Genomic DNA, 278,028 nt, shown 5'->3' on the forward strand with positions numbered 1-278,028 from the left:
CTGAATCATGATTCTCTATAATCAAACAATTCAAGTATAACATTATGTAATAGTAAATTTTTTAAAAGGAAAGAAATTAACAGTGTATAATTACAAACATAGGTTCCTTACCTCTCTAATCCATGGAGAATTGTAACTAAATCTAACTAGAATGAAACCACACGAGGTAGGTGCAATTCATTTGATTAGCATAAGGTGGCGCCAAAGGATATTTTAATCTGTGGTTCTACACATGGGACATGGTGTTCCAGACCAGCTAGAAAGTCGAGCTATATAGCTGTATAGCTAGTCTAGTATACAGAAAGAGCTTCCAAGTTAATTTGGGCATCCCCCAGAGGAAACTCAGCTTTCAGCAGCTTCCTTGAATTTTCTGTGCCCAAAGTTCTGAAATTGCTTAATCTTGGGTGAGACCAGGAAAGTTCCTCTACAAGTTTGCCTAAAAGCAACCTTTGGTTGTACTGATAGTATTAAACTAGGGCACACATGTTTGACACCTGCTAGGAAGCTGTGCTGTTTTCCCTTTGTTTCTTTGGTTTCATTTCTAGTAAACAAAAATAGTACATACACAGTGTAGGGAAGCCATCAAATTTTAAATACTAAAAGAAGATGATCATCCATAATACCACAACCCAGAGATAACCATTAACCCCTCCCAATACGTCAACCTCCCAAATTCCCTCTTTCTGTCAGAAGTACCAATATTGTACCAATATTGGCAGAAGTACCAACGTTGGCAACATTCACAGCATTTGGGTATTTTATTCTTCTCTAACAAAACAATGATATCCACCAGAGCTTCATTTTTTCAACAGTGTTTAGCTATTGGAGATATGTTGCATAACAATGTGAATATACTTAACAGTACTAAACTATACATTTAAAAAATGGTTAAAATGGTAAATTTTATGTTTTGTTTATTTTTTTAATATGAAATTTATTGTCAAATTAGTTGCCATACAACACCCAAGGCTCATCCCAACAGGTGCCCTCCTCAAAGCCCATCACCCACTTTCCCCTCCCTCCCACCGCCCCATCAACCCTCAGTTTATTCTCAGTTTTTAGAAGTCTCTCATGGTTTGCCTCCTTCCCTCTCTATAACTTTTTTCCCCCTCCCCCTCCCCCATGGTCTTCTGTTAAGTTTCTCGGGATCCACATAGGAGTGAAAACATATGGTATCTGTCTTTCTCTGTATGACTTATTTCACTTAGCATAACACTCTCCAGTTCCATCCACGTTGCTACAAAAGGCCATATTTCATTCTTTCTCATTGCCACATAGTATTCCATTGTGTATATAAACCACAATTTCTTTATCCATTCATCAGTTGATGGACATTTAGGCTCTTTCCATAATTTGGCTGTTGTTGAGAGTGCTGCTATTAACATTGGGGTACAAGTGCCCCTATGCATCAGCACTCCTGTATCCCTTGGGTAAATTCCTAGCAGTGCTATTGCTGGGTCATAGGGTAGATCTATTTTTAATTTTTTGAGGAACCTCCACACTGTTTTCCAGAGCAGCTGCACCAGTTTGCATTCCCACCAACAGTGCAAGAGGGTTCCCATTTCTCCACATCCTCGCCAGCATCTATAGTCTCCTGATTTGTTCATTTTAGCCACCCTGACTGGCGTGAGGTGATATCTCAGTGTGGTTTTGATTTGTATTTCTCCAATGAGGAGTGACATTGAGCATCTTTTCGTGTGTCTGTTGGTCATCTGGACGTCTTCTTCAGAGAAGTGTCTATTCATGTCTCCTGCCCATTTCTTCACTGGATTATTTGTTTTTCAGGTGTGGAGTTTGGTGAGTTCTTTACAAATTTTGGATACTAGCCCTTTGTCCGATATGTCATTTGCAAAAATCTTTTCCCATTCCTTCGGTTGCCTTATAGTTCTGTTGATTGTTTCCTTTGCAGTGCAGAAGCTTTTTATCTTCATGAGGTCCCAATAGTTCATTTTTTCTTTTATTCCCTTGCCTTTGGAGATGTGTCAAGTAATAAATTGCTGCAGCCGAGGTCAGAGAGGTTTTTTCCTGCTTTCTCCTCTAGGGTTTTGATAGTTTCCTGTCTCACATTCAGATCCTTCATCCATTTTGAGTTTATTTTTGTGAATGGTGTAAGAAAGTGGTCCAGTTTCATTCTTCTGCATGTTGCTGTCCAGTTCTCCCAGCACCATTTGCTAAAGAGACTGTCTTTTTTCCATTGGATATTCTTTCCTGCTTTGTCAAAGATTAGTTGGTCATACTTTTGTGGGTTCAATTCTGGAGTCTCTATTCTATTCCATTGGTCTATGTGTCTGTTTTTGTGCCAATACCAAGCTGTCTTGATGATTACAGCTTTGTAGTAGAGGCTAAAGTCTGGGATTGTGATGCCTCCCGCTTTGGTCTTCTTCTTCAATATTAGTTTGGCTATTTGGGGTCTTTTGTGGTTCCATACAAATTTTAGGATTGCTTGTTCTAGCTTTGAGAAGAATGCTGGTGCAATTTTGATTGGGATTGCAATGAATGTGTAGATAGTTTTCGGTAGTATTGACATTTTAACAATATTTATTCTTCCAGTCCATGAGCATGGAATGTTTTTCCATTTCTTTATATCTTCTTCAATTTCCTTCATAAGCTTTCTATACTTTTCAGCATACAGATCTTTTGCATCTTTGGCTAGGTTTATTCCTAGGTATTTTATAATCCTTAATGCAATTGTGAATGGGATCAGTTTCTTTATAGGTCTTTCTGTTGCTTCATTATTAGTGTATAAGAATGCAACTGATTTCTGTACATTAAATTTGTATCCCGCGACTTTGCTGAATTCATGTATCAGTTCTAGCAGACTTTTGGTGGATTCTGTTGGGTTTTCTATGTATAATATCATGTCATCTGCAAAAAGTGAAAGCTTAACTTCATCTTTGCCTATTTTGATGCCTTTGATTTCCTTTTGTTGTCTGATTGCTGATGCTAGCACTTCCAACACTATGTTAAACAACAGTGGTGAGAGTGGACATCCCTGTCATGTTCCTGATCTCAGGGGGAAAGCTCTCAGTTTTTCCCCATTGAGGATGATATTAGCTGTGGGCTTTTCATAAATGGCTTTTATGATGTTTAAGTATGTTCCATGTATCCCTACTTTCTCGAGGGCTTTTATTAAGAAAGGATGCTGAATTTTGTCAAATGCTTTTTCTGCATCGATTGACAGGATCATATGGTTCTTATCTTTTCTTTTATTAATGTGATGTATCACATTGATTGATTTGTGAATATTGAACCAGCCCTGCAGCCCAGGAATGAATCCCACTCGATCATGGTGAATCATTCTTTTTATATGCTGTTGAATTCGATTTGCTAGAATCTTGTTGAGAATTTTTGCATCCATATTCATCAGAGATATTGGCCTGTAGTTCTCTTTTTTTTTTTTTTTTTTTTTGCTGGGTTTCTGTCTGGTTTGGGAATCAAAGTAATGCTTGCTTCATAGAATGAGTCTGGAAGTTTTCTTTCCCTTTCTATGTTTTGGAACAGCTTGAGAAGGGTAGGTATTATCTCTGCTCTAAATACCTGGTAGAATTCCCCAGGGAAGCCATCTGGTCCTGGACTCTTATTTGTTGGGAGATTTTTGATAACTGATTCAATTTCTTCGCTGGTTATGGGTGTGTTCAAATTTTCTATTTCTTCCTGTTTGAGTTTGGGAAGTGTGTGGGTGCTTAGGAATTTGTCCATTTCTTCCAGGTTGTCCAGTTTGTTGGCAAATAATTTTTCATAGTATTTCCTGATAATTGCTTGTATTTCTGAGGGATTGGTTGTAATAATTCCATTTTCATTCATGATTTTATCTCTTTGTGTCCTCTCCCTTTTCTTTTTGAGAAGCCTAGCTAAAGGTTTATCAATTTTGTTTATTTTTTCAAAAAACCAACTCTTGGTTTCATTGATCTGCTCTACTGTTTTTTTAGATTCTATATTGTTTATTTCTGCTCTGATCTTTATTATTTCTCTTCTGCTGTCCTTAGGGTGTCTTTGCTGTTCTGCTTCTATTTCCTTTAGGTGTTCTGTTAGATTTCGTATTTGGGATTTTTCTTGTTTCTTGAGATAGGCCTGGATTGCAATGTATTTTCCTCTCAGGACTGCCTTTGCTGCATCCCAAAGCGTTTGGATGGTTGTATTTTCATTTTCATTTGTTTCCATATATTTTTTAATTTCTTCTCTAATTGCCTGGTTGACCCATTCATTCTTTAGTAGGGTGTTCTTTAACCTCCATGCTTTTGGAGGTTTTCCAGACTTTTTCCTGTGGTTGATTTTAAGTTTCATAGCATTGTGGTCTGAAAGTGTGCATGGTTTTATCTCAATTCTTTTATACTTATTAAAGGCTGTTTTGTGACCCAGTATGTGATCTATCCTGGAGAATGTTCCATGTGCACTCGAGAAGAAAGTATATTCTGTTGCTTTGGGATGCAGAGTTCTAACTATATCTGTCAAGTCCATCTGATCCAATGTATCATTCAGGGCCCTTGTTTCTTTATTGATTCTGTGTCTAGATGATCTATCTATTGTTGTAAATGGAGTATTAAAGTCCCCTGCAATTACCACATTCTTATCAACAAGATTGCTTATGTTTGTGATTGTTTTATATATTTGGGGGCTTCCGTATTCAGTGCATACACATTTATAATTGTTAGCTCTTCCAGATGGATAGACCCTGTAATTATTATATAATGCCCTTCTTCATCTCTTGTTACAACCTTTAAAGTCTAGTTTGTCTGATGTAAGTATGGCTACTCCAGCTTTCTTTTGACTTCCAGTAGCATGACAGATATTTCTTCATCCCCTCACTTTCAATCTGAAGGTGTCCTCAGGTCTAAAATGAGTCTCTTGTAGACAGCAAATAGATGGGTCTTTTTTTTTTTTTATCTATTCTGATACCCTATGCCTTTTGGTTGGCACATTTAGTCCATTTACATTCAGTGTTATTATTGAAAGATATGGGTTTGGAGTCATTGTGATATCTGTAGGTTTCATGCTTGTAGTGATGTCTCTGGTACTTTGTGGTCCTTGCAACATTTCACTCACAGGGTCCCCTTAGGATCTCTTGCAGGCCTGGTTTAGTAGTGATGAATTCCTTCAGTTTTTGTTTGTTTGGGAAAACCTTTATCTCTCTTTCTATTCTGAATGACGGACTTGCTGGATAAAGGATTCTTGACTGCACATTTTTTCTGTTCATCACATTGAAGATTTCCTGTCATTCCTTTCTAGCCTGCCAAGTTTCAATAGATAGGTCTGCTACTACCCTTATGTGTCTACCTTTGTTTGTTATGGCCCGTTTATCCCTAGCTGCTTTCAGAATTTTCTCTTTATCCTTGTATTTTGCCAGTTTCACTATGATATATCGTGCAGATCAATTCAAGTTACATTTGAAGGGAGTTCTCTGTGCCTCTTGGATTTCAATGCCTGTTTCCTTCCCCAGATCAGGGAAGTTCTCAGCTATGATTTGTTCAAGTACACCTTCAGCCCCTTTCTCTCTCTCTTCTTCTTCTGGAATTCCTATGATACGGCTATTGTTCCATTTGATTGCATCACTTAGTTCTCTAATTCTCCCCTCATACTCCTAGATTTCTTCTATCTCTCTTTTTCTCAGCTTCCTTTTTCCATAATTTTATCTTCTAATTCACCTATTCTCTCCTCTGCCTCTTCAATCCATGCTATGGCCACCTCCATTTTGTTTTGTACCTCATTTATAGCATTTTTTAAGTCCTCATGACTATTTTTTAGTCCCTTGATCTCTGTAGCAATACATTCTCTGCTGTCGTCTAAGCTTTTTTCAAGCCCAGCAATTAATTTTATGACTATTATTCTAAACTCTTGTTCCATTATATTGCTTAAGTTGGTTTTGATCAATCCATTAGCTGTTGCTACTTCCTAGAGTTTCTCTTGAGGAGAATTCTTCCGTTTCATCGTTTTGGCTAATCCCTGCAGTAGCTCCAAACTGCAGGGCACTTCCCCTGTGCTGTCTGGAGTAACTTGTGTTGGTGGGCGGGGCCACAGTCAGACTTGATGTCTGCCCCCAGCCCACCGCTGGGGCCACAGTCAGACTGGTGTGTACCTTATCTTCCCCTCTCCCAGGGGCAGGACTCACTGTGGAGTGGTGTGGCCCATCTGGGCTGCTTGCACACTGCCAGTCTTGTGGTGCTGCTTCGATGGGATCTGGCCAAGGGCGTATTAGCCGGGGTGGATCCACAAGGTGCACAGGAGCAGGAGGGGTAGGCTTAGCTCGCTTTGCCATTGGTGGTCCCCTGCAGGAGGGTCCCTGCAGCACCGGGAGGGAGGCAGACCCATCGGAGGGATGGATCCACAGGAGCACAGTGCTGGGCGTTTGCATGGTGCAAGCAAGTTCAGTGACAGGAACTTGTTCCCTTTGGAATTTCAACTGGGGGATGGGAGAGGGAGATGGCACTTGCCAGCACCTTTGTTCCCCCACTGAACTGAGCCCTGTCTTCCCAGGTTCAACAACTCTCCCTCCCAGCATCCTCTCGCCCAACAGATGCAAGCAGAGCTGTTGACTTTTAACATTCCAGGTGTTAAGTCCCACTGGCTGTCAGAATTCACGCAGTCTGGCCCCTCCACTTTTGCAAGCCAGACTCGGGGGCTCTCCCTTGCCCAGTTGGCTGCCCCTCCACTGCCCAGCTCCCTCCCACCAGTCCGCAGAGCACGCACCGCCTCTCCACCCTTTCTACCCTCTTCCATGGGCCTCTTGTCTACACTTGGCTCCAGAGAATCCATTCTGCTAGTCTTCCGGCAGTTTTCTGGGTTATTTAGGCTGATGTGAGTGGAATCAAAGTGATCAGCAGGATGTGGTGAGCCCTGCGTCCTCCTACACCGCCATCTTCTTCAGATATTCTGTTATGTGTAATTTTATTGTTAGGGAAAAATCTGTTATATGATGGCCAACTGGACTGAGAAGGGAATTTCAGTCCCTGCCTGAAGACTTCCCTTCCAAATTCTTGTTCCCACCCTGCTTGCCTCAGGCACCAAATTACTACTGTTGGGAAAATAAGTAAAGTTCTGCACCATAAGATGGCCAACGGGACTAAAACAAGCTCTAGTTCCCAACATAGAGACTCCTCTTCCAGGTTCTTCCTGCCCTGTTTACCATGCACGCAAAAGCTGTCACGAATGCGGAAGATGACACTATAAATTACCCCTCCCACCTGCATTCGGCACTCAGATCTCTGGAGAATGATCTCCTCTGAGCCCACCAGTGTAAAATAAACCTCCTTCCTTCCAAGATCTCCGAGTGCTGCTTGGTTCTTCTGGCAGGTGATCCAGACCAGTTTTCGTAATATTATCACAATTTAAAGTTTTTTAAGTTTTAAAAAGGAAAAGAAAAGAAACCCTCCAAAATTTAACCATTAGCATTTTGTTGCATTTAGTTCAAGTTAATTTAAGAAGTCTTGTCCATTGTGTAGAAAGGCAGTACAGAATGGGCCAATAAGCAAGCTCATGCTAAGGAAATAAATAAAAGCCTTGTGACTTGGGGACTCACTGGGCATGTGTTCCAAGGAGCATATACCATGCCTTGTACCATGGGTAACAACAGGGCAAGAGAGATGTGGAGACTAGGAGTAGTCTAGTTGACAGCTAGTCTAGAAGTTGACAGCTTCAATGTCAACTTCTCCAATGACTTGGCCACAAGGTCTAAGTGACCCTAAGCACTTCTTTAGGAGGCCAGATGGTGAGAAAAAAACTGAAAATGTCCTACATTTGTCTTTGGCACACACACAAATTATTGGATGTCTAAGATGTAGGCAAGTAATGAGAGAAAAACCAAGCTAGTTGCTTCTTTGTGATTCCATCTGGATTTTAGGATAGGGTGGAGATGGTGGTGGGTGTTGTATGATGGATTTTAACAGGTAGAGTCATACCAACATGAGATTATGGAACCTGCAAAGTCCAGAGGCAGACTGCATGGGTTCACACCCTGGCTCTGCCACTCACTAGGTATGTGGCTAGCTTTGCATCTGTCCCCCTTTATAAAGTGGGACTGATCGCAGTAATAGTAGTGTGTATAGAGTTGGTAAATATATCAAATGAATTAATATGTATAAATCTCTTGCTGTGGCACTTGACAAACAGAAAGTACCTGCTAAACTGTAGCTGTTAGTATAGATTTTGGAGGGTTTGAAAGTCATTCCAAAAAGTTTAAGTAGTTAGCAGCAAGGAGACATACTCTGGAAGGTAGGATGAAACAAAAGCATGATAGAAGATCAATGTGTGGACTGGAGTAAAACAGGAGAAACAGACACGCTCAGCAAATTGGGCTTAAGGTTTCAAATGTTTGGCCTTCAGTGGTGTGGCAGGGAGCAATGTGTGTGAGAAATTAATTTATTATCATGAGGAACAGATGTTAGAGGGTTTAGAAGTGGAAAGAGCACTCTATTAGGAGCTGAGTGACAGGTATTGGCTGTGGATCTCCAAAAGAGGTTTTAATGTTTTCTTTCCATATTCAGATGGGTCAGTTTGCAATTATTGCATCATTGTAGGAACTCAAGTACACCTAGAAAACTACTGTCATGCACATTACTATTGAGATACAAAGCCACTGCTATAGACCAAGACTTATTCATTGACATCTAAGAAACCACAGCAATGGTTAGAAATGCCTTAAGGTAGTTAAAGATTACTACTTCTGTAGCTAGGAATCTCAGGTGACTCTATAAAATCTTCCAGGTGGCTAAACAGAACCCTCCCAGATCCCATGCCCATGCCACTCCCTGGTCCCAGGGCACATTTTCCTAGCTCCTTCCTAAATGTTCTGATTTCCATAGTTAATATGTGTTTAAAAAGATCCTGAACTGAGGAATAAACTATAGAATAAACTTTGGTCATGAAGAACATGCCCTGAAGCTGGGGTGGGGATTAGGTCAAATCTTTATTTCTATATTGTATAGAATTATTCAGTCACAAAATAGCATCCACTGTCTACCCTCATTGAGTCTAATTGATGTTTTCTGTCAGGAACAAGCAGCTCCTGGGTTTGTCTGGCTTTTGGGATGTCCCAAGCCTTCCTCCCTGAGTGAGAAGGTTCTCTGTAATGTCTTTGTAAGTTACCCCTTCTCCATGGCTTGTCTGAGCTAAAGAGAGAAGCTGGTTCTCACAGCATGACCACACTAACAAGATTGTTTTTTCTCCTGGACCACAAATGGGTCAGAAGTTGCAACAACCAAGAAAATTTAAAGACTTGAAAACAAAACGAGAAGCATTGAGTTGATAGTGAACACACTATTTGATTTAACTGCGCACATGACCATGATATTGGCATTCCTTCCCACCCAATGCCCCTGTATTTTGTGGTAGTTATTATTGAGATATTTGTTTGGCTATTTATATGTGTTGTGACTCCTTTATAGAAGTCTATTGAAATGTGTGTTATGTTGTTATTTGCTTTGTGCCCATTTTTATTGAAATATTTAATCTGTCTGTATAAACTATGCAGGAAGTTATTATAATGTATTTTGTATCATAATTCTCTTTTTAGTACTAGGATTTACTAAATTTAATAAAATATAGCCTCATTATTTGCTTTTACAATACAACACGGGGTAGGGGACTTAATTTACTAGTTTGTGATGTTTTATTCTCTTCTAGGTACCAATATTCAATGATAATTAATATATTTATTTAGAACTGTGTATTTTATATTTTTACAAGTTTATCAGAATATTATATATTGTACATTGTCTTATATTTAAAAAGCATATTTCCCCTATATTTCATATTTACAAAAGCCACTTTCGATTTTTTTTAATGTTTATTTATTTTTGAGAGAGACAGACAGAAAGACAAACAGAGTACGAATAGGGGAGAGGCAGAGAGAGAGGGAGACACAGAATCCAAAGCAGGCTCCAGGCTCTGAGCTGTCAGCACAGAGCCTGACACGGGGCTGGAACTCACAAACTGTGAGATCATGACCTGAGCCAAAGTTGGACGCTTAACCTTCTGAGCCACCCAGGTGCTCCTTACAAAAGCCACTTGAAAACCACTTTTTGGGGAGCACCTGGATGGCTCAGTTCGTTAAGCAACTGACTTTGGCTCAGGTCATGATCTCAGGGTTCATGAGTTCGAGCCCCACATCAGACTCTGCTGACAGCTCAGAGCCTGGAGCCTGCTTCAGATTCTGTGTCTCCCTCTCTCTCTGCCCCTCCCCTGATCGCACTCTGTCTCTCTCAGAAATAAATAAATGTTAAAAAGGGGCGCCTGGGTGGCTCAATTGGTTAAGCATCAGACTTTAGCCTAGGTCATGATCTCATTCCCGAGTTGGGGCCCCACATTGGGCCTTGTGCTGACAGCTCAGAGCCTGAAACCTGTTTCAGATTCTGTCTGTCTGTCTGTCTCTCTGCCCCTCCCCCGCTCATGCTCTGTCTCTGTCTCTCTCTCAAAAATAAATGAAACATTAAAAAAATTTTTTTAAAGAGATTTTTATTCACTTTTTTAATGTTTGAGTGTACTTGACACAAAATGTTACATTTGTTTCAGGTGTAAGACATAGTGATTTGATAAGTTTGTATATTATGCTATGCTACTATTTTGTCACCATACAATGTAGCTACCATTTGTCACCATACAATGCTATCATAATATCATTGACCATTTTCTTTATGTTTGCCTTTTACTCCCATGACTTATTCATTCCATCATTGGAAACATGTATCTTTCACTCCCCTTCAACCATTTTGCCCACCTCCTTCCCCTCTGAAAACCACCAGTTTGTTCTCTATTTATATGTCTGGTTCTGTGTTTTGACTCCACCCTGGCTCCACCACTGATGTGACCTTGGCAAGTACAGATACTCTGTAAAATATACTCGTAAAATAAGATTGAGAATATTTTCTTTGCCTGTCTCACAGAACTGTTAGGAAAATCAAATTTATTCATCCATTTGTTTTACCATTGAACAAATACTTGTGGAATGTCTAATGTGTGAAAGGGACTGTTCTGAATGCCAGTAATGAAATGGTGAACAAAATAGGTAAGACCCTGCCTTCACAAAGCTTATATTCTAATGGAAGAAAACAAACAACAAAAATGTGAATAAATAAACAGGATAATTTCAGGTTGAGATAAGTATTGTGTCTGCAGTAAACAAGAGTAAGCGACTCAAGGACGGAGGCTATTTTATTTTTTTTATTTTTTTATTTTTTTCAACGTTTATTTATTTTTGGGACAGAGAGAGACAGAGCATGAACGGGGGAGGGGCAGAGAGAGAGGGAGACACAGAATCCGAAACAGGCTCCAGGCTCTGAGCCATCAGCCCAGAGCCTGACGCGGGCTCGAACTCACGGACCGCGAGATCGTGACCTGGCTGAAGTCGGACGCTTAACCGACTGCGCCACCCAGGCGCCCCAGGGAGGCTATTTTAGATGAGAGTGGGGGGCGGGAGGACCAGGAAGGAATCTGGAAAAGGTGACATTCAATCAGAGACTTAAAGTATGAGAAGCAGGCATCCATTTAAGCTTTCCAGGAAAAGGGAACAGTAAGTGCAAAGGTCCCAAGGTAGAAATGAGCTGAGCATGTCCAAGGAAGCAAAGGAAGGTCAGTGTGGCTGGAGAACAGTGAGCAAGCGTCAAGAGATAGAAATGAGGAAGGAGTGATGCATGTAAAGTGGTTGTTTTTACTTTAAATCCAAAGGAGGGGGGTATTAGAGGGTTTCGAGCTAAGGTTGACATGATCTGAATAATTTTTAAAAGTCTTTATGGCTGGTTTGTGGAGAATGGATCAGGGTGGAGGAAAGAGGCAGCAGGAACCCAGGAGACTAGATTGAAGGCTCTTGCTGACTTCAACAGAGAGATAATGATGGCTGAGCCTTGGTTGAGGCTGGATGGTGAAGGACAGGTCATGCACGAAGGGAAGGGAGGAATCAAAGATGATGAATGAGACAGTAGAAGTGCAAAGGATTGCTCTACTATAACACACTGTACCAGGCTAAGAATTATGGCAGAGAAGATTCCTCCTGGTCAAGAGGCTGATGCTCAGGACCCTAACTACAAACTTCTCCTACTCCTTGACTTGCCTGCATCTCACCCTTCTAGATGGAAGTTTTGTCTCAAAGGTTTAAAATGAGGGGTCTGAGAAATTCCCAAGCCATTTATATCCTTTTCCTTACTATTTTGCTGATGTTCTTTTTTATGGTAAAAAAATAATAACATTAAATTTACCATCTTAACCTTTTTTAAGTTCAGTAGTGCTAAGTATATTCATGCTGTTATGCCACAGGTCTCTAGAACTTTTTATCTTACAAAATTGAACTCTATACCCAATTAACACTAATTCCCCACCCCTCGTTCCATTTATAGCTTATTTTGAAGATGCAAACAACTTTATTCATTCTCCACCAACTGAGGGTCCATCCCTTGGTACCCATCCTTTATATTTGAAAATGCCATTGAAATTAATCAATGTCTAAAACACCCAACTTAATTGGATTCTGTTTTCAAAGAACTGATCCATTAAATTAAAAGCTGTGAAGTCTAATGCCATGAATGAGCATTCTCTGGTATCCATGACTCAGTGTTTCAACAGGGTGATATCAGAATGTTTGGTGAGATCATTTTTTGTGCTGTGCAATCTGTACAGTCAGTACAGGACATCGGTATCCCTGCCCCCTACTCCCACTAAACACCAGGGGAACCCCCAATAATTGTGACCACCAAAAACACCCCCTCACATTTTCAAACACCCATTTGAAAATGTTGTCTCATCCTACCAAAGAGCCACAAATTGTACACTTATTAGGTTCCCTTGACTCTGGGGAATCTCATCTGTCATAGTCATATAATCTAACTCCATTATGTCATCAATAGTCTATAATACTGACATGGTTCCAGCTACTTATTTTGCAAGAAAAAAAATGTGTTCCCACACCCTTTTGCCCTACAAGCATCAGTTTGGACTTTCTAGCCAATTTCCTTGGGCTCACACTTCTTTGAATTAAGTGTTATTAAGTAAGCAAGTCTTAATAAGAGAGTCCTGTCCCACTTCACTCACCTGCCCTCCCAGTTCTGCCACCAACTTGTGCTTTTTATATTCTTACATAGCCAGAAGGAGGGATGTGTCCAGGAGCACAGTGCCAGGAAGGGACAGGGTTAGAGGGGCTTGTATGACAAATGATTGGTTCTAAAAAAGGAGAATTTGGGTAGGGGCTATCACCACCATTACATTATCGGCACAAGCTACTTTTTCAGGGCAGAGGGCGTTGGCTTGAAGAAAAGCCTGGTTTTGTCAGGGAGAGATGGGGTGGGGGTGGGGGGTATGGGAATGCAGTAACTTTTATCAGACAAGGCACGATGACTGGCTCCTGCCCAGCAGGTTTCACCAGCTCTTCTGGTGTTGGGTAGTTTGATCTGATAGTAAGAACCAAGGATGGATTACCTCCTGGCTCTGCCTCTGATTCATAGCAAGTCTTCCGTCTTGTTGTCATGAATTATTACTCACCAAAGTAAGCCATAGCCACCAAACTTGATAATTGGCTTCTCTGGGATCCTCCCAGAAAAAGGAGTCCATATTTCACAGCACACAGTTATGAAATGTATGTCACCTCCAATTACATCTGTACTTTTGCTTTACATAAGTGACGACAAGTGGTTATGTATCATGGCATGATGAGATTGCATTGTCTGCTTCTTGTCATGACAAGACAGACAATTGCCCCATTTTCACTGAAAGCTACAAAGCTAAAGTATGTGGCAGACTGTGTTTCCTTTTATTTTTTATTTTTTTCCTAGCTCAAACATCGGTTTACAGTAACATAATCTTCTGTGAAGTCTCATGGGGAGAGAAACAATTTGGACATCCCCACTGTAACTCGACTCACAGCCCCTGTTGAATGCAGCAGACACCTCATGTTACTGTCTTATCGATCCTGGAAACACAGGATAGATGCCTCGTCTCCTCTCCATTCTGCCTGCAAGCATCTCTCTTTACACCCTTTCTTTCATCCTCTCCACCAGGCTCAGATGGGGGACGTATTGCTTCCTTTCCCATTTGTTCTTTCTGCCACTGTCATTCTTGCCTCCTCCTTATTCAGCAGAACCCTCTCTCTCTGGCATCTTCACTCCCCTCCAATTCCCTGGCCCTTCACTTCCGTCTACCCTCTGAAACAAGCCTCCTCTGTCCTAGTCATAAAACAAAGCAAACAAAAGACCTTGACTAAGCTGCTCCATTAGTAAACTACCCTGTTCCTGATCTTCCTTTCTCTGCCAAACTTCTGGTTTCCAGCTGCTGTTTCCACTTGGGTATCAACCACTCAATTTAATCTAGTTCCACCTCCGGAGTTCCGTGAATCTACATTCTCCAGTGATGTTCACCTTGTCTCTGCCATTCTCCACTGCTAACCATCCCCTTTTTCAAAGGTTCTCTTTGAATTCCAAGACAGTTTTCTAATCAGTGCTCTTGTCTCTGTTTTCCTTGTACTCACCATTTTCTTACCACACCCCCAGAAATCTCCTCCATACCCTCAGGTCTTCAACTGCTTGATTCTAGCCTTGCGGGGCACTCGTAAGCAGCTGTGCCTACCCAAGTGGCATGTCCCTGTTTCACAAACCTCACTTCTTCAACAGCTGCGGGTGGAGACTAGATGTCCAGCAGGGAGAAAAGGCATCATTTGTTCCTAGCGTTGTTGCCCTTGACATCGCTGTCCATCAGCCCATTGCTGATTCTACTGTTTCAGACTTCCCTATCCCTGCAGCCCGTCACATGGTTCCACTTTAGCAGCACATTCACTTTTTATACCGTGGATCCTGAGGTTTCTCCCTAGGTTTAATTCTACATTTTAACTATCTCCTAAATATTTCCACTTGATTTTCCTATCATCAGCTCAAACTTAAAGCTAAGAATAAGTGTATTTACCCCTGAAGGAATATGGTATTCTTTCTGACTCACAAATTTCTGCCCATGGTACCCTTATTCACTTAGTCTCAAATTTCCAGTCATGTTTGCTTCCTCTTCCTGTTCTAGTTACCAAGCCCTCTTCTTATTTATTTATTTATTTATTTTAAGAGAAAGAGAGTGCGTGCAAGCAGGGGAGAGGCACAGAGAGAGGGAGAAAGAGAATCCCAGGAAACTCCACACTGTCAGCACAGAGCCTGACACAGGGCTCAATCCCACAAACCAGGAGATCTCATAACCTGAGCCAAAACCAAGAGTCAGATGTTTAACTGACTGAGCCACCTTTTATCCCTCCATACTTTTCTTTTCTTCCCTTTCTATTTCCACTGCCAACATCTTTGATTTCTGTACCCTGTCTGCTACTAATCTTCATAAACCCTGCTCACAAACATTTGTTGCCTTTCAATTGCAAGTTAAAAACTCAGTTGAAACTGACAAATTAAAAAGAAATGTATTGGAAAAAAGAAAAAAGAAATGTATTGGCACACATCCAACCAAAAAAGGCCAAGGGTGCCTACTTTCAAACATGCTTGGATCTAAGATACTGAAGCATCGTCATTAGGAATCTTTCTACCTCCATATCTTGGCTATAGGTTGGCTGTGTTGTCAAGCACACTCTTCCTAAGTTTGACAAAATAGCCACCACCTTCTACAGGTTTCTACCGAAGAAATGTAGAATGACTAGCAGAAAGGGAATATGCTTTCTCAGTTCTCCAACAGAAGTCCTAACACTGAGAGCAACCTTAGAGCCCAGGGTGTTGTCAATCCAGCCAGCCTCCATAGATTCAGAACGGGAAAAGCATGGTTCCTTTAGAAAATAAGGTACTATGCAAGATGAGGGGGTGGGCAAAGGCAACAGATGTGCAATACACTCTCTCATGACTGTGTAATATGGTAAAATTCCCTTAGTCTGACATTCTAGACTCTTGTCCCCTAATGTGGTCTAAAACTTCCTTTCCTATTTTTTCATCTCTTATTCAGTACAAGGCTTTCCCTTGAGCCAATCTTTTTTCCCAGCTTTACTGAGATATAATTGACATATAATAAATACTGTTTAAGTTTAAGATGTACAGCGTAGTGATTTTATACAGGTATGTAGTGCAAAATGATTACCGCAAAAGGTTAGTTAACATATCTGTTACCTCATATAGTTATGATTTTTTGAACCTATCTTAGCGATTTGTTATCCTCTGATAACTCCATAGTCTTCCTGTGTCTCCATTTTTGCTAATGCCACTACCCCATCACTCTTTCACATTCTGTCTATCTTCCAAAACCAAGATTAGCCCAACCTTTTTTTGATCCACTTAACCATCCAGATTGCAGCCATTTATTATTTTATTCACTCAATTAACACTTATTGACTATAAGCCTGACCAAATAGATATCACTCAAAACTCAGAGGTAGGAGATAATGTCTATTGTCAGATTATGGGCATTACCCAAAAGATTGGTGAAGACAGAAAAACTAGGTACAAATATAAATATCTATTTAGAATGAGAAGATAAATTACAACTAATTACAAATTTTGAAAAGTTGACATGTCGCAACATCACAAGATCCAAAAAGCAACAATATTTTAATTAATTAACTGCCTGGAACCTCTCTATAATACCTGCGTGGTACATTTTGGGGCGTGTACTCTTTGGTCAGCTCTTCATTTGATGATTATTTTGTAGTACTTTTACTAAAAAACAGAAAGATAATGTAGTATTTCTTCTATCCTGAGGCTTTTTGCTTTTTATCACGGATACATCACAAGACTTATTGCAGCTTCACAGCTTATATTTGGTAATGTCATATAAATATTTCAGATGCTGCCAAATTTGGGGAAAGCCCTATCATCAAACGTTTTTCTATTTATGACGTATAGTATTTAGAAATTTTTTTCCACAGACTAGCTTCTAGCTCTTTATATTTTAAAACTTGTTGGTCCTCCACAACACACAGCCTATGGTACTGTTGTCTGTGGAGCACACACATCTCATGATAAGAATCTGGCCTTGGACTTCTGGGTGGAGAGTTCAGGGAGTGAGTCATCACAGAGGTTGACAGGAATATTCTTAGAAGCTACTTCATTTCCTAAACTGGTATGGCTAGCAATAACTTTACCCATGGAAGTGACAGTGAACCATCTAAATACATCTTATATCTTCACTAAATACATTCCCAGCTCTGCTTCTGGCTCTGACATTTTGTGAACAGAGGTAAACTTGTGTGCCTTGGAAGGCAGCTGAATGCACTCTATGTCAGGCTGAAGTTTTAAGGTGGAAGCCAAAGAGAAAAGCAGGAGTTGGGGAACTGACACGGTCATATTCAGGGTAAGAAAACTTCCAACTCCTCTTGAGATTGGGGTGGGGCAGGCAGTGTGACACCCAGAAACCAAATCCTACATCTCCTTCTAGCCGGTTTCTTCTTATACTCCCTAAATCTGCCCAGGCACTCTTCACTGCAGAGCACCTCCCTTCCCAAAGGGGAGAATTCCAGATCAGCAGCCACAGGTGTCCCAACTGCCAAGGTTTGTCTAACCACCTACACCAGTTCCATGAGCCCTTCCCTGTTCAAAGAAGTGTGAATCCAAGGAGATTGGCCAGAATATCCGAGCTGTTGCTTGTAGAGCAAAAGAGTAATGATGTGTTAAGATATAGTATCCTATGCTTACATTAACCAGTTCTCAGGCTATGATGACAGCTGACACCAGCTACCCCACACCTGATCACCAAGGGCATCAACTCCCCTTCTGGTTCACTGAGCTGAAAAAAGGAGGGGGGGCTTTTTTCCCCAAAATGAATTTTAATATATGAAAAGGAAACTAGAGCTATGTTTCTAGTGTTCTCCTATGAGAGCTGAAACTCAACTTTTAGGTGCCTTTCTCCTTGTGTGGGAGAGTGTGCTCCTCCTACAGAAGAAACAGAACTCAACTGTGTAAATGAAATCCTGGCCCAGAATAACCTGAAGTTTTTGAAAACTGCAGACTTCCATCCTTGATCCTTGATCATCCTTTTGAACAACTTTAAGAACCAAAATATGTGGTTAATACAAAGCTGGGAGAAATAGTGAACTAATAAAAGGAGCCAAAATGCTTCCTCAGGTTAATTCTTTCAGGTTTAAATGCAAAAAAAAAAAAAAGGAAAAAAGATAAATGTAGAACACTGTAGTTGAGTCAAAAGTTCTCCAGATGCTTGCAGAAGTACAAGAAGATAAAAACAGGTAACATTTATAGAATGTTACTATGTGTCAACCACTATTATAAGGGCTTGTGTCTATCATACCTAGATGAGTTGATGATAAAGGCTGTGTGAGTATTAGCTATCATTAACTCACCTGACAAGGTTGTAAGGATTAGAAATGTGTTGTACCTGGCACATAGTAGGCACTCAATAAATTTTAGCTAAAATTGGCTTCTAAAGAATGCTTGAAGGGATCTATCCACTTTAATATAAAGAAGTATATTAAATTAAATTAATTTAATTATATTAATTAAATTCTTTAATCTTGGGTGGAGGGATGTGAATAAAGGTAATCATTGCCTCTAGTTAGTTGTATGACTATCGGTCTGAGGGGATGGATTTGTTTTGAGTGTCCCTGAAGGAAGAATAAAAAAACAGTGGATATGGGGCACCTGGGTGGCTCAGTCCATTAAGCATCCAACTCTTGATCTCTGCTCAGGTCATGACCTCATGGTTTTTGAGATGGAGCCCCATGGGATTCTCTCTCCTTCTCTCTGCTCCTCCCCTGCTCAAGTGCTCTCTCTCTCTCTCTCTCTCTCTCTCTCTCTCTCTCTCTCCCCCCCTTCAAAATAAAAACAACAACAACAACAACAACAATGGGTGGACATTATAAGGCACTAGTAAAAAGAAAGAGGGAAGAAATGAGGAGGTAATGGAGAAAGAAAAGAACAGAGGAAGGATTTGGGGGCTGCCTTGAGAAGCAATGAGCATCCACGTGTCAGTGGAGCTATTCTAGAAAGGACAGGACAGGAGTACAGATCTCTGATAAGGATAATTGAAAGGGGAATTCAAGCATCAAATAAAGAGATGTTTTAACCATTTTGAGTCTACATAGATGGCTTGAGATATCAAAGTGATCACCTTAAAGACTTTTCAACAGGGCTCAGCTTCACAGGGCAAAGTTTTCCACCAAATGGAGCTCTGATTAATGAAACAAAGGATGAGACTAATCCCAGTAAGTAACACCTACACCATTGGCTTTTAAAAACTCCTTGAAATTAACAAGAGAATAAACTCTTCCCTATCAGCCCACCATTCCTGAAGCCAATAACAGTGACATATTTTTTCCCCTTTTACTGCTAGAGGAGAGTGCATAGTATTTGTGAAACTTCTGGGAATTCATTAGTTAAATGAATGTGATAATGTAGTTCTTAGAAAATGCTGGATCTTTTTGCAAAGTAAAGAATTGCTCCTCCTATAATAGCAAAGCCAACACCTATGAACATTTTAAAAATAAAACACTAGACAAATATAAAGTGCCATTTTTATTATTTTCACAGTCTCATTCAGCACATTCCTTGACAAAGTAAACTTCATTATAGAACCTTTTTTTTTTTTTCATTTTAAATAACCAACTTAGAACTTAAAGAACAAAATCTATGCTAACTGGATAAGGTATATTGCTATATAAAATATTCTGTTAAAATGTTATAGAAGTTCATTATAACATCGTCTCAGAGTAACACTTACGATTTTCACTTGATTTAAAGTCAACCCCATGGCAAATGCAAACCCTACTCCAGCACTTTGTAGAATGTTGTACATTTAATTCGCAAATACATACCTTAGTGTGTTTACACTATGGGATAGCGGTAAAGTGTGTTGGTGCTAGAGCCAACTGTATGGTTCAAGTCCTGGCTACCCCACTTGCTAGCTGTTAACTTTATGCAAGTTAGTTACTCAAACTTTTGTGCCTCATCTCTAAAACAGGAATGATGACGGGGCACCTGGGTGGCTCAGTTGGTTAAGCGGTGGACTCTTGGTTTTGGCTCAGGTCATAATCTCACAGTTCATAAGTTCAAAGCCCCTCAGTGGGCTCTGTGCTTCCAGGGCAGAGCCTGCTTGGGATTCTCTCTCTCTCTGCCCCTCCCTCACTCATTTTCTCTCTCTCTCAAAATAAATAAACTTAAAAAAATAGGAATAACGAGTATCCAGCTCATCGGGTTGTTGCCGGTTAAAACAAAGAAAGCACAGGCATGTGGTAGTCAGTCAAATAGTACTTAATTAGCAGTTAGGTACCATTGATACTAGTACAAATATTAAAGAAGGAAGAAAATACATCACAAAGATTGATGCAGAGTTAAAATATAGTACCTTCAGTAACCAATTGTAAAATTCTAATGCCTGCTTACCAAATGATGTTCCCCAAAACAATAAGTACCTATATTGGCATAAAAAGTTAACATTTTATTTTGGAGACACAGATTTCTTGTTCTTGCATGCAATCATTTGGGCAAGTAGTAACTTTGCCACGTATATGTGAGTGTGTAGGTGTTTAGGAGGTAGATGTGTGTCAGAAAGTCTCGTAGCAGAGTTCCATGTGATTTGTAGTAAAGCTTTTCCACTCTGATGACTGAGATCACACTTAATAGCTCTTCAAGGCAATCACATTGGATAACACGTGGGGAATTTTACAAGAAGCAAAGATGTCAACTATATCATATACAATACTTTTTAACTAAAGAATAAGTAACAGTGACCCATCAGTAATTGGTGGGATTGATTACATACCATAATCATTTACAGTGGTACCTCCTCATTCTATATAAAATAGTAATAATAGCTAATGTTTACAAAGTACTAAATATGTCAGGCATAGTTCTAAGTACTTTACTTGTATTTTTTCACTTTTTCATTCTTAACCCTGTTAAGTAGATACTATTATTACCAACTTTTTATGGAGGTTTATGGAGGTTCTGAGAGATTGAGTAATTTGCTCAATTCCCCATAGAAGTTGTGAAGGCAGGATTCAAAACACTGCCGTATGATTTCTGATCCCATATTATTAACCATCTCAGCATGGTGTAAAGAGATAAATTCTCAGTCAACTCTTCACTCCAAAATGAGTTTCCAAGGATGGTTTTACCAACATATCCTAATATTTTTAAAATAGGATATAACTTATAAAATCCTTTATCATACATCTCAGGAGCACATAATTTGCATAAAATTGTTATTTATTTGTTCACTCTGGAAAAATAACATATTATTCTCCTTTTAAAATGATTTTTACCTTTAAGTTATCTAGTTAAATACCTTTAAATCAATCTATATGTTGATATTTAGTTAATATACCTGAAACACAAAACTAAAATATAATTTAAAATATAATTACCTATTTGGAGATGCATATATGTAAAACATAGTTTCCTGTGCTAGAGAATGCTACAGGGTAAAAATAAATTTCAAAAAGACTACAATTTGTATCTTCAAAGGAAAAAGATAAACTATTGACTCTATGAAACAAAAAACAAGATGACATATGTATGTGTATATATAAAGTTTGAAATGCCTCCATGAGATGAAGTAAAAGAGAAATGCCACAAAGGAACACATAGCAGACCTAAATCCGGTCTACAAATAGCTCCAGGAGGCACTGGAAATCTATACCAGAATTGTATATTATCTTTAATGGACTTTACGATAAAGTATATAGAGTTTTCATTCCAGAGTAGATTTAATCAAACATAAATACCTTTATTGTCTTCATGGAATCACCAAGGTAAAAACCTCTTTGAGGGACTGGTATAGATCTGTGTCATGATAATTTTGTTTTTCTAGTTTTCCCCATTGCTCCTGTTTTCTCTTCTTCCAGTCTCACGTAAGAAGGAAAATCCTTTGTAACTTGCTGCTCAGGAATTTTTACCAGGCTGAAAACACGTCCATAGAGAGTCAGAAGGTCTTCCGGTCTTTTGAAAAAAACCTAAGTCCACAGAAGACATAACCCTGGATGTCTTGAAGGGGAAGAAGAGAGAGGAAAGCATTTTTAAAATCAGAAAAGAGAGAGTGAGCTGAGATTCTGGGAGATTAGATAGGGGACAGAAGTCAGTGGTTTCTGTGGAGCTCCTGAGACCTGTGGCACAGCTTGATAGCTGGGTCCACAGAACTAGGCAAGACCTCCGAAGGAAAGATTTATAGTGCTCCTAAGGAGGACAGGCCCTGTGCCCAGAGGACCAAAGACTCCCCCAAGATTCTGCTTCTCCAGGAATGGTCCAGAAGCAGCTAAGCCCTCAGACCAGGCTGATGGGACACAGGCATGCCAGCAGAAACCAGGGTGGGCCATTATCACTGGTCAGACCAGTCAGTATCTCCCCAGAACTTTTGCACAGTCCTGTAGCCAGAGACAATCAAGACAGTGAGTGAATTCTCTGCCTGTTCTACAGGATGTGGGCTAAGAGTCAGATTTCAGTTGGTTGAGGGAAAATAAAGAAATGTGATATTTCCTGCATAGCTGTTTGTGACTTGAAATTCATTCTCACAATAGATAGGTATCTGGAGCGGATGGATAGCATCACCTGACTTTCACAGACACAGTTTTGGTGACCAAAGGAAATAAATTCAGATAATCATTCCCTCTTACAGAATTATATTTCAACAAGTTTAAAGAAATAAGTGGAGTGGAGAGGTTTTTTAAAATTACTGGGAGCAGTTATCGTCCCACTTCTGAATGGTTAGGGAATGCTCTCTAGTGAATTAAAATTCAAAGTATGGAAAAATTGGTAATTTGATACAGTTTAGATAGCTCAAATATGGAATATGTCTATATTTACAGTATGTATCATGGGCTCTTCAAGAGACTTGTTTAAGAACATTATAAAGGTAAAATATTGGCTTCTAAGAAAGATCCTTCCAAAAGATTAAAAATCCAGTTTGTGTTTTCACCATACCTCTTATTGCTAAATAACATTACAAAGGAATGTAAGGTATAGGCTACATCGGTCAAGTTTTATTTTTTTATTTTATTTTTTTAATTTTTTTTTTAATGTTTATTTACTCTTCAGAGAGAGGGAGAGACAGAGGCATGAGCAGGGGAGGGGCAGGGAGAGGGAGACACAGAATCTGAAGCAGGCTCCAGGCTCTGAGCTGTCAGCACAGAGCTTGAAACAGGGCTCGAACTCACAAACTGTGAGATCATGACCTGAGCCAAAGCCAGACGCTTAACTGACTGAGCCACCCAGGCGCCCCTATTTTTTTATTTTTGTTGACAGAAGGGGGGAGAAGGGGCAGAAGGAGAGAGAGAGAATCTCAAGTGGCTCCATGCTCAATGCAGAGCCTGATGCAGAGCTCGATCCCACAACCCTGGGATGATGACCTGAGCTGTAATCAAGAGTCAGACACTCAACCAACTGAGCCATCAGGCACCTTCATGGGTCAATTTTTATATTTTATTTATTTTGATCCGTATGGATTCGTTGGTGTAATTATTAAAATCTATATTGGAAAATAAAATATTTCAATTAGTTAATTTTTTCATGCCTTTTTATTTTCAGAAATCATAGTAAGGGAGTTTATTAACATAACAAGAAATTTAAGATATTGAGATTAGTGCAAAAGACAAGATATGAGATACCATCTCTTGGTCTAAAATGATACTGATCAGCATGGATTCCTTGCTCAAATCAGGAGAATCATTAATAATAACATGTAATCTGTTAATTGCAGATGAACTAAAATTATTTAAAAACCTGATATTAAATTTCATCTCACATTCTGGAAACATAAATACTATGGTATTTTCTCCATTAAGAATAAAGAAAGAGGGGCGCCTGGGTGGCGCAGTCGGTTAAGCGTCCGACTTCAGCCAGGTCACGATCTCGCGGTCCGTGAGTTCGAGCCCCGCGTCGGGCTCTGGGCTGATGGCTCAGAGCCTGGAGCCTGTTTCCCATTCTGTGTCTCCCTCTCTCTCTGCCCCTCCCCCGTTCATGCTCTGTCTCTCTCTGTCCCAAAAATAAATAAAAAACGTTGAAAAAAAAAAAATTTAAAAAGAATAAAGAAAGAAAGGAAAGAAGGAAAGATGGAAGAGAGGAAGGGAAGGGTAAAAGGAGGGAAGGGTAAAAAGAGGGAAGGGAGGGAGAAAGGAAGGAAGGGGCAGGTTGTCTTACCTTCACAATCTTATAATCTATTTGAGATTAAAAAAACACACCTGAAAATAAAAATCAGGAACAAAGCAACACAGTCACATGCCACAATTAGCTGATATGTTATTTCACTAAACAGGCTGAAAAGTAAATAACCACTTCGTGTTTGTGGAATAGTTTATCAGCTCTTATCAGGTGCCAAAATGTATGTCAATATCAAATAAAGAGCAAGGAACCTGGAGAAAGAATTGAGGACAGCTGGAACCGGTCATCGGAAAGTGGTTCTCTACCGATTTCATTGAAACTCAAGGTTATCTTTAATGTCTTCAGGTCTCTCTTTTTGTTTTGTTTTGTTTTGTGTACTTTTCTACTTTTTTCCCCACTTTTGTCTTCTTCTCCAGCAATAAAAGCCAGTAGGCCTGTGTGGTTTTGATGTAGCACAAAAAAAGACAAAAAAATTTGAGTTTGAATCTCACCTGTGCCATTCCTAGTTGCTCTTGGGCTGGACAGTTAACTTCTTTTCATCTCCATTTCCTCACAGGTCAGAGGACATGACAGTGCCAACCTCATAGAGTGACAATGAGGGAAACAGCAGTCAAGAAACCAGCACCGGACACAGGGTAGGCACGAAACCAGTGGTGCCCATTGTTCTTTCCCTTTACAAAAAGGATAAAGACAGCAGCCTTTGCTTTAAAGCAGTGCTGCTCAAACTTTGACATGTATACAAAGCATCTAAGGATGTTGTTAAAATGCAGATTCTGATTCAGTATGTCTGGGGTGGAGCCTGAGATTCGGCATTTCCAATATTTCTGGTCCTGGGACTGCGTTTTTGAGAAGTAAAGTTTTAGAGGTAAAAACATGGATACGGTCAAAGGAGAAAGATTAATGTGTAACCAACATTTACAAAATCCCTACCATATGCTTAGAAATGTATCCAGTAGTGGGGCGCCTGGGTGGCTCAGTCGGTCAAGCATCTGACTTTGGCTCAGGTCCTGATCTCCTGGTTTGTGAGTTTGAGCCCCACATAGAGCTCTCTGCTGTCAGTGCAGAGCCCACCTCAGATCCTCTGTCTCTCTCTTTCTGCCCCTCCCAAACTCCCTCTCTGTCTGTCTGTCTCTCTCTCAAAAATAAATAAATAAACTTAAAAAAAAAAAACTAAAAAAAAGAAATACATGCAGTGGATATATATGTTTAATCCTCAAAATAACTCTGAGAAGTAGGTTTTATTACTATTTGACAGAGCCGGAAGTTGAGGATCAGGTACACTAGCTCATAGGAGATCTTTGTAATTCTAAAGCTCACATTGACTATACACCTTGAGAGAGGACAGAAGATCAGACAGATCAACAGAAGGAGGTAAGGACACATGAGTCTAAGTGGGAGAGAACAGCCAAACAGGGGTGGGCAGCAGTGACCTGTAGAGGGAAAAATGAAGGGACTTCTGGGATTTGTGAGTGTATTTAATGGTGAGAGCAGAGATAAGAGTGCAAGTTCAGTACCCTTTTCTGTCCCTCTGTCTCCCATACTCCTTCAAAAGCCAGCATAGCTGCTGTTCAAGATTCAACCCTTCACCTTTTCTGTCAAATCATCATTGACAAAACACTAGTGCAACGATCACCTTCCACGTGGTGCAGGGGTGGATCTGGACAAACTTCACCTCTCCTAGTTCTTTCTTTTTTCTTTTTTTTAACATTTTTTTTCTTTTTAAAGTATTTGTTTATTTTTGGGTAAAGCACAAGTGGGGGAGGGGCACAGAGATGGGGAGAGAGGATCTGAAGCGGGCTTTGCACTGACAGGCTGACAGCAGCGAGCCTGGTGTGGGGCTGGAACTCAAGAACAGTGAGATCATGACCTGAGCTGAAGTCAGAAGTTCAACCGACTGGGCCACCCAGGTGCCCCTCTCCTAGTTATTTCTATGGTTACCAAGATAAGAAAGAAAATTCAAAGAGAAGGTCAAAAGGAGGACAATCAAGTACTGCACTTCTGAAGGGACCTTTCCAACCACCAAGTTTAGCGAACAGTTCATATCTAATCTAAAGTTCAACATTGCCCTAGCAAACACAAGCTGGAGCCAGAGGAATGAGTCTATGAATATAACGAGGTCTAGCAGGTGACATTCATATGACAAGAAAAACGTACTGCCATAAATGTCTTATTGTAAGGCAGCAAGTGTTGAAGTGTTTAGGTTCCATAAACTGCGGATTCTATCTAGGGCAGACCCCCAAAATAGAACTATTTCAATAAACTCTAACCTAAATTGACCCAAACTGGTAAATTTCTTTAAAAGTTTTCATGACACCTATAATCATTAAATGCCAAGAACTAAAATGATGTGTTTTAGTATAGTACCAGCTCCCTTCATTGAGGGTGTTGGACTGGAGAGGAATTGCATTGGATGAGTCTGCCGCCTTGTCTTCAATGGATAAGATCTGGGTAAATGATCCCCAGGCCAATCTTGATCAAGGGACCAAAATAATACCAGGAAAATGGTAAAAGGAAATGGTCGAGAGAAAAGCAGAACCAGCTTTCTGACAAGGGAAACTAACATGTATTTAGTACCATCTACATATGTTAACTTTATTTCATCTTCACAAACCTGTGAACTAGGTAGTGATATGCCCATTTTATAGATACTAGGATTGAGATGGAGATAAATTCACTAACTTGCTCTTGGTCATACTACTGGCAAGTGGTATAGTCCAGATTTTAAAAGAAAAAAGACAGTGCTCTCACAGAGGGTATGGAGATTGTGGTAGAAAGTGGTGATTTGCCTCCCTATATCGATTCTCTTCTCCCTTCACAGAATCCCAATTTTTACCTGAGAGCACTGTTACTTGGAATAAAAGTCTGCTTCCGAACCTTTTGCAGCTAATTGTGGCTGTATGTCTAAATTCTGGACAGTGAGAGGTAAGTGGAAAGGTTACATGGGACTTTGGGGAGTATTAACAGCCATCTCTCCAGTGTGGTCAGCCTGACTCATTGGCCTCCCTTCCGAGTCCCTGATTCATAGTGGTCAGGACACTCCCAGTTGGACCGAACTCCAGCTGTGAACTCCATCATCACTAGCTGAAACCTTTACCCTTCCTCAGCCCCAACTTAATTCTTGCCTGCCCACCCCTCCCACCACCGCCTACCCTGCTGGGGATAATGCTCACCTGCTCCTCTGAGCTCCCCACTGTGAAAAGCCAGTAGTGGATGCCACATGCATACCAAGGACCCTTATTCCTATCTAGCTTCACTGAAACTCACCAGGGTTCACAGCTGGTCCTTGATGCCTGATCACACCTCCCTCCTAAACCTCTATAGGATTGGAGCCCAGCTCTGGATCCTAATGAGCTGGCTTGGGTGTTCATTGTCTCCTGGCTGCTGCGGGCTCAGTTTCCAGGGCCAGCCCATGGTATGCCTCACCTCATCACAAACACACCTCTCTGCTTTACAGTCTTAGGCCTGAGAACATCTAGAACTAGTGATTCCTGCTTTTCCCCTTCAAACCAGATCCCCTTTAGCCACTGATGCCTGCATGAAATAAACTGAACTTTGTTTCATGCCACCAATCCACCCTCAACAAGATATTATCAAGCTGTATGCCTTCCACTGAGCAAAACACCACATATGCTTCCTAGTTGGTATATTCCCGGCCAGGAAGTCAAAATCCGTCTCAGCTCAAAATGTTCCCTTGTTTCTTAGTATTATCATTCAGAATGCCATTCTGTGAGAGAAAGAGGGAGCAGGGACAGAAACCCTTCTATGATAATTAAATATACCTAGCCTCTCTATATTTTATATTATATATATATATATATGTATGTAATATATACTTAAAACTGATTTAATTATGTAATAACTATTATATTATATAATTATGTTAATATATAATATATTACAATTAATTACATACAATTATATCTATAATTAACATATATAATAATAATACTAAAGTCAGTTTTAAATAATAGAAGTATGCCTAAAATCTGACCATTATTTTCTAGTCTCTTGTCAAAGGATGTGAAAATGTATTCTAATGTAAAGATTCCAATTAGATCAAGAAAGTCACTAGGAGACACAAGCTGGCAAAAGATCTAATTTAAGAGCATTGTCTAAGTTGCAGCATGCAATGCCATACTTAAATTTGTTTTCGATTAAACAAGGAGGCATAAAGGGCGGCTTGAAAGGTAATCTTTGTCTCATCACCGTCAACGAAGATCTGGCTCTCAAGTACAAGTTTCCAGGGATGGCTCACAAGGAAAACTAATGCAGGGAAGGAAGGATATTAGTAGAGTTTACTGTTAATTATTTTAAACAATTTCAAAATCCTTAATTGCATTTGAGAGTAGAAAACCAATGGGGAAATGAATCTTTTTTTCCACCGGTCTGCTAGTGGAGTCAGAGAGTGACATTATTGATCTGGAGTATACAAGAGAAAAAGGGTTGCAACTCCATTTTGGACATGCATAATTTCATTTAGCATAATGTTGCTCTGAAACTCATCTTCCAGGACTCTCTAGAAGACAGAAAGAGAAAAAAAATGAAATTGACTAGGGAAACATAACTCCCCTGTGGATATTAAGGTAGATCCTTATTAACTGTAGAACTAGGTACAGAAGGACATTCTGTAAGAATTTTCAGCAAGAAAAAAGTAGGACCAGGATTTCTTTTATGTTGATATAATACAGATCTTCCCTTAAATGAGGATCTTAAAGGAGAATCAGTCTGTGATGACCTAACAAAATACATTTTTTAGTTACTAAAATGATTACTCTGGGATATTTTCTTGAGTCTCTTGAACATTTAGGCACTGCTTCATCGCAGCCATTGCTGTTGGGACGCACCTCTGATACAGTAGGTATCATCACAGTGTAATGATTTTAGCTTATCTGGCCCCTAACTAAGATTATAAACTACTTGGGATCAGGGACTATTTTATCTTTGGATTTTCAGTATGTGGAATGGGGCCTGCCAGTGTGTATTGAATTAATTAGTAAGTTTCTCCCATAAATTAGTAGTACAAGACAAATATAAGGTCAACACTTCTACCAACGGGATGATTTGGAAAGAAATGGTGATAAGAAAACTAAAACCTGTCTCCTTTAGTATTTTTTCTAAGAGAGAATCAAACATAGCAAGTGGGATCATCTGTTCATGACTTTTAAAGGCACATTTTCAGGAACACAATTCACTGGAAGAAAAGACCACTTTCATATATAATCATGGTGTCAGTTTTGCAAAGTCTGTTGGTAATTTAAACACTGCTTCTTGCTATTTGGGTTTTTTGAAATACATTAGTAATAGGACTCTCCAGAGAGAAAGAGACTTATAAGGAAATGGCTCATGTGATTATGGAGACTGGCAAGTCCAAATCTGCAGTGTGGACTGACAGGCAGAGAAACCTAGGAGGACTTTCTGTGCAGATAAATTCCAAAGACAATCTGCTGAAGAATTCCCTCTTATTTGGGGAAGGGTCAGTCTTTTTGCTCTATTCAGGTCTTCAACAAATTGGATGAGGCCCACTCACATTACAAAGAACAATCTTCTTTACTGATTAAAAATATTAATCTCATCCAAAAACACCTTCAAGAAACACCCAGAATAGTGTTTGACCAAGTATCTGGTCACCCCACAGCCCAGTCAATTTGACAGAGAAGATTTACCATCATAACAGGAATGTGGCAGTGTTCACTGTTTATTAGTCTGCATATTGTAGGTTTAGCGTAAATGTCAACTGAATAGACTATTGCTAGTTTTGTGTAATTGTGCATAGCATAGGCTTTTGCTTCATAAAGACCTGAGTTTCAGCCCCTTTTACGCTAATCTATCTGGATGACACTTAGTATGTTATCTCAAGATTGCACACTTCAATTTCCTCGTTTGTATTTTAGAAATAAAAAAAAGAAATAATAATAGTAATAATTAGTACCTACTTCATAAAGTCATTATAAGGATTAAAATTCAATGCATGTAAAGCACTTAGTTCAGTACTAAGCATAGAGTAAGAAGTCAATAAATGTTCACTATTGTTCCAGTTATTTCCACATGACTTTCTCCCCTAATTGAATGATCAATTTCTCTAGACAGAGAATTTAGTTTTAATCTCTCTCAATCACCCTCCATGATTAATCCATCATATACATCTGATAAGTATTAATGGGTTTAATTGGTCTCAGATTCTATGACTTGCCTTTTATGAAGAGAATGCTAGGGGCAAGACTACATTTTAATAACAGAATTTGTGTTCCTGTTTTTTTAAAGAAACAAATGTGGAAAATATTTCATATGCTATTGAAGTAGCAGGGGAAGCTAGACAAAATCCATGAAGCAGAAATAAGCTCTCAACAGGCTCTGGTGAAAAAAGATAAGGTCCTTCAAAGGAATAAATGTATTTATAAATGGAAAGTTCTGGAGCACACGTGTAGCATTCCACAGGCTTCAGGCACATAACTAAATTGGTGTGAGTTCTTTTTGAAGAAACTCCAGATTATTTTGAAGCAAATCCAAGATATCATATCATTTCTTCTACATATATTTCAATATGCATCTTTGGGGGGGAAAAAAGGACTTCCTGTTTAAAATCACCTCAGTACTATCAGTCCCTCCCAAATCAGGAAAAATTCCCTAATACTATAAATACCTAGTGCTCACATTTTCCTTTTTTAAAACATTTTAAAAAATGGTTTGTTCACATCTAGATGCAGACAAGGTCCATATATTGTTATTAATTGCATTTTATTGGGTTTTTTTCCTTTTATTTTATGTTGAAGAAAACAGTCCCACAAACGGTCTCACTGTCTCAATTTTGCTGATTGAATATCCATGGACTCATTGAACACATTCCTTTAGCCTGTGTATTTTCTGTAAATTAAACCTAAGATGATCATTTTTTAAGATTTTTTTCATCTTGGGGCGCCTGGGTGGCGCAGTCGGTTAAGCGTCCGACTTCAGCCAGGTCACGATCTCGCGGTCCGTGAGTTCGAGCCCCGCGTCAGGCTCTGGGCTGATGGCTCAGAGCCTGGAGCCTGTTTCCCATTCTGTGTCTCCCTCTCTCTCTGCCCCTCCCCGTTCATGCTCTGTCTCTCTCTGTCCCAAAAATAAATAAACGTTGAAAAAAAAATTAAAAAAAAAAAAAAAGATTTTTTTCATCTTTCTTCCTTCCTTTCTTTCTTTCTTTCTTTCTTTCTTTCTTTCTTTCTTTCTTTCTGCTAGGGGACAAACTACCTCCTAGATACTAGTATACTTTCATCAGAATGTATACATCTGGTTGTCTCCCTGGGATGCGAGCGGGCATTATTGAGGTATGCCTCTATAATGATATTCTCATTCTATCATTTCTTCCTAACTTTTTGGCTATAATATTATAAAAGAGAAGCCTTCCTTCATTACTATTAAGTCATTGTGAGGTACAGGTCATAATTGGGCCGTCAATGATTGAAACTATAGTTTCATTACAATTTTAATAATTAAATGTTATAAGTTTGACACTATATTGCAGAATCAATCATTTCTCACCACTGTCAGCTGCTGGATTGTGCTGTAGTCTGTGTAGTACACATTTATATCATGAAATAAACGCTCATTTTCAATTAAGGTTGATGAAAAAATGTGGTACCTCATTTTTAAAGATGATCCACCAAAATTTAATCTATACCCCTAAAATTGATTATTTACTTTACAATAATGTTTTACTCTGAATAAAGACATAATGAATGTACTCATCTTTTTATTTCTCAAAGGAACGAAGGACTTGATTATGTCTATTGTTCTTTATTGCCACATTCCTTTCTAAAGATTGTAGTAACTTACAGTGCCATTAAGAATGAGTTCATAATTTCACTTCAATGTTGACAATTGTTATAATAAAAAGTTAAACTTTTTGGGGGTGTTAACTTTATAATAAAATTAACTTCATAATAAGAAGTTAAACTTTCTGGGTGGCTCAGTCCATTAAGCATCAGACCCTTGATTTTAGCTCAGGTCATGATCTCAGTTCGTGAATTCAAGCCCTGCATCCAGCTCCGTACTGGCATTGCAGAGCCTGCTGGGATTGCCTCTCTCTCCCTCTCTCTCTGATCCTCCCCCACTCATGCTCCTGCTCTCTCTCTCTCCCTCTCTCTCTCTCAAAAATAAATAAATAAGCTTAAAAAAATGTTCTAAGTTAAACTTTTTTGCTATATTAGTTGATATAAAATGCTATCTTAAAGTTGCTTTCACTGGCATTTTTCTTTTATTACTATCAAGGATGAATGTTAGTTCCCATGTAGTTTCCATGTTGTTTACTAACTATAGTTCCTCTTAGGTAGAAGGGATATTTTTCTCGAATTTTTAAAAGACATGTCTGAATAACATAACTATACAATAGGAGCACGGAATTGCAGAATCTGGTGAATTCTTTTCACAATTTGGCTTCCTAGGAATAGATATAAATATTTCTGATTTTTACTTTTTTGGAAAGTTGGGCTGATTATACTTTAACTGCAAAAGAAGGTTGTTCAGTGAGTTTATATACTTCAAATGTTATGAAAAAGAGAGTATCGGGGTGCCTGGGTGGCTCAGTCAGTAAAGCGTCCAACTTCGGCTCAGGTCATGATCTCACGGTTTGTGATTTCGAGCCCCGCATTGGGCTCTGTGGTGACAGCTCAGAGCCTGAAGCCTGCTTTGGATTCTGTAACTTCTCCTCTCTCTGCCCCTCCCATGTTCCTGCTCTGTGTCTGTCTCTCAATAATAAATAAACGTTAAAAAAAATTTTTTTTTAAAGTAGAGTATCCAGTCATTATTTTAAATATTTTTTAATGTATGACTTTAAAATATAAAGGTAGCATTACAAAAAGAAACGTTACTCCAAAAGCAATCCTGAATCTTATTACACTCAGTTATATCACTGAACTTGGGATCAGGAATTTTCTCTGAATAACAGAACTATTTGCCTCTTATATTCCTATTGGCGCGGGGGGTGGGGGGGTGGAAGAGAATAGATATAAGTTAAAAGTTCCTTAAAAACCAGTTCTTATGAAAAAAATCTATTTATTTAGCAAATAGTAATTAGTACATTGGGTTTCTTGAGGATGGAAGCAGGGAGTACTGTTTTGAGAAAGAAGCTTCCCTGAGGGTTTGAATAAATGGTGACATATTCTCCTGTTTTTTTGTTTTTTGTTTTGTTTTTTGTTTTCTTTTTTTGTTATTGTTGTTTGATTTTTGTTTGTTTGTTTGTTTTTTCCGTCAGAAAACCCAGAGGATTTAACAACCAATCGTGTGAACACCCAGATACAAGTCAGCGTGGTGTCTGCTTTCCTGAGAAACTGACTTTCCAAGCTGGACCCTGGTCCCGGCCTAATTCAGAGAAGCAAGAAGAGGAGAAGGCTCTGAAGAAGACGTGCACAGAGTAGCTGGCTGGACTTGGCTGCAGGTTAGATAGACCTCGTGTACTCAAATTAACTATTTAAATTATTTAACTTAACTATTAAATTATATTAAATATTAAATTAAACTATAAATTATAAACTTAACTAATTTAAATTATTTAAATTAACTATTAAATTATTTAAAACTGACAGGGATTTTTGCTTAAACATTTTGGTTTTCGCAATCTTCTTGAACCGGAGACAAAATCACAGTGAGAGAATGCCCAGGTGACAGTGATTTTGCAGAATATTTTATATCTCTAATGGATTTTACTTCTAGGAAATTTACGTCAATTGTTTTCCCTAGTTTACGGTGGACTTTTCTTCTTTTAATTGGCACCTTAGTGCCCGATTAAATAATGAGCAATTAGAATAGCAATAACATATAATTAACTTTTGAAAACTAGTGAATGTATCAAAGGGTTAGGCATTAGGAAATCCTAATTTTAAACCTAGCTTGTCAATGATGCGCTCTATCTCCATGCTTACTATTTCTTCCATTTCTGAAACTAATGTAAACCTGGAAATTATGTCAAAATAAATAGTAGCCAGAAGTTCCATAATCACTTTTTTAAGTAGCACATGGATAAGGAGATATTCTCAAAGAATGGGAAATAAGTTTGTCCTCTGGGTGTTAAACCGAAAATTAACCCTGAGATGCACCTTTCAGAAACGAAATAGCCTGCCACATAATTAACATAGTAAAGGTAAGGTAGAGAAACATGGTCTGCCACAAAATACAGGAAAACGAGATTCACCATGTAATGTTTGCAGAGCCCAGTTAATTTGTCTTGAAGAAAGGAAACCAAGCCAGCTTCTAAGTATCGGGTCTGCCTGGTAGGTTTTTCCTTAGAGCAGAAATGCATGCTTGGGCTCTCTTAACGTAATGCCATTAAATTTAAGTCTCTCACAAGTACCTCATCTTCTAAGCTTATGCCCCTCAAGGTATAAGCTAATAGTTTAGATTCTTCTGGGGTTTCAGTTCAGAGAATAAACGGAAAAAAAATTAAACAGTAGGTTCCCTGATCCCTAAAGGTTTGATTTCTCATTGTAAATTAATAAAGTACCTTTCTGGTTTCATATGTCAGTCCTCTGGGAGGTTTGTAAAATTGAGCATCCCCAGTTTGATCAATTTCAAAATTAAAACTATATATATTTATTTATTTTTGAGAGTGTACAAGCGGGAGAAAGGCAGAAGGAGAGGGGGACAGAAGATCCCAAGGGGACTCTGCCCTGATAGCAGTGAGCCTGACTGGGGCTTGAACTCATGAACTGTGAGATCATGACCTGAGCTGAAACCAAGAGTCGGTCACCTAACCCACTGAGCCACCCAGGCTGATCAATTTCAACTATTGATGACACATTTTCCAATCTGTGGTATTTGGAGCAGACTCTATGGTAAGTTAGTTCTCTAAGTCTTCACCAAATAATCCCCTCAGCATCGATGAATATCAAGCAAACCTTTTCTTTTCCAAAATGTCTACACCCCTACTAGTGAGCATGGTGCACTCCAGGTCACACTTCAGCTACAGAATGTAAACATAATGGCGGATGCACAGGGATGACATCCAGAAGTTAGCTTTTCTTTCTCCTTCAGGTGAAACAGATCTCACTTGCTCCATCTCCTTTGAACTATACAGTGGCAAATAGAGCTCCTTCCACATCTGAGGACCTCCATAACAGGTGTTAAAACGATGGCTGCTCTTGTGCATGTTTGATTCTCTCACAAAGGATAAGAGAAAGCTTGCCATTCTTGGAGTATTTTCATGACTATGTGTGCATGGAACATTTAGTCTCAGAGTATGGCCCTAAGCCTCAGATTCCGGCGGGGGTGGGGTGTGGGAATCAAAGCAAAGAAATGAAGATAACACCATCATCACCAGTTAAGGCCCTCTCCAGGGTACCCACTAGAGATTCGGCCCTCCCCTTCCAGGTCCCTTCTGTCTTCCATCAGGGTCCCAGGGGATCCCCACGGCCTCCTTTCTCCGGCCCTCGGCAACCACGATAGCTCCTCCCTTAGCTGCTCCCCACCAATCCCAATCTCCCTGCGTAGTGAAGAATAACTCCAGGTTTAGGTGTGTTCCTACAACTCCTGAGCTCAGATTCTGCCCACAGCCACCTTAAACCTGTGGAAAGGAGACCATGTGGTCGGCTGCATCCCTTCCTAAATGCTACTGAAAGTCCCAGAATTAACCATCACCGTAGAGCTGTGTGTCCACAGCCTTAAGGCTCCAGGTGTTGCTCAGGGCCCAGGAGAGATAATATCTTATTCCTGCTGCTGCTTTGGGGTGAGGTTGTTTGGTGCTGCTACAGGATACTTCTCTATTGGTCCTAGGGGTTTCAAATAGAGCCAGAGCCCCACTGTGAACTTGAACGTTACAGCAAGAGATAGGCACAGGCTGCTGTCCCAAAAAGCCAGAGTGAGGCCTCCATTGAGAAAACTTCTTGGCCCTGCCCCTGGTGCCGAACATACCTGCCAGAGTTCTTCCTGCTTATTCCCTGAGTGCCACATAGGGATGAAATGTACTATTTCTCCACATCATTTCTGCTTTCCTCTAGTCAGATTTTCTTGTTTGGGTGTGTGGATGTGGCATATCCAATTCTGGAAGGCTTGTCACGTTTTGTTAAATAAAAGTGAACTTTGTAGTTGGCAGATTTGTTGATTTATGTGTCGGTGCTGAGTAACTACCTTTAAAAGATACATAGCGCTGTTATAACAGCATTCAACTTTTCTTTAATACTAAGGATGGGGGTTGTATAAGTGACATGGACATTTTTGTATGCTAAATTGGAGGCTACATTTTTATCAGAAATGGAGAAAGACACATGACACAGAAGTAGAGAAGCAGAGTCTAATGCCAGTGGTTTTCAGCCTTTGGTATTAGGACTTTGGACACTAAAATAATATCAGAATAAAGTATACAGTTTAAAAGTTTATAAAAATGTTACTTTTGTAACTTTCAATTTTTGGTTACGCTGAATACCAAGGTTGCTATAATTGGGAAGCCAGTAATAAAATGAATAAAATAACTTTTACCTATAGAGAGATGACTGCAAATACAACATTGGCTAAATCAGTGAATATATTCACTTGTTTGCAGAATGATGCAAAGTAATACCCATCTTCCTGGTACTTACATGCTTATTATTATTGCTGGGACTCAGGAGAACAATATTCTCACAGCTTCAAGGTAAATATTAAAAATATTGTGAAATTTAAAATTCACCATACAAGTTGTCAGACATAGAGCACAGAATTCCAAAGCTATTCACACTGGAAAGTTAACATCAAAAGTCAGCTGGAGGGGCACTTGGGTGGCTCAGTCGGTTTAAGTGTCCAACTCTTGATTTTGTCTCAGGTCAGGATCTTGCAGTTTGTGGGATCAAGCCCCGTGTTGGGCTGTGTGCTCGCAGCACAGAGACTGCTTGGGATATTCTCTCTCTCTCTCTCTCTCTCTCTCTCTCTCTCTGCCCTCACCCTGCTCACACTCTCTCTCTTTCAAAATAAATAAATAAACTTAAAATATCAGCTGGATTTCTCCATTTGTGTGTGTGTGTACACTGTAGAAATTAAGAACAGGGCTTTTAGCTTGAGGGGGACTTGGGTTTGAATCCTGACTCTGATACTCCCTAGGTGGGTGATCTTGGGCCAGTTGCTTAACTTTCATGGACTTATGTGAATTTTCCAACCTACAAAATGAGAACGATAATACATACATGCCTGCTAAGAGTCAAAATATTTAACTAACTGGTACAGCTTGGGAACAACTGGTACAGCTTGAGCACCAACTGGTCAGATAGACTTTGGCCTTGGCCCTGGAGCAAGGTCCTGAAGAGTTCCTACTGTGCCCAGTGTTACCTCTTCAGTTTCTAGACTTAAAAAGGGCAAGGCTGAGTGACCCCAGAAGAGCTGGGCAACTACAGAAACATGGTTGAGAGGGCATTTGGGGAATTTAGGGCACAGCTCTTCACAGTCCACTATGGAAGTATTTCATATGTCTGTATGAAATATGTTTTAAGGACCAGTTAAAGGACAAGTTTGGCCATCTGGCTGTGTATCCTCATCATGCAGAATTAATGTGAGGATTAAATGATATAATATAGGTAAAGTACTCAGCATGTATTAAGTTCAATAAATGGTAGCTATAAATTAATAATAATAATAATAATAATAATAGTGCCATAATGGGAATAAAATAATACCAAACTCAGGATTACAGTGAGAATTAAATAAGAAAACATGTTATTTAGTTCAAGGCTTGGCTGTTAGTAAGTTCTTAACATATAGTAGGCATTGTTACTGTTGTTCTTATTACTTTTACTATTAGTGTTATTATGTAATGTGTGGTGTGGGGGCTAAATTGGGTGCAGTGGATTAAAAGACCCATAGGATCAAGCAAATATTGCACATATCAAAGCTTTAAATGATGACTGCACTCAGGTTATAAGGTTGTGGGAAATAATATGAAAAAACTGGTGAGTAATTTTAGGAAAAAAAAACAGTAACTCTTACAAAACATCTTCTGAGAATATATGTAGTTTGTCAAACAGGACAAAAGAAAATTAAATTCATAAACATAATTGCATTTGACAAATTGTTTACTATAAACCCAGAGACAGCAACATGTAAAAGGAAGTGACAAAATGATCGAATCAATTCTAACATACTAGAAGCAACTTAAATTTTAATTTTTATTGGTAATTTAAAATTTGATGGTATATTGTTTCTGGAAGTTTATATCAGACATAAATCATATTTTTGGCTAAATTAGCAAACAGGTAATGATTTTTTCCTTAAATACACCAGCTCAAATCTTGAGAGCCTTCCGAAAGCTTTCTCAGACTATATGATTTAACAGTTTCTCAGATGGTGGTTATGCAAAATGAAATAGCTACTTTAAAATCATCTGCCTGTTCTTCCTAAAATCGACATTCAAAACAGGGTAATTTAATAGATTTTGGGTTTGTGGGTTTTGAGCCTCAATTGTGTCTTGGCACTCAATAGTAAATCAATTAATTACCAAATTGCTATCTCATTTTACAATGATCTTAAAGACTCCAGTGAACAGTTAGTGGTCTAGCGGTTTGGAAAATGTGGGTGAGATGAAGTGAAACTCTATTGAACTTACTGACAACTGAAATTAACAGTATTTTCTTCTTAGTGACTTTATTTTAGGATGATATAAAGGTCAACCAAATTGTTTTTTGTTACTCCATAAGGTAACAATCTTCACCATTGTTCTACAGGAGGTTTGTCTGAGAACATCAACCACCTAATGAAGCCCAGAGCCAAACTGAGGGTCTTACTCTCAATTGTGATTCAAAGTTATGTTTTTCTCATTTTGATGGTAAGCTCAAAGCTAATTATTATTAGTCAATGTCATACCACAAGTTCTGCTACAGCCTTAAAGGGATTTTTCCACTCAAACAATCTTTTTAAAAAAAGCTTTTTAATGTTTATTTATTTTTATAAAGAGACAGAGTGTGAGTGGGGGAGGGGCAGAGAGAGGGAGACACAGAATCTGAAACAGGCTCCAGGCTCTGAGCTGTCAGCATAGAGCCCGAGGCGGGGCTCGAACTCATGAACCGTGAGATCATGACCTGAGCCAAAGTCAGACGATTGACTGACCCACCCAGGCACCCCTCAAGCAATCTTGAGAGAACAGAGGTTGCTACCACCTAAACTGTTTAAACAGAATTTTTTTTTTAAATTGTACTCGCAGTAATCAGACTGTACTTCATTATTAAACAAACAGTGTACATATGTAATTTTCTGGCTTCTGCTGATTCACTAGCTTTCAAGAGGTTCACTCTATCTGGAGGACGAAATAAAGGCAATTGCTTGCAGAGAAGGATGCTGAAACCAATTGGGGCTATAGAGAAAAAAAGGTAAGAGCAAGATATTGAAGACCTACTCTTATCCACAGAGATGATGTTGTTGAAGACAAAAGTATAGAGAAGTAACACTGACTTTGAACACTCCCCCACACACACTGTGTATCCACAAAGGATATATCTTTTACGCCATAATTATTTTCTCTGCTTATTGGGGGGAAAACCTCCTATTTATTAATAATTAATTGGTTATGAAGAAAACTTCTATATTAGTTGCAAGAATGTATAATGTTTAATAGTGTGATTATTGCATCACAGGTAAATTGCATATTTCTGTAAGTAGCCAAATGTAATTTAATTAAATATACTTTAACTCTTCATCTAACATTTAATCAATAGAAATTCAAGCCAGGTGAATAAAGAGGAATTAAAGAGCAGGCTATACTTGCTCAGCTCTGATAATTATTCTTAATAATGTTAAATAAAATATTAATATTTAAAAATCATCCAAGTTATATTAGAACAGGTGACTGATAGCAGCAAATGCCCCACTTTGAAGAATGCAAGTACTTTTTGACATTCTCCCAGGTTGGATTCAATGATGCATCTCCTTCGACTCTGATCTGAGGGCCAGGGAGAAGTTGGGAACTAGGTTTCTGAGGAAGGGCTGAGGGACAAGAGGAAGAATGGAAATCCAGGAAGAAGAGAATTCCAGGTTTCAACTGGAGACAAATCCCATCTGTATGTTCTACAAAGAGCCCCAATGAGAACTGTTAAGATTCTGAGACACTCGTATGTCCATGATCTGGCCTCAAATAAGAACAGGTTCTTTTTGGTACTGACCCAGTGCACCTACTCTGCTGCTTAGAAGCATAAGATCTTGTTTAGGAGTTGGTAACAGAGTAATCATTTTAGGGAAGCTATAGGACAATATTAAAATGACAACCTAAGTACCACATCAGAGTTTAAATAGCAACTTGATAAAACCCAAGAGATGGAGCAAAATTGAGTGCAACCTAAAAACTGGCATTTCTCCCAGTATACCATTTAATTAATTAACATGGAGAAAATTTTGCATTTTCTTGTCTGACATATCAAAACAACTCAATAAAGTAAAAACAAGATGCTATTCAGAATTCTAATGCAATTTTGTGGAGCTCTCACATTCATTAATTACGGAGTTGGATGAAGGCCCATTAATTAGAATTCAGATTCACATTTTCAAGGTTAGGTTGTATTTGCATCTTCCTATACAGGTACATAAATAAAAACAACATATAAAAAATAATAATGAGGGGTGCCTGGGTGGCTCAGTCAGTTAAGCCTCTGACTTTGGCTCAGGTCATGATCTCACAGATGGTGGGTTTGAGCCCTGCATTGGGCTCTGTGCTGACAGCTCAGAGCCTGGAGCCTGCTTCAGATTCTGTGTTTCCCTCTCTCTCTGCACCTCCCCTGCTCATACTCTGTCTCTCTCTCAAAAACAAATAAACATTAAAAATAAAATAAAAATAATACTGAGTAGGGGCACCTGGGTGGCTCAGTCAGTTGAGCATCTGACTTCAGCTCAGATCATGATCTCACAGTTCATGGGTTTGAACCCGATGTCAGGCTTTTCACTGACAGCTCAGAGCCTGGAGTCTGCCTCGGATCCTCTGTCCCCCTCTCTCTCTGCCCATTAGTTCATGCTCTCTCTCCCTCTTTCTCTGCCCCTCCCCTGCACATGCTTGCCCACTCTTAAAAATAAATAAACATTTAAAAAATAATATAAGTAAAATATGCACATATATATGTATGTGTTTGAAAAGTTGTTTATCTTCCCTGTTTTGATTGTGAGGGTTTTTTTCCTCTTTTTTCCCACACTACAGTGGAAAGTCACAAACTGGTGTATTTAACAGTAATCTCCTCTTTGTTTACAGTGATAATATTGACCCACCATTAGATGTTTGAATTGAATTTCTGGTCATTTCATGCTCATGATTCCACTGAGTTACCTGCTCTTTCTTGTCCTACTTTGGAGCTGAAAGTGCAAGCTATGGTCATGGGACAAGTTTTCCTGTGTGTAAAGCTAACAACCACTTCTGAGGTTTGAGACTACAATTTTACATTCATTAATAATTCTGGATAAAAATCAAGTGAGCTAGTAGAACATACACACATCACCTTCCCATGTCTTCATATGCATGCATAAATACACACACACACACACACACACATACACACACACACACACACGGACAACAACATTACTCCTGCTTTGTACAGATAAGCTGCAATCTTCTGCAGACAGGATGTTTCTTCATGCAAGGTCACTAAGTGTACATATGTTGATTGGCAAGAAATATTGCTCCATCTAGAAAAGTGACCACTGACTCAGAGGATCTGGTCAGTGAACAAGCAGGTCTTAAGTTGGAGGTGACAGAACTAAGAAATTTCTAAACTTTAACTTCCTGTGGACCTTCTTTACTCTATTTACCTGTAATGTCCTACATAGGTACAGTCAGTAACTCTCTGAATATTCTCAACATATATTATTTTCATATTATATTCGAGATGACAAATATAAAAGTGTGCCACTTTTAACAACTTAATTCTAAGACAGTACCCCAGGTCTTAAACTATGAACTCCTTGAGGGCAAGTATGTGGAACTGTTAGCCGACAGGCACCTTGCACAACAGCTAACATTCCCTGAATGCTCAACAAATATTTGTTGAATAACTGAATGGTGACAGAAGGTGAGGGTGGAGGAAGAGAGCCAGAATCTAGCCTCTGGATCAGGATAGCAAAGCCATTGGTATAATTTTGTGAATGGACCTTCTAAAACTGTCAACAGACTGATTGTAATGACAGATTTACAATAGCTTAGTCTAGGAATTCTCTAGAGGAAATCAATTTATTTCACTGGAATAGCAACAATAGTCTGTGAAGTCTTTGATTAAATCAATATTGTGCAGGATAACACCACTTAATTCATTTTTCCTTCTCTCCTAGTGAGTCATCTTAGTTTATCTCCCTTGAACTCATAAAAGTTCAATTTACTATTCTAGAACATTCCCTGATTTCTTCACTGGTCACTTAAAAGTTAACATTTTACAGGCTAGGTGGTCAAGCAAATGAATATTTGAGTTCTTCAACTTCACAAACTGTGTCCCTGCCCTACAGAAGAATATTGTGTCACAGGGAGGACAGACATTAAGCAGATTGCAGTAAAAACTTACATGGTTACCAGGGTGCAAAGTATTTGCACAGGTATGGAACACTGTGGGAATATTTAATGAGGACTGTGCAGAATTACCTGGACAGCTGACTTGGCACTTGTTTGAGGCACCAGCAAAGGCTCAAGAAAGAGAGAGGGAGAGAGAGAAAGAGAGGGAGCACAAGCACATATAAGGCAGCATGTGTGAGAGAAAGAGGGAGATAATCTGAATCAGAAGAAAATCTAGAAAGAAGTTATTCTGAATATGTATACATTGTGTTGTATGTCATTTCAAAAAAAAGTACATGTTTCACACTTTTATTTTGTGTTTGAATTCATATTTAGGTGTTTTGGGGGAGGAGTCAACAAAATCTTTTAAGTGCTTAGCGCTTATAAATGTCCCCGCTCTGCAAGGGGACCTAACCTCTGAAGGGTAACTTTTAAGCTGAGACTTAAACAACGAAGAATTAGCCAAGTAAGAAGAAAGTAGAGAATATCAGAAGAGATTTCCAAATAGAAGGTATGTGCAGAATGTGAAATGATCCAGGGTGCTTGAGACCACAGTCTTGGCTGCATTCATCTATCTCCTCTCTTCTGTAGGGAGCCATTGGAAGGCCTCCTTGCCATGAGAGCCATGTTGGGACATTAACCACAGGTAAATGTGCAATCACAGTAACATAGATACAGGGTTTAATTTTTCCAGCTTTATTTGTATGACAAAACATTTTTTAAATGTTTATTTATTTATTTTGAGAGAGAGAGAATGCATGCACAAGCAGGGGAGGGGCAGAGAGAGAGGAAGAGAGAGAATCCCAAGCAGGCTCTGAGCTGAGCATGAAGCTCGATCGGGGCCCGATTTCACAACCATGAGATTATGACCTGAGCCAAAACCAAGAGTTGGACGCTCAACTGACTGAGCCACCCAGGTGCCCCTACAAAAAAAAATTTGAATACGTATTATGTCCCAGGCCTTAGGTTAAATGCAAGGATTTCTGCTGCTCTAGGTTATTGTGGATCCATTGCCAGACTTCAGTTATTTCCAGCTGAGATCTTCCTCTCACCTGACTCCCTGAGAAGTGTGGCTTCTGCTGGTTATGTTTTGTTTCTGCTCCAGCAGCCTATCTTCTATAATCCCAAACCAACGCAGCCCCTGTCTTAGTTCATCCCAGAGTCCTTCTCCACTAAGGAAGCAACAGGCTTTTTGCCTTTGTGTGAATCTCTTATACCCTTCCTTAGTGGTAAGCTATTACCAAAATCAGATGGTCAAGCTAGTCCCTCAACGAGTAGCTACTCTCATCCTGTTTCCCATACAGATGTCTCTTTGAACTAGCATTTCTCAATACTCAACTTCCAACCCATTCTAGTTGTTGCAATCTTAACAAACATTGTTCTTAATTTCTCTTTGACTCAGCATGTTTTATTCTCGCTCACATTTTTTTTTCTCCTTTCATATATTGCCTTACCTAGCTTCAGCTTTTACTCACTGAATGTTTATTCATTGCTTCCAGTCAACCTGCTACACACACAAGTTAGCATTGATAGTCACTTGTAAAGTAGTGAAAATACATATGTAATTGCTGTGGAGGTAAAGGAAATCACATAATCTTCAGATTAGATTACAGTAAAACCTTGGATTTTGAGTAATTGGTTCTGCAAGTGTTCTGCAAGACAAGAAAACATTTCTAATAAATTTTAACTTAATAAATAAGCGATGTCTTGCAATAGGAGTAGTATGTGATGCTGAACATCACATGATCACACCTGAGCCAATGGTTCTCTCTCTTACTGCAGGATTGTGGGTGATCGTCTCCCATGCTCAGATGCTTAGTCTCAGGCCATGGTGTTTGGCAGAAATCAGTGATTTTTCAGAAGGTTGGAAGGTGCCCACAAATGACACTAGTGTATTTTTTTTTGTCACTTCAAAGCACCTACGGACAGTCCTTTGCTTTTCCATACGAGAGTAAGCTTAGGAATGCTTTGCTTCATTCTAGGTCAGGCTGACTGCAGACATAGACCCCTTCTTCTGCTTCCTTATTGCCAGTTACATTAAATACAGTATATGACAAGAGCTTATTAATACTATAGTCAACATCCGTGCAAATGTATACAATGACTCCTGTGCAGAAAAAGATTCCATTGAGCCAATAGACAGAAGTAATTCTGTTGGTGATAGTGAAAGTCATCCTACACAATAATCCTCCTCTCTCTTGTCTCCCTCACGCCAACCATGAAGATTTTCAAAGGTAAGTGCAGGTTAATTTGTTTATTTTTCTTTATATTTTGTATTTTCTTTATTATTTTGTATTATAGTACTGTAATCATTTTTATATGAGTATTTTGGGGCTGTGGAATGAATCATCTAAGTTTCCATTATTTCTTTTTTTTTTTTTTTAACATTTATTTATTTTTGAGACAGAGAGAGCATGAACAGGGGAGGGTCAGAGAAAGAGGGAGACACAGAATCCGAAACAGGCTCCAGGCTCTGAGCTGTCAGCACAGAGCCCGACGTGGGGCTTGAACCCACGGACCGCGAGATCATGACCTGAGCTGAAGTCGGACGCTCAACCGACTGAGCCACCCAGGCGCCCCTCCATTATTTCTTATGGAGAAATTCGCTTTGATATACAAGTGCTTTGGATTACAAGCACGTTTCTGGAAAGAAATTTGCTTGCAAATAAAGGTTTTACTGTATCTGGGATTCATTGTCTCATCTTAAAACTAATCTTTATGAAAACAAAAAACAAAAAAATAATCTAATCTTTATAATGAATGGTTATGTCATACTTTCCTTTATTCCTTTTATTCAGAAAAGATTGAAATTACAATCTTTTGTCTTATGAAATACATGTATTACAGTAAGATGTTAGGGAAGTGAACTAACCAACCAATGGGAAACTAAGAGTAGACAAGTAAAAACTCTGGATAAAAGTAATTCACAAAATGTATAGTGTAGTCTGGGTACTTGCCATAAGGAAGCCTCTGAATTTTTAAAGTATGAATACATGATGGAAGGAAACATTCATTACATAATTCAAAATGCCCAGAAGATTATAAAACAAACTGTTGCTCAAGAGAAGCACAGTCATTTGTGGTAATGAATTTCTGCTGGTTCTTGTTAAGAGAACATGATGAACAGCATTCTCACCTGCACCTCCACAGTAAAAACAGTTGTGGGATTCCTCAGGCTGCTTCTCTATGGTCCCCAGACTCCAGCTGTTCATATCTCCCTAAACTTCAGTTATTAAAAATAACTCCAGTTATTAAAAATAATCACTGGACAAGCTAAAACAAGACTTTCCAAACAGATTTCTGATCACTTTTCTTTAATCTAAAGATAAAATTTAGATCACCCAAATAGAGTGAATGGTCTTCAGGAAATCTTCCATTAACACTCTTGCTCCCAACTGAGCATTTCTGATATCCGCAAAGCAGACAGATATGTTGGCAATTTAGGGCATATTCATTTCCATTAGTGCTCAGCAGAACTGGGGCTAGGGCTAATATTGTTTCATAAAAGTTTAAGGAAACAGAGGGGACCTAAGGAAATATTTGTGAACTAAGCCAAGATTTTCCTCAGAAAACAATCGTGGATCCATTCTAATACAGATAATGCAGTCATTTACCCCCATTTTTCAATTGTGGTAAAACAGACATAAAATTTATGGTCTTAACCATTTTTAAGTGTATATTTCAGTGGTAGTAAATATATTCATAATGTTGGGCAACCATCACCAACATCCATCTCCATAACTCTTTTCACCTCTTTGAAAATTTATTTTATTATTATTTTTTTTTTGCTCCTTTCATCTTGTAACAGTAAAACTCTGTACCCATTAAACTCCCTATTTCCCCCTCTCTCCAGCCCCTGGCAACCACCATTCTATCTTCTCTGAATGCAACCTAATGCAGTCATTTAAAAATAATTTTTTAAAAATATTTATTTGTTTTTGAGAGAGAGAGATACAGACAGAGACAGAGACAGAGCCGCGGAAGGGCAGAGAAAGAGGGAGATGCAGAATTCGAAGCAGGCTCCAACTCTGAGCTGTCAGCACAGAGCCCAACACAGGACTCGAACTCAGGTACCATGAGATGGTCACCTGAGCTGAAGTTAGAAGCTTAACCAACTGAGCCACCCAGGTGTCCCTAATGCAGTCATCTTAATCAGAAAGAAAAACACTCATAAAATATCTTACATCAAGCAGTGAAATTTCCTCATGAAGCTCACAACTTAAAATATGACAAAACTAATGCTTCTAGATGGCTAAATAATTTAATCTATTGTGTAGCGCAACTAACCAAAACTTGGCTAGGTTTAGAGACTGTCAATTAACAACAGTGGCTTTGGTTTTGCTGCAGCTGATCTGAGGCTATCACTCTTTCTGTTGGTAATTCAATCACAGACTCTTGTCTATTTGAGTGTCTCCCCTCTTATGACAAGTAAAACTAAGTGAAAAAAAGTATACAGGTTCATTTTTCTATGTTTTACAAGAGAGGTGATAGAATGCTGCATCTGGTTCATGCAAAAGTAGTATTGAGTTATTAAAGGGCAACTTAAAAATAAGCAAGAAGGAAGGTGCTGACCATATTTATGTTCACATACTTTAGCTCTTCAAGAAAGAGGTCAATTTTTTTTTTAATTTTAGAGAGAGAATGGAGGAGAGCGGCAGAGAGGGAGGGTAGAGAGGGGGAGAGAGAGAGAGGGAGAGGGAGAGAAAGAATCTTAAGCAAGTCCCACACTCAGCATAGAGGCCCACACAGAGCTCCATCCCACAATTCTGGGATCATGACCTGAGCCAAAATCAAGAGTAAAACACTCAACTGACCGAGTCACCCAGGTGCCCCAAGAAAGAGTCGTTTTTCTGTATTCTAACCTTCATAGTGGTTTTAAGTTTCAGTTCTATGTAAGCGTAAATAGCCAAAAATTAAAACTGTTTATGTAACTTAGTCCACAATTGATACTTGTTTGGGAAATTTTCAAGAAAATCTGCAAATATGTAATGTGATATTGTTCTTAATGAATTTCTTCACAAGGTGATAAATATATAATCCTGGTCAGTGCTGGAAAAGGTTGCTTGAAGTCTGTTTTCTCTCTGCCTGAAAGCTGATCTAGAAATTCTGGAATGATAATTAATCAGAAAATTACCAGAAGTGATAATTAATCACTTTTTAAGTGGAATAATGTATAATCTACTAGATTTATGATTTTGAGAAGGTAGAAAGTTGTCCTTTTAAAAAATGAGAAAGAGCAGATTCTAGGGAGCATCTAATGGCTCCCATTGTTGAAGAAATAATTAAGGCATTAAGGCAAAAGACTGGTAAGACTCTGTGTCCTCCAATCAGACTGACCCTTGAGGAGTTCTAAGAGACACACAACAGAGAGTGGCCTGAGTCCAACGGATGATGACCACTGGTCTTACTGCATAGCCTGGGATCTACTGAAATCATTCAGTATGCTTTGCTTTATATTACTTTGATATTCCTGCACTAGGTATTTTTTCTTTAACTACTCATTTACATATAAGTAAACTGATATGTAAATGATATCAGAATAACTGATTTATTTAACATTTATTGAGTACCCTATAGACACTATGGGTACCGAAATGAATGAGCCAGAAATTTTGACCTTAACAAGCACATAGCCTGTGCTTTCTATTGATCATCCAAGACAATCAAGAAAAATATCCTTCTTCGTTTTGTTCTTTGTTATACCTGTCACACTAAACCAAGAGATGTATTTTTTTCCCCTGGGATTAAACACACCTCACAAGTGTAACTAGCACAGAATTATATTAACAAGTTTACTCAAGAAAAAGAACCATTTCTCATGAATTCAGTGGCTGTTATGATGCTGGTAAACTTATTCTCTTGGAAGGTCTGTCACCTCACTGGGAATGGCTTAAGTTTCAGGTTTCCTTGTCTGTCACCAAACACAGCTTCCTACAACATGCTTTATTTACTTCTGGCCCTTTGCCAGTCTAGCACTTTTGAACTCAGTGCTTCACTCTAGCAGTAATTTCATATCTGACCTTTCTTCTCTCTCCTACCTATCACGTATAGTGTCTATGGAATAGCATTCTGATTTCATCCCGTCATTTCCTTGTTCAGAAAATTCCAGGGATTGCCCATCTCCTGTACTCTTGTGACTAGCTGGAAACTCCCCCAGCGCTATGCTTATCCTTACCCAACCCCACCTCTTATTACTATTTATTACTCTTATTAGTTGTAACTCAAACACCTTGAGCTTTCTCCACTCTTTGAGTATTTGTGCCTGCAGTTATTTAACTGATACCTCTCTGTAACTTCTCTTTCCAACTAGGTTGTGAACTCCACCCTGAAAGAAGGGGTCACCTTAAAAGTTGCATTTGTGTCTTCTCCTAGTTTTAGGCCATTGTTATGCATACATTTGGTGCTCACTACTTAAGAAATAGCTGTGAAATGAATAAATTACTACTGACTCCAAACACATTTTTTAATTTTTTTTTTTAATTTTTGGGAGAGAGAGAGAGAGACAGACAGAGCATGAGTGGGGGAGGTGTAGAGAGAGAGGGAGACAGAATCTGAAGCAGGCTCCAGGCTCCAAGCTGTCAGCACACAGCCCTACTCGAGGCTCAAACTCATGAACTGTAAGATCATGACCTGAGCCCAAGTCGGACGATTAACCAACTGAGCCACCCAGGCGCCCCTGTCTCTTTTACAGCTGGTGCCTGCCTTACGTCCTGTGTATTCCCCTGTCACTGCTTTTTAAACCTTTCCAACTAAACCAATAGGAAGAAATTCTTTTTATATTGTGGCCTTAATATTATGCATGTGTCTACAAGCACACACACAGACCTGAAACAAAAGTTTCACAAAACAATACATATTACACTAGGCAATATATTCTGATTTTTCTGTTTCTATTTTTTTTAATGCCGATCATGACATATTAAGTTGATTTCATTACCACTAATGGGTTATACTCTACAGTATAAAAATACTCTATGCTTTTTCGATTAATATGAGGTATATAATATTGCTCTTGAAAAGTGCTTTGAGAACAAAATACTGCTTTGAGGGTTCATTCTATTCCTGACAGTCTGAGCTACAATTATGATCTTTATAGTTATCTTAAGATCACTCCTCACCACATCCCACCATAGCATTTAGAATCAAGTCCTCTTCCCACTTCTACCTTTTGAAATTTAGGACACTGTTAAATAATGCACAAAGTATCCTCTAGATTTCTACTTCTAACATAAGAAAAATCAATACAACATTGTCTTGATAAATGTTAATGACATATATATAAAAATTTCCAGGCCTAATTTTAATCAGGTGAAAAGTAGGTATGCTAAGTAGGTATGGTCATATTTTTGTTTCTCTACATATCTTTAGCACACAAGTTTTGTTGCTTGACCATCCAGAGTCTGAATCCCAGCTTTGCCAAGTTCCTTACTCTGAGCAAATTTTTAACCTGAGCCTCCATTTCTGCATCCATACAATGGAAATAATAATATCAACTTCAAAGGATAGAGGGGAGTTAAATTAGACCATGCAAGTAAAGAGCATAGTATAGGGCCTGTGACACACAAGTGCTCCATGCATGGTAGTAATATTTTATTAGTATAACAAGTAAATGTATCTCAAACTTCCTTTTAGGGTCAAAAAGCAAGGTTCAATCATAAGAACAAAAGTGAGATTATTTTTTCCTTTAAATATCTAGCTAATTTCTATAGTTGGATTACTTATAATATTCTGCTCCTGGTTTTATAGGTTATAAACATCCCTAAGGAAAGGCTCTATCTGCGGCGCGGGATACTCATTATATAGTAAGGAATGTTTATAGAAAGGAAAATATTATGTACATATGCAATAGCTTGCCTGGTCATTTACTCTCATTTCTGTTTTCTCTCAAAAAGAAAAGAAAAGGAAAGAATTGTTTTAACCGCAAACACCTGTACGTTCGTGAAGTGTGCTTTAATTCAGCAAAAATACTGCACACAATAAATGTATATAACACTCAAGATGTATATGCGGCTACTTTTGAAGAAAACGAGACCTGGCGCTTCATTTCAGTCTTCCAAGTCAAAGCCTTGGCTTTTCTAGTGGCTTTTATATTCTTCTTTACCTTTATTTATCCATACCCTTATCTTACCTGGGTCTTGCTACTTCTGAGTGTTTTTGATTACAGGAGTTATAGGAAAAAAACTACCTTCCCATAGAAAATATTCTTCCCCTAACCTGTTCAATTTAGCAAGGCAAAACAGAGTTATCTCTTCCATTCTCCCGGAAACAGTGGTCTAGAGTGGACCAGGCACAGGGGAGTTGCAACTCTTCTCAACATTACTTAAAGGCAGTGATCAAGATTCCCCTAGCCCCAGCTCAGTCATTTGTTTAAGAAGGGAGCTGCGTTATGCATTAAGACAAAGACTTTGACAATTTAATTAAACCTAAACTTGAGACCTTTGAGAATTAACCTTCAGTCGTTACACCCGAGATTGTGTGTATGCGTTTTGGGGGACGGGGGTACCAGAGAAGGCAGACAGCCACAGGAGGTAGAAAGAGGAGTCGGCAAGAAGCTGCAGACTCTGGGGAGAGACAGGCGCGATTTAATCCTACCCCTGGGATGGGGGCCAAGGAGACAGAGGGCAGAAGCTACACCTGGCCACACTCGCGGCTGGCCCCGCCCACCGGCTGACTCTGGTTCCCGAACGTTGCCGGGCGCGCCGGGCCCCAGGGTCCGCACAGCCCCTTTCGTCACGTCCGGGGGCGGGCCCGGGAGCCGGGGGCGGGCCCGGGTGCGGCTGGGGGGCCGGGCAGGGAGGGTGGGGTGGTGGTGGTGCTCCGGGTGACAGCGGTCAATAATGAAGGTGGCTGCGGCGTGGCGGCCGGCTCAGCTGCGCCGGGCGGGGGCGGCGCCGGGGCCGCGCCTGTAGGACCTCAGGGCCGGCGCGGCGAGATGGGGACCCGGCGCGGGGAGTGAGGTGGCGGCGGCGGCGAGCGGAACTTCAGCCAGAGGGGCACTCCCGCTTCCCCCTCTGGCTCGTCAGCTTCCACCTGCAGCCCCTCGGCCCTCGCGTGCCGCGGGACCGGGACGGCGACGGCGGGGGCATGTGGCGCTGGGTTCGGCAGCAGCTGGTAAGTGCCTTTTCCCCTCCCGGACGTCCGCCGCCGCGCGGCCTCTTGGGCCCTGATGGCGGGGTAGGGCTGGCTGGCGGCGCGGAGCCGCGAGGCCGGGGCTCGGGCGCCGGGCTAGGCCGCGACGGAGACGCGCGCGGGGCCGGAGCCGGAAAACCCCTCACGGCCCCCGCACGCGTCTCGCCTCCGAGCCCCGGACTTCGCGGCCGGCCGGAGGCGGCTGCTTACTCCCCGCGCTTCTGATTTCCTCCCTTCTCGTCGCTCCTGGCGCCGCAGCCGCGAGCCGGGGTCCGGAGCGGGTTCTGCGTCCCCCCCGAGGAAACAGGGCGAGGGTACGGAAAGAGACTGAGTGTTGGGGAGAGCCAAGAGGCTTGTGTTTCCTGCCCTTAACGATTTGGGACACATTTGAGCGAAGGGGAGGGGAAGGACTTAATCTTCAGCCCCGTCTTGTCACTGTTTGCAGTTGGGGTGTCACGATTCAGTGTTGGAGTTGGTTATCGAGGAGGGTACCGTATCTCATGTAACCACCTCGCCTCGAAAGAAATTTTACTCAAGGCCTGGGTGAGGGAAAGAAAATATTCCAACACCCCGTCTACTTTCGGAAAAGATTTGGACGAAAGTTAAGAAGAACTATGTTTTCCTTCTTACCCTGTCCTCACCCCACCTCAAGTCAAACTTTTGGAATGTGAACCTTACTTTTTTTCCATTCTCTCAAGGCAGTTTGAACGAGACAGGTTTGGAACCAATGGTTAACTTTGCAGTTTTACTGAAACATCTGAAGAAAAAAAAATCTTAGAAAAGGGTGATTTAAAGCATATAAAAAGCGCCACCTTTCTCAGAATTAATTCAGAGAGAAAAATCTTTCCTGCCTCTTGGCAACTACAGCCCTGAAAATACAGCACTAAGGCAACAGTGACAATGAGGACAGAAATTGGTCCTGGCTGAAGAAGTCTAATCTTTATGATGAGGTCTTTTGCTGGCTGCTGCCTAATTTCTAAATCGCATTAATTAATGCTGCTACAACTCAGTATTTTCATTTACTACTTCAAAAGGCAGTGCAGCAAAAACGATTTTTGTGGCACTATAAAGATTTTGTGGGACTAGAGCATTGATACCTCTTTTTCCCTGCTCTAGAACAGCATTTTAATATTAAATCTGTTTTCAGAGCCAGCCTTCTCTTAATTCATTTTGCAAAAGGCATCGTGAAATATATTACTAGAAAAATATCTTACAAATTAACTGGAACTGCCAGCCACTTAAGTGTTGGCTTCCTATTTTTAGCTAATTGTAGATTCATATATATGCCTCGTTAGGAAACTAAGCTAATGATGTCATTATAACACGGTATTGTTGTAATACCCTGGCTTTATTGCAATAAGCCATAGCACAACTTGACTCTGGAAGTTAATGATTACAGATCTGATCTCATGCTTTTGATTTGCCAGTCTTTATATTTAGAAGATTTATTTAGCTGATGCTGTTTTTGTGTGGTAGGCAGATCATTATAAAGTGGTTTTCTTAAAGCTTTTCTAATAGATTAAGACACTGCACCTAAGTGTTAGGTATTTCTGTTAACCCGAATAAAATCTTGGTTGTATAACCACTCTCATCTTCAAGACAGGCAATCTGGTAATGTTTTTTAAAATGGCTTCAAAGGAACACAACTAAAAGGAAGGGCAGAAAGTTGTGTAGTTAATCTACAAGACAACTGCCTTACTGGGTAGTTAACAAGTTGAACAAGTTGCTGTGCATAAAAAATGCTATCTCTGACATCTAGTTGCACACCTCACTGGTTTTACTCTTAAGTTATCAGATCTAAGTATGTAATCAGATCTGTTCCAGTGTGGGAGTTTGTATCTCTGATTAAGTGTGTACAGTCACTTAAATTATACATAATGGATAGTGGATACACAGAGTCATGAAAGTTCATTTTACTATCCCAGGCCTAAACAGCTATTGTAGTTATTATGCCAGAAATTATTCAACTCAAAGTCTAGTTTAGATTATACTTGCATTCACTCTGTGGATTGAATGTCTTTTAGCAGTAGGTTCACTTTAAAAATTCAGGTAAGTGGGACAAACTTGGGGACATTAATAAGCAAATCACAAGAATGGGTTTTTTTGAGTTATAAACAATTCATTATATGAATCCTGATCTTAACAACTTATGTTGTCTTGCCAAAAAAGTTTCTTGTTATTTCATTACAAAAATAATTCCTATGCTCTAATAATTCCTAATTTAAGAAATCTTTGACTCTTTGTCTCCACACAGTATTTTCACTACTTGACACAATGAGAAAACTCAAGTTGATGTTTTCCCCTTGAGGAAGTAGAGTGAAAAGAAAAAATTGGCATATCTTTTTTCTTTTTCTTTTGTTCTTTTCTGGCTCACAGTGCTGAAGTTATTTTATACAAAGAGAATTCTAAGTAGAATTTCTTATGATATTTTTCTGATACAATTAGTATTATAGTATGCTCATTTCTAACAGCATATTATGTGTATTAACCCTTTAGAGATGACAGCACCTTGATTCTAACCCTTTAGAAATGGCACATTTTCAATAGTGAAAATGCCATTAGCTATTCACTGTATTCTAATATTTGGATTTGGATGGTAGCCATTAACCACATACGCTATTAAAATTAAAATCCAATTAATTAAATTAAAAACTCATGTGCTTATTAGCTACCATATTGGACATTTCGGAGTAGAACATTTTCATTATCACAGAAAATTCTATTGAACAGCGCTTCCTTAGACTTTTAAGTTAAAGTCTTTGCTAATACATATTTTAGTTGACATGTAATATTTCTTTACAGAACAATATAATGCTATGTTTTTAAAGCACTTACTGTGTGCAGACATTATAATATGCTAAATATTGGGGATGCAAATGTAAGTCTTATTCATCTTTGTATGTTCAGCGACTCACTGTACTTGACATGAAGTAGACATTGGGTACATGTATGCTGAGTAATGAATAGGTAAGGAAAGAATGAGTCCAGAGTTATTGTTTCTGTGTTTAGAGATAAAATGACAAAATTCAAGATTGACCACTCCAGAAGAAAACTAGAAAACTACTGTAATTTTACAAAAATCCAACTTAATCTTGTCATGCCAGGATACTATTTCTTAAATTGTTCTACCTTCAGATTTTGGCTGTAGTAAAAGGCCTGGTGAGATGGTCTTCTGATTTGCTGAGAAAAATGGGAAGCTAAACTAAACTCTTTCAACTTTCTGTTCTCTCACACTTACCAAATTTGTTTATACCTGTATTTAATTCTTCCCTTTCCACCTGTCACAAAGAAAGGTGTGACTGTCCTCCTTTCCAAACTAACTGATCTACTTGTGCTCTAGATCCTGTCTTTGATCTTGCTCTCCACATGCCCTATCAATTATCTATACTATGTTTAGTCTTAACTCTTTTCCTTTAACCAGTAAACATGTTGAAGTCTCCCTCTATTTTACTTTGTCATGTACTTGTGGCTGTCAAATTATTTCCAATTTTCTAGAAAATAGATTTATATAATTGTGCTGTCCAGTACACTTGAAATGTAGCTAGAATTGAGATATTCTTAAGTATAAATACAGGATTTTGAAAACAGTAAAAAAAAAAAAAAAAAAAGTAAAATGTCCCAATTTTTTATGTTGGTTACATGTTGAAATAATGGTATTTTTGATATATTGGGTGAAGTAAAATATATTATTTCAATTAATTTTACCTGTTTCTTTTTATTTATTTTTCTAATGTGGTTACTAGAAATTTAAAAATTGTATGTGTAGCTTGCATTTGTGGCTTATGTTATAGTGTTTCTGTTAGTGTTGCTGTATAACACGAAAAGTGTGTTTGTGTTTCTGTATAGCACATGATATAAGCCTGGATAACTCACTAGACTGTAAATATCTTAGGGTAGGGGCATATCTTATTCATCTTTATATCCCTTGGACTCAAGACAGCAGCTGGCCCATTCATAATAGATACTCACCAACCAAATGTTGGTTGAATAAATGATTATCAGATTTATTTCAGCATCAGTTTAGAAGTAGCTGTGTTCTTTGCCTTTCTCTTAAGAGTAGAAAAGGAGGCACAGGCCTATGGTAGTATCATTTTGGTATGGCTAAGTAAGTTTTAATCTCAGGAATTAGTGTTTAAGAACCTAGATCTTTGAATATTTGCTTCTTTTATCTCTGTGTTTAGACCTATATTCTTAGACACCCAGTTTTTCATTTGATTAGGGAGGTCAAGCATTAGAGGAATACGAAATATCCCAGCAGCACTGAAGTAGGGACCTTGCTTAGATCCTCCAAAAGAACCTTATGATTGCCGTTATTGTCATTAAATATCCCTTCAATCCCTGCAGTCTGTTTTCAATCTAGCAGCCGGAATGATTTTATTAAAACACACATTAGATCATGTAATTCAGTGTTTAAAACCTTATAAGGACTTGCTTTCTTATAAGGACTTATAAGGTCCTTATAAGGTCCAAAACCTTATAAGGACTGCTTGATCTGTATCCCTCTGTGCAACCTCCCCCTTCTTTGACCCCCCCAGCAAACTGCTTCTCAAATCCCATGTCACTTTTCCCTCACTTTGCTTTATCCACACTGGCTGCCTTGCAATTTATCAGAAGGGTCGGACATACTTTAATCTCAAGATCATTGTCCTGGCTATTACCTCTTCTAGGAATGTCAATCCCCCACACTGCCATCCGCTGGCTCCCTTATTCCCTTCAAGTCTTTATTCAATTGTTACTTATCAGGCTTTTTCTGGACATTCACTATAAAACTGTAAACCTTCCCAATACTTCCCTGTTCCCCAGCCCTTTTTTTATTTCTCTAAGCACTTAACACTATTTAACATACTCTGTAATTTATTTATTTGTCTCATTTATCTCATGAAGGCAAGGATTTTTGTCTATTTTTAGTTCTCCATATAGCAAAAATTTTCTCAACTCTTTATCTACTTTTCAGTAACACCATTTCTTTCTCATTTAGTTATTTATTCACTTGAACATTTTCTGAACACCTAATCTGTGATAGCATGTTGCTAGGCTCTCATACTACAAAATAAAGCAACCTTGGCCCTACCCAGTCTTTTAGGAGGCTCTTCTTCTGAAATGGATATTTGGATTGTTGTCATTTTTTCCTATTACAAAAATGTTGCAGTGATCATATTTATGTTTTTGTGGGGTTTTTTTCAATTGGAATACTTAGAAGTGGAATTGTTGGGTAATGGGGTGTATACATTATAACTATTAGCATGGATTGCCAAATTATTTTCCAAAACATGTGAGTTCCTCTTTCCCTATATCTTCATCAGCACTTTGTACTGTCAGACATGAAAAAATTTACCAATTTGATGGATGTGAATTGTATTTTATTTTGTTCTAATTTGCATTTCCCTGATTGCTAGTGAGATTCAAGTGTCCTGTATTTCATTCATATGAATATATTGCTTGTTTTTCTATTGGATAGTTTGTCTTTTCCTTATTAGTTCTTTCAATAATCTGTATTCTAATTCTTTATTGTGTTTGTTGTAAATATTTTCTTCCAGTTCATCCTCCCTTGTATGTATTTAACTTTGTCGATGGTGTCTTTTTTTTGACACAGAAATTTTAAAGCTATTGTAGGTAAATGTATTAGGACTAATGATTTTATTTATAATAAACAAGTTTATTACTTGTTCAGATATTCCTTTCATACACCAGGATCATAAAGCTGTTTTTCTAGTGTTTTCTTCAAATTGTCTTAAAATTTAGTTTTTCAACATTTAGGAATTGATTTTTGTGTATGAAATAGAGAATTTATTTTCTCCCATATGGAGTTATTTGTCCCAGTACTTTTTATTGAATGAGCCATCTTTTCCCCCACTAATCAGTGTTGTTTGACTTCTCTGTCATATACCAGCATTCTCTTTCATGCATCTTGTTCTCTTCCTAAGTTCTGTCTTCAGTTTAATTCATCTGTTGATCTGGTGCGCCAGTAATGCACTTTTTTATTGTTTTTCATTTAATTCCAGTGTAGTTAACGTGCAGTGTTATATTAGTTTCAGGTGTACAATCTAGTGAGTCAGTGATTCTATACATTACTCAGTGCTCATCATTATAAGTGTACTCTTAATCTCCTTTACTTATTTCACCCATCCCCACTCTGGTAACCATCAGTTTGTTGTCTATAGATAAGAGTCTGTTTCTTGGTTAATTTTTCTCTCCTCTTTTTCCCTTTGCTTATTTGTTTTGTTTCTTAAATTCCACACATAAGTGAAATCATATGGTATTTGTCTTTCTGTGACTGGCTTATTTTGCTTAGCATTATATGCGCTAATACTATATTTTCATTATACTTGTGAATGGCAAGATTTCATTCCTTTTTATGGCTGAGTAACATTCCATATATACATTTTCCTATCCATTTATCTATTGATAAAATGAGTTGCTTCCATAATTTGGCTATTGTAAATAATGCTGCTCTAAACATGAGGGTGTATGTATCCCTTTGAATTAGTGTTTTTGTATTTTTGGAGTAAGTACCCAGTAGTGTGATTACTGAATCATAGGGTAGTTCCATTTTTAACTTTTTGAACCGCTTGTTATCCACAGCGGCTACACCAGTTTGCTCTCCCACCAGCAGGACACAAAGGTTCCTACTTTTCCACATCCTAACACCTTTTGTTTCTTGTGTTGTTTTTAAAAAAAATTTTTTTTAACGTTTATTTCTTATTAAGAGACAGAGCATGAGCATGGGAGGGGCAGAGAGAGGGGGAGACACAGAATCTAAAGCAGGCTCCAGGCTCTCAGCTGTCAGCACAGAGCCTGACGCGGGGCTCAAACTCATGAACTGAGAGATCATGGCCGGAGCCGAAGTCAGATGCTTAACTGACTGAGCCACCCAGGTATCCCTCTTGTGTTTTTTATTTTAGCCATTCTGATAGGTGTGGGGTAATGTCTCATTGTAGTTTTGATTTGCAGTTCTTTGATGATGAATTATGTTGAGCATCTGTAATTCTTCTTCGGAGAAATGTCTACTCATGTCTTCTGCCCATTTTTTAATTGGATCATTTGTTTTATGGGTGTTGAGACGTATAAGTTCTTTATTTTGGACACTAACCTTTTATGGATATGTCATTTGCAAGTATCTTCTCCCATTCAGCAGGTTGTCTTTTAGTTTTGTCGATTGTTTCCTTCACTGTGCAGAAGCTTTATATTTTGATGTAGTCCCAATAGTTTATTTTTGCTTTTATTTCCCTTGCCTTCAGAGACATACCTAGAAAAAAGTTGCTATGTCCAAAGTCAGAGAAATACTGCCTGTGCTCTCCTCTAGGATTTTTATAGTTTCAGGGGTCACATTTAGGTCCTTAATCCATTTTGACTTTATCTTTTTGTATGGTGTAAGCCAGCGGTCCAGTTTCATTCTTTTGCATGTAGCCATCCAGTTCTTACATCACCATTTGTTGAAGAGGCTATCTTTTCCTTATTGCATATTCTTTCCTCCTTTGTCAAAGATTGACCATATAAATGTGGGTTTATTTCTGGGCTTCTGTTCCATTGAATAATGGGCCTATTTTTGTGCCAGTATGATAGATAGCATTTTGATTACTGCAGCTTTGTAGTGCAACTTGAAGTCTGGGATTGTTATACCTCCAGCTTTGTTTTTCTTTTCCAGATTGTTTTGGCTATTTGGGGTCTTCTGTGGTTCCATGCAGATTTTAGGATTGCTTGTTCTAGTTCTGTGAAAAATGTTGGTATTTTGATGGGAGTGCATTAAATCTGTAGATTTATATATGGCCTTTATTATGTTGAGGTATGTTCCTTCTGATCCTACTTTGTTGAGGGCTTTTATCATGAATGGATGTCGTACTGTGTCAAATGCTTTTTCTGCATCTATTGAAATGATCATATGGTTTTTATCTCTTTTATTGATGTGATGTATCACATTGATTGACTTGCAAATATTGAGCCACGCTTGCATCTCAGGGATAAATCCCACTGATCATGATGAATGATTTTTTTTTAATGTATCATTAGATTCAGTTTGCTAATATTTTGTTGAGGATTTTTGCATCTGTGTTCATCAGAGATATGGCCTGTAGTTTTCTTTTTTTCTTTCTTTCTCTTTTTTTTTTTTTTTTTTTTGTAGTTTATCTGGTTTTGGTATCAGGATAATGCTGGCTTCATAGAATGAATCAGGAAGTTTTCCATCCTCTTCTATGTTGGAATAGTTTGAGAAGAATGGATATCATGTCTTCTTTAATGTTTATTTATTTATTTGTTTATTTTGAGAGAGAGAGAGAAGGAGGGCAAGAGGATGTGCGAAGGGGAGGGACAGAGAGAAAAGACAGAGGATCCCTGGCAGGCTGTGTTGTCAGCGTGGAACTGGACATGGGGCTCGATCTCACAAACCATGAGATCATGACCTGAGCCAAAACCAAAAGGTGGATGCTTAACTGACTGATTCACCCAGGTGCCCCTTTATCTTCTTTAGGTCATTTTGTTCAGCAGAATTTACCTATGAAGCCATCTGGGCCTGGACTTGTTTGTTAAGAGTTTTTTGATTACTGATTCAGTTTCATCACTGGTAATCAGTCTGTTCAAGTTTTGTATTTCTTCCAGATTCAGTTTTGGGAGATTGTATGTTTCTATGAATTTATCTATTTCTTCTAGGTTATCCCAATTTGTTGGTGTATAATTTTTCATAATATTCTGTTACAATCTTTTGTAGTTTGTGGTGTCAGTTGTTATTTCTCTCCTTTCCTTTTTCTTTCTGATTTTATTTGAGTGTGTTCCCTCCCTCCCTCTCCCTTTAATGAGTCTGGCTAAAGGTTTATCAATTTTGTTGATATTTTCAAAGAACCAACTCCTGGTTTTATTATCTGTTCTATTTTTTAGTTTCTATTTTATTTATTTTCACTGTAATCTTTATTATTTCCTTCTACTAGTTTTGGGTTTCATTTGTTTTTCTTTTTCTGGATGCTTTAGGTAGAAGGTTAGGCTGTTTATTTGGGTTTTTTCTTCTTTAGGTAGGCCTGTATTGCTATAAACTTCCCTCTTAGAACAACTTTTGCTGTATCCTAAAGATTTTGGACTGATGTGTTTTCATTTTCATTTGTCTCTGTGTATTTTTTTTTATTTTGTCTTTGATTTCTTGGTTGACCCATTCATTGTCTGGTAGCATTTATTTAACCTCCATGTATTTGTGAGCTTTCCAGGCTTTTTCTTGTGGTTGATTTCTAGTTTCATAGCATGTGGTCAGAAAAGATGGTATGACTTTGATCTTTTTGAATTTGTTGAGACTTACTTTGTGGCCTGATATGTGATTGTTGATTTTCTGTTTAGATCATCTATTCATTAATGTAACTGGGGTGTTATGCACTGTCTTAATTATAGTATTTTTTATAAAGTCTTGATATCTGGCTGAACAGACCCCCCAATCCTTTTTTTCTTTCAGAATTGCATTGATCTTTACCCTTCCATATGCTGTTTTTAATCAGTTTACCTACTTCTGTGGAGAATCATTCTAGGATTTTGATTGACTTTGCATTTAATTTGTTAAGTTTCTTTTCATATTTTTCTCTTTGATGAGGTAGACGCTATGGATTGTATTTTATTATTTTCTAGCTGTACCTATATATTGAGTATCTCTATCTGCCTACAAATAATGTAGGGATTTACATTTTAACTCAAGTATTTCCACTCTCACTTTTCACATTACTATTACATAATAGTTTAGCTCTACTTTTTTCCCTTTTACCAGCTTTATTGAGATTTAACTCACATACCATACAATTTACCCATTTAAAGTTTCAATTTTTTTAGTATATTCATAGAATTGTGCAGCCAACACCATACTCCAATGTTAGGACATTTTTATACCCCTAAAAGAGACTATGTTCCCAGTAATTCTCACTTTCCATTCCTCCAAACCTGTAGCCCCCAGCCCTAATCAGTCACGAATCTACTTTCTGTCTCTATCGATTTGCCTGCTGTGGACATTTCATATAAATAGCATCATACAGTATTTGGTATTTTGTGACTGTTTTATTTCACCTGGCATAATATTTTCAAGGTTCATTGATGTCATAGCACATATCAGTAATTCATTCCTTTCTTTGTCAAATAATATTTCATTGTATGGATATAGTACATTTTGTTTATCTATTCATCAGTTGGTGGACATTTAGTTTGTTTCCACCTTTTGGCTAGAAATAACACTACTTTGACCTCTAATGGACAGGTCTTTGCATCCATATATATTTTCATTTCTCTTGGGTATATACCTAAAGTGTGGAGTTACTGGATCATATGGTAACTCTATTTTTAACTTTGTGAGGAATTGCCAAACTATTTTCCAAAGTGGCTGCACCATTTTACATTCCCACCAGCGGTTTTTAAGTGTTCCAGTGTCTTCATATCCTTGTCAACTCTTGGTTTTGTCTTTTTAATTATAGCCATCATGGTGGGAATGATACCTCATTGTGGTTTTGATTTACATTTTGCTAATAACTAATGATTTCAAACATCTTCTCATGTCCCTGTTAGCCATTTGCACCTTTTCTGGAGAAATGCCTATTCAAATCTTTTTGTCCATTAAAAAATTTTTGAAGGGGGCCCCTGGGTAGCTCAGTTGGTTGATCATCTGACCCTTGACTTCAGCCCAGGTCATAATCCTAGGGTCATAAGATCGAGCCCCACATTGGGCTCTGTACTGAGTTGAGCCTACTTAAAATTCTTTCTCTCTCTGCCTCTCTCCCCCATTTGTGCGTGCTCTCTCTCTCTCTCTCTCTCTCTCGAATAAAATTAGAATACTTTTAATTGAGTTCTAAGAGTTTTTTTTACTCTAGATACAAGACCCTTAGCAAATAAATAATTTGCAAATATTTTCCCCCATAATGTGTGTTCTAGTTCTGCTTGTTTTTAAACTCAAACATTTTCCAACTTTTTAGCAGTTACTCATTTTTATTTTCTACTAAAATTTAATGATTTCTTTTACTTACCATTGTTTCTTGCATACCACCTCTTCCCTTTGGATTTACTTTTATTTTTAATGAAATACATTCTTTTGTAGGGGCGATCTGTTTCAGTTTTTATGTCTTTATTTCATAATTATTATTGAACACTAATTTAGGTACAGAATTCTAGATTAACATTTACTTTCACTCAATATTGAAGATACTACTTATTCCATTGCTTTCTGACATTTATAATTGCTGGTATAAAGTATGTTTTTAATCTAATTGCCATTACTTTGTTAGTAATCTGTGTTACATGGATTTTAGGGTTATCTCTTTGTCCTTGATATTTTGTAATTTTATTGTGCTGTATCTATAATATTTTTTCATGTTTTTCCTACTCTGCACTTGTGTGTGCTTTCAGGCTGAAGGCTCTTATTAATATGGTTCAGAAAATTTTTCAGCTATTTTTTTTCTTTAAATATTGCTTCTCAAAGAATAAAATCATTCCATTTGCAGTAACATGGATGGAACTGGAGGGTATTATGCTAAGTGAAATAAGTCAGTCAGAGAAAGATAGATATCATATGTTTTCACTCATATGTAGATCTTGAGAAACTTAACAGAAGACCATGGGAAAAGGGAAGGGGAAAAATAGTGACAGAGAGGGAGGCAAACCATAAGAGACTCTTAAATACAGAGAACAAACAGAGGGTTGATGAGGGGTGGGGGAGAGGGGAAAGTGGGTGATGGGCATCGAGGAGGGCACTTGTTGGGATGAGTACTGGGTGTTGTGTGTAAGCCAATTTGACAATAAATTATATTAAAAATACATACATACACATATACATACATACATACATACATACATACATACATACTGCTTCTCAGCCTCTAATAGTCTCAGTCTAGAACTCTTGCTTGATACTACTCTGTCTTCTATGGCTTTTAAACTTCTTTTTCATATTTCTCATGTATTTTCTGTGTTGCTTTCACTGTGAATACCTTAGTTCTAGCTTCCAGTTCACTAATTCTCACACCTGTGTCCAATCTAGAGTTCATACTGTCTTCTGAATATTTAATTTAAGTGATTTTTTAATTTCCATATTTATTGGACCTCTTTCAGTTTTGTCTGTTTTTGATGCATATCTGTGTGGTTTTCTCATAATATTTTCTTTTAAAAAAAGAGATATTATTATCTCTTTGGAGGTTTTATACATATTTAAAGGTACACAAGTTTTTTTCAGCTTCCTTTAAGTTGATCCTGACTCTAGGACCCAGATACAAAGGGATGCTATTAATCCTTATCATGTCAAAGGATTTGAACTTCAGACTGCCTGTTTCTAGACATGGAGTCCCAAAGGCTCAACCCCTGATTACAGAAATGATTATCTTATTTTAAACTTAGCTAAGTCTTTTCTTTTTAATTTTTAAATGTTTTTATTTTCGAGAGAGACCGAGCACAAGTAGGGGAGGGGCAGAGAGAGAGAGGGAGACAGAATTGGAAGCAGGCTCCAAGCTCAGAGCTGTCAGCACAGAGCCTGATGCAGGACTTGAACCTGTGAACCTGGAGATCATGACCTGAGCTGAAGTTGGATGCTTGACTGACTGAATCACCTGGGCAGCCCAAGTCTTCTTAATTGAAGAAAAACAGGTATTTTATACATCTTTGCTTTTGTGAAGCAAAGGGAAGAGCTCACAGTATGGACTTTTCCAAGGCCAATAACTAATATCAGCAGCAAGACTTGAACCTAGAGAGTTTTTCCAGAGAGTTTAGCAGTGTAGGAGAGAATTAGCAGTAGCAGCAGTTTTCCCTGTATCTCTCTTTCCCAATCCTGCCACCTTAAATCTGCTCAAGAGTGAGGCAACACTAGGGAATGAGTTAGGAGAAGAAATTTCTAGGCAACAGTGGTACTCTGGAGACACAAGTGACAGGTTTGTAGAGGAAGAGGAGAGAAGTGGTGGAGAGTTCCTGTAGTTATTCAGCTATAGCCATTCTCAAGTTGACACAATATTTTAGGTACCAGAAGTTGTTAGAACTTGCTTGTACCTTAGTGTATATCCTCTTGAAAATGTTATCTACTATGAAATGCAATATATATAAATTGATTTTGAACAGCATGGCAAGTTTTTTTTTTTTGTTTTGTTTTTTTTTTTTTTTTTACAGTTTTCATGTTTTTAATTTCCTTTTTGTCTTGAACCTGGCGAGATCAAAAATTTATTTTGAAGTTTGACAAGTTTGTGATGTTGAAATAGATATTAGAAATGATGAAAAGAGATAGGATTGTTGTCCATTTTAATTAATAACTCATTACACCTGTAATGGAATTATGTCACATTTAACTCTATTAAGAAGGATGTATTTGATAATCTTCTAAAGGGAAAAAAGTGAGTCATCTAAGGAGTTACTGCTATTTCAGTTAAAATTTTACTCATTTTACTTGATATTTTGTTTCTTTTTTTGTGTGTTTAAGAGGCCTTATTTTTTCTTTTTTTTTTTTTTTTTTTTAATTTTTTTTTTTCAACGTTTATTTATTTTTGGGACAGAGAGAGACAGAGCATGAACGGGGGACGGGCAGAGAGAGAGGGAGACACAGAGTCGGAAACAGGCTCCAGGCTCTGAGCCATCAGCCCAGAGCCCGACGCGGGGCTCGAACTCACGGACCGCGAGATCGTGACCTGGCTGAAGTCGGACGCTTAACCGACTGCGCCACCCAGGCGCCCCGAGGCCTTATTTTTTCTAAATGAAGTTTTATGTAGAACAGAGGCTCTTGGGGTGTCTGGGTGGCTCAGTCAGTTGGTTGTCTGACTTCGGCTCAGGTCATGATATCACAGCTTGTGAGTTCAAGCCCCGCATCGGGCTCTGTGCTGACAGCTCAGAGCCCGGAGACTGCTTGGGATTCTGTGTCTCCCTTTCTGCACCTCCCCTGCTCATACTCTGTCTCTCTCTCTCTCTCTCTCTCTCTCAAAAGTAAATAAACATGAAAAAAATAAATAAATAAAAAGAACAGAGGCCCTGACTTCTCATTTTGGTATTTCCACAGTACCAAGCATACTACCTAGCATATAGTCAGTGCTCATAATATTTATAAATTGTATTTTTTAAAAATTAATAGGATAATTTAATAAAGGACATACTAAGTAGTTTGATATTTCAGAATGCTCAGATGTCTTTACTCACATTTGGTACAGTGCCTCACATTGTATCAAGCACATCTTTTCCAGTAAATACTTGTGTTACTTATTGGTATTCTAAGATTTTGCTTTGAAGAAAGAGTCCTTTGCAATGAGTCAGTTGGCAGATAAAGTGTAAGTAGTTGTAGTCAGTTCATCTTAATCATATGTACATAGGAAATTGTTTCTTCACTCTTCTATCTCCTGAGCTACAAAGGGAATATAGATATATTTGCTTATCTCAGTTCTCCACTGTGCTCTTTAATATACAAGTTTGAAAAATGCTAACAAAGGTATAAGGGTGGACTTGATTCTTTACTATTGAAAAACTGGCAAATGGTTCTCTAATGTGTTTTCCTGTTGAAATTTAAATGTGAAGGCACAGGCCTCTAACTTAGATATGCAGGAGACTCCTCCCCTCCCGCCCTTTGTGGTTCCAATTCTTTATGCAACTTTAAAGGAAATTGGTACATTGCTTACCTGCTAGTGTTGTCAACCTTTTTTCCAGCATATATTTGCAGAATTTGAAAACAAAACAAAAAAATTTAAAAACTTAGGTATTTATTAGGGGACAGTGAAAGTCAAAATTCTTAAAATTTTTTTTAATGTTTATTCTATTTTTTTTAATGTTTCTTTTTTGAGAGAGAGAGAGAGAGAGAGAGAGAGAGAGAGAGAGAGAATGAGCTGGGGAAGGGCAGAGAGAGAGGGAGACAGAATCTGAAGCAAGCACCAGGCTCTGAGCTGTCAGCACAGAGCCCAACATGGGACTCGAACTCATGAACTGTGAGATCATGACCTGAGCCGAAGTCAGAGGCTTAACTGACCGAGCCACCCAGATGCCCCTAAAATGTTTATTCTTAGAGGGGTGGGTGCAGACAGAGAGAGAGAGAGAGCGAGAGAGAGACAGAACCTGAAGCAGGCTCCATGCTTCGAGCTGTCAGCATAGAGCCCAATGCAGGGCTTGAACTCATGAACCCTGAGATCATGACCTGAGCTGAAGTCGGACACTTAACTGACTGAGTCACCCAGGTGCCCCTGAAAGTCAAAATTCTTAAGTAATCATAGATGGTTTTGATAATCTTTATACTGTCTCCCCTCCTGAGTTCCCTAATGATGATGTTTCCCATAGATTGAGATAAAGTTTTCAGTTACTCTATGCAAAATAAGAAAAACTAGGTCGATGTAATGCCCGTGTGTGTGTGTGTGTGTGTGTGTGTGTGTGTGTGTGTGTTTGCTTCAGTTTGTAGATGTGCTTGTTTTTAAGGACTATTTTTTTAACTTTTAAAAAATAAACTTTTTATCTTAGAATAGTTTCAGATTTACAGAGAAGTTGGAAAGATAATACAAAGAATTCGTGTATATTCCCTTCACCCAGTTTCTCTTACTAATATTTTACATTACTAGGTTAAACTTGTTACACTGTGAACTAATATTAATACATTATTATTAGTTAAACACTATACTTTATTCAGATGTTAGTTTTTCACCAGTGTTCTTTCTTCTGCTTCAAAACTCCATCTGGCATAACACATTACATTTAATGATTCTTTGATCCTTCAATAATTTTGTCTTTCTCATAACTTGATTTTTCTCCCTCTTTACCAGGTGCTTCATTTCAAACCTAAAAATATGATTCGCTTACACTAAAAAATACATATATTTTATTTGATTCAGCTGTAATTACTATCCCTACTTCCCCACTCTCTTCTTTACCCCTATTTAATCAATCCATTATAGCCTTTTTAATTTTATTCAAACTGTGTTGATCAAAGTCACCAGTGATTTCCTAATTATTAAATTCGGTACTCTTTTTTTCAGTTTTCATCTTTCTCTACAGCATATGAAATAATTCTTTTTTGCAACTTCTTCCTGTGTTTCTGCCACACCTCTCCTGTCTTTTCCTTATCTCTGGTGATCTTTCTCCTTTGCTTATTCCTTTTCTCCCACATGTATCTTAAATGATAGCCTTGAGAATTCCATCTCTTGCCCTTTTTCTCTTCTTCCACTGTGCACTCATAACAGGCAGTCTTATACATTCTTTGATTTTAACTATCATCTTTATGCTTGCTGGGTTCCTATCCCAAGTCCAACCCTCTTTCCTAACATCTGAACAAAAATATCCAGTTGCTTTCTAAATATCTATGCTGGGTGTCCCACATTGAAATGAGAAAATAATTGTAGTTTGATCTTAAATATGTGAGTGGAAATAGGAAATTAGGTGATATGTAAGGTAAATAAGGCCTAAATCACTGAAGTTTTATCAACTCCAGGTGGGCAGTGATTAAGTCATCTATTTCTTTATATCACCACTAGTCCTTAGCTTATTACAAAGCACGTAGAAAGTACTCAGTAAATACCCTTTGATTGATTGCTAAAGGAAATTCTTTTCATTACATGTAGAAGTCAAGAACTAGATCAGCAGTACAATTTTAATAGTCATTATGCAGTGTAAATGAACTACTTGCTTCCTGGAAGAAGTGAAAATAGTCGTCTGTGTCTTTTAAAAATACATTTTTAGAATTATGTCAGTTTGACCCAATGTTGCTAAATAATAATTTTTCTGCTTGAGGTTTAATTTTCAATTTTTTGTACCAGTAGTTTAGGATTTGCTGGGTCCTATTTGTTTAACCTTGTACATATATGTTTTATTTTCTTCCGAAGCATGTTTTTTAGGTTCCCAGTGCATAAAATTTATAAGACAATTATCATTTTTCCACCCTGCTGTTTTCTACTTTTTGTTTCAGTTCTTGCCTAAATAACTAAATAGGATTCACTCAGCATGTCTGTTCTTTAATTTCAATATATTTTTATGTTGTTTTTATAATTTTTTACCTAATACATTAGCTTGTTTAAATCTATACTTGAAAATATTTGTTGTGGTTTCCTGGTTTGAATACTGGCAGTACTGCTTATGGTAAAAGCAGCAGCTTCTTCCTTGAGGGATTCTGTTATAGACCCAAGACAGTGAGTATTTGTAACTTATATTTTGGTCTTCCAGGTATCTAGTTGCTTTTCAACCCTGTCAGACCCTAACAAATATTTTATGAATGCTACATCCCTTCTTATCCAGTGATAAAATTTAAATCTGTAACCTGCCTACACTAATAACTTCTTTAAGAAATCAATATCAAGGGGCGCCTGGGTGGCGCAGTCGGTTAAGCGTCCGACTTCAGCCAGGTCACGATCTCGCGGTCAGTGAGTTCGAGCCCCGCGTCAGGCTCTGGGCTGATGGCTCAGAGCCTGGAGCCTGTTTCCGATTCTGTGTCTCCCTCTCTCTCTGCCCCTCCCCCGTTCATGCTCTGTCTCTCTCTGTCCCAAAAATAAATAAACGTTGAAAAAAAAAATTTATTAAAAAAAAAATCAATATCAAAACTGAAGTTGTTACATGAAGAATAGAGAAATACAGTTATATTAAGTAATTTCTATTTCAGAAGGTAAGTGTGCAGTCATAACTTCAGTAGACATAAAGATCAGATATTATAATCATTGTGAATCCATGGCCACTAATGCAGACTGTTGAAAGTATAGTGTATACTTCCAAGGCATACCTTGGAAATATTGTGGGTTCAGTTCCAGAGCGCTGCATGCAATAAAGTGAGTAACACAACAAAGCAAGTCAAATGAATTTTTTGATTTCCTAGGGCATATAAAATTTATGTTTACACTATATTAAATGTGCAACATTATTATGTCTAAAAAAGCAATGTACATACCTCAGTTTAAAAACACTTTATTGCTAAAAAATGCTGACCATAATGTCAGCTTTCAGCAAGTCATAATCTTTTCCTGGTGGAGGGTCTTGCCTGGATACTGATGGCTGCTTACTGATCAGGGTGATGGTTACTAAAAGTTAGGGTGGCTGTGCCAGTTTCTTAAAATAAGGCATCAAGGAACTTTGCTCCATCAGTTGACTCTTTCTTTCATGAAGGTATAGTTTCTCTGTAGCACGTGATACTGCTTGATGACATTTTACTCATACTAAAACTTCTTTCAAAATTGGAGTCAATCCTCTCAAACTCTGCCACTGCTTTATCAACTACGTTTATGTAATAGTCTAAATCCTTTGTTGTCATTTCAACAGTCTCCACAGCATCTTCACTAGGAGTAGATTCTCTTTCAAGAAACCACTTTCTTTGTTCATCCATTAGAAGCAACTCCTCATCCATTAGAGTTTTATCATAAGATTGCAGCAATCCAGCCACATCTTCAGGCTTCACTTTCTAATTCTATCTAGTTTTCTTGCTATTTCCACCTCGTCTGCAGTTGTTTTCTCCACTGAAATCTTAAACCCCTCAAAGTTATCCAGGAGTGTTGGAATCAATGTCTTCCAAACTCCTGCAAATACTGAGATTTTGACCTCTTCCCATGGATCACAGATGTTCTTAATGGTATCCAGAATGGTGAATTCTTTCCAGAAGGTTTTCAGTTTACTTTTCTCAGATGCATCAGAGGAATCCCTCTCTATGGCAGCAATAGCTTTATGAAAAGTTTTTTTTTCTCACTGATTCAAGTTTTTATTTCAATTTTAGTTAACATATGGTAAAATTGGTTTCAGGTGTAGAATTTAGTGATTCATCACTTACATATAACACCAAGTGCTCATCACGACAAGTACCCTCCTTAATGCCCACCACCCATTTAGCCCATCCCCTGCCCACCTCTCTCCATCAACCCTATTTGTTCTCTATAGTTAAGAGTCTCTTATGGTTTGTTTCCCTGTCTGTCTCTTTTTCCCCATTCCCTATGTTCATCCACTTTGTCTCTTAAATTCCACATATGAGTGAAATCATATGGTATTTGTCTTTCTGTGTTTTATTTTGCTTAGCATAATACACTCTAACTCCATGCCATTGCAATAGCACAATTTCATTCTTTTTGATGGCTGAGTAATACTCTATTGTATATATATACCACATCTTCTTTATCCACTCATCAATTGAAGCACTCTTTCCGTAGTTTGGTTGTTTGTTGATGGTGCTGCTATAAACACCGGGGTGCATGTGCCGCATTTAATCAGTAGTTTTGTATCCTTTGGGTAAATACCTCATAGTGCAATTGCTAGGTCATAGAGTAGTTACACTTTTTAACTTTTTGAGGAATGTCCATACTGTTTTCTAGAGTCGCTATACCGGTTGCATTCCTACCAACAGTGTAATAGCATTCCCCTTTTTCCACATCGTCACCAATATCTGTTGTTTCCTGTGTTGTTAATTTTAGCCATTCTGACAGGTGTGAGGTGGTATATCATTGTGGTTTTGATTTGTATTTCCCTGATGATGAGTCATGTTGAGCATCTTTTCATGTGTCTGTTGGCCATCTGGATGTCTTCTTTGGAAAAATGTCTATTCGTGTCTTCTGCCCATTTCTTAACTGGATTATTTATTTTGGGAGTGGTGAGTTTGAGAAGTTCTTTATAGTTTATGGATACTAACCCTTTATAAGATACATCACTTGCAAATATCATCTCCCATTCCAAAGATTGTCTTTTAGTTTTGTTGATTGTTTGCTGTACAGAAGCTTTTTATCCTGATCAAGTCCCAGGGTTCATTTTTGCTTTTGTTTCCCTTGCCTCTAGTGACATGTCTAGAAAGAAGTTGCTATGGCCAATATCAAAGAGGTTGTTGCCTGTGTTCTCCTCTAGGATTTTGCTGGTTTTCTGTTTCACATTTAGGTCTTGAATCCATTTGGAATTTTGTGTGTGTGTGTATGGTGTAAGAAAGTGGTCCAGTTTCATTCTTCTGCATGTTGCTGTCTAGTTTTCCCAACAGCATTTGTCTTGAAGGTCAAAATTACTCCTTTATCTGTGGGCTACAGAATGGATGTTGTGTTAGCAGACATGAAAATAACAATCTTGTTGTACATCTCCATCAGAGCTCTAGTTGCATTGTCAATAAGCAGCAGTATTTTATAAGAAAGCTTTTTGTCTGAACAGTAAAGTTTCAACAGTGGGCTTTAAAAAAATTCAATAAACCATTTTTGTAAACAGATGTGCCATCATCCAGGCCTTGTTTTATTTCTAGAGCACAGGCAGAGTAGATTTAGCATAATTCTTAAAGGACTTAGGATTTTTGGAATGGTAAATTAGCATATTGGCTTCAACTTAAAGTGGCTACAGCTGCATTAGCCCCCTACTAACAAGAGAGTCAGCCTGTCCTTTGAAACTTTGAAGCCAGGTATTGACTTCTTCTCTCTAGCTATGAAAGTCCTAGATGGCATTTTCTTCTAATACAAGACTGTTTAGTCTATATGGAAGATCTGTTGTTTAGTGTGGCCACCATGATTAATTATCCTAGCTCTGTCTTCTGGATAATTTCCTGCAGCTTCTACATCAGTACTTGCTGCTTCATCTTGAACACTTGTGTTACGGAGGTGGCTTTTTCCCCCTAAACCTCATGAACCAATCTGCTCTAGGTTCAGACTATTCTTTTGCAGCTTCCTTTCCTCTCAGTCTTCATGGATTAAAGAGGGTGAGGGCCTTGTTCTGGCTAAGGCTTTGGTTGAAGGGAATGTTACAACTGGTTTGATTTTCTGTCTAAGCCATTCTAAAACTTTCTCCATGTAAGAAATAAGGCTGTTTTGTTTTCTTATCATTGGTGTGTTCACTGGAGCAACACTTTTAATTTCCTTCAAGAAAAAAGGAAAAAAAAATTTTTTTCATTCACAGCTTGAATAACTGGTACAAGAGGCCTAGCTTTTGGCCCATATCAGCTTTTGACATGCCTTCACTAAGCTTAATCATTTCTAGATTTGATTTAAAGTAAGAGACATGTGACCCTTTCTTTCACTTGAACACTTAGAGGTCCTTGTGGGGTTATTAATTTCAATATTGTTGTGTCTCAGGGAATAGGGAGGCCTAAGGAGAGAAAGAGATGGGGAATGAAGCAGTCAGAGCACACATAGCATTTATTGATGAACTTCGCCATCTTTAGGTAGAGTTCATGGTGCCCCGTAAAATTACACTAGTAACATCAAAGATCACTGATCACAGATCATTATAACAAATACAACAATAATGAAGATGTTTGAAATAGTGCAAGAATTACCAAAATGTGACACAGAGATGTGAAGTAAGCAAGTGCTGTTGGAAGAATGGTACCAACAGACTTGTTGACACAGGGTTGTCACAAACTCCATTTGTGAAGAACACAGTATCTACAAAATGCAATAAAATGGGTATGCCTGTATTGGTGACTCAAATTCAGTGACATTTCCTTTGGTGATATAATTTCCTGAAACAGTGAACCAACTGTTTACAAAGTTCTGACAAATCAAACTATTATCTTCCTTCAGTATATGTGGTAGTTGCATTCTTGAAAAATTAATAAATCCATGCAAGGTATTTTTTAAATAGAGACTCATATTATTCTAAAGAGATTTTCTATCAGTGCAGATATCAGGCAGGGCATTTGAAAGTTGTCTGACGGGACATTCCTTTGTTGGCAGGACTCTATAATGCGCTGTAGAATGTCTGATATCTCTGCCCCACCCACCCATCCGTCCATCCACCTACTAATTGTCAGTAGACCCTCCCCCAATCATTGTGAAAATCAATACCAATACTTACTTCTGAAATGCTTCCTAGAAGTCTTCCTTCCTTTTCTTAGGCTCGTTCCCCAAGAGGAGTTTTGACTTTGAGTCATATAATCTTTTAGCAGTAATAGAGAGCTACTACATATAGTTCTTTGAGTAAGAATAAGAAGCACACTTAAACAGTGAATCAGAAAAAAATAGATGAGTAGAAAAGTATATGGTCATTCGGAAACATTATTTCAGTAACAGTATTATTTTGGTTGATTTACTAAATGTTAATGCTTGGTATTACATTGTATCTATCTGATAACAGGGACAGCATATGCTTTCATTCTGTGTAAGAGCAAGAGTGTTACAGATTTTGAGCAATATTAAAATTTTTTGTAATTATGGCAAGTGAAAGGTAAATTATCTAGATTAAGGAAAGTGGGACTGGTAGGAAGTACAGGATTGTTGGGTTTTCTTATTGTTGCTTCTGCTCTTGTTGTTTATTTGGTAGCAGTTTCTTGGTTCTGGCATTTCTGAAATCAGGTTTCTATATATAAAATTAATGAGGCAATTGTGTATCTTTCTTCCACCCTACTTTTTTTTCCGACTTTTTGTGTCAGTTTTTGCCAAAGTAACTAAATAGTATTCACCCTCTGTCTCTGTCCTTTGACTTGAAGATGCTTTTTCATGCTATTATTTAGAATTTTGTGGTTGTGTCTTTGTTCTTGGTATTTTTAAATATTAAACCTTGTATATACTGTGTAAAAGATACGGTTTTTGATTGACTACATGTCTCTAGCCTTTCTCAGAGTTGTAATCCATTGCTTCTGTTATTCTAATTAGGACCTACAAAACCATCTTCATTGCCATTGCTGTGTACGATTGTGAGGGGAGAAGGTAAAGGTTCAAAAGTATTTGAAAAACTGGGTAGAAATTTTTTACTTAGTTACCTCTAATTTGGATACCACAGTTAGAAGATTTACCAGTTTCACTTCTTGTCCAGCCAGTGTTCAACCTGATAGGCAGAACAACAGCAAAAAATAAATAAATAAATAAATAAATAAATAAATAAATAAAATCAAATTTAGCGTTCTTTGTGATTTTTAAATTTGATCTAAACTGAAACAGCCTCACACATTTATTTTTTTATCATAAATGTCTCTGTTGCCATACATGGAAAACACCAGCGTGACAAACAAAAGAAATTAAATATTATGGTTGAATTGTGATCGAATAGGACTCTTCTAATCCAGAAAACCCATGGGAAATTTTCAAATGGCTAAAATTGATATTTTTAATTGTGGTAAAATATATGTAACATAAAATTTACCATTTTAACCATTTTCAAGTTTACTGTTCTGTGGCATTAAGTACATTCACATTGTTGTGCATATCACTACCGTCCATCTCCTGAACTTTTTCATCTTCCAAAACTGAAACTTTGTACCCATTAAACACAGACTCCCTGTTCCCCTGTTCACTAAACATCTGGCAAACTGAATTTGGCTGTCTCTTACATAAAGAATCATACAGCATTTGTTCTTGGCATAATGTCTTCCGGGTATATCCATATTGTAGCATGTGTCAGAATTTCCTTTTTTAAGGCTGAGTAATAGCTCATTGTGTGTATATACCATATTTTGCTTATCCATTCATCTGTCGACGAACATTTGTGTTGCTTCCACCTTTTGGCTATTGTGAATAATACTCGTATTATTCAATATATCTGTGTACAAATATCTGTTCAAGTCTCTGCTTTTACATTTTTTGTATGTACCCAGAGGTGGAATTGATGGATCATATGATCATTGTGTTTACTTCTTTTGAAGAGTCTCCATAATATTTCCACAGAGGCTGTACCACTTTACATTTCCACTGGCAGTATACAAGGATTCCAATGTCTCCATATCCTTGCCAATACTAATTATTTTGTTTTGGTTTGTTTTGATAGTAGCCATCCCAGTGGGTGGCTAAGTGGTACCTCATGGTTTTGATTTGCATATCCCTAATAGAACTTGTTTCTTTGACATCCAGAAATGAACCCCAACCAACTGTAAAGTTATAATAAATGGTTTTGATGAGAATAAGATAAATCTAAGAACAGCAGAATGAAAAGCTTCTTATTAGCCTCTCTTTCATTAGTAACGATGGGTTTCACTCTACAGGATCACTTTTAAAGTTTTTCCTTTTTCTTTTAAATATCATTGAATTTAAACTCAATTTGGTAGAAAAGTTATTGTTAAAAATATTTAAAAACTAAACTTAGAACCTCAAAACTACAGAATTTATTGTATCCAGTAAATTATTCATTAATTTCAGTAATTATTCATTAAATAATTAGCACATACTATCTTTAAGGATCTTGTAGTCTGGGGACACCTGGGTGGCTCAGCTAATTAAGCATCTGACTGTTGATTTTGGCTCAGGTCATGATCTCACTGGTTCCTGAGTTTAAGCCCCACATCGGGCTCCATGCTGACAGTGCAGAGCCTGCTTGGGATTCTCTCTCTCCCCCTCCCCTGCTTGCACAATCTTTCTCTCAAAATAAATAAATAAACTTAAAAAAAAAATCTTACAGTCTGGAGGGGGAGCTGGATATACAGACGAGTAATTACTAATCTGTGTAATAAAATCTATAATGAGAGTATATAAAAGGTTTGTTGGGCATAATAACAAATGCCTTCCTTTGTTTCTGGGGAAAAAGAAGTGTCAGGGAAAGCTCCATTGAGAAGGAACCTCCTAAGCTGAAACTTGAAGGATGAAGAGGCTTTTGCTGGAGGTAAATGTTGGCACAGAAAAATCAAGTTTGGGAAGTAATATAATCTATCAGAGATGAGCTTCCTGTAATAAAGCATTGACAGATGATTTAAGAATTTTGGAGTCAAAGGTCACTCTAAATTTTATATCCTGTAGTTAGTCAGTCCTAACCTACCCCTGCATTTAAGCCAACTTCCTGGAAGCCCAGACTGGTTTGATAGATGGAGAACAACCTTAAGTCCTAAAATGAAAATTATGTAACAGGAAACAAAAATGTTTAATTATTGTGTTTGTTTACATCACAAGTATTTTAAGTTATTCTCTATCACCTTCCTTTGTTAACAGTGTAAAATTATCTTGCCCTTACAGTACCTTCATATAGGTATATTTTATTTAAAGTCTATGTCCAGGAAATAATAATTCACAATTAAGTTTATAGATTTGGTAAAATACACTAAATCATTCTTCCCCAGAATCATCATATTTTTACTAGGCCATTTTCATGTGCCTGTGTACATTGGAGCATACAGCCAACAAAAATTACTTTCTGTCATATAAAGCATGTGATTAAAGCTTTTGTTCATTTATTTTAATAACAGTGGTAGTGCAGTGTTGACTCTGCAGCTTTTTGGGTTTTTTTGAGTTTGGATGGGTTTTTTGGTATATGGTTTGTCTTGAAGCTTTTTCTTTATATTTTAGAGGGAATAGATCACATATAAGAATAAGAAGCACAGATTTACTTTGATCACTGTGAACTCTAAAGATGATATTTTCTTAGTTATTGTAAAGAAGTGTAACAGTTTTAATTATAGGACTACAGTTTTAGCCATTGTTAGCGTTTTATTTGTAATATTTGTAATTTTCCTAAAATCTTTGGGATTTTAAGATTACGGAGAGGCTGGTATATTTGGTATGAAAATGTAAAACGTAGTGATTCATTTCCAAGTACTGCTGTGTGCCAGAGACCAACTTCTAAAAATTATAAAGCTATTTAGTGGTTTGGTTTCCCTAGATCTCATCAGTTTTTGGTTACAAAAGGAATCTCTTTTAAAACCATTCCTGTGTGTTGTCAGTTTGTTCCCAAGATGCCGTCATGAGATTTTTTTCTACCTTACCTGCTTTTTCTTTTTAAATACCTATGAATTTAACGTATGCTCACAAATCCAGACTGAAAAGAGGTTTTGAATTTCATACTTTTATAGAATATGAGAGTTTTTTATTTTTAAATTATTTACAGTTGTGTGTTTCCAAAGCTTGTATCCTACTTTTTAGCAGGAATTAAAATAAAATTAGGATGGCTAGAATAGTATTAATCTATCTAAATTCCTTTCCCTAGGGCAAGGTGAATCAGAGGAAAAAGGAGCAGGCTAGCATCAAGGGGTTGAAGGTGTGAATGGGTAGTTTGAGATGACAGCAGAAAATGTGATGTGTGCCAACCTTGGCATGTAGCCTTGACCAAGTGATTAGGAAGTTCAGACTGTATTTCTTTCTTAGTGCCATGACTTGCTATTAATGCTTGCTAGAAAAGTGTGAAACTGTACTTGAACTTCACACTAACAGTATAGTTATACACTTAATTTTGGTCACATGTTTGTTTTGGCTCCTGTTAAAGAGTAGAGGTGTTATTGAAACATAAAGATTCTCTTGTGTTGTTTTTAAAATCTGCAATGTTGAGATGGAGAACTGATTACAAAAGCAAGACTTTAGATAAGTGGTTTTAAGCTTCTTTACATCATGAGAAACCGATGAAACCTATGCTCACTCTCATTGGAAAAATGCACATGTTAAGTGAATCTGCATACAGTTTCAGAGATTCACAGACCTGAAGTCCATTTATGGATCCTGCCCTAAGTCACTTTCTTTATTTTTGGACAGTGTTATTCTTTTATTTAGTTGTGGCTGGCTTAATTTGTTGCAGAGAAGGCGATGCTAATGAACTGAAGTTAGAGGTTTGATTTCGATAAGGGACAGCTAGGTGTACTTATACTGTAGTCACAAATATAAAATTTAACCGTTTTTGTGGAAAAAATAACATCCACACATATATACATGCCATTGATTATAAAATGATTGAATGAGATCATGTGAATTAATTACAACTGAAAAAAACTCAAAATACATAGGTGGATTTTGTAGCATCTTTGGGAATTAAGGAAAAACTCCTCAATCTCCTTTTGGAATTATCTAATGTTAAATTACTATATTTTGGAATATACTGATTTTGCACTTAAAATTCAGTTTAAAATTGGTTTTATTTTTGGAACATTTCAATATATCCCCTTGAAATAATTGTAGGAATCTAAGGAGTTTCAAACTTTAGTATGTGATTACTGGTACAGTCAGTAGAGATGAATGGAGAAGGATGTTTGCATCCTGGGAAGTCATGAATGAGATGTTGCAATAGTAACATATATAAATAACATACATATTGTAGGGGAGTCTTTGTTTTTCACTTTGTTTCTTAACTTTAGATGTACTTAGTAATAAATTCCAGTCTTGGTGGAATTTAGTAAAAAATAAAATTCTGTATCAGTGGTTCTTAGTCTCAATTGTCTTGACATCTTCCTAAAGATTTATATATTCTTTCAGACCCACAAATGTACTTTCTTTTTTCTTTAATTTATTCCAGAAGCTTACATACATGGTATGTAATTTACTGTTATTTTTACATGGTTTCAAAGTGGATGTGGAATAAATATGCTTCATGTAGTCTAATGTTTCAGTTACCAGTGTGTCCCTCTTATATAACTTTATGAACTTTATTGGCAAACTTCCTGTGAACCCCCTTTGAGAAATACAGGCATGGACTATAGCAGTAGCATGCAAACTCTTTATTCATTTATTTGTTGAGTTAGGGCATATTATGATTTGCTTGAGTAATTAACAAATCACATAATCCTACATGGATTAGCATAGTACTTAACCTCAATACATATTTGTTGAATGAATAAATAGCACATATCTTTAAGGTGATTGCAGTATTCTAGGTAGAGCAGTAAGTTCCAACTCTGATTATGAGGCCTGCCTTTCCCCCCCTCCATAAGTTATTATAGGGAAAAATTGTGAAATGTTTAAAGGAAAATTTAGGAAGAAGATAAATATGCATGCCATATTTTATCCTTGAAGAAACTGATTTTGAAATCAGACACATAATGGCACATTCACATCCACAAAATGTGGTCATCACTATAAATAGCATAAGCAAATAAAATGAAACTTCATGGTTTTTTTATGGAGCATACAAATGCATTTAATTTTCACAGTCTTGTAGTAGCTGTTTCTAAGATCACAGAATAAAAATTTTTAAACCAAGAATGACAGCAGTTGAAATCTATACATAGCACTGTTAATATTCTGATGTGCTAAACAAAATATACCTCTAGGTAATATGGGAATTTCCACTATCTGTGTATGTATGTACTTAATGGAAATTTTACAAGGATGCCAAGCATCAAATGGCAGCCACATTACTTACTTAGTAGATTACTAAATTAGAGTCCTTAATGGCTACAAGTAGATCATTGTAATTACAAATACCAGCTTTAGTTAACTTTTTCATAACTTAGTAGCAATAGTAGAGCCACAAACAAAGGTCTTGCTTTTGTTGGTTGCTTTCATCCTGTCATAGGATTGCCAAGATCTGCCAAAAGAGTATTGAAGACTTACTTGCCACCTAGGAAAATAGTAAAATACTGTGGGAATAAAGTATCAGCATTCTTGTCCCAGTGAAAACTTTTACATTAGAGATCATTGATAAATGTACCTTGAGAAATGGTTTCCTAAATTTGAGGCCAGAATTACATCTCCACATTTCAGGGATTCAATTGATAATAAGACTACCACAAAGAGATGATTATGTGGAGTGAATCTGGGCAGGACCCTACCCAGTGCATTGTGAGTCTTGTGGGATCAAAGTTCTTTGAAACCAAGTTGATCTGGGTGTGGAAGAAGTAAAATATAAACCTCTGTCATCAGATGTAGTAGGTGCTGATTAGGCTATAGGTACACAGAATTTCCACATCACTGAGTAGGAATCCATCTTAAGAGAAAGGCAAGGAACCCCTAGGAATGAAAGGGAAGGAAAGAAATACTGTCCTCAAATGCTTCTGTAGATCTTCTACATGATTTTCCCCCCTTACAGTAGCATTTCTAACAGTATGTATTATTTTTCATTACCAGAGGTATTACCTAAGTGTTTATTTGAAGATAATATGTTAGTTTACCTGGGAAAGAAAAATATATATGCCTTAACTCTGCTAGTAATTAGATTGAGCCTATATGCAGTTCAAGGCCAGTAATAATATGTGCAATCTGGTCAGTTAAATAAAACCAGCAATAAAAAATCATAACAACTAACCTTCTTAGTCATTATTTTTCTTTTGCTTGGTCTTAGGGTTTTGACCCACCACATCAAAGTGACACAAGAACTATTTACATAGCCAACAGGTTTCCTCAGAATGGCCTTTACACACCTCAGAAATTTATAGATAACCGGATCATTTCATCTAAGGTAAGGATTAACACTTATTAAAACTATAGATATGTTCCATTTTGTTTTGAAAAGTAATTTATTTATTCCAGTATACATTTATATCCTTAAAAATTCAAGGAAATGGTGTTTGGTAAATAGATCTTACCCAAAATTGTGAACTGTAAAATAAAAGGAGTTGCCAGTTGCTAATACCAGGTAACTAACATGCCAAAAATTATCCCTAGTTGCAATTAAACTGAGGAACTAAATATTTATACGGTGTGCCAGGTACTATGTTAGGTACATCTCATACCATTTAATTCATATAGCAACTCTGGGATCGCTTTTACAAAGTGTTATACTCATTTTATATTTGTGTCTTTAATTAAAGTGTTGGGAAATAATTTACCCAGGGTTGCACACTAAATGACAAGATTGGAGTTTGAACTCAGTTCTGTGTGACTTTAAAGCCTGACTTCCTCTAATTTTATCACTCTTCTGTAAACAAGAAATTTACATATATAGTACCAAGGTACTGCTTCACTCACGTATTCTTCCTTGTTTCATTTTTTTCTATAACATTTTTAAGATGTCTTTGTTTATTTTGAAACTGAAGATTACAGGTTAATGCTGTCCCAGTAAACTTTTCTTATGATGAAGGAAACGTTTTCTGTGCTACTATGATAACCAGTAGCTGTTTAGGGCTAGTTAGGCCTTATAATATGGCTAATGCCACTGAAAAACATAATTTTTAATTAAATCTTAATTTATTTTCGATTAAGTGTCAGGAGCCATATGCAACTACTGGTTACCTATTGGAAAGTGCAGTTAGGATGTGAATCAGACTAAGAGTAAAGTTTTCCTTAGATCATTGCTATTGTTTGATAGACCACTTTAAGAAGCGTCTTTGTACTGCTCCTTCTCTGCCTTCCAGAGTAACTAATTGTATCTCTGTCATCCTGATCTCCTCTTTCCCAAGAGTATTGTCTTAGGTCAGTGGTTTCTTTGTTCTGCCCCTTTTCTCATCCTTCACATTATTTACAGATGCAACATACCCATTAGTGAGATCTGTCATTTTGGACAGTGGTTCTAAAGCAGGGGGCAGGAAGGGCAAATGTTAGAATCTAGGGTAATAGAAGAGCTTTAGATTAATGACACAGTTGTTAGTAAATCATGCAAGAAATAAAAGTCCTTGAAAATTTTAAGTTTTTTTTTTAACTTTGTGTATAATTTATATATAGTAAAATTTCACCAATTTTAAGTGTGCAATTTGATGAGTTTTGACAAATGTATAGCATCATGGGACCACCACAACCAAGATAAAGAGTATATCCAGAAGTAAAAAGTTAGCAGCCAGTTCCCCTCCTCCTCATCTCTAGCACTAGCAACCACTGATCTGTTTTCTATGACTATAGTTTCACCTTTTCTAGAATATCACATAAATATAGTCATGTTAACAGTAATCTTGAGATTGATCTTTGTTGTTGCATATATCAGTAGTTCACTCCTTTTTGGTGTAGAGTTTAGCTATCATCCTGGGTTTGGATAGTTTACATTCTGAATTTTTGTCATTTTCCTTGCCTGGTTCTTTCACTACCAATATTTTCTTCCCCTTAAATTTCCATCTAGTTTTCCAGCCCTGAATTCAAATCTGTCATATTTTGTGATAAGGGTATAATTTTTCTTCCTACTGTTTGCTGCCATAGCTGTGAGAGTTGGATAGTGTCTCCAGGTTAAGAAGCCATAGTTTACAATTCATATTCATATTCCTTTCATTTGCACTTTTTAAAAATTAAACTCTCTTCTAGTTTCTATCTAAATTTTGGATACTTTCCAGGATCCATTTTAAAATCTAGTTTTTGTAATCTCATCTGCTGTGAGTAACAGGACCACTTTAGTCCTCTGCCAGTATTGAAAGCTGAGTGTCCTGGAAAATTTGAGAGATTAAATATCTTTATATGATCGTATTTATATGCAGCAGTATTACGGTTCATGTTTTTGACCACAGTTTTAAAAATATAGATATTTAAATAAACATTGCTTTCTTAAAAGCATATAAGGACTGTCTCTCTCATTATTCCCTTATTTATTCTACTAGTAATTTCTCACATCCCTGCCAAACCAGATTACCTGCTATTCCATAAACCCATGTTGAACTTCCCTACTACTGTGCCTTTGCTGTGATTTCATGTGATTAACCACTTCTTTTTAAATATAGATTATATTTTTTGCAGAGGTTATAAATTTCATGTTTTTATGGAAATAGAAAATTCATGTTCTTGACCACAGATTCAGGAATGTGGGTATTTATATACAATGTCCATTTTTTTCTTGACCATAAATGAGGCTTTTAAAAAAATGCCCTTTGTACTACCTTTCTGCTCCCTTTTTATTTCCTTAAACTCTTCTGGACTGTATTATTTTCTGTCCCACAAAGTCACGATGAACTTTGCTCTTCTCTGCCTGTGTTCATGCTGTCCTTTTTTCCTGAAATGGTCTCCCTCTCTTTGCCCCCTATTTTCAGCCTGTTGAATGTTGCCCTATTAAAGCCCATGTTGAATATGACCTTCCTCATTAAATTTTTCTCTCACTGACTGCTTTTCATTTTAATTCTTTGTATATTCCTTCATTTACTTTACCTTTCAATATAGTTATTGATATTTATTCTGAATTTCTTCTAATATGAAAGCTTCTTTGTTCCTCTTACAGCACAAGAGTCTGATACATTGTAGGTGCATGATACATCTTTGTTTAATTTACCATAGTAACTACCTTATTTAAACTTTACGAAAGATGTAATTTCATAATTATGATTTGGTTTTCTTACTAATATCAGAACTTGAAGAAAAAAGATCAGTTGTATAGTCATATACATAGCTAAAAAAGAAGTTATACTTCTAATTTAATTTTATTGACCATTATTACATAATAATAAAATAACTTTAAAGCATAATTATTATTTTTCTTAAAATATTTTTATATTATTTAACATTTATCCTATAGTTTCTCTTCTACATATGATAGGATAAGCACAGACTATAGACTTGTTCAGTCTATTAATGTATTTTGTATTTTAGAAAACCTGGAAAAAACAATTCCTAATATTTGTAAGCTGGTTTTCATAAGAAATTTTTATTTATTCTGAGTTTTTCCGTGTATTATTGAACTAGCCAAAGAAAATATCCTGAAACCAGTTACCTTATTGCCAATTTACGTAATTGTTCTTTTCAAGATTTTGGAAGACAAAAATACATTTTGTTATGATTTTAAAAGATTGATGTGAAGTTAGGACATTGCCAACTTGATTCTTAAAAAGTTTTACACATTTAATTTGGTAACTAAGGGACTCCAGTTAAGATCACCTGAGGATGATATGACCCAAAGTTACCATCTCAGAGATACACATTGAGCAGTGACTGGAAAGCATCTACCTCTCTTCTCTCCAGAGCCCTGAACATAGTCCCCAGTCCCAGATTCTGGAGCCACTAGTGCTACCACTACCACAAGAAAATGTGTTTCAGGTATCAGATTAGAACGAAATTATAATTTGACCTGAAAGAAATGTTGTTAGGTATCGTACTATTTATATATCCTTGGGTCATAGAGACTGTTGTGGGCTTTCGTGGGAACTTAACCCTAATTGTTTATGTGGGGAAGGACATTTCAGATCTCAGCTGATTAAGAAGTGAATTTTTGAAGTAAGAAAATTCAGAAATTAGAACCATCTTACATTACACCAGAGAAAATTAAGTAAACTGCCTCTTTAGAAATTTTGAATAGGATCAGTAACCACTAAGGCTTCATTTGCCTGACATCCGAATAATCATCTGAAAAAATTCATTTCTACCTAATGTATGTATGTATGTATTTATTTATTTATTCATCTATTCTTCTAAAGTTTTGATCTCCGCCTATGTGCTGAGTAGTAGTGGTAAGTGCTGGAGATTGAGCAGTAAATGAAACAATGTCCCTAGCCTCAGGGATCTTAAATTCTACTGAGAAGAGTATATAGGGTGAAGTAACAGTGCTATAATGTTTGGCATATTATTACCCTTATAATATAGCATTATAGGTTTATATGCTGATTAATAATATAACAGACACATGGCAATTAGTATGAGCCAGTTTCTGTCCTAAGTGCATCATAAATATATTAGCTTATTTAAGCCTTATAACAACCCTATAAAATAGAGCTATTATTGTCTTCATTTTATAGAGGCACAAAGTAGGGTGCAGAGAGATTAGTCCAAGGTCATTTAGTGACAGTCTTACTTTAAAAATTGACATTGTGACAGATTTTCGTGTCCTTTATGAGATTGTCTTGGTGGTTATACCACCACTTATGTAAAGTGTTTTTTAATCTTTTTCACATTCTTGGTTATTTTTCCATATTTTGTACTTAACAAAGAATAATAAAATAGTTATACCATTTCCTTTGCTTCTGATACTGAGCTAAATAAAACGGAAAATAAATTGTATCTGGAATCAACATTTTTATCAGCTCTTGTTTATTTTTACACTTAGTTTTGTGTAACCAAAGACCAAAATAAATTATTAAATGTTGTTTTAGATTTGCCTTCTCCAACTTCTAAAAAATCAAGAATTTAATAACAAAATTGGTAGATTCCAATTTATCTCATCTTTTTAAATTACACTAAAATTGCCAATAAATAGTATAAGAAAAAAAAGAATAGAAAAAAGTTCTGAAACTCTTAAAAACGAGATAGTTTTTATAGCATCAAGAGTTACATAAATTTGTCTAAGGATTTCATAAATCTTATTTTGCTTTCCTTATTATTACATTGATATCGTATATATTATTTTAAATGTTAATTTATCCTTCTCTCTCTGTTTTTTTAGTATACTGTGTGGAATTTTGTTCCAAAAAATTTATTTGAACAATTCAGAAGAGTGGCAAACTTTTATTTTCTTATTATATTTTTGGTTCAGGTAAGCTTTATCATTCAATGGATTAAGTTTATATAATGACTTCTATCTTTAGGGAAAAGTTATATTGCATTCTAAATCATTTGACTATGGGATCAGTTTTTTCCTGCATAGCTTCCCCATTGTAATCAGTGAATGTAGTTATTTAAACCACATGCAGATTTCTAAAAAATAGCTTGTGAATTTTAAGATTAATTTTATATTGTTTCATTACTGATGTGCTATGGTGCTGATAATTATAATCAAAGCCAATTTTACATTTCACTTGCTCTGCATCAGAACATAAATATTTTGACTTATATAGCACATGTTTTTGGCACATTTCTGCCTACGGAATGATCTTTGTCCAAGTAAATATTTCTTTGACTTTTCCTTTGTTTTGAATTTAAATTTTACTTTTATTTAAAAATTTTTTCTAATTTTAAGAATCCTCATGAATATAGATTTTTATTATGGGAACCATTTTCTTAAGTCTATTCATGATAAACTCTTTGATAGTTTCTTAATTTTCACATTGTGCTTTTTTTTCTCTAATGTCAAAGTATCAAGAGAATAGCTTATAAAATTTGAGTATAAGTCAAGATTTAAAAATAGTGATTGCCATTTTCTTTTAAAGGGGTTATTTTCTTCTGATAATACACGAGCAGTATCTTTCAGTGTGGCATTGGGTTTTTGTATAAACTCTGAACTTTACTCTCATAGAACCTGGAATTCCAGTGAAAAAAAAAACTTGTTAAGTAGTCACTTTAAAGCTTGAAGAAACACTTATATTTTAAAGAAATTGCTTTCTTTCATGAACAGAGAAGAAACTTCTGAGTTTTTATCAATAGAACATCAGCTTGGTTTTCTTGGAAAAGTGAGAAATTTATACTAACCATGTCCACATCACATGCATTTGTGAAATTACTAGCTAAGGTCAGGAATTCAGCTGGTCTGTGGAATAAAACAAATTTGATTGGCCTATCCAGGGTAAAGGAACATTAATAAACCATTGGGTCCATGTTTTAACTAACCAAACATATTTACTGCAAAAATTACTTCCCCAATTTGTTGAAACCTCAGTTGTATGATTTAGATCATAATTACAGCATCGTTTTCTAAGCTGTACCCCTCTGGCAGGCTCTGTAGATGTAACAAAATCCCTGTAGAAAAAAAAAATCCTTTTCCTAGCCCTATTCCTTATTCTCTTTTCTTAAGTGATGAAATTATTCCAAATTCTAGGGTTAAAATTGCTGACAGACTTTTCAGCATTTACCAGGATGGGCAAAGAAATGTAAAATGAGATTCTGAGCAGCTGTAGGTCTGCTTCTAACAAATACTGAGGAGGAAGACCTTATGTACGCTGTGTTAAAAGGTGAAGTGACTGAGTTCACTCTAGCAATATTTGTGGATATGCAATAGATTTAGATATTCTGCTCACTTCATATAATGGCCAACAAAATGAATTTGGTGAAACTGTGAACTAAACTACATGCATGATTATTTTTTACTCTGGACAATCATATACACTTTATATAGTGTTCTCAGAATTCCCAATAAATACGAGATTTTAGATGTTAATAGTGTGACGTGTACAATATAAAAATATAATACTCGGTTCTTTTTGTTGTTGTAAATCTAGCTTATGATTGATACACCTACCAGTCCAATTACCAGTGGACTTCCATTATTCTTTGTGATAACAGTAACCGCCATAAAGCAGGTATGAAAATACTTTCTATTGTCTTCTCCCCAGGTCATTTAGAAGTTGCTAAATATTTACACTTCACACTAACATTTATTGTTGTGAAAGTAATTTCCATAAGAAATCAGCAAATTTGTTTGATACTGCATATGGTAAAATTAAACTGAGTTAAGTCACTCTATTATATTTCAGGTACCTAGGGACTCACAGAATATAGTTAAAACATGTTGTTCTCTTGACACTCCTAGGAAGCATCCAAAAACAAGCATTTTAGATCTACAAACTAATTTATATATGAAGTACATTATTATAATCATCTTTGTAGGTTTTACAATATTTAAAGGAAATATAATTCAAAAGGGATATATTTATAGGGAGTGGAACACATACTTCTGACATTACCATTTTGAATAAGAATTGTATGGTCTTTTCTTACTTTCTACAACTTTCTCTGGTGATGTTGATTTTTATATAAAGTAATACCATAGGGGAAATAGCTTCAACCAAATCTTGAATTGATATTAAAATGTAGGTATAGAAAAGTAAGATTATTACTAGATACACATGCTGAGTAAGAAATAAAAGAAATTCATAGAAATGTCATGTCTGTATAGCTATCACTTCTCAAAAAATCTTGCCAGGGACCCGGTTAAATAGATGATTCCTTCTACCTGAAAGAGAGTTAATTGAATTTTCTTGTGTAAATATGATAAATTTCTACTTTATAAGATTTAGGGATAAGATTCAAATTGACATGGAAATAAAATTGACAAAGGTTCTGTAATTCTGAGATGTAGTATATTATTTATTACAGAGAAGGATAAGAGGAAACTATAGTAGTTACGTTATATATCTAGGGTGTCAGAATATCATGGTGCTACTTTCACTAAGTGTGAGTTCCTTTCACTGTTCTATTGGAGGCTAGAATTTGTGCAACTCATTAAGCATCCAAATCACTTCATACAGTCACATATTTACTTGGTTTTATAGATGCCATTTATTTCATCAAAGTAACATGTATTTGTCCCTAGGACATCTTTTCTATATATATTTTCCTTTTAGGTGATTTCTTTTGGTCTAGTAGTTTATAGTACCATTTATATGTTGATGGTTCTCAAATTGATATGTATCCTGAAACTATTCCCTGAAGTCCAGCTACACATATACAAATGCTCATGCAACATTTCCACTTGGATATCTTAGGCTTTTCGTGACCACCATGTCACTCTCTCATTTTCTGGTCTGGTCTTTTTTCTTCATATCATTTGTTGCTACCTGTTGTTCTGTTGAATAAATATTTATTACTTTATCTGTTGGCTCTCATTTGAATGTTTAGCTCTGTGAGTGCATAGACTTTGTTTTATATACCAGATTATTTCCAAAGACCAGAACAAAGTCATGTACATATTAGACCTTCAAAAAACATTTGTTTGACAGATGAATAAATGAATGAATAAACCTATTGAATTTTTTTTAATGTTTATTTTGAGAGAGAGAGAGAGAGAGAGAGAGCACGCATGTGTACACACGCAAGCTGGTGGAGGGACAGAGAGAGAATCCTAAGCAGGCTCCATGCTAACAGCATGGAGCCTGACACGAGGCTCAATCTCTTGAGCCAAAATCAGGAGTCAGATGCCTAACAGACTGAGCCATCCAGACCCCCCCCTCATTGAACATTTTTTAAAGCAGTGTAAAATGTTGTGATACTTATGGCTCTGATTTTCCAGTATATTTGACCAAATAGAGACTGGGTTTAATTGAAATGTGATACCACTAACTGAGTTGAGAATGCTGGTGAATTTATATCTGCGAATTAAGAGAGTTTACTATAATAATAATTGACAACCAGCCTTCTTCCAAAAATGAGTTAACTAAAAACACATGAAGTCTAAAGATAGAAAGTAGGAAGACTACCTCAAACCTGTGTGAGTATGGTTATTGCAGTTAAGTTCTTGACACATCTTGACAACTAAGGCAAAAGAGGAAATATGAAAGGTCATAATTTTCAAAGAGAAAATTTGATCTGTAAAGATTTTCTCCATTTTTCAGAAACGATTTCAGAACTCAAGAGTTTTTTCTGTTCCTAAGTTTTGTTCATTTAAGAAACACACTCATACCAGAGTGTATCGTTCAGGTTTATATATCCATCACTATAGATTAGTAGAACAAATTTTGGAAAAATTATAAAAGTGAAAGTTACTATGTTCTTACCTTCCTTCTCCCCCTTTTAGTCTGCATTTGTACTTTTATCAAAATAGGAAAAGCTTTATTATCAGTTATTTACACTTTAATATGGATTAAATTGTTACTTTTTTTAACTTCTTCCAAACATATTTACATATTAAGTCTTCTCTCTAGTTGTATAATGCAAGATATAGTGCTATGGTAGGTGTCATAGTCTTTGCCCTCTATGAACTTAAAATCTATGAAGTAGGGAAGTTAGGACCAAACACGACAACAGTTACAGTTTAATAAGGTACTAGTAAGAGCTAATGAGCGGTAGGTGTTCAGAGAAAAGATGGAACCCTTCATTTAGATAATCAAGGAAGGTTTTGTAGAATAAATAATAGAAATGAGATTGGAATATTAGTAAAATAACAGTTGGTGAAGGAGGTGAAATAGAAACAAACAATTTAAACAAAGGCCCAAATGGAAGAAAAGCCAAGACCAATTTTGGGGAATGACATGTCTGAATAAATGTTTGACCCTGTAGAAGAAAGTATTAAAAGATAATATTGGAAATGTAGGCTGGAAGATTCTTTCCTGTAAGCATTGAGAGTTATTGAGGGGGTTTTGAACAAGGTAGTGAATTAAAATGATGTTTTGGAAACAATCTGGCTGTAATATGTGGGATGAATTAGAATTTGTGAACTTGTGTTTTAAAAGATAATGTTTTTATCATTGTTGCTCAGCTATTAATGTCATCTGACTGTAAAAGGAATTTTGCTTTTTGACAGTTTCAGAAAAGATATTTTGACCCTCAGTTAAATTTCCCTGTAATTGACATACCACATCTTAACTGGGGTCAGTGTAATTTGAGTAGCTTAAAAATGCTTTTCCAAAAGGTTTCTTCCTGGGAAAAAAAAATAGACCTTCAAAGCAATCTTTAGTATTTGCTTTATATTTTATACTGTTATAATATTTTTAGGTAATAGATGTGTATATATTTTTAAAAAATGGAAACAGTACAAAATAGCATATAGTAAAAGCCTCTTATATTCCTAACCCCCCACCCTCCTAGTTTTCCTCCCTTGATGTATTTGTACATCAGTCTCAATATCCATGCAGAGTGTTCACATAGGCATTTTTTAAAACAAGTAATAGCATAGAACACAACACATTCTATATCTTATTTTGATCACTTAATCCTCCTATCTCTTGGATATCATTCCATTATCTGTACTTATGCTACACCGTTGAGTTCTTAAATTTTCTCCGAAATAGCACAAGAAGTCTTTTCCACTTAAAAAAAAAAAAAAAAAAATTACCACTCCTGGCACAAAAAATGGACACTCAGATTAATGGAGCAGAATAGAGAGCCCAGAAATGGACCCACAAATGTATGGCCAACTAATCTTTAACAAAGCAGGAAACAATATCCAATGGAATAAAGACAGTCTCTTCAGCAAGTGGTGCTGGGAAAACTGGACAACAACATGCAGAAAAATGAACCTGGACCAGTTCCTTTTACCATACACAAAAATTAACTCAAAATGGAAAGAAGACCTAAATGTAAGACAGGAAGCCATCAAAGTCCTTGAGGAGAAAGCAGGCAAAAACCTCTTTGATCTTGGCCGCAGCAACTTCTTACTCAACATGTCTCCAGAGGCAAGGGAAACAAAAGCAAAAATTAACTATTGGGACCTCATCAAAATAAAAATCTTCTGCACAGTGAAGGAAACAATCAGCAAAACTAAAAGGCAACCAACGGAATGGGAGAAGACATTTGCAAATGACCTATCAGATAAAGGGTTAGTATCCAAAATCTATAAAGAACTTATCAGACTCAACACCCAAAAAACAAATAACCAATGAAGAAATGGGCAAAAGACCTAAATAGATACTTCTCCAAAGAAGACATCCAGATGGCCAACGAACACATGAAAACATGCTCCACATCAGTCGTCACCAGGGAAATACAAATCAAAACCACAATGAGATACCACCTCACACCTGTCAGAATGGTTAACATTAACAACTCAGGCAACAACAGATGTTGGTGAGGATGCGAAGAAAGAGGATATCTTTGGCACTGCTGGTGGGAATACAAACTGGTGCAGCCACTCTGGAAAACAGTATGGAGGTTCCTTAAAAAATTAAAACTAGAACTACCCTACAACCCAGCAATTGCACTACTAGGTATTTATCCAAGGGATACAGGTATGCTGTTTTGAAGGGGCACACACCCCCAATGTTTATAGCAGCACTATCAGCAATAGCCAGAGTATGGAGAGAGCCCAAATGTCCATTGATGGATGAATAGATAAAGAAGATGTGTGTGTGTATATACACACACACACACACACACACACACACACACACACACACACATAATGGAGTATTACTTGGCAATCTAAAAGAGTGAAATCTTGGGGCGCCTGGGTGGCGCAGTCGGTTGAGCGTCCGACTTCAGCCAGGTCACGATCTCGCGGTCCGTGAGTTCGAGCCCCGCGTCAGGCTCTGGGCTGATGGCTCAGAGCCTGGAGCCTGTTTCCGATTCTGTGTCTCCCTCTCTCTCTGCCCCTCCCCCGTTCATGCTCTGTCTCTCTCTGTCCCAAAAATAAATAAACGTTGGGGAAAAAAAAAATTTAAAAAAAAAAAAAAATAAAAGAGTGAAATCTTGCCATTTGCAACTACGTGGATGGAACTAGAGGGCATTATGCTAAGTGAAATTAGAGAAAGACAAATATCATATGACTTCACTCATATGAGGACTTTAAGACACAGATCAGATGACCCAACGGAAGGGAAGCAATAATAATATAAAAACAGGGAGGGGGACAAAACATTAGAGACTCTTAAATATGGAGAACAAACAGAGGGTTACTGGAGGGGCTGTGGGAGAGGGGATGGGCTAAATGGGTAAGGGGCATTAAGGAATCTACTCCTGAAATCATTGTTGCACTATTTGCTAAGTAACTTGGATATAAATTAAAAAAATAAAGTAAAAAAAAATTACCACTCCTTAAATATTTAATCAAAGGATTCTTTCTGAAATGCTTATGTCTGTGTCCCTTTTTAATGATGATGCATGTAGCCTACCATATTTTTTTTTGAGAGAGAGCAAGCGCATGAGCATGCACATGTTTCTGTGGGAGAGGGGAGAGAGGGGGAGAGAGAGAGTCTTAATCAGGCTCCAAACCCAGCACAAAGCCCACAGGGCTCAATCTCACAACAGTGAGATCACAACCAGAGTAAAAATCAAGAGTTGGACGCTCTACCAACTGAGCTACCCAGGTACCCCTAGCCTACCATATTTTTTTTGAAATACATATTATAATTCTGTTGGCTTGTTGGTTAAGAAGGTGAAAGAACTCAACCTCAGTTTCAAAATCTATTCATTTTTTTTTGCTGTTGTATATAATAATGCTTTGTCAATTTATATTTTATGATTTAAAAATATCATTTTTAGGGGTGCCTGGGTGGCTCAGTCAGTTAAGTGACTCTTGATTTCGGCTCAGGTCATTATCTCATGGTTTATGGGTTTGAGCCCCATGTTGGGCTCCATGCTGACATCGCAGAACCTGCCTGGGATTCTCTCTCTTGCTCTCTCTCCCTGCCCTTTCCCCGCTTACACCCACACTTTCTTTCCCCAAATAAATAAATAAATTTTAAAATATCATTTTTACATAGAAGCCATGGAACCTCTAAACTGAATAGGTGTTAGGAAAAGGTAAGAATCAAGAATTACTCCTCAGATTTCTTCTAAGAGCAACTTGGTAGATGGTGATGCCATTTATCAAGATTGGAAACATTGGAAATGCAACAGATTTGGGGGATAACATCATCAATTTAGTTCCGAAATGCTTATTATGACATCAAAATGGAGATACTAAGAATGCAGATATTCAAGTTTAGAGTCCAGAAAAGAGATATAGGCTAGAGAGACAAATTTCAGGATTTTTTGGAAGACACAGAGATAGAAGAAATCTTGTAGTAGAAAGAGAAGGGTGAAAAAGGGATCCATAAAGGTGACATAGAAGGAGCCTCCTGTAAGGAAATTGAGGAGTAACTAGAGAGGTACTATGAAAACCAGGAATATGTGTAATGACACCAAGGAAAAAGAATGTTTCTAGTAAGAATGAATGTCAAATACCTATGAGTATATGCATCAGATTAGCCTAATATAATTCTGGTGAATAAAATGTTTAGGATAAGTTTTTATGTTTTGTTTTCTCATTTGATAAAAGTATCTTCTAATTATATTAAAAAGGGTATTTTTTTGTTCTTTAATATTTAATAGGGATATGAAGATTGGTTACGACATAACTCAGATAATGAAGTAAATGGAGCTCCTGTTTATGTTGTTCGAAGTGGTGGCCTTGTAAAAACTAGATCAAAAAACATTCGGGTATGCCTTTAGTAAATAATAGAAATCAATTATATATATTGGTATCACACATTCTAATCTATTATATTTTAGTTAAAAGCTTGCTTTCCTGTATTAAAATATTGATAGGCCATCTGTTTAGAAATCAGTAAAAATAAGTCTTTGCCTTTTAAAATCTATATATTCACTTTTCCCCCATAATTCCTTATAGGTGGGTGATATTGTTCGAATAGCCAAAGATGAAATTTTCCCTGCAGATTTGGTGCTTCTGTCCTCAGATCGGCTTGATGGTTCTTGTCACGTTACAACTGCTAGTTTGGATGGAGAAACTAACCTGAAGGTTTGTACATGCATATGTTTGAGTGTTGCCCTGGGTGAACAGAATGTTTTTGGGTTATAGTGATATTTTCCTTTGTTTAACCTGCTAAGGGAAAAATTTTTTAAATCACTGAAACTTTAAAAATGGTAACTTTTTAAAAAAGAAATAATAGTATGTATTTATTTCAAGGGTAGCCTCATTTGGTTTTAGGCAAGTTAAAGAAAAGTGGAAAGTGTTTTTAGGAAAAATGTAATCCTTTAATATTCTGGTACTTTTTTAGATAAGGGATGTGCTCACTTTGGCAGCACATATACTAAAATTAGATAAGGGACACATTTCAATTTTTCTGTTTTCAGAGTATAAAAGTGAAAATTCACATTTTTCCCTATTAAATTGCTTCATAATAAACTTTGAGCGATAATGACTTAACACATTTAATTTTTTTTTAATTTTTTAAAAATGTTTATTCATTTTTAAAAGAAAGAGAGCGTGAGCAGGGGAGGGGCAGAGAAGGAGAGGGACAGAGGATCCAAAGCAGGCTCTGTCTGTGCCGACAGTAGAGATCCCAACGCAGGGTTCAAACCCATGAACCATGAGATCATGGCCCAAGCTGCAGTTGTATGCTTAACCAGCTGAGCCACCCAGGCACCCCCACACTTAATTTTTTTATATCCAAATGGCTTCTCTAGATAGGTAACCTCAGTAGCTCCTTTTGCTACTTACTATTTTACAATCTTCTTTCTCCTAAGGGATCTCAAGTACAGTATGCTGCAATTTCATCTGAAAAGAGATTTGACATAGATGATATCTAAGTTCCCATTTGGATCCTGAAACTGCAATGTAATCCTTTTTGGTTTTTTTATTTTCCCAGACACACGTGGCAGTTCCAGAAACAGCAGTATTACAAACAGTTGCCAGTTTGGACACTCTTGTAGCTGTGATAGAATGTCAGCAACCAGAAGCAGACTTGTACAGGTATGGCATAGTACTGGATTATTCCCTAAGAAAAGACAGAGCTGCAAAAGTAGAATTATTGGATTAAAGCCCTAATAGGATTTGACCTTTCAGACATTACAAAAGCATTGGACTAATTTTTATTGTCATGAGCCAAGTAGACATTTATGACTGGACCACTGTTATACCATACACAAAAATAAACTCAAAATGGATTAAAGACCTAACTGTGAGACTTGAAGCCATAAAACTCCTAAAAGAATACTTAAGCAGTAATCTCTTGGACATCCTCTCTATCAACATATTGATGGATATGTCTCCTCAGGCAAGGGAAATAAAAAGGCAAGGATAAACTATTGGGACTACACCAAAATAAAGAGCTTTTGCACAACAAAGGAAGCCATCAACAAAACAAAAAGGCAATCTAATGAATGGGAGAAGATATTTGCAAATAATATATACAGTAAGCAGTTGTGTATATATATGCTCAATATATCCAAATATATAAAGAACTTAAAAAATGGGCAGAGGACCTGAATAGACCTTTTTCCAGAGAAGACCTATAGATGGTCAACAGGCACATGAAAAAAATGTTCAGCATCACTGATCATTAGGGAAATGCAAACCAAAACCATAATGAGGTATCACCTCACACCAGGCAGAATGGCTAGTATCAAAAAGGCAAGAAGTAACAAATGTTGGGAAGGATATAAAGAGAAGAGAACCCCCTCATGTACTGTTGGTAGGAATGTATATTGGTACAACCACTGTGGAGAGACAGTATAGAAATTCCTCAGAAAGTTAAAAATATAAATACTGTATGATCCAGTAATTCCACTCCTGGGTATTTAAAGAAGATGAAAACACTAATTTGGAAAAACGTATGCACCCCTATGTTTATGGCAGCATTATTTACAGTGGCCAAGACATGGAAGTAACCCAAGTATCCGTTGATAGATCAATGAATAAATAAGATGTAGTGTGTATACACACACACACACGGGAATATTACTCAGCTATCAGAAAGATTGAAATCTTGCCATTTGCAATGACATGAATGGAACTAGAGTGTATTATGCTAAGCAAAATAAGTCAGTCAGAGAAAGACAAATACCATATGATTTCACTCATATGTGGGATTTCAGAAACAAAACAGGTGAACATATGAGAAGGGCAAAAAAAAGAAAGGGAAGCAAACCATAAGAGACTCTTAATGATAGAGAACAAACTGAGAGTTGATGGATGGAAGATGAGCTAAATGGGTGATGGGTGTTAAGGAGGGTACTTGTTATGATGAGCACTGGGTATTGTGTGTAAGTGATGAATCACTAAATTCTACTCCTGAAACCAATATTACATTATATGTTAACTACAATTTAAATACAAAATTGGAAGAAATGAAAATCATAATGTAGATCTATGTTTTTGACAGGACGTATTAAGTGGTAGGAAATGTTACCAGCAGTACTTATAGCATGATACCATTTTGTTTTTAAAATATATATGTGTCTATATACGGATGAAAAAAAATTGGAAAACATACTCCAAAACATTAACAGTGTTTATATTTGAGTAGTGGGATTACCAGTCATTGTTGTTTCCCTATTGATGTCTTTTTAAATTGTCTGAATCATTTTATAAAATGTGTGTGTTTCAATGTATGTAGTCTTTATAATCAGAAAAGAGAGTAATGCAGCTATTTCTATGTTGAATCAAATTTAAGTGTGGGTTTGGAGAAATGGCTAAGGAAAGTGCAAAATGAGTTAATCCAGTATGTAACTGGCATAAATAGATAGGAGTACCTTAGAATCAAGGACAACAGGACAAATGAAATTAAGGAAAATAGGTCTGTTGTTGGAATTTAACGCAGCAAAATTGAGCTGATCACACATCATCTCTGAAAGATGCCCAGGGAAATGGCAGCTGAATTGGTTCTTTGAATCTAAATCCAAAATTAAGGCTGAAATCAGGACTACATAAAATTCCAGTAAGTGGAGATTTAAAAAAAAAAAAAAAAAACTCCCTGATACGGGGTGCTGAAGGAAGTAGATAGAAGTAGGAGATTAGCAAGAAACAATAAAGCCAAAGTCTGCAAGCATCTGTGACTTGGAAACGGGTTGGGGGGGGATGGGGGGTGGAGGCAGTAATAATAGGGACATTTAGAAAGGACTGCCAATTTCTTTGTTTAAACGATTAACATGAAAGCTCTGTCTACAGTTTGTTTCAACTTAGAATTTGCCTCACTATAGTAGAAAGAGATTGCATCCTTGAATTGACTATGCTGTGGAGCTTTTCTGGTTGTGGAAGTTGGAACTGAAAAGCCAAGCTGTGAAAATCCATTATGATAACAGACCAGGCCACTCACTCTAGATTTCAGGCAACCAAAAGTTAAAGAAGGTCTGGAGTTCACAGATAGGTTTTTGCTTACTACTCTATCCCCACCACTTAACTCACACAGTGTCATTGTTCAGTGACTATTCAGTGATGCATGAGTCAGTGAGTGAGTGAATGAATGATTCTAGTCACAGTAGACTTTATTTAATAAACTGTGATAAAATGTGTGAGCATTCATTGTGGGCTAGATAATACATTCATCTTTGTATAGAAATTATAAATTCTCATGATGACTAAACTAGTAATATGTGAAATTTGCATTATCATTTTGAAAACAGTTTTTCATTTACCTTATTCATAGCTGGAGTAGAGATGGCAAGATATTCAGTTTTTTAAAGCTTAATGACTGATAAGTATTTACTTATGTAATCTCTAACAGAAATAATGGACCATTCCTGTATACAAAAGGTTAGTTTTGTTTTATGTGTAAGAATAGTGCCAAAACTGTCAAAAACGCTTCACCCATTGGTGTCATAGGTAATATATCATTGGCTTTTTTGTAACATGTTGAATTCTTTGATAGATTCATGGGAAGAATGATAATAACTCAGCAAATGGAAGAAATTGTAAGGTAAGAATACATTTGCATTATCCAGTTACTTTTATGTGACAGTGTGTTGGGAGGGACTAAAATCAAATTAAAAGGAGAATAGGTAATTGGGCAGCATATCATGGAAAAGGATTGATTTAGAAGCCTGACTGGCTCAGTCCAAACAGCACGCAACTCGTGTTCTCAGCTTCATGAATTCAAACCTCACATTAGGTGTAGAGATTACTTAAATAAATTTTTTTTAATTAAAAATAAAAATAAATAAAAACATTTAGCATTTCATCTAATAATTTGTAGCAGAAGAAGTAAGGATAAAACAAATCCCATGAAATGATATAAAAATAGTTTAGCAAGATTATTTGTGTACTTGTATTTCTTTTTCTTACAGTGTTAGGTAGTAACATAAAAGGAAATAGCCGTTCTTATTCAAATTTTTACACCTTTAAACCCACCACACTGGAAGTCTAGAGTACAAAAAATGTTTTATATAATGTTTGACAAGTATAAATATTATTGTCTTCTTCACTTCAGAATTATTCAGCAAGAACTACAGTATTTAGTGGCCAATATAAATCCTCTTATTTACTCTTTTGATTGGTATTTTTTTTAGTTGGTTGTGTTGGTGTGTTTGCCCTCAATATTCAGGTTAATTTCTGGCCCCTACATGAAAGGCTTTTAAGTTATTTCAGAAATGTGCTGATACATTGAGATTACATTGTTACTCATGACCACAAAGCCAAATTTAGAATAAATCTTGGAATCAGCCCTTGAACTTCTAATCCAATTAGCATTGTACCTCTTTTCTAAAGACATGTTCAGTTAATACTGGCTGCATGAAATAAGTTGCTGACATGAAAAGGTAAGCATTTTTTAAATGAAATCCTCAAGACAAGCCACCAAAAAATATCATGATGCCTGGGCACCAGTTCACATTTTTAATAAACATTAACATAGTAGCACATTCAGTAAACTCCTTAACAAGGTCTTTGTAAATGTAGGATCCCCTGCTGGATAACTATAACTAGCTTTTATTTTGATTTCTAGAGTGACATAGTGGGATATATATGTGGATACATATCTGAATTGCATTAAGATATTGTGGCTGGTAAAGCAAAAGATCAGTTATATTACCCAGCCCTTAAAATGGTTAAAAAGATTAGCCATGTTCTTTGCTGAAGCAGCCTGAGTGAGCTGATGGAATTATCTTTTAATTTGAAGCTTTTTATCATTATATTCCAATTTTATATGCCAGTGTGAGCTCAAAGTTTTTCTGTTCATTGTTGGAACCAGTACCAAGTGGGAAAAAGCTATTTTATGCCTCCTTAATAATTGATTTTGGAATATCCATGGAGTGTGCTCCAAATATGACTATCTAATAAAATCATACTTGTTAACCATGTCCCAAAATGTGAGCCTCTTTGGTTCATTAGATTTTTTAGAGTGTTTCGATTTGCAGACATCTTCAGAATTGGTTCAGATTCTGTTTGATTTGGGTAACTGGATATGTATGTTTCAGAAAAACATAAGGAATATCAACAAAATTAAGGCTTTTTTACTTATCCATAACAGTCTTATCATTTTTCTATCACTAAGAAAATACAATTTCCTTTCTAGTTATTCCTTCTCGTTTTATTTCTCCTTTATGGAGAGAAATTCAAACAGCAAGAAGACCTGTGCTCCAAGAAGTATGCAATGCAAGTAGTCAAGTTATAGTTGATCTTGCCTAGAAAAAGTACTAACTCACTTACTACTTTGTTTTATAATCCAGTATAATTTTAATTATGCAGAATTGATGCATTTATACACAAATCATACTATAATTCATGTTTATATTGCCTTTTAGAACCTTTAATTTTGTTCATAAATTTAAAATTTCATCATGTTAAACATTTTTAATCATTGGTTAATCTTTTGCTGTGTTTTATGTTTAAAAATCTTGAAACTGATGGCTTTGTGAGTTTATTTACAGGGGTAATCTTATTTCTGAGCCACTGATCTTAAAGTGACTGAAATGCTAAAGCAGGTATTTGTTGTTATGGTCACTAACATCACATAATTGACCTAAACTGCTTTATAGTAACTGAGATTTTGGTTTTATATGAAAGCAGAGTTATAACTGTGTTCAGGTATTTTCTGCTAAAGATGGCCATTTTAGAATGTAATTGAATTTTTAATATATTCAACTTTTTTTTTTTTTTTAATCCCCCTTAGGCCTCTGGGGCCAGAGAGTCTCTTGCTTCGTGGAGCCAGGTTAAAAAATACAAAGGAAATTTTTGGTTTGTATATATTGAAAATTTCTAATTATGGATTCGTGTTGATGCTTTATATAAAATATTTTTTAGAACATAGCTTTTGTGGTCTTTTGGTTGGATAATTTACTTAATCAAATATTGTCTATGATAATTTTCTTACAAAGATTGTGTAAAAATAATTTTGTATATTTTTGTTGTTGATTCCTATTTTTGAATAATAGACTAGAACCTGGCTCTGTTGTTTGTGGATACTTGTGAAACACTGCTAAGAAGATAATTCTGGCAGTTCTGTTAATGGTGGTTGAGAACCAATGTAATCTGACATCATGGTTCAGTAAACCACCTGTATAATTCCGTTATTATTCTTAGATGGTATTCAACTGCTGACTCATTCTTTCATCCATTCAACAAATTTTTATTGACCTGTGACCATATGGCAGGTATTATTGGAATGTATACTGACTGAATCAAAAGGCCTAATAAATAGTGCTCTGGTGTTGGAGATCTAAATTAATTCACATGTTCTGAATCAACTCTAGGCAAATCATGAAGTCTTGATAATCTTTAGCTGTCAACTATCTCCTCCCATTTTGGGAATGGCCCTTCATATACTGCCCAGCCTGTGTTATTCACTGAATGTTTACAGCTTTTGAGGTTCTCTTCTTCACTCCCTTCTTTCCTATTAACTGTGTTATATCTTATCACTCAGTATGAGGCTCTCTGATAAAGAAATGCATATACTTATGAAAACAGAAAATAGGGGCCCCTGGGTGGCTCAGTCGGTTAAGCATCCAACTCTTGATTTCAGCTCAGGTCATGATTTCACAGTTCAAGAGTTCAAACTGCACGTTGGGCTCTGTGCTGACAGTGCAGAGCCTGCTTGGGATTCTTTCCCTCTTCCTCTGTCTCTGTCCCTCTCTGCCTGTCTCTCTAAAATAAGTAAGCTTTAAAAATTAAAAAGAAAAGAAAAGAAAACGGAAAATAGAAAGTGTTGGTGAGGATGTAGAGTACTTGGAACTCTCATTTGAGTGCTGGTGGGAATATAAAATGTCACAGCCAGTGAACAATAGTGTGGCAGTTCCTCAGTAAACTGTTAAACTTAGAATTATAATATGACCCAGCAATTCTACATATAACCCAGCAGTTCTTCTCCTAGATATGTATCCAAAAGAATTGAAAGTAATTGTTCAAAGACTTGTCCAAGATATTCATAGCAGCAATATTCAATAGCCAAAGAGTAGAAACCGCACAAATATCCATCAACTAATGAATGGATAAACAAAGTGTAGGATACTCATATAATGAAATATTATTCACTCATAAAAAATGAATTCTACTGATGAATGCTATAATATGGATAAACCTTGAAAACATGCTTAGTAAAAGTAGCCAGACACAAAAGGCGTATATGATTCCATTTACTTGAAATAATCAGAATAGGCAAATTCACAGACACAGAGAATAGATTTGTGGTTCCCAGGGGCTGAGGAGTGGAGGGGAATGGAGCATGATTGCTTAATGGGTACAGAGTTTTCTTTGAGGTAATAAAAGTGTTTTCAAGTTAGTGAGGGTTGCACAACATTGTGATTGTACTGAGTGCCACCGAATTGTATACTTTAAGATGATTAAAACGGTAAACTGTATGTTATGTATATTTTTACCACAGTTAAAAACAAACAAACAAACACCATAATGATGTTCTGATGGCCAAAGCCAGAGTAAACCTTCAGGGCTTTTAGACCCTCTCATGTAATGCTGTATTTTAACACATCTCCCTGGCAGGAACGCCTTTCACGTTCTTAAAATGTGTGTTTGCCTTTAGTTGGGTCTACTGGTATCTGCTGCAGCACCACCTCTCTCTCTTACATCATTCTGGCTGATTTCTCACATTTCTGTAATTTCAGTACCCTTTGTCATCTGCGTTATAATCCCTGCCTTTAAAGAATGGTGAAAATTCCAGGACAAATATTTAGGAAAAAGGCATGATGAATCCTATACTACTTCTCAGCTTTCACTATATAAGGATGGGTGTGAATATTTATTGATCATCTCTCTGCTTCTAGGCATTTTCCTATTTTGTCATACAAATATCACAACAATTCTGTGAGGTATATTTTCCTATTTAAAGATGGGGAGGGAAACAGACTCAGATTAAATAACTTGCCCAAGGACACAGAGCTAGTAAGTGTCAGAGGCAGCACTCAAATCAAGGTCTAACTACAAAGTTTGTTATAAAGCTGGTCTTACCTAATTTCATCTACTTCCCAATTTTAGGCTGTTAATACTATCATTTTTGCTCATCCCAGTCATTCACATAGGCACACGTTTTTATTTTATTTTATTTTTTTTTAAACATTTATTTATTTTCAAGAGACACAGAGTGCGAGTGGGGCAAGGCAGAGAGAGAGGGAGACACAGAATCCAAAATGGGCTCCAGGCTCTGAGCTGTCATTACAGAGCCCGACGTGGGGCTCGAACTCAGTAACCACGAGATCATGACCTGAGCCAACGTCGGCTGCTTAACCGACCGAGCCACCCAGGTGCCCCAGTAGGCACATGTTTTTAAAATAGTACTTTCCTTTTGTTTACTTAATTTCTTCTGACAGATTTCCGTATTATTTCTCTAGTGGTAGAAAATTATGTCTAGACTTCACAGATTCCGGCATTCAGAGCCTTTCGAACTCTGACCTCATTCCATTGTTCATGAAAACCTAACAGAAAGCGCTTTTCCATTTCTGTCTTTGTTAACACTTTTTGCTCTATCTATAATGGCCTTTCCTGCCATCTTTACGTTTTCAAATCCTTTTCTTCCATTGGTTCCAGCTCTAATAATATCTCTCATTCAGATATATTAATTATAATTCAGAAACGGAATCCCCGTGCCTTCCCCTTCCAGCAGGTTAAGTGACTGGAGTTCTTCAAAATTGGACTTGGAAAGCCTTTTAATAACTCCAGAAAGACTTAAAGAAAGCCAAATTTTAACAACAATCAGACAGTACACTCCCTTTCACGCTAGTGAGTACATCTGTTTGGTGAAATATGCTAGATTATTTTTAAAGAGTGTTTTGTCTTGCAGGTGTTGCTATATACACTGGAATGGAAACAAAGATGGCATTAAATTACAAGAGCAAGTCACAGAAACGATCTGCAGTAGAAAAGTAAGAAAGTTGTCTATTTTCATTTATTTACACATGAATATGTCTATGTATTCATATATGTATAAAATACTATGTATATAAAAATACATGTCAGTCAACAAAAGATGGTATTCTTGAGGATAGGGATGTATACATGTAGCATTTTGCACAATGTTTGGCATATAGTAGGTGCTAGATTATGACTTTAAATTAACAGCTTTAAAATAATACTATTGGATAATAATGGAATCACTTGATCAGACTAATCCTCCTGCAGATAGCAATTATGAAATCTGGACAAAAATTTTTTTACATAAACAAGTATCTGAAAATACAGGAGAGTATTTTCCCGTAACTTCTTGCCTAAAGGCACTCCCTAATTCATGTGCTGCATAGGGCATCAGAGAGCCTGAGCTTTACAAGATTTAAGTGTTAGAGGACAAGGTTTAAAGCTAGAAAAACAACTAGACAGAGGTAAAACTGTGTAGGGGAGGGAGCCACAGAAGGGAATGAACTCTGTACATAAATTATGCCCAAATCTTTGACTATTAGACCTATATATGTGCAAGAGAGACCCTGGTGGGCTTAGCAGAAAAACAGTATCAGGAGGCGGGAAGAACAGAACATAGAATTTTGCTGTTGTCTATTGCAGTGGAAACAGAGTTTGATGTTTGAGCCTAGCCAAGTTAACTTCCTGCTGGAATGAAAATCAGCACTCTTGTGAAGAACATAAAAGAGTACAGTCCTTACAACCTGTTATTTATAAAATTTAGTATGTAATCAAAAATAAGTAGACATATGAAGAAAATGTAATTTATATTCAAGAGAAGAAGCATTCAATAGAAATTGTCTTCATAATGTTCTGTATCTTGCAGTTAACAGACAAGGTCTTTAGAGCAGATATTATAAGTATTTTTAAGGGCCTAAAAAAAGATGTGACTAAACACATGTAAAATATCAGCAAAGAAATGGAAACTACAGAAAACAGTATGGAGGTTCCTCAAAAAGTTAAAAGTAGAACTGCCCTGTGATTCAGCAATTACACTACTAGGTGTTTACCCAAAGGATACAAAAACACTGATTTGAAGGGATACATGCCCCCTGATATTTATACTGGCACTATCACCAATAACCAAATTATGGAAAGAGCCCAAATGTGCACCAACTGATGATTGGTTAAAGATATGGAGTGTGTATGTATGTATGTATGTATGGTATATACACACACACTGGAATATTACTCAGCCATCAAAAAGAATGAACCTTGCCATTTGTAACATGGATGGAGCTATGGAGTATTATGCTAAGTGAAATAAGTCAGAGAAAGACAAATACCATACCATATTATTTCACTCATGTGTAGAATTTAAGAAACAAGTGAACATAGGGGGGAACAAAAAGAGGCAGACCAAGAAACAGATTCTTAACTATGGAGAACAAACTGATGGTTGTCAGAGGGGAAGTGAGGTGGGGGATGGGTTAAAAGGCGATGGTTATTAAAGAGAGCACTTGTGAAGAACACCAGGTGTTGTATGTGATTGATGAATTACTAAATTCTATACCTGAAACTAGTGTGGCACTGTATGTTAACTAACTGGAATTTAAATAAAAATTTGAGGGAAAAAAAAAAAAGAAATGGAAACTATAAAGAGAATTCAGCAGATATTCTTGAGTTGAAAATCTAATTACTGAAATGTAAATGTCATTAGATGGGCTCAATACCAGATTGAGGAAGGCAGCAGAAATTGTCGGTGAATTTTAAAAAGCAATAGAAATTATTCAGTCTGAAGAACAGGGAGAAAAAAGATTGAAGAAAAAATGAACAATTTCAGAACCATGTGAATACACAATATTAAGCTATTTAGCATAATTCTACTTGAGTCCTTCCCCAAAGAGGAGAGAACAGTAGGGGCAGAATAAAAATATCTGAAAAAATAATAATGGCAAATTTCTTGAATTTGAAAAAACACAGTGGTAATTTAAATCCAGCAAATCAAAATTTGTGGACTCAAGGCAAAGCCTAAATTAAAGAGAAATTTCGAGCTGTAAGTGTTTACATAAGAGAAGAAGAAAAGCTTAAAATAGTCATCTAAGTTTCTACCTTAGGGAGCAAGATAAAGAGAGTAATTATACCCAATCAGAGAAGAAAGAGAACAGATATTAAAGATGTGAGCTGGCCTGGGTGGCTCAGTCGGTTAAGCGTCCGACTTCAGCTCAGGTCACGATCTCACGGTCTGTGAGTTCGAGCCCCGCGTCGGGCTCTGGGCTGATGGCTCAGAGCCTGGTGCCTGCTTCTGATTCTGTGTCTCCCTCTCTCTCTGACCCTCCCCTGTTCATGCTCTGTCTCTCTCTGTCTCAAAAATAAATAAAAACGTTAAAAAAAAAAACTTTTTTAAAAAAAAGATGTGAGCTAAAACCAATAGAAGAGAAAACAAATAATAGACAAAATTAACAAAGCTGAAACTGGTTCTTTGGAAATAATAACAAAATTAATAAATCTCTACTTTCTCAATCTAGATTGAGGGATTAAAGGGGAAAAAAAGAGAAGTATTAGGAGAGAGAAAACTAAAAAATTACCAACATCAAGAATGAAAAACAATATAGTACAGATCCTACCTACTGTGGTCACTTTATTCACAGATAAAGAAATATGATGAAACACTTTATTTAACTACATTTTTTTAACTTAAATGAAGTGGACAAATTCTTTGAAAACACAACATATAAAAATTAACACAGGAAGAGACAGAAAATCTAAATAACCCTATCAAAGAGATTTAATTTATTATATATAAAATATATTTTTATATAAATATAATGTATTTTATATATATTATATATGTTAATATAAAATATATAAAATATTTATATAAAAATATAAAAAAATAAAAAAATATGTCCACACAAAGGGATAGTCTTTTCAACACACAATGCTGGAACAGTTAGACATCCATATGCCAGAGACCAAATTTTCACCCTTCTCTTCACCACATACAAAAACTAACTCAAAATAAAACCTATACATAAGAACTTAATCTGTAAAACATGGGAGAAAATACTTGTGACTTTGGGTTAAGGAAACATTTGTTTGATGGGAAACATACAAAAAAGGAACCAAAAACCAAACCAAAAATTGATAAATTTCATCAAAATTAAAAACTTCAGCATACCTGAAGCTGATATGACATTGTATGTCAATGTTAAAAGAAATTAATGCTTGTATTTCAAAAGACACTGCTGAAAAAATGAAAACACAAGCCACAGACTAGGAAAAATACTTACAAAGCACATATTTTGTAAAGGGCTCCTATCCAAAATATGCATTTTCACAACTTCTTTTCAACATTATTCTAGAAGCCTTATTCAGTGTCACCAGACAAAGAAATAAAAGGCATAAGTATTAGAAAGTAAGAACTAAAATTGTCCTTACTGGAGGACACATGATTTGTCACATAGCTGTACGCATTCAAAATTAAAACTTTTGGAACTAATAAGTGAGTTTTAGCAAGGTCAAAACATGGTGAGGGATATTAAAGATTTATCCATTAAATAAATGATGAAATCACACTAATAGATTGGCAGGCTGAGTATTGTTAAGCTGTCAGGTGATGTCTTGATTGTTTCAATCCTAGTTAAAATCCCTGCAAACTTTTTTGTGGTAATTGACAAGATGATTCTAAAATGAATATTGAAATACACTGGCTAAAATGCATACATAGAACACATAAAGAAAATAGTCCCTTGAAAGAAAGCTGTAGGGGATGCCTAGGTGCCTCAGTCAGTTGAATGTCTGGCTCTTGACTTTGTCTCAGGTCATGGTCTCAAAGATGGTGAATTCAAGTCCCATATTATGCTCTGTGCTGACAGCATGGAGCCTGCTTGGGATTCCCTCTCTCCCCCTCTCTCTCTGCCCCTGCCCTGTTCGTGTGTTCTGTTTCTCTCTCTCTCTCAAAATAAATAAATAAACTTTAAAAATTGAAAAGAAAAGAAAGCTGTAGGATTTATATTCCCTGACTTTAAGACTTATTATAAAGCTGGTGAAGGGACCAGGGTTGAAGGGGTGGAAGGCAGATGGGATATGGAAAATGAGTTCAGATTAAGAGAACTAATACCTTACCGGAAGACAGGCACAGTAGATGTCTATCTGTCTGGAGTGAGAGCTCAATGGGAATTAGAGGATGTCGAGAAGGAGGATCCAGGTTTTAGTAAAGAAGATTTTGGCGTTTAGTCTGAAAAACTGTTGATTGAAAGTATACAGTAGAGGGGGATATCCAACATGGCAGAGAAGTAGGGGAACCTGAAGTTCCCTCTCAAACACAGCAGTGTTGAGGGCAAGGGACTTTGAATTCCAAGAGTCTGGGCTGTAGAGTGACAGAGACATGTCCATGGGGACAACCTGGCAGGCCATACGTGCGTGATTGCAAACTGGGAGAGATAAAATGTGCAGTGTAGGCACGGAGGGGAGAGATCCCCTTCTGCAGACAAAGGGAAGAAAAAGAGAGGCTGTGGAAGTGCAGGACTGTATTTGGACAAGAGAAAAAACAATGGACTGGGGACGGAGAAAGAGCCAGTCTCTAACTGTGGGGCTTTCTTTGGACTGGGGCTGGCTGCCCAGTTCACGCACCTGGGGAGGAAGGGAGCTAGCCCCAGGCTCAGTAACTAGTTCAGAGGCGCAGTCTGCAGTGGGAGAAAGCGATTCCCTCCCTCGAGTGCTGTGGGAAGAAGGTATATAACCATTCAAAGGACAAGAGACCCTGCCTGTGCTTACCAGCCAGAGGCCATTTATCAGCGGTGTGGAGCGGCACTTCCCTGGAACCAGGACACACGGAGTGGGACCCTTTAAGACATTGGGGTTTAAATCCCAGCTGAGCACCAGGGAGGTGCAGGAGTTGGCAGAGCAGGACAAACCACCTAGTCCATGCCAGTGCGTCACTGGGAGGAGGCCCTCCATCCGTGGAGTGGAGTGGCACTTCCCTGGAACTGGGGTGTGCAGAGCAGGACCCTTTAAGACATCTGGGTTTGAATCCCAGACAAGCGCCAGGGAGGCGTGGGAGACTGTGGAGTGGAAAAAAAACAAGGCCCACTTGCGCCAGCACAGTACTATGAGGCACTCTGTGAACAGAGTGGTTTGAGACACCCAGTTTTTGCATTTTCTGATTTAATTCATGGGCAATTTTCTTCCTTTTCTCCTTCTTATTTCGTCCCTTCTCTAGTCTGGTTGTTCTGGTTGTTGGTTTGTTTAAGCAGACATATTTATTCTATTCTACTTATACCTGTTCTATATCTCTTTCTTTATTTTCCTTTCTCTCTCTAGATTAAGCCATATAGTTTTTCTGCCTGGTCAATTTTTTTTCCCTGCCCCTGTCATTTTTCTCTTTGTATGGGATAAGGCCTTCCACCAACACTGCCCTATCCCCCAACACTGTTGTTTGTTGTTGTGATGGTGGTAGGTTTGTTTTTTGTTTTTCTTTCCCAGAGCTACTTCAACGAACAAATCAAAGCACATCTGGTGGAGGGTCCAAAACATCACTACGAGTAGGGAGGTAAAACAACCAGAGTCACAACAACAGAGAGCAAGTAACACACTCCAAAAAACACTTCCTGAAGGGCCAGATCCTGGACAGTGCTCACAGGTGCAGGACACATAATAGCTTTTAAAACACATAAGAGACAGAAAACTAGCCAAAATGACGAAACAGAAGAATTCTTCTCAAAAAAAAAATTCCAGGAAGAAATGACAACTAAAGACTTGATCAAAACGGATATAAACAATATATCTGATCAAGAATTTAGAATAATAGTCATAAGATTAATTGCTGGGCTTGACAAAAGCATAGAAGACAACAGAGAATCTATTGCTGCGAGATCAAGGAATAAAAAATAGTCATGACAAATTTAAAAAATGCTGTAAATGAGGTGCAAAATAAACTGGATGTGCTGACAGGATTGAAGAGGCAAAGGGGAGAATAAGTGAAATAGAAGATAAAATTATGGAAAAAGATGAAGCTGAGAAAAAGAAAAAAAATTCTAGACCACGAGGGGAGAATTTGAGAACTAAATGATGAAATGAAATGTAATAATATCCATATCATAGGAGGTCCAGAAGAAGAAGAGAAAGAAAGAGAGAAGGTGTACTTGGACAGCTCATAGCTGAGAACTTCACAATTTGGGGAAGGAAACAGATATTGAAATCCAGGAGGCACACAACTCTCTTCAGACGTAATAGGAATCTATCTTCTACACGATATATCATAGTGAAACTGGCAAAACACAAAGATGAAAAGAGAATTCTGAAAGCAGGTAGGGACAAACGGGCCTTAACCTACAAGGGTAGACACATAAGAGTAGTAGCAGACCTATCTACTGAAACATGGCAGGCCAGAAGGAAGTGGCAGGAAATATCAATGTGCTGAATGGGAAAAATATGCAACCAAGAATCCTTTATCCAACAAGGCTGCTGTTGTTCAGAATAGAAGGAGGGATAAAGGTTTTCCCAGCCAAACAAAAACTGAAGGAATTCATCACCACTAAACCAGCCTTCTAAGAGATCCTAAGGGAGACTGTTGGAATGTTGCAAAGGACCAGAGACATCATTATAAGCATGAAACCTACAGATAATACAATGACACTAAGTCCATATCTTTCAATAATAACACTGAATGTAAATGGACTATCAAATCAAAAGACATACGGTATCAGAATGGATTAAAAAACAGAAGACCTATCTATTTGCTGTCTACAAGAGACCCGTTTTAAACGTGAGGACAGGGGCGCCTGGGTGGCGCAGTCGGTTAAGCGTCCGACTTCAGCCAGGTCACGATCTCGCGGTCTGTGAGTTCGAGCCCCGTGTCGGGCTCTGGGCTGATGGCTCAGAGCCTGGAGCCTGTTTCCGATTCTGTGTCTCCCTCTCTCTCTGCCCCTCCCCCGTTCATGCTCTGTCTCTGTCTGTCCCAAAAATAAATAAATGTTGAAAAAAAAAATTAAAAAAATAAATAAATAAATGTGAGGACACCTTCAGATTGAAAGTGAGGGGATGGAGAACCATCTGTCATGCTACTGGAAGTCAAAACAAAGCTGGAGTACCCATACTTACATCAGACAAACTAGATTTTAAACTAAAGGTTGTAATGAGATGAAGAAGGGCTTTATATCATAATTGTGGGGTCTATCCATCAAGAAGAGCTAACAATTACAAATGTTTATGCACCCAGTTTGGAAGCACCCAAATATATAAAATAATTCACAAACATTAGCAACCTTATTGATAAAAATGTGGTAATTGCAGGGGACTTTAATACTCCACTTACAGCAGAGGACAGATTTTGTAGACAGAAAATCAATAAAGAAACAATGGCCCTGAATGATACACTGGACCAGATGGACTTGACAGATGTATTCAGAACTTTTCATCCAAAAGCAGCAGAATACACATTCTTCTCAACTGCACACGGAATACTCTCCAAGATACATCACATACTAGGTCACAAAACAGCCCTCAATAAATATAAAAGAATTGAGATCATACTGTACACATTATCAGATCACAATGCTATGAAACTTGAAATCAACCACAGGAAAAAGTTTGGAAAACCTCCAAATGCATGGAAGTTAAAGAACATCCTACTAAATAATGAATGGGTCAACCAGGCAATTAAAGAAGAAGTTTAAAAATATATGGAAACAAATGAAAATGAAAACATGACAGTCCAAACCTTTTGGGATGCAGCAAAGGCAGTCCTAAGAGGAAAATACATTGCAATCCAGACCTATCTCAAGAAATAAGAAAAATCCCAAATACAAAATCTAACAGCACACCTAAAGGAACTAGAAGCAGAACAGCAAAGAAACCCCAAGGCCAGGAGAAGAAGAGAAATAATAAAGATTAGAGCAGAAATAAACAATATAGAATCCAAAAAAAAAAAAAAAGAGTAGAACAGACCAATGAAACTAAGAGTTGTTTTTTTGAAAAAATAAAATTGATAAACCCCTAGCCAGACTTCTCAAAAAGAAAAGATATTGTACCCAAATAGGTAAAATCACGAATCAAATTGGACTTATCACAACCAACCCCTCAGAAATACAAACAATTATCTGAGAATACTATGAAAAATTATATAACAGCAAACTGGACAACCTAGAAGAAAGAGACAAATTCCTAGACACCCACACACTATCAAAACTCAAATTGGAAGAGATAGAAAATTTGAACAGACCCATAACTAGTGAAGAAATTGAATCAGTTATCAAAAATCTCCCAACAAATTAGAGTCCTGGGCTGGATGGCTTCCCAGGGGAATTCTACCAGCCATTTAAAGCAGAGTTCATACCTATCTTTCTCAAGCTGTTCCAAAACACAGAAACGAAAGCGGACTCATTTTATGAAGCCAGCATTACCTTTGTTCCCAAACCAGACAGAAACCCAGCAAAAAAAAAGAATTATAAGCCAATGTCCCTGATGAACATGGATACAAAAATTCTCAACAAGATACTAGCAAATTGAATTCAACAGCATATAAAAACAATTATTCACTATGATCAAGTGGGATTCATTCCTGGGCTGCAGGGCTGGTTCAGTATTCACAAATCAATCATTGTGATACATCACATTAATAAAAGAAAAGATAAAAACCACATGATCCTGTCAATAGATGCAGAAAAAGCATTTGACAAAATAATAGCATCCTTTCTTAATAAAGCCCTCAAGAAAGTCAGGATAGAAGGAACATACCTAAACATCATAAAAGCAATATATGAAAAGCCCACAGCTAATATCCTCAATGGGGAAAAACTGAGAGCTTTCCCCCTGAGATCAGGAACATGACAGGAGTGTCCACTCTCATGACTGTTGTTTAACATAGTGTTGGAAGACCTAGCATCAGCAGTCAGACAGCAAAATGAAATAAAAGGCATCAAAATTGGCAAAGAAGAAGTCAGACTTTCACTTTTTGCAGATGACATGATACTCTACATGAAAAACCTGAAAGACTCTACCAAAAAGCTGCTAGAACTGAAACATTAATCCAGCAAAGTCACAGGATACAAAATCAATGTACAGAAGTTGGTTGCACTTCTATACACCAATAATGAAGAAACAGAGAAAAAAAAGACGTCGATCCCAATTACAGTTGCACCAAGAACCATAAAATACCTAGGAATAAACCTAACCAAAGATGTAAAAGACCTGTATGCTGAAAACTACAGAAAACTTATGAAGGAAATTGAAGAGGACACAAAGAAATGGAAAAACATTCCATGCTCATGGATTGGAAGAATAATATTGTTAAAATGTCATTACTACCCAAAGCAATCTACATATTCAATGCAATCCCAAGCAAAATTGCACTAGCATTCTTCTCAAAGCTAGAAAAAACAATCCTAAAATTTGTGTGGAACCACAAAAGACCCGGAATAACGAAAGTAATGTTGAAAAAGGAAACTAAAGCAGGAGGCATCACAATCCCAGACTTTAGCCTCTATTACAAAGCTGTAATCATCAAGACAGTATGGTATTGGCCCCAAAACAGACACACAGACCAATGAAATAGAATACATAACCCAGAATTGGACCCACAAATGCATGGCCAACTAATCTTTGACAAAGCTAGAAAGAGTATCCAATGGAAAAACAGTCTCTTTAGCAAATGGTGCTGGGAGAACTGGGCAGCAACATGCAGAAGAATGAAACTAGATACCTTTGTTACACCATAAACAAAAATAAACCCAAAATGGATGAAAGACCTGAATGTGAGACAGGAAACCATCAAAGCCCTAGAGGAGAAAACAGGAAACAACCTCTTTGACCTCAGCCACAGCAATTTCTTGGTCAACACGTCTCTAAAAGCAATGGAATTAAAAGCAAAAATGAATTATTGGGACCTCATCAAGATAAAAAGCTTCTGCACTACAAAGGAAACAGTCAATAAAACTAAAAGGCAACTGACGGAATGGGAAAAGATATTTGCAAATGACAGATAAAGGGTTAGCATCCAAAATCTATAAAGAACTTATCAAACTCAACACCCAAAAAACAAATAATCCAGTGAAGAAATGGGCAGAAGACATGAATAGACAGTATTCCAAAGAAGACATCCAGATGCCCAACAGACACATGAAAAGATGCTCAACGTAACTCATCATCAGGGAAAGACAAATCAAAACCAAACTGAGATACCACCTCATACCTGTCAGAGTGGCTAAAATTAACAAATCAGGAAACCACAGATGCTGGTGCAGATGTGGAGAAACGGGAGCCCTCTTGCACTGTTGGTGGGATGCAAACTGGTGCAGCTGCTCTGGAAAACAGTGTGGAGGTTCCTCAAAAAATTGAAAATAGAATTACCCTATAGCCCAGCAATAGCACTACTAGGAATTTATCCAAGGGATACAGGAGTGCTGATTCATGGGGGCACATGTACCCCAATGTTTATAGCAGTGCTTTCAAGAATAGCTAAATTATGGAAAGAACCTAAATGTCTGTCAACTGATGAATGGATAAAGGTGTGGTGTATATATACAATGGAATACTACATGGCAACGAGAAAGAATGAAATCCTGCCATTTGCAGCAACGTGGATGGAACGTTTATGCTAAGTGAAATAAGTCAGAGAAAGGCAGATATCATATGTTTTCATTCATATGTGAATCTTGAGAAAATTAACAGAAGACCATGGAGGAAGAGAAGGGTAAAAAAAAATAGTTACAAACAGAGAGGGAGGGAGGCAAACCATAAGAGACTCTTAAATACAGAGAACAAACTGAGGGTTGATGGGGGGGGTGGGTAGAGGGGAAAATGAGTGATGGGCATTGAGGAGGGCAGTTGGGATGAGCACTGGATGTTGTATGTAAGTGATGAATCACGGGAATCTGCCCACAAAAGCAAGAGCACACTGTACACACTGTATGTTAGCCAATTTGACAACAAATTATATTTAAATAATAATTTCAGGTTGTAAATAAAAAGTATACAATAGAGAGTGGGTGCAAAGCTATAGTAAATATAATATGGTATTAGCAAAAAAAGACATTTCATTGGAATAAACTAGAGTTGAGAAATAGACCCATTCATATATGGTCAATTGATTTTCAACCAAAGCATCAAGTAAATTCAGTGAGGAAAATGATAGTCTTTTCATTAAAAGATGCCACAATAATTGGATATCCATATGGGAAAAAAATAATAAACCTCAATTCCTGTATTACCTCATACTCCAGAAAGTTTTTGAAGGTGGGTCATATACCTAAATGGAAAGGCTAAAACTATAAAACTTTTAATTTTTTTTAATGTTTGCTTATTTTTTTTTTTAATTTTTTTTTCAACGTTTATTTATTTTTGGGACAGAGAGAGACAGAGCATGAATGGGGGAGGGGCAGAGAGAGAGGGAGACACAGAATCGGAAACAGGCTCCAGGCTCTGAGCCATCAGCCCAGAGCCTGACGCGGGGCTCGAACTCCCGGACCGCAAGATCGTGACCTGGCTGAAGTCGGACGCTTAACCGACTGCGCCACCCAGGCGCCCCAATGTTTGCTTATTTTTGAGAGAGAGACAGCTCAAGCCGGGGAGGGACAGAAAGAGAGGGAGACAGAATCCAAAGCAGGCTCCAGGCTCCAAGCTGTCCGAACAGAGTCCTATGCAGGGCTCGAACTTGCAAACTGTGAGATCATGATCTGAGCCAAAATCGGATGCTTAGTGACTAAGCCACCCTGGCACCCGAAACTATAAAACTTTTAGAAGAAAACTTAGGAAGATTTCTTCACAACCTGGGGATAGGTAAATATTTTGTAGGATAAATAAACAATACCACAAAAGAAAAAATTGGCTAGCTCTACTTCCGCAAAATTAAAAACTTCTTAGACTACACAATTAAGGAAATGATCAAGGAAGCCACAAACTGGGTGATGGTATCATAAAACATTTATCTGACAAAGGATTTGTATCCAGAATATATAATGATACATTAAAAGCTCCTCTAAGTCTATAATAAAAACAATGCAATGAAAAAAATGGATATAAGACTGGAGCAGAGAAATTTTTACAAAGAAATGTACAAAAGGCTAGTAAACATACAAAAAAGTGTACAATGTTATTAGTCATGAGAAAGATGCAAATTAAAACTGTAAAGAGGTACATACCAATATACACTTAGAGGAATGACAAAAATTAAAAATCTAAAGGTTCCAAATATTGGCTAGGACATGGAGCAGCTAGAACTCTTACTTTTAAATATTCTATGGGTCACAGAGAAAATTTTAAAGAACATTTTTTTTTTAATATCCAGAAGTTAATGAAAATACAGTGTATCAAATTTTGAAGGATGAAGCTAAAGCAGTGCTGAGAGAGAAATTTATAGCACTTGTATTAGTGTTCTCCGGAGAAACAGAACCAGTAGGAATATACGTAGATGTATGTAAGAGATTTATTATAGGAGTTGGCTCATGTGGTTGTGAAGGCCACAAAATCCCACAGTCTGCAGTCTGCAAACTGGAGAAACAGGAAAGCCGATGGTATGATGCAGTCAGTATCCAAAGGCCTGAGGATGGCCCCTGATACGAACCTGGAGCTCTGACATCCCAACTTAAGAAAAGAAAAAAATTCGTCCTTTGCCTTTTTTATTTCATTTGGGCCCTCAGTTATGATACCCACCTACGTTGGTAAGGGCATATTTCTGTACTGAGACTGTTTTATCAAATACTAATCTCTGGAAGATATAGTATTCATAGTATCAAATAGTAGTATGAAATACTAATCTCTGGAAGAGATAGATAAATACCCTCACAGACACACCCCAAAGTAATGTTTTACCAGCTGTCATCTCTTAGCCCAGTCAAGTTTAGATTAACCATCACGGCACTAGATAGTTAACATTAGTAAAGAAACACCGACAGAAACTGAAATTAGTGCTGATTAAAGAATCAAAGATGTGATATTAAGCTTGCTTCGTGAAATATTGTAATGTCAATCTTGCCTGGAGAAAAGAACAGGGATTCTAAAGTTAATTCCTGACTTATGTGATTTTTGTAAATTTACAGGATAATTTTTATTTAGGCTTTGGTCTTAATCCTTAAAAAGGGTGTGATCTCCTCCCAGAGGTTTTACGAAGATTTGACAAGCTAGTGGATGTGACAAAGTTTTATAAAACTTTTAATGCTATATAAATGTTAGTTATATTTATACTTAATACTAGATGCTAAAAATGTAAAAAATCTTAGAATAGCTACTTACGGTGAGAGTAATTGGCCAAAACTGTCATTTACTGTAAGCATTTTCAACAGTAATATAACCAATTCAAATAGGCTTATAATCTTCTGTATTAGCTATTTTATCCCTTGGTAAACAGATTCTATTGAATGGTCATTTCTTAAAATACAAAGATTGTTTCCTTTAAATAGCTACATGATATCTTATATACTTTTATATTTTATTTAATACCAGTATAAAATTTTCAGGCATTTGAATATAGTAACACATAATTGATATGTTTCATATGCTTTTTTTTCTCATTCCAGGTCAATGAATACATTTTTGATAATTTATCTAATAATCCTTATTTCTGAAGCCATCATCAGTACTATCTTGAAATATACATGGCAAGCTGAAGAAAAATGGGATGAACCTTGGTATAACCAAAAAACAGAACATCAAAGAAATAGTAGTAAGGTATTTTATGGTGTTCTTGACTCTGCTATAAAGGAAACTATTCTTTGGCACAGTTGATGATTTGGTAGTGACTTCTGATAGGAGTGACCACTGTGATCTCCTAAAACCATTACTATTGAAGGGTGACAGAAAGACACTGCAAGTCACAGTGGCCATTATGTTTATACTGGTATACTTTTTGCATTTTAAGGCATAAGCAATTGTATTTCCTAAGACATGACTTGAATAATTATGAGAGATCACAAAAATTTAAATCATCTGTGTTGGCATTCCCCTTCACTACTACAAATTCAGTTTTTTTATTTTATTTACTGTATGCTGTAAGTGAATTAAAGAGTTAGTTGACTTATTTTCAATTCTGTCAGAATAATTCAAGGAGTCTTACTGTCAGTCCATTGATAAGATGAAGTATTGATACAAAATTTGTCATATAATGTTTTAAACAATAAATATGGACTACCAAGACAATTTAATCTGCAATTTTGGTAACTTCGTCTCCAGATTTCACATTAGATTAAAATACAACTATTGCAAGACAGATGTGGATCTCAAGAAACCACAAAGCAGATCACAGGAACATATTTTCCATATCATTCATAATTAGTATTTCACCTTTCACAGAATGCATGTCAAAATGTGATAACTGCTGTGCCATTGAAGTAGGCTATTACTATATCATCTGTAAGTAAGAGTTTTAATTTACAGCAGTTCTAGTCTACCAATTTTTAAATAAATTTTAAATTATAGTCAATTTTTAGTTATCTTTGATTTTGAAAGGTAGAAGTAGAAGAGTAAGTATACTTCAGGGATTATTAATTAAATATTTTGCTAAAGGTTATTTGAGTCACATCAGGCCTTTTGGTAGCTTCTAAAAAGTAACAGTAGTTTGAATTTAACCTTTTCTTTTTTCGTTTTGTTCAAGATTCTAATGAGCAATAAAACAACCAAAAGAAATGTATTAAAAAAATGATTCAACAAATGAATTTCAATTCATGAAACTTCTGCTTCAGAATATAGTTGATGGTCTGTTTAGACATGAAACTTTCTGATAATTTTTCTCCAGTCATACTGAGGAAATTCTCATATGTATTCTTGTATCAATCATTTTTTTTGCCTAGATTCTGAGATTCATTTCAGACTTCCTTGCCTTTTTGGTACTCTACAATTTCATCATTCCAATTTCATTATATGTGACAGTCGAAATGCAAAAATTTCTTGGATCATTTTTTATTGGCTGGGATCTTGATCTCTATCATGAAGAATCAGACCAGAAAGCTCAAGTCAATACTTCTGATCTGAATGAAGAGCTTGGACAGGTAAAAAAAAAAATCGTTTTATTTTGTTTTGCTAATATTTTATTTTTATCAAAACAATACATATACAAAGAAAAATACTATGAGGCTTATACCAAAAAATAGCCCTACTTTGCTCCACACCTAACTCTTGTTTCTCATTTTTAAATCTGAAATCGTTTTTCCCATTATTTAGCACTACTGTATATAGTGTTCTTTCTTGATTTTTAAATTTTAGACATTATTTATTACGGAATATAAAGATACACTCTTATGCTGCTGTTTATACACACATACTCAGATACATACCCACTTTGCCTCCCTATAGCCCACTAATATTGTTATATCACAATTAGGGATTCAGTAAATGTTATTGACATTATGTTGACTCTTAGTATTGCTCACTAATTCCTAGTTCTTTATGTGTATCCTATGATACTATAATTACACTTTCTTTTTTATATGTTATTTTCCCTAGAGTTCATTGCTCTGTTTTTTCATTTGCTTAATTTCTGTATGCCACAAACAAGTCTCTGATTAATATTTGAAATATCTCTCTACATACTCAAACATATCAAGTAATCTAGGATTTCCTTTCTCTTTCTTTTTATGGTGGCAGCTTTTTTGAAGACTTTTGTCTTCCTGCTTCAATTTGGACTTATTTCTGGGCCTGCTTCTTAGCTGTCACCCAGGACTTCCCTTTACCATTACTCTAGAAATTCCTTTGCCTCTCTCCTGTTTTGGATCTCCTGTCTCCTGGATCCCGTGTCACCCCACATGTGTCTTTTTCTCTCATTGTGGTGGAACACATCTTCTAATAACTTCCTGAAAAAGGATGCATGAGAGGAGAATATTTTGAGACTTTGGATGTGTGAAAATTCTTTATTCCTTTTTTACACTTGATTAGTAATATAGTTGTATAATGCATCCCAGGTTGGAAATTATCATTCTTCCATATTTTAAAAGCATTTCTCCATTTTTTTCTGGCTTCCAATGTTGCTGTTAAGAAATGTAATGCCATTCTGATTCCGAGTTTTTTGTGTGTGATCTGTTATTTTATCTCTGGAAGTCTTTAGGATCTTCTCTTAATGTGATGATTCTGAAATTTCATGATGAGGTACTTTGGTGTCAGTCTTTTTTTTTTTTTTTTTTTTTTTTTTATGCTTTCATTGGACAGTGAGCTCTGTGAGCCCTTTCAGTCTGGAAATACATGTACTTCAATTCTAGAATTTTTCTTACATAATTTCTTTGATAACATGTCTTTTTTAATTTAGTATTTAGATATCAGACCATTTATCTTGATTCTCTAATTCTCTTTCTTTGACTTTCAGTTTTCCTTTACTTGTTTGTTTTCATAATTCTGGAAGAATTTGTCAACTCTATCTTTCTACCTATCTTTTAATTTCTTTTATTTCTGTTATAATATTTTTAATTTCTAATATTCTAGTATATTTGAATAATCTTTTTTAATTGCATCATATTCCTTTTCTTGAATATAATCTATTCTTTTAGCTCTCTGAAGATATTAATGATGGCTATTTAGTCTTGTGCTCCTTGCATTTTCTCTTTGCCCCTAGTTCCTTTCTCAGTAGTCTGTTCTACTACAATATGGCATATGCATTCCTAAAACTTATTGTGCTACTTAAAATTACTTAGTAAAAGCCACAGGACTAATGGGATTAGGAGTACAACAAAAACTTTGTCAATGACACATTTAAAATAGATTGTTAAGAAATGCATAAGTACTGTAATATATGTGGCATTTTATCTTGAAATAGACCAGAAGGTTTCTTGTAGAAGTGACCATCATCGAAGTATTGCTACCTGTGTGTCATTGTAAAGTATAGAAAGGAAGGTTATCTGAAAACAGAAGTGGATGGGTGTGGCTTATAACACCCATGGTGACCTGAGGTAACTGGTACCTGCTTGAGGCTTGCACATTTCACGTGTTCCTTCTGGGCTTGGCAGTTTGCTGGTGTTTCTCACAAAGGAAATTGTGCATAACCAAATGCAAAGTGCACGTTATGTTCAAATTGTTCCCTTATATATCAGCCATATTGTTATAAGTTCATGTTTTCATGACCTTGTTGTAGCAAACTGTCTAATTTGTCTTAGACTCTACCTTTCTTTTAAGGAGTGATCCTCAAATGAATGCTAATCTTTGGTTTTCTTTACAAGCTTAAAAGTTTTCCATAGAAAACCCTAGCAGCCCAGCTATTTTTTGGCACATCCCCAGACATCAGTGTTGGTCTTTTCTCAGTTTCCCCAGAGAGAATTACTCCAGTTAGTATTTCTGCTGCTTGTGATTGTTAGGGCCATCCAGTAGAAATCTCCGTTTTTAGTGTACTGCCGCACTCCTGTTTTTAGCTGCCTCACACCTGTTTTCAGCTTTCCACAGGGTTCAGATTCTCTCTGGTTCAAGCTCCTCCTTAGACAATAAACCTTCCAGCTGTTGCTCGGATAGATGTAAGGCAATCTCAGGTTTGCAAATTATGAGGTGATTTCAGGTTCCAGACTGTTCCTGATACCTCCATTTTCTGCGAGTTTCTGGGAAAGGATTGCCCCCATTGCTTAGGTTTCATATTCTATGTTCTCTTAAGTCACTTGCCACTCATTCAGCTCCTTTCCATCTTCCAAACTTGTTATATCTCCCTTCTCATGTTGTCTCATCTACCATTATTTTTGTTCTTTTTTTATTCCTCTATTCTTACTTAAGTGAAGTTTCAAGAGGAGCAGAGATAAAGGTACTTGCTCAGCCTGCTATTTTTAACCAGAAGTTGATCCATTTATTTTTAACATTTAGGAGGCTGTAGTAACTTATGCTAAATATTAATTTATGTCACATTTATTTAATTATGTATCACATAGTCAGGACCTAAAAACAGAGCCTGCTTTTACTTCTCCAAACACATTTTTTCCCATTTTTTCTTTCCTTTGACCTTTTCTATCCCAATTTTCTTCTCTTCCTCTTTCCTTCATGTTAGAATGTTGTTTTTCTGAAACTTCACACTGTGCATATCCATATCTGTTTTCTTTTTAATAAACTTTAAGTGATAACTTTGTAAAATTTCTAATTCATCTCAGCCTTTCTTTTTACTTTTAAGCCTGCAAGTATTTCATAATATGTTTATTGCCTATATTCCTTTACCTATTTTTATACCAGTGAAATCTACTTTATTTCACACTCTCCTATGTCCTTAAATTTCCATACTGTTAAAGAAACTACTCTTAGGGTGGTGTACAGTGCCCTCTTTATCACTAAAGTTAAAACTTCTTGATTTTATACAAATTTTTAAAAATCAAAATTGATTTATTTTATTCATCTCTATCTAATCTTTTAATTCTAAAAAGTCCTCCATGACTGACAGATCTCTGTCTGTTCTAATCACTTTTGGAGTATTAGTTCAGTTTGCTGATATATTTTGTATCATAAAGTAAAAGTGGCAAGAACAGACATTTTTGCTTTATTCCTGAACTTAGTTTAAGGGAAAGCATTCAGTCTTTCTTCATCAAATGCTAATTAGGGGGCTTTGTAGACGTATTTTATCAGGTTGAGGAAATAGCCTGTCCCTAATTTGTTGAATGTTTTTTATCATGAAAGGGTATTGGATTCTGTTAAATACTTTTTCTGCATCTGTTGAGATGATCATTTTAATAATAGAATAAAGAACAAGTGCCAACTTATTATTATGGTGGGTTTCATTGATTAATTGATGTTGAACCAGTTTTGCATGCCAGGGATGAATCCCACATGTTCATGGTGTGTATTTTTTATATTGTTCTAGATTTGGTTTGTGTTTATGTTCATAAGGGATATTGGTCTGTGGTTATTGTTTTTCCTTATGATGTCTACCTCGCTTTTTAAATGATGACTTTCTCAAATCATCATTGCATTAATTAAATCCTCACCGTGATCCTAATTTGTATCAAGATTTAACTATTTTAATCTTCTCTTTTTGGACCTACCTTCTTTTAGGGTTAATTTTCCAAAATTAGTCTCCAAGAGTAATACAATTATTTGTCTTACCTTTTTAAAATATTTTCATTTAGGGGCGCCTGGGTGGCTCAGTCGGTTGAGCGTCTGGCTTCGGCTCAGGTCATGATCTCGCGGTTTGTGAGTTTGAGCCCCGCATCGGGCCCTGTGCTGACAGCTCAGAGCCTGGAGCCTGTTTCGGATTCTGTGTCTCTCTCTCTCTGTGTTCCTCCCCAGCTCTGTCTCTCTCTGTCTCTCTCAAAAATAAATAAACATTAAAAAAATTTTTTAAAATAAATAAAAATTAAAAATTAAAAAAATAAAATACTTTCACTTAAACATTTTCCTTTTCCCTGAGTTTGTCTCCTACCCTTGGTTTCAATTTCCCCTATCTATCTATTTTAGATAACTTTCTATCTCTGACTTCTTGTGTTGCTATGACTTTGTGTTCCTGTTCCCAGCTCTGTACCATTTCTTCTGGATCACATACCCTTTCATATTCTAGGTTATTAAGCATCCCTTCCACCCTTGCTCAAAGATCATTCTTAATCCTACTCTTAATCCTACTACTTCAAAATACCTTATCCAGGAGAGGAAAAAGAACTATTAATACCACATTATCAGTCAGCTCTATAGATGAACATGCATGTAAAAATGCCACAAACTTCAAAGTGTATGTGTATATAGACTGAAATTATTTTATGTTACCTTGTTTTGTTTCTGGGTATCTTTAATTATTGTGCTTGGATTAAAGGAATCTCAACATCAGTATGCCAATGTTAATAGGTAAGCTTGACTTTAGGAGATGGCAGACAAGGTTTTTTTGTTTAACATAGGACCATAAACACAAAAGTTTTTTTTTTCTTTTATCTTTCATCTCTAGGTGGAATATGTGTTTACAGATAAAACTGGCACATTGACAGAAAATGAGATGCAGTTTCGGGAGTGTTCAATTAATGGCATAAAATACCAAGAAATCAATGGTAGACTTGTCTCTGAAGGACCAACACCAGACTCTTCAGACGGAAACTTATCTTATCTTAATAGTTTATCCCATCTTAACAACTTATCCCATCTTACAACTAGTTCTTCTTTTAGGACCAGTCCTGAAAATGAAACTGAACTAGTAAGTAACTTTTAAATTAATAAATTGGAATTTCGTTTGAAATAATTCTCTCTGGTAGTTGCTCGATTGATTGAAGGAGAAAAAGTTTAAGTGTTAGTGGGACAAAAAATATATATTTGAAATGTATATCCTTTGATTCAACACGGAGAATTTGTGGTGATAACCCAGTTTAACTTGTCAATTAATGTGTGTCTGCCTTAGTTCTCTGGGTAAATGAGACTAAATTAAGAAGAACCCTATGCCTTGAAGTAAAGAAGTAAAGAGACTTTGCTAAGAAATAGAGCTTACATTTATTTAATGCTTCTTGAGACAAGAGGTCTTACAATTTGGCGGTGCCTCCCAAAAGATACTCCTATGTTGAAAGGTCATAAGCAAATGTAACATTTTACTTTTTGGAGTCAGAAGCAACCAGCTAGTATTCAGGCAGTTCAAGATTATAGCACTCTTGTTGTAAATCTAAGATAACCAATTATTAACAGTATTTATTGACATTTTTTAGAATTCTGTTTATGGTTTTCTAAATGTTGTTTGGGGATGGTATTTTTATTGTGAATATTATTTTTCTACAGATTAAAGAACATGATCTCTTCTTTAAAGCAGTCAGTCTCTGTCACACTGTACAGATTAGCAACGTTCAGACTGATGGCATTGGTGATGGTCCCTGGCAATCCAACCTTGCACCCTCCCAGTTGGAGTACTATGCATCTTCACCAGATGAAAAAGCTCTAGTGGAAGCTGCTGCAAGGTATAGTTTAGTCTAATTTTCAAATCTTCAGAAAAACATCTTTTAAATAAACAACTACAAATACTAGAAAATTATTTTAAATTGTCAGACAAAATTCATAAATGCATAAAGGTAGAATTCATAAACACATAAAGGAGAATTTTATATGTGTCATTAATTTTGTTGACAAGCTTGCATTGAATCATATTTTGAAGAGATTTTTAAAAATCTGGTTACTGTGAAATATGAATAATATAATTTGTGAGAAATACTTGTGAATGTATTGTTTTGGACCTACTCTGATCCTTCAAGTTCTTAAAAATAATGCCATATCCAAATTAATTTTTTTTATTTATTTTTCGGAGAGAAAGAGAGCACATGCAAGCAGGGAAGGGGCAGAGAGAGGAAGAGAGAGAATCCCAAGCAGGCTCCATGCTGTCAGTGCAGAGCCCAACTGTGGCTCCATCTCACAAAGAACCATGAGATCATGACCTGAGCCGAAATCAAGAGTTAGACACTTAACTGAGCCACCCAGGTGCCCCTCAAAGAAATATTTTTAAATGCATCTTAAATGTGTATTTTAAATGTTTTTATTCAGGCTAAGTTATAATGACATATTGTGAAACATGAAATAGCGTCTCTAAATCTTACATTTCTTAGGGTTCCTGGGTGGCTCAGTCAGTTAAGCATCTGACTTAGGCTCAGGTTATGGTCTCATGGTTCATGAGTTCAAGCCCCCCACATCGGGCTCTGCTGTCAGCACAGAGCCCACTTCAGATATTCTGTCCCCCTCTCTCTGCCCCCACCCTGCTCTCATGTGCTCTTTCACTCAAAAATAAATAAACATCTGAAAAAAAAATTTTTTAAACCTGTATTTCTTCTCTTAATCCCTAGAATTGGCATTGTATTTATTGGCAATTCTGAAGAAACTATGGAAGTTAAAACACTTGGAAAACTGGAACGGTAATTTTTTTCTATATTGTAATCTTCTGTGTGTTTAGTATAGAATAGGAATCTGTAAACTGTGGCCCATAGGCCATATCTGGTCTATGGCTTGGTTTGTACAGTCTACAAGCTATATTACACTTTTAAAGGATTGTTGTTTTAAAAAAAAAATGCAACAGAAACCATATATAGCCTGCAAAGCCTAAAATATGTACTGTCTGGACCTTTACAGAAAAAGTTTACTGACCCCTGCTCTAGAATGATGTTAATACTCCATTGTACTTTTTCACAGTAATAATAACATTCTACTGTGAATCTTTCATTTGTATTTTAGCTTAAAGGTTCTTGAATTTACTCATATGTTTATTTTTATACACTCCTGGGGTAATGAGTTCCATAAGTTCTTACTGAATAAAGAAAACCTTCCTTATATTTACACTGCTTTATAAATTAGTCCATTCCTGTTCTAGTCATATCTTCCATTGTTTTATCAATTCCAATTATATCTCAACTGTAGCTGTCCCTTGCCAAACCATGGTTTTCCAAACTAAAATAGAGCCATTTTTTGGCTAATTTCATGTAGAAGCCTATGTAGCTCATTTCATCAACTTACAAACCATCATCCCACTCAGTGTTTTTCTTTGAGATGTACAAAACATTTCATATAAACATCATTATATAAATCCATCCCAAAAACTTCAAGCCACACCTGACCCATCCACACAAATTCTTTTACTGCTCCCTATAAAGGCATTTGTTTCCCTACCTGTACACACGTACACTGTTCTAGGTTCAGAATCACTGCTGTAATGATCCTCTGTTACTAATGTCAGTGTGTTGTATTTCTCAGGTGTGTTTGGGCAGAGAAAAGGGTTGAGAATCAATTACCTTTTTTAGAAAAAACGTGGAGCTGGGCAGATCTGGATTCCAATCCTTGCTGTGCCACTCACAAACTTATTTGACTTTAGGAAAATTACTTAATCTTTCTGAGTTTAATAGTCCTCATCTGTAAAATGAGATAAGACCTACCTTCTTTGGTTCTCATGGGTATTAAATGACATAAGGTAGGTAAAGTACATGGCATTTGGTAAGTACTCAATAAATGTCAGTTCCTTCTATTTCTATCTTGTGTTATTATTAGTGATTCATAACCCATCATCTTGAAAATGTACTTGAGATTAATTTCTTATTCTAAATCAACCATTTTATCTTTTATAGGGGTTCTTGTCAAAGATTCACTTACTATTCAAAAAAAGTAGACTTTTTATCTTATTTTTTTTTCCTTAGGTACAAACTGCTTCATATTCTCGAATTTGACTCAGATCGTAGGAGAATGAGTGTGATTGTTCAGGCACCTTCAGGTAACCTGTCTAAATTTTTATGAATTTTTATTTATCTAATATTAAGAGTCTGATAACTGATTTTTCTCTTTAGGTGAGAAGTTTTTATTTGCTAAAGGAGCTGAATCATCAATTCTTCCTAATTGTGTAGGTGGAGAAATAGAAAAAACCAGAATTCATGTAGATGAATTTGCTTTGGTGAGTGGAGATTTCTAAAATATATAAAACTAGAAGATATACATATGAAAGATTTAAGGCTTCATTTTTGCATTAGTAATTTATAAAAAAAATTATAGACATTCTGCAGTTCTGTTACAGTATGTGTTGTCTTCCACATTCTTTGGTTATAAAATGACTTTTAACCTGCTAAAATTCAAGTCTTCTCTTTGAACCTATTACAATCAGGGTATTTCTGGCTACAAAGACCATTCAAATTAATACATTAAAAAGAGGAGTTTACTAAAAGAATATAGGGGAATCCCAAGGATGTGGAGAAACTGGCACCTTCATTGCTGGTGAGAATATAAATGGTACAAACACTTTAGAAAGTAGTTTGACAGTTTCTCACAGAACATAGAGTAATAAAGGTAACTGTATAACCCATTCACTGCTAGTTATACACCCAAGAGAACTGAACACATGTTCACACAAAAACTTAGTAGCATTTTTGCTAAATAGCTAAAAGGTGGAAACATTCAAATTCCATCAGCTGATGCATGGATTAAACAATGCGTCATCTCCCTATAATGGAATGTTATTTGGCCATTAAAAGGAATGAAATACTTATATGCTACAACATGGATGAATCTTGGAAAGGTTATGCCTAGTAAAAGAAGCTAGTCATAAATGGTCACATGTTCCATTTATATGAAATATCCAGATTAATGGAATTCATAGAGACAAAAAGCACATTAGTAGTTGCCAGGGTCTGGAAGAAGGGGTAAAAAGGAAGTGTCTGCTAATGAATATGGGATTCCTTTTAGGGATGATGAAAATGTTCTGTAATTAGATAGTAGTCATGATTGTACAACTCTGTGAATACACTAAAAACCACTAAATTGTACTCTTTAAAGGAATGAATTTTATGGTTTGTGAATTAGGTCTCTTACTAGAAGAATGTAGGAGAATCTTACAAAAACAAAGTGCCACACTTCATCTGAAGAGGAAGATTTTTAAGCAGCTCTCTTTCAGTCTTAGGAACTCATGATCTCTTATTTCTGCATTTCTATAAATGTATGCTCCATACTCATCTCTGCTCACCTGCCTCCCTTTTATGGTTTATTTTCTCCCATTGCTTGTTTCCTAATTGTTTATGATGTAGTTCACCTACCACACTGTAACATCCATGAGAACAAAGACATTCTTCTACTTAACATTCATTTTAATATCCAGAACAATGCTGGCACATAGTTAGCATTTCAATAAGTATTTGTTGTAAAGTGAATTACTTTCATATACTAGTAACTCTCATGGCCTCTTAACTATTATTTAAGAAAAACATTTACAGGTGTGGGTCATTTGGTTTTTTGGTTGTTGTCTTTTTTAATGCTTGTTTATTTTTGAGAGAGAGAGAGAGGAAATCCCAAGCAGGCTCTGCACTGTCAGCACAGAGCCTTGATGCAGGGCTTGAACTCACAAACCATGAGATCATGACCTGAGCCGAAATCAAGAGTTGGATGACTGAGCCACCCAGGCACCCCTAAGTGTTGGTCATTTGTAAATCAAGAACATCAGTATTTAGAAATCTAAATAATGTCATATAGTATTTTAAAATGTACCCTTTCCAAGTTCTGTTATTAGAATATTTGGGTTTTTCTGAGGAAAATGTACAGCAAGAACTTTTATAAGCTTTTGGATATAGGTACCAACTTTTAAATAGTAACACCATAGGAAAAATTTGTACCCAGGAGAATCAGATAATCAAATATATATTCCTAAGTATTGTGTAACTCCGTTTCACCAATGAAGATGTATAATGATACAGTTTAAAATCATTCGATGGCTCTAGAAAGAATTGTTTATTGGATGAGGGCCACCTTACCGACTTCGTTATTTGAACTGTAAATTCGTCATACTGTGCACCTTCAGGAAATTATGGTCTTCTTTGCTTAAAAAGAATTCTTATAAAATGGATTTGTAATGGTTAAAACAGGAGAATAGAACCCGGGCTGCCTGTCTCTTGACAGCCTGAAGATACCCTTATAGAAGTGTCTGGCTTTCCAGGTAAAACAGTTTTAAAACCACAGTAAGATCATCTTTATGATCCTGTCTAGGCTCTGATATTAAAAACCTTAAGTATTTTGAGCAACTTTTTAAGAACTCATCAAAAATTATAAAAGCTCTGATAATGTGTGTCCCATAACTCAGATCACTAGGGCTTTGTGACACTTCATGTATATCCTGTTACTAGATGATAGTACTTTTAAGTTGTTTGTAATTGACTTTTGGTAAGGCATCCTCAGTTTATTTCAGTGACTTCTTGATTTCCCATTAGTTATTTTGGTTCAATTTTTGTCTTTAATTTTTCTGTTTTAGAAAGGGCTAAGAACTCTGTGTATGGCCTATAAACAGTTGACATCTAAAGAGTATGAGGAAATAGATAGACGTCTCTTTGAAGCCAGAACTGCCTTGCAACAACGGGAAGAGAAATTGGCAGATGTCTTCCAATTCATAGAGAAAAATCTGATATTACTTGGAGCTACAGCAGTGGAAGACAGGTAAATATCAGACAAATAGGCAATATCCGTTTTTTCTCATAAGAATTTTCCTAGCCAAGTGTTTCTAATTTATGACATAAATTCCATTTATTAACATCCTATAATAATATATTTAAAATCAAAATAAATGGGTAATTTTTCCCATTCAGCGGATACAACACTTATTCTAGCCAGATACCTTAAATAGATGAATGAACTCAGCTATGTAGCTTTCCCTATAGGCTTGAATTTGTAGACTACTACTCAGTATGGCATACAAAAGCTTTAAGCACCTGTTTAATGCTCCAGCTTCACTTCTCACCACTGCCTGCTTCCACATTATGCTTCAACAGTACCAAACTGTCTGTAGTTCTCTGAACAACAGCTCTAGTTAAAACTATTCTATTTTGTGCCTTTGTTCTGTGGCAAGGCTGTACGTTGTGCCTGGATAATTTCCCCCTTACCCATTTGTGAATATTTTTATAAAATATAGCTCAGATAGTACCCCCACTCCAGTAAGACCTTTCTTTACCCCTAACCGGATTAAAAACCTCTCCTTTGTGAAGTATCCATGTTTTGTAGGTAATTCTGTGTTGTTCTTGTGGCAGTATAATTATTTCTTTAAAGACTTTCTCCTCTATTAGTTTGTGAATTCCTTGAGGCCTATTTAGTGTTTGTTCCTCATCACTTGTCTCTGTAAGTGTTTGCATTTTTTTAAATTTAGGTTTTCATTTACTTTTCAGTTGTCCTCATCAGATTTCTAAGACTCACCTGCGGTTATGTCATCCTTTGTTGTCCACAATTTGATTTTTGAACTACTGATGTGAGAAATTTTCTTATAAAAAAGAGAAAAATCTTCTAATTTCAAATTTAATATTTTCTAATAAATAGGAGTTTATGAAGACTGTATACTTAGTTTAGTTCTATAAAAATCAACTTTGAAGATATACTCGTAAGATACAAAGTTGTGGATGTTATGTTAACCAGATGATGGCTAATTTGGTTTTTCCTGTTTCTTCCCAAATGGGGGAAAAAATCAATTATATCACTGTATTATAACATTTTTAAGTCAGGGAGTCTAGAATTTACCTTATATGTACTAGGTGGTTTATAATTGAAATAGTCAAAAAGTATTCTTCTCACTACTAATGTTGTTTCTTTTATTTTCAGGCTACAAGATAGAGTTCGAGAAACTATTGAGGGATTAAGAATGGCTGGTATCAAAGTATGGGTACTAACCGGAGATAAACATGAAACAGCTGTTAGTGTGAGTTTATCATGTGGACATTTTCACAGAACCATGAACATCCTTGAACTTATAAACCAGAAATCAGACAGTCAATGTGCTGAACAATTGAGGCAGCTTGCCCGAAGGTAAGAATGTAATTATCTGGATCATGAGTTCAGGGGTCAGCAAACTATGGCTTCTGGGTCCAAGATGGCCCACTGCCTGTTTTTTATAGCCTGTGAGCTCAAAATAATTTTTATATTTTTAATGGGTGAAAAAGAATCCAAAGAAGAGAAATATTTTGATGTAAAAATTTATGAAATTCAAATTTAAATCCTATAAATAAAGTTTTATTGTAACAGTTCCACAGTCATTCATTTACATATCATCAATAAAAAGTTTTTGCACTTCAGGACAGTTGGGTAGTTGCGACAGAGCCATTAGGAAGCACTTTTATCATTTCTTACTGCTGCTTGATTTACTACAGATCACAGTGACACCATTGTAACTCAGTAGTGTTTTGAGTACCACACATATTGCCCTATGATATTTTACTATATTTTTATTAGTAGTATTTATCCATCGTGTCCAAACAAAAGAAAAATGGACTTTTAATATCAAACTTTTCATGCACAATGTAGTGTTGATTATTTTATTACCAAATTAGGAGTCACAGCACTGTGTTTATTACTCAGTGACACCTTAATATGCTACCTGTTTGAAAAGACATATTCAAAGATAAAATATAAAATCTCAATACAGATAGTTCTGTTGTGTTAAAATATAAAATCTCATTGCAGATCAGCATTAAAAGGTAGACTTTTGCAATTGATTTTGATGACGGGGAACATTAAACCTGAATTAAGCAAAATGTTATCTCCCCTGCCTCCTCCCCCGAAAGAAAAGATTTCCATTTCTTCTCACTGGTAGACTTGTATTACTTGAAAAATTATACTCAATTACTATTATTAAGTTTTTTTACTTAGTCCATAAAAATTTTTGTCAAAATCTGTCTCCTCTATTTTAATAAAGTACCTGCATTATATTCTCAGTTTAGCCTCTTGGCCCACAAAATCTAAAATCTAAAATTGAAGTGTTTACTTCTTTCTGTCTCTTTACAGAAAACACTTGCCAAATCCAGATCTAGTTCATATGACTAAACTAGGAAATTAATATACATTTTATTGTTCAGAGATAATTTCATAAGTATTTATACTCTAAATTCATTCTTTTTTTTTCTAAATCTGTTTTTTATAGACAGATCAACTTTATTTAGGAGCCCCTTTAACGATCTCATTTTTCACAGTGATTTAAGGATTGCTTCAGTGTAAGCATTAGGGTTGTTCTGGTCTCCCACAGGTACCTGTCATTTGCAGCCTTCTGCTAATACAGAAAAACAGATGTGAAAAGATAGTGCCACAGTTTTCAGTGTACTTTCAGACCTTTATTCATATTTGTTATACAGGCATTGATATAGTACTGAACTCTGGATTTCATCAAAGAAAAACTTAAGGGATGTTTTAAAGAGACAGTGCAACTCTCAGAAGGTTCTTTGCTTGAGTTCAAAAAAGCAATTGATCTAGGTAATTATACTATAATTTGGGAGTAGTGACAACACCATTGTGGCTGCTTAAACATTTAAGTACCATAATATCAACGAGAACTCCCTAACACGTAGAAATTAATTATTCAGAATCATTTACTTTATATATACTTTCTAAAATATTAATCCTGTATAAAAGTAACAAGTGTCCATTTAAAAAATACTGAAAATGATGAATATATAATGGAATATACCATAATACAGCCATCTAAAGGTAATTATTATTTGTATTTTATTCTTCAAGTCTTCTATATATGTGCCCTTAGTGAATCTGTTAAGATTATGGATATTGTTTATCTTCCTTTTGTACAAAAGCTGTATTACAAAGTGAACATTCTGGTCTTTTTTAAGGCTTGCTATGTGAAATTTATATTTTATTTTAGAGATACCATCTTTTTGGTAGAATATGTTTTCTGAGATAACCATATAAGTCAATAGGGTTTTGATTTACAGACTTCCAGTTCATGTCTATTCTAAAAATTTTTGGTGGAGCAAAGAATTCCATTCCTTTGAAAGCTTTACTTTGTATACCCATTCCTTTCACAAACCTACCATTCCTTCACATATTGGTGGTCTACTGTCTAGAATTTGGAACATAAGTCATGTAAGGTGTGTTGTTTACTCTCAGAATACTTTATTTTCTATGGGAAAAACAGAAATAAATATATTGTGATAGACCTATCACAACTGGATTGTAACAGGTAAGAACAGAAAGTTGTCGGTGGACACAAGAGGGAAGCTTAGCCTAGACAACAGAGCTCTGTAGAAAAACTCAAGATTGTTGTCTCCTAAAAGAAATGTTAACTGGTCAGAGAGTAACCCCAGCAAACAAAAGGGGCAACATATGCAAATTTCCACAACTGAGAGATGGATTCATTCATGGAGTTGACAGTAGTGAAGTATGGCCATAGAATGCAGTAGATGGGAAGAGGGTATAGGCGGTTAGGGTTAGGCTACAGAGATGGGCAGATGCTACCTATGTGCCAGATCTGTGAGGTGCTTTCCCATATTCCATAAATATTATCTCATGGATTGTGAGATAATATGGTGACTTATAAAGAGGAAACTTAGTGTGCTTAAGAAGTTTCCAGAGGAAAACTGATCTCTCCCACTCTTGGCTGCTACCCTTTGTTCTGAGTCATGGGCTCAGGCGGTACTTAGACTGAACACATTGGAAGCAGCAAAGGTTACTAAATAAAGTTTGGCCAATAGGGAGGAAAAACAGTCAGTGTGGTGTTGCTTTCAGGTACATGACAATTAATAAAGAAAAATACATTTTTGAAAAGTTTATGTTGTAAAAGATAATTGTTTACCACTTATTAGTTACAGTGCAACACAGTAGTGATTAGGCATACTGTGAAAGACATCATTTTGACTTATAAAAGCTTTTTTTGTAAGACTAAAATCTATCAATATATATTTAGTTTTTATAGTTTGCTGCTCATTTGATAGTTTTCTCACTTCTCACTTAAAAAGGGAGAGTACAGGGGCACCTGGGTGGCTCAGTCAGTTAAGCATCAGACTTCTGATCTCAGCTCAGGTGATGATATCACAGTTAGTGAGCTCTAGTCCCGTGTCTCTTGTGATAGTGTCTGCACTGATAGTGAGGAGCCTGCTTGGGATTTTCTCTCTGCCCCTCCCCCACTTGCACGTGTGCGCCCACTCTCTCTCAAAATAAATGAACTAAAAAAAAAAAAAAGGTAAAAATGGAGGGTTCAGTTACTGTGGAAAACAATATGGAGGTTCTTCAAAAACTAAAAATAGAACTACTGTGTGATCCAGCAATCCCACTTCTGGATATATTCAAGGAAAATGCAGTCACTATCTGAAATTTGCACACCCCCACCATGTTCATTGCAGCATTATTCACAATAGCCAAGAATGGAAACAACCTAAATGTCTGTTGTCGGATGAATGGATAAAGAAAATGTGTGTCTATATAAACTCATGTAAATACACACAGGAATATTATTCAGCTATAAAAAAGAAGGAAATATTTTTGTGACACATGGATGGACCTTGAGAGCAGTATGCTAAGTGAAATAAGTCAGGCAGAGACAGACAAATACAAATGGAATCTAAAAAAGGTGAACTCATAGAAACAGAGTAGAATGGTGGTTTCCAAAGCTAGGGTGTAGGGAAAATGGGTAGATGATGGTCAAAGGGTACAAACTTCTAGCTTACATATAAGATGAATGATTTCTGGAATTCTAATATAAGGCATGGTGACTATAATTAACAGTACTGTATTATATACTTAAGAATTGTTAAGAGAGTAGATCTTAAATTTGTCACCACACAAAAAGATGATAATTAGGGGCGCCTGGGTGGCTCAGTCGGTTAAGTGGCCGACTCCGGCTCAGGTCATGATCTCGCGGTCTGTGAGTTCGAGCCCGCGTCGGGCTCTGTGCTGACAGCTCAGAGCCTGGAGCCTGTTTCAGATTCTGGTCTCCCTCTCTCTGACCCTCCCCCGTTCATGCTCTGTCTCTCTCTGTCTCAAAAATAAATAAACATTAAAAAAAATTTTTTTAAACAAAAAAACAAAAAGATGATATTACATGAGGGGATGGAGATGTACTCATACAGCATATGCTCACAGGGCGATGCTATCCATGTTCCACCATAGTACTATCTGGCATTACATAGAATCCAATGTAGGGGTTAATATCAAAAGACAGTTATGATTCCTTTATTCCTTCTTGCTCACATGGTAAATCTATCTCATGAATTTTCCTGAACATTGTTGATTTCATTTACTTTTTTAAATTAGGACTTCCTAAATGTGTAACTAATAATTTTATATTTTTGTAAGATTTTTCTACACTTCAGGAAAATATCCTAAGAATTATATGCTTTATAATTCCCATTTTAGAAAATATACTCTATCAGGTCATTGTAAAATTGAATATCATATGTTTTATTCATCATATCAGTCACTCTCAGTTTTGCTTAATCTCAGCTTTCAGGTAATATAACTCCATTTCTTCCCTGACATATCAGTTTTGTAACAATAAAGTCTGCGGGTAAATGGTCCATCTTTTCGTAAGAATTTTTTGTTTACTAGATGTATATAAATAATATGGTTTCAAAGTATTTTACAGAGAATATAATTATTTTCTCGTAGAATTAAAGAGGATCATGTGATTCAGCATGGGCTGGTGGTAGATGGGACTAGCCTGTCTCTTGCACTCAGGGAGCATGAAAAACTATTTATGGAAGTTTGCAGAAATTGTTCAGCTGTACTGTGCTGTCGTATGGCACCATTGCAAAAAGCAAAGGTATGTTTGTATTATAAAACGTTCCATAAAGATACTGAGATCTAAAAGTACTCTTTAAGGTTAATGCCTTATCTAGTCCTATTTGGTAGTATGCAGCATATGACTCTTAGTCACTTCTCACATTATGAATTTTAACCATGTACGTTAGACCTTTGAAATTTTCAAAATGAATATTAGTTTCAGCTATTCATAATGACCTACAAAGTCTTCTATGGGTGGCAGTTTGTGATTTTGCTGAGACACAAACTGAACTTTGATAACTACAGTTTCATAAGTTAGTTACTTAACTGGTGAGGAGGTCTGGAAGACTTCTGTTCTTCTGCAACTTCAGGTTGTTCTATGGAGCGCGGCTTATTTTTGCACTCTCCCAAAGTGATAATTTTCTGTTCAAAGTGGCTATTAAGTGATAAAACTTTATTGAAAAGTTTAAAAGCCAATTATCTTATGATTTGAAGCTATATACAGGAAATATTAAAATGTTAGCTAACAAATGAAAGGCTATACAAATATTTTTTATAACTTGATTCAAAATTTGGGTCTTATACTATATCTTTCACAAATATCTTCTGAATTGCACACCTACACACTGATTGTTTCTCATATGGGTCTAATGACATCCAGCATTGTTTTACTTCATGGAATTTTATTAAAATGCCTATATTATTGTAATTCACGTGCCCAGTCTGTGGAGACTACAGTTGGAGACCAAATAGAGCTAATGCCTAGGTTCTTTATAAATGTGTGTTCAAGAATTCCAAAGAAACCTTTCTTTTAATTTTATTGAATTTAATCTTGATTGCTTTTTTAAATTTCTTAAATTTTATGACAAGAGAAAATAATTACCTTCCCTCTATCAAATAAAAAGAATAGTTACTTGAGAAAGAGAAAATTTTGCCTGACAGAGTTCAATTAAGTGTAATTATTTTTTAACACAATTAAGTTTTTTATACTTTTAAGCTGTATTTAAAAGAGACTTGCTTCCCATCAAAAAATCCAAAGATAATATTCTCTTTTGCTATGTAATTTCTAAGACATTCCTAACATCTCCTCAAAAAATGAACTCCATTGAAAATTACTGTGTAATACAGAATTGACTTTTTTCATTATTCAACTGTTCTTGTAACAGTCATTTCAGATAAGTGACTATATAAATACAAGAAAATTGAAATTTTATAATAACTAATTAGTTATATGTCTTTCAGGTAATAAGACTGATAAAAATCTCACCTGAGAAACCTATAACATTGGCTGTTGGTGATGGTGCTAATGATGTAAGCATGATACAAGAAGCACATGTTGGCATAGGTGATTGATTTTTTTTTTCCTGAATTTTTAAAATTGGTATAATTATTTGGTGATTTTGAATTTTCCTTTTGTAGGCTAAAATGCAGTATCAAATATATGAATGAAATGTGGTAATGTATCACTGTATCTGCATCAGAAGAAGCCCATTATAATTAAGCCCAATATTTAGGATATTTTAATTACAAAGTTTCAAGGACATAAATACCATGTTGGTGAATTTTATCTTTGCCAGTTCTCCTTCATAATAAAGTAGCTTTATTTTGCCGTGTTGTACCTTTTAAAGTACTTTCTCACATTATTCTATAATTTTTAAACTCTAAATTTGTAATTTATGTAGTTGCCCTCATGGTTGCAATTCTTTTAGAGTGTTGTTATTATTTCCTGTCTTTTTCAGTCTAAAGATTCTGTAACTCATTCTAATGACAATTTTAGAAATAATAAATTATATCAAACCATTATAATATATATTTTCAAGTAGTTTTCCTTTTTATTTAAATGTTTATTTATTTTTGAGAGAGAGGACGAGTGAGGGAGGGACAGAGAGAGGGAGACAGGATCCAAAGCAGGCTCCACACTGACAGCAGAGAGGCCCATGTGGGGCTCAAATTCACAAACTGTGAGATCATGACCTGAGCCAAAGTTGGACCTTAACTGACAGAGCCACCTAGGCATCCCTCAAATAATTTTCTAACTTAATAAACTTTGTTCTAATTTCTTTTCTATTTTTGCCTAAAAGTTTTGTTTTATTTAGACTAATACCATTTTATTATATTTAAATTATCAGTCATTTACTGTTTAAACCATATTCTGAGCTGCCTTCCTAAATAACTTTATTATGCAAATACAGAAGCAAAGGAGAAAAGTATGGAGGTTTTTTTAATGAAGGATAAAATTTTAGAGTTAGAAAAAGGCTAATTCCTCTTCTGGAATAACCTCTGTAATGTCCTGTGATAGGTAGTTCTCAGGTCTAATATTTCCAGTGTAGCTCTCAAATCAATTCTTCACTTTTCATTTTGAAAACTTAATTTTCTTTCTAGTTTGTGTACTGTTGTTTACCATAAATTTCCATAACAATTTGATGATAACTTCCTATACCTTCCTATTAAAGGCATAAAAAGCTACAGTAGTTACAACAATTTGATGCTAGTATGATAACAGAAAGACCAGTGAGTAGGATAGATGCAAACATCTGGAAATTTAGTTTTTAAAAAAAGGAGATGTTTCAAATAAGTAGGGAAACAAGTTATTTGATAAAAAAAAAAATACTAATATAACTGATTTGGTTATTTGGGAGGAAAAAAAAGTTGGATCTCTTTCTGTTGCTTAGAGCCAAACAAATACCAGAATGATTATATATTTAAAAAATTTTAAAGACCACAAAAAGGAATGGAAGAAAAAAATTTAATGAATAATCTTGTAATTTGAGGTATGGAAGGATCTAATTTTTAGGAAAGAAAGAAAAAGAAAGAAAGAACAAAAGAGAAAGAAAGAAAACGAAAGATCTAATTTTTAGGAAAGAAAGAAAAAGAAAGAACAAAAGAGAAAGAAAGAAAGAAAGAAAGAAAGAAAGAAAGAAAGAAAGAAAAGAAAAAAGAAAAGAAAGGCATTGTAAAGGGAATGATCAGTATGTCTGGCAGAAGTAAATATACCCAAATTCAAATTTTAAACATGAAACTAATAAAGAACATTTGCATGGGTGCCTGGGTAGCTCAGTCAGTTAAGCTTCTGACTCTTGATTTTGACTCAGGTTATGATCCCATGGTTTGTGGGATCTAGACCTGCATCAGACCTTGTGCTAACAGTGCAGAGCCTGCTTGGGATTTGATTTCTCTCTCTCCTTCTCTCTCTCTCTCTCTCTCCCTCCCTCCCTCCCTCCCTCCCTCCCCAACTCTCATGCACACGTGCTCTCTCTCTCTCAAAATAAAATAAACATTTTTTTTAAATTAAGATGAGTATTAAATGCATGAAAAAAAGTGTTCAGCTCACTCAAAAAAAAATCCAAGTTTTAAAATTACCTCTCAGATTGGCAAAATTACAAAGTTGGGTAAAACTTGGAATTGGCAAAGGTTAGAATTGGCAAATCCTCATGTACAGTATTAGGGGGAGTGTAAATTGGTATACCCTGCATTATTATGTATAATAGAATTTTAAATGTGTGCCTATTGACCTAGCAGTTATGCATCTAGGAATTTCTTTTAAGAAAATGAATAAAGGGACGCCTGGGTGGCTCAGTTGGTTAAGCGTCCAACTCTTGATTTCAGTTCAGGTCATGATCTTGAGGTTCTTGAGATCAAGCCCCACGTGGGGCTCCACACTGTGTGGAGCCTGCTTGGTTTTCTCTCCGCCCTTCACCCACACACACATGAACTCTCTCTCTCAAAATAAATTAAAAACATTTTTAACAAATGAATAGTTAACATAGTTAGATGTTATAAAAACAATGTACATAATGTATTAAGTGACAATAACAGATTATAAAACAAATAATCTCATTTTGTACATTTGTTTGTGTATATATTAAATACACACAAAAAATGCAGAAGGAAAAATTCTTAAAGGATATAGACCAAAAATAGTGGTCTTCTCTAGATGTTATAAATGTGATTATCTATACCTAGCCATTTTGGAAATTTTTTTTTATTACAAAAATAAAAAATTATAATTTTGAAAAATGATTTTTCAAAGCTGTTTCCAGATTGAAAAAACAAACTTGGCAAGAACTCTTTTGAAACCTAAAGGATTACTGTAACCTTAAAAATGTACTCATATTTATCAGATAAAATTATGTACTGATTTCAAGTGATATTGTGGACACTTATTTTAAAAAGCACATTTTATCCAGCCTAGATTAGATAAATTAACAAAGGGAGCAAGATTGTCACATTAAACATTTAAAATATTTATATACTTGGCATTTGTTCAAAATGTGCACATAGATAATCTGGTGAATTGCTATTTCATGCGTAACTTTTATCTAGATGCAGTTGTAGAAAGGTAAGAAGTTGTGAGTGTGCTAGCTTTTCTCACTATTAATTACCTTTGCAAGAATTTTCAGCAAACAGTGCATACAGTTTTTTTTTTTTTTAAGTTTATTTTGAGAGAGAGAGAGACAGCGTGTATGTGGGGAAGGGGCACAGAGAAAGGGAAAGAAAGAATCCCAAGTAGGCTCTGTGCTATCAGCATGGAGCCTGACAAGGGGCTTGATTCCAGGAACTGTGAGATCATGACCTGAGCCAAAATCAGGAGTCTGATGCTTACTCACTGAGCCTACCAGATGCTCTCAATGCATACAACTTTTTTAAGTCTTCATTTGCTCTGTGTAATGTTTGTTAGTTATATTTATTGAAATATTTCATGCCATTTGAATCCAGTAATAAAATCAGGGCTTCCATTTTAAATAATCAAGTTCAATCAATAACTAAAGAGCACGTTTTGTTTGACTTATGTGCGAAAGTTTTAAAACCATTAAACTTAATGCTCATTTTTGCTAGGTTCTAATCAATTTGGATTTTTTTTATGTTCATTGGAAATTAACAAAGTTAAAGCTGTTTTATAGCACTTTCTCCATTAGAAATCTGTTAACTAGTACTTTGTGTCTATTAGTGTAAAACTTGATGTTCTTATTAGATCCTTAACTTTCAATATTATTTTTATGTTCATTGTATTTTATTCTGCTTTGAGTCTTTGACACTTGATGTTACATACCTGGTATGTATTGTAGATTTGTTTTAATTATGTATTTGATTTAAGTGGAGCAACCTTTTGGGAATCTTCTATCCACTCTGTATTGGGAAATAGTGCTCCCAAGCCCAGGTTCAACTGCTATAGATAATTAAGATATTTGTAGTTAAATTGTCAAAATCGCACTTCTCAGTTATCAATGAACTTGCCTTTTTGTCTTCTTTATTACAGGAATCATGGGTAAAGAAGGAAGACAAGCTGCAAGAAACAGTGACTATGCAATAGCTAGATTTAAATTCCTCTCCAAATTGCTTTTTGTTCATGGTCATTTTTATTATATTAGAATAGCTACCCTTGTACAGTATTTTTTTTATAAGGTGAGTTTCATGGAGATATATATAACCATTTACTGACAGTAATTTGAGGTTTTAATTTAAGGTATGTGATTGCCATTCAAATTATTCTTAAAAATTGTTTCTATAAGTAGAAGTAACAGTTTATGGGATATACTGTGATTATTTTGTCATAAATCTAATGTGTACTACAGAAAGAAAATCAGCGGTTGCCTGAGGCCAGGGGTGCAGGTGATAGCACTGACTGGAAAGGGATATAAGAGAACTTTGCATGATAGAAAAAGCTCTCTAATTTGATTGTGGTGGTGGTTACTTGGGTGCATAAATTTGTTAGCATCAAAATTCACACTTAAAATTGATACATTTTATCCTATGCAAATTGAAACATACTTAATTTGATTTCTTTCATGTTATTTTTTCCTGAGCAAGTAATAAGTTTTAATTTAGGTCCAGTACAGTGGTTTCAAGCAGAGGTTCTTCATCCTTTTTGTGGCAAAAATGACCTTTTGGTAGTCTAGTAAGATGTATAAACTACTCATTAGAGGGGTTTTATTTGCATAAAATAAGATACATTTTAGGATTACAAGGAAACTATGTTCAAATACCATTCTCTCTCTTAACCCTTTTTGGGAAGGTATACTTCAAGGGAACCCATGTTAGGAGCTCCTGATTACCAAGATATTTAATACAATATATAGTGTTCTATATTGCATATATTCTATAAATAATATCTATAAGCCAATGAAAGAACACAGGTAGATTGCATATTGCTAATAAATGATGGCTACCTTATTATAGCTTTTCTATCTTATCATAGCTTTTGCTATGATATAAGTGCAATAAAACCTTGGTTTGTGAGCATAATTCATTCCAGAAACAGGCTTGTAATCCAGAGCACTTTATCAAAGCAAATTTCAAAAACCATTGGCAGAGTTGTGATCATATGACATTCAGTATCGCATACTACTCATATTGCAAGACATTGCTCATTTATCAAGTTAGAATTTATTAGAAATGTTTGCTCATCTTGCAGAACACTCGCAGACCAAGTTACTCACAATCCAAGGTTTTATACTGTATATTGAAATGGAAAGATGTTTTCATAATTCCATTTATTATTTTAAATATTTTTATTTTAAAGCTATTAAGCCCTAAGGTTTAAATGTTTATTTTATTTATTTTTGAGAGAGAGTGTGTGAGCAGGGAAGGGGCAGAGAGAGAGAGAGGGAGAGAGAATCCGAAGCAGGCTCCGTGCTGTCAGCACAGAGCCTGATATGGGGTTGGAACTCCCAAACCGTTGAGATCATGACCTGGGACGAAATCAAGAGTCGCATGCTTAACTGACTGAGCCACCAAGGTGCCCCATAACCCTATAGTTTAAATAAACTGTACTTATTGTATTATATATGAAAAGTATTGAATAATAGCTGGAAGGCTGTAAATTCAAAATTATGGCATTGTTTAGCAATAAGAGCCCAAGGGATTTTCATTCTGACATTTGAAGTACTGCTTAGAATTCTTTTAGAAATTTTAAATAAGGAACAAGTTCCTATGAGTAGATCTTCTACTTACCATATCAGAAATTGTGTTCTGGACTCTTTAATAACCATTCTTAGAAATCATTTCCCTTTTAGACCCAAATATTTTAATTATTTCCATTTAATCTTGTTTTTCAGAATGTGTGCTTTATCACACCCCAATTTTTATATCAGTTCTACTGTTTGTTTTCTCAACAAGTAAGTAAATAGAAGCTTTTGATTTATCCTTTTAGAATAAGGTGTGTGTATTCAGTTTTTGATAGTTGGAGGGACTTTTTACATTTTTCCTAGTCCTACAAATAAATAGACAAAACTTCCCTAATTAGTGTATTTGATCAGTATAAAATTGATAATATTTATTCTGATTTTCAGTTTGAAGTGAATGTCAATACCAAAATATATTTTAATTCTAGATGTTTTCTAAAAAATAAGTATTAACTCTTAACAGCTTATGAGAGAATTTTGGTATAACTTTTTCAACTTACATGTAATATTTCTGTAAGCTCTATATTAAGCCATGTTAGAGTAACTATTGGGGGATTACCTCATTATTTTTTGACTCATAGAGTTTTTTTGGATTGGGAAGGAAGTTTAGTGATTGAGTCCAGGAATGACATATAGACTTTATCTCAGTAATGAACTGTAAATAATTGATAGAGCCACCAGGAATGCTACTTTGAAAAGTGTTCTGAAGCTATAGGCTCAAAGAGAAACCCTGTAATCAGGTAGTATTAGCTATAATGAGCACATGTGGGTCTTTGGTTGTACACACGTCACATATTTGCCATCTACTCTGTTTTATTTTATGGAAAATGAAATTGAAATCCACAGAAATTAAGTAACTTGCCATGATCACATAGCTACGAAGTTAATAACTAAACCATACTAGGATCTACTGCTTTTGACTAATTGAGCACCCTTTTTACATACCACATTATACATCTCTAATTAAGATATTTGTTCTAATTTATTGAAATAATAAGAGCCTGATTATCTTAGGTTTTTCTTTAGCTGTCTCTATCCTTAATCCTGTTTTTGCTTCCATTTACAACCTGTAGCTCTAAATTTCAAATATCTGCTTGGGCATCGATTGCCAGTAATAATGTTTGCTTACTTGAATGAATTAGAGAATGCTATAAGAGCATATGATAAGTAGACCTAATCTATTTTGATTAGGTTTTCAGGGAATTTACAGTATAATTTGAGACAGTATTAATAACAATGAAAACAATAAATGAAGTGTAGGCAAAGTGCGAGGCATTTAGTACCAATAGTAGCACAGACAGCTGTTTAGAAGAGGACGTTTGATCATCAAGAACTTGAGCCAATGTTTAAAGTTTCATGGATCATACCTTAAAGGAAATGTAGGACTTAGATGGGAAGACAGAGTCATAAAAGCAAAACTGTATGTTTTCCCTACCAAAGGAATAGTAAAAAGCCTAAGATGCATGCAGGAGAATTGTGTAAAAACGACATCTCAATGACCAAGTTGTGGAGAATCTTGAAGTGTAGCTCCAATTCACTGTAATTCCAGATCACTTGACATAACAAAATGTTCCAATTCCCACAAAGAATATAAATCTAGGAATATTATGTGTTTGTGTCTATATAAGAAACAAATTGGAATTACTAAATTGGATTTTTGTGTAAATTGAGAAAGCTATATAATTTTTATGCTTATTTCTAGTAGGCTTCTTTGTGATCATATACATAACTAATACACAGTTTAGAATCTCAAAATTCCCACCAATTTCTCTTTCTAGACACTGTATGACAGCGTGTACCTGACTTTATACAATATTTGTTTTACTTCCCTACCTATACTGATATATAGTCTGTTGGAACAGCATATAGACCCTCACGTATTACAGAGCAAGCCTACCCTCTATCGGTAAGTATTTTCCGGTATTAAATGTCCATAACACTTCTGAGTATAAAAAGTGTGTTACATAGTTACCAATTTTTGAAAGCATCCTATAAATAAGCAAATATATTAGGCAGTATCTCGGTGATTAATATTTTACTAAGGAAGTATTTTAGTTTATGGTTTATAGTTATTGGATATCAAAGAAAAACTTAATAACTTTTCCAGTGTTTTTAGAAATGAACACTTTTGTACTAGGAATGCATTGGGCAGTTGTTTAATTTGCATTTACTGTTGCAAACCAGTAATACTACATTTTATGTGCACAAAAGAAGTTATTTAGTAATTGGTTGTCTCCAGAGTTTCTAAAAAATTAGTTTATTTTCTAGCATTGACAAATTAATAAGTCATAATCAATGCAAAATGCAGGGTTGAGGACATTAATTCCTATTCCAGATCTTCTGGGTTATCCCTGTTTCCCCAGAACCAAGTAAGTAATCACAGAGATGTTGAACTATTCCTGAAGACCAGTTTATGGTTCCCAAGTTAACCTGATGTCCACTCTTACAGAGGTGTTCAGTCATCCAGAAATGGCAATAACTCACTTTGATTTCCCAGGATATCTAGGACTGGGCTTGACCTAAGATTACCACAAACTGCTCTTCCTTCCAGCCTTTGGTGGATATGAAATCGATTAGGAGCCTCAATGCTGAACCAAACTCAAATGACTCCACTAAAAACAGATAGTCATAACAGAGTGACTGTTCACAACAGAATATACTGCAGATAAATCAACTTTTAACAATTAAGCTGAATTATTATGCCTATATCATGTTTTTTTTTCTAAATGAGAAAATGTTTTTAAATATATTACATGAACTATAAGCTGCTACACAGATGTGTATTATAAACAGTGATTTGTAAATTCAGGTGTATACTTTCTGCTAATATTTTTAAGCAATTTTAAATTAAATATCCATCTTGTTTTTTCATTGTGAATTTGTAACAATAATTTAGTATGGAAATAATAAACATGAATCCTACCATGTTCCTTTTTCTCTCTCTTTTTTTTTTTAATATACAGAGACATTAGTAAAAACCGTCAACTAAGCATTAAAACATTTCTTTATTGGACCATCCTGGGTTTCAGTCATGCCTTTATTTTCTTTTTTGGATCCTATTTTCTAATTGGAAAAGATATATCTCTGCTTGGAAATGGCCAGGTAAAATATATCATTTTTTAAAGAATATTTGTTAATAATTTCATTTAGTCTGATCTCTGATAACTTTCTCTCATAAAAAATAAAAGTAAAATTCAATTCAAATTATAAAATTGTAGGTATTAAGTTAAAATGCAATTGTATAAAGATTTCAAAAGTTAAAAGCATTACACTATAGTCTTAATATGAAACTCAAGTTAGTAGGCAGTTTTGCTATTAAATTAATTCACACAAGGGGATATATCCTTGCATGCTGTTCACTTTAGGATTGTGTCTTAATAATAATTGCTGTCTATTTAGTGCTTACTATTTTGCTAAGAGTTTTACATGTTCCATCTCCATTAATTGTCACGATAATCCTATTGGAGAGATACTGTGACCTGCATTTTTCATATGAGAAATGAGGACTTGGTGTTTAGTTTTTTGCTTTTAATCATGTGAATTTTTCTTTTTCTTTTTTTTTTTTTTTTTTTTTTTTGGTATGCTTAGGAAGTGGCCATTGTTACTGTGTCCTGATTGGAGAGCTTATTTGACTTCTGGCTGAATTAGGCCTCTCTTTCTAGGCTTAGCTAAATGAGTTATGAGGAAAGGAAGTGACAGCAGTGGTACTGTGGTAAATTGGAAATGCTTGTCGCCTTTAGTTTCCCTTTCCCACTGGCAGTATTTAATTAAGCATTGCAGAATATATTTTGAGACACAGAGAAACAAGATTCGCAATTGGGAGAATATAAAGTTTTATCTGTTTGGCAAATATTTATTAAGGACCAAGCATACTGTGTACTATACTAGGTTCTGGATATGTGAGATTAACTAAACATGCTTGGTCATGGAGCATAGAGTCGTGTGAGATACAAAAAATAAGCAAATAAAATATCCAAGTGCAATGAAGGAAATGGATTTCAATTGTAGAGAGGTTTTTTTTAACCATTCCTTTAAGATGTAGTGCAGGAACATACATACATTCACTTTTGAGGACATGTTTAGCCTGATTTGGACAAAAATATGATTTTATTTTGTACAGTATAAAGATTACAGCACTTCCCAAATACTACCTTTTATTGAGTTATTTCTTTGTGCCAACTGTGTGTGGTAGCTTATTAAATTATAATAACTGTGAGGAAAATATCATTACTTTTTGCATATTAGAAAATTAACCTTGGAGAGGTTAAGAAATTTGCCTCAGGTCACAAATTACAAGAACAGAATTCAGACTCAGATCTCTGTGACTTCAAAGCCTGTGTGCTTAGCCATGATCCTAAGTTCCTTTGAGAAACAAGTTATTAGCCCAGTGCCTTTGTGCACAATAGTGCCACCTGTGCAAGGACCATCAAACTTACAGATAGTATGCCCATTGCTACCTGAAATATTAGGGTGAAAACTGGACAGAAGCTTTGAAAAGTAGAAGGAACATGTCATCCATAAAAGGAAATTAATTTTTTTGTTGCTGGTTAGTACTTTGTTCCTGATTTTAAAAGTTGTATGTGTCCATTAAATTTGAATACATAGGAAAAAATATAAAGAAAATAAATCACCAGGGCCCCTGGCTGAGTCTGTCAGAGGGTGTGCTAGTCTTGATCTTGGGGTTGTAAGTTTGAGCCCCACAGTAGGTGTAGAGGTTACTAAAATAATTGTTTTAATCTTTAAAAAAAAAGAAGTCACCTGTTGTCCTTTTACCTAAGTATAATTACTTCTATGATTTTAACATGTTTTCACCCATTCCTTTTTATTTTTTGCTATTTTCCATTAACCTCATAATTTATATCCCCCTATGTCTCAATGATAGCTTTTTTTTAAATTTTTTTTTTTTGGGGGCGCCTGGGTGGCGCAGTCGGTTAAGCGTCCAACTTCGGCTCAGGTCATGATCTCACGGTCCGTGAGTTCGAGCCCCGCGTCGGGCTCTGTGCTGACGGCTCAGAGCCTGGAGCCTGTTTCCGATTCTGTGTCTCCCTCTCTCTCTGCCCCTCCCCTGTTCATGCTCTGTCTCTCTCTGTCCCAAAAATAAATAAACGTTGAAAAAAAAAAATTTTTTTTTAAAAAATTTTTTTAAAAAAAATTTTTAAAAAAAAAATTTAAAAAAAAATTTTTTTAAAAAAAATTTTTAAAAAAAAATTTTTTTAAAAAAAATTTTTAAAAAAAAAATTTTTAAAAAAAAAATTTAAAAAAAAATTTTTTTTTTTTTTAACGTTTATTTATTTTTGAGACAGAGAGAGACAGAGCATGAACAGGGGAGGGGCAGAGAGAGAGGGAGACACAGAATCGGAAACAGGCTCCAGGCTCTGAGCCGTCAGCACAGAGCCCGACGCGGGGCTCGAACTCACGGACCGTGAGATCATGACCTGAGCCGAAGTTGGACGCTTAACCGACTGCGCCACCCAGGCGCCCCAATGATAGCTTTATTATAGTTCTCCCCTTATTATAGCCTAAGTGATTTTCCATGTTATTAAAAATGCTTCAAAAATATTTTTTCATGGCTACATAGTATTTTATTATATGTCAGAATTTAAGTATTCCCTTGATAATTTAAATTTGTTTCTTATGTTTAGTGACTCTTTTAAAATTAAATTTTAAGCATGCTGTATACAAAGATAAAATCTTAATGAAGATATTTTTCATTACCATGTATGAATTGTTGGTTTCCCTTTTTTTGGTAACTCAATTTGTAAATCATTAACTTCTTTCCTCTTTTAGCCTAATTGTTCTATCACTCAGATATATACCATTAGAAACTAATCTACTACTCCCTGCCACCAATACTAGGTATGGTGGGAAAGAAGCACACATTGGGATCAGGTGAAATGACTCCACAACCTGACACCTGAAGTTACCATTTGAGTGATTTGGGATGAGTTAGTTAACCTCTCTAAGACTCAGTTTCCTCACCCACAAAATTATATATAGGAGCAGAATCCCTACCTTCTAGGTTTACAGTGAGGATTATTATATATAAAGAGCATTAGGCATAGTGGCTAGCATGTACAAGTACTCAATCAGTCTTAGCAGAGTTAGTTGTTATTTTTACCATCCAATAAGTATTTTGAAGACCCTGCCTTCCCAATCCCATCTGATCAACTTCTCCTGGAATCTCTCTCCTCTTTAAATGTGTATGTTAAACTGTCCTTGCTGACTCTCTCAGAATGTGCTCATTTTAGTTCCAAGCCACTGTTATATTTCATCTCTTGACTCTTTTTTCCCCAAAGTCTTAGAACCATCTGTTCCTTAGGGTTAAGCCCACAGACCTCTGTCCTTTTGCTCCAGCCCTCTCTTACGTCTTCCTATACTGAAAATCTTTTTAGACATCTAGCTCATGTCCCATTGTTCAACACTGGATATGTTGAATGGTTTCTGTTTTCCAGTTAGTTATTCTTGTGTGCCCAACAAATCTACCAACAGTTGAAAGCCTGAAGTAGAAAACATTATTAGGGGGAAGTACTGGGAAGAGGAATAGCTGGAGATAAGGATGAAGTTGATGCAAATCAGTGACCCTGAGAGAGGAGCAGGAGAAAGAGTTGAAATAGTTTGGGGTCCAGGTAGAGCAGGACAGTTCAGGAGAAGTTAAGATTCCACTCCCATTTTTTGTATAAGGGTCTAGCAGTATCATGAATATTATAAGTATGAATTTTCGACAAATATTTTTGAAGTATTCACTCATTCTTAATTTCTCTTTAACTTAGGAAAGAATTACTCATTTTTCATTTTTCTCAGATCTTTTTAACAGGACTTCCTTTCTTTAGTAAAATACAAGCACCCTGATAAAATTTTCTCTGAGATTTGGAAAGAGTAATGTATATAACATGGCTGAATGCTTGTTTGTGTGTGTGTGTCTAAAAACTGCTTTCCTGTGGGCAGATCTTTACCTTCACAGCACCGTTTAAAAATGACATAGTGACTAATTTTTAATTATTTTTCTCCAGAATAGTAGAAGAATTAAATTCATGTAAAATTTGCCTAGCCTTATGCAGGCTTAAGATACTCCTAGTGCTTGGAGTTACAACCTGGAGCTTATCTTACAGTGCAGTGGTATCATCACAAACGTTTGTCCAGAAGTCACAGATTAGTAATTTGGTGGCTATATTGCATGGGTAATCTTTTCATTTTATTTTCAAAGCTAAAAATGAGCTTAACATAAAACTTTAAAGTATTTCTGTAATCCAACAGAATCAACTTTTTTGGTGTTTTTAAACATGCTTCATGGAAAAGCACAATCACCATTTCTTTTATGTTTAAAGAGTTTTGACAAAAGTTAAAATGGTTATAGAATATTTGTTAGAGATCTTGATGTAACTTTATGTTTGACAAAAACTTTAGTTTTATTTTTTTAAGATTTTGTTTTGATTCCAGTTAGTTAACATGCAGTGTTATATTAGTTTCTAGTGTACAATATAGTGATTCACCAATTCCATACATCACCCAGTACTCATCACAACAAGTTCCCTCCTTAATCCCCATCATCTATTCAGCCCATCTCCCCACTCCCCTCTCTTCTGGTAATCATCAGTTTGTCCTCTATAGTTAAGCATCCATTTCTTAATTTGTCTCCCTCTCTTTTTCCCTTTGCTTGTTTGTTTTCTTTCTTAAATTACATGTATGAGTGAAATTACAATGCTAAGCGAAATAAGTCAGTCAGATCTTAATATAACTTAAAATTTTTTTAAGCCCTCCAGGGGAACCTGGCTGGCTTATTAGTCAGTAAAGCATGCAACTCTGGATCTCAGTGTTGTGAGTCTGAGCCTCATGTTGGGTGTACAGGTTACTGAGAAATATAAAAAAATGAATTAAAAAAAATTTTAAGTCCTCCAAAAATAATGAAAACTGATTTCCATTAAATCATTTTTTAAAAACACCTTGAGTTGTATTTGATATACAGTAAACTGCACATATTTAAAAATAGATAATTTGATACTTTTTAGAAAGTCTTTAATTCCAGTTAGTTGACATACAGTGTTCTATTAGTTTCAGGTGTGCCATACAGTGATTCAATTCCTTATGTCACCCAGTGCTCATCACAAGTGTATTCCTTAATCTTCATCACCTATTTAACCCATCCTTCCACCCACCTCCCCTCTGGTAATCATCACTTTGTTCTCTGTAATTAAGAGTCGGTTTCTTGGTTTCTCTCTCTCTCTCTCTCTCTCTCTCTCTCTCTCTCTCTCTCTCTCTCTTCCCTTTGCTGGTTTGTTTTGTTTCTTAAATTCCCCATGAGTGAAATCATATGGTATTTGTCTTTCCCTAACTTATTTCACTTAGCATTATACTCTAGCTCCATCTGTATCGTTGCAAATGACAAGATTTCATTCTCCTTTAATGGCTGAATGATATTTCATTGTGTATATATACCACCTCTTGTTTATTTTTCAATCAGTGGACACTTGGGCTGCTTCCATACTTTGTAAGTAATGCTGCTGTAAACATAGAGATACATGTATCCATTTGAATTAGTGTTTTTGTACTCTTTGTAAATATCCAGTAGTGCAAATTGCTGGATTATAGGGTGGTTCTGTTTTTAACCTTTTGAGGAACCTCCATACTGTTTTCCACGGTGGCTGCACCAGTTTACATTCCCACCAACAGTGCTCAAGTGTTCTCTTCTGCACATACCCGCCAACACCTGTTTCTTGTGTTGTTGATTTTAGCCATTCTGATAGGTGTGAGGTGATACTTTACTGTAGTTTTGATTTGCATTTCCCTGATGGTAAGTGATGGTGAGCATCTTTTCTTGAGTCAGCCCTCAGGATGTCTTCTTTGGAGAAATGTCTGTCCATGTCTTCTGCCCAATTTTTAATTGGATTATTTGTTTTTGGGGTGTTGAGATTTTACAAGTTCTTTATATGTTTTGGATACTGACCGTTTATTGGCTTTGTCATTTGCAAATATTTTCTCCCATACCATAGATTGCCTTTTTGTTTTGTTGATTGTTTCCTTCATTGTGCAGAAGTTTTATTTTGATGCAGCCCCAGTAGTTTATTTTTGCATTTGTTTTCCCTTGCCTCAGGAGACACATGTAGAAAAAAAGCTCCTGAGGCTGTTGTCAAAGAAGTTCTTGACTGTGTTCTCTTCTAGGATTTTTATGGTTTCAGGTTTCACATTTAGGTCTTAATCCATTTTGAATTTATTTTTGTGTATGGTGTAAGAAAGCGGTCCAGTTTCTTTTGCATGTTGCTGTCCATTTTTCCCAACACCATTTGTTGAAGAGATAGTCTTTTTCCCATTGGATATTCTTTCCTGCTTTGTAAAAGAATGTGATACTTTTTTTTTTAACCAACTTAACATTTTTAAGAGTACAGTTCAGTATATTCATATTGTACAATAAAATCGTCAGAACTTTTTCAACTTGGAAAACCAAAACTCTATAAACTACTACCCATTTCTCCCTCTTCTCAGCCCTTGGAAATCAATTCTGCTTTCTGTTTCTAAGAACATGACTATCTATGACATCATTTTTTTTTTTTTGAAAAGCTAAATAATTGGGAGGTAAACACCAATGAAGAATGTTTATTTCAGTAAAGTAAGAGGTACTAAAAACAAATGACTGTCTTTTTAAAAAAAGAAGAATTTATCTCCCCCTCTCTTGACTCTGCAGAGTAAGTAATCTCATCTTAGAACACACTTATTCTGACAATGTTGCTGTTTGGAATATTTTTGGAAATAGCTTGTATTGTCTTCCTATGATCTCAGCAAGGTAACATTCTCAGGGAAAAAGCTATTTAAAATCATAGATGGGGAAGATGCTACTTAAGATTATAGATAAGAAAGAAGGTAGAAAAGCAATTCAGATTCGAAGAGTTCACCTCCAATAAAGTGGACTTCTGTAGGATGCAAAGGCAAAGGCATGTCAGCTTGGGTAAGAGTACATTAGAAGACTAAAACACTACAATGAAGGAAACAGAAAGGAGGGAATTTTAGTCATATGGTGAGAATGGAAAACCAAGATGATATAGGGAGGAAAATAATCAGGAGAAGAGTTTTAGAGGTAGCTGAGTTCCCATCATAAGCCTACATGACATTTTGCTTGTTGGGTGGTTTCAGCCAAAGGCTTTATAAGAAAGAAGATTAAAGAAAAACAGCTCCTGTTAACTCAGGAATTCAAATGCTAATACCTACTCCACTCATTCTCAATGGTCTGATATGAAAATGAGAAACTAGGCAACTATTTAAAATGAGATCTGGCCCAAATAAGGGTTTTTTTAAATTTGCTTGTTTTGGTTTTGTTCTATTGAAGTGTGCAAGAACTAAAAGGAAAATGTCTACCATTAATGATTTGTGTCCTTATGAAATTGTACCCAGTTTTAAAAACTAAAATAACTGAAATTACAAAAATATATATAGGATTGGGAAAAAAAGGGAAAAGTTTTTAGAGTATTCTAATTCTAGTTAGACTTCTCCAGTGGAGATTTTGGAATTATCAGAGCCACAGTACCATTCTAAAATACATTTTGTACACTATTCCACCACATTAAAAATTTAATGAGATATAACATATTAAGGAAGAAAAAGTAATTCACCCTCATCAAACTTTCTAGGTCTGGACCATTTGCCAGATTAATTAGCAACTCAAGGTAGACTAAAGAGATGAAATTTCAGGTTGTAATTCTGAAAGAGAAAAATAAACTTTTTTATACTGTTCACTATTTTTTCTTGAAATTATAATGATTTCTCCCCTTATTTCCTATCCTTAATTAATTTCTCTTTCATGCTATACATGTCATCAGCTGTTGAAACCTAACCACCAAATGGTAAGAGCTCTGTGTTAAGACTAGAAATATGTCATTTTGTATCTGTATTCCACAGTGAATACAGTATCTTTTATTTCAATTTAAATGATTTAACCACTGTAATTACCAGTCAGGTCATTCAAGAACACATGTGCAATTAATTCCTATAAGTAGATACAGATTTCTTTGAATAAAGCATTTTATGATTAATACAACTTTGATTATCTAGTTCATTAAAGAATTTCCCTGTATGTTCACTTATTCATGAGACAAATATTTAAAGCACTGGTAATACTCCAGGCAATTGATAGAAAATGAAATTTAGTGTACATTAGAAGAGAACAGAAAAATACACTTTGCAAGGCACCTGGGTGACTCAGTCAGTTAAGCATCCGACTTCAGCTCAGGTCATGATCTCACAGTCCATGTGTTAGAGCCCTGCATCGGACTGTGTGGGTTCAAACCCCAGGACGGGGTCTGTGCTGACAGCTCAGAGCCTGGAGCCTGCTTCAGATTCTGTGTCTCCCTCTCTCTCTGACCCTCCGCTGCTTGCACTCTGTCTCTCAAAGATAAATAAACATTAAAAAAAAATTTTTTTTTAAGAAAAATATACTTCGCTTCTTATCGTATCACCCAACAATTGATCAAATGTTTAAAATCTATAATAAAGAGAGTTTGTATTGGAGAACTAAACAACTGATTAGGGAAGGTAATTCATTTATAGATCTCTGTATAGTTAAACCTAATACAAAAAGTTTTCATCTTTTGTTTATTCTTAAACCCCTTCTTGCCTAACCTGGGACTTTACTCCTGTAATTATCTTTTCACCTTCCTTCTCATCAATCTGTCATCCTCTATTAGATCATACTAGTCACCATACAAACATGTTCTAATATTTCCCATCTTCTAATGAAAACCACAGTTCCTTGAGCTACAGATTGCGTTTGCTGTATTTTTTGTGTATTTTCAGAGCAGAATTTGAAGAAGTTATCTTTTTTTGCTGTTTCTACTTCCTGTTTCCTCTTCTCCCTTGAACATACTCCTGTGGGGCTTTTGCTCCCAGCACTCTGTCAAAACCATGTTCTTTATGGTCACCAGCCACCCCTACATTGTTAAATCCAAGAGCATTTCCCAGCCCTTATGAACTCAACCACTGGGCACAATTTACAAAGCCTTCCTACCTGCCGTTATCTTCTCTCAGCTTCTATAACTTACTTTGGCTTCTTTACTGACTATTCCTCTTCAGTCTTCTCTTCCTACCCTCAGAATCAGGGCTTCCCACCTTCTGCACTAATGATATTTTGAGCCAGATAATTTTAATTGTAGGGGTTCATCCTAGGAGTTGTAGGGTGTTAAGCAGCATGCCTAACCTCTACCCACTAGATACCAGTAGCATACTGGTAACATATCTAGCATACTAGATCCCTTTCTTACACCACACACAAAAATAAACCCAAAATGGATGAAAGACCTAAATGTGAGACAGGAAACCATCAAAACCCTAGAGGAGAAAACAGGAAACAACCTCTTTGACCTCAGCCACAGCAATTTCTTGCTCAATGCGTCTCTAAAGGCAATGGAATTAAAAGCAAAAATGAACTATTGGGACCTCATCAAGATAAAAAGCTACTGCACCGCAAAGGAAACAGTCAACAAAACTAAAAGGCAACTGACGGAATGGGAGAAGATATTTGTAAATGACATATCGGATAAAGAGTTAGTGTCCAAAAACTGTAAAGAACTTGCCAAACTCAACACCCAAAAAACAATCCAATGAACAAATGGGCAGAAGACATAAATAGACACTTTTCCAAAGACATACAGATGGCTAAAAGACACATGAAAAGATGTTCAACATTGCTCATCATCAGGGAAAGACGAATCAAAACCCCATTGAGATACCACCTCACACCAGTCAGAGTGGCTAAAATTAACAACCCCGGAAACAACAGATGTGCGGATGTGGAGAAACAGGAATCCTCTTGCACTGTTACTGGGAAGGCAAACTGGTGCAGCCACTCTGGAAAACAATGTGGAGTTTCCTCAAAAACTTAAAAATAGAATTACCCTATGAGCCTGCTCACCTACGCTGTGTCCAGAAATACAGTGTCAAGTGATCTGCCATAACCTCTGGTTGGAATGGTTTGAGAAGACAGTTGTGATTGAAGAGTTATCATTTTTATTGTGTGACATGAATAAAGTAGTCACTAATAACTATCATTCTAACTAAAAACATCCTGTGTCACACAATCTCAAAGCCATCTTTGGGTTTCTAATCTGATAATGTTACCCAAAGTATCATTTTTACATGACGGTAATAAACATAATAATGCTTTATGTTTTTTTCATAACCTTTAACCTTTAACCTTTCATAACCTGCTTTAACCTTACAAATGTAGTCACAGATTTCAAATGTACCTGGCCTACATAATGCAAGTGATTTTTAGTAAAGAATGAAGTTATGTGGCTTTTTTCTTTTTCCTTATATCTGATTTAGCATCCTATTAATACTTAATGGAGTAATGGTTCTGGGTTTTTTGTTTTGTTTTGTTTTCTGTTTAGATGTTTGGAAACTGGACATTTGGCACCTTGGTTTTCACAGTCATGGTTATTACAGTCACAGTCAAGGTATGGTGCAGAAATTAGAAACATGGACACATTTTGTATCTGTATAATTCAAAGTTAATTTTCTTTGGTTTTTTTTTAACTGTAGGTTGATATGTTTCCCTTTTAACTTCTCCTTTTTTTAGTCATGAGTAATTTCACTGATTGCTATTTTAATATTTCATTTTAATTTTTATTAAAAAACATTTAAGTTTGTTATTTTGGAAAGCCTCAGCTGATTTTTATGGTCAAATAAAGGTTAACCTCACAATATTCATCTCTGAAATTTCACTTCCCTATATATAATGTTAAATAACCCAGGTTGTTTTAGTCCATGGAGTAGAGAATAAAGTATTCAATAAATTTCAGTGCTACTTCCTCATAGAAGAAAAACATTATAAACTTGAAATTATTCAATTTCATATGGACCCTTTCATTAATATTTATCTTCTGAGGGTCTTGCCATAGGAACCTTAGGCACTTAAAATTACTACATTTTATTCTTGAATTTCATCTATGAGGTTTAATTTAAGTAAGTATTATTTTGTATTAAAGATTAAAAAAATTTTTTTTTAGATGGCTTTGGAAACTCATTTTTGGACCTGGATCAACCATCTTGTTACCTGGGGATCTATTATATTCTATTTTGTATTTTCTTTGTTTTATGGAGGGATTCTCTGGTAAGTAACTATATTATATTTTAATTATATTGCTTCAACTCTATTTATTATGATAGGTTATATTATGAACAAATTCTGCTCAGAGTAATTTTGAGACCCTATTCGGTAATAAATTTGCTTCTTTCAGTTGATCTTACTGATAGGGAGAAGCAAATTTAACAATTACTGAATATATACTATGTTCTAGTGGTTTTAACTTAAGATATTATTATCTCTATTCTTTCAATATGGAAACTGAAAGCCAAGATAACAAAGGTTAAGAAGTAGCAAAGCTAGGGTTTAAACCACAGTTGTTTTACTGTACTCTTAGTGTTCAAATTACACTAACCATATTACCTCTAAATTATCAGTGTACATAATATAAGTCACATAGAACCATTATTTTTATGAATGAGTTAACTTCTTTTTCAAAAGTAAATAATATGCTTCGTCTTTATTGGTAAAATCAGATATTCTGTCACTCTGATAGATTGAAAATTAATGCCTCTCCTAAGATTCTTTAGTGAGTGAGAATCTAAAATCTCTCCTTTGGAGAAAATTAATGCCTCTCCTAAGACTCTTTAGTGAGTGAGAATCTAAAATCTCTCCTTTGGAGAATTACATTTGCCCGCTGTGTCTTTGATGCCAGTGTCAGGCAGAAAACTACACAAAGTAGCCAAAACATCTTGGATTAAATATTAACCTCCATTTAGGATCATACAAGGATACCCTTATTATCATCTAGAATGTTTAATTTTAATCCTCTTTATTTTTCCATTTCTTTCTGTATCTCCCCATATTCTTTTGAAGTGATCTATACAAAAATTCCAAAAAGAGTATGTCGACTATACCTATTACTATGTAGAATTTGTAATTGTGAGTGTATTTATTGTAAAATACATTTTTAGAGAAGAACTTCTAAGAAGAGCTTTTCAGCCTAGGATTTGAGTAATCAGTATGTAGTTGCTTAGTGGAAAGTATTTTGTTACATACTTTTCCTTGCTATTCTTGGTCTCATAAGTCTGTATTACTGCATAATTCTTTTGATATCCTACTGCTCAGGGAGAGTTACCTAGTCAGCTACTTGTCACCCTCCTAATAATAAAAACTATAGTTGTCATTGAAAGTAATTAAATTGGATTTCATTTTTAACAATTAAAGTCTCTCTTGTTTTATTAGATATGCAGTTAATTATACTAATTCCAAATTTTGACCATTTTCCTGTAGTAATCTTAAAATTATGATGTTCACATATAGCGGATTTACATGATGCTTTGATTTAAGAAATTGTCTTACCAGTTTTCTACTTAAATGTTTATATTTATTTTTGAAAGAGAGAGAGAGGCAGAGTATGAACAGGGGAGGGGCAGAGAGAGAGACACACAGAATCTGAAGCAGGCTCCAGGCTCTGAGCTGTCAGAACAGAGGCTGACACAGCGTATGAACTCATGAACTATGAGATCATGACCTGAGCTGATGTTGGATGCTTAACCAACTGAGCCACCCAGGTACCCAGTTTTCTATTTCTATTAAGCCTACCTTCTTTCTTTGCAGGCCATTTTTGGGCTCCCAGAATATGTACTTTGTATTTATTCAGCTCCTATCAAGTGGTTCTGCTTGGTTTGCCATAATACTTATGGTTGTTACATGTCTACTACTTGATATTGTGAAGAAAGTATTTGAACGACAACTCCATCCTACAAATACTGAAAAGGCACAGGTAACCACTTTTTATATACAATACCTTTTTAATTAGAGGTCTGTAATGATGAATAGCTGTCATTATAATTTGCTTATATCACAGAATAGGAAATTATCCATTCTTGTGTCAAGTATTTCGCAAAATAAATATTATTATATGTGATATTTTTTAGTTTCTTATTTCTGTTAATTTTGACTCCTGGCAAATTAAAATTTTCTTAAATTATACTGTTTATTAACAGAGCTCTAGATTTAAATAGAAGACTATCAAGTTATGTCCAGATAAACATAATAAATATGTTTTAAATAACATTACGGCATTCTATCAGAGATCTGTAATTGGGATAAATCCATGTCTTTAGATACACATTAGAATTCTAGTACCAGTTTTTCACATTACTTTGTTTTCAACAAGAGTCTGAAATAAGTTCTTTAACCTAAATAATTTTTACAGAATGGATTTTTATAAAATATATTTTCTTACTAAATGCATATTAATAAATATTAACAATGTGTTACATGGTGTTTAAGAATATAGTCTTTAGAGCCTGATAATTCTCAGTTCAGAACCCAGTTCTACCACTTGGTAGCTCCGTAACTTTAAGTCTCCCTTTCCTCGTAAGTAGTAAAATTATGATAGAACTATCTATTTCATTACCTTTATAATGAGGATTAAGTGAAATAATGTTCAATAACATAGTAGATGCTCAGGAAATAATAGCTATTTAGTTGAATGTGCCATTTTGTATATTTGACTTGTACATGGTTGAGACTTTTTCTGCATATTTGCTACACACTAAGCAAATTTTGTTTAAATTTTGAAAATTTAGTTGTGTATTCAAAAATAGAATAATTGCTCCCTAAGTATGTAGTGATCTGAGGTGGGTTCCTAAATGATGTATTAGCTTTAATTTCAGTTGATCATATCAACATTTCTTTAGCATTTCTTTGCTTTGGTAACTAAGTCGTAGCCAATATACATTTTAACTCCATTGAAACAGCATAGGCCTCTGAAGCCTGACAGACTTAATTCAAATACCATCTTAACCATTTATAAAATGTGTGTCCCTAATCTAGTCACATCCCTAAGCCTCAATTTCCTCCTCTGTAAAATCAGAATAATAATTACTACCTTACATGATTGTTTAGATAATGAATATAAAACACCTAACCCTGGGCCTGTACATAGTGAGTCCTCAGTAAAGGCATCACAGTTATCAGGACAGTGAGGCTGTTGCTCTGTGATACTAATTTCCAAATGGGGCTGGAGAAATTTGCATAATTGATTACTCTGTGCTCACATAGTTACATCAGCATGGAGAAACTTTTCTATTCTGCAGTATATTCCTTAAACATGTATCAAAAAGGTTTGTGTATCTTTTTTCTAATCTTCAGACATAAATATTTATAGTAAGAAAGTATTAAATGTATTAAGTGTATTAAATACATTGTCTATTACACTTTTTCTAGACCTTTATGGATAACACATTTGTCTTCCCCTCTTGGCCTATATAAAGTTATATTTCACCAAAATATATTAACAACACCACTTTTAAAACTTAATTCTTTATAAAAGTAATCAGATTTATTTACATTTATCTTTAGATACATGAGAATATGTGTATTTATAGAGATTTCTTATGATAATAAAAAGTGATATTAGTTCTTGCTACCTTTTCTATGGCCTCTTTTTATAGGATTACATAGGAAATATTTGTCACCTATAAGTAGACCTTTACACCAGAAAAAGCTAGAAGTATTTTATATATATTTTGGTTCTTTTACCATAGGTTAAAATCGATTAAAAATGGAACGTGGGGTAAACTAAACTTATTTTAAATGGGTGTGTAATCTAGTACAATCTCCCTTTTGCACCGCTAAACTTAATTTTAAATGACTTGACCCGATGTTCTATTGGGGTCCAACCCAAAGAGGAAATGTTTACTTCCATTCAGAGATCTAACCTGCTGGGGGTTTTTGGTTTTTTGTTTTGTTTTGTTTTGTTTTTGCTGAAACAGTATATGGTTATTCACATCCTATGTGTGACATTATTCCTTTGCTACAAGCAGTAATCTTTATTATTTCAGACTTATACCATTACCACTGATTTCAAATGATGAAGAAATGGTTAGAAAATTGTCAGACACTTCATTGTTTGCCAAAAGTAGCAAGAAGAAAAAAAACATAAAAAAAAAAAAGTTGTCAGCATTTATTTTGAGCTTTGTTTTTCTCCAGAATAACCATGTGGTATTAAGAATGAAGAATAAATTCTCTTGATTGCAGAGCCAACAGCCCTACAAATGTCAGTCATGTATGTGTACCATGTATATTTCCTATTCTTGGAGGAACAGATGTCTTTACAAAGTTTGTCCTGTGTCTGTCTCTTAGGTGATGATTACAGCTCACTGACTTGTTGTATGTACCATCCCTTTTCTGTCCACTTATAGATGTACTCCAACACAGTTGCTTTAAGTGACGAGTTCATCGCACTGCAGCCATTGTCGAGGGCCAGGAATCAGCTGAGCAAACTTAGGTAGAGTAGGAGGAGTAGAACCTTGTTAACTCTTCTGCATGCTAAAGGTCAATTAAACAATATTCAAAAGATGGGCAGAGGCATGAAATAAGAGTGGGGCATTTTTGTTAGCACAGCTCTGTCTCTAATTTGACCTTTATTAATATGTATATTAAAACTTAAAATATATATCCATTTCTTCTTTGAACTGAAAATTCAGATGAAAATTCAGCATAACAGGACAGAGATCTGTACCTTGTTATCTATTGTACACCTTAACTACCTTTTATAGTACAATTCTGATGCTTCTGCTTGTCATATTATTTTCATAATTAAGGATGCTCCTGCATGTTGAGTAATTTAAGCTACAGAAATTCATCATAAAGTTTAAAGTTTTTTTAAGTTTCAGTTACTTGGAACTGAGAGTTGCCCATTTTTTATCTTGCCTTAATTTGTGCTGTAAATACATGTGTGTGTTTGTCTTTGTACACTGTAATGGCTGCTGAAACATTTCATATCCTTGCTACTGTTTAGTGCATCTATAAATTGCACAATATATTTTGTATCTCATATGTATATATGAGATACATATATTTATCTCCACAGACAGATCCATTCTGTCCGTTACCACAAAAATAATAATATAGATGTCTTTTTATAGAAGAGAATGAAAGTTTTAAATCCTGAAACTTTTGATAATTAAGTCACCAGAACTATTTATTAACTTTAACTCCAGTCTGATTTGAAGAGAAAAAGTAATATAACTAATAACTAAAACAAAAAATTTTTTTTTACTTTTGGCACTTTTCAGTTTCTCGCCGTCAGTATCTTGTGTATTCTTAATATGTTTTTTTAATTGTTTTTTATTCTCAAAGTTTCTAATCTATGTTCATTTGATCAAGCAAATGGCTTTGACAAAGCAATGCTTAAGTAATGGCTTTTATAACTCTGAATTCATAATTTTGAGCTGTTCTAAAGTTTTATCAAACTTTTTGATTTTATTTTTATTATCTTCCAGATTTTTGATATATTCTACTTTGAATTACAAAGGTGTAATAATTGTACATGAACATAAAAATGGGTGTTTAAGTGGTAGTCACCTAAATTTTATGTTTAAAACAAGAACTAAAATCAAAACAAACTTGAAGATTTGCCTTCACCTTTGGTTGAGTCAAATATGTATAACACATGTTATCCATATGTGCCTTTCTGAAAACAGTGGGTATTTATCACATTTTTGAACATCTAATTATTTAACTCTAAGGCAGTAGGAGAGCTTGTTACTTAAAAGAACACTCTAACAAACTCTTTTGTTAAGTAAAGATAAGTTTTGTTTTGTAAGTAATCTTGCCATTTTTATAAAATCGTATTTTCACATATCATGTTGGCTTAAATCAAGCCATGTTTTTGTTTGTTTGTTTGTTTTTGAGCAATAATAGACTTAAAAACAATTGGGTAAGGATATCATAAATTAGAGAGATCCCAGGTTCTGTAACAATGTGCTAGGGTAGTCAACTTAACATTCATCTATGAAAAGAACACAGTGAGAGCAGGTATATGATCAGGTAGCCTTTGCTGCAAGCCACTCTCCAGTCAGATGGTGTAGCAAAAGGAAGAGCCCTGTTGGGAAGACAGCAGCCCTGGATGTTAGTGATGCCCTTGGCACTGCGGCTTATGTGTCCTAACCTAATTAGTTCATCTCTGAGTCTCCAGGTCCTTTACCTGTCAGATGATCATTTTATGTACTGTGGTCTGTTTACTTATTGTCAGCATCAGAAAACAAAAAGAAATACTATGCTCAACCAAAGGCCAGGCAGAAATACCAGGTGTTTAAATGAGCAGTGAGTGACCACTACGTGGGCATTTGCTCCTAGCTGCATGAAGAACAAGTGTTCATATACATCTATCTGCTGCTGCATCCTGTGAATTTTGAATGCATCTTGTTCTTGAACTGCATTAAATAGTTTTTCTGGGTGTGATCCATGGTAGCTTAATTGTTTACTGTTGTGACAGAAAAGTTGTGCAGATATAAAATATCTTTAAGAGCCTTCAAATCTTTAATCAAGTTAGTACTTCTTAAGAACCATTAATACGAAACTATTAACTTTTTTTAATGAAAGAAAACTCATTTTGAGTATTTTCCCATCCCTTATATTATAGCCAAAGCTATAATAATAATAATAATAAGCCATCTTTACATAAGCTTATTGTACTCTTGAAACCAAGGACTTCTACTTCATTTTTTATATATGTAAGACATTCACCATAGCATTTTTTTTTTCACAGAAATAATTATTGGTCAGTCCTAAGACTGAAAAAACACATAGAAATAAGGAAAATTTTGTTTTTTATTCATTGAGGACATCTTCTTGTAATTTAAAAAAGATTAAAATTAGCATGGCTATAGGCACATACTCCTGAGAAGAATATAGAAACAGCAAAGAATAAAAATTTGTGTAAATTAGTTAGCACTCACTAAAAAATATATATTTCAAATTAAAGATTAAATTAATTTTGTTAAAAAATTAAATCAAGCCCCCTGCCCCTTACCCACATGTCTGACATTTGAAGGCCATGTGAATGAGCCTTCTACTCTGCTGACGTTCACTTGGAGTAGAAAAGTCTTTTAAGAAGGGAGCATAAGGGTTGTGAAAGTGGGCATACATACCTTTGCAATAAGAACCCTAAATCTTGGTGACAAGGAATTTAATAGAAGGAGTTGAATTTCAGTGAAGGAAATCTGGTTTTAAATTAATTTTGTGCACTGGAAAATCATGGCTTAATTTTGTGTGCTTTGTTGTATTCCCCTAAAGAAGCTGCCATTAGCTCTCTTTTGTGACGATAAATGAATGCGGTGTTGTATGAACATTCATTTGTGCCTCGCAGATTGCAGACCCCAACTTGTTGTTTTGATTCTAAACCTGTTATACAGTGAGAGTATTGTTCTGTAATATGAGACTTGTTGCTTTTCTGTCCTTCCAGATGGAAGAAGATAAGGGTTCAGTCAGCTCAGCATATGAATTTGCTGAAAGCAAGCACAGAGGGGAGGACAGTAGGCACCTGCTAGCTGAGGCTTGCAGCCAGCAGGACAGTTCTTGCGTGCACTAGGTAGTACTGCGCTGGACCTGCCTGGGGACATATCCGCTAAGTTCTCATGCTTGGGGCATGCTGTGGGAGAACTGGCCTGACTCCTAGTTTTTATTTCACTAATCCTTCATTGTTCCTCATGTGTTTACTGTTTTTGTTGACTTGTCTTCCTTTTTTGTGATCTTCACATTTTTTTATGTCCATCTCTGAATATTTTACTAGTCTCTCTTTGGAGTTACAGTGTTAAATCCTACTTCACCTCAGATTCTAACCTAGTAAGGTATTCTCACAACCTATTCAATAAACTATTCCTTTTTACTTCTTTTGAAAGTATGTCATGCTATTTCTGTTATTTCTGAAATCAGTTTTCCCATTTGAAGTGGTAGTTGTGCACCATTTTATGCATCTTAATACAGTTAGACACCAGATTACTTGTCTAGGTCTGGAGTTAAATGATCAGATGAGTGAGTGCTTAGAGGTACTGAATAATTTTCTGTTGACCGATAGTCCTCAGATTCTCACTTCTTTTCATAAACTTTCTTGGTTATATCTTTGTCCTAAAAAAGTATGAATTGATGAGGACTTGATTCATTCACCTCTTGAGGAGTAAAATCCTGACAACCACTTCTAGACCTAATTAGGATATGCAGAATATTTTGATTGGTAGTAATTATGGAGGATAAAAATTCTCACTACTAATAATTATATTTTTACTTGGGTTATTTGCCTTTTATATATTATAATTATTGGTCAAGAAGGTACTATTGTCTCATTTGGGATGAAACCTCATAAATGGTGAAACTTTAAAACAAAGCTACTTGAAAATTATAAATGTTAACTGTACCATGGAATCAGACCATAGAACAAGTACGTAATTTCAAAAATCTGAATTATTCTGGGAGACATATTTTTAAAGTTAGATTACTTTAGTGAACTGCTCTAAATGAAAAATGATTAATTATTTCATTGTTATTATTACTATTAATTGAAAAGAAATTCAAAACAATTCTCAACTTTTGGGATGCTCTATATAATTATTTTTGGTATTCTGGTATTCTGCTTTGATAAATATAGAAAAATTCTTAACTTTTAAAATATGCCCTGATTGAGCCACAAGGAAAACTCAGCTGACGAGGTCTCTGGGTAAAGAGGGGGAGCTGGCCTGGATTTATATTATGTCCTAGATAATCTACAAAACAGATAATCCACGTGGGACCTGATTAGACTAAAACTATAAAACTATTCCTGTCCTTTGTGATAAAAGTTCCCCAAAGGTTCAAGTTCAAGTGGATATTTCATGAGACGTGGATCTAGTCTGCTTTGCTTTCATATGTCCATTAAAATGTATGATACAGTTGAGAGTTGAGTTCTTAGAATGCCCTAATAACAGGGGCCTTGTTATGATTTCTTTTACAAAGGGGTGATAAGTGAGTTTTCTCATCATCCTGTGATAGTTGGTCTTTCTTCCTGTAAACAAGATGATAGAAGAACCCTGTTTCAGTGAATAAACAAGATGATAGAAGAACACAGTTTCAGTAAATATGATTTTAGTAAAATTGCTGGGGGTGTTACCCTGATCTGCAATTTTTATTTTATTTTATTTTTTTTTGCATATCACTTTCATTGTTGAGTGAAATATACCTTGAATATTTTTCTTATATAGTTTTCTGCCTTTGGCATGTATTTTGAGATAAAAATCACTTCAAAAAAATAAGTATTATATAATATCCCTCTTCTGTTTTTTCTGCCTTGAAATAGCAGTTGTTTCCCTCTAATCAAAATTTGGTGAGCTTTGTCAGATCAGGCAGAGGATGATGCTGAGCCCTAAATGTTGTCATGGGCTAGGGCTTTCTAATCATCTCCCTCCCTTCCACTGTCACCTGCCTCCTTGGCTTCCATTGTTTTGTCATTTCTCTGTCACTGGATTCCTGGCCTGTTCTGGATGCTCTCTTTCCAGCTGTGCTGTAAGAATGTCAACAGGATGTTAGGACTATTGACCTTTCTCATTGTGCACCTGGATGCTTAAGCCCCTGCCTGAAACCTGCCACCACCCCAAACAAAAAAACATTTTAAATAGTTTCAGCCAACAAGTCACCTTCCTCTTCTGTGACAAAGATGCTTCTAGCACTGTCTCATTTAATTAACAAAGAAGTGAACTACAAAGGAACAGAAAACCTTAACGGCCTGTATTCAGTTGTTTGCCACTAAAAGATAGACTTTTCTGAGTAAAATTTCTGTGAGGAAATAGAATTGAATTTTTTAAAAAACAAATAATACTAAGGCTGCCATGAGTAGCAGAACCTGGCTGCATACCTGATAAGTACAACACTTTACAAAATTAATGTTATTTTCAAATCTGTGCTGACTTATTTGAGCAACTTTTTCATCTGGAGGTTGAAATGAAGAAAAATATTAGCGTTGACATTATTTCTACCAAACAGTTATCCTCTGACATTCTCTGGATGATTGATACTTAGAAAACTGAATCCTTAACATCAGCTGTACCGTGGCTTAGTTCATTAATTAGTGCTATTCTGATTTACCCTCTCCATGAAAATTGGTGATTTTTCCATTTTTTACAGATACGGATACTCTTCTTCACTTAAATTTCAAATTCCTAGTCAGATACTGTTATTTATGTTGCAGCCACCTCATTAAAATAAAGGGGACTCAGTCTTTTTGAAACTAGAATAAACCAAATTATTAAAATAAGCATACCTGATAGATGTAATTCTTACCGTATGCTTATTTTAATAGTTAAATTTAGGCAATACATACAGATGTAAATCTCCTTTCTGGAGATACCTAAAGGACAGTATGGAGGTATTTAAATTTATAACCACCCAAAGCTGTTTGTTTTACTTGAGGAAAAGGAAAAGAGGGAAGGGAGCATAGAGGAGTGAACGGGAACTTGAGGCATGTTTTGGAGAAACAGGCCTTGAGTAAGAGACAGCAGTCTTCCAAGTGCCATCACCAAACAGCTCTTGCAATTCTGAATAATGAGATGAAGCCATTATTTGTTTTAGGGGTTTTATTATTCTTAACCAAATTTGGAAATTAGTAATATTGGATGATTTTTGATTTCACATTAAAAAGAAAAACATTTCCTTGAACACAACCTTTTTTCTTTTCATAATTAGTTTCCAAGTATCTCCTTTAAGACTTTACAAGATTCTCACTTTGATTATATATTTATTATAAAACTGTTTTAAAGGCAACAGAACATATACGGTTAATAGTTTACTAATTCTTATTTAAACTTTAAAAAACTATTTGACTTGATAGGTAAGATAGCATAGAAATGACTAATTTAGAGATGTATGACAATTTTCTAACATTTAGAAGAGTCAAGAAAGAAAGAAGATATATAGAAACAGAAGCACTAAGAGAAACTTTTAAATGTTTACTATCACATGAAAATAATGGAATAAGAGCAGTGAGTCAGAATTTATCTCAAAAGGCAAGTTCTGTAAAGATGAAAATTTTTCTTAATCATACATAGTCATATTGAATGCCCATAGTTTTTTGCTGGGCAGCCCTTCTAGCTCTAAGGTATGTGGCCATTCCTGGGAAGCAAGTGCAATAGAGAGTGTCTTACCAATAAATCAAAATTTCTGGTAAAATAAAATGCCACCAGGTAGAGTCTCACTCCCATTACTTTGCTTTTTTTTCTTTTCTTGTATTTATAAGCCGTCCGAAAAAAGAAATGATTGCCTCTCCTTACTTTGAATGAAATGAGATTTAAATGCTCCATCCTTTTCCTACCCCCCGTTAGTTATACTGGCAGCTGTGGCTGCATGTACTCTGGCTGGGCTCCCAGATCCTGAATATGAGATCAAAGATAGATATATATATATATATATATATTTTGGGAAAGTGGTAGAGCTTGGGAGTTTGCTAGAGAACAGTGTAGTTTTTTATATAGATAGCAGCTTTACACAACTAACCAGCATTCAGCATTTTTAAAGCAGCCAGGGTTTGTATATATTATACATATTATAATATATATTATATATGTAATGTATATAAAATATATATATTTTAGCCTAGTTCAAAAGGTGATCTGAAGAAGTCATTTCTTTATAACATTTTTGATATTTCAAGATGTTTACTCTCTCTGGGGTTGTCCATGTATTAATACCTTTTCTTAGATTTTAAAGTGAAAGGTTATGAGTACAAAATAAGATTATTACCTAAAGTTAGATCCTGGCTTAAGCAGTATTCTACACATATGGAGCACTCAAATGCTGCTGACATTATGGATGTCCTCTTCAGTGAATCCTTGTCAGTTGAATATCAGCTATATAAGCAAAACACAAGTTGTTATATTAAGAAATACCAGGCAGACTCCTCGTTTCTCTCTAGTTTCTAGTCTAGTTTGGTGTTCCCTAGCCAAATGTGAAAGACCGGTTTGTTTTCTTGCTTTGTTGTTTTTAATTTCCAATCTATCACGGACCAATACTTTCGTAAAATGCAATAAAAATTAGTTACAGTTGACCATTGAATTAATGTGAGGGTTAGAGGCTTACTGACCCCTCATGCAGTAAAAAATCCACATGTAACTTTTGACTCCTCAAAAACCTAACTAATAGCAAACTGTTGACTGGAAGCCTTATCAACAACATGAAGTGCCAATTAACATATATTGTATGTTGTAGATATTATGTATCACAATAATGTTTTCACAGTAAAGTAAGCTAGAGAAAAAAATCACAAGGAAGAGAAAATAACATTTGCAGTACTGTACATGTACTTATTGAAAAAAAATTTATGTGTAAGTGGACCATGCAGTTCCAACCCATGTCGTTCAAGGTCAACTGTACTAGGAAATCAAATTTAAAAGATAAATAAAATAAGTCTTGATTTTAAAATTATTATTAGATTCAGCAGTTATAAAAGTATTCTGTCAAATTGCCATAAAATTTTTTAACCTCTTATTCTTACAGATCTGAAACACTTACCTCCTCATAGGCCAGTAAAAAATGTTTTCCCCAATCAACACTGATCCATGGATCACACTTTGAGTGGCACTGGTCTCTTTGCAAGGAAGCAGGCATAACAGCTACTTTCTTACACTGAGACTAAACATGTGCTGAATACACATCATACTTTTCTACCCACACATAGTTACTCATTCTCTTCACCTAACAGCTACTGAAATCCCGCCCAGTTTTCAAAATGTGTTCCAGATTCTATCTTTTCCATCAAATCTTTCATGCCCTCCCACCAATACCAGCAACGACAGCTTTCCTCCTCTTTTTTAGTATTTGTAGTTTGCCTCATACCATAATTATAAGAAGGCAGCATAAGAGCATGATAAAGAGTTGTGGGCTGTGGAATTAAAGAAACCAAGACTCAGGCCTCAGCAGGGTGGTCTTGAACAAATTCTTAGCTTCTCTGTTTCCTCATCTGTAAAATGTTTCTGAATATGGTGCTTATCCCTAACGTTTCTTATAAGTTTTAAATGAGAATAATCCATGAGAAGCATCTTAATAGTGATTGGCACATGCACAGTAAGTATTCCATTAATGGAACTGCCATTATTATTTTTTCCTGACTTATCTCCCACCTTTTTCCCTTATTAACTTATTAACTCACTAGATTGCCGTCTCCTATAAGAACCAGTACAGTGCCTTGTTCAATAAGTAAAAGTTTTATTTAAGTGCTTATACTATTTAAATTACACAAGCAAGCAGTGGAATAGAATCCAGAAAGAGACTACTGATAGCTGGAGAGGTGAGGGAGGTTTCATGGAGATGATAATATTTAAACTGAACTGGGTGTAGGAGTCAGCATTCTGACTCTTTGGTGACCAGCCCTGACATACGCCCAGAGGCAAGGAACACTGCATCCGTTGGCTGTGTGAAGACTGTACAGGAGCATTGGCAAGTTGAGCAGGAAAGGTAGCCTGAGGTCAGGTTACAAAGGGCCTTAAGGCCTCCTTGTTGTATTGTAATTTTTTGAGCATGTGGGGGCTTTAGAATCCTGTTTCCTGTAGAGGGTGATTTTGAGATGGAGGAAAACAGAGCCCAAGGAGGAAACTGAGAGACTAATGAAATCTTATTACTTAAACATTTCCTAAACTGTTCCTCTGAATATTAATATTCTTCCTAGTGTTGACTGATTCCCAGGGGCGGCGGGTGTGGGGGAAAGGTTTTACTTAAAAAAAAACAAGTTTGAGAATTCGCACTATGTCTGGCTCTCCCCCTGGAGATTGACCACACATCCTGACTTATTGACAACGCTTTGCTCAATAAGTCTATTTAGACCATCACTGAACTGTTTCCCAAACTTAATTAATAGGCCATGGAACTTTTTTTTCATGAAACATCTGTAAAACATCTCTCAAAACACAGGTTAAGAAACAATAACATAAACAGTCCTAAACCAAGGGTATTGTGATGAAAGAACAAGTAAAACTTGGCTACTTCTCAGTGCTTAGCAGATCCTAGGACATTGGTGCAATCAGGTAATTGCCAAACAGGAACTGTGTTGTCTCACAATGCCTGCTATCTGGCAGAATTACTCTGAGCAGCGAGTTTGCAGACCTCACCCACTGCTTATGGTCAGAGTGCCAGGTTATTTATGTTCCATCATATTTGTCTTCTGTCCATCGTGAGCGTCTGTCCCCTGTCTGTCCCCTGTTGCCATGCCTACCCTCAACACTTGGTGATTCCCAACCTTTGTGAATTGCAACACTCTAATAAATGTATTTTCATTGTTCTCCCTCCTCTATACTTTCCAAAGATTTGTTGTACAGTATGTTATATATGTAAAGGAAAGTGAATGAAAATAAGTTTGTTTAAAATAATAACCCCTGAGAAATTTAGGAGTGTCCTTGTCTGTGTCAAAACCAGGGTTGGGATTCATTGGGCTATGTGGTCATACCATTTTTTCCCCTCATTTTAACAGGATTAAAATTAGTAGTAGTAATGGCTTTAAGTTATTTTGCTGGGTTATTTATGCCTGAATCAGTATAAATCTTGCATACCTTCAGAAATTAATAAAAGTCCTAATAGTAGTAAGTCACTTGTTTAAGAGATTTTAGTACATCTACCATTAATTTTTTTAAAGCAAGATAAGCTGATTAGGGGCATGATTGGCTCTTATTAGTTGCTTAGCAAATTTAAGGTAAATGATGCTTTTTTCAAGGATAATTATGGAGTGCATATATATAGAGTGCTTAGAATTTGGCACATAGTAAACACTACGTATTTTCTACTATTGTTGTTGTTGAAGATTGGGGTTAGGTCCTGCCTGGTTGTTATTTCCCAGTCTTCAAAATGGTTCACACTCCACTTTTCTCAATTGCTAGACATTTGTAATTGAAATTACAGGAGCATTTCACATAAACAAAAACTCAAAGAAGAATTCGAATTCATTCAATTTGAATGAGTGATGTAAATCATTTTGACCAAAATAAGATATAAAATCCAAAATCTTTGCATATTTAAATAATAGCCAGCCACTTATTTTTATATAATTATTTTGTTTGACTTCTAATTTAGATCACAGTGCCTTTTAAGCATTTTTGAATATTACTCTTAGAGCCCTTCATCCATTTCCATGTTATAGAAAACATATATGTATATACATTACATTTGGTTTTAAAGTGCTTGTTGTAATTTTTTAATGCTTTTTGGAAATCCAAATCTGTAAATAACTTAATTTTTTTCTGCTTCAACTCCTCCAGCTTATTAAAGCAAATTCAAGTATCAAGTGCTTGGACTCCATGTGCTGTTTCTCAGAAGGAGAAACAGCGTGCGCATCTGTTGGAAGAATGCTGGAACGAGTAGTAGGAAGATGTAGTCCGACCCATGTCAGCAGGTGTGAAATTTCTTTAAGTAGCCTTTGCTGCAGATGAGTATCCTATAAACTGGAACAGGATGAACCTGCATCTCTAGATACCTAATAAATCAGCCGCTGGTTTTACCAACTGAAGCGGGGAAGTGTGCTATTTATTAGCATTCTTTGATGGTAGATTTCACTTTGTGGCCTTGGGGTAGGGGGCTCTTTCGCTAACAAAGGAAGAGAAAGCACCTTTGAAGAGACTTCATCTAATGAACGAAACATTTTGCTTTACAATCTTTTTAAAATGTGCTGAATAGGTATGGTACTCTTATTTGGTTTTTATAACTTTCTTTTTTTGATTATACCTTATATTACTGTTTTATTTCCTGTATTTGTTTTTTGTTTGTTTTTTGTATTTACAAAATAGTCTGCATATAATAGTGAAATCAAAGGATTTTGCTTCTCTTACTCTTCATGTATATTTTCTGGTCAGTCATTTGAGACTTTGAGGTGTTTATAAACACAAAGGCTGTATTACTGCTCTCCTATACCATTCTATTTCTGTGATGAGGTTTTTTAAATGAGTTGTGATTTGTTTTTGCTTTTTTTTTTTTTTTGCTTGGTATTCATGGTCTAACTAAAAGTTTAGATAAGTTAGGGATGCCGGGTGGCTCAGTTGGTTAAGCATCTGACTCTTAGTTTTGGCTCCGCTCATGATCTCACAGTTTATGCAATTGAGCCTTCAGCACAGAGCCTGCTTAGAATTCTCTCATTCTCTCTCACTCGCTCTGCCCCTCTCCCACTCATGCTCGCTCTCTCACATGCTTTCTCTATCTCCAAATAAATAAATAAATGTTAAAGAAAATTTTTTTAAGTTGATAAGTTAGACACTTTAAATTATGGTGTAGAAGAATCTTAGCATTTCTGTCCCCTCCCAAATCTGTTTCTTCAATTAGATTTATCAGTGCTCGCTTTTGTGGATCATAACAAAAAATGCCATTTTTTTGGTAAATGCCACTTAAATTTATTTAAAAATGAAATGGATTCATAAATTTTCTTCATAAATTTTCCCGAGAGACACACTATTTAGATGATATTAAAAAGTAGAAGTAACTTTTTTCACACTTAGGTATTCTTAATGTGAATTATATCATAGTCCTAAAATGAGAGTAGTAATGCACTTGTATGCATGAGGAGTTATAGATGGGCAGGGGTAGACAGATGGCGATTTCCATTGTCCAGCGTGTACCACACGAATAATCACTTTCTACATGTGCCATGGCATGGAAAAGGTTGGAAAGTACCGCAGGAGCAGGGAATAAAGGATGGAGGAGGCCCTATAATCTAATAAAATAATTTTTCATATTTGCTTAGCTTTGTGTTTTAAAAATGAATAAATACCATTCATATATCATAAAATTCAGGTAACATCAGGTACATAAATTCAGGTAACTAACTTATTAGTTCCCATTTTGCTTTTAGTTAATGGCCATGTCTTTATGGTACAGTTGCATTTATAAATAGCATTCTTATGTTAATATGTCTGTGGTTTCAGTCTCCATTTATTGATTATAACATGTGATCAAAAATATTTCCACAATGCTGTGGTATCATTTTGTAGTCATTTTATTCCACATAAAAGAATTACTACGAAGAGTTAAATTTACTGGCACTTCTGTATTATGACTTCCACAATTGTATTGTAAAGTGCATTACAAGAAAGAAGCTCTGTTATGTACCCAAGCCACCAAGTTTTCCAGAAGAAGTTCCCGAAAGACCCACTTTACAATATTATTTTACTTATTAAGACAGCTTTACTATACAGAACTAAGGTGGGAGTTAGACTAAGAGACAACTATAGAACTTCCACATAATTTTTTAAATTTCTATTTCAGCAGGAAGTTCTCTTTAATGACAGTATACATCTTCACTATTGAAAAACTACAATCAGGGGTGCCTGGATGGCTCAGTCAGTTAAGTGTCTGACTTTGGCTCAGGTCATGATCTCACAGTTTGTTGGGAGCCCTGCATCAGACTCTGTGCTGATGGCTCAGAGCCTGGAGCCTGCTTCAGATTCTGTGTTTCCCTCTCTCTCTCTCTGCCCCTCCTCCACTTGTGCTATCTGTCAGAAATAAATAAATAAATATTTTAAAACTATAATTAATTTTAAATAAGCCAAAAATATTTTTTTGCTCTATGTACTGACTTTTTTGTATACCAGTAATTCAGGTAATATGCCCCCATTTTTCTTTACGTAGCCATTTTTATACTGCATTATCCCTTTGAACCTGCCCTTGGAATTATGGGACTTATTTCGGCACATGAAGGTGACTGTTATCGTCTGTACTTTTTCTCACTTAAAATTGTATCATAATATTTTCTTTTGTAAGACTGTTTTTTTTACTTTCCTAATAAAATGTTTAACAGTAATATCTTATTTGACAGACTATAAATACTTTTCCAAATACTTCCAAAATACTTTTGTCTAACATCTCAGGTTATGTTATTGGTTAGTACTGTCATTATCCCCCTTTTTTCTTCAAACAAATAATCTAAAAAGTCTTTTGAAATCTGTATTTTCTAGTGGATAAAAATCGATACAGTATGAGAAAACCACTTGGTGCTTTTCAAAGGACTATATGAAAATTGCCTTAGATCCATTAACATTAGATTTAAACTTTGAAAGTCATTTTGATATGTAGAGTTTTGTTTTTGTTTTACATAATTGTGTTAGTGAAATATGTTCGACATTTCTGTTTTGATTTTGGAATAGCCTCTATTCTACATTTCTATTTCATGTCTAACTTAAAAGGTAAAGCAAGGCTGATACTTCTGTTACAAATTGTAGAATCTCTTGGATATTTGTTCCATTAACCTATTAAACATAAAAGGTAATGAGCATCACTTAAGATATACAACTAGTGCTTTCATATGACATGTTATTCAGCTGATTAAACTTCTACCATCCAGGCACAGAAATTCTTACATCTTATTAGTTAATGTTTTCAAAGGAATATGCCATATTGCAAGCTTGGTTTCAAATGTAGCATCATGGTGCTCTACAAAGGATATACCATCTTGTACACTAAAGGGCTGTACTTCAGCAATAAATGATTTTCTGTATGCATTTTACCAAGTTACTTTATCCTAATCAAAACTATTTTCGGGGCGCCTGGGTGGCTCAGTCAGTTGAGCGTCCAACTTTGGCTCAGGTCATGATCTCACAGTCCGTGAGTTTGAGCCCCGTGTTGGGCTCTGTGCTGACAGCCTGGAGCCTGCTTTGGATTCTGTCTCCCTCTCTCTCTGCCCCTCCCCTGCTCATGCTCTGTCTCTCTCTGTCTCAAAAATAAATAAAAACATTTTTAAAAATAATTTTTTAAACTATTTTCTGAATAGAAAGGAGTTAATATGTAGCTCCAGTATTTAATGTTCTGTCAAATAGGATATTTAACATCTGAATGCACATGTGTGCTTTGAAAAGATCAAACAAAGGAAGCCTTACCTAATAAAATTCTTCTATGTAAGCAATGGTTGGGAAAGAGGAAAGCCTGATATAAAGTACTGGCAATTTGGGAATGGAATCTTGACTCCCGATAATTAGGGTGTTGGCAGTTATGTTTTGTCTTGTGTGTCTAAGTGTGCCTTTTCTTGGATAAATACTTACTCTAAGAAATGTTAATAATCTCATTTCATTCATTTATTTTACAAATACTGAGTGTCTACTATGTGCCAGGTGCAGTTTAGGTACTAGACACAGGGTGGTGAACAAGCCCTTCCTTAAACTAAGGTGTTTAAGGTTTTCTGGAAACTAATAAAATTAGAGAACCTGTAAATTACCAGTATGGTTTTGTTGCTTATTTGTGTTCCTCTTTGGCAACTTTGTAAAATTTCTAGGTTCCAAACTTCATTATGACTGTACTTGCTTAATTGATTTAAATAACAGAATCTCTAGGAAACAGTGGATATTTGATAAGAGTGAGTTTAAGAGCCACTTTAAATGTTGGTCTCTTCCTCTAACATTTTTTTTTAAGGAAAGTGGGAACCCTGAAAAAAGTTACATAAAATGTATTGATTTATTGTTTAGTGCTTTTAGTCTTCTAAGAAGAGCCACCTTTGGCTTGGTAATCCTGATACTGAACTTGAAATATAGGTTAGGCTATTTTAAGCCTAGAAAGCTAGTTTGGGTCTAGAGTTATTTTAGCTTAAATTAATAGAGCTGCAAATAAAGTAATTAATTGCTTTTAGGTTTTATCATTCAGACAGTAGTTAACTTTTCCAGACCACTACAGGTTTATTCTCAGTTAAGTGAAAACCCTACTGAGTTACAGCTGTCTTTGATATCTATTGAATAAACCATTTACTGCGTTCAAGCTAATTACACTAAAATCTTTAGAATAGAATTTATAGCTGAAAAGAAATTATGTAATATGAACATATTACTATTTCATTCCAAAGCTTTTGGTAAGTGGGATGTTTGTTTGCTTCTGTAATGTCAAAATATAACCTAGTTGCTTTTTAGTAAAACTGAATGTGCATAACTCTTAGTAACATACTTATTTCTTATTGAATTGTGAAGATTTTAAGAGCATCTCATGCTTTACTACCTGTAGGAATTGTTTTAAGGCTAATGAATGTCTGAATTTTAGCTAATATTTTATATAATGATTAGAGCATTATTTTTTCCAAGTTTTTGTACAATATAAATAGACTGATTCAGTGCTAGTATGAATAATTTCTCTTTAACATTTAAAAACAAATCAATAAGTGATTATTTTAATATTCAAATTGCATTTTAGAGTAAATTTTTTTTCTCACTTAAAACATAGGTCCTGGTGAGCCAAACTTTTCTCTTATTGTTACTTTAGATCATGGAGTGCATCGGATCCTTTCTATACCAACGACAGGAGCATCTTGACTCTCTCCACAATGGACTCCTCTACTTGTTAAAGGGGCAGTAGTACTTTGTGGGAACCATTTCAACTCCTTTCCTAAAATTCAGTGTGATCACCGTGATAATGGCCACACTAGTTCTGCAGAATTACTTTCTGAAATTTCAAATATTTCATACTCATTCAGAGTTATAATGGCAAACAAAAAGCATTAACACAAACCCCTTTCAGCTCCCGTAACTTAAATCTGAACATGTCACAATTCGTGAAACAGATATTTTCCATCTTTTTGGGTTGTTCCTCATGCTTATGGGACTCCTAATGGCATTTCAGCCTCTTGCTAAGGCCACTATATTTTAATATCAAGGTAGAAAAGGGAGGTAATTCCTAGTCAGTTGTATTTTTTAGTATTAGCTTGGTTATTGAGTCTTCTATTCAGATCTGCTTCTGTAAATTATGCTGAAAAGTTTGCCTTGAAAACTCTATTTTTTTATTAGAGTTATATTTGAAGCTTTTCATGCGAGAAGTTAATGTGCATAGAAAGGAATTTTGGTCGCTCAGTGACCCATGTTGTTAATTCATTAGTGCTTTCTAAGTTCACAGAGCAAATTAGGAGAATGCATTTCCCACCATTATTTACTGCATTATGGGTAGTAACTATATACCAGTACCAAACTTCTCTAAATACTGTAACACAACCAGTAAAATTAACCACATACATGCAAAGGGTATATTATATATATAAATCAGGAATCAAGTCCATTCACCAAATTTCAAATTGATGTTTACTATATTTTTGTGACAGAATATGAAGAACCTGTAGTGGGTAAATTACATACCATTAGCATATTATTTAATGTGTTTATCATTGGATCTTTTGCATGCTTTAATCTGGTTAATATATTTAAATTTGCTTTTTTTCCCCTCTCTGAAGAAGGCTCTGTTTATAGTATTTTCTGACACTGTTGTAAAGTTCAACTATATCAATAAAAAACAAGTTTGGACAGTATTTAAATATTGCAACTATTTTTAATTATATAAATAAAAATATTAGGGTAATTAAATTAACAAAAAGATAAGAGCCTCTTTCTATGGCTAATTTAGAATTGCTGTTGACTTTCAGTAAGCTAGATTATAGAATAAAGGATTTCAGATAAGAATCCTGTTATTTGTAGGATAGTATACGTTATCTAAGTTACTGTAGACTACCATGTAAAGTGAAATCTGTCCAGTGCCCCATTACAAGGTAAATTTTCAGGCATGGCTACAGAATGTAAGTAAAACAAAGTTTAAAATGCTAAATCTTAGGATGTAATGGCAGCGATAAAATACTAAGAATCGTTAATCAGGTACATACTGCTGAATTAACTCACTGTACTTCAGTACTTAATTTCCATCCAAGTTTATCATATGATCAGTGTTGTCATTTGTTTTGATAAAAAGTAATGTCATTTTAAAATTTGGAAATGATTATTGGTTAAAGAACTTACCCAGCTGTGAGCACATGATGTGTACATACACATTTAAAATTGTATGGAAATGGCTAAATAAGGTTTTCCAAAATTTTCTTTTGAGAATATAATAATTCCTTTTTGTAGATTTATTCTGCAACCTTCCACCACTTTCCCATTTCATGAATATCAGATTTCTGGAATTGGGCTGGTAGGGAAAGAATGGTAGAGTCAAGAATTAAGACTTTACCATGTTTGCTGGTGAACTATTTTTTTTTGAGTTTTTATTTTCTTGCTAATATAATGTTTGTTTCAGTAGTGCAAGATAACTAGGTTATGAATTTCAGCTTAAATATTAATTTTCATAAATAGCCATTCTTTAAGTCAGATATTCCAAAACCGAGTTTAGCAATACACCGTTATTCCAAAAATACATTAAAGGGATAATACAATGTACAGTATATACACTTTCTAATTCATGTTCCAGAAGAGGAAATATTGAGAAATACTCAGTGAGGGTAGTTTAGTGGAAGATAACACAGAATTTGCTTTTTCTTAGAATGCCTTATAAAATATTTATATAACAAAATGACATTTAATAGTCCTGCATCGCATCTACCTTACAGTTTACAGTGTCTGTTTGCCGTCAGCCAAACTGCCGACACTAAACTGCCGACACTCGAGGACTACAAAGCCATCAAGCAGTCTGACCAACTGCAGCAGTGCTGGAGGTCAGCTAGCCTATGTGGTGCTTAAGGTGTGAGTGAAGTAACTGTCTGCATTCCCCATTTGAAGTTATTTAAGAACTGTACATCAAAGAAACATAAATGGTATCCACTGATACGTTCATCCTACTCTGTTCAAAACCTCTGTTTAAAAGAAAATTATCTTGCAATTGTAAGAAAAGTTTTCTTCATTTATTTAAGAAAGTAACAGTGTTGCCTACAAGCTTTAAATAGTTTTCTAGTGCTATTACTCATATTTTAAAACAGTACATAGCTGGTAATCACAAAAAATTCCCCTTTGCATATTTCTTTAAAATTGTTTGGAAAGTACGATGTTGGCAATTAACTTCCTCTTAAACCTGCCAAAACCAGAATAAGATTCTGTGCGTGTTTTTGCTACTTGATGATCTCAGATCTGTTTGCCTCACTTTCTTACCTTTGCCTACCTAGTCTGAAGGCCATATCCCTGAAGATAGTGGCAGGCACCAAGACAGTTTTCAGAATTGCCCACCAGCTGCTCTAAAAGGTGACTCAGCACCCTGCTTCAGCTTTAGCAAGCGGTAGGTTCGTGGTAGGAATAGAGTATGGGCCAGGAGAACTACAGCTACCAAGCTTGCCGTGGAGTTGAGAAGAAAGAAGGGGAGAATTTACAGTCTGAATTTCTCTTAACTACCCTCCTCCTTGGGTCTCAGTCTCCATGATACCCAAAGGCTTCCCAGACGTAATCGAAACTGGTACTGTCCTGAATAGGAGATTAAACTTAGGCAAATCACCATGTTAGGAAACTGCTTTGCTCTAACCAGATTGTTTCTGCTGTAAGATTGTGAAATTGGGCTTCTCAGAAAAACTTAAGATTCCTATTTGTTAGGCAGGAGTCAAGGCCCTAAAAACATGTACAGTTAATACCAAAAAAAATTTAAATATGCTACTCTGAAAAGTTACCAGGAGCAGGGGAAATGGGAAAATCATCCATGTTTGTATTTTCCTGTAAAGATCATTTTGGGGGATGATATAAGCAGGTATTAATAAAACAAACACAACAAAGAGTTGTGTAAAACATGTTTCATTAATTTTGGTCCCCCTTCAGAGACATTTTTATTTCTACCTTGAAATGAGTCATCTATTTTCATAAAAATAGAACATTATTAAAGTGCTGTTTATGTGAGAACACTTGAATGATTTTCCTACAAAAAAGTAGATCACAACTAATGATACGTTTGTAGTAATGGCGATTGTTAGATTTTTATGGGGAATTAGTAGCTGGAAATACTGTAGCCACACTTTAGTTTAAAATTGAGGACCTGAGACACTGTGGCTGTCTAATAAAATCCTTTAAAATTTCTCTGCATTGCTAGGAAATGTAGTTACTTATTGTATAAGCTCTCAGTAATTTTTTAAAGTTCATGAAATTATATTTATTGAATAAAATTTTCCTACATAATTAAAAGTTTTTCCATTATTTGTGCATTTTAAGCCTCTCTCTGCTTATTACAACCAAATTTTTTTCGATGAAATTTTATTACATTTACCCTCCATTATAGTACAGTAATGCTTTTATGCCTTTCACTGACTTCAGTTTTCAAAAATCCAGAAGTTTTTGGTTTACCCAGATTTTATAGATCATCACTACAGCTCCTGAAAAGTGGTGTGATAGAAATGTACCAGCTGTAAAGACCAACACACTTCGAACTAGAAATTGCACCACTCATGAAAAGCCAGCCAGTATGAATTTGGAAATGAAATATGTGTTTTTTAAAAATATATAACTGATGTAATGTGTATATATATACATATATATGTATATATATTATATATGTGTATGTATATTGTATATGTATGTATGTATATTATATATATGTATATATATCATATATGTATGTGTGTATATATATATATATATATATAATCTAACCTAATGACATTAATTATTCCTTATGCTTTCTCAGTTGCCAGTTAAAGCACATGTGAAGGTTTAATCTACATTTATTAAAAAGGTATGCTGTTGTATTTGCCCAAGTGTTAGCATATGCAGAGGGTGACAATGTATGATCTGTGTATTTTTATTTCTGAAATGAAATGAGAATATGACCCAGGACAAGTCAAGTTATCTAGGCATGCATCTGTTTTTATTTAAAAAGTAGTTGAGGGTTTGGACTATCTTTAGGGTAACTTCAGACTGTAACTTCTGTGGTACAATATGATGAGTAATGTTCTTACTGAACTAGAAATTTTGGATAAAAAAATAAATGGGCAGCATTTAACCAAAAAAATTAGTGAATCCAGAAACAATTCAAGTTTTCTTCTGAAGAGCTGACTCAAAGGACAAAGCTATTCTAAATGGAGATAAGTAAACACGTCTCTGTTGAACAGCTCTTTTCAGAAGTGGTGGATGGCCCTCTGATGAGTCCGATTTTTTACTCTAAATTTTAAGGGAAAATGATTTGTCTTCAAGTAAAATTTGTGGACAGTGAAGTGCATAGATTTTAGAGTTAACATGCTGTCACCTTTGACAAATCTATACATGTGTAATCCTTACCCCAACCCAGGTAAAGAACATTTCCACCATCTTAGAAAGTTCCCTCATGCCACTTTCCAATGAATTTATTCCTCCCTTTCTGCCCTTGTAACCATTTTTCTATTTTCTATTGCCATAGATGAATTTTACTTGTTCTTAAGTTTTATATAAATGAAATTTTACATGTTCACTTTTGCATCTGGCTTTGTTCCTCAAAAGACTGAGATTCATCAATGTTGTTGCATATATCCACAGTTTGTTTCTGTTAGCTACTCAGTAGCGTTCCATTTCACAAACATCTCACAATTTATCCTTTCTCTTGTTTATGGACCTTTGAGTTACTTACAGTTTGGTGTGATTATAAATAAAGCTACTATGAGCATTCTTTGTGAACATGTTTTCATTTCTCTTATGCAATAGCTGTAATTGCCGGATCACAAGGTAGGTTTATGTTTAATTTTATATGAAACTGCTAAAAAGTTTCCCAAAATTATTGTATATGCCATTTCATGAGCACTTGTATGCAATTATGAGAGTTCCAGTTCTATTATATCTCATTTTAATTTGCATGATGACTAATGATGTTTAACTCCTCATATGCTTATTGGCAGTTTTTTGTTTTGGGTTTTTTTTTCATGAAATGTCTGTTCAAGTAGCCATTTTTTCATTAGACTGTCTCATTACAGAATGGTTGGAATCCTTTATAGAAGAATGTAAGTCCTTTGCCAGGTGAATGTATTACTAACATTTCCCCCCAGTCTGTAGCTTGCTTGTATAAAGTCGAACCTTGAAAAACATGGGTTTGAAATACATGAGTCAGCTTATATATGGATGTTTCACAGTACTATAAATGTATTTTCTCTTATGATTTTCTTAACATTGTAAGAATACAACATATAATATTATATAACATATAAAATATGTGTTAATCAACTTTATGTTATCAGTAAGACTATCCTATCCAACAGTTAGGCTGTTAGTAGTTAAGTTTTAGGGAATCAAAAGTTATAAGTGGATTTTCAACTGTATAGGGGGCCACTACCCCTAACCCCTATGTTTTTTCATGGATATTTTCTAAGTGGTGATTTTGGGTTGCAAAAGTGCTTGATTTTGATGAAGTCCAATTTTTTTTTCTTTTTATGGTTTTGTGTTTTTTGTGTCTTATCTAAAATAGCCAATCAAACCCAAAGTCATGAAGATATTTTCCTGTGTTTTCTTCTGAAAGCATTATAGCTTTCACTTTTATGTTTGGGTTTGCGATCTGTCTCAAATTCATTTATGTGTATGGTGTGAGGCAAGGATTAAGCATCTTCCTCCTAACTCCCATAAGGCTGTTTGGTTTAGCTCCATTTGTTGAAAATATTCTGTCTCTATTAAATTCATTTGGTGCCCCTTTTTAAAATTAACGGACTCCATAAATGTGGATCTACTTCTGGACTCTCTGTTCTATTCATTTATCCTTAACACTAGTAACACACTATCTTGATTACTATAGTTTTATACTGTACTTTGAAATTAGGTAATGTAAGTTCTCCAACTTTGTTATCAAGATTATTATGGCTATCATAGGTCTTTTAATCTCCATATAAATTTTGAATCAGCTGATGATCAGTTTCTAGAAACAAAAAATCATGATATAATTTTGAGGTGCCTGGGTGCCTCAGTTGGTTAGGCATCTGACTCTTGATTTCAGCTCAAGTCATGCATGATCTCAGGGTCATGAGATCAAGCCCTGCATCAGGCTCCGTGCGACAGAGTGGAGCCTACGTGGGATTCTCTCCCTTTCTCTCTGCTCTCCCTCCCCCGCCACACACACACACACACACACACACACATACACAAACACACACCCTCCCTCCCTGCCTCTCTCTCTCTGAAGAAATAAACATTTTTAAAATGTTTAAAATGTTTATTTTAAAAATGATATGATTTTGATTTGGATTGTGCTGAATCTATAGATCATTTTGAAGACAAGTGACATCTTAATAATATTGGGTCTTCTAATCCATAAACATGATCTATCTCCATTTATTTTAGGTCTTTAATTTCTCTCAGGAACGTTCTGTAGTCTTTGATGTAAACATCTGGCAAATCTTTGTTACATTAAAATTTGTATGTTATTTGATGTTATGGTAAGTGGAATTGTTTTTTCATTTTCAAATTATTCATTATTAAAATCCAAAAATGCAATTTTTGTACTTTCGACCTTGTAACCTACAACCTTGCTCAACATTCTAGTTTATTTTTTTAATTTTGTGTAGAATCTTTCAGTTTTCACATACACAGTCATATCGTTTGAGAATAGAAACAGTTTCAGTATTTTTTTTCCCAATCTTCATGCTTTATGTCTCTTGTTATTGCCTTACTGCACTGTCTAGAACTTCCTACACAATGTTAATTGAATAGGCATGGTGGGAACTGTGAATAGGTGTTGAATTTTTAAAATGCTTTTTCTCCATTTATCATGATCATTTTTTAAAATGTTTTAGTTTGGTAATATGGTAAGTTACCTCAGTTTATTTTCAAATAAACGTTAAGCCAATTTTACATCCCTGAAATAAATCTAGTTATGAAATGTTATTCTTTATATATTGCTGTTTGGTATGGTAATCTTGTGTTAGGGACTTTTGTATCTGTGCTTATAAAGGATATAGGATATGTAATTTCATTTTTTTATGATGTCTTTATCAGGTTTTGGTGTTAGGGTTATACTGGCCTCATAAAACAATTTACGAAGTATTCCCTCTTGGCCTCTTTTTTGAAAGAGTTTATGTAAGGTTTATATCATTTCTTGTACTATTTTGAAGTCCCCATTCAAGTCATCCTGGTCTAGAATTTTTTTATTTGTGGGAATGTTCTTAATAGGCATTACCTTTTAGTATTGCTGCAACAGATTACCACAAACTTCGTAGCTTAAAATAACACAAATTTAGGCACACCTAGGTGGTCCAGTAGGTTGGGCTCAGGGCATGATCTCACGGTACGTGAGTTCGAGTCCCGCATCAGGCTCTATGCTGACAGCTCAGAGTCTGGAGCCTGCTTCGGATTCTGTATCCCCATCTATCTGCCCCTCCACTGCTTGTGCTTCTCTTTCTCCCTCAAAAATAAATAAACATTTTTTAATAAAAACCCACAAATTTATTCCAAATTCTGTAGGTTGGAAGTCTGACACAAGTTTCACTGGAGTAAAATTAAGGTGTGAGAGTTTTTTCTGTTTTGGTTTTTCTTTTTTTTTAGTAGACACATTAGTTTCAGGTGTACACCTTAGTGATTTGACAAGTTTATATGTTGTGCTATATTCACAAGTATAGCTACCATCTGTTCCATTACATTGTATTCCTTATGCTGTCCCTTTCATTCACAAAATTTATTCATTCCATACCTGGAAGCCTGTTTCTGCCACTCCCCTTCACCCACTTGCCGTCTCACCCACCTCCCTCCTGGCATCCATCAGTTGTCTGTATTTATAGGTCTGCTTGTGCTTTTGTTTTTTCCTCTTTCTTTTTGTAGATTCCACTTATGAATGGAATCATATGGTATTTGACTTACTACTTTTAACATAATATCCTCCAGAGCCATCCACGTGGTCTCAATTGGGACAAACTCTTTTTATGGCTGCATATATTCCGTGTGTGTGTGTGTGTGTGTGTGTGTGTGTGTATCAATCACATTTTTCTTATCCATTTGTCTATTGATGGACACTTAGGTTGTTTCAGTATCTTTGTTTTAGTGAATAATGGTTCAGTAAATACAGGGGATGCTATTCTTTTTCAAATTAGTTGATTTTGTTTGCTTTGGGTAAATAGTAAAATTGTTGGATATGTTATTTCTATTTTTAATTTTTTGAGGAACCTCCATATTGTTTTCCATAGTGGATTCACCAATTTAAATTCCCACCAACAGTGCACAGGTTTTCCTTTTTCTCCACATCCTTGCTAACACTTGTTATTTCTTATCATTTTTATTTTAGCCATTCTAACTGGGGTAAAGTGGTGTAGTGTAGGCATTGTGGTTTTGATTTGAATTTCCCTGACGACTAGTGATGTTGAGCATCTTTTCATGTGTCTTTGGCCATTTGTAATGGTCTTCTTTGGAAAAATGTTTATTCTGGCCATCTGACCACTTTTTAATTGGATTGTTTGGGAGTTTTTTGTTTTCTTTGGTGGTTTTTGTTTTTATTTTTTATTTTTTGGTATTGTATAAGTTCTTGATATATTTTGGATATTAACCCCTTTTCAGATATATCATTTGCAAATATCTTTTCCCATTCAGTAGGTTGTCTTTTAGTTTTATTGATTATTTTCTTTGCCATACAGGAGCTTTTTTGTTTTGATGTAGTCCCAATAATTTATTTTTGCCTTTGTTACTCTTGCCTCAGGAGACGTATCTAGAAAAATGTTATAGCCGATGTCAGAGAAATTACTGCCTGTGCTCACTTCTAGGATTTTTATGGTTTCAGGTCTCACATGTAGTTCTTTATTTCGAGTTTATTTTGTGTAAAATGTTAGAAAGTGATCCAGTTTCATTCTTCTGTATGTAGCTGTTCAGTATTCCCAGCATCATTTATTGAAGAAATTGTCTTTTCCCATTGTATATTCTTTCCTCCGTTGTCAAACATTAATTGACCATGTAATCATCGGTTTATTCCTGGGCTCTGCATTCTGTTCCATTGATTTATGTGTCTATTTTTGTGCCAGTACCATACTGTTTTGATTACTGCAGATTTGTAGTATATCTTGAAGTCTGGTATTATGAGAGACCCAGCTTTGTTCTTTCTCAAGAGTGCTTTGGCTGTTTGAGGGCTGTTTTTGTCCTGTGAAAAATGCTGTTGGTATCAAAATCTTAAAATTTTGATACCAACAGCATTTTATACTAACAGCAGTCTTATTGGTGGAATTGTAAATGGTGGGCTTTTTTTTAAATTCCTTTTTCTGATACTTCATTATTAGTATATGGAAATGCTATTAATTTCTGAGTATTAATTTTGTATCCTGCCACTACTGAATTTGGTTATTACTTCATGGTTATTTGGTAGAGTCTTTCGGATTTTCTGTGTGTAGTATTGTCCATAATATCATTTTGCGTAAAAGTGGTAAGAGTAAACATCTCTGCCTTGCTCCTGACCTTAGAGGGAAACCTCTCAGTTTTTCACCATTGAGTATAATGTTAGCTGTGGGTTTTTTATATTACAGTCTTTATTATGTTGAGGGACATTCACTCTAGTCTCACTTTGGTGGGATTTTAATCATGAATGAATGTTGAACTTGTCAAATACTTTTTCTGCATCTATTGAGATGATTATATGATCGTTATCCTTCATTTTGTTGATGTGGTATATATGATGGTCATTGATTTAAGAATATCAAAATGTCTGTGCATCCCCAGAATGAATCCCATCTGATCGAGGTGAATGATCTTTTTAATGTATTGTTGGATTCAGTTGCTAATATTTTGTTGATTTTTGCATCTATGTTCATCAAGGATATTGGCCTGTAGTTTTCTTTTTGGTGGTATCTTTGGTTTTGGTATAATGGTAATGCTGGCCTTGTAGGATGTATTTGAAGCTTTCCTTCATCTTCTATTTTCTGGAATAGTTTGAGGAGAATAGACATGAACTCTTCTTTAAACGTCTGGTAAAATACCCCTGTGAATCCATTTGGTCCTGGATTTTTATTTTTTGGTAGTTTTTTGATTGCCGATTCAAATTCGTTGCTTGTAATCTGTTCAGATTTTCTATTTCTTTCTGGTTCAGTTTGGGAAAATAGTATGTTTGTAGAAAATTATCCATTTCTTCTAGGTTGTCCAGTTTGTTGTGGCTCAGCCAGTTTTTCTTCAGTCATCTGTAGTGACTCTCTTTGTTACGGGCAGTGTTTGGTCCCCATGCTGTTATTGGGCCAGTCTGGGGCTACCTTGGGCTTGAGTTGAGTCAGACTAGGCATTTGCAGAGATGCAGTAGCACAGAACTGCAGGGAACTTGGTGGGCGGAGCCTGCAGTACACTGCTGGGTCCACAGTCTGATTGTTGTTTGTGGTTTTCTTTTCCTCTCCCTGGGGGGCAGGAGTCACTTTGGAATGGTGCTGGCTTCCGTCAGGGCTGCTTGCACACTATCAGGCTTGTGACTCTGCTTTGGATGGGCTCCAGCGAAGAGGGTGTTAGAGGGAGCAGATCCGCAGAAATGCACAGGGCCAGATGTGAGGTGTTAGCAAGTTCTGCATGGGTCAGCTGTGGGAGAAGACCTGCAGCAGAGGCCTGTCTGGAGGGGCCACGTCCACCGAGCACTTGGTTCTCACAGGTGGCTGTTTATGCTGATGAGTGGGAGAGAGAAATGGTGCCTGCCAGCTCCTTTGTTCCTGGAGAAGTCTCCCAGTGATCCCTTGCCCCTTTAGCAGGTGCTTTGACTAGTAAACAGATCTCCCTCCGGCATACCTCCAGCATTGTTCAGACTGCTGCTTCTATGCTGGATCTCCCTAAGGCTGTTGTGCTGTCCCTTTAAGATCAGGAGTTCAGTTTCCTCCCTCCCTCTTGGCTCTCTCAGAGCCAAGGCCACTGATTTTTTAAAGTTCCAGGTTTTAAGTCCTATTGATTGTAAGAATTCATGAAATTGAGCCTCTGTGGTTTTCAGAGCCAAATGTTATAGGAATTCATCTTTCCTGTGTGGGCTTCCTGGTGTAAGAGTCTGTTTCACTCCCCTTCCCGAGCCCACAGCGCCCCTCCCTCCTGTGGACAGTCCCACAGGTCCATTTAGCTCCCAACTGCATCTCTGCCCTTTCTACCCTTTCATGCCACCTCTGCTCTATATTTAGCTTGAAGAGTTTGTTCTGCCAGTCTTCCAGTTGCTTTCGGGGTTATTTACACTAATGTGAATGTTATCTAGTTGAATCCGTGGGATGAGATGAGCTTAGGGTCCTCCTACTCTGCCATCTGCCCCAAAGTCAGTGTTTTTTGTTTTCTTCTGATAAATACCCTGAAGTGGACTGATGAAGTTTTGGGGTGATGGGGGGGTTCGTGGGGTCCGGAGCCAACAGCCAAGAAAGAATTCTTGAAGACGTCTTTGGTGCAAAAAGTCAATTTTATTAAAGCATGGGGAAAGGACCCATGGGCAGGAAGAGCTGCATGGGGTTTGTGATGGGTAACTCATTATATACCCTCAGATTGGGAGGGGGTCAGGGATAAAGTCTCTAAGGAATTTTGGAAGCATGGTTTCCAGGATCTTGAGAGGCTAGCTGTTGCTAGGGAAATAACCACTTATTACCATTTAATAAAACCCCAGACATGAGACCTTTCAGATGTATATCAGGGGTGGGGGGAGCCATAAGCTTGGAGTATGATTGCCAGCATATATCTTGGGGCAGTTGAGATAAAGTAAGTTGACATAGGATCATCGAGGTTGGGATAATGTTAAGCTAAGGTTCTCTTTTGCCCCTAGCAAAGTGTCATCAAGGAGACAGCTGATCTCCTAGAAGGTCACTCTGCATGTTTCAAGAACTTGTCAGTGGGCTATAGGCAGTAAGGGAATTTTTCATTTGCCTTAGTTTCCCACATTACCATGGCAAGCACTTAAACCCCTTTCCTTTGTTCTTGGGTAGCCAGGAGTGTCTGAGGAATATCACACATATTGCACCTGAGGGGAGGTGTGCCAGCCTGTATTTTGCCCTCAGCTTGCCCCACACTCCCTCATCAGGCTTGCTGGATCATATAGTTGTTCTATTTTTATTTTGTGAGGAACCTCTATATTGTTTTCCATGGAATCTGAACCAATTTGTATTTTCATCAGCAGTGCACAAGGGTTCCCTTTCCTACACATTCTTACCAACACTTGTTATTTCTTGCCTTTTTGATAACGGCCATTCTCACAGGGATGAGGTGACATTTCATTATAGTTTTCATTTCCCTGATTAGTGATGTTAAGCATCTTTTCATGTGTCTTTTCACCATGTGTATATCTTCTTTGGAGAAATGTCTAGATCCTCTGCCCCTTTTTAAATCAGATTGTTTGCTATTGAGTTGTAGAAGTTCCTTATATATTTTGGATATCAACCCTTTATCATATATATGATTTGCAAATATTTTCTCCCATTTGGTAGGTTGCTTTTTCATCTTGATGGTTTCTTTTGCTGTGCAGAAGTTTTTTAGTTTGATGTAGTCCCATTGTTTATTTTTGCCTTTGCTTTTGGTGTCAAATCCAAAACTGATTGATGTCAGGGAGGTTAACTGCCTTTTTTTTTCTTCTAAGAGTTTTACAGTTTAGGGTTTCACATTCAGGACTTTTATCCCTTTTGAGTTAGTTTTTATGTATGGTGTAAGATAGTTGTTCAGTTTTCCCAGCATCATTTTTTAAGAAACTATCCTTCCCCCATTGTATGTTCTTGGCTCCTTTGTTGTAAATTAAGTGACCATATGTATATACATTGGTTTATTTCTGGGTGCTCTACTCTGTTGCCTTAATACATACTGTTTTCATTACTATAGCTTTGTAATGTAGCTTGAAGTCAGAGAGTTTGATACGTCCAGCTTTGTTCTTTCACAAGATTGCTTTGGTATATCAGGGTCTTTTGTGGTTCCGTACAAATTTTAGGATTATTCTAGTTCTGTGAGAAATGTTATGGAATTTTAATGGTGATTGCATTGAAACTGTAGATTGCTTTGGGTAGTATGGACATTTTAACAATATCAATTCTTCTAATCCATAAGCATGAAATATCTTCCCATGTATTTGTGTCTTCAGTTTCATCAACATCATAGTTTTCAGTCTTTCACCTTCTTGCTTAAATTTACTTCTATTTTATTCTTTTTGATGCAATTGTAAATGGTATAGTTTTCTTAATTTCCTTTTTTGATGCTTTGTTATTAGAAATGCAACAATTTTTTTATATTGATTTTGTACCTGCAACTTTACTGAATTTATCAGTTGTAAGTTTTTGGGTAGAGTCTAGCACTTCTATATATATTTTATATATAAATATAGATACAGTATGTCATCTGCAGATAGTTATTTTACTTCTTTCTTTCTGACTTGGATGGCTTTTCTTTTTTGTGCCTGTTATAATGAGGACTTCTAATACTGTGTTGAATAAAAGTGGTGAGAGTGAACATCTTTGTCTTGTTCCTAATCTTCAAGGAAAAGCTTCCAGAATTTCAGTATTACATATGATGTCAGCTGTGGGCTTGTCATAAATGGCCTATATTGTGTTGAAGTACATTCTCTCTATACCCACCTTGTTGAGAGTTTTTATTGTAAAAGGATGTTGAATTGTGTCAAATGTTTTTTCTCTATTGATACGATTTTTATCCTTAATTTTGTTAGTGTGGTGTATTGTGTAATTTGTAAATGTTGAACTATCTTTGCATTTCTGGAATAAATTCTACTTGATTGTGGTGTGTGATCCTTTTAATATATTCTTGAATTTAGTTTGATGATAATTTAAGGATTTTTGCATCTATGTTCATCAAGGATATTGGCCTGTAATTATTTTCTTGTGGTGTCCTTATCTAATTTTGGGACCAGGCTAATGCCAACCTCATGAAAACGGTTCAGGGGCATTCCTTCCTCTTCTATTGTTGGAAGAATTTGAGAGGGATTGATACTCATTCTTCTTTAAATGTTTGGGAGAATTCACCGGTGTGAAGCCAGCTGCCTGGTTTTGGATTTTGTGTTCATTGGGAGGTATTTGATTACTGATTCAATATCTTTACTAGTAAATGGTCTGTTCAGATTTTCTGTGTTTTCCTGATTCAGTCTTGGTAGGTTTATACTTCAAGGAATTTATCCATTTCTTCCAGTTTGTCCGCATAGAATTGTTCTGAGTATCTTACGATCCTTTGTATTTTTGTGTTACCAATTGTAACATCTTTCATTTCTGATGTTGAGGGATTTTTTTCTTTGTTTTTTGGTGAGTCTAGCTAAAGGTTTGTCAGTTTTACCTTTTCATGGAAACTGCTCTTAGTTTCATTGATCTTTGGTCTTTTCTACTGTCTTTTTAGCCTTTGTTTCATTTATTTCTATGCTCATCTTTGTTATTTCCTTCCATCTACTAACTTTGGGCTTCGTTTTTTTTTCTTTTTGTAGTGGATGTGTAAAGTTAGGTTGCTTGTTTGAGATTCTTCTTGTTTCTTTTTTTTTTTAAATTTTTTTTTTCAACGTTTATTTATTTTTGGGACAGAGAGAGACAGAGCATGAACAGGGGAGGGGCAGAGAGAGAGGGAGACACAGAATCGGAAACAGGCTCCAGGCTCCGAGCCATCAGCCCAGAGCCTGACGCGGGGCTCGAACTCACGGACCGCGAGATCGTGACCTGGCTGAAGTCGGACGCTTAACCGACTGCGCCACCCAGGCGCCCCTTCTTGTTTCTTAACATAATTGTCAATATAAACTTCCCTCTTACAGCTGCTTTTGCTGTATCGCAAAGTTTTGGTATGTTGTATTTCCATTTTCATCCTACTGCAGGTAGTTTTGATTTCTTGATTTCTTCTTTGACCCCTTAGTTGTTCTGTAGCATGTTGTCTAATCTCCACATTTTCGTGATTGTTCCAGTTTTCTCTTTGTAGTTGATTTTCAGTTTAATACCATTGTGGTTGAAAAATATGCTTGATAGGATTTCAGTCTTAAATTTATTATGATCTGTTTTGTGGCCCAATATGTGATCTATCCTGGAGAATGTTCCATGTGCACTTAAGAAGAATTTTGTTGCTTTTGGGTGAAATGTTCTGTATATCTCTACCAAGTCCATTTGGTTTAGTGGGTCACTTAAGGCCATTTGGTTTTCTGTCTTGATGATCTCCCCATTGATGAAAATGGGGTACTAAAGTCCCCTGTTATTGTACTACTGTAAATTGCTCCCTTTAGGTCTGTTAATATTTGCTTTATATATTTAACTATACCTATATTGGGTGCATATTTACAAATGTGATGTCCTCATCTTGGATTGACCCCTTCATAATTATGTTCTTGTTTCTTATTAGTCTTTGCCTTAAAATCTATTTTATCTAATAAGTACAGCTGTCCTGGCTTTCATTTGGTTTCCATTTGCGTGGAATAGCTTTTACTATCTCTTCACTTCGGTTTGTGTGTGTTCTTGTATCTGAAGTGAGTTTCTTGTAGGACTTATATAGATCTTGTTTTTTTAATCCATTCAGCCACTGTGTCTTTTGATTAGGGAATTTAGTCCATTTATATTAAAAGTAATTACTGATATAACTATGTACTCATGGTCATTTTGTAAATTATTCTCTGGCTGTTTTGTAGTTACTGTGTTCCTTTCTTGTACTCACTTGTGATTTGATGATTTTGTGTGTGTGGTATACTTAGATTCCTTTCTCTTTTACCTACTGTAGGTTTTTGTGGTTGTTGTGAGGCTTACATATAACGAGGTTGAATGAATTCTTAAAGCTCTACATTTTTACTCTCTTCCTACCCCATTCTGGTTTTGGTGCCAATTTTATATTTTATCGCATATTCTTTTTTACTGCTTTTGTCTTTCAACCTTCATACTAGCTCTATAACTAGCTCTATTAACTTTTATAATAATTAAGCTTTAAGCTTTGAAATGTGTTTTAAACTGATTTTTAAGTATTTGGGGGACTTCTTTTTACCTGTTAAAATTCTTTTATAGTCAACATCCTCTGTATGATTTCAGTTCTTAAGAATATATAAAAAACCCAGCATTTGATCTGTCTTGGTGAGTATTCCAAGTGCACTGTAGAGTTTGTTTCTGGTTCCACATTTGAAGAGCTTGGAAGTCACCACCCCAAACTACCAACAAGTAAAAAGCTGAACAGATTGAAGGCAAAAATGCAGTAGCAGGAACCAGTGCAGGGTGGGAAACCTGAATTGTGATTGGTAAATTGCTAGAGGCTCAGTGTGGACAAATCTGATAAACTCCAAGGAGCCCTATCATAATGGGGCCCCATAAACATTGTGAGATTAACCTTCAGGAGCTTGAATAGCTTCTCACAGTAAATATCAGAGGAAAACTCCATTGTGCTTCCAGCAGCCAGGATGTGCGTGTGATGGGGGAGAGATGGATGGAACACTTTTGAAATATGCCACAGTGCTCCGTTCTTAAGAAGGCCTGCCCTTAAATGAAACCAGTTATCCAGGACCTGTCACAGAGGAAGGGACATACCCAACTCTAACTCACTCTAGCCATCCTGTCCCACCTAAGCATGGAGGGGGGTACTGAAAAACACTTGTAAAGTTCATAGTCTTGTGGTACAGGCTCACTAAAAGACTGAGACCTAATCATAGGACTATAGAACACTTCTCCCGCCACATCTTAGCACATTACTAATAGCCTATTTAAAACAGTTTCTTTTATCCAGTACATCATGTCCAGCTGTCAAAAAATCACAAGCCATACTATAAGGCAAAAAATACACAATTTGAAGAGACAGAGCAACCATCAGAACCTGACATGGCAGGGGTGTTGAAATTATACTGGGAATTTTAAATTATAATTAGTAAGGGTTCTGATGGATGGACAGCATACAAGAAAAGGTAGGCAAAGAAGCAGAAAGAAATCCTAGGGAAGAACTAAAAAATTCTAGAGTTAATGTTAACAGAAATGAAAAATGCTTTTGATCAGCTTATTAGACTGGACCCTGCTGAGGAAAGCATCTCTGAGCCAGAGGACATATCAATAGAATACTCAAAAGCAAAGAGAATGAAGACTAAAAAAAAAAAAAAAAAACCAATATCCTAGGACTGTGGGACAACTGCAAAAGGGATGACACATGGAATCGGAATACCAAAATAAAAAAGGAAAAGAAATTTTAATAATGACTAAGATTTTCCCCCAATTAATGACAGACAACAAATCAAGATCCAGGAAACTCAGAATACCAAGGAAGATAAATGAAAATCAAAGATAAATTCCTGAAAGAAGCCGGAGGGTAAAATATCTTAGCTACAAAGGAACAAAGATAAGGATTGCATCCAACTTTTCAGAAATTGTAACCAAGAAGAAAGTAGATTAGTGTTGAGAGGAAAAAAAAAAGTCAACAACCTGGAATTCTGTACTCTGCAAAACTATCCTTCAAAAGTGAAGGAGAAATACTTTTTCAGAGAAACAAAAATTAATGGAATTTGTCACCAGTAGACATGCCTTGTAAGAAATGTTAGAATTATTTCTTTAGAGAAAAGGAAAAAAATGTCAGAAACTCCAATCTACATAAAGGAAGAGTAATGAAGAAGAAGTAAGTATAGGTAAAATAAAAGTTTTTTATTCTTAAAGAGGTAACAGTTCAAAATTCCAATAATGTGTTTATACTATACATAAACATAAGTGAAATGAATGACAGCAATGATCAGGGACTGGAGGGAGGATTATTTACTTATTACAAGGTTCTCACACTACTAGAAAGTGTTATTTGAAAGTTGACTTGGATTAGCTATAAATGCCTACTGCAAATTCTAGGGCACCCATTAAAAAAAATTTTTTTTTAAGTGAATAATCAGGGCACCTGGGTGGCTCAGTTAAGTGTCTGACTTCAGGTCACCATTTCACAGTTTGTGAGTTCAAGCCCTACATCAGGCTCTGTGCTGACAATTCAGAGCCTGAAGCCTGCTTCAGATTCTGTGTCTCCCCCTCGCTCTCTCACTGCCCCTCCCCCACTCATGCTGTGTCTCTCTCAAAAATAAATGTTAAAAAATTTTTTAAAACAAGACAGATTAAAAGCAAATGGATAGGGAAAAATATACCATCCTGATCAAAAGAAAACATGAGCAGCTATATGATTTTCAAAGGAACAGACTTCAAAGCAAGGAAAATTATCAGTGATAAAGAAGAGTATTACATAATGATAAAGGGGTCAATTCTCCAAGAAGATGTAACAATTTTAACAACAGAGCATCAAACTGTGTGATACAAAAATAGATGAATCCACCTATCAAATGGAGATATCCAGCAAGCTGAAAATCAGGAAGAATATAATTAACACCATCAATCAACTGAATATAATGGAGATAACATGGAATGCTCTATCCCAACAGCAAAAAAAAAAAAAAAAAAAATTTCTTCTCAAGCTCACATAGAACATTCACCAAGAGAGACCACATTCTAGGCCCTAAACCACACCTTAACCAATTTTTTAAAATAGAAATCCTGGGGGCGCCTGGGTGGCGCAGTCGGTTAAGCGTCCGACTTCAGCCAGGTCATGATCTCGAGGTCCGTGAGTTCGAGCCCCGCATCAGGCTCTGGGCTGATGGCTCGGAGCCTGGAGCCTGTTTCCCATCCTGTGTCTCCCTCTCTCTCTGCCCTTCCCCCGTTCATGCTCTGTCTCTCTCTGTCCCAAAAATAAATAAAAAACGTTGAAAAAAAAAATTTAAAAAAATAAATAAATAAAATAGAAATCCTATAATGTCTGCTCTTGGACCACAATGTATTGAAACCAGAAATCAATAACAAAGAACTGGAAAATCCTAAAATACAGGGAGATTAAACAACACTTATAAATAACACATGGGTCAAGAAAAAATCTTGAGAAATTTAAAAATATTTTTAGCTAAATTAAAAAGAAACAGTTTATTAAAATTTGTGGGATGCAATGAAAGCAATGCTTAGAAGGAAATTTATACATTGAATGCATATATTAGAAAAGAAATATCTAAAATCAATCATCTAAGTTTCCACTTTAGGAAACTAGAAATAAAAGAGCAAACTAAATCCAAAGTAAGCAGAAGAAAAGAAATAATTAGAGCAGAAATCAATAGAGAAAAATTCAGGAAGCCAAAATTTGGTTCTTTGAAAAGATCAACGAAACTGGTAAGTTTCTAGCCTGGCCAAGGGGAAAAAAAAAAAAAAAGACACAGATCACCAATACCAGAAATGAAAGAGGCAATATCACTATAGATCCCAAGGACGTTGAAAGAATAAAGGAATATTACCAACAACTCTATGCCCACAAATTTGATAACCTTATGAAATTGGACCAATTCCATGAAAGACCCAATATGCCAAAACTCACAAGAAATAAGACAATTGAAGAGACCTATATGAAACAAAGCAACAGGCCCAGGTGGGTGAATTAGAGCAAACATTTAAGGAAGAAATACCAATTTTCTATAATCTCTTCCAAAGGATAGAAGCAGAGGGAATACTTCCTAACTCATACTATGGAGCCCAGCACTACCCCAATACCACACCAAAGACATACAGACATTATAGGAAAAAGGTTACGGAATATTTCGTATGAACATACGTGTAAAAATCGAAAAATTTTTTTTCATGTTTGACAGACTGCGAGTAAGGGAAGGGCAGAGAGAGACACACAGAGCATAAGTGGAGGAGGAGCAGAGAGAGAGGGAGATAGAATCCAAAGCAGGCTCCAGGCTCCAAGCTGTCAGCACAAAGCCTGATGCGGGGCTCAAACCCACAAACCGTGAGATCATGACCTGAGCTATATAGTTGGACGCTCAACTGACTGAGCCACCCAGGAGCCCGTTTTTATTTATTTTTGAGAGAGCACGAGCTAGGGAAGGGCAGAGAGCCTGATGCGGGGCTCGAACTCACAAACTGTGTGATCATGACCTAGGCCAAAATCAGATGCTTAGCCAACTGAGCCACAGAGATGTCCTCTGATAAAATTTTAGCAAATCAGGAAGGGTAATGTCCACTTCATAGCAGCATGAGTCTTTCCTTTTTTCTTTCCCTGTCAATTTACAACTAATGACACACATCCATAACCAAAAAAAGGGGGGGAGGGGTTAGTAGGGGGTCTGCACACACAGCAATAGACCAGTACAGCCTTTCTAGCAGATGTGGGAAGTGAAAGTGGTGAGTAGGGGGTCTACCAGGCCATACATGTTTCAGCTGGAGAAACTTGTCACTCTGAGAAGAGATTATGGTGACTGGGTTGGGAAGGGGAAAGGAAAGGGAGGATGACAAAGACAACTGAGAGAAATGTGTTTCCTGCTGTCTGCCCTGGAATCTATGGCAAGAGGACTGCCAGTGAGCCTCTGAGAATCCCCACTATTGGAAGATCCCCACAGGGGCTGTGGGCACACCCAAAGCCCCAAGTGTCAAACACACCTCCCCTGATTCTGCTGCCACCCTTTTTCTTCCCTTTCTCCCCACCAGTTTTTTTTTAACGTTTATTTATTTTTTTGGGACAGAGAGAGACAGAGCATGAACGGGGGAGGGGCAGAGAGAGAGGGAGACACAGAATGGGAAACAGGCTCCAGGCTCTGAGCCATCAGCCCAGAGCCTGACGCGGGGCTCGAACTCACGGACCGCGAGATCGTGACCTGGCTGAAGTCGGACGCTTAACCGACTGCGCCACCCAGGCGCCCCCCACCAGTTTTTTTTTAAATACTTGCAGCTCCCAACCTTAGCAACAAGTCAGCTCTAGTAAGAGAAACTGAAAACTTGTGCTATCATGCCACCTTCTGGAAAACAAAGGGAAGGCTCCTAGTTGCCAACTAGTTGAACTATTAGAATCAAAGCCTTACATAAGTATGAATGGTGTTTGCTATTTCAAATGTGGCAGCAGAGGAACTTTGCATCAAACACCATGAAAAACCACACTAATATGGTATCGCAAAAAGAAAATGACATTTTTTCAGCACTGAACCCAAAAACATGGAATACTGTTATCTGATAGCTGTTACCAAGAAATTCAGCAACATACAAGAAAATCCAGAAGGCAATACAATGATCTAAGGAGTAAAATTAATGAGCTGAAGGAATACTTAAGAGATTGAAATGCTATAAAAAAAAATCCTGTAGCTAAATAACCCAGCACATGAGATGAAGAATGCATTACAAAGCATTGGAAATAGAGCAGATCAGTTGGACAAGAGAATAAGCTCAAGGATAGAATATAGAAATGTTTAGAGTGGCAGAGGAAAAAGATTTTTTTTTTTAATGAAGAAATCCTAGGAAAACTTTCAGACTCCATTAGAAGAGCCAACACAAGATTAATGGGTACACCAGAAGGAGAAAAGAGGCAACAAGGAGCAGAGCATATTTAAAGAAATAATAGCTGAGAACTTTTCAAACCTGGGGACAGAACTGTATATACGAGTCCATAAAACTAATAGAAAACCTTATCTCAATACAAAAAGACCGCTAAGATACATTAAATTAAAACTGTCAAAAGTCCACGATAAAGAATTTTAAAAGCAGGCAGGGGAATACAGACACTAAGCTAAAAGGAACCCATTGGGCTATCAGCAGATTTCTCAGCAGAAATTCTATAGGCCAGGCAAGAGTAGAATGATATATTCAAAGTATTGAAAACTAAAAATTTCCAGCCAAGAGTACTCTATCTGGTGAGTCATCTTCCATATCTGAAGAAGAAATAAAGGAATTCCCAAACAAAACCTAAACGAGTTCACAACTAGTACCTGTCTTAAACAAATGTTGAAAGAAGCTCTTCAAGCTGAAATGAAAAAATAAAAGTACCCAAAACTCTGCTTAAGGTGATAGAATTATAAAGCCATAGTCCTTTTTTAGAATAGTATATTAAACAGTTATAACACAAAGGTAAAAGGAAAAGAGCATTAAAAATAACTATCACTGGGGCACCTGGGTGGCTTAGTCGGTTAGGCATCCGACTTAGGCTCGGGTCATGATCTTGTGGTCCGTGGGCTTGGCCCCATGTTGGGCTCTGTGCTGACAGCTCAGACCTTGAAGCCTTTTTTGGATTCTGTGTCTCCCTCTTTCTCTGTCCCTTTCCTGCTCACACACTCTCTCTCAAAAACATAAATATTAAAAAAAAAATTTTAAATCACTACCACAACGTGGTAATAAAATCACACTATAAAAGAGATAATTTGTGGCAACAAAAATAAAAGGGAAAGAGTTAAAGGATGAAAAAAGGAAGTGAAGATAAATTGCTATCAGCCAAAAGAGGACTATTATATCTATGATGTGTTTTATATAAACCTCACAGTAGCCGCAAAGTGTAGAAACACAAAACAAACAAGTGGGGGAGACCGAGAAAATTACCATAGAAAGCCATAAACATAACAAAAGTAGAAACAAGGGGAAAAATGGAGAAATAAAATAACCAGAAGGGAAAAGATAAAGTGGCAGTACTAAATCCTTACCTATCAATAAGCTCCCTAACTGTAAATGGATTGAACTCACCAGTCAAAAGGCACAGGGTGGCTGGATGTATTTAAACTACATGCTGCCTAATGGACTCATTTTAGCTCTAAAACCACACATAGGCTCAAAATGAAAGGATAGAAGATGACATTCCACCAAAAGAAGGTAGGCATAGTCTTACTTAAACAAAATAGGCTTCCAGCCAAAAAGGGTAACAAAAAACAAAGAAGGTCATTATATACTGATATATACTGATAAAGGGGTCAATACATATCAAGAAGATATACCATAAATATATACATTCCCAACACCCAAACACCAATATATATTGAGCAAATACTAACCGATCTTAAAAGATAAATACACATTATAATAATAATTGGGTATTTCAATACCCCACTATCAGCAATGGATAAAGCAGACAAAATCAACAAAGAAATGTTAGAATTGAACCACGCATTAGAACAAATAGACTTAACAAACATATACATAACATTACATCCAACAGCAGCAGAATACACATTCTTCCCAAGTGCACATGGAATAATCTCTAGGATAGAAAGGACACAAAACGTTTCTTAGCAAATTTCAGAAGATTGAAACCATAGCAACTATCTTTTCTCATCACAGTGGTGTAAAACTAGAAATTAAGTGAGATCTACAAATATGTACAAACTAAACAACACACTTCTAAACAGCCAATGAGTCAAAGAAATCAAAAGGGAAATAAGGGATGCCTGGCTGGCTCAGTAGGAGGCATGCTGACTCGATTTTGGAGTTGTGAGTTCAAGCCTCCACATTGGGTGTGGAGCCTGCTAAAAAAAAAAAAGAAAAAGAAAAAGAAAAAAGAAAAATCCATATCTAAACAAATGAAAATAGAAACACAGCATATCAAATATGGGGCACAGTAAAAATAGTTCTAAAATTTCACAACAATAAACACATATTAAGAAATTAGAAAGATCTCAACTTTACACCTCAAGGAAGTATAAAAAGAACAAAGAAGGAAATTAAAGATCAGAGTAGAAATAAATGAAATAGAGACCAGAAAAATAATAAAAAGGATCAATGAAACTAAGAGCTAGTACTTTGAAAAGATAGATAAAATTGACAAACCTTTAGCTAGACTAAGAAAAAGAGAAGACTCAGAAATGAAAGAGGAGACATTACAACTGGTGCTAAAAAAGCACAAAGGATCATTACTAGCCACAATTATATGCCAACAAATTACATAATCTAGAAGAAATTGATATAATTCTCCAAATGTACAACCTACCAAGACTGAATCAGGAAGAAACAGAAAAACCAAACAGACCAATAGTAAAGCAATTGGATCTGTAATCAGAAAACTCCAGGATCGGATGGCTTCACCGGAGGATTCTACAAAGAATTACTGAAAATTAACACCAATGCTGCTCGAACACTTCCACAATATCAAGGAGGGAACATTTCCAAACTTATTCTATGAAGCCAGCATTACATTGATGCCAAAACTAGATAAAGATGCCACAAAAAAAGTACAGACCAATAGACCTGATGAATATAGATGCGAAAATTCTCAACGAAATATTAGCAAACCAAATTCAAGAATACATTAAAAGGATTACACACCATGACCAAGTGAGATTTATCCCTGGGATGCTAGGATGGTCCAAGATATGCAAATCTGTAAGTGTAATGTATCACATAAAAGAAAAAGAAAAATCACACGATCATTTCAATAGGTGCAGAAAAAGCATTTGACAAAATATAACATCCTTTCATGATAAAAACTCATAACAGATTGGGTATAGAAGGAACTTGCCTCAACATAATAAAGACTATATACAACACACCCACTGCTAACATTATACTCAATGGAGGAAAATTGAAAGCATTTCCTCTAAGATCAGGAACAAGACAAGGATGCCCACTCTCACCACTCCTATTCAATATAGTACTAGAAGTACTAGCTAGAACAACTAGGTAAGACAAAGAAATAAAAGACATACAAACCAAAAAGAAGGAGTAAAATTGTCACTATTTGCTGATAAGACCTTATATATAGAATATCCCAAGGAGTCAGTCCAAAAACTGTTGGATTTAATCGGTGATTTCAGTAAAGTGGACACAAAATCAACATACAGAAATCAGTTGCATTTCATTACACTAATGATGAAACATCTGAAAAAGAAACAAAACTATCTCATTCACAATAGCATCAAAAACAATAAAATACTTAGGAATAAGGTTAACCAAGGAAGTAAAAGATTTGTACAGCGAAAACTACAAGACTTCGCTGAAAGAAATGGAATAAGACACAAACAAATGGAAAGTTACCCATGTTCGCAGATCAGAAGAATTGTTAAAATGGCTCTTCTATCCAGTGCAATCCCCATCAAAATACCAAAGGCTTTTTCACAGAAGTTAAAGCAATAACCCTAAATTTTGTATGGAACCTCAGAAGACCCCAAATAGGCAAAGCAACACTGAGAAAAATGAACAACGTCCAAGGTGACACACTTCCAGATTTCAAGCCATACACAAAGCCATACTAATAAAAACAGCATGATGCTACCACAATAAGAGACACTTCAACCAATGCAACAGAACAGAGAGCCCAGAATTAAATCCCAGCAGGTAAACTAATATTCAGCAAAGAAATCAAGAACACCCAGTGGTAAAATGATAGTCTGAAGTCTTCAAAAATGGTGCTGGGGAAAAGAAGTGTGAGTTGAAGTTATGATGGCAGAGGAGGAGGGGGACCCTAAGCTTGCCTGGTCCCTCGAACACAGCTAGATAAATATCAAATCATTCTGAACACCCAAGAAATCAATCTGAGAACTGAAGGAACAAACTGCACATCTATAGGTACAAAAATGGCCACGTCATGAATTTAAATAAAAATTTAAAAAAGAAACAAAAAATGGTGCTGGGAAAACTAGAGAAACACACGCAGAACAATGCAATTGAACATACCACTCATAGAAATTAACTTAAAATGAATCAAAGACTTAAACATAGGATGTAATACCATAAAACTCCTACTAAGAAAATATAAGGAAGCAGCTCACCAGTATTGGTCTTGGCAATGATTTTTTGGACATGACACCACAAGCACAAACAACAAAAACAAAAATCAACAAATGGGACTATTTCAAACTCTAAAGCCTCTTCACAGTAAAACATACAATTAACAAAATGAAAAGACAACCTACAGAATGGGAGAACATTTTTGTAAACTATATATTAAAGGGTCTATGTCCAAAATATATAAAGAACTCATACAACTTAACAAAAAGCAATCTGATTAAAAATGGACATAAGAACTAAATAGATATTTTTCCAAAGAGGACATCAGAATTTTCAGCAGGCACATGAAAACATGCTCAGCATCACTAATCATCAGGGAAATGAACATCAAATCCCAATAGAAAAAGAAATAAAACAATCCAATGAGATGTCACCTCACACCTGTTAGAATGGCTATCATCAAGAAAACAAAGAGACAACAGGTGCAGGCAAGGACGCGGTAAAAAGGAAATCCTCGTGTTGTTGTTGGGAATGTCAATCAGTCCAATCACTAAGGAAAACAATATGAATGTTCCTCAAAAATTGTATAATAGATCTACCATAAAATCCAGCAATTGCCAAAGGAAATGAAAACAGGATTTCAGCAAGATATACACACTCCTATGTTTACCATAGCATTGTTCACAATAGCCAAGATATGCAAATAACCCAAATGCCCATCAACAGATGAATAAAAAAGAGCAGTACATATATGCAATGGATTATTATTCAACCATGAGAAAGGAGAGTAACATGCCATCAGCAGCAGCATGGATGGACCTTGAGAACATTAGGCTAAGTGAGAGAAGTCAGAGAAAGACAACTACTGTGTATCACTTATATGTGGAATATAAAAAAAGTCAAACCTGTAAAAAAAAAAGGGGGGGGGATAAGACTGATGGTGTTTAAGGGTACAAACTTGAAATGAGTAGTAAATAAGCCAGTACAGTATAATGAATATAGACATTAATATTGTGCTATAATTATATAATGTGATAATGATTGCTACAGTTACAATTATATTACAATATATACAAATGAATGTATCACCTTAAACTTATACAATGTTATATGTAAATATATTCAAATAAATGCTTATAAAAGTGGTTTTAAAAATAGCAAATTAAATATAATGTTTACCCCAGATATCAAAGCTTGTTCAATATTTGAAAATCAATTAATGAAGTTAAATCATTATGCTATACACCTTAAACTTATACAGTGCTGTATGTCAGTTATATCTTAATAATTTTCTTTCTTTTCCCTTTAAGTTTCAACATAATCCATCATATCATCAGGCTAAAGAAGAAAAATCACGTGATCTTACCAACAGATGCAGAAAAAGCATTTGACAAAATCCAACATCCGTTCATGATAAAAACTTTCCTCAACTGGATAAGGGAATATCTATAAAAAACCTACAGCTAACACACTTAATGGTGAGAAACCAAAGTTTTCCTACTAAGATGAGGTACAAGACAAAGCCATCCCTTCTCATCACTCCTTTTAACATTGCACTGAAGTTCCAGCTAATGCATTAAGAAAAGGAAGAAATAAAACTGTCTTTGTTCACAGGTGACATGATTATTTATGAAGAAAATCTGAAAGAATCGATCAAAAAACCTCTGGAACTAATAAGTGATTATAGAAAACTTGCAAAATATAAGGTTAACATGCAAAAGTCAATTACTTTATTTACCAGCAATGAACACATGGAATTTGAAATTAAAAACACACCATTTAGATTAACACAAATGGAGTATTTAGATGTAAATCTAACAAAATATGTACAAGATCTAAATGAGGAAACTACAAAACTCTAATGAACAACCAAAGAACTAAATAGATGGGATATATATTGCATGTTTATGAATGAGAATAGTAAATATTGTCAAGATGTCCATTCTTCCCAAACTGACCTACACATTCAATGCAATCCCAGTCAAAATCTTACCAAGTGAACTAGAGAATGTGTAGAAAATACCAGCTATAGAATATGTTTTCTACAGGTGTTGAATGTAATGTTCTATAAACATTGATTATGTTGATATAATAGTGATTTTCAGTTCTATATTTATACTAGTTTTTTGTTGTTTTGTTGTTTGTTTTTGTGATCTGTTTTTGGTCAATTCTATCAATTACTGAATGATGAGTGATAAAATCTTCAACTGTAATTGTGGATTTGCTCATTTCTGCAATTTTTGCTACATACATTTTGAAGCTCTTTTATTAAATACATACACATTTAGGATTGTTATGGTTTGATAAATTGTTCCTTTTATCAATATGAAATGTCCTTTTTTACTTTATCTGATGTTAATATAGCCACACTAGTTTTGTTATGCTTATTCTTTGCATGGTTCATCTTTTTTTTTTTTTATTTCTGAGAGAGAGCGTGAGAGGAAGAGGCAGATAGAGAGGGAGACACAAAATCTGAAGCAGGCTCCAGGCTCTGAGCTGTCAGCACAGAGCCCAACATGGGGCTCAAACTCATGAACCATGAGATCATGACCTGAGCCGATGTTGGACGCTCAACCGACTGAGCCACCCAGGAGCCCCTGCATGGTTCATCTTTTACTATCCTCTTACTTTTAACCCATCTGTGTCTTTATATTAAAGCGTGATTCTCAGATATAAGCATCTACTTGGGTCTTGCTTTTTATCTGCTCCAACAATCTCTTTGAATTAGTGTTTAGCCTTGATGTTCGGTATAAATATTGACATATTTGCCTTTAAACTTTCTACATTGCTCCTATTTTCTGTTTGTTCCATCTCTATGTTGGGTCTCTACGTTTCCTACCTTCATTTGGATTTATTATTTTTTAGCATTCACTCTCCTCTTTTGCATTTTTAGCTCTACCTCTATTTTCAGAGGTTACTCCTAGGATTTATATACATCATCCTTACTTTGAACCAATCTATCTTGATTAATTATACCACTTCATCAATAATGTAAGAATTTTACAACAGTATAATTCCATTTACCTTTCTTCCAATCCTTTGTACTATTGTTATGTATTTACTTCTTTTTTTATAAACCCAAAAAAACATTTTTTTCTTTAAACAATTTAAGAAATCAATATGTTAAGAAGTTTTTTATATTATTTACATTTATCATTTCTAACAGTTTTAATTCCTTCCAAGTCTGTACTTGCAAAAAGACTAGCAAATGTCACTAGATTGTGATTTTTATATGGTACCTTTTCTAATATTTTAGGTGTCTCGTAATTGTGGACTCACAGTGGTGGTATAAGACAGATAATTAACAATGAGAATAATAGAATGAATTGGCTTGGACAAAGTGCCCATATGCATAATGCAAAATCTTTTATAAGAACTTTTACGTAAAAAAAAATTTACAGAACTTATGGTATAAGTTGTACTTTTAGTGTTCATTGCTTGAGAAAACACACACATAGGAATATAAAGACCACTTGCACGAACAAAGGTACACAAAAGGTACAACCTGGAATAGAACTACCCTGCCAAATGCATTTTAAAATATGTGTGCAAAGGAAACAATCAACAAAACTAAAAGGCAACTGATAGAATGGGAAAAGATATATGCAAATGACATATCAGATAAAGGGCCAGTATCTAAAATCTATAAAAAACTCACCAAATTCCACACCCAAAAAATAAATAATCCAGTAAAGAAATGGGCAGAAGACATGAATAGACACTTTTCCAAAGAGGACATCTAGATTGCCAACAGACACATGAAACGATGCCCAACATCACTCATCAACAAGGAAATACAAATCTAAGCCACACTGAGATACCACCTCATGCCAGTCAGAGTGGCTAAAATTAACAAATCAGGAGACTGTAGATGCTGGCGAGGATGTGGAGAAACAGGAACCCTCTTGCACTGTTGGTAGGAATGCAAACTGGTGCAGCTGCTCTGGAAAACAGTGTGAAGGTTCCTCAAAAAATTAAAAATAGAACTACCCTATGACCAAGCAATAGAGCTACTAGGAATTTACCCAAGGGATACAGGAGTGCTGATGCATAGGGGCACTTGTACTCCAATGTTTATAGCAGCACTTTCAACAATAGCCAAATTATGGAAAGAGCCTAAATGTCCATCAACTGACGAATGGATAAAGAAGATGTGGTTTATATATACAATAGAGTACTACTTGGCAATGAGAAAGAATGAAATCCTGCCATTTGCAGCAACATGGATGAAACTGGAGGGTATTATGTTAAGTGAAATAAGCCAGTCAGAGAAAGACAGATATCATATGTTTTCACTCATATGTGGATCTTGAAAAACTTAACAGAAGACCATGGGAGAAGGGAAGGGGGGAAAAAAGTTACAGAGAGGGAAGGAGGCAAACCATAAGAGACCCTTAAATACTGAGAACTGAGGGTTGATAGGGGGTGAGGGAGAAGGGAAAGTGGGTGATGCGCATTGAGGAGGGCACCTCTTGGGATGAGCACTGGGTGTTTTATGGAAGCCAATTTGACAATAAATTATATTTTTAAAAAAAGGAAAAAAAATATGTGTGCATCTTGTGGGGTGCCTGGCCAGCTCAGTAGGTAGAGCACGCGATTCTCTATCTCAGTGTTGCAAGTTCAAGCCCCATGATGGGTACAGAGCTTGCTTTAAAAAAATAAAGTAAAATGTGTGCATTTTTGATTGTCACACTGGGGAGGAAGGAATCTACTGATAATTCACTTCCTGGGGTAAAATGTACAGATCCAGTACAGAATTGTCCTGCCCAAAAGTGCTCACAGAATCCAGACAAGAAACATGAAAAAGATCTGGCTATACTTTGAGACATTACTTATTTTGACTTGTTTTGAGAGAATAAGAAATTTCATGTCTAACCCTAACAGAATTCTTGATTTTTTTCCCCATTTCTAATCCAGTTTTCTCCCATTACAGTGAATGACAGCATCATCCACACAACTGTTCCAATTAAAAATTTTTTTTCCTGGGGCACCTGGGTGACTCAGTTGGTTAAGCATCCAACTCTTGATTTCAGTTCAGATCATGATCTTATGGTTCATGAGTTTAAGCCCCGCTTCAGGCTCTGTGCTGACAGCATGGAGCCTGCTGGGGATTCTCTCTCTCCCTCTCTCTCTGTCCCTCACCTGCGAGTGTTCTCGCTCTCAAAATAAACAAACAACAACAAAAACAACCACTTGAGAATGTCTTTCCTTCTCTCCCCTGACATAGTCAGTCATCTATCATTAAATTCTCTGATCCCACCTTCAAAATATATCCCTAATCTGCCCACCTCTCTTCTACCATTATCACATCAGTTCAAACCAGCATCACCTCAAGTCTAGACACTAATCTCTTATCAACCTGGGAACCATTGTCCACACAGGAAACAGAGTCCTCTTTTACTTTTGGTTAAGTAGGCTCTTTGACCAACATAGGGCTTGAATTCATGACCCTGACATGAAGAGTCACACACTCTAGGGGACCCAGTCAGATGTCCCTAGAGTCATATTTTAAAAGCAAAACTCAAATGCTTCCCTTCCTTATTTTAAAATCTCAGAAGACATCCCGATGGACTTTGAAATTCAGACTCCTTGTGCTGGCTCACAAAATCATAATATGTGATGTGTATCCTGCCTGCCCCTCTGTTCTCATCTTACATCACTCTCTCTTACCTAATGAGCTGCCACATTACTGCCTTCCCTTCTGTTCCTCAAACTTACCAAATCCATTCATCCCTCAAGGATTTTGCAGTCCTGTTCTCTCTGCATGGAATGTTCTTCTTTGCTAGGTCTTCATGTGGCTGGCTCCTTTTCTGTTGGAGCTCCAGCTCTGCTGAACAATTCAGAATCTCTAGAAGTAGGACTAAGCGGTTACATTAAAAATAAGCTAAAAAATTCAAATACACCGAATCTGAGCCAGTGAACTAAGCATTCTTTTCCTTGTGTCTGTAAGCAAGTTACGGATTTGTTAATAAATCTAGAAATAAGCATATGAGTATCCAATTCAAAATTGTTTTTCCTTTAGGAAAATGTCTTTCACACTCAGTGCAGACAGTGGTTATATAAGGCCACTGGAGCGGCCACCCAACAACAATAAAGAGGCTTAAAGAGAAGAGGTATAACATTCTGTGATTACAATCTGTGGAGACTTCCAGTCAGCAGCTAGCCCTTTCCATGAAGTCATTCAGGGATCCACATTTTTCATCCTGTTGATCTGCCGTCCTGGGACATTATCACCACCTGCATGGCTGAAGTTGAGTTGACATGGGTTCTAATTGACAGGAAGAGAAAATGTGGAAAAATAATGATGTTAAGGCACTAATCCAGAACTAAGACACATCATATCTGATTATTCTATTGGTAAGAAATTAGTTATGTATCTACACCAAGCAACGTCCCCAGACAGGTAACCATGAGCCAACTACAAGGAACTATGGAAGTAGGAAGAACAGATTTTGATGGACTTTGCCACAGTGTATGTGGAGCTAGGTTTTATTTAACACTTCAGGTTACTCAATAACATCTCTTCCACCAGAGAACGATCCAACAGATTGGAAATAGTTTGTTGCCTATGTTTCACATGAAGGCATTATGGAATCAGAGATTGTTGATATAGAAGGAACCCTCATTTGACAGATGTAAAAACAGACTGAATTGAAACACACTTACCCTCAAGTTTACAATGATCAGTAGTGGAATCAAGGCCCTATCTGTTTTTCTGATACTTACCAGAATGTAACCGTGGAAATACAACCACATCTTCAGTTTCAACATTGCCACCTCTCTAAACTAATATTGAGATGTACACATTAAAAAACTGGCTATTCATAGAACCACCTCTAAAGCTGTTTATGGGACATAGTTGAAAGCATCCTGTGATATCTCTATTCTACATATCAAAAGCAGTGTGTTCTCACTGTGTTGAATTCATAAAAAAATCTTTATGATAAGAAGTAAAATCCATCCATTCTTTTCCAATAATCTTGCTTTAAAAGTACTGAAGATTTAATAATTACACATAAAATGCAATATGAATTAGCTATTCTGCAGTAGAGTTCTAGTTCTTTCAATACTCTTAAGACTTCTCATTCAAGGGTTGATTGTAAAGATAGAAACCAGGTTCTACAAACTGAAAAACTGTAACAATGTTTATGGCCTTGGAATTAATACCTGCATTTCATAGTGTTGTGAAGATTGGACAGTAAAGTGTCAATAAAGTGCATGGCACAATATAAAGCTTAGTGAGTGCTCAAAAAATGGAGGCAAAACCCAAAAGAGGAGGGCTATTTCAACAACAAAAAAAAGCTACATTTTTAACAGTTGGAATGTTTTTCAAAATCTCAGCAACAACACTAATTCTCTTTTTATGAGAAAATAATTACCAATTCATTTATCAAGCATAAAATGACTCCAGATTTCTAGGGTCTGGGAAGCCAAAGGTAACCACAACTTACGGGCAACTGTACAGTCTTGGGAACATCTTAGGCACTAATGTCTGACCCACCTGTAAAAAGAGAACTTCATGGCTACCCAACATATCTCCAGGATGATAGATGTCCTTGGAATTACTGTACTGTCTTTCCCACTCAGACCAAGTGGGGTAGCTTCAGACCAGATTTTCATAATAGGAAGTTATGAAAAAAAGTCATTTTGATTAGGCTTACTTTACAAATGACTAAATTCACCTACTTCCCATCTGTAGAAAGCAACTTCAGAATGAGGCCAAAGTGCAGTAAATTCTCACCAGCAACTTCAGAATGAGGCCAAAGTGCAGTAAATTCTCATTCATAGTTATAAAGGTGCTGCAAATACTGAACCATTGTTCCTAGAGAAATCAGCCTCTGGTTACATTTTCATCAGCCAATCAATACATAACCTTGCTTTTTGTGTGTTTCTCTTTAAAGACACTTTAACATATATATAATGTACATCTATATCTATATATATTCACTATATATATAAAGTGTATGTATATATACAAAGTGTGTGTGTATATATATTATATATATATGTGTGTGTATATATATATTATATATATTATATAGTGTGTGTGTGTGTGTTTAATGTAAGCTCTACACCCATTTGAACTCATGATCCCGAGATCAAGAGTTGCATGCTTTACCAACTGAGCCAGCCAAGTGCCTCAATTTTTATTTTTAATATGTATCATTGATTCATTAACATTGAACTCACAACCAACAGAATTTATAACTCATGCCTGAATGAAGCTTAGCTAATGCATGCATTGTCTCCATAAGGCACATCACGGCCTCTTGCACTTAGAATACAAGACAGCACTTCAGCACTACACTTGTGGCCATTTTAAACAGCAAAATCACTACCCCCCCCAAAAAAGCATAAAATATGAAAACCGTGGCACCATATATATCAAGAAAAGGACATTTGTATAAGGTATGAGAGCTAAAACATGAAAGCAGAGCATCGCCTTGTTTGACCTCAAGTAGGAATGTGCGTGACAGGCAACTCAAATTTTTGCCACTCTGTACATGGCCATAAAATGACTGCCTAGGTATTGCAAGTATGGATGTGGGGATTACAAATAGAGTTTAGTGAGTAGGCAAATTCACAAATACAGAATCCACAATCAGAACTATATATGTTCTTAATTGATTAATCAATATAATTTTCAAATCTAAGTCAACAATCTTGCATGTTAGAGCTTTTATCTACCACAAGAACTAAAGAAACTTAGAGGATTCTTAAATTTCTTCTTTCAAAGATTGAGTGTATATTCACTATGTGTGAAACACTTAAGTGCCAAGGATTCAGAGTCAAATAAGCCACAGTCCTTGTTATCAATATTGTTCTTATGGTCTAATTGGAGATAGACAAGTAGTATCCATGTACTGTAGTAAGTGCTATAAAAAGAATAAATAGAAGGAAAGGGTACAGGAGCACAGAGGAAAACCATCTAAATCAGATTGAGGCATCAGAGAAAGCCTTCCAGGCTGATGACACTCAAGCTGTTCTGTTGTTATTTTTAAAACTACTAGGAATCATTTAAAGTAAAGGGTACAGAAAGTGGAAAATGCACACTAAGGAAAATACATGAAAAGCCTTCAAGGTGCAAAAACCCAACTACACAAAGGGTGCACATGAACTGGGATGCAAGCAGAGTGTAGTATGCAGAGGGTGCTGGTTTAACTAAGTTAAATGGTAAGAACTTTGTTTACTCAGGGACAACTCACCAGCAAATCCCTCTCCTATAGCATCCATCTTTCTGCCTACTGCATCTTTCTCATACAACCATTTTGTAATTTCTCCGATTTTTACAAAATCTACTCTTCCCCTTCCAGCTACTACACTGTTTCTTTGCTCCTCTTTGCTGCAAAACTACTTGAGAGTTGCCTGTCCTCACTATCCCAACTCCTCTTCTCCAATTCGCTCTTGAATGCACTTCAATCAAGCATTCTCTTTCCATTACTCCAGCGAAGCTGTTCATCAAGGTCAACAATGACTTTCATATTGCTAAACCCAATATTCAATTTGTAATTCTTGTTTTTCTTGAGCTATCTGCAGCCTTTGACAGTTTATCACTCCCTCCTCCTCAGAATAATCTCTCCACTTGGCTCCTACAACACTTAGCTGTTTTTCCTCCTACCTCACTGGTCGCTCATCTGTTTTCTGTGCTATTTCCTTCCCCACTAACCTGATCTCTTAACATTAGAGTGTCTCAGGGCTCAGTCTTTGAACTTCTCTTTTCTGTCCACATTCATTTTTGGTGATCTCATCTATCTACTCAGAATTTCATTGGCTCATATAGGCATCATAAACATGTACCCTGAACTGAGCTCCTAATCTTTTTCTACAAAACCTGTTGCTCCCATATCTTCTAAATCTTGATTAATAGCAATTCCACCCGTCCAATTTCTCAGGCCAAAAACCTTGGAATAATCTTTGAGCTCTTTCTTGCTTCGCTAGGACAACCCCTCCTCCTCTATGACATCACTCCTCCCTTCATTTATACCTAGTTCCTCAGAAAATCCAGTTAGATCCACCTTTAAAATATATCTTTTTGTCAGCTCCACTGTTTCCACCCTGGCCTGAGTTACCATCGTCTCTCATCAGGATAACTGCATTAACTTCTTAGTTGACTTCTTATAAATGATCTATTGCTGTAACTAATTATCCCAAAACTTCAGCATCTTAAAATAACAAACATTACCCCACAGTTTTGGGGGATCCAGAATCTAAATGCAGATTCAATGTGGGTACCTCACAAGGCCACAGTCAAGCTGTTAGTCAGAACTGTAGTCCCATCTGAAGGCTCATCTGAGAGAGGATCAGCTTCCAAGCTAATTGATGTGGTTGTTGGCAATATTTAGCTCTCTATGGGTTGTTGGACCAAGAGCCTCAGGTCCTCACTGGCCTGAGGTCACCTTCAGTTTCTTGTCATGCGGGCCTCTTTTAAAGGCACGTCACAAAATGGCAGCCAGCTTCCAACAGTGAGCAAGTGAGAGAGCAAGAAAGAACATGCAAAATGGAGACTATAACAATCTCAGAAATGATATCCCATCACTTTGCCATACTCTATTCAGTAGAAGCAAGTCACTAGGTCCAGCCCACAGTCAAGTGGAAGGGATTACACATGGGTGTGAATCTCATGAGGCAGGGATCATTGGAGATGTTTTAGAGGCTGGCTACTACAACTCGTCTCCTGCTTTCACCTTATCCCTCCCACACACACATACACAGTCTTTCTCCAACCTATCAGGTAAGGCACTTTTGTTAAATCTCAGGTACAGAACTGATATTTCTCTGCTCAAACTCTCCAATGACTTCCCACCTCACTATAAAAGCCAGAGCAGTAACAATGGCCCATAAGGCCACACACAATTTGCTGTTAAGATTTTATTTTTTAAGTAATCTCTACACCCAACATGGGGCTCAAACTTACAACCCTGAGATCAAGAGTTGCATGCTATACTGACTGAGCCAGCCAGGCACCCTACTACCTGTTACCCTTGATCTCACTTCCTATTACTCTCCTCACTCCCTCATCTCCGGCCTGCTAGCCTCCTTGGTGTTCCTCAAACATGCTGCCAACTCAGAGCCTTTATGGTTGCTATTTGCTATGCCTGCAAGCTTTCATCAGATGTATGCACAGCCTATTACTTCATTTCTTTAGGTACTCAGCTATCTCAAGGAAGCCCTCCTTGATTACCCTTTTTAAAATTGCACATTCTCCTGTCCCCTTCCCTGCTTTTCCCCTCTCCCTGGCACTTCTCATTATATATCACAATATATATTTTACTTATTACATCTCCCCACACTTGAGCTCCATGAGAGCATTTATTTTTTTGTTCACTGCTATATTCCTGGGATAATATCTGACACATTAAGGGATTAGAGACATTTGAATGAGTGAATTAATTCTGAAAGCTCTGAGGAGTCACTAAAGGATCTTAATTAAGCCTTTTAGATAAGACATCCAGGTAACAGCAAGAAAAAGTGGTTGGAAGAAAAGTAGACTAAAGGTATATAGGAAGCCACAGCAAGCACTTAGGCAATCCATGATGAAAACTTAAAGGCAGTCAATATATCATATGGACACATAAAATAGTGATGCAAAACTTGTAAATATTCCAAAACTGATCTACAAATTCTATACAACCGTCAAAATCCCAGCGGCATTTTCTTGCAGAAATTGACAAGCTGATGCTAATATTTGTATGGAAATGTGAGGGACACCAAATAGCCAAATTTTTTTTGAAAAACAAGTCAGAGGAGTTACATTTCCTGATTTTAAAACTTAACTAACAAAGTTACAGCAATCAAGACTATGTGATTCTGGCATAAGGAAGGACATATAGACTGACGGGAATTAGAATCCAGAAATACACCCATATATTTATGGGCAATTGGTTTTCAACAAGAGTACCAAGACCATTCAATGGAGGAAGGAATAGTCTTTTCAACAAATGGTAAGGGGACAGTTGGATATTCACAGGCAAAAGAATTAATTTGCCCCCTACTTCATGCAATATATAAAAATTAACTCAAAATAGGTCAAAGGAATAAAGGTAAGAGCTCAAACCATAAAACTCTTATAAGAAAACATTAAGTGTAAATTTTCTGACATCAGATTAGGCAATGGTTTCTTAGATTTGATATCTCAAGTATAAGCAAAAGAAAAAAAATAAATTGGACTTTATTAAAATTAAACTTTTGTGTCACAAGGAACTATCAAGAATGTGAAAAGACAATCCACAGAATAGAAAATATTTGTAGATCATATATCTGTTAAAGATCTAGTATTTAGAATATATAGAAAATACAGGTTAACAATGTAAAAAGTAACTCAATATAAAAATGGGCATACAACCTACTCAAATACTATAGAAATAGAAAAACTGAGCAGACCAATAACTAGTTAGAAAATTGAATCTGTAATAAAAAAAAAAAAAAAAACTTCCTAACAAGGAAAAGTCCAAGACCAGATGGCTTCACTGGAGAATTCTAGCAAACATTTAAATACTAATCCTCCTCAAACTCTTCCCAAAGATGGAAGAAAAGGGAATGCTTCTACACTTATTCTGGGAGGCCAGCAATGCTGATACTAAATCAGCCAGACAAGGAAACACTACAAGAAAACTACAGACCAATATTCCTGAAGAATACTGATACAAAAGTTCTCAACAAAATACTAGCAAACCAAATTCAACAGCACATTAAGGAATTCTACACCACACCAAAGTGGGAGTTATTCCCACAATGCAAGGATGGTTCAATATATGAAATTCAATCATTCTGATAAACCACATTAATTGAAGGACAAAGCCACATTATCTAGCTAATTGATGCAGAAAAGCAGTTGACAAGACTCAACACCCTTTCCTGACTTAAAACAAACTAAAAATAGAAGGAAACTATCTCAACATAATAAAGGCCATACATGAAAAGCCCACAACTACTATTATATTCAATGGTGAAAGATGTAAAACTTTTTGTCTAAGAAAAGGAACAAAACAAAGATGCCCACTCTTGCCACTTCTATTCGGTATGCCATTGGAAGTCCTAGCAGAGCAAGTAGGCAAAAATATGAGAAAAAAAGGCAACTAAATTGAAAAGGAAGAAGTAAAATGATTGGTTTGCAAAGAATAATCTTTTATGTAGAAAATCCAAAGATTCCACATGGAAAAAAAAAACACTTAAAAAAAAAAAGCAAAGACAGAGGGAGAAATGGACAGCAGTACAACAATAGTAGGGAACTTTAATACCCCACTTTCACCAACGGGCAGATAACTCAGACAGGATATCAATAAGGGAACATTGGACTTAACATGTTAAACCAGATGGTTAATACCTTGAATATCAAAAGAACTCCTTCAACAACAAAAAAATCCAATAACTCAGTTCAAAAATGGGCAAAGAACTTGAATAGACATTTATCCAAAGATATACAAATGGCCTAGTATATATGAAAAGATGCTCCACATCACTAATCAGAGAAATGCAAACCACAACCACAGATATCACCTCACACCATTAGAATAGCTAACATATAAGAAAAAACGTGTTGGTGAGGATGTGGAGAAATTGGAACTCTTGTGCATTGTTGGTAGGAATATAAAATGGTAGAATTGCTATGGAAAACAGTATGGGGGGGTCCTCAAAAATTTAAAAATAAAACTACCATATGATCCAGCAATCCCACTTCTGTGTATATATCCTAAAGAATTAAAAGTAGATACATGCACACGTAGGTTCATAGCAGCACTATTCACAATAGCCAAATGTCCACTGACAAAAATGTTGTATATATCTACAATGAAATATTGTTCAGTCTTAAAAAGGAAGGAATTTCTGTCACATGCTGTAACGCGGATGACACTTGAGGACATTAAGTGAAAAAAAGCCAATCACAGAAAGATAATTACTGTTATTCTTATATGAAGAATCTAAAATAGTCAAATTCACAAAGTAAAAGGGTGTTTTCCAGGGGCTGGAGAGTGAATACATATTTTCAATTCTCTTACCTTCTTAGGAGTGGAACTGCTGGGTCATATGCTAACCTAGGTTTCATTTATTAACAGCCAAACTGTGTTCCAAACTGGCTGCACTGCTTTATATTCCCACCAATGTACAAGGTTCCAATTTGTTCACATCTTCATCAACACTTGCTATTGTCTTTTTGATTAAAACAATACTAGTGGCTATGAAGTGATAGGTCATTGTGGTTTTGATTTGCATTTCCCTAATGACTAATGATGTTGAACATCTTTTCATGTGCATAGTGGCCATTTGTATATCTTTTTAGGAGAAATGTCTGTTCAAATTCTTCACTCATTTGTAAGATGGGCTTTTTATTGTTAAATTGTAAGAGCTCTTTATATATTCTGAATACAAGTCCCATTATATTTTTTAAATTAAGGAAACATATACTTTTTATACCACACTTCATTAACTTCCAAAATATTTTCAAGGTAAAATACATTCTTTAAGCACACCAAATGTCACCTTAAATATAAATTGCATGAATATTTACAAATTTAAAGCAACCACTGCTTTTTCAAATAAATGTTTTCCAAGCCAAGGGGGGATACTATATATGTGGATGTATACGGGGATCCACAGCTGAAAAGATTTACAGAGATAAATGCAATGTATGGACCTTATTTGAATTCTGACTTGAACTGGAAAAAAAAAAATTGAGACAATTTAAACTACTGACTGGATAATTACTAAGAACTTGTTAAGTGGGGTAATGGTATAGTGGTTATATTTAAGTGTCCTTACCTTTTACACATAAATACTGAGATACAAACAGGATTATTTGCTAAGTGGGACTTGCTTCAGAATAGGTCAGCATTGCAAAGGATGGGTGATATACAGATAAACCAAGATAGGCCATAAATTAATCATGCTGAAGTAGGTTAATTATTCTACTTTCGTGTAGGTCTGAAATTTTCTGTTAAAAAAAGAAAAAACACTACTCTAATGCCCATTATGTAGAAGAGCACAAGTAGCTGGCGGTGACTAAATTGTTACAAATTTAAGAAATTCCCAGTTATCTCAAAGCGAAAGAGCTCTGGGAAACTTAAAAGGACTGTAACACATCTGTGCAGAATGTTTCTACAATGTTTTAATTACCACCAAGTCACAGGCTAACTAGCTAGCTTTATCAACTATGATATGCACAACAGCACCAAACACCAGCCATCAGCACTACTCACCTATGCATTTCATCTCCTCAGCAGAGTTCTGAGGGACCAGAACTCCCACCGGAAGCTTATAACTTTCCTCTGTGGCTACAGAAAATACTATCTTCAGCTAAGTACATGTCTATAGTAAGTAATTTTACAGCGATCCCTTAGGCCACCTTATACTCACCCAAATTGCATACCCAATCAATGGACACGAGTTAGGATGCTAGGTATAATTTACACAGTTAAAATACATACCCACCAGAATGACTATAATAATTTTAAAAAAAAAGACAAGTATTCACAAGGATGTGAAGAAATTGCAACCCTTATGCATTGTGGTAGGAACATTTTTAAAACAGTACAGCCACTCTGGAAAAGAGTTTGGCAATTTTTTAGAAAAGTAAACAAAAATTTTCCAACCAAACCAATAATTACACTCCTAGAAATCTACCTGAGAAATGAAAACATATGTCCACACAAAGATATATAGGTGAATGTTCATGGCATTATTCATAATAACCAAAAAATATGAACAATCCAAACGTCCATCAACCGGTGAATAAACAAAATTAGTACAGCCATACAATGAAATATTATGTAGCAATTAAAGGAACTAAGTACGGCACAGTCTACAACATGAATGAACCTAAAAAAACATGCTAACAGGCTGGATACAAGACTTCCAAGTTGTATGATTCTACTTATGTGTAATCTGTAGATGAGGAAAATTTATGAAACAGATGCTAAGTGGCTACCGAGGACTGGGACAGAGAGGGAATCAATTGCAAAGGACAATGCGGGGAACTTTTATGGGCTAATGGAAATGTTCTAAAACTGTACTGCGATAACGGTTGCACAACTGTATAAATTTACTGAATCCACGGAATTGTGTATTTACAATGGGTGAATTTTATCATGTGTAAATTATAGCTCAATAAAGCTATTTTTTTAAGTACCATTACACCAGTCTTAGAAGTGACTATCTTAAAGCTCTGGCTGACAGCCTAATTCATTTCATATAATTTCAATACAATGAGTTCTGATCTATTACCAGGATTAAGAACATTTTTAGCATTTGCTTGAAGCCTCAATATGCTATTTTTAAAGGATTCCAAGTACATACATACATCTCTAAACCTTACTGATCAAGTATTTCTCTTGTAGCTATGTGTCATGTTAACTATAAGATAAAATCGTTGTCTACAGCCTACATTACCATTTTCTCTTAGCCATTTTCCCCCCTAAACTTACGTCCTACACTATTCCCTTTTGTAAAAATCTTGCTATTGCCCAGTGTTCTATTAAATACAAAGTTTTCTTACAGTATTTCATAATTTGAAGGAAAATTTTAGTATTTATATTGAACATGCTTTCTACGTGTATACATTCTAAATATATTATCGTTTTCTTTTGTTTCATCATTAAGCCACTTACACATACTGCCTCTTCACTGTTTCAAACAATGAAGTTTTTCAAACAAATCAAGCTTTGCTTTCACTATTTTGGTTCAAAATTCCTCCTTCCTTGCTTTAAGCTTAATTTGATGGGTTCTTCTTTCAAAGCAGTGCTGTCTTCTATGATCAGACCTGCTTTAACTTTGGTCTGACTCATCTCTTCCCATTCCACTGAAAAATCTGCCAAAGTGGTAATGTTTCTGATAAGCCAGACATTTTTTTAAAAAAAACTTCTCTTAACCATTTTTCTCCAAACCAAATTTCCTATGAAATGCCATTAACCTACAGGACACAAAGTAGAAAGTTGTGGATAAAGTGGAAGAGGCACCCTGCCTACTGTGACCCAACCTCATGGAACACAGCAGCCTCGAGGTATGGCTTAAAACCAATGCTCTACATTACAAGTCACATTTCTGCATAGCACGAATACAAAAAAATTAAACTGAAAATATTTAAACAATACTTTTTAGAATCTCAATTTTTTAAATGGATAACCATAAAATGATTCCCCAAATAATTTGTCTTTAAAACTCCACAAATAAAGACATTACTTTTTAGGAATTCTATCTACTACAAAGGTTGTGTACTGTTTATCTTAATTTCCTTATTTATGACAAATTAAAAAAGATCAACCGCAGAAAAGCCCAAAGCCACTTAACACTATACATTGAGTTGTTAAATAAATGAATTGGTCAGCAGGAAATGCCAATTACCCAACAGGCAGTAAAGAAAATAAGATGGCAAGAATGCTCTGGTAAAACCATTTCTGTATCTGTATTATAAATTAAAAACAAAACAAAACAAAAACCAACCAGCACTATCTGCCTCCAGAAATCAGATACAAATCAAGCAAATATTCAACCAAAATGGTGACAAATACTAAGGATAAACCTGGACAAGGGGATTAGTACTATTAAGAATTATCAAGATTGTATTAACTACAAAATATAAACCCCTTTCCCCTCAGAAATAAAAGGTAAAGGTATCATGATACGTAACTTCATCACATTTCTATAAAATAAAAATAGAAATTATTGCTATTATGACTGTAAAAATGGAGGCAAGTAAAGAGTTTAGAAATATACTTGTTTATAATCAATTAAATGATGAGCCATAATTTGAACCCTAGTTATCACATTAAGTAGAAATCACAATTCAGGTATTGTGTCCTCAGTTATTAAGATATATGTTAAATAGTTCACATTTTAAAAACATTTTATCATTACATAATCAAATTTGATAAAATTTTATCAAAACATCTATGTATTCAATATAAATCATATTGTTAAAAGTTTTATAAAGTAACATTTAAAGAAAACTGCTGAGGTGCCAAATGATTATTTTCTATTAAATATACAACTTAACATTTAGAACTACATAAATTAATTCTTGCTAAAAGTTGATTCAGGTTTACAAAGGCATACTTTGGGAACTATAATAAATTTCCCCAGCACCACTTTCCTTTTTCATTCCAAAATTCTTTCATTAGGTTGAACTTTCTTCTGTCATTCATAGATAAAAGTTACAGAAGGTTTACAATACGAAGTCTTAATAGTAACAGGTTTTAAAAAATCTAAGCAAAGTGCACATTAAACTAGCTACAACTACTCAATTTCTTGATTATCATCAAATAAAAAATAGATGAACACTTCATCACTTAAATCTTTCTGAGGAAAAAAAAAATAGTATAACCTTGCTTAAATAAGAATTCCCCAGTAGGATATTATATAAAAGATATCCCATGTTATTTTATTAAGTTCTTTCTCTCATTAAAACTTTTTAAAAGTCTAATGAACACACACTTATAATGCCATATTACACAACTACAGTACTGTTAATTAAATAAAGCAGCCCAGTATAGTTGTAAACATTTTTAAAATGTAGCAAAAACGTAGTAAACAAGACTTGGCATGTCTTTTCTTCCCAAAACTTGCCATTACAATGCTCTTTCCATGAATAATTATTCTTCCTGGAAAAGTCTTAAGGTATATTTTAGTCTTTAAAAATATTACACTGAAATAATATGTGAAAAGATTTAGTCATGGCAATTTCACTGAAGCTTTTATTGCCTCTGTTGGTAATATGACAGGGATTGTAAGAAGCACATTTGAACTTACAGAGATATGCAGATGATAGTCACTAAAGATAATCTCGATCTCAAGTATTTTTTAGATGTGGGCACTTCTAATTTTATACACTTTACTATTTAAAAAGCAGTACATTTTAAAATGTGTACCTGTTTTGACATTTGGCAAAAAGGAAACTGTACCTGTGGTTCAATTTAAAACAAAGAATCCGCCTGGGGAGTTTACCAAAATGAAGACTGAAACACTAATGAATTAAAGCATTTCAAGGTGTGTGTGTGTGTGTGTGTGTGTGTGTGTGTGTGTGTGTGTGTGTGTGTGAACATGTCTCTTTCAATCTCTCACTCTTGTCAATCTCTCTCACAAACGCACACACATGCACACACATACATGGCCATATGCATAAGCATTGTTTTAGTATAAAATATTCCCTGTAACCAGGCATTTATCCTCAAAATAATCACACCACATTAAACCAGTCTTCTCTTTTCAGCCCTAGTAATAGTATTGTTTAATTCTAAGATGCCATCATAGAGTGAACAACCTTAACTTTTATGCTACATAATTATATTCAAAGCTTTATGTATTTTTTGTTTATAATTACACAGTAATTATAAATGTTTAGTACCAAAATGATGACAAACACTATTTTGTTGAAAAAGGTCTTGCATTTAAAAGGAAAAGTCTGTAAACCCAAGGCACTAAGCCATGAACCAATATCAGACTTTGAAGAAAACAATTTTCTATTGGAAAAAAAAAAAAAAAGCTAATGGGATCTCATTTTAAAACACAGCATACTCAAATTAATCAATCTGAAAACAATACCATAACTCAAAATCTTCCAGACAAAAACAAAATAGTACATATATATAGATCTTTTTAAATTTTTCATAATTGAAGTTCGTCTTTATATTTACAAACATGAAGTCAGGAAATACTGAAAGCAGCAGGATTCTTCTTTTTTTCTTTTTTTTTTTTTTTTAATAACCAATTCCAGTAAACTGAATAGAAATTTTCAAAATATTCTTTTGGTAGAATTATATTCTTGAGTTAAAGTTATGATTGGAATATTAATATAATATCTATGGGGAAAGCTTTCTAGTCAGTTTCAGAACTGTGTAAATAAAAAGTAGTAGTAAGATGTCATTGTTTCTTAAAATCATTTCCACATGTACATAAAATGTACTGCTGTTCTGAAGTACATTCCTTTGATAATTTCAACACTGGACCTTATAGAGTTGCCTGGATATACCAAGCAAAATCTTTTCCTGCTAGAGACCAAAGTCATCCAACATATGAAGTTTTCCATTTCTTTACTTGCCTTACAGAAATGTTTAAGAAAACAATAAACCCTTCACATGTCAGGAAGTGAACACAGAAATGAGCATCTTCAGCATGAAAGCAGTTCATGGGTCTTGTAATGAAAAAAATACACACAAGAGAGAATTCTGTTTTGACGTGAAAACTGAGCTTATTTGAATAAAACAAAAAAAGGTGAAGAAACTAATTTATGAAAATAAAAGCCAGATTGGTATTTTGCATCAAGTACATGCTTGCTTGAAAATTTTTGCTCCTGAAGTATTTGGCAACCACAGTGATCAGCAGTTAAAGGAATTTCAACAAAATAAGAAGTCATCAAAAATGGACTATTTGTCTGAAAGCAGTACCTATAAGGATTGAACTTCATGGCTCATCACAACCATTTTCAAAATTTAATTCCTACTATCTTCTTATAAATTAAGAGAATTTCATTTGTGTTCCATAGTGCGCTGACAAAAAAACCAAAAAACAAAACAAAAAATAAAACCCTCATGCCTAAATTTAGAATATTGTATTGTGTAGCACTCTAAAACATTCAAAACAAATTAAATAGTTTAACTTATTCGACAGGCATATAAGCATTTCAAAATCATAATGAAATCCAATTATGTAGTGCATAATGTAGACAGGAGTAGAATCTAACATTATGCAGACATTTTCTAAATAAAAGCTCCCTGTTAAGACAACTATATATAAACATGGGTAAGGTAAGTGCAGACTAGTTCTGTGGAACCTTTTGAAATCGAGGGTCTGAAACACAATAAATTTTTCAGGTAGGCACACCAAGTTATCCTAAAAATTTTTCACATTGGTTATTTTGACATCAGTTACTCTACTCACATCAACAATACATGTGATTTGCCCGGGAAAAAAAAAATCCCCCCAAACCAAAACACCATTCCAGATCCGGTACACTTAAATATATCACTCTCATTGGAAGTGCTATCAGCATAGTCTTTGCAACTAGCCCAAAGCATATATTTAAGAAGTTTTTATAAATTGTTTGTGATGTTCATATGTTAATTCTTATGCCAAACTGTTTTCTGATGAAGACAGCATTGTGCTTTATGCAAGAATGGAAACCTCAAAATAATCACCATAAAGCTCCTAAGACTTATGGGAGAATAAACTAGGATGGTCCACAGATATAAGATGAAATCCACAATGTTGGAATTATAAATGTTTAGAGCGGCCCAGACTAGAAGACAAGCCCAAACCACCATTAGAAGAATGAAATACGATATGGTCCAAGATGTATCCTTAAAGTTTCGACACAACCCTCAGTCTGAATTGTGAGGATTGATCTTCAGTTCAGTCCAGCCAGCAGAAATTGACTGTGCAATTTTCCGTTGTATTTATTGTACAGACTATGTACATTCTAGAAGGTTCCTTTAGTGCTACACTGTTGTACTTTTTGTCCCAGCAATTTGAGGGCGTGCAAATTCCACAAAGTCATCAATAAGAACAGGCCAAGCTCCTGGAAAAAGAAAAAAAAGTATGGGAAAGGGAAAGAAAGAAAATCAGAAATAGGGCTAACATTTTAAGAGAATCCTTTACTTTTAAAATGCCTTCCCTATAACAGTTAAAGCGTGTCATTACAAATATTCCCACTGAGAAGACTCCCAAAATTCTAGCTTTTTAGAGTTCCTACCTAACATACTTCTTGTATTCTCTCTGCTCTATTATTCCAACGCTTGATCAGCCCCTGAATAATAAATGATAACTCTCCTAGTAATCAATGAATAATATGGTTTTCTGAAGGCCCCCAAACTGGCAGCCTAAGAAATGGCCATGCTATAATGGCATGCTGCCAGCACTGAGAGCACAGTTAGGTAGGAAGAAAAAAGTTTCCAGGCATTTTGTGACAAACTTACAAGGGAAATTAACAGCAAGTCTCAAACTCTATCCTATTTCAGGACAATAAATTGCTAAGAGATTTTAAATTGCAGATATGCATGCCTCTACACATCCACATGCCAACCTCCAAATCAGAAAGTTCTCCAGTTTTGTGTAAGGCCTAACAGAAAGCACAATTATCACCAGATTAGACATTTCTCACTTATTAGTAAAGACTAGACATCATAATGAAAACAAAGAGAAAAAATAATATTATCTCTGGTTAGATTACATAGTTCCAGGACACTTTTAAGGAGGCCAAGGTCACTGGAGATTTCTCAAAGACTACCTCTATTCAACAGTCTCAAAAACACATCCTGCTAATTCTCAAGGGAGGCTACGTAAGTATATGTGAAGAAATCAGATCACTGCCACCTCTCAAAAGACAAAAGCACATCACTTGTAGTAGATGGTTAACACCATCTTTTATACACATGACAAAATATCAGAAAAGCATTCAATTGATAGGATTCAAATATCACATTTACTGAATGTCAATAGTACTATGGTAGACAGCTGAAGTGCATTGCAAATTAGACAAAGTCACTAAACTTGAGTTTACAATCAAATTCAAAGACAAGACAGATAATAAAAAACACAAAAATAGAAAGGACAGTAAGAAGAGTAATGAGTAAACTGAAAATCTAAAACATGCATGAAAACTACTCTGCCTTTCTGGAAGACAGGAGTACTGAGTTGGTATTTAAAGAAATAGAAGAGAGATTGGTAAAGAGGACAAAGGCATTTTATATGTTCATAAGAGCACAAAAAATCAGAAGACAGAAATCCCAACTCTAAGAAAAACAGATGTAGACAAGAAGGTCAAGAGTGTGTGATAAAAGAAATAAAAAAAAAAAAATTAAGGAAAAACTTTCATTACCTTCTTCATCATAATTAGACATGTCATCTGCAATCATTGTACTGAAGTCTAAAAGAAGATTCCAAGTATCTTTTGGTATTGATCGTTTATGATGTTCCTATTTTTTAAAAAAATAAGCAAATAACATCCAAATCACCAAAAAGTTTCAAAACATCAGTCTAAACAATGCTAAATTCAAGAATGCAGAACTACCTGTGTAATCAAGCTATGATAATCAAATTTCTCATTCTGTGTCTACTACATGCTCTGAGTTAGTCATGCTTTAAAAAACATTTTAATTTAGGGGAGCCTAGGTGGCTCAGTCAGTTAAGCATCCAACTTCGGCTCAGGACACGATCTCACGGTCGTGAGTTTGAGCCCCATGTCAGGCTCTGTGTTGACAGCTCAGAGCCTGGAACCTACTTTGGATTCTGTGTCTCCCTCTCTCTGCCCCACCCCCGCTCATACTCTCTCTCTCTCTCTCTCTCTCAAAAATAAATAAATATTAAAAACAAATAAATAATATTAATTACCTTCAAAGTAAAAATGCAGAGAAAAGATGAGCTGCAGAAAACATGAACTTACCAACAAAAATTTATTCCATAAGTCTAAGAATTTAAATCTTCCATTAAGCACTAAATTCCAGTAGGCAATGGCCATTTCTAGATCTGTAATATTAAAAATAAATTATGTATTTCAAATTCCATGAATATTTATCCCTGCAAAAAAAAAACAGGTAAGACCAAAGATAGCCAAATAAATAAATAAATAAATAAATAAATAAAATGAATGAATGAATGAATGAATGAATGAATAGCTTTTTTCCTAAATACTTAGGTTTTCAAATTTTCATACAGAGATAAGATTAAGGTTTGTATCCTGTCTCCCTCACCAATGAACAACCCTTCAGGGCAAAAAGAATGCCACTTACCTCACGGGGGTGGGGGTGGGGTTCTGAAGTTTAATGTAGATAATGTAGAGAAGCATACTTGACTAGATTGTAAGTATTAAAATGTTAATGTACACCGATGTTTCTCAACCTCAGCACTTTTGACATTTGGGACCAAATAATTTTTTGATGTGGGGGACTGTCCTATATGACATTAGCAGCATCCCTGGCCTCTACCCAAAGCTCCACCCTACTCCCAGTGGTGACAACCAAAACTGTCTCCAGACATTGCCAAAGCTACCCTGGGGTGCAAAACTGCTCCCAGTTGAGAACCACTGATGTACATCTTCAGGCTGTAATGCAAAGGACTGCTATCTACAATGACTGATCCTGGATTTCAGAGACCATTAAGAATATTGATTTAAAAATTAACCAACTAAGATTTGCTTTTTTAAAAGTTTGATGAAGATGATATAAATGGCTATTTAACTGCATGTGGAACAGAGTGAAACCATACTGCCACATGAAAGTACCATACCTGTCATGACAGAAAGACCTATGATCACTTTCAAGGAATTACACCAATTAAGATAAAGTATCAAGCTTTTTATGAATAAATTTACATCTCTGGGTCAGAAAAAATCATATCCCAAGTAAAAGTCCTTTTAGATAATGATCTCTAAAACACTCCTGATAATCGGAAGAACCATGAGACTAGTGAAGACTCCAAAGAGGTTCACATTTTACCTCAAAAAACAATATAAAGACCATAAAGCAAAAAATTCCCCTTCTTCACTGGACCTTCACTTCTTCAAGGATAGGGACAAAATATCCCCAAACTAGTAGACTGAAACACACAGTAGGCATTCAGAAACCGCTGAAAGAATGAACTTCCTACAGTTCCATGTGCAAATGTACTACTTACCTTCGAATCCATCATTATGTCTTCCTTCAAACTCAGTGGAAAAGGTGGCACTTTTTTCTCCTATCCAAGGATAAGCCCCTAACACCACTGTTCTCAATACATCCTGCCTCTTCAAGTAATCCTGTCTACTGATTAGTTTTACTCTCTCCCTACATCTTCAACTTTGCTTTGTCTTCTGCCTTTTCCTGCTTCACAAAGAAACAGCTCAGGTTGTAGCTCCTCCCTTTAAAAAGAATTTTCTTGGGGTCTCTCATCCCCTTAACTAGCTACCCTCTTTCTCCCTCTCTTCACAGAAAATCTTGAAACAGTACATAGAGTCTTCTACTCTTATACATAATGTGCTTCTGAATGCATGTCTAAAAGTCAAATTCAGATCCCCAGGTTTTAAGAAAACTAGAAACATGCCACCAATTCCTAACCATAATACCTTTTTAATCTCTGCAGACTTCAAAGCTCTATAGACAATATTCTTTCCAGGGTCTTTAATTTTGTTCTTTTCTCTACCAACTAAACATGTAATTGTCTGCTTCAGGTGCAGTAAAATGGCTATTAGCATGCTTAATGCTTTCCTTCTTCACTTCAAATGCACTAAATTTATGAGAACTAAGCTTATTACTAGTACTAGCATTTTTTTCCTTTTCAACAAATTTTCACAAAATAAGGATAAGAAACAACAGACATAATCAAATAACTACAAACCATGAGACACCCTATAAATGCCCATTTGTCAGGTGATACACTAAGGAAAGAATCTGACAAGGGTAGAAGTGTATGTGTATCATGTATGAAGGTTTAGGTTAACTTTTTGTAATCTACATTCATTGCCCATTTCCCAACCTCCCATACACTTTTTAATTCCATAAACTAGATTGAAAGTAATCTCTACCAAATAAACACTTTTATTCCTTGATTTGGCTGTCTGCCATATTAGACAAAATTGAATATGCCTCCTAGATGGAAAGGTCACTTCTTCCAGCTTTAATGATAGCACTCTATTATTTCCCTCTGTCCTGTCTTTCTCATTCTCTTTTACTGGGTCCCCTTCTTCCATTCATCCACTTGATGTTGGTGTTCTGTGATACCGTGTGTCAGCAAGAACCACTTATAATCCCTGTAGATTTTTCAAACCCTTGCCTTTTTTCACATTAGACACTTAATTGTCTTTAACAACTCCTAAATCTTGAAACTTGTATCTCTATATTTTAGATCCATATATCTAATTGCCTATGGACAACTTCAACTGGGTATCCATAAACAGCTCAAATTCAACAGAGCTCAAACTGAACTCATTATCTTCCTCTACAGACCTGCTTATTTCTTCTCTCAATGTCATCACCCTACAGTGTTTCTCAACGAAACACAATTTCGCATTGTCAAGAACTGCCCTATACACTGAAGAATATTTAGCACCCATCTAATGCCAGAAGAAACCCTCAGTCATTATGACAACCAAAAAACACCCCTACACAGTTCCAAATGTCCCCTTAAAGGTGTTCGGAATTGATAAACTCCTTTCTTCCTCATCACACACTTCCAGTCAGAGTTCTTTCATTTTGGCTTCTAAGTACCTTTTAAATCTCTCTCTTCCCCATCCCTACTGGCAGGGCCAACGTGAGGGTCCTCTTCGTGTCTAGCTAAATCACCACACAGCTTCATAACCAATCATTCTTGTTCTGCCTCCACTCTTTTTAAAGAACCACAGTATTTTCATATGGACCTTTAGACATACAAATTTGTGGTGTAACTTCCATGTTAAAATTCTTCAATGTTTAAAACAATGAGATACCACTACACACCTTCTGAAATGGCCAAAATCCAAAACACTGACAGCACCAAGTGCTCGCGAGGATGTGAAGCAACAGGAACTCTCATTCATTGCTGGTGGGAATGCAAAATAGCACAGCTATTTTGGAAGACAGTTTGGCAGTTTCTTACAAAACTAAACATACTCTTACCATATGACTCAGCAATAGCCACTCCTTGGTATTTACCCAAATGAACTCAAAACTTATGTCCACACAAAAACCTGCACATGGAAGTTTACAGCAGCTTTATTTGTAATTGCCAAAACTTGAAGCAATCAAGATGTCCTTGAGTAGACAGACAGATTATATAAACTCTGGTGCACCCAGGCAAAGGAATATTATTCAATGCTAAAACAAAATAAGCCATGAAGCCATGAAAAGACATGGAGGAAAACAAATGCATATTAATATCGCTAAGTGAAAGAAGCTAGTCTGAAAAGACTATACACTACATGATTCCAACCGTAGGACATACCGGAAAAGGGAAACTATGGAGACACTAAAAAGATCAGTGGTTGCCAGGGGTTAAGAGGGAGGAAAGGATGAACAGGCAAAGCAGAGGACTTTTTGGGCAGTGAAACTTCTCTGCATGATGCTATAATCATGGATACAGGTCATCCTATGTTTGTCCAAACCCACAGAATGTAGAACATCAAGGGTGAACCCTGATGTAAACTTGAACTTTGGGTGATAATGGTGTGTCAAAATAGGTACCACTGTAACAAATGTACCACTTTGGTGAGGGATGTTGATAATGGGAGAAGCTATATAATGTGTGGGGGCAGAGGGTATATAGAAAAATCTCTGTACCTTCTACTGAATTTTGCTGTAAACCTAAAGCAGCTAAAAAAAATAAAGTCTATTAAAATTTTTTTAAACTCTGCGATTATTTTTCTATTGCCTTTAGATAAAATCTACAACTTCCAGTTAAATGAATTTACTTGCAGTTCCTCAAAGGTGCTATGTCGCTCACCTCTGAACAACTGAAGCTGCCCATCTCTCCACAACAGACGTGGCTTCTTTTTCTTTTGGCCTTGGAAACATACACTCATTCTTCAAGACTCAAAAATTAATCATTTTTGTGAAGACTTTTTACAAACTCACCCAGACAGACTTAAAATGCTCCTGACTTCATGCTCACAGACTAACAAGTCGATAAAAATATTTTCCAATGAAAAGGGAATACCGGAAAAGATTTAGTAAGTTTGGGGCACCTGGGTGGCTCAGTTAGGCATCCAACTCTCGATTTCAGCTCAGGTGGTTATCTCACAGTTCGTGAGTTCAAGTCCCACATCAGGCTCTGAGCTGACAGTACGGAGCCAGTTTAGGACTCTCTCTCTCTGCCCCTCCCCCACTTGCTCTCTCTCAAAAAAAAGAAAAAAAAGAAAAAGATTGTACAGGGATAAAATGTCAGTTGCCACAAGTATAGGAAAAACTGCCCTTTAGATAGAATTGCCTGAGTGACAAAGAGAACAGCCTAGCTAAAGAGAAGTGGTTTAAAATAGGAGTTTACAGTTGAGCCTCTTAAATCCCAACTCTACCACTAGCTAAGGCAACTTGGGTAACTGAGTTCACCGCTCTACAATTCAGTTTAAAATAAAGGGTACGGGCGCCTGGGTGGCTCAGTCAGTTAAGCGTCTGACTTCAGCTCAAGTCATGATCTCGCAGTTTGTGAGTTCGAGCCCCGCGTCGGGCTCTGTGCTGACAGCTCAGAGCCTGGAGCCTGCTTTGGATTCTGTGTCTCCCTCTCCCTCTGCCCGCCTCTGACTCTTTCAATAATAAATAAACGTCAAAAAAAGAAAATTTTCTTTTATAAAAAGGGTAATAGGGGGCCCGTGGGAGGCTCAGTTGGTTAAGCGCTTGATTTCAGCTCAGATCATGATCTCACAGTTTGTGAGTTTGAGCCCCATGTCAGGCTCTGTGCTCACAGCTTGGAGCCTGGAATCTGCTTCAGATTCTGTCTCTCTGTCTCTCTGCCCCTCCCCTGCTCTCTCACTTTCTCACTCTCTCAAAAACAAACATTAACAAAATTGTTTTTAAATAAAGGTAATAGTACCTACTCTCACAGGGCTGCTGTAAGGATTACACGAGTTAATACGAGTTAATTAAATGAGAACAGTGCCTGGGAAATAAATATATGAGTCCTTACTATCACTATTATTTATTTTTAATAATTTTTAAAAGTAGTCTTATAGATTCTGAAGCAGTATAGGAAAAGAGCAAAGTGAGCAATTAGGTAATAAGCAACAATAGTTAGAAGGAAAAGACAGAGAAAAAGAGACAAGCAAATAACAGCATTGCCTAAAACTGAGATATTGCAGAATGAATTCTTAACACCTTTAAAGTAAAATTAAAATTACAAACAGAGGTAATCCCAGTGTCAAGCAAAATCCACAAGGGCAACGTGGAATTTCATAAAAGGTGATGAACTGAGTCTGAATGAACATGGAAATGAACTGAGACTGGATCCAAACATTGTCTGTAAAGGAAACAAAATGTTGCCAACTCATGAGAGGATGGAATGGTGATTAACAATCCTATTCACAATGTCTTTGTTTACTTAGAAATATCTTCAGGTAGCACAACATAATATAAAAGAATATAGAATATGGAGTCAGAAGATCAGAGACTGAGTCCCAGTTCTACCAACTCTAAAGTTAAGTGACCTTAACTTAATAAGTCAGCCTCTCTGACCATGAATTTCTCCATCTTTACAATGAAAAGGATAATAGGTTTTCAGTTAGCTCAAACGGCTTTTACAAGAACTAAATGGGATTATATAGATGAAAATGTGCTTTAAAAATACTCTATAAAAGTATTTCTAAATAATAAAGTAAATGTCTAGCAAATAATCTTAAAATGTTTTAAATCAACTGCACAGGTATAAGATTCTAGCTGAACCACAGTTCACAAGAAAATAACCTCTGAACTTTAGTCTAATAAAAGTTCAGGAGTGTCCTAAACATGACATGGTTGCTAAAGAACAAATGTAATTTCTGACTAAACAGAATGGACAGTCTCACAAAAAAGAACAGAGTCCTGGTGCTCTCTATTACAAACAACCTCCTTCAAGAGTATTATGTTCAGCTTTAAGTAAGAGTCTATTTTGAGAGAAACTGACAAATTGGAAATGTGCCTGAGAGGGGATAGTAACAAGAATAACAAAGCTCTTCTCAAATGAAGAACAGTTAAAGTAATTGGAATGTTGACCCGGAAGAAAAAGAAGGGGTAAGTGACAGCAATCTTTCGATGGTCAGACTTCCTCGTACTGCAGGGGAGGACAAATAAGCGCAGTGGAAGAAAGATGTTCACTTCATAAGGAAGAACTGTGTGGTAAGAAGTAGGAGTATTCTGTGACAAGAATGGACCACTTCCTAAAACAATGTGTGTCCAAAGTAGAAACTAAATGAGCATCAGCTATGGATGCAACTTTGGATAGGTTTGAAAGGTATTTTATAAATTTTCTAATTTAAGATTCAGAAGACTACCAGAAATGGCAGGTGACTGAAGCAGACGGTGACAGAGGAAGCACCCTATCCTGGTGTCAAAGGAAATCAGGTGTCAAGGAAAATGAGGAAATATGGAAAACACCAGCTCTCATTATAACTAGCACAGCTATTTATAAATAAACCACAGTGCTGTCACTGTCACTCTGCCAATTTGTTTTGGGCCTCACCTCCTCTCCTATGATCTTCTAATTCTTCCCTGCCAAGTACTGTAATTTAAGAGTCCTGTGAGCCCTTAGAAAGGCTGTCAAGAAAACGGTTTTCTTTTTAATTAAGTTCTTCAACTAAGCAAGTCATTACATTTCCTGACACACAACACCAATGCAAAACAAAGGGAGAAATTACGATTTGTCTATTACATTTTTTTCTCTTTTACATTAAGAATTTTTTAGTTATGGGCTTACAGAAAAAATTGAGCAGAAAGTACAGACAGTTCCCGTATACCTCCACACCCCCCGTTTTCCACTATTTTTAACATCTTGCTTTAGTGTGGTATATTTCTTACAACTGATGAGCCAATGTGGATATACAAGTATTAACTAAAGTCCATATTTTACATGGACTCACTCTGTGTTATATATTCTATTTTTTCTTTAAATTCTAAATGTGGGATTAAATACACATAACAAAATTTACCATCTCAACCATTTCTAAGCATATGGTTCAGGAGTGTTGGGTGCATTCACATTGTTGTGCAACCAATTAATGGAACTCCTTTTTCTGCAGAATGAAACTCCATACCCATTAAACAATTAATACAATTTTCTTAAGCTCAATACTTTTTGGGTAATAAAATAAATTTTTAAATCTAATTCTGTACAGTCTTTTTTGCAATTTTCCCTAGAATCCAAAATTCCAATTTACTATCATGTTAATATATCCAATATGTAGTAAAATTTTTTTTGCTTTATTTTTACCACATACAATAAAAACTAAGATTCAGTATCAAAACTATATATTCACTCCAAAATATCATTATTGCCGTGCTCCAATAAGGGTTGGGGACATAACTAACGAAATAGATTCAGCCCATTTAAGTCAACATTTTATATTTGTAACATTTTGTTTAATCTTATCAAAATATTATGCTACCTTTCTAAACACAACAAAAATAATTATTTTAGTGTATACATGTAAATTCAAAACCTGTAATCAGTTTTTATTTGTGGGAAGGAAGGAAGGAGGAAACTAGAAAAAAACAGCCCAGTTAACTGATGGTCACAGATAATAAAGAAACTAACCCTACATATTAACCATCCAGCTTATTTTGCCTACAAAATTAGGTAGTTTCCTACAAGAAGAAAATTCAACCTAAACTGAAGAATCAGTTGGAAATGAGGCTCATTATCTGTCATTTTGCTTTACAGATATTTTGTAAATCTTCAATCAATTCAATCATGTTCAGTCACTCTTCAGGCCAATTCTCCAACACTAATGTTGCACATTTATCCCTTCTTCGCTAGCTTTCAACCACTTCCTCGGTATAGTCCCTATTCACATAGTCCTTTTCTCAATGCTTTTTCCCTCTAACTTAAAATATAAAGAAGGATTAGTACAAGAGGCCCCTATTAGCCTCTCCAACTACTGTATCTTCAAAATCAAAAGGAAACTCACTTCCATCCCTGGGTAAGTAATTTAACCTTCCTGCGCCTGTTTCCTCATCTGTAAAATAAGGATAAAAAAATGGCCTGCACTCCATGAGTATGTATCTGGCAGGCACATGCCAGGCGATGAATTACTGAATGAAAGAATAACTCTTAAAACTGCTAAACATGAAATGAAGAAGCGTGTGTACTTAGCACACTGCCAGGCACACTGCAAGTGCACATTCAATGGAAGATACTGCCATCGTCAAAATCTTCAGTGCATCCTCATTGTCCACAAATTCCAATTTAAACATTTCTGTCCTGTTTATAAAAGAAGCCTCTGGTTATCGAGCCTTACATCTCACCAACTTAATCTCCAAATAAGCATTCCCACTAACATCACATCAGTGTTTTCTCTCTTCTACAAAGAGGCCAAGCTTATTTCTCAAGTTTGAGACATTCATTCTTAACCATCCTCTCAAACACCTTTTATCTTCCCTTGCCTACAAATACCATATCCTTTAGTTTAACATCTCATCTTGCCCAGGAAGCACTTCCCAACCATTCCTCCTTTTACTCATTTCTCCTTTTACCTAACACACTCTCACACACGTTTATTCTTGTGTCTTACCTATCATTAAATCTTTCTAGATAAACTGTAAATTACACTGTAGCTTTTACTTCCATACCCCCTAGCCATCCCCAAAGCAAGTGTATGGATATTACATACAGCATAAATTGATTGACCTAAACTGTTAACAGTGGAAGATTATGGATAAGATTTCTGGATAAGATTACAAATGATAATCATCACTTTTATTCTTTCTTATAGCTTCTAAATAAGTCCTAACCAAAAAGAATAGATTTCTCTGGCACTCTATGACTCAGAAATCTTACAATGCCATTTCTACAGATCCACGCTGAAATAACTTATGATCCTATGATCCTATAAGATCTTCTAGATAATATATAAAATATATATAAGTAGATAAATGTACAAATGTATATCAGAATTTTAACAATTATTTTCTATATTGCAGTTCTTAAAAAAAAAAAATCAGTAGTTCAGATATGGTATCCAGGGTAACTTATTATTGAATGTCCATGGTATTTTCTGATTAACTAGAAGTTCATTGTTTCTGTTTTCCAATAATTGGTATTTTCACAATGACTTTATGCTCAAAACACAAAACTTTCTACTACAAATCAAAAGTGACACCATCAATGTATTTGAATATATTTGAGACACCAATATAATTTTTAAAAATTCTTACCTAATCCTTTTTGTCCTGGATTCTTTGCAAAATTAAAGGTAAACTGGTAAAAATCCTTAAATCGTCCTGGTTCTTTCAATTCTTGTTCCATCTTGGGTATCTGGGCCTTTAGTTTTTCTATGCTGTCACATCTACATTGTAAAATTAAGAGTACAAAAGATTAGCTTTTTCACTATAAATTAAGGACTAAATTTACTCCTATGACAGCTTATATTTCACAGAACTTTTGAAAAAAATCAGTTAGTTGAAGTTTCATCCTTTTACATGACATAAACAAGAATGGGGTTAGCTAGAGGAAGAAAAGGTCTGGAGTGATTCAATATCAGAATTACTATTTTTAAAAGAAATGAGCTATTACTTCCAATTATGTAATTCACTGGACTATCAACACACCCAAACTGTAGGAGTCAGCTGCAGTGAACAAATGAGAACGTACGGTAATCACCGTAACAATCATTAGATTAAACTGTAGCGGATACTCTTTACATGGTAACAGGTCACGAGTCCAAGTCCTCACCACTTGCTTAGGTGAGGAAGGAAGCATTCCCTTGAAATTGTGTTGTTATACAAAGCCTAATAGTAAGTATCAGCTGAGCCCCCTTCCATCTCCAACTGGTTATCTCAAATCGGTATTAAGCTTTTTCTACACTTGCGTTCAATTTCCAAGGAATTGAAAGGGTCTCTGTACCCATGTTACTTTCCATAAAATAGCCTGAGGGCAAAAATACTCTGTATGAATTCCACCAACCCATCATCCCATTTTCCTTCTAATCATTTCTGCTTTTATTTCCCTTCTATGTTCTTTAGAACACCTTCCAGCTCATTAGTTTGTAGATGACAATTCTGATTTGGAAGTTCATTACATTTTATGTGAATTCAGTTTCAAATGGAAAAGGAGTTCTAATGAAACCTGTCCTAGCATAGAAAATTCCAACAAGTTCAGGACAGGACTGGCTTGGGAGGTAGAACACAGTGTCTAGGCCAGCTATTAATTTATTGCTCCTCAGCTTTAAACGTACCCTTCTTTGCCCTATTTCATGACTATCTGCAGTCGACTACTAATCGTTAGACAGTTTTTCTTAGAGCTGGCTCACTGGTAGGTTCTACCAATAGAGGGCGATGAATGGATGGAAGAAGAAGAAGGACCTTTTCCTATCCCAGTTTGTTTTCTGCAGAGAGCAAGGGTTTGAGTGTGCTCGGAGCTCCCAGCAGTGTTCACCAATGGTGGCAACTCACAGGGCTCCGCAGCAAATGGCCTCTAGCCAGTTTCTTCTCTACCAGAGTGGCAGGCAAAGCAAGCATCACAGGCACCGTGTTCCTGCAGCAGCCACACCCTCTCCTCTGGAGGTCTGAATCTCAGCCTTGCAGGGATTTCTAGGTTCCTTCCTAGTTCACTTCCCTCAGCCACAAGGATGGCAGCAGCTTCTTGCAACTGCCACCGCTGTTATACCTTTGAGTTTTCTTTTTACCCCTTTTACACAATACAATGATTTAAAAAAATTTTTCTGTTCAAATTACTGCCATGGTTTTTGTGTTGTCTGGACCCCTGACTGATTACAATGTCCCTCAGGCTCAAGAATCAGAATGCCTGGGTTCAAATCCTGACTCTAATCTTTAATTAGATCCTTACCTAATTCTATAATTTCTCTGTACCTCACTTTCCTCATCTCTAAAATGGGTCTATAAACACAACTTCTCTAACAAAATTGTTGTGAGGAGGCAGGTGAAATACTAAACTTAGCATTAGTTCCTGAAATAAAATGAATGTTCAACAAATGTTAGCCATTATTACTCATCATCCACTAAAAACAGAAAGGGCAGCCTGTTACCCATCCATAGACTGAATACTTTTTCATATTCTCATTAAATAGAGACAACTAGACACCGTAAGTAAAATCTCTACCCATGACCTTTTAATGTATTGGTCCCAAGACATTTAGCTAATCAGCTGTCAAGTGATTATAACTTCCAAGATTTTACATTCTAGGAGTTTGTTTATAAATTCAGAGTTCACAGAACCTCACATTGAGAAATGAATTATAGCTTGCTCATTTCACTTATGAATGTTAAATATTAAAGCATAGTGATTTATTTTAATGCTAATGAACCTCCCCCTTACAAACAAGTGATAAAAGTATAATGCAAGTGGAATAGGCTGAACTACACAGATAACTTGACAAACCCAGAAAACTATGTAACATGGGAAGGAACTAGTATATTTATACCAATGTTTGTAGGCTGGTAAATTTTAAAACTGACATTTAAAAATTCACAACACAATTCAATTCTACATAGTAATTCTCATAGTAATATACCTAATTTCCTGTGGTAATAATATACTCACCCTAACTCTGTCATGCCATCCATGAACTCCTGTTTGGAGAACTCGCACTGTGTTGCTGCTCTGAACTTCCACGCAATGATCAACACACTAATACTGGCTGGATCGAGTGCCAGGTCATCACAGAACTGCTGTATACCATCTATTCCAATTTTATTTTCATCTTGAGGATCTTTAAAAATAACAGTGCAATAGTAAATTAGTGTTATGCCTATAACCAGAAAAAGTAATGCTTTTTATTCCATTAAAAAAAATCACAATAGATCAGAGATATGAAATGATAATATTCTAACAGATATTTTCCCCCTATATTATTTAAAGCCAGTATGTCCCTTAATTAGCAATCTTAAGATGAACTGGAGGATACACACACACACACACACACACACGGGCATTTGATATTTAAAAGTTCCACTTATTCACTGATTCATTTAATCATGTGAAAGAATGTCCCATACTCACACACATTCAGAAAATCAGATGCTCCTGTACAGGAAAAAAGGATTTTTTTCTGAACATATCCATATTTTGTTTAAGTAGGCATTCTAAGTTTACACTTATGGGGGCACCTGGGTGGCTCAGTTGGTTAAGCATCTCTGACCTTGGTCTCGGCTCAGATCATGATCTCACAGTTCATGGGTTCGAGCCCTGCATAGAGCTCTGTGCAGACGGCATAGAGCCTACTTGGGATTTTGTCTCCCTTTCTCTCTGCCCCTCCCCTGCTCGCTTGCTCATTTGCAAAAATAAACATTAACAAAAATTGTTTCAATAAATTAACACTGTTATGTACAGAATTTGTTTTCTTAGAGCAAAGTTCATTTTACTATGACAATCATTTCTTAAGAGAAAATCAGAAAAACTGTAAACTCTGCAATTCAATCCCAATCTCAACAATATACGCATCTGTTGTCCAAATTAAAGAAAAAATTCAATTATCGATATTTACTCATCAGAAAGCAAAAATTTTTAATGTAATAAAAGGAGGAAGAGGCACTCATATAGTGTGTGGTTGTATGTGATTTTATAACATCTCTAGGAATAAAAAACATGCATATCTTTTGACTCTGGGGGGTGAGTTAAGGATAAAACATAATCTCACTTTTGGAAAATTTTTGAAAGAAACTGTACACTATTTCTGTATAAACATAAAAGACGTGGAAGGACCTACACCAGGCTATTAAATATTGGTTCCCTGAGGAAAATAAAGGAGAAACTATTAACTTTTTCTTTATTCATTATATGTTATTTAACTTTTTAAAAGTGAATATAATTCTTCAAAGGTTGTTAAAATTATTATGCAGGTTTTCTTAAAATTTGTTCAGCTGAGTTTTATAAAAATGAGGGGGAAAATCCAGGCCCCCAGTCACTATTTTCAAATTGGATCATGGGGGATAAAAAAAGAGGGAAGATAAGGGAAGAAGAAATAAAGAGGCTAAGAAGAAATTTTAGTGAAAAGAAGAAAGTAATTTCTCTCAGCTCTCTTGAAGTAATTCTAAGATCTACAGAGCTCTGTAGAACACATCCACCCAATTTATATTCTATGTATGTCTGATTCCTCACAAGAAGCATGCAACTGTGGAAAACCTGGTTCAAAACATTTAGTCATAAGCACTCACCTTTGTATCTATTGTATAGTTGTTCTAACTTCTTCCTGTCCAATGATCCTTTTACACTCTCTCGTATATAAAGTTCAGGATTTTGGAAAAAATTGTCTGTTGCAACATCTAACTTCCAGTCATTTTGAGACAGACAACTTACTGCTGTTTTTTCACTAGATTGTGTGAAGATCATAAACTGACGAACTTTATCCTTCTGCGATGATTTCAACTTGTTCTATTGAAACCAGAAAATAAATTGAAACTCTACGTAAAATCACAGATGACTAAATATTTCTATATGGCTGACCATTCTTAGTAATACTTTTCCTCATAAAATATTAAAATATTTTGAGATTTATTTTTGATCTGTCAATCAAAAAGACAAATTTTTTAATGTGAAACACAAAATTTGGTATTATTTTACAGAAAAAATTAAAAAGTAAAGGAAATTCAACCACCTACATTTCTCCTAAAGGTGGATCCTGATCACATATATAAAGGCTCTAGAAGGGAAGTACAGCTACTCTCACAATCTTGACCAAGCACAAAGCTCTAAAGGGATACAGAAGGAGTGTTGGGGAAGAAAGTGACATTATCTAGCCAGCCAGAACAGTCATTGACCCCAGGGAACAATGAGATTAACAGGTGTTAGCTGCAGTCCTAAAACCCATTATAGAGGGTACAATTCTCCCAACCCCGCCCCCTTGTTTTCTTGCTATTTTACCAAATGTGAAAAAGCAACGAAATATGAGTACCCTACATTTCTCCTGGCGGTGTTCAGGAACCAAGATAATTATCAAGAGAATTTCCTCATATTTGCATTCAAATAGAAAGCAGTGAAATATGAACAAGTACCCTGGATCCTTCCAACGAAGGTAATTTTTAATAGAATTCTTCCTTTTTGCCCCTGAAAGAATCACCTCTTTCCTTCCGCCTGAGCCTAGCAGAGGCACTCTCCAAATAGCCTCTATACTGTAATAACCTCTTCTCACTTGCCTTATGTTGACACAGATTCATTTCTCATCTGACCTGAACCCTAAGCAAAATAAAGCAGGGCAGTTAGACCCACTACTCTCCCAGTATCAAGAACTATGTTCTCCCTCCCTTCCCACCCCAATCTGGTCTACTCCTGTGCAATTTTAGCCTCCTCACTATTATTCTCCCCCCTACCAAGTCCTTAACACCATCTCTCAGCAAAATACTTGGGTTCCTGCCGAGCTACTACTGGAAGGGGAAAAAAGCACATGAGTAGGACACACATTAATAGATAGAAACTGTTCTGTAGATGAAGCAACACATCTGAGAACCCCAGAATCTTTGATCTAGCCCAAACTGATAGATCACAAACCTCAATCCCCTGATTGTACAGATGAGAAAAGAGACCCAGAAAGTTAAGGAATTTGTTCAAAAATCACCCAGGTTATTATTAGTAGAAATGGGACATGAACAGAAAGATGTCATGAATCTGAGTCTTGGTAATCTTTCCATAAACCACACTGCATGCTGTACATATTTATAAGCCCTTTGAGATTTTCAAGAAAAAGACTACCAAAGTCTAAACCCAGGATAGGTTCCTGATAGGCCAAGAAGTAATAAGCAATTCCATTCCTGCAAAATATTTCCACCTATTACAGAGTAAAAATAAGAATATGTAAAATCAAATATGAAAACCAACCCCATGTCTTGCAGTATTAAAACTGTTTATGCCCTGGAGTCTGATTTGTCAGCCACACTCTTCTCTCTCTGTAAATATGTTACTGTTTAGGATTACAGATTAAAATTTCAACCTCTGTTCTCCATTAAAGAAACTACAAATTCACTAACTTCCTGTTACTTTAGTAATAACTCTAATAAAGTAATAACTTTAGTATAACTTTAGTAGTAACTCTGGAGACCAGATAATTTGTACCACATTATACAACCCATCTCTCAGATGTCTTGGATTCTTTGCTTTTGAAAAATGTCTCCTCATTTATTATTATTTAATTGCAACAAACCCACAATGAAATCAAATGCCAAGGAAGATACCAGTCTTATAGGAAACCACGTTGATTTAAAAAAAACTATTTTTAAAATGAGTATGCTTTTTTCCCTTGAGAGATATAGTATACTGACATATGTTTTAATCCTTCTTTGAAGAACAGGGAAGTATCTGACGGTCACTACGATCATCAGTGACCACTGTATAATGTTGTACAAAGTGTTGGGAAATTAACCTGGAAGTACACAGGCCACATCCAGGAAACTGCTTTTTAATTAAGCCTGAATTAACCTCTCTGTATTAACTTTTTCCCATTCTCCTAAAAGTTGGAGGCAGAAAAATAATCAGGATTACTTGGAGTTTCATCATACAGTATTAAATTCAGTGTTCTGCTCTCTGAAATCTGAAACATTTTTGTTGAAGAGAGCAAGGAGAACTATAGCTTAAGTCACTTCTGCAAGCCAAAAAGAACTGTTCAGCTTATAATGACTTCCTGCCATAGTGCCAGATATTAGAAAATTGGGGGAACAAAGATAAAAAATCATCTTACCCAAACTAGTAACAAAATTATACAAATGAATCATTTAACTCCATATCTTATTTGAAAAAAAATTATATGTAATAAATTATGCCTACATGTAAATTAAACTATTTTAACTGGTTTAAATTTCTAGTATGTGGGGCAATATCAATACATTTTAAGAAAAAGGGCTGCAGCTATCCACTTTCAACACCATAAAGGCTAATGAATGATACCTGGTGTAGAACTGACTGGATGGGTTCCTGATAGGCCAAGAAGCAATAAGCAATTCCATTCCTGCAAAGTCTGGTAAGTACCCTCCCTTTTTGTACTTAAAATGTACTCTTACCATTTTTCTCTCAGTTCTCTGTGCCTAGAATCAATCTTAAGCATGTGTTTCCCCTCTACTAGGGAAGATCCACTCAATTCCGTAATCTCAAAGGCTGTCCTACAGTAAAGCTAAAGTGTACTACATACAGCTGCCCCTTCCCACATCTCTAGAGCCCTCTAACACTCCTACTTTTTTGCCCAGGCTACATGGGAGTACCAGGCAAAGTTTTCTGATTTTGAGTATGGCATCAAAGGTTTAAATTTCTATCAACTTAAGGAAGAGAAAAAGGGTATTTAGCCAGCAAAAAGAAAATTATTTCATAGGGGATAAGAGGGTGGACAGAAAACTGAAAAAGAAAAAAACAGATGGATTTTCTCTATTTCTACTACAAATGCAGTGGGGATCTTCCTAAGAGCAAAAACATGTGACAACTACAATGATTCAGCACTCATAAGTATATGTCATTCACTTTAAGATTTATTTAAAAGGAACACACTAGATAAAGCATTAAATAAGATGAGACAATACAATCTTCAGTACTCAAATATGAAAATTATCTAAATATTGTCAAATTTTCAAGGAAATTCAAGATTGAAATAAGTAAAATGTATGAAATATAGGATATATTCTGATTATTTTTAATTCTAGCAAAAAAAGAGAGAGAATGGAGGCAGGGAGGAGAGAGGGGAGGGGAATAGAAAAAAAGAAGTGTTGTCTTTTGTAACAGAAAGTTAATTACAATTGTATGTGGTTACCAAAGTTAGAAATATTTCTATAATCTGGACAGTAAAAAGCACTTATTTGCTCATCTTTCCAAAATAAAAAATGTGGTAATCAACACATATTGTTTAATACTTAAATCCAGCACGTCTGCAATTTTTTTCACTCAATGTATGAAAAAAAATTTTTAAGAAATTTATGAATCACACTTAAAATAACAGTTTATCTGGAAAACAATAAACACAATACTCTGGACGTAGCCAAGTTATCATGTAGTCAAGTACATCTTACCACTGATCCTATAAAGTCTATAGCGATAGAAGAATGGAGACAGAAATGCTCCACAAATAAAAATAACAATGATCACGATGTTAAGAAATTCCTCTTATTATTTCCACGAATAAAAATAATGAACATGTAGAAGTATTTCCTAGTCAACTAAGTCCTAAAAATTCCAAAATGGAAATGCTTTTAAGCAATATTTTTTAAGCAAAAAATTAAAACACATTTATATCTATTATTCTGAACTTTCAACTTCTCACCCTTAAAGTTTCAAATTCAGTCTGAACTCCAAAAAGAAAAATACCAAGGTCTTTATATTTTAAATGAATTAGTTTTCTAACTCAATTCTAGTTCTCTCAGGATTTGATGAACCTAGCTCCCAAAGACCATGCTTTAAAAAATCAAAACACTGTAATGATCACTATAGCTTCTCATAGGTTTACGATCTGATTAACAATTTAACTTCACCTGAAACTTAGAAGAGCTAGTTTAAGTCCAGAAAAACCATACCTTCCATGTATGATACATAGTATTCAGCAGATATAACCAAACGTTACCCATATCCCAAACCATTCATCTATGAAAAACTTTTCCATAAAATTACAGGTCTGAAGTCAAAAGTGCAAGGAAAAAAATCAATTCAACTTATGAGACTACCCACTCCTGGAGAAGACTTTCACCTAGGGGCAAAGTTCTGCAGGAAAGCCAGACTAAGAATCTAGGTAGGAGAAGCTAGAAATCCTCTTCCCCTCTACCTGCACAGAGAGGCAATATATGATTAGTGTAGAGTAGTGCAGACTCTCAAACCAGACTGGCAGGATTTTAATCCCACCTATGCCTCTTAATTGCTGTGTGACTTTGGGAAAATTACTTAACCTCTCTGTGTGCTTCAATTTCCTCATCTGTAAACAGGGTGTGAAGGTTACGTAAATTCAGGCTAAACTCTTAGAACTGTACCTGGCACATGTATGGTAAGGAGTCCTTTCAAGTCCATGAAGAATACTCCAGAGAAAAAATAATTGTATGCAAATAGAAAAATATGATTAACAATCATAATCAGAAAACTAGCAACTAACATTTGAGTTCCTAGTGGGTGCCAACACTGTGCTAGGCATTTAAATTACTAACAATCCTTCAAGGTCGTTATCACTGATTCCATTTTACCAATGAGAATACTAAGCCTCAGAGTTCAATTTATCTAAGGACAGACTTCTATAAAAAGTAGTGGAGCCAGGAATGAAACCATGGTGCCTGGCTTCAAAGGCTTGCAGTCTTTCCATTTACTCTATATTATCATCAAGTGAAAGAGAAAACAAAAAGTGCAAAAGTGCAACCACTGACTAATTATGTGTGAACTGGAAGGAGGAAGGGAATTGTGAGCTGGATTTCTTCACCTATTTTTATGGAAAAGTTAAATAAGTAATCAATTGACCTTTCCCCATTCTAATGTAAACAATGTGCATTCTGACTAAAAAACTGTCCATTAAGTATTACCTCACAACCTAACTAAAAGGCTAATTTAGGGATGAAACTTCCCTTTTAGAAGTTTTTAAGGAGAGGAGAAGAGGGTGATGGGTTATTTTTTAAGAAAAGTTAATTTTTTAAAAAAAGTAATTCAACAGGAAGAAAAATGTTTATTGTCATGTCATAGTCTATTTTTAAAGGTAACCACAATCTACAGCTTTAAATGTACAAAGATGGAAAACTTGGGGGGGGGGGCACTGAAACTCAGGATTTCCTTTTCCAATGACAAGGCTTGAAACCCAGAGAAAATACAAATACATGTATAGGTTATGCCCCCAGAATATAAGCAAATGAGTACAATTTCAAATATTCAGCAAAACAAAAACCAGTATTATTTTAAATTATAATCTGCAGTTTAGAATAATTATTTATGGTTAGGCCTATGCCTCTTACCATTCATCCAAAAACCTTCCTGTACTTTCAATGACAAACTCTTCTCTAAGAGGTGCTTATACCAATGCTAAATCAAACATGGAATAATATACTATGTAATACTGTAGTCAATGATGTTTCAAATAATAGCAAGTCACTGTAAAAAGTATTTCAGAAAGTACATTTGTAAGATTCAAACTGGTTTTGTATGTTGCTAAATTTTGTTTGGTTCTATATGATTTTCCTCATAGGTTTTTAGAAAGTATTCTGGGGTGCCTGGGTGGCTCAGTTGGTTGGGTGTCCAACGTCAGCTCAGGTCACGATCTCACGGTTAGTGGGTTCAAGCCCTGCATCAGGCTCTGTGCAGACAGCTTGGAGCTTGGAGCCTGCTTTGGATTCTGTGTCTCCCTCTCTCTCTGTCCCTCCCCTGCTCACACACTGTCTCTGTCTCTCAAAAAAAAAAAAAAAAGTATTCTGGGGGCTCCTGGTTAGTTCATTCAGTCAAGCATGCAACCCCTGATCTCAGGATTGTGAGTTCAAGGCCCACACTGGGGGTGGAGCCTACTTAAAATTTAAAAAAAAAAAAAAATTTTTTAATATATAAATTTAAAGGATTTTCTCCTCCTCACCTAAGAATTAATAGATTATTCAAAAGATGACTTCCACTGTAAATGGAATAAATGTTTTGATTTTAGCAACTGTTTTGACTATTAAAAAGTTATTTTTGTTAAATCCTGATTATCTAGAACAGGATAGAAATAACACCCTTAAAATACTTGTGTTAGCCATCATATTTCAATTGATTCTCCCAATCTTATTACTGGAATTTCTAACAAGCAGTCAAGGTAGCTAATTTAAACTTACTTCTCCTCTCCATAAACATCTTCTCTAAAGAAATCTCGAATTAACAAAAAGATTACTCAGGCAAAAACAAAACAAAAGAACAAAGAATGAATTAAATAAGATTTTAAAAGTTCCATAGTTAAATAACTTATAATGACTAGCATTAAAAAGTCATGTGATATTTGTTTCATAAAGAGAATAAATGATCCTTGAAAAATGAAATCTCCTAATTCTAAGATCTGGTATCTATTCAAATCCTAAATCCAAAAATATTAGAATCCTATGAATAATAAATGAGCACTCTAAATGTTTACTGAAATGAAAATACACTAATATAACAAAGATATGGGCCATGAACTTCAGCAATTTATCTGCTGCTGAATGCCATGTTCAGTGTTGAGGGATTCAAAAGTGTAATGCAACAGAATTCTTTAAAGAACTCTAAAAGTAGATCTCTCTTAAAATTTTACAATACAAACAAGCAGTCTAAGCACTGTTAGTGATTAGCTATCAACTACTTAAAAATGGATTCAATAAAGTGATGAAAAATGCTTTACTGGCACTTTTCTCTTCTGTTTTTGCTTTTTCTTAGGTGGGGTGTGTACACCTAAAATGAGTAGGTAAACTAGACAGTCAGCAGGTTATTCAAGAGCTTATTTGTGTCCACAAAGCAACTGAATCCTATTTGGAACTATGTCTCTTCATCAAATGTCATGGCTAATGCTATCACAACTTGAACACCACACACTGAAATTTAAAAGGAAGTTTTCTCACAGATTTTCATTATGCCTGACCCAACCTATAAGGCAATAATGGAAACAGCCACTTGACTGAAATAAGCTCAGCTTTTTTAAAACTTACAACAAAAAACCACCACCACGAGAGTTAATTTTACTTTCAACTTTTTTACTGTATGTACCAAAAGAGTGTTAATTTTTCAATTACTTAGATGTTTACATCAGATCATTTTATTTGATACAGAAAAAAACTAGGTCACTACAAAATATGATAGGGAAGAAACAAGAATGAAACTAATCAAAAATTTCACACCTATACTGAAAGAGTGCCTGCTAAGTTTAAAAAAAGAAAAGAAAAAAAAAAAAAAAAGGAGGGTTAAACAAAGTATGTTAATCAGAGACCAGACTTCTAAACCATGCTCTGCCACATACTAGCTCTTTACCTTGGTCAAATAATTTAGAACCAGTAAACCTCCATTTCCAGATACATTAAAAGGAGGTAAGAGTATCCACCTCATAGACTGGAGATTAATAAGTTGTAAATTGTCTGATTAGCAGACACAATGTTAATAAATGTTAATGTCCTTCTTTCTCCCCAAAGGTCCAATTTTCTGCATATAGTTATTAAACTTCGTACAAACTACTAGAACACATTCTAAAACAATCTACGGAAGAGGTTTCGTTTTTATTAACTAGCATGGTTAGGTAAACTCAATGGTCAACTAGTTTTTATTAAAGATGAGACAGTCATCTTAAACAGAATTCAAAACCCTCTACACAGAAGCTACATGGTAAAGAAAACTATAATAAGGGTTATTTTTTAAAGGGTTGTTTTAAAAAAATAAGGGTTGCTTTAAAAAATAATTATCTACAATATTGTAATCCGACACTATGGGAGAACAGAAATAGTCTATCATACCACTCAAAATCTCTCAGCGGCTTCCCATTTCTCTTGGAGTAAAAACCCAATATCCTTACAATTCCCAACCATGCCCATTTCCACCCCTTCCCGCTCAGATCGCATCAGCTCCAATGCCCAATATGCCCTTTTCCTCCATACACAATGCTCCGGTCACTGGTCTCACTGTTCCTCAAATTCTCTCTACCACATTTCTTCATGGCTTAATCCTTCCTCTCCTAGTCTGCTCAAAATTCACCTCATCACTGGTGCAGACACCACTACCCCTGTGCCCCCAATTCCCCTCCTTAACACTGCTTTTCTCCCATAGCACTTAACACCCTCTAACATAGAAGAAAAAGATATACTATGTTTATTATTTGTGTCTTCCTACTAAAATGTAGCCCTCTCAAGAAGTGGGATTTTCATCTTTTCAGTGAAAGACACACACACACACACACACACACTCTCTCTCTCTCTCTCTCTCTCTCTCTCCCAGTTCCCAGAACAGTGGTTGGCACACAGTGTTTCAATAAATAATTACTGAAATGAATTAAGACCCTCCTTTACTTGTGCCTATGCAAAACAATGTGAAACAAGTTCTAAACAGACACCTTAAACAGGGCTACATTCATTTGGACTCATAAACTCTGTATTTATTGAAAATATAATCTTAAATTTCAAAGTCCACACATTTTTTAGAAAGCCATTAAAAGCACTGTAATTAACATCCATTAGTCATCCATTTGAATTTTGTTATTTAACATATTCATTAATAATACATGGATTTTCCTCTGCTTAAATGAATAATGTAATTTAATTTCAAATCCAATTTTCACAATTTCTCTAGATTTCATGTGAGTTAAAAGATTACATATACTACAAATACTGGGGGAAACAGTAAACCAGGAGCAAAGTTTCAGTTCTGCAACAAACAAACAAACAAAAAAATCAAAACCTCCTTGATCCTCAATTTCTTCTTCTGTAGAAGGGAAAAGGAGTAAAACAGATGATCTCTGGAACCAGTTCTGACTCCTACTATGATGCCGTGAATCTATAAAAATTTAGTAGGTTACAAAGTACATACTTTTTACACATCTAACAAAAATTAGAATAAAAATTTTTAGCTGAACAGAACTTTAGAAATCATCAAATTCAATCCTGTCATCTTACAAATAAGAAAACAACCTAGAAGTTTTGAATACTTTTAAAAATATTTTCAGGAGTAATAGAATATTGTCTAACGTTTTGGGGTTATTTTTGGTCTAAGTAGTCAGGTTAACTGAACAATTTTTTTATACAAAATATTTCAGATATCCCATCATTTAAGCCTGCCCTAGAACTGACGATATGCCTTCTAGAAATAAGCCTAGCTAAATACACAGAAAAACAATAGCCCAAAAACTATTAAGAAACAATTATATATTTATGATGAAAACTTAACTACAAAATTCTTATGGCCTAACTTCTATTAGAGAACATGGTGATTTCGTTTCTAACTAACAAGGCATACCAAGACAATTCTAGTGACATGATCGGAGTTCAGCCACAGAAAGTGTTTTAAATTAGTGATACGTTGCCACTACTGGTATTATGGCTAAGTTCCAAAACTAGCTAATTTAATATTAACAAAAGGAGAGAAGCTTAAGAGCTCCAATCCAAGCTGAACTCTTGCATGAACCACATGAATCCTGAATTCCTGAACAGGTGATGAGCATTATCAAGAGCTGTTTCCAGAGGATGCTGATGATTTACAGAGTATTATGAACAGAGCACATGTCAGTGCTCTCTCAGAGTGTTCACCGGGCAATTACATTTCATTACTTCAAACTTACTACTCATCTACATGCCAAGAGCCTGGAAACTTCAGGAGTAACGTCTGTGACCATCAAAATACTTTAAAAATTTTAGAAACTGTTCAGATGCCCCAGCAGATCTTTCAACACTGCAATATCACTCTAAACGTTAACCTGGACTTCACGGCAAAGTTTTCTTACAAATACAAATGGCAAATTTTCATGAAACTTACCTCTGAATATATGACAAACTATAACCACATATCCGTACATGATACCAAAATTCTGCTAAGTTGGAGGCTGGGGCTAGATAAGTGTCATTCAGCAGAAATAAGACCAACTAAAAGCAAAGATACTGGGGCATTCCCTTAACACAGACACACACATACGCCCTCCTCAAAGAGGCCTTTATGTTCCCCAGGAGCAAAAGGACAACAATATCATTTTTACTGTCTATTCATACAGTAACCTGCATGGAATTCAACTCATGTTCAGACTATAATGCCAAACCTCACTTCTAAAAAACAGAGAATGAAACAGAGTTATTTACATGATTACCAAAATGTAAACAGATAACTTGACTACTTCTTCAAGCTGCTAAGACGATTTTTTCTCCAAACAAAAAAAGAAGAGGGGGAATAACTTGACAAACTGTTTTTTAAAAAATCACAAATGTCTTTAACTGGCATAATAAAGCAATTACTCCTCCCACCCCAAGCAAATAAAACATGTGCTCAAAAGGTAGCAAGTCTGTTTCTCCTAATTTCATGAAACGAGAACAGGTTGCACTTCCGTACTCCCCGCCCCCCCCCCCCCGCCCCACGTCCCCTAAGCTCAGCGGTTTCTCATGTTCTCAGCGGAGAGGCGCCTATAACCTCCACCAACTGGCCAGTTAAACTCTCCTTTTCCAAAAGCACGGGGCGCATCAAGAGGTGATGCAGAAAGGAAAAGGGGCTAATACCCCGCCCCAAGCGAAACTGCCTGGAGACTTGAGGGGTGTTGGAGCTGGGAGCGGAGGAGGGAGAGGAGCTCCGGGAAAGTCTTTCCTTCTCGCCGGCGGGGCGGAGGGGGAAGCCCCGGCTTCGGGGCGGGGGGAGGCTCCTCACCCGGAACCCCGGACCCCGGTCAGACACAATAGAGCCGGCGAGGGGGCCCGGCAAGGGCAGGGCCGTTGCCCCATCCCCTCCCCCCGCCCCAACGCCTCCCTCACCCGCGCCGGGCCGGCGAGGGGCACTGGGGGCCTCTCCCCGCGCCCCAAACTCCCGGGGCTCCCGACTAGGCCCAGCTCCGCTCCGCCTCCTCGGCTCTCGCGTAGCGGCGGCGCCCGGGCGGGAAGGGGCGAAGGAGGAAGGGAGAGGAGGGGAGGAGAGCCCCGCCGGAGAGCGGACGGAGGCCGCGGGCCGGAGGCTCGGGGCGGCGGGGTCGCCACGGGGCGGAGGGCGGCGGGGCGGGGGTGCGCAGCTGCGCCGGCCCCCAGCCGGCGGGGCGGGCGGGCGGGCGGCCGCAGTGCCTCACCATGTTGGTGTCCTCCAGGCCTCTCCCCTCCTCCTCCGGCTCCGCAGCGAATGGACGGCGGCGGCAGCGGCGGCTCCTCTCACGGGCTTGCCGGGCTCCCGCTCATGCGCAGTGCGGGACGGCCCCGGCGCGGCCCGAGGAGGCAGCCCCGGGCTTCGGGGAGGCGGAGGGACTGGGGCGGGCGTCCGGCGCCCCGCGCGGGGCTTCCCCGGGGCGCGGGGTCCCCCGGGGCGGGGGGCGCGGGCGGGGCAGGGGGGCGACGCACGCCCTCCGCGCGCCGACATCCTCCCGCCGCGCCTGGCGGTCTCCGGCGGGGTGGGGGGCCGCAGGACACCCACCTCCGCTTCCTACGCGCTCCTTCCGCCGTCGGACGGCGCCGGTACACCAACTCGAGGAGAGGATGAGCGCTGCTCAGTAACTTGAGCAGATGGGGGAGACTGGAAGGGATAGGACTGAGGGGCTAGGCTAGATCCATCCCAAACCACCGCTTCCCATCAAGACCACCCCTCAAAAGGGAAGAAAATAGTGAAAACACCTCCACCTCGTATTTTCCTGTTTGCCCCACAGTTGCCCCTGGACTGTATCAGGTCCCCCATGTGGACATACGAGAGGAGAGGAGAACTTAGTCTAGACTCATGGGAGCGGTAATGTCCTTTATGGCACAGGTTCTTCCCAGACCTAAGTGTCCGCTGAGAAACCAGTGGAGTGGCCTTGGAGCTCTCAGCCAGAAGGACTGAGAAGGCCCCATGCATGCAACTAGTGGCAGAAGTTGCAGTATCAACATCTACTGCTTGCTCTAAATATTCCCTCAGTTCAACCTTACTAGGATAAGTTTTGGGAGGTAACTGTGGAACTTTTTTTTTTTTTTTTTTGACGGGGGGCGGGGAGGGGATTGACGTCACTCCAGGTGGACTGTCCAGGTTTGACCTATTCTTGGCACTAAGTCAGGTAAGGCTGAGAATACCAGGGTTGAGTTGGGGGTCAAATACGGGAATGTGCTTGAAGGGAGTTCAAAACACTCTTTGGAGTGTGGTCCCTGCCCTTAAGAAATTGACTATCCAGTTGGAGAGATGAGACACTTTCACACATGAAGGAAGGAAATAAGAAAACAGGTAATGAAACAAACATAATCAGAAAATCACATCTAAGACTGAGCCAAGAGTTTGGATGTGTTTCAGAAAAGAACCAACTCGAATCAACCTGTTATCACTATCCTTACCAACACCCCTGTCCCCCCAACACAGGCATAAGCTACCAGATCAACCCTGCAACTTCACAGTTTTGAAGTTCTTATCAAAGCATCAGAACTTCTTTGGCAACTTCCCAGGGCCACTTAACACTTCCTGGAGCCAGCCATGTATCAGGAGCTCCCAGAACTCTACCAAAACAAATCTTTGGCCACCACAGCTCCTTGCTAGGTTTTGGGTAAACAGCTTGGTGAAGACAGGCCAGATCTGCCCCATGCACCAAGCCTGAAGCCGGACCACACCCAAGGATGTTCTCCAGGTATTCACCTAGATTGGAGGAAATATTAACATCTAGGGTCTTAATGAAGAGGAGTCACTGTATCTCTTTCCTATGCTGTTATACTTCACTATGATAGTAGCTCACAGGTTTTCTTCAGCTTTTTTTCCTATTTGCCAAGTCTGAAGTACAATTCTCAGTTCTCATTCTGACTCCTCCCATGCAGTTGAACATTTCTTCCTTGAATTCCTTCTCCATCATTTTCCATGTTTCCACTTTCTTCTACATTTCCTCTTTCTGTGACCGTTCTTCTTTGCTGGCTCAGCTTTCTTTGGCTGTACAATGTTCCAGAACCGTCCCTGAATCTCTTCCTGTGTATAACCTGTGTCATGCACTCACATTCCTACATGTCAACTGCTACCTAGATCTTGAAGAGTACTGAATCTTGACTTCCAGCTCCTGAGTGGCAGGCCTAAACACTAAATTTTGGTCACATCATAGGCCCATCCATCTTGACAAATCCAAAACCTTATCCCCAAGCCTGCTTTTCTTCCAGTCTTTTTACCAGATCACCCAAACTAGAAGTCCAAGAGTCATCCACAACTCCTTCTACTTCTACTTCATCTCCCTTAATCTAATCGGTTAACAACTCTCATCAATTTTACCTCAAAAATATAACTTTGAATCTCCACTCTATCCTCCGCCCCTCAGCAAGAGCCGTTATTGTATCTTTTCTCATCAATAATCTCTTAGCTAATCTGACCTCTATACATTCCCCATTGCTCCAGAGTTATCTCTTTATAATACAAAACCTAATTTGTTCCTTAAAATTCTCTACTGGCTCCATGAACGTGAGCCTCGTTGGTGTGACATAGGAGGCTCTCTCCCCTTAATCTGTCCACCTATCTTGTCATTTCCCACCTCCTTCCACAAAAATACACCTCATATTTCAGTTTTAACAAGGCAAGCCTGCCATACTACTTTGTGTCTCCTTGCTTTCTCTTATTCTGCTATCCCTGGCATAGGGGCTAACACTGATTAAGGGCTTTCCATGTTCTGCCATGTTCTGACTTTCCAAGTCATGCCTTGCACTGTTCTAAGCCCATGGCACACACTAACTCACATAATCCTCACTTTTTTCCTATGAGCTATGCTCAGTGATTGTGCCCATTCTACAGGGGAGAAAACTGAAGCACAGAAAGGTTAAATAACATGCCTAAGTTTCCTTGGCTGGTAAGTAGTAAAGCTGGAGTTTAAACCCATATAGTCTAGCCACAGACTATTCTCTTAACTACCACTCTGTATTTCCTACCAAGACCTCATACTCAATTCAAAAACCATCTTCTCTGTGATTATCTCCTGACCTCATTCCTGGATTCCAGCAGTTAGGCATTGTTTTTTTCATTCTGCACTTCTATGACACCTTGTGTACACTTCTTTTACACTTAGGACATCTTGACATCATATGATAATCATTTATCTGCATGACCACCACCCCTGACTCCTCCAGGTGAGAGACCCAGTTGCATACATCTTTTTCAGTGTCAAAGCAAGTGCCTGACATATATGACAGATGTATGTGCTACATGATAACAGATAAAAGAAAGAAGATATCTGATATCTGTTGATTTGCCTTAAGACTATGCCTATGTTGTTTATTATTGTAATGGAATGTCTGTCCTCTTGGCAGATGTATGTTATAGCATACGCTCAGATGGTAAATGTAGTAGCAACTGTACCCATTACTGCACTTACAAGCTACAGTACTGAATGTGAAATGGAGGATTATTACTCAGTCATCATTACTGAGAAAAATATATTTGTTAAAATTGTCCTGATTATTTTTAAAAGCCCTGAAGATAAAGTATAAATTACAATATTTGATCATATTCATTAACATGTTCATATTACTTTTTTGTCATGAGCTTTCAAATTTTTAAGATTTTGAGGGCTTTTTTTAAGAACAGAATTTGTAAAGATTTTTTTCAAAGTGACAATCTCAATACAAATAAGATGGAACCATCTAGCTGAAATCCACTATCCTCCTTCCCTGTGTGTGTGTGTGTGTGTGTGTGTGTGTGTGTGTGTGTGTGTATACACATCTATATATATAACACACATATATGGTGTGTATGTGTATATATATGTATACATACATACACACAGAGAAAGTACATGCACAATATATATTCACTGTACATCTATAGCTACATAGACTAATATAGAGTATCTGTAGATGGTATAATTTTTCAAGGTAAAACATGCAAGTATTTGAAAATGAATTGCCTCAGATGTTTAAAAATTCACGTTAAGATATATATATATTCGCTGATAAAAATTGTTACAGTTCTGTTTAAAGAAACATGTGAAACCAGGGTTCCATACTTTAAAAATCTGTCTTTTAGCAAAGAGAAAGAGCAAAAGTAATCTGAAAAGACAGATTGCTAACATTTCTGGTAGTTCATCCAGCTAAAATTAAGCCTGCAGGGTAACTATGTATACATAGTTACAGTTCAAAGGCACTAGTCTGGGACGCACAGCCACCACCCTCCCACACTTAACTTGGGTGGACTCAATTTTGCCCAACATTTACATAAATGTGCTTATTGAATTCAAGCTCGCCTATTTATAAATATGTAAGAGTAAATGAGACTGACCAATACAACCTATTTGAGTAAAACGTGGCCTTTAGGTCTTATTGATCCAGAATTATAATATTTTAAAGGGTGAAGCAGACAAGATGAGGCCTCAGGGGCAGGGATGGGCCCTCGTTGTAGTCGCAAAAAGTCTAATATAAGAGCCATGGTTGCAAATTAACGCCTAACTCATCAGAGTGGGGGAAGAGATGGAAGCCTTTTGACTCTCCCTCCCTGGTAAGCATTTTCAGTGCAGCCAAAGAGATGACCGACTGCCTAGGACTCTTCCCCCACATTCTGAACTATTTAAAAATGAATCCTTAATCAGAACAAAAGGAGGAAACCTAAGGACTGTCCCTAGAAAAATGAACACCACTGACCCCTTCACACAAAAGAGCCAACAAAAGGGTCACCTCTAAATTTACAAAAGGGGGTATTCACCAGAGCCAGTCTGTCACCTCAAGGTACATGTGGATCTGTTGATTTGAGCTGCTCCACACTCATGGTAGAGGAATGGACTTGCAGTAACAGCTGAGACTGGAGGGCCAGTGATGGGAAACTACCTGAGACCATCACTGATGATGTCACAATGTCCCACTGTCCTGAGGTGTCCATCTTGCACCTCCCTGCCCAGCCCCGCTTGGTCCCTCCTACATGAGACCGCAGCTCAGCCTGGGTGTCTGTCTTGGACAGCTCTGGTCAGTTGCAGAGAGTAAATTTGTTAAAATCATAAAGACTGAAACAATTCTACAGGTAGTACAGTAGATGGTCCTCTAGAATCCAGAGTGTTTATCCCTTGATACTTTTGGTATCCTCACAAAGGCGTGTGCCTTAGTGGAAATGCTGGTGTGGAACCAACACCTTGCTTTCCTGTCTTTATTCAGTGGATAGTATGGAAGGCATACACATTTCCCTGGGACTTGGTATTCTCAATTACAAAATAAAAAGATTGGGTTGAATTGTAAAAAGTTTCAATCAAACCCTACGCTTGTTTGATTCCTTCCTGGTCCACTATTATGAGCTGTCCACAAAGATCAGGGAAGTATAGCCTGTCTCATTCATTCACTCATTCATTCATTTCTAAGTGTATGAAATACCTACAATAACACTGTATGGCAGGTATAACACATGCTGCAAATATGAGGCACATATGAAATTTAAAAATTTCTAGTAGTGGGGCACCTGGGTGGCTCAGTTGGTTAAGCATCTGACTCTTGGTTTCAGCTCAGGGCATGATCTCACAGTTTGTTAGTTCGAGCCCCACATCGGGCTCCACACTGACAGTATGGAGACTGCTTTGGATTCTCTCTCTCTCTCTTCTCTCTCTCTCCCTCTCTCCCCTCTCTACCCCTCCCCTGCTCACGCTGTTTCTGTCTCTCTCAAAATAAATATATAAACTTTAATTAGAAAAAATAAAAAATAAAAAAAATAAAAAAAAATAAAAAATAAAAAATAAAATTTTCTAGTAGTGACATTTAAAAGCCTGAAACAGGCTTCACCTATTTTGTTTTTAACATCTAACCTAAGATATCCAAAATATCAGCATTTTAACATGTACTCAATATAAAACATTGAGGTAGTTTACATTCTTTTTTTTTTCATGGCAAGTCTTTGAAATCTGATATGTATTTTATACTTAAAGTGCATCTGCATTTGGACTAGTCACATTTCAAGTGGTCAGTTGCCACATATGGCTACTATATTGGCCAGCACAGGCCCACACAGTGTCTGGCCACTGGAAATAGATGCTTCACAAGTGGGAGAAATAAGCACTCTTACTTCCAGGAAATAAATAAAAACCAAAGTAAACCTGAAATATCTATATATATCCAATAGTAGTACAAAAATATTTAGTATTAGGGAAGCTAACGTAGTTCAACTGGGAAAAAAAAATTGGCAAGAGGGCAATATGAAGCCTGTAAATATATAAATAAATATATGAATAAGTGAATTAATAATATACACGATTATATATATGTAACATTTTCAGTATATATAGCAAACTAGGAAAGTCACCTGTACAAATTTGCAAATGTCTACCATACACCCATATCTGCCTGACTCTGACCGTGTCATCCTGTTAAACGTGATTTGTGTACAAGGTTTTTTCAGTCAAAATAAGACATATGAAACACTAAAACACATCACAGCCACTTTAGAATTTTCAGGGCTTTTTTCAGGGCTGTCCAGCAAAACAGTATCTAGTAAGTTAATGCCATTTTCTCCATTTCCATTAAGATAGGTCACCCTTTTCAAAGAAATTATTTGGGATGTATGAAGAGAGAAGAGTTGGTGAAAGGGAAGATTTGTGTGCAAATAGTGTAAAATTTTTTAAATATTAGTATCAGGGTCAGAGTAGCCTAAAGCGCTGCAAAACAGAAAACATACAAATAACAAAAAGCTAAGTTGTGAGATTATCATTTTGAAAATAAATATACAGAAAGAGGAAGTCAATGAAGGAGTCTACAAGTGAAGCCCAAATGAGTTAATGTGCTGTGAGAGACCAGGGAGAAGCCCCTTCAGGACATTTGGGAAAGGAGATGATTAGGCAAAATTCTTTAGAGAGAAAATGCAACGTGGCCACTCTCAACCGACAGAAAGGAAAACGTTGTGGTGGCGTATCAGCACTTTGAAACAAAATAATGAATTTTAGAGAATTTGAAGAGGTCCCTCAATTTTTGTTGACAGCCTGACCTGATAGAGGGGTGTGGGGAAGGGGGGAGGGGGTTGAGTGGGGAGGCAGGGAGCACGAGGGCTTAGGGTCAGGCCTGGTGGGCTAGCGCTGGTGACAGCACAATCGGCAGATCAGGTCTGGCTGGAAAGAACAGCCAGTGGGAGGGGTTAGGAGAGAGGCAGGGATTATCTTCATTCCTGATCGATAGGATACAGCCCTACAGAGTAACAACATAGCTGTGAAACGTGTAAGAGAATACCTCCCCTAGGCTGGGCATATGTGACATACCTCGGGTGACGTGTATGGCTCAGAGCCCAGGTCTTAGTCCACCAGCCCAGAGCCAGGTGTTTCATTTGATTTTTCATCTGAGAAGAGTCTAAGATTTGTTTCTAATGCCTTCAGCTGGACGATTTCTCAAAAGAAGTAATGAATATTGTTAAGTCCTTTATGAAGTCACGGCAGTCAGAATTTTTTTCCGGCGATGTTATCTTTACATTATTTAAAATTCAGATCCCTTGTTATTATTGCTTACATTTGTATTTCTTTTGTATAAGTTACAAACTGAGGCGTGATATCAGCTTTGAAACTTTGGCAATAGGCCTAGGGGTTATATGAGAGACTCATGGCCTAAGACAACTGTGTTCGAAATTGTCTATCTCCATATGACTGGGCAAATCACACCTGTCTTCTTGGAGCCTCAACTCCTCTGACTGGCGAGTTTAGATTAGATAAATCCTTAATTTCCTTCCAGCTTCAAATCTGAGCTTCCTTCAAAAGTCTAGGAAGTATAATTGCTCTCATTCAGTCATGTATTTCAACATTCATTGAACACCTACGTATCAGCCACAGTAAGAGGTACTAGAAATACAAAGAACAAGCCAAACGGTCCCGGCATCCCTGCGCACCTACCTAGGAAATCAGAATCAGGTGATATGGAAACTATGGGAGGTGGGAAAAGAGTCTCTGAGATGGTTGTGCAAGTACTGCATCTGAGAAGCCCAGCAGGACTATGGGCAGAGGGGAGGCTGTGTGTAGCAGGAGAGGATGGGCTTCGTGTTACCTAGATCTGTGCTGCAACCAGACTCTACCATTTATTATAAAGGTGATGTTGGCATATTTCTTAGCATTTTCATCTGTAAAATACCTACTTCAGAGTACTGTGCAGAGAGTAAATGAGACAGCATATGTAATGCTGTGGTAGGCACTTGCTCAATCTAGAAGAGGTAACATATGAATGGACTTCTACACAATGAATAGCAGTGAGTCTCAAGCTGAGGCGACCTGGTTTGTTTTAAGGAGAGAGTCATTTAAAGTGATGTTTGGTACTAAGCAGTTCTTTCCTGTGACATTTGGATGCCTCTTTAATCAAAAGGCACCCTCAAGGAGGGCACTGTGATTGTTCTTTATGTTTCAAACACTGAAAAATAACCCAAATCAGCCATGATCGTAACAAATATTAAGGTTACATGATGAGGGAAACACTGGCTGGATATTTCCTTTCAATCACTGTATCAACACACAGATTCTTCTGACACTTGTTGTGGCTCTGGCATCTAGAAACACTGACCAGTGGAGCCAGCTTGATTGGTTATGTATACAAAATTATCACATTTCTTCCCCAAATATCAAGGGGCTATGATAAGAAGTTACAACAATGGTCAATGGATATTCAGGAGACATTTTTCTATCCCTCTACACTACAGGGGAGAAAAATAAGGTGGCAACTTCCTCTTCTGTCTGTGATCAGTTGGGAAATTTGACTTTGAGGTACTTAGGTCCTGGAATGCCATCTGTCTCTGTCCATGTCTGCAATAAACAGTCTGAATAGAGGGCCCCGCACAGGTTCTCAGATGAAACATTGATTAAGTTTTAGTAATCTTACCAGTAGGTAAGATCTAGTTTCTGTTTTAAAAATAACCTATACAACTTGTTTCTCAGAAGGAAAAAGAAACAAATAAATGCAAAAATTACAATAAGTTCTATTTATGTGTCTGTAGAAGCAAGGCAGATATATCAATTCCATGAGGCCCGTATTTTCCTGATTCAAAACTAAAAACAGGTATCAAAGAAAATAAAACTACAGACTAATATATAAATGCAAAAACATAAATGCAAAAGCCTTTTAAAATATATTAGCAAACCAAATTCAATAATGTATGAAAAAATTATTTACCCAGAAATGCAGCGTTGGTTTAATAGTTGAAAATCAGTTAATATAGCACACCATATTAATAGGATGAAGACAGGAGAACACAATCATCTCAGTAAATGCAAAAAAAAGCATTTAACAAAACCTAACATCCACTCACAGTAAAAATTCTCAACAAACTAGGAATATAAGGGAAGTTTCTTACCTGATAAAGTGCATCTACAAAAAAAAAAAAGCAAAACAAAATAAACTAGTGCTAATATCATACTTAATGGTGAAAGACTGGATGCTTCTCCCTAAGACAGGAACAAGGCAAAGATAGCTGCTCTTGCCACCTCTAATTAACCTTGAACTGAGGTTGTAGCCAGTTCGATAAGAAAAAAATTTTAAGGTATCCAGATTAGAAAAAAGAAGTAAAACTCTCTTTATTCTCAGATGATATTTTCCTATACATAGAAAACTCTAAGGAGTCCCCTGCCCCCTTCCCAAAACTGCTAGAAGTAAAAAATGAGCTCAGCAAGGCCACTAGATACAAGATCAATACTTTAAAAATCAGTTGTGTTTCTATATACTAGCAACAATCTAAAACACAATAGGATCAAAAAATAATAAAATACTTGGGAATAAGTTTAACAAAAGAAGTGAAAGATTTGTACACTGAAAATTACGAAACATTGCTGAGAGAAATTAAAGTAGATCTAAGTAAGTGGAAAACTATCCCATGTTCATCAATTGAAAGACTCAATATTTTTAGCATGGCAAATCTCCCCTAAATTGTTGTATAGATTCAGTTCAATCCCCATCAAAATCCCAGTAGGCTTTGTGAAATTGATTAGCTGATCCTAAAATTTATATGGAAATTCAACATCATTAGTCATTGGGGAAATATAAATTAAAACCACAGGATAATCCTACACATTCACAAGAATGGCTGCAATTAAAAAGATGGACCTTCCCAAGTTTGGGTGAACATACAGAGAAACCTGATCCCTCATGCATTGCTGATGGAAATATAGAACAGAAACTGTTGGCAAATAGTCTGGCAGTTTCTTAAAACTAAAAGTTACCATATAACCCAGGAACTGTACTACTAGAGGTTTATCCAGAAGACGTGTACAAGAATGTTTATAGCAGCATTGTACATAATAGACAAAAACTGGAAACTATTCAAATGTTTATCAGTTGGTGAATGGATAAAGAAAATGTGGTATATCCATATAACAGAATACTACTCAGTAATAAAAAAGTGATTGGCCCTTGCTTCTTCCTGTTCTCTTATAAACTGGAGTCTCCTTAGTTAAAAGCAAGCTAAGAAAGTGATGTGCTGGCTTCTAGGAGGATCCTTAATATGGAAAATTCCCCAAACACAGAAAGGATTTTCAATTGCTATTGTTGGGTGTCATAAAACATGACAAATATCCACAGATATTCTCTTTTCAGGACCACAAATTTCTGGGGTCACAAACTTGGGACTTTGACCCAGGGCATTGAAATTTTTTAAGGCTCAAGGAAATGGATAGGAGAAAGAAATACATCAATGTCCAGAGCAGGCAATGCTTTGTATGTAGATCTGCTGTCTTCCCCAAACACACAAAAGCAAGCTTTGTGCACTGGCCAGAGCAGCAAAATTTCTAGGCATGGCCCTGCCACTTCCCTTTCTACTCCAGCTTCCTGGACCCCCTTGCTACCACTCACCAGCATTCTGAGCTCCTAAAGTTAGGCCCTCCAACCTGTCCTGCTCCCCACTTTATTGTCCTTAAGCGTTACTCTTGTTTCTCTGGCTCAAAAGCCACCTCTTATCGATATTATCCAAATTCTTTAATTTTCAGAAGCTCCATACTCTGGATACAACTTGTGATGCATGGCCTGTGATGTATCTGACCTATATTTCCCTGAATTCCCTTTCTTGTCTGTTTTCTATTAGGGTGGGCCATAGGGAAGATTCTCAGAGATTTGGAGGACAGAAGGGAAGCAGCCATTTTGTGACACACACACAGTGTGCCGATTCACTTCATCGGCACGAAGCAGCAACTAAGCCTGTAGCTTCTCTTCTACAGGCTGGATCCTGGATCCTCCCTTCAGCTCCTCCAACTCTGGAGCCAGGTGTTTGCATTCAGCTCTATGACACAGGGTCCTAGCTTCTACAGAGTAGCCTTGACGCCAAGGTCAGAGGTCACAAGAACAGACACAAACTTCAGTCTGTCCTTGTGGAATTCTATCTCACGCTTGTGGTTTCCAGCTTTCTCTCGATTTCCCTACTTGACATCCATTATCACTTCCTGACTGCATGCACCATGGACTTCAAGCTCCAACAGTGGACATGGAGACAACAGCTCATAGAGACTGCTTAACCATCTCACACGATTGTGTAAGACTAATTACCTGTAACCATAGACAGACAAGATAGATCTCCTAGTGGTTCTGTTTCTCTGTCAGGAACACCCTTGTCCCCATCTCCCTAGCTTTACCCTCCACGGGCCTCCTCTTTTTTCAATACCCAGTTCTTCTATCAATTCCCCAGCCCCATGGCTAGAAGTGACACCTCCCTATACACACACACACACACACAGAGCTGTGCAGCCCGAGCAGGCTGTTTGGAATCCCTAGAGCACCTGGCTCATTTTGCCTTTCATCTTAGGTATTTCTGCCCACGTCATTTTCCCTTTACTAATGACTAGACTGTGCATCCTTCAAAGGCAGAGACCACATGTCATACATTTTTAGGTCTCCTAAAGTATTTTCTACTGGCCTAACAATGAGCTGAAACTGGACTGAAAACTCCAGGGGGAGAAGAGATGGTTGGTAGGGAGATGAAGAGCTTCAAAATAAACCACTTGTTTTACCACCTGCCTGCCTGGTGAGCTCATGTCCACATGGCAGCCTTAGGACGCCTCTTCTCTCCAGCAAAGAGCCAGGGATGTTGGTTTTACAGCAAGAAAACACAGAAAGGAAAGAATATAAGAAGGCGTATACCCAAGAGATTATTTACTAGTTCGTGCAATTTTATGTGTAATAATGCCTATCAATGAGAAGGGGGAAAATCATCTTTAAAAAAACCCTTTTTTTTTGTTACCAAGGCTCTTTTATAGGAGCTCCGTATAATGAGTAGAGCTATTATCCCAACTACAGTTTGCAAAGGTTGTAATATAGATCACAGACCATTTTCAGTATGTAAAAAAGTCTAACAGAAATGGCTTGGCTAAAGAAAAAATAAAAGCTTTCTACTGCTAACAAGTTGCAATTCTTCCATCTTAACTGGGACTATTTGAGTTCAGGGTGGTAATATATATTATTCTAAGCTCATTATGAATTATATGTGTTCTTTGATTACTTTAAAATTGAAGAAATTACTTGATGACTTGTTAATAAATACACATCATTTGTTAGGGAAAAAAAATGTTTTAAAACAAAAATCCCTGTTAATAAAAATAAGGAGAATCTGAAAGGGTAAAGAGGTTGAGAACCATAAAACTGGATATTTATATTAGAATAGATATTAGAAACTGAGCCTTCAAAATATTAAGCATTTATTCCTTTTTAATTTACATCTAAATTAGCAAATAGTGCAACAATGATTTCAGAAGTAGATTCATTAATGCCCCTTTCCCATTTAGCCCATCCCCCTCCCCCAACCCCTCCAGTAACCCTCTGTTTGCCATATTTAAGACTCTCTTATGTCTTGTTCCCCTCCCTGTTTTTATATTATTTTTGCTTCCCTTCTCTTGTGTTCATCTGTTCTGTGTCTTAAAGTCCTCATATGAGTGAAGTCATATGATATTTGTCTTTCTCTAATTTCGCTTAGCATAATACCCTCTAGTCCTATCCACATAGTTGCAAATGGCAAGATTTCATTCTTTTTGATTGCCGAGTAATACTCCATTGTGTATATATATATATATATATATATATATATACCACATCTTTATCCATTCATCCTTCGATGGACATTTGGGCTCTTTCCATACTTTGGCTATTGTTGTTAGTGCTGCTATAAACATTTGGGCGCATGTGCCCCTTCAAAACAGCATACCTGTAATCCTTGGATAAATACCTAGTAGTGCAATTGCTGGGTTGTAGGGTAGTTCTATTTTTAGTTTTTTGAGGAACCTCCATACTGTTTTCCAGAGTGGCTGCACCAGTTTGCATTCCCACCAGCAGGGCAAAGAGAGCCTCTCTCCCCGCATCCTTGCCAACATCTGTTGTTGCCTGAGTTGTTAATGTTATCCATTCTGACAGGTGTGAGGTGGTAGCTCATTGTGGTTTTGATTTGTATTTCCCTGATGATGAGTGATGTGGAGCATTTTTTCATGTGTCAGCTGACCACCTGGATGTCTTCTTTGGAGAAGTGTCCATGTCTTTTGCCCATTTCTTCACTGGATTATTTGTTTTTTGAGTGTTGAATTTGATAAGTTCTTTATAGATTTTTGGATACTAACCCTTTATCTGATATATCATTTGCAAATATCTTCTCCCATTCCATCGGTTGCCTTTTAGTTTTGCTGATCGTTTCCTTCGCTGTGCAGAAGCTTTTTATTTTGATGAAGTTCCAATAGTTCATTTTTGCTTTTGTTTCTCTTGCCTCCAGAGATGTGTTGAGTAAGAAGTTGCTGTGGCCAAGATCAAAGAGGTTTTTGCCTGCTTTCTCCTTGAGGATTTTGATGGCTTTCTGTCTTACTTTTAGGTCTTTCATCCATTTTGAGTTTATTTTTGTGTCTGTTGTAAGAAAGTGGTCCAGTTTTCCCAGTACCACTTGCTGAAGAGACTGTTTATTCCATTGGATATTCATTCCTGCTTTGTCACAGATTAGTTGGCCATATGTTTGTGGGTCCATTTCTGGGTTCTGTGTTCGGTTCTATTGATCTAAGTGTTTTTGTGCCAGTACCATACTGTCTTGATGATTACAGCTTTGTAATACAGCTTGAAGTCCAGGATTGTGGTGCCTCCGGCTTTGGTTTTCTTTTTCAAGATTGCTTTGGCTATTCAGGGTCTTTTCTGGTTCCATACAAATTTTAGGATTGTTTGTTCTAACTCTGTGAAGAATGGTGGTGTTATTTTGATAGGGATTGCATTAAATATGTAGATTGTTTTGGGTAGTATTGACATTTTAACAATATTTGTTCTTCCTATCCAGGAGCATGGAATATTTTTCCATTTTTTTGTGTGTCTTCTTCAATTTCTTTCATAAGCTTTCTACAGTTTTCAGTGTATAGATTTTTCACCTCTTTGGTTAGATGTATTCCCGGGTATTTCATGGTTTTTGGAGTACTCCCTTCTTGTTGATGGGATCATCCTGTAGACTATGAAAATGGTGGCATCAGATTTTCTACTTAATAACAGTGACTTGGGTAATTACAGTGATATAATTCAATGAGTTAAGGGAGAACAGTTTCAACAAAGAGGGAATAAAACAAAGGAAATGGCTCCTGAGAGTACCCCATGTTTATACTATCAATTTTAATTTTCCTTCAAAACATTTCAAATCAAAAGAAAAATGAATCACTTTTACCTTACTTGAAAAACTACAGAAAATTAAGCTTTTATTTTGTAATTTTCCATTTGCTTTACTGGAAGATTTTTTATTTGGCTTTTTTTGTGTTAGTTATATAGTCTATTGATTAATTCAACCCAATGCCAAGGAAGTAGGAATTGAGATGCTGGCAGATGTTGCTGCTTCTAGCAGATAGAATATATAAGAGAAGAGCCAGCCAGTTTCCATATTGTGGTTTCAATTAGAGCTTAGAATGAATAAACTCATCCAAGGAAATTCAGGATTCCACTGGCCCTGAGGAAATTCATAAGATGAATCACTTCTGTTTTATTCCCAAATAAACATAGATTTTCAAGTTCAAGCAGAGGTCAAATAAGCACGATTTCTCACTAAGCAAGCTTCTTTGTCAACATCTCCCTTCCAGGTAGGGGCCTCAAAGTAATGCAGGGCAGATACTGAGAATTGGCCATTTTAGTCAGACGGAAGCCTGGGTATGAAAGGTCAGGCTGGCTGGGTAGATAGAAAGGTGGAGAGAGTATTACTATTGTGTGTGGTGGGTCACGGAGGCTCCAGTCATACTTAGTATTTTGATTTCGCAATCAAAGGAAAACTAAGTAAGGTGTAATAATTTATTACAAAAGTTTTCAAATATATACACAAGTAGACCAAATTATCCAGACGTACCCATCACCCAACTTCTACAATTAGCAATTCAAGGCCAGCCTTGTCTCATTTATGCCCCATCCATTTCCATGGCCTGCATAATTTTGATGCAAATCTCTGATGTTATCACATTTTATTTGTATGTATTTCCATATCTCTAAAAAAACAAAATACAATACCATTAACTCAACTAAAAATCTAACAATATTCCTTAATATCTTCAAGTGTCCAGTTTGTATTTATATTTCCCTGGGGTGTCTTATGCATATTTTTAAGAACATAAGCTTTACTTGGAAGGTTAATTGACTCAGGTTTATGTTCTTGATTTCCTAATAAATTATAAACTGTTTGAACAGAGGGGCTGTGTTTTGTTTATGTTTGCCTTTGAGTGTTTTGCCCAGACTTATGCCCAGATTTCACACAAAAGGTAATTAAGTACATGTATAATAAAAGAGCTTCTTATGACTCTTCATGTAATTACATTCACAAATCAGAAAAAAAATTAACACATTACCTGTCCAGATTTTTGCTACAGAAAACAGAAACAATATAGATGCTCAATTTCTGCAATTAAGTTGGAATGAAATGTCATATGTAGCATAATTAGGCAATTGCAAATCTGTAACATTGGCTACTTAAACTCTCTCTTGATAGCTGTCATAATTTCTGACAACTTGAGAGATGGATTTTCAGAGAGTGACCCATTCTGTTGGTTTTGGCACAATATCCATGGGGACCAAAGAAATAGAACACCTCTGATAGGAGAAAAATGTGTTCTATGAATTTTAATGCAAAAAATTGAAGTTCCGTCTTATATTCAATCAAGGTAAATAATGTTGCATATCTCTGCACAGGATGTTCCCTCTCATACCATCTCCCCACCTGTTTCCCTCTCTTTCCTCTGGTTCTTTTTAAAAAAAATTTTTTTTCAACGTTTATTTATTTTTGGGACAGAGACAGAGCATGAACGGGCGAGGGGCAGAGAGAGAGGGAGACACAGAATCGGAAACAGGCTCCAGGCTCTGAGCCATCAGCCCAGAGCCCGACGCGGGGCTCGAACTCACGGACCGCGAGATCGTGACCTGGCTGAAGTCGGACGCTTAACCGACTGCGCCACCCAGGCGCCCCCCTCTGGTTCTTTTTAAAGTGCACAAATGAGATAGAGGACTTTATAGGGAAAAAAAATGGAAGCATATGTATCCATACGCATATGACCCTAATATGAAAAAAGAAAGCTATGTACATCAAAATGCTAAGAGCTGCATTATTTTATAATAGCAAAAATTAAAAATAATCTGCATCTAAGACTAGAAGCATGGTTATATAAATTATATTCCAACCATTTACTGGGAATAGCTAAGGAATAATTATGCAGTTTTTAAAGTTAGAATTATGAAGACCAGGTAGCGACATAGAAAATGCTTAAGATATGTTACGTAAAAACAATCAGGGTTGAAATTTTATGGACACTATGATTTTAACTATGTAAAAAGTGTACCTGTAAATATAAGACCGAAGGAAACAAAATAATAAGAGTGTTTATGTTAGTGTGGTTGAATTATACACGATTTTTTTTTTTAAGAGAGAAGCACACGGGGAATCCCAAGCAGGCTCTGCCCTGGCAGCATGGAGCCTAACACAGGGCTCGATCTCACCAACCAGGAGATCGTGACCTGAGCTGAAATTGAGAATCAGATGCTTAACCAACTGAGCCACCAGGCACCCCATACATGTTTTTCAAAATATTATTCATCTGGCCTTTAGAATATGTTGGATAAATACCAATTTATGTTGTTTTTCTGCTCCCTCTACCTAACACTTTAAAAAATTGTATGATTGTAGAGGCAATCTCTGCCCCTCCCCCACTCAAGCGCACGTGCGTTCTCTCTCTCTCTCTCTCCCTCTCCTCTCTCAAAATAAATACACTTTAAAAATTGCATAATTATAAATTAAAACTTCTTAAAGCTGAAAATAATAAAACTTTGGTTAATGGCATTAAATTTAGATGTTTTCTTTTCAAAGTCTGCATTAAGCTTATATATAAAAAATAATACATTTTTAGTTTTATATATAAAACTTTTACATAGTAGGGGCGCCTGGGTGGCTCAGTCGGTTGAGCGTCCGACTTCAGCTCAGGTCACCATCTCGCGGTCCATGAGTTCGAGCCCCGTGTCGGGCTCTGTGCTGGCAGCTCAGATCCTGGAGCCTGCTTCTGATTCTGTGTCTCCCTCTCTCTCTGCCCCTCCCCCGTTCATGCTCTGTCTCAAAAATAAATAAACGTGAAAAAAAAAATTAAAAAAAACAAACAAACAAAAAAACCCCAAAACTTTTACATAGTAAAGGAATAAGATTAACTTTTAAAAATGATGAAATAGGTGTGCCTGGCTGGCTCCATTGAAAGAGTGTGCAACACTTGATCTCAGGGTCATGAGTTTGAGTCCCACACTGGGTGTCAAGATTACTTAAATAAACTTTTAAAGATATGATAAAATAAAATCATTTTCTTTCTTTTTTTAAAAATAAGATCTACACCCAATGTAGGGCTTGAACTCACCACCCTGATATTAAAAACCACATGCTCTACCCTGAGCCTTCCATGCACCCCTATTTTATCTTTCATTAGATTTTACTTCTCCTGTTACTTAAATAGTAAATACTATAATGTATTTAATAACACAGCACCTAGCAGGGATCCTTACACATTTAAGCCCTTGTCAGATATTAGCTGTATAGATTTGAAATCATTCAATTTTTTGTTCATTCAACAAATGTTTATTGAAGAACTACTTTACCCAATGAGTATTTTTGCTGACGTAGAAAGGCCAAATGATTTTTCAAGTTATGAAATATACGTAAGACTATAAGAAATGTAAGTGAACAGCCTAACAAATTGTAAAATAAAGGTATCCACCTTCCCACTCAGGTCAAGAAACAGAACATCAGCACCCAGAATGCCAACACTGCCAGCCTCATCCTAACCCCTGCCTGCAACCCAGTGGTCACTGGGACAGAGGCAGATGTGTGGGGACACTCAGGATGCTCTAAGGCCCCTGATGTATAGGCCCTTCCAAGGCAGTGGGCATTTGCTCTTTTTAAATTTGCAAAAATAGGGGCACCTGGGTGGCTCAGTTGGTTAGCGTTCGACTCTTGGTTTCAATTCAGGTCATGTGAGTTCCAGCCCTGTGCTTCAAGCCTGTGTCGGGCTCTGTGCTGACAGTGTGGAGCCTGCTTGGGATTCTCCCTCTCTCTCTGCCCCTCTCCCACTTGCACTGTCTCTCTCAAAATACATAAACAAAAATTTGCAAAAGTAAATATTTCCTACATATGATTAAGATTTCTTTGTACTTTCATAAATCATCTTGTATTCATAACTTCACCTATTTTTCTTAAATAGGGTCCCTCCAAATTGTAAAAGCCTCAGGACTCACAAAATCTGGATCTGCCCCTAGGCAGAGCAATCCTGACTATTAGACGTTCTTTGTTTCCAGATGGATCACACAATGTGACACCATCCATTTCCCAATTAGAAATGTTCCACATGTTTCTGAGGGAGCCACTTAGAAGAATTGACTGGCCTTTCATGAGAACATGGTAAATGGTTTGGGTTTGGGTTTCACAGCAGTGGACCTCCAGACCTGGCTTCCTCTTCTTGAGAGACAGTAACACAAGTCGAGGGAGCAAGGCTGGTGAATTAATCACCTCCCTAACTAGTCCCTCCACTGTGGAATCTCGAACAGAAGCCTAGCTTGTTAGGCACACAGAATATTTACCACAAATCTGAAGAGTTTGCCAACACTGAAAAATCAAGAGATTTCACGTGAAAATTTGGCTTTCTGACTTCTTTTAAGCAATTGGAAGACATGACCCCTCTGAGCCCACATTCCCCCTTGGCACTGGCTGGGTGGAGCCAAGGGACAGCTTCTTTCTGAAGCCAACCTCTTCCCTGAAACCCTGCTGCTTCACTTAAAAGATATTCTGGGGGCGCCTGGGTGGCTCAGTTGGTTGAGCGTCGGACTTCGGCTCAGGTCATGATCTCACCGTCCGTGCATTCAAGCCCCGCGTCGGGCTCTGTGCTGACAGCTCAGAGCCTGGAGCTTGTTTCAGATTCTGTGTCTCCCTCTCTCTGACCCTCCCCTGTTTATGCTCTGTCTCTGTCTCAAAAATAAATAAACATTAAAAAAAAAAAATATTCTGAGTGCTTGGTCCCTGGAGGCGTTTGTGAACCCTGATCTAACTATTACCTTGCATTAATACAAATTAAATTTAAAGGTAACAAAGAGTAGGTTCCCCCAAGATATTCCAAGATGAGTTTCTGGTACCAATATTTCCTCAGCACTTTACAAAGGTGCTAATAAGGTATCCCCCCAAATGGAGTTAAGCTATCTAACGATATACAACATGAATAAAATCAGAAATGTGCAAAGGTTCATCTCAAATAACTTCCCAATCAGAAGCAGTGAGAAGCAGCTAAACATAACTATAGATCTGTGGTTCTTGAATTTGAGGATGCATCAAAATCTCACCTGGAGACCTTGTTAAAACAGATTTCTGGGTCCCATCCCAGCGTTTCTGATTCATTAGGTGTAGGTGGAGTGGGGCTAGGAATTTGCATTTCTAAGAAGTTCTGAGGTTTTGCCCAGGCTGCTGGTGCAGGAACGCTTTTTGAGAACCATTGCCACCTGTTAGTCAAAATGCTGTCTGTCCCCTGGCTAGAGGCCTGGGAGCTTGTTAGGAATGGAGAATCTCAGACCCTTTCCAGACCAATGTAATCAGGAGCAGGTGGTTTGTAGGAACATTACATTGTTTAAAATGTTTTATTTATTTTTGAGAGAGAGAGAGAGAGAGAGTGTGAGTGAGGGAGGGACAGAGAGAGAGGGGGTCACAAGACCCCAAGTGGGCTATGCTCTGAGAGCAGCAAGCCTGATGCAGAGCTCCAACTCACAGGCTGTGGGAGATCATGACCTGAGCCTGAACTAAGGTCAGATGCTCAACCCACTGAGCCACCCAGGCACCCCACAAGGTTACATTTTGAGATACACTGAGCTAACTGTTCAAAAACACTCCTGGGAAAAATCACCTGGATGTTTGTTAAATATACAGAACACCAGACCTTTCTCTTAGAAATTCTTATTCAGAGATCTATTTTTGTTAAGTACTCCAGGTGATTCCTATCATTAGGAAAGCTTAGGATGAATAGGTCAATGGTGACTTAATAAATCTAAAGAAAGAACATGTTAGTAAAATGGGGGTGACCAAGTGAAACGTAGAAAAGTAGGAAATCCCAGAAGAGAAAACTGGTAGCATGATTTCAACTGTTTGAGGCTCTTTAGCCGCTGGTATGCATTTCTTTTGTGGGGAGAGATGCATCAAATTGTTAGATCGTATAAAATGCACCAGATTCCTTTCATCTGGGTCCCTATCAAGAACACTTGTCATTATAATGTGGCTTCCCTGTGCTTTTCACACCAGGAGAAACACAGCAGTCAAATCAATCTGAGTATTCTGATTTGACTCACAGGTACACCTTTCACTGTGAATCAAGAACTCATCATTAAGGTGTTGATATATTTTTCTGTGTGTTCTTCTTACAGCTGTTTGATCTCTGAGAAATCAAACCACTTAAACAAAATCAAATTTCTGGGCATGTGTGTATGTTATTCTGATTGAAGAAGGGGCAAATTCTTTTGCCCATAAAGTTTTCTTATGTAGATTCTACTGTGTAGTTTTTAACTTTTTTGTACATTCAAGTAAGTCAGATTTTTTGAAAGAATTACATTAGCAAATAAAAGGCTGCAGACAATATAATAAAATCTGTAAAGCAGAGTTGGTGAGAAAATTGCTTTTCAAAAAATTTAAGTATAGTGACACACATTAGTTTCAGGTGTAGGGCGTAGTGACTGGATGACTTCAGGTGTTGTTATGTTATGCTCACAAGTGTAGCTACCATCTGTCATTATACAATACTGTTACAATATCATTGACTGTATTCCTTATGCTGTGTTTTTTTTCTAAATTTTTTTTTAACATTTATTTATTTTTGAGACAGAGAGAGACAGAGCATGAATGGGGGAGGGGCAGAGAGAGAGGGAGACACAGAATCGGAAGCAGGCTCCAGGCTCTGAGCCATCAGCCCAGAGCCCGACACGGGGCTCGAACTCATGGACCGTGAGATCGTGACCTGAGCCGAAGTCGGACGCTCAACCGACTGAGCCACCCAGGCGCCCCATGCTGTGTTTTTGATCGCTGTAACTCACTTATCCTATAACTGGAAACTTGGATCTCCCACTCCCTTCACCCCATTTTGCCCATCCCCCACTCAATCCTGCAGCCACTAGTTCTCTGTGGAAATTGTCTTTATTTTTTAAAGTTTATTTCTTTCTTTTGAGAGAGACAGAGAGAGTGAGTGTGCACACACAAGCAGAAGAGGGGCAGAGAGAGAGAGAGAGAGAGGGAGGGAGGGAGGGAGGGAGGGAGAGAAAATCCCAAGCAGGCTCTGTGCTGTCAGTGCAGAGCCCAATGCAGGGTTTAAAAACAAACTGTTAGATCATGACCTGAGCCGAAATCAAGAATCAGATGCTTAACTGACTGAGCCACCCAGGTGCCCCTGGAAATTGTTTGAAATTAACAAATTCTTTCAGTTTTTGTAATGAAATATGGGCCTTCAGGAGTCATATCTTTTCTCTTAATCTGTCTCCATAATTGTCCACAAGAAAGGCAAAATTTTACCCTTCTGCTTAAAAGACATAAATGATCACTGAATCTACCTGCTAAGTAAGTTTTCCCAAATACCAGAGATGTCCGAAGTCTTTTTGTGAAGTACAAATCTTTGAAAGTTAGACCACATTGCCTGCCCCCCTGTCCATCTACACCCCACTCCCACCGTTTCATCCGGGAAATTAACAAATTCCTCACCGATGTTGAGCTATGGTATTCCTCTTAAGGTTTCAAGAGAATGATCTTGTTCTGGAAATGAGACCACCAGAAGATCAGCTTGTCTGGAGGGTGTTTGAATGTTAAAAACCGTTCTTTCAGAATGGGGGTTATCTCCAAGGTTCTAACTCCACCGTAAGTTGCACTGAGTTTTCTAGTAGGATGGCTTGGCAAGTAGCACACCTGTGACTCTCTGGTCAAACATGGGGGCCACGGTACCATTAAGTTCTCCAGGTGAAGATCTGAAAGAACGAGGAGATATTTGGCCAAGGAGGGAACATTCTCAGAAAATGTGAAGAGGGGAATATAAGTTTGGATGAGTAAAGTTGCCTTTCCCTCTGCCTTGCTACTTCAGGAGATAGCATTATACAAGAAAGCAGAGGATTTGGGAATGAAAAGTCCTGGTTTCAGTTTTGGTCCCAACAGGTGTGGGAAGTATGATTGTGTGCAAATTATTCTCACAATCTCAGCTCCCTCAAATTGCTATGAGGATAATATAGGTGATTCCTCCCTTGGTGATAAAATATCAGCACATCATAAAATGCCTTATAAATGTGAGTTGTTATTGCGGGCACCGTAACAATACCTTCAAATGTAGGTGTTTTTAGCTTAATTTTTAAATAATTCATTATTAGTCTCTGACCAAGCAATTTACTTCTAGGGATTTATCCTAACATATAATTGTGTATGCGCAAAATGAAATATTGTCTGGTTATTCACTGCACTTTTTGGTCATAGCAAGGCTTTGAAAACAACCTAGATGTCCACCAGTAAATGTCTGGTTGAATAAGTCATGTCCATTTAGTGGGACAAATGGAACAAATGGAAAAACCGTGTAGCTCTGAAACAGACTAAGGAAACTCCCTGTATATTGTTATGGAAGCATCTCTAAGACACATGGTTAAATAACAAAAGCAAAGTGCAGAATTTGATCTTTACTGTAGACGGTAGGAAATTAGACCACAGGGTTGTATTTGGTTTTGAGTGCATGGAGAAACACTGGAAGGATACACAACAAACAATTAATAGCGGCTCAAGGTTGCCAGGGGTGTGGGGGCTGTGGATAGGAGGGAGATCTTCCCTGTATACATTTTAAAATACATTTTTAGGTTTTGAACCATGGGCATGTATTACCTATTCAAACATTAATACTTATCTGAGAAGAGACTAATGGCACTTACATGGCCAAGAAACTAAAGACCTATGACCCGTCTTGCATATAGATCTTCAATAATTGCTTGATGTATTGTATTAATGTGGAATGACTCCAGGGTTAGGGTGTGTGGTGGGTCTGGCTACAGAGGAGTAAGGAAGGTTGAGGGCAAGTGTTACTCATTGTGGATGGGGTAGACTACTTAGAATGACACATCAAAAATGGAAGCTCTAAGTGGGGCCAGATGGTCAATAGGAGAACAGAGTTAGGTGGGATGCCGGTCTGAATTGTGATTAGCATGACACCTGCTTTCAGTAATGGGGGAAAAACCACCATGCCTGATGACATAGGTAGTAATGATAAAGGAGTAACAATAACCGAGAAGAGAGAGAAGTCCCAAGTTATCTTTTGTTGCTGTTGTTAGTGTTTTTGTTTTTGTTTTTGGTGAGGAGGTGGTGGATTTGGAGAATTATTTCTAATCTAAACGAAGGGTTCAGCACAAAGCTAATGAGGGGTGGTATGTACAAAGAATGATGTTAGCCGTCTTAGGAGGGAGGGAGTTACACCAAGGCTGTGACTTGGGAGGTTTAAGGGGAGAATGTTCACACTGCACTTGCAACTCGCTGTAGGAGTCTGAGCCAGTTAGAGGCACAGGGCATTCTGATTCCCATCATCCAGCACGTGGGAGACAAATGTCAGGGCGACAGGGTAATCATTGGTATCAGCTAGGATCTGCTAATGATCCAGGCACTCCCTGGTCCAGAAGGAACCTAGGGTTCTTCACGGGGGGTGGGGGCGGATAGGCAAGACTGTTCCTAGTCGGATAGGCAAAGCCTGCGACTTTGAGAGCTGTGGAGCGTGGCCGAGCCTCCTGGGATGCCCTATACTTAGAGTCTGGTGGAGTAGAACCGCTACCCCAAGGCTGCAGCTCCCTGGGGCCAGCCCTCAGGGAGCAGTGTGTCATTAGCAGGAAGGCACTAATGACCCAAGGCTCCCTGCTCTGGGCTTGGAGGACAGCATTTGGGGACATCCATCTCCTTCCCTCTCACCACACAGTTTAAATCACATTTTCCTCTTTCTGGGTGTCTTGAAGCTTGGTGTGAAAATCTAGGAGTGCTTTTGGAGATCCCCTGATGAAAGGTGCAACAGAAGTGCAAAGTATTACTATCAACACTGTAAATATTTTAACCACAAGTGTCACGTGTACACAGAACATAGATGTACATTTCAACTTCTAATATTCCTAAGAGGACTATTTGAAGGTTAAGAACGGCAAGCGTGCAAGGGTGAGAAGAGAAGCCAGTCGTGGAGGAAAAACAGTGAGTTCAGCCAAGGAAGAGACCTCCCTACTCGGCCGCCCTACGGAAGCGGTGACACCCACTCACACAGAGGCTGAAACCAGACAACGTAGGCCCCCGCCCCCTCCACCCCCGCACCATCTACACACATGTGTCACAACGTATGTAAAAGATGGAGCTAGTCCAGCCCGGCCTTTGTGCAGGAAACATGCTGCTTCTGGGCGTGCTGCTGTCCCATTAACATGCGGGCTCTGGGACATGCCAGCCTGGCAGTCCACTGTCGCAGAGGGAGGGGACCATGGAGGCTTCCTCAGATGGCACCATAGTCTGCCTGTGGTTGACAGGTGCCTGGGTGACACTGGAGCAGACCAGAGCCGGGGGGGAGGGAGTGAAGAGAGGGGACGGAGTGATGCGTGTCCAGGTAGAGGTTTTCACCACCCCAGGACCCGGGAATTTTGCTGACAAGGATAACCAGCTGAGCTGGATTTAGAGCAGTTCCTTAATTGCTCTGGAGCAGTAACAGCAGTTAAAAATTAATACTATCAGTTGCGTGTAAATGATGTTCTAGGCACAGTGCTGAAGGCCACCTCTACATTTTCTCATTTAATCTCCAAAACAACCCGGTGAGGTAGCACTGCCACCCACCTTGACAGATGAAGCTCAGGGAGTGTAAATGACTTTGCCAGAGACACTACAGCGAGCGGGGGCGAGAGGAGGGTCTGAATGCAAGAATTTTAACTTCCAAGGCTGTCTAGACTACAATGCTACGTGACCTCGCCAGCAATTAAAAAGCCGCCATCAGGACTCTTAACTTTTGTTGTTTTCTTCCTTGTCCTAGACCCGAACACAACGCATCCAGAATGCTACTGTCGGAGATAAAGTAGCCAACTGCTGTCTTCCACTCATACGCCTCTGGTTTTGACCCATGCTTACAAATGGAGGTTATCCAAAAGAAAAGCTACTCTTAAGTCCTGGAGATGTGTACCAAGCTCTGTCTTCTCCACCTGGCCCGTCCAGCTCAGGCATCTGTATCTGGTGCCTGTTTTGGACTCCCTGTCTCTAGTCTCTCTCCTCTCACCAATCTGTACTTCAGACTGTGGACAGAAACAGCTTTGAAAAACATGCCTGTTTGAAAATCTCCAGGGCTCCAGCTGCCTCCAGAATAAAGTCCTTTCCCTGCTGGGCAGCCACTTCCCCAGCCCCTGCCTGCCGCACCCCAGTGCTCCAGCCCAAGCCGGATCGCTCTGTGCCCTGAACGCTGAGCGCAATTCCATGCCTTACTGTTATTATTAGCCCTTGCTAGTCCCTCTCCCTGCAATGGCCTTATCTTACCTTCTTTCTCCGCTGGCAAATGGCCGTACTCCAAAGCCCCGTTCAAATGTCACTGCCTCTCCCTCAGCTTCCCAACCCAAAGTAGAATTTATGACGCCACTCACCTGGCCCCCGTGGCACCTAGTGCACAGGTGTATCATGCTATGAATTATGGTGCGTTCTACACAGCTGGATCCTGTTTCCCATTAATTAGGGCAAGGGCAAAAAAAAAAAAAAAAAAAAAAAAAAACGTTTCTTACCATCTTGGTTTCCAGACGCTCTGGTGTGTATGGTGGTACACGCTGTCTTTAGGAGGAACAGAGGCAGTCTGGTGCAAAGGAACTCTGTCCACACAGCACCGCAGGAGGCGGTGAATTCCACCAGTATGTGGGTACAACTGGCTTTAAATTCCTTCCATGAACATTATTACCTCTGACCAACACAGCGAGGTAACAAGGAAACCGAGAGCTTGATCTTATTCCACTGGAAGAGACGAAAGGGGGCAAATAGCAACCCCAAATTTCTACCAGAGCGCCTTTGCTTTTCCCGCTTTTAGAGTTTTGTTTGTTTTAGTTTTGTAGCCTCTGCTGCGAAAAATATCGTTTTCAAAAAGCGCTTGTTGAGATGGCCTTCTCCTTTTTTACCCCATGCTAAAATACCTGCAGGAACTTCTTCCCAATGGGTGTTCCAGGCTCTATTCTTCTCTTCCTCCATCCACTGGCATATTGCTGCCAGATGAAATTTTTAAAAATACTATTTGAATTATAAAAAGTTCCTATGTGACATGTTAGATATGAAGCATAATTGTTTGATAAATATAACCAACCAACCATCAGCCCTACGAGAACACTAGCGGTCGCTGGTATCCACCTCTATATGCCTCACCCATCTCAACCCCTGGCCCAATACCTAATACTTTAAATACCCTATCTTTAACTTTATGATTCCAAGATTCATCCCTGTGGATATTCTTACCCTGTTTATTGTTGTTACATAGTATTCCACTGTGTGGCATACCAGGGTTACTTAGCCCTTCTCCTGCCAACCAACTGGGATTGCTTCCAGTGTTATGGGTAATGTGGCCATGAACATTCTTGGTGCACAAGTGCATTTGTGCATTTCTAGAAGTCAGGTCATAGGGTATGCAGATGTTCAGCCTTGTGAAATAATGTCGAAGTTTCTCAAAGGGGCTCTACTAGCCAAATTTTCTCCCAAATTTTCCTTGCTAAAAAATAATTCAATATAACTGCCCCTTGCAAGATAAAATCCAAACCTACTCCTCCATGCCAGTTAGTCTGGCCCCAACCTAAATGTCACAAGTTTTCTCATATAGCCTCCCAAGGACCTCCCACTCCTGTTGGGAAGATCTGTTCTTGGATATAGAACACACCTTACTCATGTTCAATAGTGAAGCCTTGCTTCTTCATTTCTAGTCTACAAGCTCCCCCTCCCCACTCTTGCTCTGGGTTCTCCTTCCTCTGTGCGGTCTGCCTTGATTACACCTGCCCACAGAGCTCTCTCACCCCAACCCCTAAAATACCTGTTTTCTGCACCAGTCACTTGACATCGGTCTTCACCCCCACCCACATCTTAGGATACTGAGTTTCATCCTGCCTTGTTGGAAAAATAGAAGTTCTAACTAGGATGTGTAATCAGACTTGAGAACTCCACATTTCCAATTTTAGTATTTGGGACTTCCTCACCATTCTCTTGACAATGGAATTGCTTTCTTGGCAGCCAGGAGATAGATCAATTTTGGGTTTGATGTTTTCCCACATAACTTTTTTTTAGGTTTTATTTATTTATTTATTTATGTAACTTTTTTTTTTTAACGTTTATTTATTTTTGAGACAGAGAGAGACAGAGCATGAATGGGGGAGGGGCAGAGAGAGAGGGAGACACAGAATCCGAAGCAGGCTCCAGGCTCTGAGCCATCAGCCCAGAGCCCGACGCGGGGCTCGAACTCACGGACCGTGAGATCGTGACCTGAGCTGAAGTCGGACTTAACCGACTGAGCCACCCAGGCGCCCCTATTTATTTATTTTTAGTTTTTTTAAAGTTTATTTATTTTGAGAGAGAGAGAGGGAGAGTGCACGCACAAATGGGGGAGGGATAGAGAGGAGAGACAGAATCCTAAGCAGGCTCCATGCCATCAGCACAGAACCTACAAACCACAAGATTATGACCCGAGCCGAGATCAAGAGTCAGACGCTTAACTGACTGCACCACCCAGACACCCCTTAGGTTTTATTTATGTAAGCAACCTCTACGCCCAGTATGGGGCTTGAACTCACAACCAGGAGATCAAGAGTTGCGCACTCCTCCAA

General features: G+C 36.5%; 2 protein-coding genes across 9 annotated transcripts; one reads left to right on the plus strand and one right to left on the minus strand.

Moving 5' to 3' along the window:
• The first annotated feature begins 51,268 nt into the window (after nucleotides 1–51,268).
• On the plus strand, nucleotides 51,269–179,579 carry ATP11B (ATPase phospholipid transporting 11B (putative)). 5 transcript variants are annotated; one of them, XM_047099167.1, is made up of 30 exons: nucleotides 51,269–51,537; nucleotides 80,326–80,442; nucleotides 85,264–85,353; nucleotides 86,972–87,052; nucleotides 93,498–93,605; nucleotides 93,796–93,924; nucleotides 94,775–94,878; nucleotides 97,775–97,822; nucleotides 100,013–100,077; nucleotides 103,130–103,211; nucleotides 116,694–116,844; nucleotides 117,963–118,160; nucleotides 122,993–123,235; nucleotides 123,805–123,980; nucleotides 124,854–124,922; nucleotides 126,192–126,265; nucleotides 126,339–126,442; nucleotides 128,780–128,961; nucleotides 130,111–130,314; nucleotides 134,896–135,049; nucleotides 136,252–136,354; nucleotides 140,267–140,412; nucleotides 142,065–142,124; nucleotides 143,690–143,817; nucleotides 144,875–145,013; nucleotides 155,282–155,347; nucleotides 155,900–156,003; nucleotides 157,537–157,702; nucleotides 170,976–171,109; nucleotides 178,040–179,579. In XM_047099167.1, the coding sequence occupies exons 1-30, from the start codon at nucleotides 51,511–51,513 to the stop codon at nucleotides 178,167–178,169; spliced, it is 3,582 nt and encodes a 1,193-aa protein (XP_046955123.1). In that variant the 5' UTR covers nucleotides 51,269–51,510; the 3' UTR covers nucleotides 178,170–179,579. The 5 variants fall into 5 exon arrangements, with proteins under 5 accessions (XP_046955123.1, XP_046955124.1, XP_046955122.1 ...); XM_047099165.1 differs by lacking the exon at nucleotides 178,040–179,579 and adding an exon at nucleotides 175,900–175,979 and having other exon boundaries at nucleotides 51,309–51,537; XM_047099164.1 differs by lacking the exon at nucleotides 178,040–179,579 and adding an exon at nucleotides 175,939–176,971 and having other exon boundaries at nucleotides 51,310–51,537.
• A 39,504-nt stretch (nucleotides 179,580–219,083) lies between these two features.
• DCUN1D1 (defective in cullin neddylation 1 domain containing 1) lies at nucleotides 219,084–250,069 on the minus strand. Of its 4 annotated transcripts, none has more exons than XM_047098916.1 (7): nucleotides 249,936–250,069; nucleotides 238,435–238,651; nucleotides 236,822–236,990; nucleotides 234,478–234,608; nucleotides 225,078–225,160; nucleotides 224,514–224,610; nucleotides 219,084–223,214 (listed from the first exon to the last, which is right to left on the minus strand). In XM_047098916.1, exons 1-7 carry the CDS (start codon nucleotides 249,936–249,938, stop codon nucleotides 223,135–223,137), a joined length of 780 nt encoding a protein of 259 aa, XP_046954872.1. In that variant the 5' UTR covers nucleotides 249,939–250,069; the 3' UTR covers nucleotides 219,084–223,134. The 4 variants fall into 4 exon arrangements, with proteins under 4 accessions (XP_046954872.1, XP_046954875.1, XP_046954873.1 ...); XM_047098919.1 differs by lacking the exon at nucleotides 249,936–250,069 and adding an exon at nucleotides 249,631–249,755; XM_047098917.1 differs by lacking the exon at nucleotides 249,936–250,069 and adding an exon at nucleotides 248,654–248,955.
• Nucleotides 250,070–278,028: the final 27,959 nt, after the last annotated feature.

The sequence above is a fragment of the Lynx rufus genome, unplaced genomic scaffold, assembly GCF_022079265.1.
Source record: "Lynx rufus isolate CCGP_SWC_20201006 ecotype Redwood Valley unplaced genomic scaffold, mLynRuf1.p SCAF_5, whole genome shotgun sequence".
In the NCBI taxonomy this organism is placed as follows: Eukaryota; Metazoa; Chordata; class Mammalia; order Carnivora; family Felidae; genus Lynx; species Lynx rufus.

Coding starts and splice junctions, on each gene's coding strand:
- ATP11B (XM_047099167.1), top strand. CDS start 51,511: ATGTGGCGCTGGGTTCGGCAGCAGCTG. Junction 126,443..128,779: donor ATGTAGATGAATTTGCTTTG/GTGAGTGGAGAT, acceptor TTTCTGTTTTAG/AAAGGGCTAAGAACTCTGTG. Junction 156,004..157,536: donor TTTTATGGAGGGATTCTCTG/GTAAGTAACTAT, acceptor CTTTCTTTGCAG/GCCATTTTTGGGCTCCCAGA.
- DCUN1D1 (XM_047098916.1), bottom strand. Junction 236,991..238,434: donor ACTATACAATAGATACAAAG/GTGAGTGCTTAT, acceptor TTATTTTTAAAG/ATCCTCAAGATGAAAATAAA. Junction 234,609..236,821: donor GATGGCATGACAGAGTTAGG/GTGAGTATATTA, acceptor TTTACAATGTAG/ATGTGACAGCATAGAAAAAC.